Genomic DNA, 288358 nt, shown 5'->3' on the forward strand with positions numbered 1-288358 from the left:
TTTTCTATTTGGCCTTTAGATTGACACATAGTGGTTCTTATATATGCCTTTTACCTTATCCTAATTCTACACTTTCTCTTGCAGGGGGTTTTCCTCCCCCTTTTACCTCTGGGAGTGACTCTTTGTTGTGAACCCCCAAATTGAGTCTCAGTGCAGACTTGAACAATAATTCTACAAGTTACTAGTGCCAAGTCCCTGCATGAGACAATGAGAAAGAAGGGAAAATGGAGAGAAAACAGGAGAAGGGGGTGGGGGCAAGCAGGGAACAGGGGAAGGGAGCAGATATCATGAGGAGAGAATAAGCAACAGATCTGGGCCTCAAGGACAGCCGGTGGGTCCCTCATAATAGACTTACCTTCTGTCCTGTCGATCCCAACTTGTCCTCCTTCCTCTCCCAGTTGTACTCCTTGTTATTTCATGCTGTACCTATTAAATTCTAAATTCCTGTTATTCAGAACTGCTTCAGAAATCATATTGTGAGGATCAGCATACTTTATCTACTCTAGGTTCATGTGTACCCAGCCCCAGGGCCTCAGGAGGCTCTGAGCAGGGCATGTAATCAGCCACAGTTGGGCAGTCCTGGGACCACAGTGCCCTAAGGTAGGCAGTCGAGAGAATGCGTGTGTTTCTGCTCCATTGGTGAAAATGAGGGTTCCATGAAGTGGGGTCAGAGAAGGCAAAGTGCTAAGGGTGGGAGAGCTCATCATAGATGAGATACTCCTTCCTGGGAAATATCCACTCATGAAAGTAACCACAATATTTTTACTCATAAATTGTGTTGATACATTCAGATTTGTCATAAGGGCCCTTGATCATCTGGCAAGGAAAGAGGAAAAATGATCTGGTACCCAGGAGTATTTGTGGGGTGGGTGGATGCAGTCTTGGTGTTTAACAACATCCTGTTGGGCTCCAGACACCCCAAAATTCTCTCTGTCATAGCAGGATTGAGATCTTCAGATTTGATGGGGAGAAATGCTGGTAGGTTGACCGTAGTAATGTGATCTCATTATAGAGCTTCATTTCCCTGCTGAGGATGCCAGGTGCTGCATAAAGCAATAATGACTGAGGGGATGGAAAGATTACTCACAGGATCCCCCATGTTGAGGCATTCAAAATCCACTGACACAAGATCAGGCCCAGGCATGGTGACAGGAACTCAGGAGGATGCAGACACCAGCAGGAAGGTGGGAGCCGGTAGGAGACTGGGGAACAAGGTGGGGGGTGGAGGGAAGTGGCTAAAGCAAGACTTTCTTGAAGTTCCTCTACCTTCACTGATGTAAGATTATAATAAGGACAATGTGTGGACAGATATTATTATTGCCTCATGATATCTATACCTTAAATCATCATGAGAAACACAGAGGTTAACTAACTGGAGCCAGAGCTCAAATTGTGTAGGTTAAAATCAAAGTTATATTAATTCTGGGCTGTAGTTCCACAGGGCAGATCATTTGAGAGCTGTGCCTCAGATTCCTCAACTGTGAAATGTGGATAATCACAGAACCTCTCCTACAGGATTATTGCCAAGATTAAATACTTAAAACATATAACACACTTAAGGTAGTACCTAAAATACAGTAAGCACTCAATAAATTTTGCTGTTCATATTATTATATTTACTAGCATTACTCCTTTGTTAATATTTCTTAGTACTAACATTTTAGCAATAATTAACATTGCTTTAATAAAATGAGAATGTACCTCTACTAAGCCTCATAGTATCCATATAATATACGGATTTTCTCCTCCTATTTTACAAGCACATCTACATTCTGAATTGTAGTATTAATTTAAATTATAATATTAATATAAATGCAAATAAGAGTCATATAAAGATGTATCATGATGATCTCAATAACACTTTTGATTAGCAGGAACAAGAGGATTCTCCAGAGTACTATAAATTGCAGTTATATTGTTAAGTTAATGCAAATTATGGATGTATCCCTATTTTGCAAAGTATGCCAGTATAATTAGAGCTACTCAAATGGCCCTGGGGAGGCCCTGAAAAAGGAAAGAACTCAGTAGGATATCACAAATAGTTCAGAAACTGGTCACTACAATCATCACTCATCCTACCTCCAAAATTTGGCCCTGCTCCTTGGACCTACCCTGTCCCCAACTTTCACTCCAAGGTTGGCCTCTCACCAGGGAGAGACCATGACCCTAGTCTCTCCCTATCCCCTTCATCTGAGAATGCCAGGTCCTGGCAGACATGTAGCTGGGACTCACTTGCAGGTCAGAGAATAGAGCTATACTCCTAACATGCAACTTTTCTAGGCCATGTGCCCTAGCTTTAACCACACTCCCAGGCTTTCCCCTCAAAGGGGCGAAAATCATAAAAAGGTCAAGAACCAGTTGCTTGTCCCCTGCCATATTCCATTGCCTCTCAGTGCCAGTCACCAATGAATTCCTCCAAGTCCCCCCCCCCCCATAAACAAAGGGGAAAAAGGCTAGACTGGACTCTGTGGTGCTGGTTAGAGTTAGAGAAATCAGAGTGATCTCACATTTATTTTAGTATATCTTCAGGTAGACAGATACAGAAATAAATATCAATACATGCATATACAAGTACTAGTATACATAATTATATTTCCTGACTCTGTCACCTGCGTCGTCCTAAAGCATTGACACCCCATAGCAATGAGCCTGGGCTAGCTCTGTGGAGGCTGTTTCCCCTGCAGAGCATCACTGCTCTGCCAGTTTGGGGCTTGGAGCTAGGAATTCCATTTCCATCCTGCAGTAAGAAGAAGAAACTTTTTTCTATCCCAACCAGAGAGTATGGGGAGGACTGGAATGGGAGAAAGGGATTCATTAAATTTTTATATGGTGTCCTGGCAAACTGCAGAGAAATGCATGTGTGAAGCTGACCAAAATCAATGCACAAAGGTTGGAGTCCTGAACTACAGAAAAGAGTACCAACCAGTTTTCTGTTTGGCATCTGGGCATCACACAAAATGACGCAGAACAGAAGTACACTGCAAAGGCTTTGAAACCTAAATTCATAGTTGAGCCACAGCTAACAAAAGTGGTCGAGGACACACGTTCCAAGCCAAAACAGCTTCCTACCAAACAAATCACTTACTCAAAGAGAAAATTTTAAAAGGAACCATGTCTTATAACACACAAAAGATCCAGGATACAGTCCAAAATTACACATCATACCCAGAACTAGGAAAATCTCAACTCACAAGAAAAAAAGACAATCAACTGACTCTAACACTGATATGTAAATGACGTTGGAAATACTGGGCAAGGATTTTAACAGTCATAAATTATGAATATTCTTGAAACAAGTGAAAAAATAGAAAATTTCAGCAATGGAATAGAGATAGAAAGCAGAACCAAATAAAAATTTTAAAAGTGAAAAATACTGAAAATTGAACAAAGTAAAACAAACAAGCAAACGGGCAAACGAAAACCTCGCTGGATGAGCTCAACAGAACCAGAAAGAGGACAGAAGAAAAAAATCAGTAAAGTTGAAGATACATCAATATAAATTAACAAATCTGAACAACAAAGAGAAAATAGACTGAAAAAAAGATATTAAATGAGACCCATGGATCTGTGGGATAATTATCAGAAATCTACTATTGGTGTCATTGGAGTCCCAGAGAAAGAGAACAAACAATGTGAGCTAAAATGGATTTGAAGAAATAATTGCTGAAAAGCTCCCAAATTTGGCAAAAGATATCACCTAAGTATTTAAGAAGCTGGTGAACCCCAAGTAGGACAAACCCAAAGATATTCATGTCCAAATATATCATAGCCAAATTCTTGAGAAAAACAAAGAGGAAAACATGAAATTAGCTACAGAGAAATGGCACATTATTTCTATAGGAACAATGATTTCAACAATAGTGAATGTCTTATCAGAAATCATGAAAGCCAGTAGGGATTGGCATGAAATATTTCAGGTGTACACCTAAAAGAACTATCAGCCCCAAGTTCTGTATGAAGCAAAAATATTCTTCAGAAATGCACGTGAAAAAAAAGACATCTCAGAAGAAGGACAGGTAAGGGAGTAAGTTCGCAGTAGACCTGCTCTAAAACAAGTGCCAATAGACATTCTTCACCAGAAAAACAGAAGGACACTTGGAATACCAAGAATAAAGAAGGAGCAATGAGAATAGTAAATATACAATAGATGATTCTCTTAATTTTAAAAATTACATAACATGGTTGAAATTAAAATGTTAGAACATTGATATGGATATTAATCATTATAGGGGAAATATTTAACAAATATATTTAAAAGAGGAAAGGGCAAAAGGACCTAAGTGGTGGTAAGGTTTCCACATTTCACTTGAAATGATAAGATACACATGAATATTTCAATATAGGAAAAAGATCCAAATATACTTCCAAACAAAGAAGATAAACAGATGTCAGTAAGCCTATGAATATATGCTCATCATAATTTGTCATTAGGAAATTGCATCTCAAACAACATGAGATACCATTACACATCAAGAAGAATGGCTAAAATCCAAACACTGACTATACCAAACATTGATGATGATACAGCGCAACAAGATTTCTCATTCATTACTGGTGGGAATGCAAAATGGTACAGCCACTTTGGAAGGCGGTTTGGCTGTTTCTTACAAAGCTAAATATTGTCTTACCATATTACCCAACAATCTCATTCTTAGGTATTTTCCTAACTGATTTGAAAAATTATGTCTTCACAAAAACTTACTGATGAATGTTTATAGTAGCTTTATTCATTATCACCCAAAACGGGAAGCAACCAAGAAGTCCTTCAACAGGTAAATGGAAGAACAAACTGTGATACCTCAATACAGTGGAATATTGTTCAGCAATAAAAATGAGCTATCAAGCCAAAAAAAAAGATATAAATGAACTGAAAGTGCTTATCGCTAAGTGAAAGTAACCAGTTACATACTCTATGATTCCAATCACAGGACATTCTGGAAAAGGAAAAACTATAGAGATAGTTAAAAGAGCAACAGTTGCCAGGGGTTCTGGCATGGTGAGGAGGGTTATATAGGTAAGGCAAAAGAGATTTGTCACAGTTTGCCACCGATGCTCTGACAAGTACCACATCCTGGTTGGCTTCACAGGAATGTATTGTCTCAAGGTTTTGAAGGCTAGAAGTCCAAAACCAAGATGCTGACAAGGGCATGTTTTCCCTCAGGATCAGTAGCATTCTGGTGATGGCAGTCCTCCGTCACACGGCAACCTCTTTCTACTCTCTGGCTTCTTCTGACTTCTGGCTTTTTTCTTGTTGTTTTCTCTGACTGATTGGAACTGAATTTCCTCTTTAAATGGCCCCCAGTCATGTAGATGAAGATTCATCCAGATTCAATTTGACCACACCTTAACTAATAATAACATCATCAAAAGTCTCATGTAAAAATGGGTTCACACCCACAGGAACAGATTAAGACTTGAACGTATCTTTATGGGGAACATGATTCAATCCCTCTGGACCCCAAAAAGACATGCTCTTCCCATCTGCAAAATACAGTCACCTCATCACAACATTCCAAAAGTCTTAAAACTTATTAGTAACAACTCTATGTCAAAAGTCCCATTTGAATAACTCTATAAAATTGTAGGAAAAATATATATAGGAGTAAAAGTGTTGGAGAAGGCATGGAGAGAGGGATGTACCTATCTACCGTTGATGAGCAGGCAGAATGGTGTAGCCTTTCTGGGGGTCAGTGTGGTGGTTCCACAAAAAGCTATGTGGGGGCTATCAGGTCCCGCAACCTCATTATGGGGTATGTCATCAGAAGATCTGAGAGCAGAGACATAAACGGACATTTGCACACAGGTGTTCATGGAGGCAGTATTCATGATTTGCAATGGGTGGAGGTGGCCTAAGGGTACATACACTGAGGAAGAATAGAGAACTGTGGTGTGTGCATACAATGGAATATTGAGCAACTACGAGGAGTGAAGCTGTGAGACACACGACGAGGTGAATGGATCCTGTACACAGCATTTTGAGTGAAGTACGCCAGAAACAAGGGCAGACACTGTAATGCCTCACCAATATGAACTAACTTACAATGTGTAAACTCAGAACTGAATCTTAGAACACAGTCTAAGAGGGGAACGATTATTGTAATGGTCCCTAGATTATAAGCTCTTAATAGCAGTCAAATCTATTCCTGAATTGTAATGGCTATCTCCAAACTTTGAGACGCTGATCCCTTAATATATAACCTAACTGATCTCTGGAACATTAAATACATCTATAAATACATAATCTAAAACTTTTAACATATAGAAATACCAATCAAGTCATAGAGACATGACATCTGACAGACTGGCAAAGGGGTATTCTGTCTCCATCTGTCTGTCTAGGTCTTTATATGTTCAGCTGGAGGTCTTGTCTATTTGTTTGGGGAGTTGTCTGTCTGGCTTTCTAAGTGTCCATCTGCCTAAGTAGGCATTTATGCTGCGCCGCTATGTCTTCCACGTACCAAGTACTCAATCATACAGCTTTAAAGTATATAATATTATGTATTATTTAATACAACATAGGAAACATAAGATACAATAATTTATAATGTATGTGCATCATAGTGTATAAGATATTGTGCATGGAATAATTTCATATTGTTATAATTGCACCTATCCTACTGTATCATCATAATTAACATGTAATTATATTAGCCACAATATCATCTAAGAAAAATAACATCTAACATTTACTGAGAGACTACCATTTGCCAGGCACTGTTGTAGATGCTTTTTAAAGCATAGTTACTTAATCCTCCAGGGACACCCCAGTGATGTGGCACTCCTACCAACATTCCCACTGCACAGGTGAACAAAGGCAGACCCAGAAAGGGTTTCTCAGTTTGTCAGGCGGCTACAATGGGTGGGCTTAACAACAAGAATGTACTGGCTCACAGATTTGAGGCTAGAAGCTAGAAGTTCAAAATCGAGGTGTCAGCATGGTGATGCTTTCTCCCTAAGGTCTGTAACATTCTAGTGCTGGCTGCTGGAGATCCTCAGGGTTCCTTGGCTTATGTCCCCTCTTTGTGTCAGGGGACAGGTCCTCTCTGTTATCTTCCAGTTCTGGTTATTTCTGGCTCCAGCCCCTTGATTGTGTTCCTGTTTGCTAATGCAGCTGTTTTGCAAAACACCAGAAATGGATTGGCTTTTATAAAGGGGTTTATTTGGTTACAAAGTTACACTCTTAAGGACATTAAGTGTCCAAGGTAAGGCATCAACAATAGGGTACCTTCACTGAAGGATGGCCAATGGCGACTGGAAAACCTGTTAGCTGTGAAGGCATGTGGCTGGCGTCTGCTTGCTCCCAGGATGCATTTCAGAATGGCGTTCTACAAAATGTCAGCATCAGCTTTCAACAGCCGTCTTCAAAATGTGTCTCTCAGCTGCAGCACTGAGTTCTGTTTGTCAGCACTTATATGGCTCCAGTGATTTAATCAAGACCCACCCTGAATGGGTGGGATAACCTCCATGGAAATTATCCAATCAAAGGTCTCACTCACAGTTGATTTCGTCACATCTCCATGGAAACACTCAATCAAAAGGTTCCAACCTAATCAACACTAATACATCTGCCCCCACAAGATTGCAACAAACATGACATTTTTGGGGACATAATACATCCAAACTGGCACAACTTGATTCTTCTCTATGTCTGAACTGCTTCTGCTTCAGTCCAGCCACACCTCCACCCAAAAAGGCATCTTTTCAAAAAGATCCTTTTTACAGTGGTTTCACACCCACAGGAATGGGGATCAAGACCAATAAGGAGTCTAAATTGGATTACACAATTCAATCCACCACAGAGAGCAAGAGGTCTGCCCAAGGCCACACAGCCAGAGTGCTAGGAAAGGGGGAAGGTGTCTTACCCAGCTCCAAAGGCCACAATCCTCACCACCCTAATTCAAGTTTGCTGTCATAATAACCATATTACCACTAAGTATTATGTTTTATGTTACATTTGCCCATTTTATATTATAAAAATTATCAAATGATTAAAATATAATTGTTTTATATACTTTATAATTACTATGTAGTATACATACTGTATAAAGAATAGTAAGTATATTATCTATTATATACATTTAATATAAGTATACAGATTTATTTTCTTTCACATATTTGTTATATTTGTTTCAATATAATTATAGGAATTTGTTTTAGATATTTATATTTATTGTGCTTGCTACATGTTTATCACATATTGTTTCTAAACTTATAAGGTAAATATATGTGTATGCACATAAATTTATATATTGCTTCTGATTGCTATATAAATCATATTTTATGTATTTTGTTATTTATCTATTATCTATTGTATATTAGGCATTCAGTATTCATTACCCTAACCATAATGTAATTATCATATCTAGTACCAAAGGCTTCCACCTAGCAATGGCTCAAAATATGCTAAGCATCTTTACTGTAATTCTCAGGCGGGAGGGTCTACAACTTAAAAAGTGTCCTTTCACAGGTGGGGAAACCACGGGCAGGGGACTGAGGGAACGCACCCCGAAGCCTTCAGTCCCTAAGCGGCCTCGGGTCAGAAATCCGAGGCCAGAGCCTCCACATCCGCCCCCGCCGCAGAGTCCTACAGAGCTTCCAGATCCTCCGGCCCTCGCTCACACGCTGCGGCCGCCGAAGTCATCGCGGGGAGCGCGCACGAGGTCGCCTAGAGGCCGGAAGGAGCCCGCCGGCCCCTCCTCCCGCCGCCCCTGCCCCGGGCTGCAGGCTTTTCCCTGGGACTCCCGGGAGGCACGGAAACCCCGCGGGGGAAGGAAATGGGAACTCCACCAGGTCCCTCCCCAGGGGCTTTGCGGCTTGGGGCTCGGGGCGGGCGGCACTCGGGAGTAGAGAGCAGTCTGGAAAAAGGGGCCTAGAAAGAAAGCGAGATACGGAGGAGAGAGAAAAAAGACAGACTGAGAGACACCAAGACAGGCAGAGACCTACCAGAGAAAGACAGAGAGAGAGAAAGAGCTAAAGAGATAAGGAAGGAGACGACAGAGAGATACAGGAAGAGAGAGGGAGACGCAGACGCAGAGAGACCCCCAAAGGTAGACTCAGGGACCGGGGAGAGTCGTAGGAAGAGACATCCAGGACAGAGGCGATGGGCAGTCCAGACTCAGTGCGTTCACACCCGCGCGCGCCCTCACGCTAGAAGTGCCGGCTAGGACGGCCTCCTCCTGGCAGGCCGGACCCCCGCCTCGCGCCGTCCTCCTAAGCCAGCGCGGGTCCCCTTCAGCCTGACAGTTCCCGCGGCGGAGCCGCCACGCCCAACCCTCGTCCAGCCAATGGCGACACGCAAGAGCCGGCGGGACACTTTCCTCAGCCAACCGGGGCTTGGTGAGAGGCCCTAATCTTCCTAGCTCCACCCACAGAACCATGCGGGTACCCAGGCCTTTCGCCCATCTCCGAAAGCTCTGACTAGCCGGGTCTGTTCCTTCGCAACCCCACGTCCCCGCACCACGAGGATGTTCACGAGTCGCGCTTCCCTTTTTCCAGAGGCCGCCGAGCCCTTCGGCGGGATCCAGAGAGACATACGCGTACTTCCTACTTCTGAGAGGACCGCCTTTACTTTAGGATCCGAGTCCCATAGGCTGGCCCGGTTGGTTCACGGCACTCCAATTGGAAGCAGCGACTTTCCGTTCACCTCACCCCACACCTCCGCTTTTCACGGTGGATAAGGGAGGGTGACCTCGCCTCGGTTATTGGGAAGCATGTCTATTGCTAGGACTTGGGTATCAGGCAAAGAACGCCCACGAGTGAAGAAATGAAGTGGCTTGAGCTGGTCTTTGGCGTCCCGAGATGTGTCAGTCAAGTGACTGGCGGCGGTAAAGCTGTCGCACGCACCAGACCGGTCAAACAAACCAGGCGGGCGTTGCGGAGGCGGAACTGCAGGCAGGGAGCCGGCTTCTCTGGATTGGGCCAGGACGGAGGCGGTCCCGCCTCCGTACTCCAGGATTGGCTGAGTGCGAGCCCCATCCCCTCCGGCCGACAGTCATCAGTACAAGAGGCTTGCCCGGCTTGCCTCGATAGGAGCTCGAGCCACAGCGGAGGAAAGGGGTGTGAACGGTGCTCACTGGGTTCCCGACCAGATGTGACGTAGATCCTGGAGTGGCGCGCGCCATCTCCAGGTGAGCTAACACCTGTGGGCGGCGGGAGGGAAGAGAACCCGGCGCCGCGGGAAGGGAATGAAGCTCCGCAACCGGAAGTGTCTTAGAGCGGCGTCGCACCCGGAAGTGTGGCGAGACAGCTGCCCACCCGGAAATATGATGCTGCTGCTTCTATGGGAAGTGATGGTGTCCGGTTAAAACAGGTGTTTATGTATCTTTATTTCCAGAGGCCAGGTAGAGCCTGCTTATCCAGAGAGTGTTGGAAGATACTAACAGTTGGTCATGTTTCTGAATCTTATTTTGTTGAAACCTGTGGGGAAACGGGCGCTAGGAGGTTATCTAAGGGGGCGGGGCTCTTTAAAGGCTTTTAAGAAGTTTCTTTTGCTGCCCATCGCTTCCAGTCCCCTCCCCGTCCTAACTCAGGGATGTGCAGATGGAGACCGGAGGAGATGCTGCTGCCCCAGTCCCCGGAGGTACGGAGGACTTGGAAGCCACGCGGTTCCCCAGTGACGAGGATGGAGAAGGTGGCGGGATTCAGAGTAGCCAACTGGATCCCGGGGACGGGCACCTGGAGGAAACAGGTGAGTCCTCCTTACGGGCATCTTGGAAAAAATCCCTAGGGGTTGTCTTTGTTGGAAGGGTCATTGGACCAGTGAGGAATCTCTTGGGATCCAGAACAGTAACTTAAGCCATAGCTGGGTTAGTAGGAAGTTATTGAGAACTCAGGGTGTACTTTAAATCATCGAGTAATGGAAAGTGAGTCAGTGGGTGTCAATGGATGGTCACTGGAGACTTGGTGTGAGTTTAGGTCATTGAGGAATCAAAAAGGGATCAGGTGGCATCAAAGAGTGTCACTGGAGATTTAGGGTGTTTAGGTTAGTGAGGGATCAAAACAGTCAATGAAGCCAAACACAAACTATTTGGTGGTGTGGTGTTATTTAAGTAATTGAGATGGGAAAGGTGGTCATTGGGCATTCAGAGTATTTGCATTATTGAAGAGTCTGTGGTGGATTTGGGGGATAGATGGAGCTTGGGGGTACTTTGAGGAACCAGATTTTAGTGGATATTAATGGTGAACAGCAGGAGAGGAGACTGGACATCCATGAGATTATGTGGAGTGTCAGGGGATCAGTGACCCAGCTGTTAGTGGATGTATAAAGATGTTCATTGGGGAATCATTGATCACTTTAGAATTAATGGATGTTAATGGAGTAATTGGGAGAAATCAGTGGACATTACTGAGGATAAGTGGGGAGGGTAGTTCATTGAGGACTTGGGAATTATTTTCAGTTAATGGCACTCAGAAGCAGAATAATTGGTCTTTGGGGATCAATGAATGTCAGTGAGAAAATATGTGATCAATTTTATGGCAAAATTGTTGACACAGGTACAGATTGATAGATAACAATGGCTGTCATTGGGGGAATCAGGTAGACATCAATGGGAATAAATGGGAAAGGTGGCATGGGAGTCAGTGGAGGTTACTGAAGTCCTGGAATTTGTGGAGATTAATGATGGCCATGGGGGGAAGGGAATGGATATCAATGAGAATAAAGGTAGGGTCAGAGGAGTCCATGGATATCACTGAAGTCCTTAGAGTCATGGTGGTTAATGGTGTTCACTGTCAGGGAAGGGGACAGTGGACATGAAGTAGAATAAACTATCATGGCAATCATTGAAAGTCTTTGAAGGCCAGGTGTTAGTGATGTTGATCTGGGGTTATTGGGGTGTTAGTAGACATCAGGGGGAGTGAATAGTGGGTTAGAGGAGTGAATAGAGAACCACTGAGGATCCACGTTAGTGAATATTAATGGTAGTCATTGGGAAAATTAGTGGACATCACCAAGAACACAAATGGATGATCAGGGCAGTCAGTGGAGGTCATCAGGGATCATTAGGCACCAGTAAGAATAAATGAGGGGTTATGGTCATTCAGGGGGCGTTAAAAAACCCAGATATTACTAGATGTTAATGCTTATCATTGAGGAATGAATAGATATTAGTGAGAATAAATAAACGATCAGAGGAGGATCATTGAAGACAAGGATATTAATGATGTTCATTCAGAGGTAATGAGGTGAGTGCTTTGAGGACCTGAGAATTCACGGTGATTGAAGACAGTCATTGAAAGGGGACTAATTGGTTTTGGGGGACATAGGGGGTATAGTGAATGACAATGAAAGAATACAAAATTATTGAGGTATTGGGGGGATCAACGAAACCTAAGTGTTAGTGGATATCATTGGGGGACCTAGGGCTATCATTGGTTATTGTTGGGAAGGGAAGACATGGAGGTCTGTGTCAACATGTAGTTTATTTCAGGGTTAACAGGGATTTGGTGGGTCCTTGGGACATGGGGTTTGGGGAGGGGGTGGTGCAGATGATCAACCAGTGACTTCCTTTCAGGATCCAGGGACAAAGACCAGTCATCCAGCCTGCTGTCATCACCACCCCAGTCAGAGGCCCCATCAGGCACCTGTGGGCTCTGGGGTCCAGCAGCCCCTAAGAGTAGTCCCATGGGTGGCCCTGAGAGTGGTCCTGGAAGTCAGGGCGGGGACCCCAGTGATGAGGACTGGCGCAGCCAGCGGAAGCACGTGTTTGTGCTGAGTGAGGCAGGCAAGCCCATCTACTCTCGATATGGAAGCGTGGAGGCGCTGTCCGCTACCATGGGTGTGATGACAGCTCTGGTATCTTTCGTGCAGAGTGCAGGCAATGCCATCCGTGCCATCTATGCTGGTGAGCAAAGGGGAGGGGAGCAGGATGGGGGCAGTGATTGGGGATATGGCTGCCTGGCTGGCTGAGTGGATGGAAGTCTGTCCAACCAGCCATGGATAGGTCTGTCTGTCCAGCTGCCTGGGGGACAATCCAGTTAACCATGGGTGGTTACCATGTGGAGGCAACAAGCCAAAGGTCTGTCAGGGAGTCCATCCATTTGGCCAGCTGGGTGCTGAGTAACTAACTGACTTCTTGGTGTCTAAAGGACTGATTCCTTGTTGCCTGAGAGTGTGACAGCAGGGGGTGGGTCAGGCTGGCCATGTGTGCAGCTGAGTTGGATGTCTTTATGTTCTGTCTCAGTCCTTGTTCCATCTCCCCCAACTCCAGGCTGTGTATCTAACATACCTGATCCCTGGACCATCCCATCATGTCTCTCCAAATGTCCAAAATCCCTCAGCTTGCCCTTACCCCAGTCAGTGTGCCCCTAGAATGACCATGTGGGCTCAGACTTGCATGTGTGTGTTAGGGATGGGGGGAGGAGGAACCCCACCTGATCCCCTCTGACCAATCCCTGACCCATCTTCACCCCCCTGCCCTGCTCCTTCCCTCCTCCAGAGGACCACAAGCTGGTGTTCCTACAGCAGGGCCCACTGCTGCTGGTGGCTGTGTCACGGACTCCTCAGTCGGCAGCCCAGCTGCGCAGGGAGCTGCTAGCTGTCCATGCACAGATTGTGAGCACACTGACACGCGCAAGCGTGGCCCGCATCTTTGCACACAAGCAGAACTATGACCTCCGCCGCCTGCTGGCTGGCTCAGAGCGCACACTGGACCGGCTTCTGGACAGCGTGGAGCGGGACCCAGGTGCACTACTGCTGGGCGCTGTGCGCTGTGTGCCCCTTGCACGCCCACTGCGAGATGCACTGGGTGCACTGCTGCGACGCTGCACAGCACCCGGCCTGGCACTGTCAGTTTTGGCGGTCGGTGGTCGGTTGGTAACTGCAGCCCAGGAACGGACGGTGCTGGCTGAGTGCCGGCTGGACCCAGCTGACCTGCAGCTGCTGCTCGAGTGGATGGGCGCACCAGCCTTTGCAGCGGGTGAGGCATGGGCACCCGTATGCCTACCCCGTTTCAACCCTGACTGTTTCTTCTACGCTTACGTGGCCCGCCTGGATGCCATGCCCATCTGCCTGCTGCTGCTTGGCACTGACCGTGAGGCCTTCCATGCCATGGCCACTTGCCGGCGCCTGGTTGAAGATGGAATGCGCACCCTTGGTGCAATGCGTGCCCTCGGGGAGGCTGCCGGCTTCTCTAATGCCTCATCACCCAATGCCCCACCCTACAGTGTGCAGGCCGTGGGGGCACCCGGCCTCCGGCACTTCCTCTATAAGCCTCTGGACATCCCTGACCACCACCGCCAGCTGCCCCAGTTTACCAGGTAGGCCCGACCCCGTGGGCAACTGGCTGGGTGGGAAGGCTTGTCTAATGGGGAGGCTCAGCATCTCATAGAGACTCTCTGGGAAGATGGAATAGAATGGGTCTCTGATGAGGGAGAGTCATCCCTCACCTCAAGAATTTCCCTATTCTAAAGGAAGGTGGGCCCCAGTCCCCAGGGAATCCCCTAGTCTAAGGCCTCCACCCACAGAGAATCCTCAGGTCTAATGGGGGAGGCCAAGATCCCTAATTTAATTGAAATCCCTAGACTGAGAGGCGAGATGGGTGAGCCAAAAGAGGCCTAGACTGACCTGGCCCCCGCCTCACTTCATCATGGCAGCCCCGAGCTGGAGGCCCCCTACAGCAGAGAGGAGGAGCGGCAGCGGCTGTCAGACCTGTACCACCGCCTGCATGCTCGCCTCCACAGCACCTCCCGGCCCCTGCGCCTCATTTACCACGTGGCTGAGAGGGAGACGCTGCTGGCCTGGGTGAGTTGGTAGGGCTCTGAGTGAGTTAATTCCCCACTTCATGCCTTCTCTTCCTCTATTACAACCTCTCCAGCCACAACAGCCTCCACCAAGCACAGCGAGCCTTTGCCGGGGCTGTGCCCTTGCCTGCAACACTGTCCCACCATTGCACCCGCACCTCTGAAACCCTAAGGATCAATCATAGTGTCTGCCAACCCTACATTAGCCCTATTATTCTTTTCACTGCTTCCCCATTGGCAACCATTACAGTGTCTTTGACTTTTAAGAGGTCCCATTAACAACCATCACTATGTCTGCTCTTTCCCCATTAGCCCCATCCATGCGTCTGCAGGATCCCATTAGCCACCAGTTTAGTTTTAATTCCACAAGTGCCCTAAACTCCTTGAGTAGCAGGCTCGGTTCCATGCTGCACCCTCTGCCTGGGGTATCCTTCCCTGGCATCTTCCCAGGGTTCCTGCTCTTAACTTCCTATGGGTCTGTTAGAGGTCAACTGTTCAGGGAGGCCGGTTAAGGGAACCCCATCAGACAGTGGCCCTGCCACTTAGTGCACATTTATTCTGCACCTTTTGCATATCAGGATTTTATTTCTAATTATTTATAACTGTCCATTTTCAAGGAATTTTAGAATTAAAAATAAGTTCCAAAAATAGTACAAAAAACTCCTGTAAAATCTTCACCTAGTTTCCCTACTTGTTAATATCTTATACAACCACAGTGACCTATCAAAATCAGGAAATTAACATTGCTACAATAATAGCTAGTCTACAGATTTCAGATTTCACCATTTATTCACTTACTTCCTTTTACTTTTTACTGGTCCAGGATCTAATCACATGTTAGATTTATTTATTGTCCCTCCCTAATCTTCATTATTCAGTCTCTTGTGTCTCATGAACCTGACACTTTCAAAGAATATCAGCCAGTTAGTTTGTAGAATGCCGCTACACTTGGGCTTAGGTCATGCTTTCTCAGGATTAATTGAGGTCATCCATTTGTGGCAAGAATACCACAGAAGTAATGTGCCCTTCTCCGCATCAAATCAGGGTCCCACTGCTGATGATATTAACTGATTACTGGGTTGAGGTGGTGTCCACCTAGTTTCTCCTCTGTAAAGTTAGTATTTTCTCCTTTGTACTTAGCAAGAATCTTGCGGTGATTATGTAAATACCCTGTATTTCATGATACTTTCACTCACTAATTCTAACATCCATTAATAATTCTTGCCTGCAACAGTTGTTTCTCTGGAGTTTGCCAAATGGTGATTTTTCTAACTTCATTATTCCTTATATAGATAGTGGTTGGAATTCTGTAAAAAAGAACTTTTTCTTGTTTATTTATTCAACTTATAATTTTATATCAGTGTGGTCTCATAGACTTTTCTTTGTCTTAGTGCACTAAAATCCTTTTCCATCATTTATTTTGATGTGCAGTGTCTCTGATTTACTTGGCAGCAACTATGATTTAGCCAGGCTAGCTTTTGTAGCCTTTTGACACTTACTGGCACAAGATGTTCCAGGCTCCTCTTATACTTTCTCTGTGCCAGTCCTGAGATCAGCCATTTTTCCAAGGAGCTCTTGTATCTTCTAGTGGAGAAGGGTATTTAAAACCAAGGTATGGCTGGCTCCAGATTTTAAATTGGGTGGTCAGAGAAGGCCTCACTGAGGAAGTGGCATCTGAGTGGGGAGGGGACTTAATGTCCGTTTGGACAGCTGGAGGAAAAGTATACCTGACAGAGGGGAAGGACTGTGCAAAGGCTGTGTGGTGGATGTGTCTGAGCAACAGCAAGAACAGGCTAGTAAGGCTGGGACCGGGAATGGGGGTGGGGGGCAAGGGAAAGAGCAGTGGGAGGTAGCACAGGAAAGGTGCTGGTAACCTATTCAAGTCAGGCCTCTCTTGAGTTGATCATGCCCGGGCTACCGATGATGAAAACAATGGTATTTGAAACTTAAAACATGACCTTGTCTACAAAAACTGCTTGCTAGATATTAAGCACTGCTGTTGTTGTTATTACCTCCAGTTCACAGATAAGCAAATGAAGCCTAGAGATTACGCCTCACACACACACCCAGTAACACCCAGTTGAAGCCATTATGTCCAGCTGACCCCTAGGCCCAACTGAGATCCCCTGCCTCAGCCATGATGCTTACCTGCTTAGTCCAGCATCCAGGCAACACCAAGTGGGAGCTACTACCAGGTGCATCGTCCAAGCTGCAGGAGGCAGGCATGGGGCTAGGTTGAAATGGACAAGATTGGACCAGCTCCAACCCATTTGACTCTCTCTCCCCCTTCCCCCCAGGTAACCTCCAAATTCGAGCTGTATACCTGCCTCAGTCCCCTGGTGACCAAGGCAGGTGCTATCCTGGTAGTGACCAAACTCCTCCGCTGGGTGAAGAAAGAAGAGGATCGGCTCTTCATTCGTTACCCACCCAAGTACTCTACACCCCCAGCTGCCTCAATGGACCAAGCTCCCCATAATGGCTCTTTCACTGGACTCTGAGAGAGGGAGCTCCCAGATGGGGCAGTTCTGGGAGCAAGCAACTTTGGCTCTTACCTCCTGTCTCAACCCTTGGGTTGAGGTAGGGGGCTGTCTGTGGCTGGTTCCTGTCTCCCTGGGGAATGGGGCGAGAGCTGAGAACCTGCCTACAGACATTAGGATGGGTGGCAGAATAACTGTGCACCAGGCTGTCCCTGCCCCCAGCATGCACCTCCACCTCTGGGAAAATCCTTAGGCTTCTCCTTTCCCTTCCCTCTGCCTCACCTCCTCCACCTGGATAATGTTCCAGCACGTGTCTGGGACTGTCCCCTCCAAACATGGATAACATACCTTCTGTCTCTACATCAGGGATCTGCTTCCTGGATGTAGTTGCCCCCCAGAAGGTCTAGAGTTAGCCCCAGTCTCTGGGGCAGACCATGAGAGTTCCAGAATTGGGAATGCAGGGCCAGTCTGTGCCTGGAGCCAAAATGAGGATGTTCTAAAGAAAACAAAAACTACATTTTATTTACAGCCTAAAACTAAGCCCCACAAAGACACTCCTTCTCCCTTCATGTAGTTCTCTTCATCTCTTCCCCCTCCCAAACTGGCCCCCATCAGTGCTGGCTACTGCTAATATTAATGAGAAGGGGCCTCCAGCATCTACTTATGGCTTTTACCTCCCGACTTGACCTGGTGGCTAAATACAGAATTTTTACATAGGTATGCTTAGCTTCTAAGCTTCGTTTTATTCATCTGCGAAACTGCTAAAAAACTGTCATAGACTTGTTAAAAGAGGATTTGTGAACAAAAAGGGCCTGTAACTCTTATGTATCCCCTTACGGCACGTGCACTCTAGCCCCAGAAGTTCACAAAATAAATGACCCAAAGTAGGAGACACCTACCCAGAAGTTGTAGACGCGCTTACCACACTCACTCCTCACCCGACTGATACCCTGGTTGTGCGCTTGTTCTCGCTAACCTGAGTCCCACGCAAGCGTAACTGCCAATCAGAGGGTGCCAGTGTTATGCGCTTGCCCAGAACTCAGCCCTCGCCCCCCACACACACCCCTCCACACGGCTCAACGGATGGGGTCAATGTGCCCTGCACGCATGCGTCCTGCGGAGCATTTCTGCCCTCACGTGAGCGTGGACCAATCATTGGTCAAGGCTCAGGCGCGAGCCCAGCGTTGGAAAATGGCGGGGAGGTTGGAGGCTTTGAAAGTAGATCCGCTGGGAGCCGGGGACGAGGCGGAGGAGGCTGAAGGTAACTGAGGTCAAACCATCTGCACCTCTCCCCTGGTGGGCAGAGGGTGTGAGACTTCCATTACAGTGATGATAATAGTACTTTAGGAGAAAAAAGTATTTTAAGCTTAAAAAATTCAAGACAGTGGAAAAGGCACATTCTCACCACTTAGACGTCAGTTTTATGCTATTGGATATATTCCTCAAGTATTTTAAAGTAAACAAAAGAGTAAAAACTTCAGGATACATGTCTTAAAGGAGGAGAGGAGTGTTTTCACAAAAACACCCTGCTGTTGCTTCCACACCTAAGAAAATTAACCAATATCATTATCTCACACCGAGCCCCAAATTCAGCACTTTGCATGCACTCTCCAAAGTCTCTGAATAGAATGACTTTCGCCACAGACAACTTTTCTTCAGAGCATTGACTTGAAAAATGACTCCTCCACCCACTAGTGGGAGAAAAAGAAATTTTCATCCCAGAGACAGTTGGAAGATGCAGTCCAGCAAAGAGAAGAAAATCTTCCGGGGCAGTAATCCACAAGTATTGCCACTAGCATATATATATATTTTTTAATTTTAGAAAATTTCAAAATGTACTAAAGTCAAGAAGATAGCATGGTGAATACCCATGTACCCATCAATGCTTCAACAGTTGTTGAATTTCTACCCTCATTTCATCTATCCCTATCCCCCTTTTCTGCACACCCTTTAATCATTGTAAAACACGGATTGCTTCCTGCCAGACCTACCTTTGCAGACCTCAACAACAATAATTTTATTACTTGTTTATTGTCTCTCCTATGATGTGGGCTATGTGAGAACAGAGACTGTTTGGTCCTGTTATCCCAGCACTTAAAACAATGCTTGTTTAGCACATAGTAGGTGCTCAGTATTCTTAAAATACATGGATAAATAATGAAATAACTAACACAAATTGCTCTCATAGAGTAGGACCAGATATTGAGTGCTAGCCTTCAACAAAGGACAAAGAGAAACTATCAAGATAGACGCAAACAGATCCCACTTACTAAGCACTTAACTATGGTTGCCAGTGTGCTAAGGAACTATTTTAACATTCTTTCAAATTCCCCAAAATTGAAGATATACAGTTAACTTCGGCAATGGAGAAAATTGAAAAGCATATGAGTTTACCATCAAATTGGCTTTATAAAAGGAGGGTAAATTACTAGTATTGACCGCCCTTTGGAGAAACAGGCCTTCTCTTGCAGCACTGGGAGGAAAACTGAGTTCTTTGCTGGAGGCAGTTAGGCAGGATATCTTTGGCATCTAAATGCTATTCCACACCAATCACTTTGGTAGGTGATCAAAGAAGAATACACAGATGCATTAGCCAGGATTGGTCAGTGTTGGTGGAGGCAAAATGGAACAATCAAGGAAATGGCTAGGTATAGTAATGTACATTGTGGAGTGGTTGTGCAGCAGATTTTCTTTTTTTTAAGAGGCAGGGGAAAAAGTCATTAAAATTAAATTAAAAATTCATGTAAAAAAGAATAAGATCATTATTTATTAACACAATGATCTCCAAAAAGATTTTCATGAGGGAAAAGCAAGTTTGTATTAAAAAAAAAAAAAGGTGTGTGTTTGGGGAGAGGGTAGGTGGGAATGGGGGCTGTCAGCTATAGTCCTGTGTGTGCTGCACAGAAAAATGCCTGAGGGCTGAAGCCCTAACTGATAACTCTAGGCCTAGAACTTGGATTTGGGGAGTGATGCAGAGGTAGAGGAATTTGTGATTTATTGTCTGATTTTTCTTTTAGGAAAATGTAAGTAGAACTATATAATTTAAAATATAAAGAAATAATGAGTGGAAAATTTGAATGGCACCTGACGATAAGATTCTAGTATTGGATCAATGTTATCCTGGTTTTGATGGCTATACTGCAGTTACCTAGAAGGGTATCTTGTGTATAGGAAAGATACACTGGAGTATTAAGGAGCAGTGGAACATCATGTCTGCAACTTATGTTTCAGAAATGCTGTTTTGCAGCCTGGAATTTAAAAAAAAAATTATCACGATGTTAGTTGGATTATCCGAAATATTTACTGATCCCCTGCTGTCTCTCTTACATCGTGATAGGCACTAGAAATGCAGTGGAGAGAAAAAATGCCAAGTGGAGCTTTTCAGAGAAATGATCGCAAAAGCTTTCTGTAAAAGACATTGAGGGGCAATGGGGAAATCTACATATAGTCTGGGTATTGGATAATATTAAGGGATTATATTTTGGGGTGTGAATAGGATTGGGCTCATCTAAGAAAGTGTCCTTAAATAGTTGAGATTCTTAATGAAGTATCTGGGGATGAAATGTCACAAAGCCTGAGACTTGTTTGAAAATACTTCAGCACAGAGAAAACATAACTGAAGCAAAATATGAGCAAATACCAATAATTGTTAAGTCTACGAGATGAATAAATGAGGGTTCATCATAGTTTCTTCTCACTTTCATGTATACTTGAAAACTTTCATAATAAAATATTTAAAAGAAAATCATAAACACCTTCCCTTGTTATTAAAGTAGCTTTAATTTTTTTGTTTCATTGCAAAATATTAAAAGTATTTTAAAAATTTAAAAGTCATAAAAGGAAACATCCTGACCTGTTCATGGTGAATATTGGGGAAGGAGGTAACAATTAAGACCAAGGAGAGAAGGGGACGTTCCGTTTTAACCTCAAATACTTCTGTAGTGTTTGAATTTCCTTAGAATGGGTAAGAAAATAAAAATTAAAGCAATACATGAAATACATTTTATTGAAAGTTCTGAATATCATCACCAAACTATTGGCAGTGATTATTTCTAGGAAGGGAAGTACCTTGGAGAAGAGAAACTCACTTTTTACTCCATATTCTACATTTGTTTATTACTTAACTTAAAAAATGAAAATGTAAAATTAAATGAATGTATACTAATATGTAAAGGACTTAAGGCAGGGCAAAATTATGTCAAGAAGGGGAACATACCACTAAACATTTCAACAAAATTTAATAAGCCTAGGATACAAACCCCTGATTTACAACATGTTTTTTAACCGCTGCAAAGAATTTCATCCTAAGGACATTCTCTAATTAATCCCCTAAGGTATCTTTAGGTTGCTTCCATTTTACAAAGTTACAAATAATAAAACAATAAACATCTTGCACACCATCTTTAGTTATTTCCTTAAGATACATTCCTAGAAGTGGAATTTCTGATCCAGCGGAGATACATAAGTTTGTCTTTTTATATTTACTACCAGAAAGTTTGAAATGAGACACTGTTTTTGCCTATCAGATCGGCAAAGATGAAAAAGGCTGAAAACACATTTGACTTGGAAGGATATGAGGAACAGATCCTTTGTGTGACCCAAATAGGTGAAAGTCAATTTTGTAATAGCTATCAAATTTAACATGCATACCCTCTGATCCAGCAAGTAGCCTTCTTGGAATTTATCCAGTAGATCAATCCAATGTGTGCAAATTGATTGAACAAGGATGGTCATTGCGGCGTTGTTTGTAACAGCAAAAGAAGGGAAACAACCTTAAATATGTATCTGTAGGGAACTGCTCCATTTAGTGGGCCACTATGAAGCCACAGAACAGAATAAAAAGATCACTAGTAGCATTGTCAAATGAAAAATGCAAAGTTTGAAATACCATGTATGACACACTACCATTTATTTAGAAAAAGTAGGCATATGGTTATATATGAATTGAATTTCTTCCAAAAGGATGCACAACTAACTGATAAAACTGATGACCTCTGGGAAGTAGAATTGGGGAATTTAGGGCCTGATGGGAAGGGACTTTTCACTGTATACTACCGTGAGTAAGCATTTATTTCTTGGCTTTCATATGTCTTTAATGAGCTGTCTTTCAATTCTCTGCCTGTTTTTCTTTGGAGAGGTGTGGGGCACTGGTATTTGACCTTTTGTCACTGATTTCAAGAATTTAAGATGTTGCAAATATTTTTTCTTGTGATTCTTTTTTGTTTTAAATTTAAAAGTAACAGACTCATGCTAAAAAAAATATCTAAATGTATATGGTGAAAAATAAATATCCTTCCTACTCCCAACCATCCAGTCTTAGACTCCAGTGGTAACTGCTGTTAATTAACATGTTGACTTTAAAAAATACATATCTTGCCAGAATTTTTTGTGTACATCATACAAATATTTTTGATTAGCAATTGTATACTTTATCCCTCTTATTTTAGTCAAATGAGATCATATGATACACACAGTTCTGCACCTAGTTCTTCTTTCTCTTTAACAATAGCTAGGATGTCCTTCCATATCAGTAGATATGAATCTATCTCCTTTTTATTGGCTGTATTGTATCTTGTAGTATGGCTGAACCATAATTTATATCCCCTGTTGATGGACTTTCAAGTTATTTCTCCCCCTTTGTTACCACAAACATTGCCTCAAGAATATCATTGACCATAACTCTTTGCAAACTTAAGCAAATACACCTGATGGATAGATTCCTTGAAGTAGAATTTGTCTTTAAAATGTTGATAATTATGCCAAATTGTCTTCAAAATAGTGGTAGCTGTTGCCAAATTGTCTTCCAAAAGGCAGTGTCATTTCCATGGTCATTATCAATGTTTTTGAGTGCCTGTTTTCCCAGGTCCTTACCAACACTGGACATTATTAGACTTTTGATGTTTGCCAGTTTACTAGGTACAAAGTGTTACTCTGGTTTAATTTGCCTCTTTAATTATACCAGAGGTTCTTTATCTTTTTAAATGTTTATTGGCCATATGTGTGTCTTTTTCTTATCCTTTCCCACCCATCTATAGAAAAGATCATTTCCCTTCTCTATATTGATTAACAGACTTTAAAAAGTTATTATGGAAATGGGAGAGGATCTAAGATGGCGGCATAGAGAGGAGTGGAAGCTAAGTAGTCCTCCTGGAACAACTAAAAAAAACCGGAAACAACTAGTAAATAATCTGGAATAACTGCAGGGGGACAAACGTGACCGTCCACTCATCATACACCAATCTGAATTGGGAGGAATGCCCAAGATCACAGTATAAAATCTGTAAGTAAAAACTGCAGATCCAAATCAGGAGACCCCTCCCCCACAGCCCGAGCTACAAAGCCTCATGGTGCCAGAGAGAAGCTTTGTCCCAGCGAGCGAATATAGCTCAGCTGAGCTCCAACTGGGGTTTTAATTAACAAATGTGAACTGCTCACTACCAAGTACGAATCCCCAACAAGTAGGCAGAGGCTTTGGGTGATGACTGACCTTGGAGAGCTGGAGGGTCACCTCGGACTAGCTCTGTTTCTTTTTTGACTCAGTGGAGAAAGCCTCAGCCATTTTCAGTTCCCAGTTCTGTGACCCAAACAAGGGTATAACACAGGCAGAGAGAGACATTGAAATGCTAATAACCTCCGCATAGTGCATCTATCTTCTCTAAGAGGAAAGGGGTGGGGCCCAGCTCTACTACCTACCTTTCATTCAGATCTTACACCAGTCAAGAATTACAGGCTAACAGGCATCACCTGCTGGGCAGAAAAGCACAGTGACCGGAGGCATCAGAGGATGTACCAATTTTCTAAGACACACCCTCAGGGAAACCGGATACTGAATATTTCTTCCTTCTGGGCCCTTAGCCCATTCTGGTCTGGGGAAGCCTGATTGGGGTAACCAAGGAAACCATGGCTAGACAACAGAAAACTACAACCTACACCAAGAAAAATGAGGTTATGGCCCGGTCAGGGGAACAAACTTGCACTTCAACTGTGATGCAGGAATTTGAAACAACTAATAATAAGTGAATTCAAAAAGTTTAGGGAAGATATGGCAAAAGAGATGAACTGCATAATGAAAACACAGGACGTACATAAGGTAGAAATTGAAAGTTCAAAAAACCAACTGGTGGAATCTATGGAAATGAAAGGCACAACACAAAAGATGAAAGACACAATGGAAACATACAATAGCAGATCTCAAGAGGCAGAAGAAAACACTCAGGAACTGGAGAAGGCGGCAGCTGAAAGCCTACACACAAAAGAACAGATAGAGAAAAGAATGGAAAAATACAAGCATCGTCTCTGGGAACTTAAAGACAAACCGAAAAGCAAGAATTTACGTGTCATTGGTGTCCCAGAAGGAGAAGAGAAGGGAGAAGGGGCAGAAGCAATAGTAGAGGAAATAATCAATGAAAATTTCCCATCTCTTTTGAAAGACATAAAATTCGGATCCAAGAAGTGCAGCATACCCCAAACAGAATAGATCTGAATAGGCGTACACCAAGACACTTAATAATCAGATTATCAAACATCAAAGATAAAGAGAGAATCCTGAAAGCACCAAGAGAGAAATGATCTATCACATACAAAGGAAGCTTGATAAGACTGTGTGTGGATTTCTCAATAGAAACTATGGAGGCAAGAAGGAAGTGGGGTGATATATTTAAGATACTGAAAGAAAAACCACCAACCAAGAATCCTATATCTGGCAAAACTATCCTTCAGATATGAGGGAAAGCTTAAAATACTCTCTGACAGACAATGACCGAATTTGTGAACAAGAAACCTGCTCTACACGAAGCACTAAAGGAAGCACTGCAGACAGAAAGAAAAAGACAGGAGTGAGAGGTTTGGAAAACAATATTGGGAGATAGTAGCACAGCAATGTAAGTACACTGAACAAAGATGACTGTGAATATGGTTGAAAGAAGAAGGCTGGGATCATGTGGGACACCAGAACAAAAGACGAACAATGAAGACTGGGACTGTGTAACTCAGGGAAACCTAGGATGCTCAACGATTGTAATAAAAGGTACAAATATGTTTTTACATGAGGTAGAACAAATGAATGTCAGCATTGCAAGGTGGTAAAGATAGGGTAGGATTGGGGGGAAAATACAATCAATGCAAACTAGAGGCTAGAATTAACAGAAACATTGTATTATGCTTCCTTTAATGTAACAAAAGCAATATACCAAAGCTAAATGCATATGGGGGGGGTGGGGATAGGGGAAAGGTATGGGACTCCAGGCATTGGTGATGCTGTCTGACTCTTTATTCTACTTTAGGTTAATGCTATCTTTCTTTTTGTCACCTTCTAGCTATCACGTTTTTTAGTTTGTTTGTTTTTCTCTCTTTCTCTTGACTTTTTCTTTTGCCTCTCTGCCTTCTTTGACTCTTCCTCCGTCTTTGTGGAAGAAATGCCCTTATATAGAGAGTGGCAATGATGCTCAATACATAAATATATGACTATATGGGGAACCGACGATTGTTTACTTAGGACGGAATGTATAGTGTTTGAACAAAACCATCTTAAAAGAAATGGGTTGATGAAGAAAACTTGAGGGTACTATATTGAGTGAAATAAGACAGACACATAAAGGCAAATATTGCAGAGTCTCCCTGATTATGAACTAATTATAATATGTAAACTCATAGACATGAAATATAAGTTACCAGGATATAGAATGAGGCTAAAGAATGGGGAGTGGTTGCTTATTATGAGCAGAATGTTCAACTAGGGTGAACTTAAATATTTGGAAATGGACAGGGGTGATGGTAGCATGTAATGAGAATAACTAACAATGCTAAAAGGTGTGTGAAGGTGGTGGAAAGGGTAAGTTCAGAGTCATGCATGTCACCAGAAGGAAAGTTGGGGGTTAAAAGATGGGAGTGTATAAAACAGTGAATCTTGTGGTGAACAATGCCCATGATTAACTATACAAATATTAGAAATCTCTCTCATAAACTACAACAAATGTATGTCTCTATAACTAGAGGTTAATAATAGAGAGGCATATAGGAAAAAAAATATATACCTATTGCAAACTATATACTACAGTTAGTAGTATTTTAACATTCTTTCATCAACAGTAACAAATGTACTGTACCAGTACTGTGAGTCAGTAATGGGGGGGGGGGGCATGGTTAGGGGTATGGGAGGATGTGAGTTTCCTTTTTTGTCTTTGTTTCTTTTCTGGAGTAGTGAAAATGTTCTAAAACTTGAAAAAAAATAATTGTGTTGATGGATGCACAGCTGTATGGTGGTGCCATGGGCAATTGATTGTACACTTTGGATCTTTGGATAGTTGTATGGTATCTGAACAATCTCAAAAATAAATAAATAATTTTAAAAGAAGTTATTATGGAAATGCCTCACATACACAAAGTAGATGAATTCTATAATCACCCTCGTGAACTGATCTTCTAGCTTCAACAGTTATCAACTCTTGGCCAGCCTTGTTTCCTCTCTACTCCCATCCACTCCCTACCACCCACCTCACTGAAGCAAACTGCGGACCTCTTATTTTATCCACCAATATTTCTGTATATATCTCTGAAAATAAGGACCCAATTTAAAAGAAACCATGCCACTATCATCACACCTAAGAAGTATTGATAAGAACAGTAATTCTTTTATATCAGCAAATAGTCAGTATTCATATTTCCCTGAATGTATCAAATATTTTGGTTGTTCATTTATTTTCAATGTATTTGTTTGAATCAGTATCCAAATAATGTCCATAAGTTGCAATTGATTTGTGTCTCAAGTCTCAATTTATAGGGTTTCCTCTTTCCCTCCTTTCTTCCTTGCAATTTATTTGTTGAAGAAACTAGATTTTTGTCCTGTGAAGTTTGTCGTGGTGTCATTTAACATATTCCTCTGTCCCCTGTATTTCCTCTGTATTAGTATTTAGTTTTGGAAGTCTGATCAGTCAAACTCGGATTCTTCTTATTTCTTTCTTTTTTTTTCTTTTTTCCTTTTTTTTTTTTTCCTTTTTTGGCAAGAATTCTTCATAGGTGGTGGTGTTGTATTCCATCGAGGGATCTTAATATCTGGTTGTCTTTTTTTTTTTATGTTAGCAGTCATTAATAACCATTGCCTAGATCCATCAATTCATTGAATTTGTAAACTGTGGCCTAAGAAGATTTTAAAGACATTCACATGAAATCTTTCTACCCTGTTACATTGGCTAGAACTTCAGAATGACCTTTGAACAGCAGCAGCAGCAGTGAAACACATCCCTTTCTGAGGGGAGTTTTATTAAGGGGATGTCTGTGGTGCCCTTTGACCCTTCAGAGAGAAGCTGACCATTAGGGGCCCTGATTCATCCAGCACGCACCATCAGCCTCAGGGACAAGGCACAGGTGTCCCACAGGGTCCCTGCTCTGCTGGAGATCTGCCCATCCTTGGCTCAAGCCCAGGAGTGTTTGTGAAACCCACTGGGATTTCCTTCCCTCCCTTTCCTTTCCTCATTCCCCTCTCACTCTCACTGGATCTGGTAATTCTGGTTTCCTCTCTACAGGGCAGGCCAAGTCTTTGGAGAAGACTGAAGACTTGCTGACAATGGTGGAAAAGCTGCAGAAAGGTTATGTGCTATCTGTGTCTGAGGCTTGGCCTGGGGTTTGGAGTCAGGCAGACATGATTCAAACCAAGACCCTACAACTCACAACCTTGGGAAATTATCCCACTGCACTTTGTCCTTCTTGTACAATCTAATTACTTAAACCAAAAACAGGGCCCACAGTTCAAAATTCAAGAAGCATAGAGATAGAAAATCCATCCCCCCAAAATACATACCAGCAACCCATGTGTGGCCAGCAGCAGTCATTTTTAAGTTCTTAAGTATTGTTCCAGGTAGTGTTTTTATACTTTTATGCCTGTGTACTCTTTGCCCATCCTTTCAATACACAAATAGCAAAAGACAAAGCAGACAGCTTTGCAGCTTGCTTTGCCTGCTGAAGGAGATTGGGATCCAGCCTGCATCCAGAATGTCAGGCTGGGGCAGAGTGCTAGCCAGGTTTGAGGCTGAACCCCCAGCCAGCCCACCTTCAGCTTTAAATGCTACAATCCTTTGATCTATTCCAAATAAAAGGTAACTAAACATTCCTCCACCCTGTAGCCACATGCAGAAGTGCATTGGGGCTGCTGCCTAGGCTAAAATTAGGTAGAGAAATTGCAGGACTGGAAAGGCAGAAAGACCCTGATCATCTCCTACAAACAGAAGATCCTCAGGGATTTCTGTCAGTCATAATTAGCACCTTGGAGAACGCTTACTCTCCTGAACTTGATGGGAGCTGAAGTTGGTGGCATCAGATAACCCAGGACCTGAGCCTATTAACTCCAGAGTGTCTTAGGGGTTGGCATGAGACCCAGCAAGAGTTAGGCAGCTTCTTGCTTCAGTTCTGCACTGCCAGTCTTGAAGCAAGAGATGGACCAAAGGAAGGGTTCTCCATACAAAGATCTAAGACTGGGACTTTGAGTAGCTAGAGGTGAATCCCTAAAGAGACAGTGATCTCTCTGTCACTGGGTAGCTTCCTTGCTGCCACCCACAATAAGAAAGCAGCTTTTTCCTCATTTTTCAAATGAGGCCAATGCCAGACTTGAGATAAACAGAAGTGATGACCAACCCCATTGGGATTTTAATTGTGGGGCAGGTGGGAGGTCTCTACTGGCTCCCACCACACTCAGAATTAAATCTAGAAGCCTGAACCATGGCTCAGGAGGTCTTGAATGATCCACTGCCCCCACTTCACCCCACCTCACCCCTGCCACTCTCCACTTGCTCACTAGACTGAACTACACCAGCTCCCTTGCCGTTAGCCTGGACACATGCCTCACTCACTCCCCCTGCAGGGACTTGGCACTTGCTGTTCCCTCTGCCTGAAAAGATTTCCCCTCAGCACACTCCTTCCCCTGCAGAACTTCAGGATTTGCTCCCCTCACTTGTTTCAGGACCTTTCCATATCTCAAGATGTACCTCTACCCTTTCACCCCTTGATTTGCTTTATTTATCTTCACAGCATTACTACCACCTGACTTGATATCGTATATCTTTATTCAGTGTCTATCTCCTCCTATCTCCCCCCATCCAGAATGGAAGCCCTACAGGGGTCTATCACAGATCCTGGCACAAAGCAGTTGCTCAGTAAAATACATGTTGATTGATAGCAGCAAAGACAGTGCCTGCATCCGCCTCTCGTCTATCTGTCTTCTCTGGCTCCATCTTTCTTTTCTTCTGCAGAGGGAAGCCTGGAGCCACAGATAGAGGACCTGATTCACCGGATTAGTGAGCTTCAGCAAGGTAAACCGAGGACCTCAGCTGGCCAATCAAGGCTGTCAGGAAAGGCCTGGACTTTGAAAGCTTTTATTTCCTCATCATAAAATCTAGGCCCCCTTCAGGGTTGTTTGAAAATAAATGTGAAATGCCACAGTCTGAGAAAACAAGGCTAGATGCAGCACTGACAAGCGTCTTCTTCCCTTCTTTGACCCAGCAAAAAAGAAAGCCAGCGAGGAACTGGGAGAGGCTCAAGCTCTCTATGAGTCCCTGCATAGGGAATTAGACTCATGTAAGTGTGACCAAAAGGACACAGATATCCCATGATGTTCCATCCTCCATGCCCTCACCATACCACTGTGCTCCAGAACACAAGGCCCAGTGGGGTCCCCTGCCACCTCGCCAGATTCAACACCTACCCCTCTCCCTGCTCCCACTCCACTGCTAACCCTGCACACGTCTACCTCAGGTCTTTGCATAAGCTGTTCCCTCCACCTTAGTCCACATAATCCAATGGCCTCTTGCTATCACATGTCTTCTTTGAGCTGTCAGTTCAAACTTCACCCTGGCAGGCCTTTCAGCACAGAGGGGAGAGAAACTGGATCAGGATGCTCACTAGTAGGAGTTGGGTGCAGGGGTGGCAAGAAGATATCCACCACCCTGGGGCTGTAACATACCTTCTGTGTGACCTTGGGCACGCATCTTGCATGAAGTTGGAGTTGGGGCACAGAATGTGGCCTCCGAGGGGGCTGAAAGTATCACCGTGTTTTCCAGTGAATGGAGAGAAAGTGCACCTAGAAGAGGTCCTGAGCAAAAAGCAAGGTATTTACCAGCTGCTCCATTTTCTTAATCCTACCGTCCACCCCTCATAGTCCAAACTGTACAGAGAGCCAGAGGGATCCCAGTGAAACCTGAGTCAGGATGCTTCCCTGTCTGTTCAGATATCTCTTTTGGCTGCCACCTAACTTGGAGTAAACAACATAGTCCTCTTAGTGCCCCACAATGCCTTACCCGGCCTGGACCTCATCACCTGACTCCCCAAGAGCTCTCATAGGACTTCTTGGTTTCTGTCCCTGCAGAGACACTGAAGATCCTCCAGCTGCATTGCCAAGAGAAGGAAAGTGAGGCTCAGAGGTAAGTGGTCCTGCTCCAGGTTTTCCCCACCTCATTTTCCCAGACTGAAGAAGGGAGAAAAAGCTAGGGAAATACATATACCTTGAGCACACACTCATCATTTTCCCTTTCTGTAGAACAGAGTGGCTAGACAAGAAATTTTCCCACTCAACTCCAATATTAGGCAGTGGTGTTAAGGTTAATTCACTGAGTTAATCATCCACAGCTAATTTATTTATGAAGTAAATTCCTTCTATTGACATTATTCTAAATCTTTCCCTGCTGGTCATCCAGCTCCTCCACCATCCATTTATTTGTCTATCTATCTGTTCATTTAGGCCTTCAGTCATTCATTTGCCCATCCATCCATCCATCTACCCACCCGTCCACCTACTCACTCATTCATTCACCCATTCCATCAATACATCTACCTATACATCTCTCCAAGCAGCCATTCCTTTATGCATCCAAACATCCAAACATCCTTCCTCCCCTTCATCCAGCCTCTCAGACAGCTGTCAATTCTCCAGGCATCTATCTACTACCCATCCAACCATTCATTCATCCTCTCTATCCTCCCACTCATCGATTCATCTAGCTATTCATTTCTTCACCAAAACATCCATCCAGGCATCTCCTTCCAACAGTCCTTCCTTTAGTTCTCCATTCACCCATCATCTCTCCTGCCAGCCACTCATCCACCCAATTAACTATCCACCCAATCACCTATCCATCCACCTCTCCTTCCTTTGAACCTTAACTTAGCACATGCCTGTGACTTGAGGCTTCACACTGTGGTGCACAATGATTTTACCAGTGTGGGGAAACCTGATGACAGGTAGTATGTATGTATGCTAACCACTCCACACATGCTCTCTGCTGAGTAGTTTATGCTCATTTACCTACCTAATCCTCAAATGACATTTGTAAGAATTAAGGGCTAATGTCATTCTCCCACCACCACCATTTTACAGATAAGAAAACTGAGACCCAGAGAGGTTCTGTAACTCATCCAGTGTCATAGTGGAGTCATATCCAGGCTTCAAGCCAGCACCTTAGAATCTATGACACTAAACCACTGCATCCCACCCGGTGATTTCTTGAGAAGGCAAAGTTGGATGGGAGACAGGGTGATCTCAATAGAGCCCCATAAATGTTCACATTCAATCAACAGAATAAAGTGGAAGGGTGAATGCTGGGAACAGACACCCCAGCCTCCACTCCTGTGGGGGGAAAGGGGGTCATTTTGAGACCGTGACAGAGAATTCCCTTTCCCTTTCCAGGAAGCACATGTTGCAGGAATGCACGGAGCAAATTTCTGCCCGTAACTCTCAGATAGCAGAGAGGAACAAACAGAGGAAGTTGGGGTAACCCCTGGGTTACCATTGGGTGGGGGTGGGTAAGGGATACATCAGGGAGGGTTTTGGGAAGAGGAACCATTGGAACCAAGACTTGGAGAATAAAGCCCATGAAGGTGCTGCCAGCAAAGGGATCAGACTGGGCAAATCCCTGAAGTCCTGTGCACAAGGAGCCCCCAGTCCCGGCCAGGCTGGGTGGCAGTCCTTGTGTGCAGCCTCTCACTCCTGGGTGGTCGGCCCCCAGGTTGGATTTTGAAGAACAGCTGGAGAAGCTGATGGGCCAGCACAAAGACCTCTGGAAATTCCAAGTGAGCCATCTTCATTGCCTCCACCCAAAACCATTCCTCCTCTGACTTCACTGTCTCCACTAACTGCACCAGATTCCACCTACTGCTCAGGCCCAACTCCATGAGATGGTCCTTGATTCCTTTCTTTCTTTTGCCTACCTGCTCAAACCCTAACCTGTTACCTCAAATCTGGTCGCTTCTCATGGTCCACCACTGCCACACCTGGCATCTCTTGCCCCCACTATTATAGTAGCCATTGCAGATCCAGCTTTCCTTCTGCTCAACTTTTCCCTTTTCACCTTTCAGTGGCAAATGAGAACCCTGAAAAAGCCATGGTCAGGTCATTCCTTGATTCAGATGTCAGTGGATACATCCCTGCCCCATGCCAGGCAGCACCAAGACTTTGCTCTCCCCATGCTGATTGGGACAGGGGGAGGTATATCCAGACTGTAAACAAGAAAATAAATAGATAGATCATGTAAGGTAAGGGAAGAAGACCTTTCAGAGCAGGTGACTTGTGTGTGCAGACATGAAGGAAGTAAGGGAATGAGACATGCAGGTATCTGGCTGCAAGAGTTCCTGGCAAAGGGAAAGGCCAGTGCCAAGGCCCTGAGGTTGAACTGTGCCTGGCCTGTGTTTGGAACAGCAAACGGGAAGGCACAGTGAGTCGGGACAGATGAGGTTACAGAGGTACACGGGACACGGGGAGCGACTGCGACTGGGGGGAATGCATCTCCACTAAGGGCTGGCCACAGCAGAAAATGCACATTGAGTAATAAATCGTGGAATGAATGATTTACCTAATTCCAGTTAAGAACTTTCCCAGAGGTGTGGAGGGGGAAGGGGTGAGTGGTGTGGCTGGGCTGACAGACAAAGAAGCGATAGGCCAGGCCCCCTGTTTCTCCTCTTAGATGCTGGAGCAGCGACTGGCTCGGGAGATCCGTACCCTGGAGATCAGCAAGGGGCAGCTGCTTGTAGAGGGTGAGATTCCGGGGCAAGGCGGGGCGCAGCGCTGGCGGATCCCCGGGCCCCACCCCTGACGCGGTGCCCACCCACAGAGAGACTGGCGCGCACCAAGCTGGAGGAGGTGGAGAGGCGGCTGCGGTCTCCGCTCGGCTTCGAGGGTCCCCAAGTAGTGAGCGACGGGCTCGACCTGCGCTGCCCGGAGGCCGCGGCCGCTGGGTGAGAGGGAGGGGAGGCCTGGGAGCGAGAGGAAGCGGCTGTACCCCGCCCAGGACGGCCCCCAGCTGCCTCTCCCAGAAGGGCTGGCTCTGGGAGGCAGGGCCCCGGGGCTCTCCTGTCTCCTACCTCCCGGCCTCTGCTCTCTGCTTCTCCAAGTCTTTGTGGCCCAGAAGCTTTCTGAGCAGAGGCATCGCGTGCTTCGGCCCCTCCACCCCTACTCCCTCTCTCTCCTTCCTCTTCCCTCCTCTGCCTCTCCCCAGACTGAAGGCGGAGCTGGAGAAATTCGGGGAGCGGCTCCCCGTGCAAACCCAGCGCGTCCTAGATGAAGGGGTTGGCGAAGGAGAGATAGGGGGAATGGGGACGAGGCGGGTAGAGCCAGAGACGACAGACAGCAGCAGGGCTGTCCCCGGAGGTCCTTCCGGGGGAGGTGTGTGGGGAGAAGAGCGTTCCCGGCGGGGGCAAGGCCAGGACAAAGGTGCTGAGGCGTGAGCCTTGGTGGCAGGGGAGCAGCAGGGGGGTACAGCTAGCGCGGGCGCACTCCGGGCGCTCGGAGACCCCTGTCCCGGCAGCCTACTTTCCCGCTCCCTGCAGGCCAGCCCAGTGCTCCCCTCGCGCTAGCAAGGAGAAGGACCTGGAGCCGCCGGTAGAGCTTGCCTGACACCACCGCTAGGCTAGTGGGACCCGCCCGTCCCGACTTTCTTTCAAGGCTTGTCAAGAAATAAAGGCGACGATTTTGGATTGTCCCCACCTCCTCGGCTGAGTCTATTTTAGGAGTTAGTGAGGATGGGAGGTCGGGCCCAAGACCCGGGGGTGGTGGAGGGGTGGATGGGTGTACAGAACACTCTGGGCGGGGCCTCAGCCAGACTCTGCCCACTGACTCGCCCCAGGCACATAACAGGCGCTCAATAAATGCTCCTGAGCACGTCAATGAAAATAAATAAGGGATAAGACCCCTGTAACAACGTGGCTGGGCCTCTCTGCCTCCGTGGCCTCATCCCTGGCTCCTGAACCATCTATTCTCCCAACGTGGGCTAGGGGGGACCTGTTAAAATCCTATGTCCAGTTCCCGTCCATCTCCTGTGGTCCAGAGAAAAATCCTTCACCCAGTCTCCAAAAATCACTGCATTGCCCACGGATTCCCACTGCCCCTCAAAATTCTGTTTTAGCTGCAAAGCTGACTTCTCAAACACTCCAACCACTGTTCCATCTCTGGGCCTTTGCCTGCTGTGATCTCATCTGGGGTGCCCTGCCCTGCTCTCCTCCATGCTTCTGCCTTCACTTACTGCAAGCCTGTTAAATTTGTCAGCTGCTCAGGGAGGCTGGTGGGGAGGACCCCAACTAGAAAGGGCAGCTTGTACCAGGTGTTGCCACTGACTGTGTCCCAGACGCTGTTGTAGGTCCCAGTGTTGGAGTGTGGTCAGGAAAGATGTCACTGAGGAAGTGGTGTCTGTGCAGGGAAATGGAGAGAGGGGAGTGAGGAAGTGAGTTCTGGGGAAGGTCTCATGCAAAGGTCCGGCTTGGCTGTATTAGAGGAAAAGTGAGGAGGTGGCCAGGGAGGTGGGGAGCAGAGAGAGGTGGAGAGGGAAGGGAGATAACACCAGAGAGTTGCTGGGGACCCAGTCAAATTGGGGCCTTGTCCAGTCCACGTAGCATTCTGCAAACAGAGCCTGGCACACAGCAAACACTCAGTAAATGTTAGCTATTGAATATTATTATAATTCATTATTATTCACATTCCATAGATGAGAGAAACAGAGGTGTGTCAATCATGTAGAACAGTAACATATCCATTAAGTGTTCAATAAATGTTCCATATCACTTATTATTATTGCTGTTATTATTCTCAGACTACAGATGAGGAAGACCAAGGATATTTCTTAGAATAGAGCTTTTTATACAGTAAATACTCAAAAAATTATTCCTATCATTAATTAGTCTCATTATTCTTGTTATTCCCAGTTTAGAGATGACGAAGACTGAGGCAGTGAATCTTAGAACTGGCCTTGAGTACAGTAATAAATGGCGCAATAAATGGCGGATCTGCCATTGTTGCTCTTAGTATCCCCAGTTCACAGATGAGGCCCAGAGAGCTTGAATGCCTCGTGTCGCCACTGACACCCAGGCCCAACGGATCCCAGGCCTGGGCTCCTATCTTATGCCCCACTCACACCTCCAGCCTGCCTTAGGCCAGCCTCCAGGAATCTTTAAGGAACTGTAATGTATTTTTGTTGTTGTTGTCTCCTCTGTGTCACACAAATGGGGACAGCCTGGATATTCTGCTGACATCGCTTTACTGCTAGGATTCAAATTCTGGCTTCCTTGCTCACTGACTGAGTAACCTCAGGCAAAGTCTCCAAACCTCAATTACCAAATTTACAAAAGTTGCACAGAATTTATTATAAACTTGACCAACTCGTCACTCCTCCCAGAAAGCTTCCCTGAACCCCCTAGGCAGGCTAAATTGCCCCTCGTGTGGATGTAGTACAGTTCATGGAGGTAATAAGTGCACAAGATTTTCTCTTCCAGACTGAACTCTCTGAGTGGAGACTGACTGTCCTGACCCACTTTTTCTCCTTGGATTCCGATAGATTAGACCCAGGCTGTCTTATATGGCAGCACCAGCCACATGTGGCTACTGAGCACTTGCAATGGGGCTGGTACAAATTAAGTTGTATTGTAAGTGAAAAGTACACACTGTATTTCAAAGAGTTGGTATAAGAAAAAAGAATGTAAAATACCTCAATAACTTTATATTGATTATATGTTTAAATAATATTTTATGGATAATTATACTCAAAATATTTAATTACCATATTGGTTAAAATAAAATATTAGAGTTAATTTTACCCATTTCTCTTTAATTTTTTAAATATGCCTAGAAGAAAATTTAAAATTACATATGTGGCTCAGATTATATATCTATAGGACAGCTCTGGTTTAGAGGATGTTGAAGGGACCTCAGCCACCTCCTCTGCCCTGGCCCCTTTGTAGTCATTATCTGCAGGCCACACAGTTCCTGGTCCACCCAGTGTCCTGATCCAGCATGGTAACTTTGAGGCAACAAGCTCAGCCTTGAAGAATGGAGCAGCAGTTTTTAAATGGGTGCTGACTCCAGATGGGTGGACATGTTCAGGGCACACACACAAGGATCCTGATCCCTTCTTTGTGTACATATCTCAACTTGTGGATGAACAGATCACAAAGTCTTGAATTTTAGGAGACATTTTAGTGGGTTTGAAGGACACTTCTTGGAAGTTCTCGATGTAACCAGATTTCCTTGGCAGCTCAGGCCAAACCACTAACATTTTATCCTTTGAACACCCAGACTAGTATAAACTTTCTTGTAATGCCATCAGCAAGAGGCTCAACATTTGGAAAACTACAAAATCACCAGGCTTTAGGAATACATTTTACACAAATGTCACACTACCAAAATTGCTAAATTCACTTACCTACTTCCCCTCTTTAGTGCTTTTCATTATGGTGGTTCTAGTCATTGCCTGATAGAAACCCAACAATTATCCAACACGGAGCTTGGAGTAGGATCGCAGGCCAAAATGTAGCATGTTCTCTTAGGGCTCAGAACATACAGAACTCATTAAATGCCCCAGCCTGGACACAGGGCCTTTCATGACTGAGACCCCACCTTCCTTTCCTGCCCTGTCTTTTCCTCTGACCTCTCCCACAGAGAGAGGGCTGGTGACACCAAACTTCTTTTTCATGACCTTGCCTTGGCTCATGTCATTCCCTCTGCCTGGCACACACTTCCCAGTTTGCCTTGTCCAAGTCAATATTTTGTGCCATCCATAGCTCGTGAGTAAGCCCCACAGACAAAGAACTCCAATATATATTTTCATATTGTGTAATCTACAGATGTATCACTTCACTTGTATTTATTGAAGGGTGCCCATTTGTTAGGCTTCATTATATTAAGAAGAATGTAACTGATATGACTTATCCATGATCCTACAGCCAGTCCCTGGAAGAGCTAAGAATCCACCCTAGGTCAATCATATCCCATGCTGCAGTAAGTATATTAAAAATGGCCAGTTTTTAATAAATCATAAATAATTTTCATTAATAAAGTGATAGTAATGGGAGCAGCAGGGGACTGTTTTAGTTTGGGGGAGACTAAAGAGATATAATAACCAAATAATACATTGAATAGAAAAATGAGGTTACAGTGATTCTCCCAAAAATAAAGAGAGAGGAAAAGGGGAAAGCTCTTCTTTACAGAAGAATGACAGCTAATAAATGAGGAAGGAAAGTTTGTAATCCTGGCCCAACTGACCATTGCCGGGCTACCTCTCTTTTCACTGAAGTGACTCATGGCTGCCTTGTATGTCTTCCCTTCTTCCTTCCAATGGTGTCTCCCTCCCAGATCCTCTGTCCGTGTGGCTTGCATTCAATCCCATAATTTGTCCTCAGAATTTGCTTGTCTCTGAGATTCAAATATGATTGAACCTAGAGTAGCTCAGTGTTTTTGTTTGTTTGTCTTTACATTTTATGACTGATACCCAGGGTCAAAGCAAAAATTACATTTTAATTTCATATGCCTAGTAATGTTGGGCATCTTTCATGTGCTTATTGGCAATTAGTATATCTTCTTTGAAAAAAGTGTCTGTTCAAAACCTTTGCCCATTTTTAACTTGGGTTGTCTTCTTATTATTGAGCTATTAGAGTTCTTTATTTTGGATAACAGTCTCTTATCAAATACATGATTTGCAAATATTTTCACTCATTCTGTGTATTGTTTATTCACTTTTCAGCGATGTTCTTTCTAGCACAAGTTTTTAAGTTTAATGCAGTCCAATCTCCCCACCCCCCCTCTTTTTGATTGTTTGTGGTTTAGATGTCCTATCCAAGAATCCAGTGCCTAACACAAGATCACAAAGATGTACTCTATTTTACTCTAAGGGTTTTAGAATTTTAGCTCTCACATTTAGGTCTATAATCTATTTTGTGTTTTTTGTGTACTGTTGAAATTGGGGGTCAAACTTCATTGTTTTATTTGTGGCTATTCAGTTGTCCCAGCACCATTTATTGAAAAGGCTATTCTTTCTTCTTTGAATTCTGTTGGTACTTTTGATGAAAATCAATTGACTACAAATATAAGGTTTATATTCTTGACTGTCAATTCTATTCTACTAATCCACAAGTCTATATTTATGCCAGTATCACACTGCCTTGATTACTGTAGGTTTGTATTAAGTTTTGATATTGGTAAGTGAGAACCCTCCAACTTTGTTCTTTGTCAAGATTACTTATGGCTATTCTGGGTCACTTGCATTTCCATATAAAATTTAGGATCAACTTATCCATTTCTACAAAAATAGCCAGATGGGATTTTGTTATGGACTGTGTTGAATCTGTAGATCTGTTAGGGAGTTTGTCATCTTAACAGTATTAAGTATCTTTTTCCATGAACATGGAATATCTTTTCATTTATTGAAATACTTTTTAAATTTTTTTGTAGTTATAAGAATATAAATTTTGTACTTTTTTTGTTGTTAAATTTTTCCTAAGTTTTTTGTTCCTTTCAATGCTCTTATAAATGGAATTATTTTCTTAAATTCATTTTGATTGTTCATTGCTATTGTATGGAAATACATTTGAACTTACATATTGATCTCATATTCTGAAACTTTGCTGAAATATTTGTTGTAATTTTGTTTGGATTACTCAGGATTTTTTATATACAAGATCATGCCATCTGAAAATAGAAATTATTTTATTTCTCCTTTTCCAAACTGAGTTACTTTTGTTTCTTTTTCACCTCTAATTTCCCAGGCCAAAACTTTCAGTACAATGTTGAATATAAAAGGAAAGGGTGGACATCCTTGTCCTGTTCCTGATCTTAGGGGGAAAGCTACCCGTGTTTCACCATGATGTCTTATGTTAGCTATGAAATTCCCTTCTTTTCTAGTTTGTTGAAAACAACAACCCATGCACCAACAAGCATCTATTGAGCAACTTCTGGAAGCAAAGCATAGTTGCTGCCCTTGGGTGGTCAGGACTAGATCAGAGGAGTCAGAGGTTGCCACCAACCAGACAGAATGCTAGGTAATCATGCCACCTCCTTCCTGCTCTTCCTTCTGCCAATCTTGCCACTATTCTATCTATTCCACACAGAGAAAAGAGGTTTTTTGTACATGCAGATTTAGTCACATCCTTCCCTTTCCAGGGCTTCCCCATCACCCTCAGAATCAGGGAGGCACCCAGGAAATACTGAGGTGATGTAGTTGCTTTATCCCAGCTGAGGAGAGATTTTGGAATGTAGGACAGGAGACAGGCCTCAGTTTCCCCTGCTTTGGATTGAGTGACTGTATATACTGTGTGGGCCATTTTGCCTTTTTCCGGACTACCAATTCGTTATTATTCAAGGCATCAACTCTGGGGTTAGTCACCTTTCCCCCCGGAGTCAATCCTGCCTCTGGCTTTCACATTGGGTGACCTCGGGCCAGTGCCTGAAACGCCCCCTTGCCTCAGTTTCCTCATCTATTTCATGGGATTCATAACAGCCCCTAACGCACGGATAGGGTTGACGTGAGAAAATTTTGAATTTCACAAGCTGCAGAGACAGCAATAGTCAGTGAAAACCTCATTCCCCAACCTCGACCCCCAATATTTGGTTCTGACAATTTAAAAAAATTGCAACATCGCAGATGAAACCCCTTTAGTTAGCGAAATAGTACCTTGAAGAGGTGACTCAGGAACTCAGGAGGGTAGAAAGCGCCACTCTGCCATTTAAGCAACACATTTACAAAAGAACTTACAGGGTGGGAAAATAAATCAACGAGGAGGACAAAACTGCGCCTGCGTGCTAAAAGGCCTCTTGGTTTAAAAGGCCCGCGGAACTCACAGCCAGCCAATCCTCACTAGGGGGGCGGGATCTTCTGCAAAGGCGTTAAAGTAAGAGACCCCGGGAGCCAGTTCTGCCTTGCCCGCTGGCGCCCAATCTTCCCCGCCCCTCTGACCTTTACAGGCCGCCTATTGGCCGGATGGCTTTTGGCCCCACGCTGATTGGTGGCTTTTCCTTAAAGGGAACATACTACCCACACCTAGCCCGAGAGTCTTTCACCATATCTTCGCTTCGAGAGGGAGGGAAGGAGGGCGGACTCAGGGTCGCTTAGGAAGGGGGTTCAAGCTCGAGTAAGGAGCGTGGATGTCTGAGAGAGATTACCAGCAACCCAGAGGGTGGGCCTTTGCTGTGCCTTGCCACATCCTTGGGACACCTCAGAGACCCCCAAATTTCGGCTTGAAGACTCCAAGTCCTCTCATCCTGAGAAACTGCCACAACTCTGGATGACAGCCATCACCCCGCCCCTATCTCCTCAGCCAGAGATAACTGAAATATCCCCTGTCCGAGAGAATCTTTCCCGAATGGCCTTCACCGGAGAGAACATCCCCACCGCCTAAAAAAATCCTTGATTTCAACCTGTGTAACTCCCTAAGCTCAAACATTCTCTCAGCCTGACATCCTCCAAATCCCCTGAACTTGTGAGAACCCCCATGTCTCTCAGCCTGTTAAACCTCCAAATCCTCTCAGTCTCTGAGATCCCCAGTCACCCTGCCAGAGAGACCATCACTCTTCTAAGGGAAGGATACTCACTTTCTACAGTCATTCCATCACGGACAAATATCCATGTGATTTGCCTCATGGCACACCAGATGGAAAAGAAACAATGGTCCCCACCCTCAGGGATGTCATCTAATAAGAGGAAATGGCTTGATGCCCTCAGGTTTGATGACTAAGAATAGACAAATATGAAAATATTGTAAGAACTTCCTACCAGCCATACATTCTTCAGTTGCAAATTATCTTTCTGTGACTGATTTCAAATGCTCACTCCTGTAGGAGGAAGTAATGCTCCCTCCTTTGGACTTCAACATTGCAACTCTCCCATTGTTTGGATTTGCTCAGCCTGCCTCCTCTCTGCACTGTGAGCTCTTTGAGCCTGATCCTTGTCTGATTCATCTTGAAAGCCCACCACAAAGCCTCGGAAGCATTTTCTGAATGGATGATTCCACATTTGCAAATTAAAGTGAGAGGAAAGGTGGTTAAGACTACTGAAAATAGTATCAGTAAATTGGATTTTGAGGTTAGGGATGGCTGAAGAAGTGAATTTGTAGCAGGTCTGTGAGAGAAATGATTACATTTACACAGTATCTAATAGCTCACAAAACACTCTGATATACATTATTAACATTCATAGCTTTATGGAATTAGAATTTACATTCATTATACGGATGATAAAAATGAAGGGGAGATAAATTAAGAGTGTTATTGTGGTTAAAAGGGAAATATTAAGTTGTATATATATTACTAGAATAAAAATTTTTTAAATCCATGGAACAGCACAACACCCAAGAGTAAACTCTAAGTTAAATCATGGACTTATAGCACAATTATAAAAATGTGTTTTCATCAATTGCAACAAATGTACCACACCAATGCAAGATGTTAACAGTAGGGTGGTATATGAGAACCCTGTATTTTATGCATGATTGTCTGTAAATCCACAACTTCTCTAATAAAAGGAGAGAGAGAGACAGAGACAGAGTGAGAGAGGGAGTGTTACCTCACTGGGCACCTTTATTTAAGTAGAATTTTACAGGAACCTGCCAATAAATTAAAAAATCAAATATTCTCTCCTAGATAAGGCGATCTACAACATTTAGCATCACTTTCATTGTTGTCTAGACAAATTTCTGTTAACAATTTCTTTGTTTTCTCCTCAATCTCATCCCTCCTTTTCCTTCATTTTCCAGAAGTTTTGTCCCCTCTGTACTTTCCTGTATTTACTCACCCATCTAATAGCTACTAGCTTATATAAGATTCCCCATTTAATCTTTCCAAACCCTCTTCCTCTACACTTGCATTTACACAGAGACTTTTAAGAGAATGTTGAATGGAAACAGCCTAAAGACATGGGTTCTAGTCCTGGACTCACCATCCACTTAGGCCCTTCCTTTTCTCTTTAATCCTTGTTTCTCAGTGACCTCCAAGGGTTGTCAAAACATTAACCAAATTCATGCCTGTAAAACCACTTTGTAAGCCTTAAAGCATTAGATAAATGCCATTGAAGGCTATCTTTTTATATTTGACCCTCCTATTAGAGGGAATGCCCAGGATATCATCAAGTAGTGAATATAGTTTAAACGGATTGACAGGAACAGAAAATTTCTTGAAAACAACTGATTCAGAGAAGGTCCAGAAGCATTTTTGTCTCCTAAAGAAGTGAGAATCTCTGGTCAATGCTCAAGACAAAAACTCGGTAAGAGAAAATAGTTTGAGAACTAATCCAGCTGCCCTGGCAGATAGCCCTCGTGTTGCCCAGGTGTGTGGAATAGACTCTGGAAAGGCCTGAATTCAAGTTGCACAAGTGCCCAAGTAAACTTAAGACCAGAGGGGGTATGCAGTAATGAATAGCATGGACTGTGGAGTCACAGTTCTGGGTTGTAATTCACATAAAAACACTGGGACTTTGGAAAATCTTATAATTAGGAATATTTCTAAATTATAGAAATATCTGAGACCAGATTTCTAATGTGTAAAATGAGGCTAGAGATACAAAGTTCATATGTCATTTGAAAAAAATTAAATATGAAAGGGCTGCTGATACATGAAAGGTTTTTCAATCAATTCAACCTGTGTTATTAGGGAACATATCTTCTTCAGTGTGGTATTTCCAGCCGTTAACCCAATTCCTGATACACAGTATGTCTTCAAAATATGTGTTCTGGTGTTGCTTTGGCAGCACATATACTAAAAGTGGAATGATACAGAGAAGATTAGCATGGCTCCTGTGCAAGGATGACATGCAAATTCATGAAGCATTCCATATATCTTTTTTAAATATGTTCTGGATGAATGCATGGATGAAAAAGTGAATACATCTTTTTGTAAGTGAAAAATGTTGGGAAGTTAAATCTGATAATAGGAGGAGCCAGAAATGAAAATTTCATTAAGCTTTTGTAGCTGGTTTGGGTAAGATGTCTTAGCCTCTCTGAACCAAGAGTTATAACCAGGAGTTTTATGGACAAAAACACAGTATGTTGAAGGTCTGTTGTAATTTGATGGAAGGTGGTTTCCTGTTTTGACAAAACAGAGACTAACACTCCATACCGCACAAACCGCCACTCACCCACTCTTCACCTTAGAACACAAGAGAAAGTAAATTGAAGTAAAGATGTATAGCCTGTGAGAAAGAAAGGATCTAGTGTACGAAGAGGGCAGTGAACCCCAGGAAGATGATTACCTCTGTAAGTTTCCCTCTTGTCTCTCCCCACTCATGCAGAAAGTGCTGTTATTTATTATAGTACAATAATTTCCTTTTGCCACTTGGGTCCCTAAATCATTCTCTTCCTCTAGTGACTTGGAGTTCAGATTTTCAGCCAAATAATGGAATTATTTGGGCAACTTCTATTCCCTGCTGTGTCCACAATCTTCACTACCTACTATACAGTAGCTTTACACCCCAGTTTGGCTCCTAATATGTAGGCTGCCCATTAACCCAATTGCTACTGCTTTCCTCCTCCAGATAGTGAAGAGTATCAGAACTTCTTCATATATATATATATATATATATATATATATATATATATATATATATATATATATATAATTAAATTCTGTTTTATTGAGATATATTCACAAACCATACAATCATCCATGCTGTACAATCAACTGTTCACAGCACCACCATACAGTTGTGCTTTTAGCACCCCAAACCATCTGTGAATATTTTCCTTACACCATAAAGAATAAGAACAAGAACAACAACAAAAAAAAAAGCAAAAAAGAACACCCAAATCATTCCCCTCCATCCCATCCCATCTTTCATCTAGTCCTTGTCTCCATTTTTCCACTCATCCATCCACACACTGGATAAAGGGAGTGTGATCCACAAGGTTTTCACAATCACACTGTCTCCCCTTGTAAACTACATTGCCACATAACTGTCTTCAAGAGTCAAGGCCACTGGGTTGGATTTTGGTAGTTTCAGGTATTTACCTCTAGCTATTCTAATACATTAAAACCTAAAAAGGGTTATTTATCTACGTAGCACATAAGAAAGTCCACCAGAGTGACCTCTTGACTCCATTTGAAATCTCCCAGCCAGTGAAACTTTATTTCATTTCATTTCACATCCCCATTTTGGTCAAGAAGATGTTCTCAATCCCATGATGCTGAGGACAGATTCATTCCCAGGAGTCATATCCTGTGTTGCCAGGGAGATTTAACACCCCTGGGAGTCATGTCCCACGTTGGGGGAGGGCAGCGAATTCACCTGCCGAGGTGGCTTAGAGAGAGGGGGCCACATCTGAGCAACAAACAGGTACTCAGGGGGAGACTCTTAGGCACAATTATAAGCAGGTTTAGCCTCTCCTTTGCAGCAACAAGCTTCATAAGGGAAAGCCCCAAGATACAGGGCTCAGCATATGAAGCCGTCAGTCCTCAATGTTTGTGAGAACATCAGCAACACAGAACTTCTTTGTTGAGAACTGTGCTGCTCAAGGACCTTCAACATTGTTAAAGGATAGTGCAGTGGGCCAGGGGCGTCCCAAACATTCAGCCCTTGTCCTGCCTCCTGGGTTGAGACTGGGACTGTTAAGCATCCATGAAGCTGGGCTTGGAGTATGGAATGAGGCCGCTTATCTGCCACTGGGCCTGCCTTCTGGCCCCTGTGAGACCACATAACAGAAGATAAAGAGGCAGTCAATGGCAGATACCCCTGAGTGGTGAGAAGCACTTACCTGTTTCCTTGTCTTCTGGCTTCCCACATCCTTTTTCTGCCTTTGATAAATGCTACCTTCTACATTCTAGGGCGTGGAGAGAGATAACATTGTTAGCTCTATATACTAAGAATTCTTTAATGATCAGATGCACAAGGGGGAAATGGAAGGAAATGGTACAAAGAAAAAGAAGTGGTTTTAATCTTGTGGGGGGCACTCTGGTCTGATTTCACAGATGGACACAGACTTGTAGAAAATTAATCAGGGGCATATAATGTGATGAGAAATGGACTCATTCTCAAGTCCATGCAGACTAGAGTCAAGTCCATGCAGACTGTGAGAATAGGCAAAGTAGAGTCAAATAACCTTCTAAGCATTACAGAATAAAGTATGTCTTTAATGTGTGTTTTGTTTTGTTTTTTTAAACCCAGATCACCAAGGGGAAAAACTACTATGAGTACATGGATGGAAAGGGTGAATCTTGTGCCAGTGGAGATAAGGACAATTAGTGGTTGGGTTCTAGAGGGAAAATTAGCACCTCAAAAGCCCAGAACCCTCTCTTTCCCATCACATATCCCTCAATGATTTTTATATCTTTCTATTCTTCCTTTTCTCCATTAGACATTCTTTCATCTCTTGAGCACTTAGACATAAGAAGACAAAAATATTGTATATGTTCTTGTATACACAGACTTCTATATTAGAAAGAATTGGGGCACATGGGAAACCTCAAAGCGCTCAGTTTCACTGGGTTCACTAAATTCAGACTTTAACTTATCTAATTAACATTAATTAAGAACTTTCTATGATCTAGTCTAGATCTTAGTGATTTATTTAAACAGCTCACACAATCCAAATCCTCATGTAAGCTACACTTACTGGGAATAAGTATTAGATAATTATAGAAATATTTAACTATAATTTTCAACCTTATTTTAAGAATTACATAGGGGAAACAAGAGACCTTTAATCTAGAAAGGTTCCTAGACTTGGGATATTTAAACTGGGTTCTGAAGCCTGATAGGAGAAAGCAGGAATATATTCATTAAATAAATCCTGGTTGGCATCTGTCCTGTGTGTTTCAGTCCCTTACCTTGAGCTCTCATTTTTCCAGGAGTTAGAGAATCTGAATAAATTTTATTACCATTTCATGTGATAGAGCTAAGACAAAGAGATTTCCAAATTCTCATGAGAACATAGTGGAGACAGATGAATGGTACCTTAGGTGAAAGGTGGGATAATTTGAGAAAAGTGTCTCAAAAGAAGTTTGGTTTGTGCTGAGTAATGAAAGATGTGTAGTAATTTAGAAACAGAGATATAGTACCTCTTTATCTTTAGAAGTGGAGATATAGATGAAGTATCTAGTTGTATGGTCTTCTGGTGCTGGCTGAAGGCTGACTTCCACATCCTGCACACAAAAGCCTTCTCTTGCAAGGGTATCCTCTGGTATCTGATGAGATTTACCTTCAAGCTAAAACCTCAGCCACATTCCCTGCATATATAAGGTGTCTCACCTGAATGCAAACTCTAGTGTTCAATAAAGTCTAGCTTATGGCAAAAGTTTTGCCCAAAATCTGCACTCAGGACAACCACAAAGGCTGAAATTTTTTACTCCAGTCAATATGTTAGGTCTGTTTCCACAGGGTTTACCCTCTGGGCATGACTGGGCTTTCCTTTGTCTACTCTGTTGCCTTCTTAGAGCCTACTGGCTGTCCTAGGGTAGGAGAGGAAAATGCCCTTGAAGTCCTTCTCTTCATCCTCCAAAACCAGGATTTGGAGGCTTTTCTCTCATGTCCTACTGCTTTATCACTCCTGAAGTCGTGATCAGAAAGTGGTTGCTCTTGTTGCCTCTGGGCTGCTGGGCAGGGATCCCTTGACTGGAGATAACATTTGCCCATAAGCCTATAAAGATATAAGGGGTGTGTGTGTGGCTGGGGGATTGGGGGGGGTGGGGCAGTGTGTGTGAGTTGAAGAACTGACTGTAGGAAACCACAGGGCAGTAAAGATAGGGATGGATTTTGGCTTTGATTCTGTGGAAGAGAAAAAGTTTCCAGGCAGAGAATGAGCAGGTAGGGCTGCCTGGACTGTCTGCCTTATCTTACGGTAACTTTCCCCACTAGTCATTCACAATATGTGTACAGCTCAAACTCTATCTCTCACAAAGCATTCCTTTACAGGATTTACATTTCCATTACCCCTTCACACATTACATCTTGTTTGCAATCCAGAATACCCAGGCTAAGAACTTGTTCTACAAGCGTGCCGACTATGGACCTTTCAAGTAAGGCAGCTTCAGGTCATTGCATAACTGTGATTATGATTGACTTTTTACACTTTACTGCAACTATCTTCTAAGCCATCACTACTAATAAACTAAGTCATTTTCTTCTACTAAAAGACAATAATCTGTATGACCTATGTGGAAATGTCCTTAGTGACTTTTTCTCAGAAAAAATATGCTCAGTGGAGATAGGAGTGACTTATAGTTTGGTGTCCCTGAAAGTAAGACACAGTATAGAATAATGGTTAAAGAACGCATGTGTGAAGCAAATCTGATTTTGAGATTTCCAGTTCATAAACAAATATTATAGGACGACGGTGTTGTCACATCCTCTCTCAGAAGTGGGAATTCAATAGTGGACAATAAAAACAAGGTCAAGGCAACCAAAGACATAAAGGACGTCATCAGTTCCTGGTGCCCTCAACCAGTCCAAGACCTGCTCCTTTCTCGGTTTTTCACAAATTAGTAAAATAAAAATCCATTCTTCCAGTTACTTTGGCCACAAACCTAGGATTCCTATTTGATTTTACTCATTCAGTCTAAACCCACACCAAAGGACATAGGCCTATAGTAGGGTTTCTTAACCTCAACACCATATTGATGTTTTGGGCCAAACAATTCTTGGTCGGGGGAGGGACGATGCTGTGCATCGTGAGATGTTTAGCAGCATCCCTAGATTCTATCCACTAGATGCCAGTAGCAACCCCCAATAGTGACAATCAAAATGTCTTCTGGCATTGCCAGATATTCCCTGGGGAGCAAAACTGCCCGTGGTTGAGAACCAATGGCATGCTGGGTCTAATTTCAATATTTCCCCTTTAAGACCACTTCTCACAACCTCCTCGGTATAACGCCTTAGTCAAACTCACCATAATCTCTCGCCACATCTCTTTCTAACTGGATTCCATACTTCAGTCTATTTTCCATCAGCAACAATAGCATCTTCTAAAAACATAACAGGTCACTTCCCAGTTGAAAACTTTCCAATGGCTTCATGTTACATTTAGAATAAAATGGCTTTTGAGTGGACTCTAGAAAGCCCTACAATATTTCCTTCTATCACTCTGCTCTCAACTCCTACCATTCTCTGCCTGATTCATACCTATCTATACTCACTGGTGTTCTCTCTGTCCTTTGAACACACAAAGCTCTTTTATGCTTCAGGGTCTTTAAACTTGCTTCCCCTCCTGCTTTTATCTCTCAACGCAGATATTTGACTGACTTGCTCTGTCTTGTTTTTCACTCTGATCAAACTTCACTTCCTCAGAAAGGCCTTCCCTTACCAATCTATGTAACATTATTCACGTCCTACCCATCCCTCAATACTAATATCTGTGCACTTTCCCAATACTGTTGTAATTCACAGCAGTAATTATTCTCTAATATTTTACATATATATATACACACATATGTTAATTTTTTAGTACTGGGTTTCATGAAAGCAATGATTTTGACAATATTGCTCAATGCATTATAACCAGTTATAACATTTGACATATAGTTGGGATTCAAATGATAATTCATTGAATGAATGAATGTTTTATGAATTATATCATATGCATATTATTTGGACTTAAGGAGGTAAAGAAAAAGAACCAAATAAGTTGAAGAGGGTTGCTTCTAATAAGAAAGCTTGGAAGTGTTTGAAAGCTGTTCAGCTCTATATGCTATTAAAAAACTTGTACTTCAAGGTTTGGCAAAAAATCAAACAAACAAACAAACAAAACCAATAGGAAATAAAATGGCACTCCCCATTGCATAAAGAAGAAATGCTGTCAAATTCAAGGGAGAAGAAAGGCTTGTAATTGGATGGAAGGAAACACAATTAAAACCACTGCTATTTTTGACCACAAAAAATATAGATATTCATATTAAATGAAGCAAAATTAGAAAAAAGGAAAAAAAACCAAAGTGTTAGAAATATTGGTACACTTAATGTTTAGAAAAAATAATCCAAAACTTGACAAATATGATTGGCATTTCTAATTTCTCAAAATGGGTCATCTGTCTCTGAGATTGTAACATTGTCTAACAACTAATTAGATCTGGCAACACTTTAAAAATACAGGTGAATTTATAGGAACTTGATAAGATGCCATGATATCTGTGCCGGTTTGAATGTATTATGTCCCCCAAACGCCATTATCTTTGATGTAATCTTGTGTAGGCAGACATATCAGTTTTGATTAGATTGTGATTCTTTGAGTGTTTCCATGGAGATGTGCCCCACCCAACTGTGGGTGATGACTCTAATTGGATAATTTCCATGGAAGTGTAGGTCTGAATTAAATTACTGGAGCACTATATAAGATCAGACAGAAGGAGCAAGCTGCTACAGCCAAGAGTGACACTTTGAAGAAAGCACAGAAGCTGCAGATGAGAGACAGTTTGAAGACGGCCGTTGAAAGCAGACTCTTGCTCCAGAGAAGCTAAGAGAGGACAAATACCCCAAGTGCAACTAAGAGTGACATTTTTGAGGAACTGCAGCCTAGAGAGGAAAGTCCTGGGAGAAAGCCATTTTGAAACCAGAACTTTGGAGCAGATGCCAACCATGTGCCTTCCCAGCTAACAGAGGTTTTCCGGACACCACTGGCCATCCTCCAGTGAAGGTACCTGATTGCTGATATGTTACCTTGGACACATTATGGCCTTAAGACTGTGACTGTGTAACCAAATAAACCCTCTTTTATAAAAGCCAATCCATCTCTGGTGTTTTGCATTCCGGCAGCATTCGCAAACTAGAACATCTTTTTTTGTCTAGCTCAAAAGGTAACTACAAAGATTACAGTTTTATTGTCCCATAGAAAAATTAAATAGTTTTCTATCTAATTTAGCAATCATATTTCAGAATTCCATTTTCCACTAACTATTCAAAACTTGTTTTCTCAAATCATTCCTTTGGTTCCCTCATTGACAAATTTCAGTAATTCTGACACATGCTCACTATCTGTTTGTATAAAAATTATGTTTTTAACAAAGACCTGACACTGGATTAAATATACACATTCTGAGAACTGTCTCTTTTCAATCCCCTGTGAAATGAGTCAACAAATCAACTAATGCTGGGGTTGAGGAAGGGAGGCTGTCCAACCACTTAGAGACATGGGGTACAGGAGGGGTACAGCAGAAACGTGGCGGCCTTGTACAGGGAACAACTCAGTGGACTCTAGCTCCATTCTACTTGGTGGACATTTTTGTAAAGGAATAAGCAAGAAATGAGAAGAACCCATGACATGAAGATATCTGCCTTTCTGGCAGAGAATGGGCAAAGTCAGCATTATTAACCACCAATCAACCATCAAAAGAAAAGGGCTGAGTCTGAATCTTTTGACGATCAATCTTCTTACTGCATGCAGCTCCAGGACACCTTGCTCATTGTGCCAAAGCGAACCTCCTTTAGGGAGCTGCCCTGCTGAGATCAGCTGCTGGAGATTGTGCCTCTCAAACTGTATTATCTGAAGACACTTAAGAAACTTGTGGTTACCCTATGCCCCTCATTTGTGGGTTCTATACTTGTCATCCCTTTTACCCTGGGCCTACTCAAGAAAAGATGCATGCCTTCTCTCTCATCACCTACCAGTCCATTTTTGCCAAGAGAACCCAGCAGTCAAACAGACTGTGTAAGTGCTGAAGAAACTCCCATCTCCCAAGCACACTGAGAGATATGGTCTGTCTGAAGGGCAAATAGGTGTGAAAGCACACTCCTTGGAGGCCCCATGAAATGCTAACCATGGCCACTCCTGGAGCAGAACTTGCACAGGTTGCTTCACACATCCTGCTGGAAGGTTGTACATTAAGAACAGCCAGGAAAGGCCCTGATGTTGATCACTTCCTGCAGATATTCCCATCTACCTGCCTTGCCCAGGGAGGAACTGCTTACACTCAACTGTCATTCCCGCCAGTCCTCTAACCACTTTAGAGACAACATAGGCTAACCACAATGAATATTGGACCCACCTACTAGACTAGAGCAGAATCCTATTAGGCCTGAGGACTCACACTCTTCCAGGATATTCTCCATCAGGTACTAAATCCCTTATGCCTCTATCACTCCTATTTATGTGTTCCAAGTGCCAAACATCAACACCCATGTCTGGTCAATGCTGAAAACCACAGTCTCTTGACCAAATTCTCCATACTAATGCTCTTTTCCAAATCACTCTGCTGGGGATTTTAGGATACACATATATTGGTCAGCCTCCATGCCATATATCCTCACCCTTTTCATCCAACATTCTCTCCATGTCCATGCTGAAACTTACCTCTGGCTTTCTCCTAAGGGGAAGGTTTCTTCTGCAGCCCTAATATTCCAAATGCAGTCTTTCATATCCCAAGACCAGATCTTGAGGTGCCTTGATTTCCAATGTTGCTTCTAGATCATTAGCCACCATTGTTCTTTTTAAACCCTTTGTTGTTTCAAGAATCATATCAGCCTCCTGGTATTTTCACTCATTACCTGAAGATTATCACATGGCTCACAGTTGTTTTCACTCCAAAGACTGTCAAGGTTCATTGACTTCCGTATCCACAGAAATGGCCCAAATTCTAACACTCTGGATTCTCATTTCCAATGATTTTCACCCATCCCCAGGCAATCATACTTCAGATAGTGTTGACAGAAATGGCACCATTCTCAAAATCTCTCATTTAGACATCCGATTCTGTGAACATAACCCTTTATCTTCATTCTGGCTCACTTGGCTCAACTACCTTGACTATAGCAGCTCCTCAACCTTATCAAGTGCTCTGTCTTTTAACTGCTTCACTTTCTCCTTATCCATCAGCAGCCTCCTTCCCCATCTTTACTTTCCTCCTAACCAAACTACTATTCTATTAATTTGTATATTCAGCTGAGAGCCTATGTATTATTACCCCTTGCAAGAATCCTTTGCACCCCTGCCCTGATATCTTTTTGTCCCACTCCTGTGGGAATGCCCCACCTCTGGATGAGTCCAAATGCCTACCATCTTCACACTCACACCTGAGTAGCTGAGCATGGTCTTCATCATCTCAATACATGGCACCTCCATTCACCCAGAAAATTAAGCCACCTCCCATGATACCTTCACCCTCACAATCAGCCAATTCTTCATAAACCCTATCAATTTGCCCTCATAAACATATCTCAAACCCAACTATCCCTCTTCATCTCCACAGTTAACACTCTGATCCAGATCACCATGAAATCTCACCTGAACCACTGCAACAGTCCCCTAATGGTATTTCAGCTACCTTGACCCCTTCCCAATCCATTCTTCAGATGTAAACAAAGTAATCACAAATGATAAACTGAATCATATCAAGCACACATTTAAAACTCATAATTGGCTTCCTTTTATACCTGGATAAGAATCAAAATCTTTAACCCAGCACAAAAGGCTTTGAACTAGATGTCTTTGTCCAGCTCCCCAGCCTCACCACTTTCTACTCAGCTACTCACTTATTGCATTTCAGCGACAAAGTCTTTCTTTTAACCTCCAGAACATACCAATCTCCTTCCTGCCATCTGCAGGAACTCCAATTCCTGACCCAGATCACTCCTGATTACTTTGCCCAGATCGCAACTAAAATGTCACTTTTCCATATACTTGGAGATCTCCTTAGCTAGATTACCCAGTTCATTGGGCACATTTTCTACATTTCCTGTTACTGCAGGCAAAGTGTTGATAAACTTTTTGCTACTACCTAACACGGATTTCCCATTTCTAGTTTCCAATAACACTCACCTTGCATTCCTGCGAGCTGTTACCCACAGCTTTATCAAAGACCATGAGGCTTCTTTTAACAGCTTTTTTCAAGTCATAATAAGGCTTTCCTAACACTCTCCTCAAAGCTCACTGCCTGATTCAAAAGTCACAACCACATTTTAGGTTTTTGTGGAAGCAGTATCTTACTTCCATGACCCTTGTCCCAATCCTCAAGGTCCAGAATCTCATCATCTAAATCAGGTCCAGGTGTAGATGAGGCTCTTCAAATACACTTCCTCTTCACCTGTGAAGCGAAAGAGAAATGTTATCTCCCTCTGCTGCCATCCAATATGGAATGGTAGGACTAGTAGTAACTGATATAGTCATTTCTGTTCAGAAAGTGGAAACCTGGGAGGCTCGAAAGAGCCACTGGTCCACTGTAATTCCAAAGTCCAAATGGGCAAATAATGGAAGCTCATTGATGAGATCTCAAGGCCTGGCAATAATTCTTCATTGGTTCTTGGCTCTAACCTCTGGGTTCTTGGTCCTGCCCTTTGAGTCCTCCAGCCTTTTTCATGAAAGGTAGCAGCATGTTTGCAGTGTGTAGTTTTCTCCTCCTTCTTCCTGCCATTGTAATGTGGGAGGTCCAAAGGCTTCTTTTCACTTGGTACTGTCTCTGTCTCTTTCAGTCCAAGCTGGTGATATTTCCACATATGTAATTCTTTTAAAAACTTTGTAGGTCTTCTGGAATCTTAAAGGATCCACTACATTAGACAAAAGCCACAGGTACAAATCTCTTCGAGATAAATCCTTCTCTTCCTTGAGCTTCTGCTGAGCTTGTGGTGGGATCACAACCTGTCTCTTTAGAGTAACTTTTATCAGTTTGGAGAGCACTCTGAAGTAACACCTTTGACCTTCCTGAGGACAACTTAAGAAAAGAGTTTACATTCACACCTGTGGTATCATTTTTGGACCATGGTTTCCTGGCAATACTCTGGATTTGATCTTCACTCAGAAGCCATTTTTAAAATTTTTGCATTGTTCATTGTCTGGAGAGGCTAAGAATATTCTAAACAATCAAGTTCTGGCTCTTTTTTGGTTTGTTTAACATTCCTTCCTTTAGTTTAGCTCTCTCCTCTTGCATTTTATGATAAACAGCAAGAAAACAGGTGGCACTTCCAAACACTATATTTGGAAATCTCCTTAGCTAGATTTCCCAGTTCATTAGGCACATTTTCTACATTTCATGTTACTGCAGGCAAAGTGTTGATAAACTTTTTGCTACTACCTAACACAGATTTCCCATTTCTAGTTTCCAATAACCCTTACCTTGCATTCCTGCAAGCTGTTACCCACAGCTTAGCAAAGACCATGAGGCTCCTTTTAGCAGCTTTTTTTCAATCATAGTAAGGCTTTCTTAACACTCTCCTCAAAGCTCACTGCCTGATTCAAAAGTCACAACCACATTTTAGGTTTTTGATGAAGCAGCATCTTACTTCCTGGCAACAAAATCTACGTAGTTATCTATAGCTATATAAAAAAATTCCTGGATACTTAAGCATGGCTATCCTGTATGTTTATTTACTTATTTTTTAATGCAATTTTATTGAAATATATTCACATACCATGTAATCATCCCAAATGTACAATTATTGGTTCATGGTATCATCATATAGCTGCACATTCATCACCACAATCAATTTTTGAACATTTTTATTACTCCAAAATAAATAAATAAATAAAAATAAGACTAAAAATAAAAATAAAAAAGAATATCTAAAACACCCTATACTCCTTACCCCCCTCCCATTATTTATTTATTTTTTGTCTTTATTTTCTTACTCATCTGTCCATACAATGGATAAAGGGAGTGTCAGCCACAAGGTTTTCACAATTACACAGTCACACTGTAAAAGCTATATAGTTTGTATGCTTATTTTTAACTGCTACTTGTATGTTGTTCACGATTAAATATTTGGTGATTGAGTTGTGGGTAGAGCAAGAAAGAGTGATAAAAGGGGACTTCAGGAACTGTGGGTCACAAGCTGGACTCTAAAAAGTACCAACAAAGCAGCCACCTGAGCAAGTGAAGGGAATGGGTCCATCCTCAGACCAACAGGGAGGAATTTTAGTCAATATTCATACTCACCTGGCTCTCAGGGGCCCCCCAGACCAGCTTCTCCTTCTCCTAAACATTTTCCTTGGAGAAAGACAAAGTCTCAGAAGACAGCTGGGGAAGAAGAGAAATGAGCAGATGTCCAGGAGGAACCCTTTCACCACAAGCTGAAACCCCTCCTGGGGCATCACAGAGGGCACCAGTGCAGCCAGTTCTCAACACGGGCCCTGGTTAAAAAGGCCCATGGAGCCAGACTGCCCTTAGGCTCAGAGCCCTGGAGAAAAACTCCTGTCCCCCAGCAGCTGGGTGAGGACTTGCCACTAACCTTGTGGAATCCTGTAAGAGAAAAATGGCCCTGGCGTATCCACAGGCCAGTGCTTCAGTTCACGGTGTCTACTGCAGAAAGCTGGAGCCTGCTCTGCCACCCCAGCCCCAGTTTCCCATATGTTTAAACGGGGCCAACCTTAAGTACGTGTGGACTAAGCGAGGTCACGCCTAAATGGCCCTCCCGGAACACGGGGTGCCCGTTACCAACCTCAGGCCGAAGCCCAGGGGACTGTGCCGCCAGTGTAGCAAGAGAAAGCTGACTTTGGAATGCCCCGGCCATGGCCAGATGCCCCAAACCTCCCTTAGGTTTCCCACACTGACAGTGGGTTCTGATACCAATGCAGAGGCCTCTGGAAAGTGTAGTCTTTGAGTCAGAGATAAAGATTTCTCCAAGGATTCCGTGCACCCCTGAACCACCATCAATTTTATGCATGTGTATTCTGAGAAATACCAGAACTGCAGTGTCCACACTTCAATGCATCTATACTTCTTTCATTTCCATGGCTGTATGTGTTGACATGCAAATGCCAAAGCCAAGAACAGCTCACGTATTCTTGAAGATGAGCAAAGCAGGACAATTTATACTACTGTAAAAGAAGACCTATTATATCTTAGGGAAGACAGCATGGCATTGGTGCCAGATAGACAAGCATAACAGTGAGAAAGCATAGGGAGTGCAGAAATAGACCCACTAATATAGGCTCACCTTATTTGTGGCCAATGTGACACTATAGTGCCATGGAGAAAGGATCGTCTTTTCCAATAAACAGTGCCAGGCCAGTTGGATATCCCTTTGGAAAAAAATTAATCTTGATCTCTACCTCATACCATGTAGAAAAGTCAATCCCATTTGGATCAAAATCTAAAGATAAGGGTAAAACAAAACTTTTGGATCAAAATCTAAAGGTAAGGGTAAAACAAAACTTTCAGAAGAAAATGTGTTGTATGGATATTTAACATGCTGGGATGATAAATTACAAGTTTACAAGAGCAAATTTAAAGTTTAGCTGTTTAGTGTGGCTTTTTAGTGCACTGAAGGTTCAGAATATTGTGCTCCACTCGGGTGGCTCTTGAAGGTCACACTTTTGTGTGAATAGTTATTTATAGGCATCTACAAATTATCATTCTACAGTGCAGACTCTACACTTTGCACAGCGTTAAATTGCTGAAAAGGGCACAAGGAGGCAGGAATTCTAAACTGTTTTCTAACAGGAACAATATTTAACTGGTTTAATTTCCTGATGAAGGACTTGGCAGGAAATGGTTCAGATTTTACTGGTAGTGTATTTATTATAAAGACAGATTCAGAAAAATAACATTTATGATCATTCTAAGTATTTCAAGGATGTTCCATATTATTGAGGTCTTTCTAAATGAAACAGGATCCAGAGACTAATTTAGTATGTAGGAAAAAATAGAAGAGTTAAGAGATTTTTCTCAGGGGTCACGCAATGAACAATTGGCAAAATCTACATGATGCTGATACCCTTGAAATATCCTTGGCCTTCACCTTTGTGGATCATAAGTTTGATGAAAAAACATGAATTAAACAATTTCTAATGACATTTTTTATCCATTAGGAATTTAAGAAGTCCTTGGGATATTATTTATTTAGATTTGGATTTTGGATTAAGAAAGGTGTTCAGTGAAATTTGAACAGATACCTTCAGGTTTCTATTTATTTAAAAATAATGCCATGTGTTGTGAATCTTACATGTTTTTATTATGAACATTGTCAATGATAAAAAAAAAATCGGATAATGAAATGGTTCCCCATACGCCCTCTGTAATTCTTATGATATTGTAAATTACTTTTGTGATTCACTCATTGAAAAATATTTTAAATATACTTACAAAGATGATATATCCACAATAGCATATCCATCCTAACATAAGTATAGTAATTACAATTTGGTATAGTGTGTTTCCTTTTTCACTATGTAATTTTTCTCCGCCCGCCCCCCTATTTTAAATTTTTGTGAGAGGACCAAGAGGAGACAAGCAAGGCAGCCTGACTTCCAGAGAGACTATGCCAGTGTTAGCGGCAGTTTGATATGACCTGGGGCCTCAAGGGGAAAGCTTTACAAAAGCCCCTAAACACCATTGTTGAGGGTATCCAAACAGCACCTGGGACTGGGATCTAACCAAGGCCTTGGTTGCCATCTAGTGGCGCAGGTTGGGAATACACACTAAGGGGAGGAGCAAACAAACCAACCCTGTATTTCAGGCAGACTGGAAGACTGAAAGGCAGGAAATATACAAGTTGAACCCAGAGCATCTTATAGTGCCATAAGGTAAGGAAGTGTTAAAAAACAACAGACGCAATGATAGTTGTATGTCAAAGTGACACAGGCGCCAAATGAAAGAGCTCCCAAACGGCTAAAGCTGGAACTATTTGAGAAACAAAATAAAGTAGAATTGGATTATAACCCAAAGTATAAAATGAATACCCATGCTATTGAATGAATATCCATACTGATATAAAAAATGATTGAATAAATAAATAAATGGGAGAAGAGAGATAAATCTCCCATTCAGAATAATTCTAAATTATCTATGTAGATAGCACACCCTGAAGGAGAAGGGCATAACTTAGACCTAAAACACTACCTAGTGACTAAAGTAGTACATCTGGAAGTGTGGTCCCTGGCCAAATGGCAGAAGAATCACCTGAAAATTAGTATATACGTAAACTCTTGGGCTTCACCCAGCCCTACTGAATTAAAAAATCTGGGGGTAGGGCCCAGCAATCAAGTTTAACAAGCCCTACAGGTGATTCTGACACTTGCCGAGTTTGAGAACCACTGAACTATTACAAGAAAGAGCTTCTGAATTCTTCCACTTTTTATTTTCTACTCTTGTGGTGTAATAAAAATAAAAAACATAGTCTTTGGAGCCAGAAATTTCAGGTTCAAGCCTAGGATCCTTACTTAAGGTGTGATCCAGGACAAATTATTTTTTTCTTTGATCTCCAATTACCTCACCTGTAAATAAAAATTAAGATACTGATTTCAATAAAGTTGTTGTAAGGATGAAATAAGATAAGCCAATTTTTCTGCCTTCCTTATTATGAGGATGACTATTTTATAATATGCTCTATGTCTTGATTGCGGTAGCAGCTACATGGTGTATATTTGTCAAAACTCATAAAACTGTGCATTTAAAATGAGTGCATTTCATCTTATATAAATTATACTTGTATAAAGTTTAAAATACATATACACACAAATGAAAAATAGATAAGCTAAAATTAGAAGGACTAACAGGATGACTAATAGGGTATCAGGCCTTTAATAGGGTAAAAAGGAGTTATCAAAAGTGACTCCCAGGCTAAGCCTACTTGTGGTTGTTCTTAGGAGTCCCCCCCAGAGAGCCTCTTTGTTGCTTGTACGTGGTCCCCTGTGTCTCTCAGCCCACTCAGCAGGTGAACTCACTGCCCTCCCTCCTGCATGGGACATGACTCCCAGGGGTGTGAATCCCCCTGGCAGCACTAGAGATGACTCCTGGGGATGAGCCTGGACCCGGCACTGTGGAATTGAGAGGATCTTCTTGACCAAGGTGGGGGTGGGAGTGGGGAAGAGATGAAACAAGGTAAAATTCCAGCGGCTGAAAGATGCCAGGTGGAGTCGAGAGGTCACTCTAGAGGGTATTTTTATGCACTATGTGGATATCACTTGTTAGCTTTTAGTGTGTTGGAATGGCTAGAGGAAATACCTGAAGCTGTCCAACTGCAACCAGTGACCTTGATTCTTCAGGATGATTGTGTAACTGTGTGGCTTGCATGGTGTGACTGTGTTATTGTGAAAACCTCGTGGCTCACACTCTCTTTGTCCAGTGTATGGACAGATGAGTGGAAAAATGGGGACAAAATTTAGATGAAGAATAGGGTGGGATGGAGGGGATGGAAAGTTTTGGGTGTTCTTTTTTGCTTTTGTTTTTATTTTGGAGTAAGGAAAAGGTTCAAAAATTGATTCTGGTGATGAATGCACAACTATATGATGGTGCTGTGAATAACTGATTGTACATTGTAGATGACTGTAGAATGTGTGAATATATCTCAATAAAACTGTATTTTTAAAAGGTAGATGAATGATGGGGGAGGGGAATGGGATGTTTTGGATGTTCTTTTTTATTTTAATTTTTATTTTGTTTTTTGGAGTAATGAAAATGTTCAGGGATTGATTGTGGTGGTGAATGCACAGCTATATGACAATACTGTGAGTAACTGTACACTTTGGAGGACTATATGTTATGTGAATGTATCTCAATAAAATTGCATTAAAAAAAAGTGACTCCGAGGTGAGCCCCTGTCCTTAACCTAAGGAGAGCCCTTATCACCATTTCATATAAAATGTAGTAACACTGACATGACATTATCATCTGCCCCTCCACTTGCCCTCAGCTTCATCTCTTTTGACTTAATGACCAATTAGAAGGAATTTCACTGATTATCATCCCCTCTTTCATATTCTCGTCCTTCTGCACCTGGGTTTGTGGACTGGGATTCATACCTGCTATCTGTGGCTCCATGTGTGCATGGCTGCTGAGAGTCCCCGTGCAGGCCATATCTGCACTGTATGCTTATTACAATATTTACACTTAGAGCTGATTCTCTCTGGTCAAGGACAATTTGAGTGCAAAAAGAAAAAAAAAATGCACTTTCAAAAATCATTGTGATTTGGGGACCATACAATAACTAAGCTGAAACCAAGGTGCAAAAGTCTTACATGGTGTTTTAACACTTCTGGGACGCTATGGAGCATTAACAGAAAGAAGGAAAAGAGAGCCAGTGGAGCTTGGAAGAACTTGATGGAAAAGATTCAACTCTAAAATACCCAGAAGAATACCTAGAAGTGGACCTGGGCTTAAAAAGGTGTATTTGAAGTTCTGTCTCATGCATACCATTTCCAAGAGAACTGAGCCTCTTCCAAGAGAGTAGGAGTGACTCTAGCAGGCAATGGGGACTGAACATCACAACAAGCCTTGAGTTTCAATTGACAGTCTTTTTGGAAGGAGGGTGTGGGGGATTTCCATCTGCTGGCTCTCTGTAGTCTCACTTCCAGGATTCTCTGCCTCTGGCCCACAGACTCCTTACAGTTGAGAATGGAACAAAATCTAGTTCCTACCTCCATAACACTGTATCAGAGCCCAACAGCTCTCCATTCCCCCAAACACACACACACACATACGCACACACACACATGCACGCACACATGTGCATTCTTCAGAGCTCGCCTGCTTTTCTGACCCAGCAGCTCCTCTCTGGAGTGGTAGTGGTAATTGGTTTGGAGTTTGAAATCAACATAGACCACATTCAGGCCACCATCATTGCCACAAAGTCAGTAGGACAAATATGACTGGATAATACTTTGAGGTGCTTACTCTCTGTGACGTAATTTTCCAATGTCCCTTTGATATTGCCCCAGAAAAGAAGAAAAGAAAAGCAGAAATCAGAGAGATCTTGCTGATCCTTCTAACTTTTTGCCCAAATTTTAAGCCACAGAGTGAAGAGTATTCCCAGGTATGAATGAAAATAGGGCCACTTTGTCAAAAGTGGAGAAGAAAAGAGAGAAGCTTCCTCCCATGCTAGAAAGAACTTCCTTCTGGACTGGGGAAGGATGGAGGAAGGATGGCCTGTGACTCTAGAATTGGGAAAGGAGTAGTCTATGTTCCATCAGCATCACCAAAAAGAGCACAGGACCAAAAATGACCTGCCCCAGTGGTATGTTTATAGAAGGTGGGCAGGATTGGCAGAGCTCCACATATGGAACATGCCAGAGAAGCAGCTATCGCCACCTATGTCCAGTATACACAGACCTCTCAAAGAGCAACCTGAGAAAATCTGGGGCAAAATTCCCCTCAGTAAACCCCCAACCATAACATATGACCCTCAGAAGTTGGTAATCACAACTACCACTAACCTGTCAAGATAAGGGCCCAAATTAGAGAATAACTTGGCTATTTTTGAAAAGGCATATGTTTTTCATACTTGTATTTGTGCACTGAGAGTCACACCATGTACCTATACAGGGCATTTGTCTTAATTTTTAACCTAGAAGGCTACTCAAGGAATGATTTACACTGGTTTCCTTTGGGAAGAGGGACAGGATGAGAAGAGAGTTTTTCTTCATTTTATTGTGTACACTTTAATACAAGTTAGAACTTCAAATAAACAAAAATCAACAGGAGAGAGGATTATGAACAACTTTTGCTTCCATCTTTATGTAAATCTTTTTTGTTCTATAAATACCCAAAATGCAAAGCAGAGTGAAAGGCATTTGGGTACACAGCCTTAAGTGGCTTCTATTTTGTAAAGTTTCTACAAAGTTAAAAAATAAATATGATAATATGTTTAACTCCAGAATCCATACATATTTATTTCAATGTATGGAATACGTCAAAAAAATTGCTTTCTGGTAAAATTGCTTACATACCACCACCACCATCACCACCATCTTCACATAACGATATTTCAGAATCATGCCCCCCCCCCCACCATATATCAAAGAACAATAAAGAGAACTATGAGCACAGGTCAACTTGAAATGTGCAATGGCAGGAATCTGTGTAGAGGGGGGTGGGCCCAGAGCATGCTGAGGCAGTTGGGGTCTTTCCTGATAGCTGGCCTGCTTTTCCCTTATGTTTTCACGCCTTCTAAAAGTGGAGTCCGGCTTGCTCACGATACAGGTGAACCCTTGCACCTCCAGCCCAGCACGTTCTGAAATTTGCTAAATGCGTCTCTCACCAGGAGATGGCAGCCTCTGCTCAGAGATGCTCGAACCAGCGGCCGTCACCTCTGCAACACCAGGGAATATGCCTAATGACCACTAGAGGGCACGAAGGACTCGCGGTGTGTTAGAGAGTGGGGCTGGCTCCGGGAAGACAATCCTCCCCGCGTCTCCCCGCTACACCTGGGCACACATGCGCTTCACACATCTACAACCATTCACAAATTAGGCCCTGTGGCTGTCTGCAGAGGCCTGACTCCTAAACACACACACACAAAGACCACCCCATGCAAGATTGCCAGCCGAGACAAGAACACTAAGCCACCAAGTCGAAAGGTTCAGAGAGAGTTGTCATCTTTCCTTTACCTCCTCTTGTATACTTCAGCAGTCACAGGAAGTATTGTGTTAGAATCTCAGGATTCGCCAGAGAAACAGAATCAACAGGATATATGTATATATGTGTGTGTATGTGTGTATATATCTGTAAATATATAAAGATATTTTAAGGAATTGGCTCCTGTGGCTGTGGGAAACTGATGAGCGTGAACTTTGTAGCTCAGGTCGGCAGGCTGGAGATTCTGGTAAGAGCTGATGTTGAGGTCTTGAGTTCAAAATCCATAGAGAAGGCCAGGCAGGCTGGAAAGTCAAAGAGAAGTAGAGGATGTTGGCCAGAGGCAGATTTTCTCTTCTGAAACCATAGTTCTTGCTCTTAAGGCCATCAACTGATTTGAAGAGGCTTACTCACATTTTTAAGGGTGATCTCCTTTACTTTGTCAGCTGATTGTACATGCTGATCACATCTACAAAATACCCTCACAGCAACATATAGGCCAATGATTGACCAAACAACTGTACAACATGATCTAGCCAAGTCGGCACATAAAATCAGCCATCACATACATGTTTCAAAGGCAGGATCTATTAGATCCAAGGATACCCAGGGCACCTGATGGGCGAGGGCTGTACTCAGCAGACCCAATGGGAATCAAAAAACAAATAAAGAACTAGAACTAACTGCATGCTTCTGTGTGCCTAGTACAGTGGTCATGGATGGATATATTAAATAAGATTACATATATCATTTAACATTGTAAGATAAGTAACATTATCATCCATTTATAATTTAGGCAACTGATTTTCAGGGTAGCTTAGTCAGTTCTCCATTGTCATACAACTACCTAGTGGTGGAAGAGTTTCAAACCCAATTTCTCTGATTCCAAACCCTGTTTTTACTTCAGCCCCAGCTTCCCCCCAAACACTGAACCAGCAAGAACATTCAATTCTTTGAACAGAATTTACTGTCACTTGTAATTGTTTTTCCTTTTCCAAATAGAACACATTTGGATTAAACAAAGAATTTTTCCAAGTGCTAAACAGAAACTTTTCTACCAAAGGCAAGTCCTAGTTAAGTGGAATATAATGTGGAATTCTGGACTAGTGTGAGTTCTCAGGAGCATTGCATAATTCACAGTTTCCTGTAATCATGATAACATCTAAAAAGCTCAATTACCATGTAAATTTTAAAACAATGTTAAATGCAAATTGCTGTGCTTGCTCCCCAAGTGGTAATAAATAAACTGTACACCCTCAGATTGAAACGGTGAGATGTGAATTAATGCTGACCCAGAAGTCTTTTTCACACAGGCTATTGCTAGCTGCAAGGCCATCATAATCAGCAAAATATGACTATCCAGTAAATCAATATGTGCTCAAGTAGCATGAATAAATAAATACATTGATAAAAATTAAAGTTCTAAACAATGGATGTGATGATCCTCCTCTACTGTGCCTTGGACAGACCACTCCTGGTGGTAGTAAGTTCTTGTTATGATCTTTTGATGGTGAGTTTTGGCAACTGGAAAATTGTCAAGAGACTGGATGGTCAAGAGTTACTCCAGGCCAAGCATCTGCATGCTAGGGCCCTCAGCTGCTTCCTGTACCACAGGCTGAAGAAGAGATGATTTAAGGAGAACATAGCACTGGTATTCAAATGTGCAAATATGCAGGGCATGTTTTGGGGGTTCTCAGAGATCAAAGTAGACCTACGAACAGGTCTAGGTGTTCCCACTGGGATACAGAGTGTATCCCATTTAAGGAAGAACATTGTCACACATAGCACTGTCCCACAGTGATTAGGTGGCCTGGTGAGGGGATCAATGGATACTTGATGGATTGATGAAATATCTAAGCAGAAAGTCACCTCCACACATGCCATGTGCTATAGCAGGTGCTGGGAGTACAACAATGACTGAGGCACGTTCTGCTCTGCCTTCACAGAGCCTTTAGTCTGGTGGGGAAAACAGGCATTATAACTGTGGGGTGTGAGATATAATATAATAGGGGAAGGAACAGGATACTACAGTGCTCATAGAAGAGGCACCCAACTTTGTCTCAAGGAGCTCAGGGAAGGATTCCCAGAGAAAAGTTGCCTAATTTGAGAACCAAATATTGTGAATAGGACTTAGTTGAGTAAAGAGGGTTGGGAGAAAGGGGATCTCCCTCTGGGAACAATGCACCTTCCCAAACACAAAGGGCCTGTGATTTCCTATACTTATGTGATCTTTCCAAAACATCAAGAAAAAAGTCCTATTGTCTCCATTATCTTTGTTGCTTAACAAACCACTCCAAAATGTTGTGGCTTAAAACCACAACCATTTACATGCTTATAAGTCTGTATTTGGGTTGGGCTCAGCCAGGTGGTTCTTCTTCTGGCTTATCTGAGTAACTCATGGGGTCACTCATAGCTCAACTGGTGGGTTGTCCAGTTGGCCTCACACTCACATTTCTGGAAGTTGGTGCTGATGTTCACTGGTGCACCTTGGTTCTTCTCCTCGTGGCCGCTCATCCTCCTGTAGGCTAGACAGAGCTTCTTTATATGGTGGTCCTTGGACAGCATTCCAAGAGGGCAAATGAGGAACTTCCAAGGCATCTTGGGGCCTGGGCCATTGAACACATGTAGTGTCATTTCTGTCACTTTCTACTGGACAGAGCAAGTTGGAAGCCAACCCATAGCTAAAGAATGAGGAAATAGACTCCTCTTTTTGAGAGCAAGTGTTGCAAAATATTGGAGTATCTGTTTCAATCTTACACAATCAGGTTGAGAAAACCCAAACTAGAGTCAATGAAAGATGCCTCCTGAGTAATAATGCTTGGACTCAGTCTTGAAGGGTAAGATTTTATTAAGGAGAGCAAGGTAGGGCACAGTCTGGCAAGGAGAGGTTGGAGAACACAATTGGCCTGTTTGGAGATATTCAGAGGATCTGGTAGCAAAGGATCGGGGGGGTAATTGTGGAAAAGATACAGCAGAAGAACATGATCACAGCTAGCAATGTTTCACAGTGTTGCCTGGGTGATCAATAAATATTGATGTTATCCCTATAAGCATAAGATCATGAAAAGCTTTGCACGATCAATGTAAGAGCTAAGCACGAGAAAATATGTATCAAGGGATATAGACAATGAGTTTTGTCTTTGTATATCTAAAGTGCCATTTCACAGACCCTGCCTAAAGTAGCTACTGATCTATTTCTATGGATTTGGTCTGAGCCTTATTTATCAGTCATTGCTGTGTCCCCTGGTTTGATCATCTCTATGAGTCCTGATTCCTTGTTTTGATCACATTACTTCAATGGGAGTAGAGGGGAGGTGGCATTTTCTCAGCAGGTTGCAAAGATCCCACCTGGCCTCATTGTGGACAATTAAACCAGAGATTCCAAGCACCATTAAGAGCATCTGAAGGCAAAAGCTGTCTAAGCTAATACACATGCTCCAATGCCAGTTGGATTTCCCCAGGATTTTTCCCCCCTATTTATCTGCAAATTGGTAGGGAGAGGACTTTTTTGCTGAAAGTCCAGAGAGAGGAAGAACTAAAACAGCAATCAACTATTTGGCAAAGCCAGGATGGAGGTGACTTAAATCGCTCAGGGTCATGTGATGGCCAAATGATCTAAGCCCCTGGGGATGGATAGCAAACATTTCCTCACATTTTTGGTTGCTCTGTGGGCAAGAACAAAGCACGATTTAAAATTAAAGTGCAAACTCTCTCTTTCGAGCAAATCCTTCTGTCATTTTGAGGCAAGCTGGCAACCATCTAGCCTTTATGCTCAGAAAGTCTCTTCCAGATCAAGTAGAGGCACATCCTTGAAGCAACAGCAAGCATTAAGAAGAAGTGTCTTCCACTTCCTCAGTATGCCCCTTTGTTCCTTTAACCCAGAGAAGCATCTGTAGAAATGCAAATAATGAATCCAACAATTTTTTAAAGTTATCAGTTGGAATTCACATTATTCTATCAGCCTTAATACTGGCAAAAAACCTACTCTTCTGTTTTGCTGTGGGGAAAAATGGAGTTTCTTAGAAGTGGCAGGAATAAAGACCTGTTGATTCAATGCATTTTGTGTTAGATTAGACTCTATAAAATGACATGCCCCTTGAGCCTCGGGTTGCCTATGTTTTGCTAAGATAGGAAGAATTCCCTCAGGGACCCACAGGCCTGGGGCTAATTATGCTGCAGGGTGAATTCATCACTAAATCTTTTCACTTAACAAAGACAAATTACTTCATACATTTTACAGGGCCCTAAAAAATTAGGTGAGTGAATCCAACGTCCAGCCAACACATGAGCCCAGAGTCAGCAAAATGGCGCCCTGCCAGAGAGACTTCCTCATTGTTGGTTTGCATAGAAAAAAAATGAGAATAGGCAACCACCATTGGGCATATGGTTTATGAGCGCTTTTACACACCGTGATCTTATTTGACCCTCTCTGCAGTCACGGAGAGGGAGGCATTATTATTACCTTCATTTGCAAATGAGGAAACTGAGGTTCAGGAACATCAGAGTCATAGAGTGAAAAGAGCGTGGACTTTGCAAAATAAAGCTCACCTCCAACTCTGTCTCTACCTCTCATTTGCCAGGTGACTTTTGGCAGGTTTTTAAAACTCTCTGGGGCTCAGTTTTCTCATCTTTATAACAGGGATGATAATACCTCCCTCATAGACTTGTGGCAACTATAGAAGAATTTATTCACACTTACGCACACTAACATGCACTCACACATAGTCACGGCAACTCATAGGTGTTTCTTTTAGAAAGTGGTTATTAAGCAATGGTCCTTGGAATAAGACTACTTGGGTTAAAACTCTAGTTCTGCCATCTACCAAAAGTCATAAATCAAACAACTAGTTTAGACTGTCTGTGACACATTGCCTTATTTATAAAATGTGGACAATAATAACAGCTGCCTCAACTGTGAAGCTTAAAGGTGATAATCATACGTAAAGCCCATAGTAAGCATTTAACCAATGATGAAGATGATGATGATGATGATGATGATAATGTTGATCTTGATGATGGTGATCATGATGACAATGTTTCTCTTATCCTGCACATGATTTGTTCAGGATCACACAGTATGTAAAGGCCAATCCCAGGTCTTCTAACTTTAAATTCTAGGGGGGTTTGTACTATGAGTAAGGACCACTGAGCTAAGGGCAAGGATGGGAAACAATTTGAAATCCCAAGAGATCTGTGATGGCAGAAAAAGACTTAGGCAACTTTCAAGAGACAATGGAAGTGTGGGAGGGCTGGACTAATGCCTTCCTTATGGCCAGGAAGGGACCTCTCAGGATTTGATCAAGGAGAAACAGAATTTGATTATGTTGCACGGCATGCGTAGCCTCTCCAGTCTGTGCACAAACTGTGTTGGTCATAGGACGTGGGATATAGTTATGGAGCTGTTGGAGCTGGGGTATAAAGGGCAGGGTCTATCTTCAGCTCAGTTTTGATAGAGGGATCCTGCTGTGGTCATAGAAACTCAAATTCCTTTGTTGCCTCTCCCGTTCCCCCTGGAGCTTCCTCTTTTAAGGGAAGCATTCAGTCATTTCTATCTGTACCAAAGTGTCTTATCCTAGGTCATTCATTCACTCATTTTCATAGCACTACCACTTGCCCAAGGTCAAATGGCTGGTATATTAAGCTTTCATTACTTTATCTGTTAAAAGGGTAATTATGGTACCTATCCCCTAGGATTTTAATCAAGTAAGATAAGGCATGTAAAACACTTAGCTATTATTTATTAGTCACTATGCCTTATTACTTATTGGTATTTCTATTGGAGACACAGTATTTGAGATACAGCAGCAAGGAAAGGATCTAATTCTTTGATTCTTGTCTGGAGGTCTGGGCTTGAGTTCCGGTTCTTCCACTAATGAGTTGTGTGACCTAGGACAAGTCATTTCTCTATCAGAACCTTTGTTTCCTCTTCTGTGAAATTAGGATATTGGTAAAAGTCAAGATTTAAAGGCTATATTCCAAAAAACATTAGTCCCATGAGATTGTCCTTAGAATGAAAAGAAGTTCAGTGGAAATGTAAATCTGGGAAACTGTAGATTACATTCTTCTCCCAGAAATCCTCAATGCACATGACTGGAGTAAAGACCCTGAGAAGTCTTGAAGTGAAGAAACCCATTTGATTTGTATTAACATAGTTTCCCTAAGCCATTTGATCACAGGACCATTTTCCCCCATAATAGTAAATCAACTTCCCATGGATTATTCTTTGGGAAATGTTGAACTAGGTGATCTCCTAAGAGCCTTTTCAACTTGGAAAATATTTTTTCTGTCTACCAACATCACCTACATTCCATGTTTCTTTCTGTAGTTTCAGCCTCAGGTACAAGCAGGCATGGTTTTCATTGATAAAAGCCACACTGATATGTTCTAAACCACATGGCATAGGCAACTGTTTCATGAACTTGACCTTGATTGGGAGCAAGTCACCTGTACAATCCCATCCTGCATTTCTCCATCTAGAAAGGGAGGGCATTGAGCTACATTGGTCTCTGTGTTCCCACCCAGCATGAGATATCTGGTTTCTTTCCAGACAAATGGCATTCAAATGCTGCTTGATCCAGCAGTCCCACGGTTGGTCCCTACAGCCTCCCGTAGCAGCCATCTGATCCTGTGTGGTTTGCGTTAGCCTCCCTGCACCAACAAGCAACAGCTGAGAATGGGAACAGCTCAAGCCCATCTGGCTCTTTTAAAAGGGCTACGCCTCACCCCTCATGTGTAAATGCCCACACTGATGCCACCCTCAATCTTTGGGAAAATGCTCTCTCCATCTACTGGGAAATCCCGTATCCACTAGATCAATGACCCAGATTGTGCAGATTTGGGTATTTTCTTTCTTTCTTTTTTTCTCTATTATAACAACAATAAAAAAAAATTAACAAGAACCCTAATTTAAGTTAAGTGAAGGGTTTTGCTTAAATCCACAAAAGCAATGAGAACCAGACCTAGGCCTGGAAACTAGGGCCAGATACAATGGCTTAGATTAAGGAACAAAGATCAGCTTCAATTTTGAGGTTAAAGATTGCTCCTTCTTTTGTGGCTCTTTCGGGCTGTTAACATCACTTAAATATAATTGACTCGGGGGAACTGAATGCTGTGAATGTGTACATTGGCTTCTATGTCTCCAAAATTGTGCTTTAAAGGCTCAAATTCCCTGAAATATTGAGCAAAGGGAACCTCTCTCCAGAAAGAAACCCTCAAGCTTTGATTTTGGGGTTGTTGACTGCATCCCCCTCTCTGCCCCCACAGGAAGTCAGCTGTTCGAGGCCTGCTGGGGCTGGTCTGAACCACCTCTGCATCCCCCAGGGGTTGTCGGGAGCTCCACAGGCCTGTAGGCAGAGAAACGTCAAAGAGCACGGTGTCTCTGGTTGGCTCAGTGACCTTACCATTCTATGACCTTAGGCTGGACACTTAACCCCTCTGGTCCCCACTCAGCTGCTTCTCCTGTAAAATGGGGCTGATAATCCCTGCCACGAATTCCTCATTGGACTTCTCTGCCAGGACATCTCTTGCCTCTCCCCAGTTTTCCCTTGACTTTGTGTGATTCTACCTTGTTCTCTGGTGCCTTCGAGACTGGGCCAGGGTTTCTCTTCTGGTAACAACCTTCCTCTCTTGCTTGTTGAACTTTTACTCATTCTTCTGGACTCAGACCAAGTGTTTTCTCATCCAGGTAGTTTTTCTTAACAATCTGGTGTCCCAGTGTCCCAGTTCTGCACTCCTCTGACACTTTGTGTTTACATTTGTCATAGCTTTTTAAACTCAAAGTCCTCACTCTCAAGTTGTTCACCATCTTGTGGTAGGTGGATCATTCTCTTCTATAATTATTTGTTTTCAGCACCCTGTCTCCCTATAGGGGTTAGTTCTATTCTAGCGACATAATAGCAGGTGAGAGAAAGTGAAGACTATATCTAACTTCAACACACTGGTGATGGAGAAGTTCCTACTGGTGAGAAGCAAAAAGCAGAGGGGAAAAAAAAAAAGCTTGGTGAAGGCCTACATGAGCCAGTCCAATTTATATATTTTACCACATTTAATCTCTTCAAATTCTGATGATATATATGGTAGCAATGTAATTGGAAAGATGAAGAAACTGATCTCAGAGAGTTTTAAGTAATTTACTGCATCAATGGGTCTTTTGGGAAGCAGACTCTGAGAGGGAATTGGTACTGCAAGTGGTTTATCGTTTTATTGTGTGTGTGTGTGTGTGTGTGTGTGTGTGTAGGGGGCACATTTGAAAGATAAGAGAGGGAGGAAGCAAAATTCAGCAAGGAAATCCTTCAAAGTGCAATGTAGATCTGATGGCTGTGAAACGAAATAGTGGAGGGTGTGGAATTGGCAGGGAAAGCCACAGCCCACAATGCAGAACTAAGTCTTAGTCAATCCAACAGGGAGCCACAGAAGTGCCCACTAGTGTGTCCCACGCTGAGCATAAATGATCATGGTTTAGTTTCAGTGCTCAGAAGCTGAGGTGAATACTGAAGACACCGTAGCTGGAAGCTCTTCGCTAACTGCACTTCTTGCCTCACTTTCTCTAGATGTTCCATCATAGCCATGATATGAAAGTGGGGTCAGTCTGACTTTAAAGTGCATTTTTTCCTACTCTACACTTCTGAAACTTAATGGACCTCCCACTATATATCCTGAAATAAAGTTTCAAAGATCAAATACCTGGCCAAGACCAGCATGATAGCAACATAACTGTCACACTAAAGTTACGGTCCTATGTAAAACAAGATACAGGGTGACCTTCTGGTTCGCAATCTTGCTTCCATTACTGTTTCCCCTTTCTTGAAAATGTGTCTTGACAGGATCTTCAGGAATCATATAATATGCAGAATGATTAAAAGTTATTTAAAATCCAGATGATTGAATCTACTGATTAAGCAACTGTTTGCATGTCCAAATCACTTAACAGGACTCTGATAGTCACCAAGTATTGTAACCGTGGGCTGGAGAACCAAGGGATTTATAAAAGCTGGATTGCTTCTTATGCTTCCTGTACCAGGGCTTGGTCTGAACCAAAACTTGTTTAACCATGACCTCATCTTCTTCATAGATGTCCTGGTATCAACTTTTCAACCACTTCCATTGATGACCATGCCAGGGCCAACAGAGTGGGATGGCATGAGATCCAATGAAATATGAACTCTCTGGAGTATTCAGGAAACTGCACATCAATACAAAGGTTCTTTTTTCAATCCAATTGTCTTCCAAATCTTTAAAATAGCTACAAATAAGACATCAAGTGAAGAGATTGAGACGGGCTCTACTTTCACCCACATGATTCTGAGGCATGAACAATCAGTTTGGTAAACTCAGCTATAGAGATGGTAGGAAGGGTAAAGTCTCAGTCACTTGATTCTCAGACCCCTAACCTAGCCTTAATAAATGTCTCCATGGTGGGAGCTCAAAACCTGTATTTTGGACCCCATCCCCAACTCTTAGCATTCCCCTTCTAATCTCAGAGCATAACATAAACTTCCAAGCCACCCATATTAGTTACCTGTTGTCGTTTATTATCTGACAGGAATTCAGAAGTGGTTAGCTATGTGGTTATGGCTTGAGGTCTCTCTTGAGGTTGCAGAAAAATGTCAGACAGGGCTGTAGTCATCTGAAACTTTCTCTGGGGTTGGAGAATCTGCTTCCACAATGGCTCACTCTCATGGTTCTGGATCTTGGCAGGAGGCATCAGGGGACCTCTCCAGGTGGGCTTCTCTACAGGCTGCTTGAGCATCATCACATGGTGACTGGCTTTCCCCAAAGTGAGAAACTGAAAGGGGACAGAGGTGGAAGACATAATGTCTTTTATGTCTTAGCCTTGAAAATTGCATACTTCAATTTCTTCAGTATCTCAAAAGTTACACAAATTAGCTCTTTCTCAGTATGACAGGGGATTCCACAAGGCCAAGAATACCAGACGAAAGAGAGATTTGAGGGCTTTTCCTGGAGGCTGGAAACCACATTCATAATTTTTAACATGCTGTTGCTTTTGCCTTGACTGCCCTTGCCTCTTAACTACCTGGCACACTCCTATTCATCCTTCAAGACCCATCTCAAATGCCACCCTATTTGTGGAGCTTTCTCTAAATTCATTAAACAGAACTAATCGTTCTCTTTTCTGTTTTTCTATAACTCTTTGTACATACTTCTGTATTCTCTTACAAATGATAAATTTTTATTGCAAAGTACAAAGTCTTTTTGTCCCTTGAGAGCTATGGAAAATTTTAAAAAGAAAACATATCTTATCCAGTGTTTCCAACTCTAAGCTTGATTTTGGCAAATAACAGGCACTTATGTAATATTTCAAGGAATTAATACCCCTTTCCTCATCTCACCATCCCTAATCTAGTTTCTGGGGCCAAATTTAATACCAGTAAAGTAAAAAAATGGCACATAAGATAGAGTAAAAGGCATTAACCATTATTTTTTATTTAAACCCTACCCTAAGCATAATATTGAACAAGAAAGCAGCTTTCTATAGGGAAAAGTTGGGGTAGAAAAGAAAATTCCTACTGTTAGAGCAGGAAAAAGCCTCAGAAATCGAGTTGCCCAAATCTCTCCTTTTGCAAATGGGAAAAATTGAGGCCTGATTTTCTACATATTTGTCATGGGGAATCAGAAAGGAAGTTTGTGAATCTTGATAAAAAGAAGATACTTAAATAATTCGAGTAGATTTTAATTTTATGTTTTCACCCCTTTCATAATCCAAATCTCTAATTTCATCTTCCTTGAAGAAGAAGAATATAAAGAGAATTTCTTGAGTGGTTCAAAGGAAGTAGGGAAAGCAGGCATTAACTCTAAAACATTAAAAGAAAGCTCAGGAGTTTGGTGCCAGCCACCAGTAAAGAAGAGCTCTTTAGAAAAAGAGAGAAAACTTGGAAGACGCTGCTCTCACTTCTTCCCTGAGCTCCAAAGTTTTCTGCTTTTAACGCAGAAACCTAACTTCTGGAGTGGGGTAGATTTTCTCTGGAGATGGAAAGATAAATGCAATGGCAAAGGCTTTGCTAAGTGCTAAAGATCAACATTCAACAATAAAATTGTTTTCTCTCTTTGAGTGGAGAATGGGGGGAATAGAAAGGGGGTGGACAAAGGAATTTTGAAGCTCAATCTCAAATTTAAGTTGTACTTTTGCTCTGAGTAGCTCAGGGGGGCAATTGAAGGCCCCTGTTTCATTCCTCTGTGCCCTTCATTATCCAAAATTGGTGCAAGCAGTTCTCACTTTCAACAGTTCTGATGGTCTCAACCTGAATTTTCAGGTGTTCCTGGGTGAGGTGAAGGAAAATAAGGTCTTTGTGGAACCAGACAACTCTCCTGCAAACAGCCCCATTGTACCGAAGTCACCACTAAGGGGTAGGCTGGGCATTTGCTACTAACACCATAGCAATGGTGACATATGTAAACAAGATGTGGATTTGAGTTTGCCAGCAGTAAGCTCCCTGAGTACCACTTGCCCCCATCCTCACTGTGACCCATGTCACTGTGGCAACGAAGGCTCCACACGGTGTTTTCAGTCTTTGCTTGTTGAACCCATCGAGGGTAGCACAATAAATTGCTTTAGCAATTGCACTTTCAGGCCACTTACACAATAGGCTGAAGTCACTCTTAGATTTTTTAGTGAGAATGTAAACCACTGACAAATTATGGACAATTCAAAGGCTGGGAGAGTCCTTAAATGACATCTACTATGTTACTGGGACCAAATCAGTGGTTCCCAGCCCTGCTGCATATTAGGATAACCTGGGAACTTGCATCTCCATCTCCGCCCCAAATCAATGGAATCAAATTTCTGAAAAGAGGGTATTGGTGTAATATTTTTTACTTTCTCCCTAGTTTATTATAATGTACCTTCAGGTTTGATAATAATAAAATCTGATGATATCCAAGGCTCATAGAGAGGATGAGACCAAGTCAAGTTCATGCAGAGAATTAGTACAAAGTATAGACCCCAGGTTATCGGGTTTCTAATGCAGTCCTCTTTCCAATGCCTCATGTTATCCTCTTTTTATTCCATTCCTGGAGTAGAAGACAGTGAATCTTAAAGTCTCTTGTTTTAAGACAAGGATGTCCTGAGGCATTCAAGGTCCTCAGTCACCAAAATACAGGCTCCATATTGTAGAGAATAGGATAGAATTTCCTCTTTTTGAGCAGTAGCAGAGCCCATAGAAAGCACATTGGATATCATACCTTTCTTCTTTTTAACATGAACATTTAATGATATTAGTTTAACTTTAAGAATTGCTTTAGCTGTATTCTGCAATACACTTCAGTAAAAAAGATATTTTTATTTTTCTTGTGATTTCTTTTATGACTAATGGATTATTTAGAATTACATTGTTTAATTTCTAAGTATTTGGGGTTTTCATAGATATCTTATTGTTATTTATTCTTAACTTAATTCTGTTGTTTTAAGACAACACACTGTATAATTTAAATATTTAAAATTTATTAAGACTTGTTTATGGTCCAGAATATTGTCTATCTTGGTGAATGTACTTCATGTACTTATAAAGAATGTATATTGCAGAGTTGTGGAGTATGGTGTTTTATAAATATTACTTAAGTCAAAGTTGAAAGTGTTGCTCATATTTTCTATATTTTTACTGATTATTTGTCTAATTTATCAACTGCTGAGAGAAGGATATTAAAATATTTTGCTATAATGGTGGAATTGTTTATTTCTCCCTTTTACTATGTCAATTTTTGTTCATTTATTTTGAGACTTTCTTATAGGCAGGTACACATTTATAATTGTTTTGTCTTCCTAATACATTATTCTGTTTATCACCATGAAATATGACTCTTTATCTGTGGCAGTACTCTTTGCTTTAAAGCCTATGTTGTCTGATATTAATATAGCTATTCTAGTCTTATGCTTAGTGTTTGCTTCTATTTTTCATCCACTTAGTTTCAACACAGCTAAGTTTTTATATTTTAAGTGTGTTTAATGTAGAAAGTATACAGTTGAGTCTTGCTTTTTTGTGTATTCTGTTAAGCTTTGTCTTTTAATATTTAAACCAATAGGATTTAATGTAATTATTGATACGGTTGAATTTAAGTCTACCAATCTATTGTTTATTTTCTCTTTGTGCCCTCTGTTTTTCTTTTTGTTTTCCCTTTCCTGCCTTCTTTCGAAATGTTTTAATTTATTCTTTTAAGTATTTCATTTTCTTTTCCTATTGGCTCACTAGCTATACCTGTTTGTATTATTTTTTAGTTGTTGCTCTAGGAATTAAATTATATATCCTTAGTCTTGTATATTCTACTTAGAGTTACTGTAGCATTCTTGTGACATGTAGAAACCTATAGGATCCTTTATCCTCCTTAGTGCTATATAAAGGATATATTATAGCTGTCATATACATTAAATTTGCATACCCTAAGACACAACAAGGCAATGTTATGATTGTTGCTTTAAACAGTTTTATATGTTTTTAAGATCAAAGGAAAAACCAGACTTTATACTTACACTTATTTGGGGATTGCTGAGCTTCTTAAATATGTTATATTTTTCTTTACAAAATTTGGGGATTTGGGGCCATTTTTTCTTCAAATGTTTTCCCTGTCATACTCTTGTTTCTTGTTCTGGGACTCTGATTATCCATATGCTAGACATTTTGATATTGAATCACAAGTTTCTGAGGCTCTATTCATTTATTTTCAGGATTTATTATAAACTTTATTATAGCTATTTTGTGTATTTGTCTTAACGTTTCCTCTGCTTTTACATAGATACATTGCTCAGTTGAATGCATTCCACTGCAGCCAAAACGACCTTTCTAAACTGTGAATTTTTTCTCACAGTTTTTCTTATTGAGATATAATTCACACACCATAAAATTCCCTCTCTCAAAGTATCCAGTTCAATGCTCCTTAGTCTACTCATGAACTGGTACAACCATCACCAGTATCAAGTTCCAGATCCATTTCATCACCCAAAAAGAACCCCCATTCCCATTCCCCCTCACTCCAGGCCCTGGAAACCACTGCTCCACTTTATGTCTCTATGCGTTTGCCTGTCATTGACATTTCACAAAAGTGGAATCCTAAAACATGTGGCCTTTTGTGCCTGCCTCCTTTTACTTACCATAATGTTTTCAAGGTTCATCCTGTTGTACTCCTGCATCAGTATTTCATTCCTTGTTATGAATGAATGGTATTCCACTGTAGAGATATACCACATTTTATTTATTCATTCATCAGCCGGTGGACATCTGGGCTGTTTCCACTTTTTGCTTATAGACATCCTAGTGGGTGTAACTTGGGTAGTATGAAATGAAATGGTATTTCATTGTGGTTTTGATTTGCATTTCCCTGCTAACTAATGATATTGATCATTTTTTTTTCATTTTAAAGTTATTCGTATTTCTCCTTTGGAGAAATATCTATTTAAAAATTTTTTATATTTAATGTTATAAGAGTTCCTGATATATTCTGGACACTGGACTCTTAACAGACACAGGATTTGCAAATATTTTCTCCCATTCTATGGTGTTTTATTGGCCTCGTTCCTACCCTAGGGAAAGGGGGGTGGCTGAACACATGACCCTGACACCGGATAGAGGAGACTGACAGCAGCTTGTTGGTCACATACACTCACAGCCTGGGGACGGAGGACACAGCCTGCCATGCAGGGCCATGCTGGGGATGCACTTGGGAGCAGGTGCCCTTGTAACACCCCGGGAGATTTCAAGGGCATAAGAAGAGTTTTATGGTTTTGAATCTTTTTGGGAAATAACTTGATAGGTTCATGGATGGCTGGGATTTCTGGAATGTAGTGAATCTCCTCCCTAACATTCCTCTCTCATTCTCTGGTGGCCAGTCAAGATTTTCAGGGCTCCTTTCCCTGGTTCGTCCATCCAGAAAGATAGCCGGCTCTCTATTGGAGTTTTAGCCATGATGCTCTGTGTTTGCAGCCTGTCCTCAGAACAAAGCCATGAATAAGAAGAGAAAAAAAAAGAAACTCACCCCTTTGCTATTTGCGTTTCCAAGTTTTGACTTCCTTACGCAACATTCCTGATTTTGCTTACCCTCCAGAATCTTTAAGCAATTTTTATTTTCCTATTTCGTCCAAAATAGAAAAGCTATTTTGGAGATCTGGTCTGTAGAAGGCTCATACACCCATACCAGAAACAGAAGCCACAAGGCTTTTTTTTTTTTTTTTAACAGTTAATTATAAATATTTTATGGAATTAAAAAAGCCTCCCCAAACTTTACTACTTGCAAGTAGCAAACCGTCATCATAATCATCATCATCATCATCATCAACATAATGACATGGATATGTCATAGTTTCAACAACAACAAAAAAACAATCATTCAAGATAACCTTTCCTATTCATGAAATTCAAAAAGGCGATTTATGCCATAACTTATCCATTCCACTATAGAAAAGTAAGTAGACTCTGTCAACATGGTACTTAGAGCACAAGTTATAAAGAGAAATCCATGGGCTTTCCTCCTACACAAATCTCAAAATAACTTCCCCCACTTTTTAATACAGTTTTATTCATACACCATACAATCCATCCAAAGCGTACAATTAATGGCTCTCAGTATAATCACAGAGTTGTGCATTCATCATCACATTCAATTTGAGAACGTTCTCATTGCTCCAAAAAAGAAAAGATCATAGGGCAATTTTTAAATAAATGATATTGGTTTGTTTTCGTAAAACTGGCTCCTCTCTGCCCTAAGTGGGAGGATTTTATTGCCTGAAACAAACCTGTGTTTCTAAACCCATAATGTCATTTGTTGTTATGTGACCTTAAGTGAGTTATTTAAATTTACTGAGCCTCCGTGTCCTCATCCTAAAAGGGAAGAAATAATAATAAGGGATTCAATGTGAGAATTAAAGGAAAGCGTGTGCATGAAGTGCCTAGGAGAATGTCTGGCACACAACAGGGGCTTAGTAAATGTCAGCCCCCCTTTTCTCTGTATAGCAGCAAAAAGGAAAGGAATTGAACTAGCTGGTGAATATTTGGCTACTGCATTTGAAGGCAGTTAAAACCAAAGTCTGAATAATCTGGGTTGATAAGATTATCTAGATCACTTGAATTCTCCCTGCACTTTGTACAGGGGATACTGAGACACTCAGCTCCCAAACATAGTCTTCCCCAAATCAATCCTCTCCAGGGTGACTCTGAAAGACTCTTTGTGCTAGAAAACAATACTCAGAGTGTGCCTGCCAGATAGACTATATGGTAAAGCAGCACATTAATCTCCCCTAAATCCTATTTTATCTCTTCCGGACCCAGCAGAGGGGTGATGGGTGGAAACAATTGATGCATTGAACAGTCACAGGCTGACCTCCAACTGAGATCTCTACCTGGGTGAGTAAATCTGGATGGAGAACAAGTGCTTTGGCCCCAGCCAAAGGTTGTTTCCTGTTCCCTGACTGAGGCTGGATGCAGTTCAGTTATGAAATCTGCAAGCAAGAGAGTGCCACTGGAAAAGACATTAAAAGCGCCCACTCCGTTGGGATTTAATCAATAGCCATAAAGGAACAAACTTCCTCCCACCCTGGGGAAATGAGGTGCTTGGCAGCCAGGCCCTCCTAGCTGCCAGCTGTTAGTTCTTTGAGAATCTCAGCCATGTACCTGTGCCAGGAGGTTGGCAGCAGCGCTTCATTTGACCCTGGGGCTGAAATCTCAAGAAGTCTCAGCCATGAATGAACCTGCTTAACAAGTTTTTTCCTGAAAAGCTTCAAAACCATAAAACTCTTCTTAAACCCTTGAAACCTCCTTAGCCGTTACAAGTTCAATCGTCTGCCTTCTTTCTCTTGATTGCTATTTTTATAGCTACCACTTGTTAAGTATTGCTATGAGGCAGGCACTGCCCTTTAGTACACAGTATCTCCCTGAATACGCAAACAATTCTAGTTACTATAGTTACTCCTGACTTGGTCAATCGCCGATGAATGACCAGTTGGTTGTGGGTCTGAACCTCCAGCTGGGTGGGGGCAGTACCTTTTCAGCCACTTCAGGCTTTCTGTGTAAAGAGAGGAGGGCTCTGGAAAAAGAGATATAGGTGCTGGCTGGGAATAAAATCATAGCACAGGCTGGTGTGCAAGGAACTAGCTAAAGGATCCAAGTGGATATGGGTGGAAAACTAACACCTGTTTTGTTTACCCCTAACTATGGTAGTAAGTTTGCATTTGTCCATGAGATACCTTGGTAAATGCCTGTCAGCATCCATGATCATAAGCTCAAGGACGGTAGATAGCATCTGGCCTGGGTGGTTCTCAGTTTTATTGAATAGATGATTAAATGCCTGTTCCTAAATGAAGACTTTAGGGTTCAAAGAAGGGAAGTCAAGTAGCACTCACCAGACTTGTTCTTTGGGAACTCAGGCTGTGAACTTGTAGTCCAAAGGCAAAGTCCTCACTCTGAATCAACATAATGTCTCCACGGATCTAATGCCATTATATGAAGTGTCTGCCAGCCTTGGTTCATATGCGAAATTAGGAGAGTTAAGAATTTTTAGTTCACATGTTGTTTAAGACTCAGATAATTACAGAAATTCAAATTAATATATGGAAAATACAAAGCATGTCCCTTAGACATGGCAGATACATGTTAACACAAGTTCTATTATCCTCATCCACACTACATCACCATTGTCTCTTTCTGCTCTACCCACTCCTAATTGTTAGTCCTAGGAGCCCTAGCATATCACATTGCACCCTTGGTTTTCTAAATAGGTCCTAGGAAAGTTGTATGAAGATAAGCAAAACATTTTAATAAAATCAAATGATTTTGAGAATGTACAGATTTTATTTTTACCTGAATCACAACATCCACAAGATATTAAAGAAAACTGTGTCCAAAACATATCTTGAAGGTATACACCTTTTTCTCTTTTAATGTGTGGAGAAAAAAAATAAGAATGCAAGACAAAAGTACAGTTATTCCTTCCCTCCACTCTCTCCAGTCTCACCCTCATCACAAGGTTTCATGTATTTCACAAAATGGGCATTCTTTCCCTTCTGATGGAGGCGGCTATAAATGGCAGATGTAGCCACTCCTGCCAAATTCTTAAAAGGCAGGCTGAACTTTGAGGCTTTATCCAAACAGGATGTTAAAAATGCCAATGTCAGTGCCCCATCCTCCCATCCATATTTTGCAATCAGTTCAGAATTTTTATAGTGTTTCCCATCAACTCTTGTCCAGCAGAAGCAGCCTTGCTCCTGACAGGTTCCTGTCCTTCAAGGCCATCACAACAAAATGAAGGACTTACCTCTTATCTTCACTGGCTCACTTCCTTATACGATATAGTCAGGGGCAGGAGGGTTATTGTTGTTTAAATTGTTCCATGTTTCTCAAGAGAACAAACTTAGCAAATTAACTTACTCTTCTAACAGGTTATATGTGGCCATTTCAAACACATCATTGATTCATGACATTTTGAGGATCCAAACCCACTTATTAACTGCACCCTAAACATAGATACTATGAATGTTGCTCCATTTCCAAGGGGCATAGGGAATCAGTTTGGAAAACTTTCAAAACAAAAGCTAACATTAAGTTTATCATTTCATCTTGATCATCAAGTTAAATAATTACAAATGTAACTTTAACAGTATCTCATTTAGTGCTCTTCCTGTGCATTCATGCAGTTCTCAACATTAGATGATTTCAATTCTATGTTAAAAGTGCTATTTCATTTTCTGAATCCCCAACTAAGCTATAGGTTTGATGAGACCAAAACTGTGTTTGTCCTGTTCTCATGAGTATCATCCATTCAAGAAATGACAGATAATTGGGATATCATATTAACCAGGACAAAAAATTTACCTGCCCTCATGGAACTTACATTCTAATTGTATCTTCTGGACCAAGAGTTGCCGTTCCATAATTACTTGCTGAGTGAAATAATGAATGGATGAACAGAGTTGCCCCTTTTGAAATCAAATTTTGTTTGAGGGGCTGTGTTGCAAGTAAACAACTCCAGTGGGGTTTGATCAGTCCCTGTGTAAACAGAAAAATTCCTATGTGACCACAGTCATAGCATCAGTCTTTTTAAAAAAAACAAACAACAACAAAAAAAAACAGCTTTACTGAGATTTAATATCCATGCCATAAAATCCATCCATTTAAAGTGTACAACCCAATAGTTTTTAGTTATATTTACAGAATTTTGCAAACTCCAGCATCATTCTTAATTCATGGTTCAAGGCAAAGCAATAGTCTAGGTTTCTGAAGCTACCAAACTTTCGGAAAAGGTAACAGGTTAGATAGTTTTAAGAACTGGTACTTTCACAAGGTCATTTTTGCCCTACATGGAAAGAGGATGACTACTTTCTTATGCTGCTTCTGGTAGCAGAGCATTTTTTGGGGAGGGAGAAAAATTTGTTAACGTCATATATATCATAGGACCTGAGTGTTTTACTAGGTTTCTATTTGAAGCTCATTACTTATCAAAATTAGATAAAAGTATTTGCCTGTCAAGTAAAAATTAATAATATTTTATAATACAGTTCCAAATATACTTGCCTGAAAATCATGGTAAGTGGCTTTATATCTGGACTTTCTGGATTATTTTAGGAAAGTCCCTAAAAGTTAGGGATCTCAGCTTCCACACCTATGAAAATGAGTGAACAAAATGATCCCAAAGGTCACTTCCAGTTCTGAATTCCTATGAATTAATTTGCAAGTGGGCCACTCTCTGCATAATTCTAACTTTGCAATTTTATTATTTTACATGGGAAAAAAGACTCTTCTGTATGACCCTGATTTGCATACATGATGTTGACAATAACACAGACTAAAAGCAAACATTATTCAATGTTGACTTGGATGAATATAAAAATGATTTTGTTATTCTGAGAACAGAGATGAGGAAGTTAAAAAAAAATCTTAGGACTTTATGCCCTGGAAATATTGCCTAATTTTTCCATGTATAAGCATCCTATATTTCCAAGTGTAACTCCCTTGGACTCAGAAACAAGATCTCTTTTTACACTTAAATCTCATGTTGCAGTTGATGTTCAATAAATGCCTCTTGAATGAATGAATGTATTCTAGTTAACAAAAAATGTTAGTTTAGGCAGACCAAACTATAAAAGGGTGAATGTGAGTCTGTATATTGGAGGGACTTTTAGCGTGAAAAAATACTAACTTCTAATAAAATATGAAATATCTGTCCCATCAGGACACCTATCTGCAAATAACAAAAGTCTTAAACAATGTGGAAATTATTTTAAAAAGGCAGAAACTTACTGAATATAGTAGGATTTATTCCATTATTGGTTTAAGACCATGGAGATACATAAATAGATAACATGTTAATTTTAATTATCTGGAACCAATCTTTAAAAAAAAAAAAACCAAAACACATGAATTAATGAAATTGACCGTTAAGCAGAAAAATCAGAGGCCCAGGACAGGACAATGAAATTAACTTTCTTATATTTTAGCTTTGCCCCAAAGCATCATTTTAGTAGCTCTTTCCTATATCATCAAAGATGTTGTTTCTTTTGTCTTTCACTGTGTACAAAAGCTGAAGTCACCAGTTGAGTCAGTCAGTGCATTCCTGGCAGTTTAAAGGTGACCATTGGCCTGATTCATAAACATGATTAATTTTCCTTTTGGCACCTAATGACCAGAAAGGAAATAGGGCAGCAGTGTTCATTCTGTCTACTTTGGATTTCAGGAATAAAACTGTTTTCATGCACCTTGGTTCTCTCCATAAAAACACACAGGAGGCCCTGGCAGTACTTTGGCCAAAGGACACAGTTAGATGGGGATTTCATTGACTTCTCTGTTTTATGCCCTTTCTTGTTTCTGGGTGTGAGTGTCTGAGATAAATGGTCAGTTATCCCCAATATTGCCATCTCCCCACCATCCAAACCCTGGCCATTGGCCATTGTCCTGCTATGGGAATCAGAAGAAACTGGGAGAAAGATGACCGGGACATTGGGCCTCTGCCTGCAAATCCTTTTTTTGACCTGCCACTTATCACCCTAGGAGTTTCCTAGGTAAAATATACATTGCAGAAGATGAGAGTAGGCAAAGGGACACTTTACTATTAGCTGAGTTGGAGCCCCAACCACTGAGCTAAGTTGGGTGGCATAATGCCAAGGGGACGTCTTTGCCTACATTAGGAAGACAGATCCAAGGCCCTTCCTTTTTTGTCCCTAGGCCAGTGGTTTCAAAACTAGCTGTTCCTCAGAGAAACAGGAATGCTTTTTAAAAATATATATTACCCACCCCAGGCTTAATGAATTAAAATGCCTTGAATGAGGCTGAAGTTTATGTATAAAATATCCTTAGGTGATGGTGATGCAACTAATTATTTAGAAACCATTACTCCGGAACTTACTCTAGGTCCAATTTGGCTTTCAAAGTGGATGGGGGTAAGGGAGAGAGGAACCTGTTTCCAAGAAAAGGAGACACTCAGCCCATCTTTTATGGAACAGGAGACTTTAGGAGCAGAGGGGCATGCCAAAGAACTGTAGACCTGGCTAGGCCTTCCGCCAAGAGCGGATGGCCAGTCCTTCCCATATGCAGCCACATGAAAGGAGAGATCTCAGGAATTCAAAGGGAGAGACATGCCTGGGCCTTGTCTCCAGCAGGAACCGCCCCTGGCCCTGGTTTCACCATCAAAAGAAGGCTCAGATGGCTAACTGATCACAGTGAAAGCGCCACTCTTGTACTCCACACCCATTTTTAAAAGTCTGTTAGCTGTGGGAATGGAGAGTTGAGGAGTACTGGGTATTTTCATCTAGAGTAGTGTTAATCCAACATGTGGTGTGGACATCATGATGCAACACTATTATCAGATGGTATCCTAAGCCTCCTATGACAGGGGCAGCCCAACTACCGAGGCTAAGACCATGTAGGGGAAGAAGAGAAGGTCAGGGGTAGAAAGAAACAGAAGCGGGTGGGGGGAAATGACCAACAAGGTTTCCTTTTCCTAGTTTCTGGTCATCACGCCTCTGTCTCATCCCAATTAGGATCTTGGGAACAATCCTTGAACCTCGTTGGTCTAGTCAACCAACCAACAAATATATAAATTATTTTTTATTATTGAATGACCTTATTATAAACTCTACTGTGTTCCTCACTAAACATAGTTTAGGAAAACACTTAGGAATAGCTTTTAAGTATCTCTTTATTATGCTTAAATGGGATGGTGGTTGTGTGAATGGGTAAGGCAACTTTGCAGATTAACAAATAGCTGGACACATTCAGAACAACACATTCTGGATACTGATCCTTATGGCTTTTCACACAACGATTTGATGAACAAACGTTACTTACATCATAATTTTCAATGTTCAAAGATGCAATTGAATTGATATAATTTACACTTTCTATGTACAAATGTTACTTAGAATTCAAGATAAAAGATAATCTTTTTATTGACAAAAACTCTCTTTATCCTAAATTTAGTGTTGTTAAACTGAATGTTCCTGATGAACTATAAACAGTTCACCTCTTCTCATTGTAATATTTTTTCCAGACATGAATTTTGTAAACCAATTAAAGGGACTAGATTTTATTTAAATTAACATTAAAATTTCAATGTTTTTTATTGGGCTTTTTATGGCTACCTTCAGTTTGTGGCAGATGATACAGATTTTTCATTTAAAGGAGTTATAAGAAGTTTTATTTTTAAACACATTTCATTTCTTTAGAGCAAATCAATTTTTTTACTTAGATTTAAATTTTAAAATAGAATTATGTGCTTAAGGGGAAATTTATGATAATAGTAAGTGAATGATAGAGTTTGAGAATCACTTCTCCCTGTGCTCCTCTCTGAAGGAGGAAGATACAATTGCCAAGATCCTAAACTGACTTCAGTATTTTGGGCTCCTCAGCAGTATTCAGTAACTTAAGAACTTTGGGAAAGATAAGGTAAGGCAGAGAGAAAGCATGGAATCCTAACACATACTTTACATTTTCTAAAAGAAACCACATAGCAAATAAATAAATGGCATTTTAACCCTCATATTTAACAATAATGGTTCTGTGCTATTAAGCCTTAACCATCCCTTGCATGATGCAGTTGTTGTGGGCTCATCCTCCCCACTATTAGCTCACAGAATCCTCGCCAGGAGTGTCTCGCTCGCTCTCTATGCCCTGATGGACTTGAAGTTGCAGGCTCCAAACACTCTGATCCTATATATGCGGAAACACTATCACCCCAGAGATTCAGTTATTAGGAAATAAAGACACTGAGGTATGCCACAAGTCTTTAAGTGTCCTTTATTGGAGAGTCTAGGCTAAGTGGAAATTTATTACCTTGCATCCCCAACTGCCCATCTTAAAGCATCCTAGTGCCACCGGTAATTCATTATTGCTAAGTCATTCATTGCCAGACCCTCTTCACACACATCTCAGGGGCCCTAAGAGTCAAGTTCTCAGACCTAGATCTCCTTCACTTCCTATCTTTCCCATGAAACAGAGCAGCGTGAGCAAGGGAATCACCTTTCAGGTCCAAGGGACTGGTTTTTGAGTCCTGACTCTCTCACGTAATTCTGTGTATCCTTTGGGCCGAATGTGTGATCTCTCTGAATCCCAGTGTCCTCATCTGCAAAGTAAAGATAATTAGAGTGGCTTCCTAATTGGGCTGGTACGAGGATTAAATGAGATAACACACCTGGTACCCACCAGACACCTCACATGTAGTTGCTGTTAATACTTTATTACCAAAAGATACAAAAATATCTTCTCTTTCCTGCTATCTATTTTATACGTCATCTATTCCATTTTACAGTCTTAATCATAATTTCTTCTTTTTTTGTTTGCCAAAGAGCAATAACTCATAAAAATTCTTAAAATATACTTTGAATTGTGCCTAAGAGTCTCCCCGAGTACCTCTTTGTTGCTCGGATGTGGCCCTCTCTCTCTCTGAGCCATCTCAACAGGTGAACTCGCTGCCCTCCCCGCTACGTGGGACCCGACTCCCAGGGGTGTAAGTCTCCCTGGCAATGCAGAATATGACTCCCGGGGATGAATGTGGACCCGGCATCGTGGGACTGAGAGTATCTTCTTGACCAAAAGGGGGATGTAAAATGAGACGAAATAGTTTCAGTGGCTGAGAGAGTTCAAATGGAGTCGAGAGGTCACTCTGGTGGACATTCTTATGCACTGTATAGATACCACCTCTTAGGCTTTAATGTATTGGAATAGCTAGAAGTAAATACCTGAAACTACCAAACTCCAACCCAGCAGTCTGGACTCCTGAAGACAATTATATAATAATGTAGATTACAAGGGGTGACAGTGTGATTGTGAAGACCTTGTGGATCACACCCCCTTTATCTAGTGTATGGATGAGTGGAGGAATGGGGATAAAAACTAAAGGACAAATGGGGTGGGATGGGGGGATGATTTGGGTGTTCTTTTTTCACTTTTATTTTTTATTCTTGTTCTGTTTCTTTCTGATGTAAGGAAAATGTTCAGAGATAGATTGTGGTGATGAACGCATAACTATGTTATCATACTGTGGACACTGGATTGTATACCATGAATGATTGTATGGTGTGTGAATGTATTTCAATAAAACTGAATTTAATTAAAAAAATATATACTTTGAAGATATGTATGCATAAACAATATGAATTTTTGTAATCACAGATGCAGGGAAAAATACTGTATATTCAGGTCAATTAAACTAACTTGTCCAGATAGTTTTTATTCTCCATTAGTCTGATAATTTAAAAGTTGAAAAAGCCGAGAACAATTTCTTTTAGTTTTATTTTTTAGATTTTTCTGTCTTCTTTTCTTTCTCCTCTCTATTCTCCTCTCTTCTTTCCCTTTTCCCCCTCCTCTCTTTCTTTCTTTTTGCAAAAAGATTTCACCAGCATACCTTTAGAACCAAAAAACAAACAATAAAACAGCTACATTCATGGTAGCTTTATATAACTAATTTAAATAATTTCCATAAATCAATGTTTACCTGCTTGTTACAATAGCTCAGCATAATTCAGTGTCTCCTCAAGATGGTAAATGTGTTATCTATTTCATCTTAGCATGTGATGGTTTCTGATTTTCTTTCACACAAGATGATGAACCCTGGAACATCTTATCTCCCCCCCACAAAGAAGTTACTCTGAGTTTCTTAACAAACATTTATACAATTATTGGAAATAACTGACTTCTCACTAACTTATTCAAGAACTTAACAAGTTTCAAAGATAAAAAACAGAATATTTTATTATAAAACATAAAATAAATATTACACATATATTTTGATTTTCTCTCTTATCCATAATTTTATTCAACATTTTCCCTTGGAATTAATATCATTTACTCAGAGAAAAAAGTGAAAACACATAAGGACAGGCTGTTAATTAATAAATTAATTTTTCCATAAAATAATAAAATGACAATTATATAAAGAAACAAATAACTTGGAGTTTTTCAGAGGGCAAGGGGATGCTAGTGTGGGACCATTCCTTTTTGAGCATGAAATGGCCACAACTTTAGGCCAAGCCAAACAGATTGAGAGAAGCTTCTAATCATTATTTCTCTGTGATTCCAGAACACATGATTTTCATTATAATGGGAAAAAGGGGTACTGCTAAATTTAACTGACCACTGTCTAGTTGGTTGTGCTGAGTCGGCTAATCCTTGTTTTAAATAAAACTTTTTAAAGCAGTAAAATTGGGTTACATTCATCAAAGAAGTTGAGGAATAGAAAGAATCATATAAATATGCCCTTTATGACCACTTCTCAAAAAAATTACCAAAAGATGCAATCTTGTGAGTTACTTTGGTTTTGGCAAAATAGTGTGGTGTTTTTCCAATTAAGAACAATTTTAAGCTCTTTAGTGCCTACCAACAGCTGACTTCTGAAGGCTGAAAATATCATCAGGAAGATTATAAAATACTCTTAATTCATTGAAGGGTCTTGGCATTTTATGATTTATTAACATTAATGTTGCAGAAGACAGATGGATTTTTCTATTGCCACTATGATTTTTTTCTTATAACTAAATCCTAGGACAAATTTAAACACGTCAGTTGGTAGGAAGAAAACACAAGTGGCCTTTAATTTCCCAACAGGCTCTGATAGTATGTAGGGAGTATTATAAAAGATGTCTCCTCTCCTTCAAAACACTACTAAATTTGTTTCTCCTAGATATTGACCAGAACATCTCTCCGATGCTCATTTCCAAAGAATAGACCTCAAGCTCCCATGTACATGTTTAGCTAGCACCAAAAATTACAAGGCTGGTATGATGTGAAGGGCATCAATATATGTCTTTTGTAAGAGTTTTTTTCAGTGTGACTTTCAATTACATGGAGATTTCAAATGGTCCATGTTGTTCTATATTCAGAATATTCCTGGGAACATTTTTCAGGTTAATTTTAGTCTTTGAGACTCTGTATAAGCAGAATATACTTAAAAAGATAAAAAGCACACACACGCACACACGCACACACACAATCAACATTACAGAAGCTTGCTAGTCCAGCAGCAAGCATTTATCAGCACCATCTAGCTTCTCGCGTAACTCCTGGTTTGGGGTGTTTGCAGTCTTAGTCAAACTGTGAGCTCAAGAAACTGTGAGTCAAGGTGTTCCATCCGTATTTGCTTCCTCCAAATCTTAGTCTTTGACCTGAAGGCTCAAAGGACCTCTTCAAGACAGAAGTCTATGAACCCTCTGAAGTTCAAAGGGGGCAATCTATCCCAAAGAGGACAAAATTCTCACTTTGTCAAAATTAAAATTTGACATATCTCAGTGTGATTCATCACTTCTTTCATGCAACAGTGCAAATCAAAGTGTTTTGTTTTGCTTTGTTTTTTGCAAGTCAGATTTGTCATCGCGTCCCAGTTTCAAGTGCTTCAGAGTACCGTGTGCTTTGGTGAATTGCATAAGGACCCTAGTGGCAACTGGACTGCTCCTCAGGGCTGGGTCCTCAAACACTGCAGCAGCTCACAAGTGGTTTGCAGTGCTCGGCTTCCCATTGGAGAGCTGGCTGGTGTCGCTGGAGGCTGAAAGGCAAAACCCTGGCCCTAACATGTTGGGGAAAGGCACGGAGATCAGCTCTTCCTTGTGCATGACTTGCAGCACTGTTTGCCGTAAAATTTGTCGTTGCAGACAGCATACTGAGGAACTAGACGACACCAGGTGAAGAAATCGACACAGAATGGATCCTCTGAAATGAGAAAATACATTTGACACATTCTCTAAGGCTCTTGGCCTTTTTTCTTAAAGTCAGTGTCTTCAGAACAAGGGCTTTGGGACCACCTGCTTTGTGCCTCTGAGTGGTTCTTCCCATTATACATTAGGACTTTGGTGGGTCCTGCGGTGCAGGATTAAGACACCAAATGCGACTGTGACCATTAGCAAAAGTTCAGCAAGTGGGAAAAAATACTGGATGTTAAAAAATAGTCACAACCCACATGAAACTCAGAGCTAGAGCTCGGCAGATATGAATGTCAGTATAAATGCATACAGCAACTGTTAAAAAAAAAAAAAAAAAAAAAAGCTGAAAAAGAGCCCAGACCTCAATTAGAGACATGAATGAAGCAGACCTGGTTAAGACTAGGGCAAATCAGGCCAAAGGGTAAAGGTTGAAACTGACTGTGTGTTAAAACTGCAACTTCCATGTGAGACCAAGGGAAGAGATGTTTATTTGGTGTAGGACCTATATTTTCTAAACAATATAACTTACTACAGTCAGTTTGTTCAAACACCACAATTACATGGAACTTTGAATAGGAAGCGAGATATGGTAGGTCTTTGTTAGAGTGAAATAGCAACACATCCCAAAGTAATTTGGGCAGAGAATAAAAATATATATTCAGAGCCCCCCTGAGGAGCTGGGGGAGGATGTGGAGGTGTTGGACATCCTCGCCTGGATTGCTGCTGATGTTCTCACAAACGTTGGGGACTGATGGCTTGATGTGCTGAGCCCTCTGTCTTGGGGCTGGCCCCTATGAAGCTTGTTACTCAAAGGAGAGTCTAAACCTGCTTATAATTGCACCTAAGAGTCTCCCCGAGTGCCTCTTTGTTGCTCAGATGTGGCCCTCTCTCTCTCTATAACTAAGCCACCTTGGCAGGTGATCTCACTGCCCTCTCCACTATGTGGGATCTGACTCCCAGGGGTGTAAATCTCCCTGGCAATGCAGGATATGACTCCTGGGGATGAATCTGGACCTGGCATTGTGGGATTGAGAATATCTTCTTGACCAAAAGGGGGATGCAAAATGAAACGAAATAAAGCTTCAGTGGCTGAGAGATTTCAAATGGAGTCGAGAGGTCACTCTGGTAGACATTCTTACACACTATCTATAACACTATATAGATAACACTTTTTAGGTTTTAATGTTCTGGAATAGCTAGAAGCAAATACCCGAAACTACCACTCCAACCCAGTAGCCTTGACTCTTGAAGATGATTGTATAACAATGTAGCTTACAAGGGGTGACAGTGTGATTGTAAAAACCTTGTGGATCACACCCCCTTTATCCAGTGTATGGATGGATGAGTAGAAAAATGGGGAAAAAAAACTAAATGAAAAATAGGGTGGGATGGGGGGGATGATTTGGGTGTTCTTTTTTACTTTTATTTTTTATTTTTATTCTGATTCTTTCTGATGTAAGGAAAATGTTCAAAAATAGATTGGGGTGATGAATGCACAACTATATGATGGTACTGTGAACAACTGATTGTACACCATGGATGATTGTATGGTATATGAATATATCTCAATAAAACTGAATTAAAAAAAATAGTCACAACCAGTATTATGGGTTGGATTGTGTCCCCCCAAAATTATATTCAAGTCTTAACCCCAAATACCCCAGAATGTGACCTTGTTTGAAAATATGGTTGTTGCAGATGAATTAAATTGAGGTCATATAAAAACAAATGCACACGCATACATACACATGATCCCCCAATCATGTCCCTTCCAAGTTTCAATCTTCAGCGGCTCTCTATTGTACCTTTGGGCATGGCATACAAGGCTCTCAGCTCTCTCACTTCTTTTCCTGCAGCTCCCAATTTGTACCCTATCTTCCCATGATTCCGAATGATCTACAGTTCCTTCCTCAAGCTTTGGTTCCTCTGCCTAAAATTCCCTATTACACACATCTCCCATTTCATAGTGGATAGAGCAGTTCCTTTAAAATATAAGCCAGTTCATGTCATACCTCTACTACTCCCCCATCAGTTCCCATCCTACCCTGAGCCAAACATAAAGTCCCAACAATGGCCAACAAAGCCTTCCAGGATCCGGTTTCCCACTACCTCTCTGATCTCATCTTCCTCCCCTTACCTCCTCTCACCCACTTCAAGCATTCTAGCCACTTTGCTAATCCCCTAACATACCAGTCATGCTCTGGCTTCCCACTTTTTGTCCCTATGCCAGGTACACTTTTCCCTAAGACATCTGAAGACTCACTCTCCACTTCCTTTATATCTCTGCTCACATAAAGGTCACCTTGTCAGTAAGGCCTTCCCTGCTATCCTATAAAAATAGCAAGCCTCTTGGCTTCCCACCAAGTACTTCCTATTCCCTTCACATTGTTTTCTTTACATTGTTGTTATCAGCAATCATCACATGTGCCGGTTTGGATATATTATGTCCCCCAAAAGCCATGTTCCTCAATGCAATCTTGTGAGGGCAGACATTAATCTTTTGATTCAGTGTTTCTGTGGAGATGTGACTCAATCAAAGGACAAGGCCTTTGATTAAATTATTTCCACAGAGATACGGACCCTACCTATTCAGGGTGGGTCTTAATTAAATCACTGGAGTCCTATAAGACGGCTCACAGACAGAAGGAGCTCAGAGCAGCTAAGAGAAGACAAAATGCCCCAAGAGTGCTGAGAGACACATTTTGGAGAGAAGCTAAGAGCTGAAACAGACCCAGATGCTTGCTGACACTAATGCTTGGAGACATTTGGAGATGTGGACAGAAGGAAATTTGGAGATGCTGAGCTAAGAGGTGAAGTCCAGAGTTTGCCTCAGAAAAACTAAGAGACATGCTTAGAAAGGAACGCCCTGGGAGAAAAAAGCAAGGATGCACAGGAGCTGAGAGAGAGAGAAGCTGAGAGAGACATTTTGGAGAAAGCCATTTTGAAATGCAACCTGGGAGCAAAGGATAAGCAGACACCAGCCCCATAAGAGGAAGGACTTTGTCTACCTTTTTCATTGCTTTATTCCCAACATGTAGAACAGTGTCTGTCACAAAGTAGCTGCTCAATAATAAAGAATAAATAAATGAATTTCCCTGGAACTATCATTGTGAAAGCAACTAACTCAAACCTTACTAAGCCTAAACTTGGTAGGTACAAAAGTGAAATAACTCCTGGGTATATTTTGAAGGTCAAGCCTAGATAATTTGCTAACAGGTTGGATATGGAGTATGAGAGAAAAAGAAGAATCAAGAATGACGATAGGCCAATGTATCTTCTCTGGCCACAAGGGAATGAAGCTAGTAATCAATAACAGGGATAACTGGAAAATTCACAAATATGTGTAAATTAAACAACACACTCTTAAATAACCAATGGGTCAAAGAAGAAATCACAAGAGAAATTAGGAAATATCTTGAAAATACAACATATCAAAAGTTATGAGATGCAGCAAAGGCAATGCTGAGAGGAAATTTACAGCTCTAAATACTTACATTAAAAAAGAACAAAGATTTCAAATCAGAGACCTAACCTCACAGCTTGAAGATACAGAAAAAGAAAAGCAAAGTAAACCAAAGTCATCAGAAGGAAGGAAATAACAAAGATTAGAGTGGAGATAAATGCAATAGAGAATTAAAAAAAAAAAAAAAAAAAAAAAAAACAGAATCAACAACTAACAGTTAGTTCTTTGTAAAGATCAATAAAATAAATGAACCATTACTAGACTGACAAAAAAAGAGAGGGAACAAATAACTAAAATTAGAAATGAAGGGGGGACATTACTACTGACCCCACAGAAATAAAAAGGGTCATAAGAGGCTACTATGAACAACTGTACACCAATAAATTAGACAACCTAGATGAAACGGACAAATTTCTAGGAATGTACAAATGACCTGCACTGAGTCAAGAAGAATAGATCTCAACAGACCAGTAACAAGTAAAAAGATTTGATCAGTAATCAAAAACCTCCTATCAAAGAAAAGCCCAGGGCCAAATGACTTCACAGATGGATTCTACCAAACATTCCAAGAAGAATAACACCAATACTACTCAAACTCTTCCAAAAAAATTGAAGACAAGAGAACATACCCAAACTCATTCTATATCTAACCAGATAAAGATGCCACAGGAAAAGAAAATTACCACCAATATCAGACATATACATAAAAAAATCCTCAACAAAATACTAGAAAATCAAATCCAACAGTACATTAAAAGAATTATACACCATGACCAAGTGGGATTTATCCCAGGAATACAAGGGTAGTGTAATATAAGAAAATCAATTAATTTAATAACCACATTCATAGAATGAAGCGGAAAAAACACATGATCACCTCAATTGATGCAGAAAAGGCATCTGGCAAAATCCAGCACCCCTTCTTGATAAAAACACTTAGAAAACTAGAAATAGTTAACATCATACTCAATGGCAAAAGACTGAAATCTTTCCTTCTAAGATCAGGAACAAGACAAGGATGCCCACTGCCACCACTGTTACTCAACATTGTACTAGAAGTTATAGCCAGAGCAGTTAGGCAAGAAAGAGAAATAAAAGGCGTCCAAATCAGAAAAGAAGAAATAACACTTTCCCTCTTTGCAGATGGCATAATCCCATATATAGAAAAATCCCAAAAAGTCTACAACAAAGCTACTAGCGCTAATAAGAAAATTCAGCCACATGGTGGGGTACAAGATCAACACATAAAAATCAATAGTGTTCACACTAGTGATAAACAATATGAAGAGGAAATCAAGAAAAAAACTTCCACTTAAAAATAGCAGCTAAAAGAATCAAGTATTTAGGAAAAGGACTTGTATACAGAAAACTACAAGACATTACTAAAAGAAATTAAAGGACACTGAAATAAATGGAAGGACATACCATTGCTATGGACTGGAAGACTAAATATTGTCAATATATCAATTCTACCCAGAGCAATTTATAGATTCAACACAATCCCAATCAAAATTCCAACAGCCTACTTTGCAGAAATGGAAAAGTCAATCATCAAATTTATATGGAAGAGTAAAGGGTCTTGAATGGGCCAAAGCCATCTTTAAAAAGAAGATGAATCACATCACAAAAGTTGGAAGAATCACATTTCCAGATTTTAAAACTTACTACAAAGTTACAGTGGTCAAAAACATATGGTACTGGCACAAGGACAGATTTATGGACCGATGGAATAGAACTGAGAGCTCAGAAACGGACCCTTACATCTAGGACCAGGTGATTCTTTCTTATGACCAACTGATTTTTTTACAAGGGTGCCAAGTCCACTCAATTGGGAAAGAATGGACTTTTCAACAAATGGTGCTGGGAAACTGGGTCTCCATAATCAAAAGAATGATGGTGGGTCCCTACCTCACACCATATAAAAAATTAACTCAAAATGGATCAGAGACCTAAATATAAGAACTAGGACTATAAAACTCCTAGAAGAAAACATAGGGAAATATATTCATGACCCTGTGTTAGGGAATGATTTCTTAGTCTTTATAGCCAAAGCACAAGCACAAAAAGAAAAAAAAAATTGATAAATGGATCTCTTTAAAATTAAAAACTTTGTGCATTAAAGGACTTTATCATGAAAGTAAAACAACCTACACATTGGGAGAAAATATTTGAAACTACATATCTGATAAGGATCTGATAAGGATCCAGAATATATAAAGAAATCCTATAACTCAACAATAAAAAGACAACCCAATTAAAAAATGAGCTAAAGACTTAAATAGGCACTTCTCCAAAGAAGATAAACAAATGGCCAAAAGGCACATGAAAGATGCTCAATTATTAGCTATTAAGGAAATGCTAATCAAAACTACAAAGAGATACCATTTCAAACCCACTAGAACAGAGACTATTGGAAAAACAAAAAGTGAGTGTTGAGAGGGTATGGATAAATATGAATTCTTGATCATTGGCAGTAGGAATGTAAAGCAGGGACTTGAGCAGACATTTGCACACCAATGTTCATAGCAACATTGTTCACAATTGCCAGAAGATGAAAGCAATCCCAGTGTCCAACAACAGATGAACTGATAAACAAAATTTAGCACATACAGCCGATGGACTATTATTCAGCTGTGAAAAGGAACTAAGTTCTGATACATGCAACAACATGGGTGAACCTTGAAGACATCATGTTGAATGAAATAAGCCAGACACAAAAAGACAAACATTGTATGTTTTCACTATTATGAAATAATTAGAACATGCAAATTCATAGGGTCAGAAACTAGAATACGGCTTACCGGGGGTGGGGTAGGGAATGGGGATTTAATTCTGAATTGGTGCAGAGTTTCTATTTAGGGTTCTGGAAATGTTTGGCAATGCATAGTGGTGATGGTAACACAACGTTGTGAATGTAATTAACACCACTGAATTATATATCTGAATGTGGTTTAAAGAGGAAATTTTAGGTGGCATACATGTTGCCAGAATAAATGTTAAAAATGAACAAAAAGTAACCATGGGACTGTACAACACAGTAAACCATATTGTGAACTATGGACTATGGTTAATATTACAATTACAATATTTTCTCATCAATTGTAACAAAGTTACCATACTAATGCAAAATGTTAAAAATGGGGGTGGGTATATGGAACTCTTTTTTTTTTCATGATCTTTCTATAAACCTACAACTTCTATAATAATAATAAAAAGAATGACTATAGGATTTTTGACCTATGCATCTAGAAGAATGGAGTCATGTTTATCGAAAAGAGGAGCCCCACAGTGGTGAGGGGGAGGCACCAAGAGAATGGTCTGGGATCTATTAAGTGAGAGGTGCAAGTCAGACACTGAGATAAAGATTCATCCGAACTCTGCATGCCTGTCTATATATAAATTTTCAAGTTTAATTATTTTTAGCATTTACCTGTACAATGTCTGCTACCCTAACCAATTAGCATGTACATCTGGATCAGTTTTTATTTAGATGGTGGAGAGCATCTGATTGATGCGGTGGGAGCACTGGAGGATGGAAACAGACCACTAAAACCATGGCTCTACCTGCACTGTTTTATCAACACTTTCCCTTCTTGAGATAAGGATGGAATTTCAACATTGTGTTGAATTAGCCTATTTAACTCACAACCATCTTTTAAGGTAAGCATTATTTACCCATGTTATAAATAGATGGGAAAGATGTAAAAACTTGCCCAAACTAACACAACTAGTAAGTGGCAGAGTATGGATTCAAATTCATTTTTATGACGTCAGAGTCCTTGCTCCTTCCCACCATACACTGGTGCACCCCACCCCCTTCTGAGGATGCGGACTCGGTATTGGGTGCCTGGTCATCCCTAACTTAATGCTCCTTGTCTGCAGTCCAGGCGTCTTCCAGACTATGTAAACAGCCAGTTACAATGCTGTGTGAGCAACAAGTCTCTGGATGGTGCCCCTGTCTGGTCTTTTTCTGAATAGGGTTTACACATATAATAATACAATGAATACAAATTAAAACAAAGTCAAAAGGATGGTTCCCTAAGTTGGAGATCCAATCCAGACACCGAGGAAAAGCATCCCATAGTGATGATGGTATAATTGAATGTTCTTAGAGCAGATGTCAGGTGGAGGGCTGGGGGACAATCTGGGCAAAAATCATCTTCTCCAGGGTCCAGTTTGAATTACTACAATGGCTACAATCGTCAGAAACTTCCACTAGACTTTAAGCTCTGTTAGTGGTGACCTGCACCTCCAAAACCCTCACAGGGCCCAGCAGAATGCGTGGCACATGCTGGGGGACTCAGTGAAGACTCACAGCACTGAGTCACGGTCCCTGTGTCACCATGGGCGTGCTTAGCTCCCACTAATATTTCCTGAAAATCCACTGCCAGAAAATACATTCAAATGGTCACCTAGCCAAGCTCTACTAGGAGGAAGCTTGCCACTCTCCCTACATTTGGAATGGGAACAGAAGACTGGAAGGACATCCCCAAACAATAGGCCAATTTTTGGTGAAGAAGAAACACCTTGGCTTGTCTCCTTCCTATTTGCCTTCCCATTTCACTCTTTCTTCCAAAGGACACCTGAAAGGCTCAGTCACAATGTACAGAGAAAAGCTCCCCTTCTAATAAGCCTTTTCTCCCTGCAACCCAGGGAGACTTGACTGACCGCCATTATAACACCAAAAATGCCCTTCCTTCTTCTTTGAGACACTGAGCTTCCTGCAGTTTGAGAGTGGGAAGCTACCTTATTATTATTTTTTTTAATCCCTAGAAGAGTGTCAGGGATAAATAGGAGTTGCTCAGTGAGTTTGCTTTGAATAAAGTAGAGGATCTCACAGCACTTTATATACCATCTTACAGTTACTCTTACACTCACGCATTTATTCATTTAGCTCATATTGAGCACCTACTGTGTGCCACGTGTGGTACTGGGTGAACAAAGGGAATTAAGACCAATGGGTTTTCTATGCTCATTAACTTTAGGAACTTCACACGCCTTGTGGTTTCTCCCCCCTCCCCCACCACCCCAACTCCTGCTTAGGAGACACTGTTGGGCAATTTTCATGGTCACTGTCCTTTGGCTTTTCTGAAAGTGCTGAGGGGGCACTTTGTTCATGGCCTTCTTGAAAGAGTCTTTGACATATTTGGCTTCATCTGTAGCCAGCTGACTAAAAGAAATGAGAAATCCCTGATGGTGAAGTAAGGAGAAGAGGGTCTGGGAGGACATGACCACTTGCTCAAAAAATGTGTATTTCTTCCCCATGAGCCTTCTGTTGAGAAAGGCTGGACAAATCTATAGGTTTGTAGAATTCCAGCATTGCCTGTAGATAATCTGATTCTTAGTAGCAATAGCTACTAGTTTTCTTGTCTCCTGCAAGCCTCAGATAGGACAGAGAAGAGTGCAGAGAGGAAAAATTGATGCCCAGAGTCTAGAGCTAAGGCTATTATAAGTAGATTAATGACAATGACAACAGCTTAGAGATGGGAAGTGATATGGTCAGGGGAGAGCAAGTGAGTCAGTGCTGAATCTGATCCTCCACAAATCAGAAAAGGTGAGGTAGGAAATTGGACAACTTTGGAAGAGCTGTGATTAGACTGAAAAAAACACACACACAGCAAGGTATATGCTGGAAATTATTCTTACGCACAAGGAAATCTGATTAGACTGAAAAGTATTTCCTGGTGTTTGTCAGATTACCTTAAAATGAGTTGGAGTAATGAAGAATGGTACAGTTCACCTAGATAATTAAATTTCCCACTTCCCAATCAGTACTCACTGCACTCCATTTGAACTGACTTAGTAACTGGGAAAACATTTGAGGATAATACATATTCACTGTAATTGACAGTAATTTATCTGCCTCAATTAGAATGGGAGCTTCCTGGGGGCAACTCTTCTCTCTTGAATTCTCATCGACTGGCATAACTCCTGGTACAGGGGTGGTTACTTTTTATATTTGCTGATTTACCTATCATTTAGTTAAAAAATGGTGGAAGGGGGGATATGCAAGATTACTGTTTCCCATTTCAAAAGTTGGTATTAATGGCTAAAAAGCTTTATCATAGAATTAAATGCTCCCAGCAAGATCTGTGTAAACAAGATCATTTTGAGCAGGGGCTGCCACTAAGAGTCGTGCCTTGTACATCTCTAGGGAGTGACGTTCACTTGGATTTTGGTGTGACTGCCACCCCCAGGGTTATGCAGTGCACAGGCTGAACAAGCAAATATGGCAGGTTATTGAAGAATTCTCTATAGTCTAATGTGATGGATGGGAGCATGGGTCCTGTTACCTCTTTCAGGAGCTGGACAGAAGTTTGTATTACAGGCTTGTACCACTGGGGGCTTCTGCTGGAGCTGGCAACTTGAGGACGGCTGGCCCTGCTGAACACAGTGGACCGACCGGGTCTGGACCCCTCCTCCACAGGTAACCGTGCACTGCGGGGGAGGGAGAAGAGGGAGGAGTCAGAGCTCAGCTTGATGGTATCCTTCCTGATGTCAATGGCATCAAAAAGAAGAAATCCCCAAGTTTCATGACATTACCAAGCTGGCCAACAATAAAACAGGAGTTGCCCTGGGCCAGGCACATGTGCTCACGGCCCACCAAGACCATCCTAACATGTGTGATTCATATGATCTGATTACATGGGTCTAGGGCAAATGCTCTTCAGCTAGCCCAGTTAAGTGGCACAAAAAAAAAACACAGAAGCTGCCGTAAGAATGCAGAAACAAATACAGACACATTGAGGCAATTAATCACAGAATTTAAAGAATTCCAGACAATCTCTGCAGATGTGAGGGGGGTAGTTAAAAACCAGAGCAGAAAATGGAATGATAATCTGATACGGCTTTGGAACTGTACTCTAGGTGACTAGGCAAGTTCTGAGTTAGCAGGATATGGTGGTTCCTGAAAGCCAGTGATTTCACTAATCAATTGAAATGGAGGGGAAAAAAAGAAAGAAAGAAAAAAAAAAAAAGAGACAACCAAGGATTCTGAACTTGTCAACTTATTTTTTTTCCAGATACACATATGAAATGTTAATAAAAAGATATTTTCATAACAAAAAATATTAACAAGGAAATATTATCAGGGAAAAAGGCAGCTCTTAAAATTGATTTTGTTTTTTGCTTTAAAAAACTAACTACCTTATCATTATTTTTTTCCTTATTTTATTGCAGACAGGTGAAGACTTCATCTTGGACAAGCATCATTATATGGACTGGTATTGAGGAGGAAAAAATATGTTGGAGTAGAAAGAGCATGAGTTTTAGAACTAGCCTGGCATTCAAAATAGAGCTGTATGAGTGTCATCAAATCATCTAAACTAGGGGCTAGCAAACCTCTACCATAAAGGGCTGGATGGTAAAAGTTTTCTGCATTATGGGCCATAAGTCTGTTGCAACTACTCAACTCTGCTTTTGAAGCACAAAAGTAGGCATAGATGATAGGCAAATCAATGGGCATGGCTGTGTTCACATTCAACTTTATTTACAAAAAACACAGGGGTGGGGGGAGCAGATTAGGCCTGTTGGTAATTGTTTCCTGACTGCTGATCTAAAGAATCTTATAAGAATTAATTTTCAAATCTGTTAAATAAGTAAAATAATTTAAAAAGAAATCCATAGCAATATGGATTAGCACATTGCTTGGCCAATTAGATATACTCAATCATTCTAATTTCTTTTCCTTTCCTTAATCCCAAAGATCCCTCCAAATACATATATATACACACACACAACACATATGTATATATATAAATACATATATGTGTACATATAAATACACATATATACATATTTATATATTTGTTCTCACACTCTATCCCCTCACCCCCAGTGCTTGATGGTAAAATGGGGAGCACTTCTCAAGTCAGTCAGTCCTTTGAAAATCTGTGCAACACCTGTTGGTTGGAATGCTTCAAGGACCAAGACACACCTTTGGAGTCCTCAGGACTTATCATTCTCTTAGGCTTGACAACATATCCCAATCCTAGCCAATAAGACTCAAACTAACATGACCAAAGTTTCATCCAAGTCGTCTGAGAGAAAGGATGCCTCTAACATCTGAGCTTAAAAGCCAGGTGTCCTCGGCTGAATCATTCAACTCTGAGCTTTACCTATCTCATTTATAAAGTAGGAACCATAATACCTTCTGATAGGATTGTCTCAAGGATTAAGTGAGAGAACAGAGGATGCATGTAATGGCTTGACAAATATTAGATGTCATTACATTATACAGAAACATGACATAAGAACCAAATGAGTAATGACTGTGAGCAGCATTTCTAAAATATAGAAGACCATCGTGGCGATTCTAGTAACAACAGCAACCAACATCAGCACTCTCTGACAGACAGACCTGGTGCTAAGTGCTTAATGTTCATTAGTTCATTTATCCATAGGGAAAAAAAAAAAAACCCAGATCTAGAAGATATTATCATCCCAGTCTTCTAGATGTAATCTGCCCAGGGCCACACAGGTGGTGGAGCTGGAGAAAGAACGCAAGCCATTCTGCCTCCAGAACTTGGCCTCTTTGCTTCTTACATATGATCAGGTCTCTAAGAACAACCTTGGATGGACTGCGTCCTTTTCTCTGAATCTTACTTAAATTTAAACCTCCAAAGTGTGCATGCACCCACCTGTTGCCATGGTGATGAATACCATCCAGCCGCCAGATTGTACATCGGACCAGTGGGACAAGCCCCTCGGTGGCAGGTTTCTTCCAAGTTCAGGTTTGGTTTCTTAATATTGCAGCATTTATGCTCTGGGAAAGTTATCAGATTTCCCTGGAAGACTTTCTCGCTGCATTTCATTTCCCTCTTCCTCACACCTAGACCACAAGTTGCAGAACACTGGAGGCCAAGAAAGGAGCTGTAAGTGGGCAGAGCTCCACAGTTAAGCCCACCGAGCAAATGTGTCCTGACATAAGCTTGTACCACCCACATGAAATTCAAGAGATGGGATTATGGAAGGTCATCCACAGCCCACACGGACCTTAAAGCAGCAGCAGCCAGCTGCCTCATGCTACAGTCCAGAGAACTGCAGTGACTTTCCCAAAGTCACAGAGCTTGTTGACACTAAGAAACAAAAGGGACCACTGGCCAGCAGTCACTATGACACACCCTATGGAAGGATGTGAAAGGTTGGCAGTAGGCTGAGAGTCAGGGTCTTCAGGTTTGGAGTTAATCACTTGTGGGCTCAGGTCTACCTGAAGATTATCTGAGCAGTGTCAAGGAGGCAAGGCACAGAGCAAAGGAGTAGAGGAAGCTGAGTGGAAAGGACAGAGTGAGTGCTAACTTCCCCTTTCTCCTACTCCACACATAATTGGCCTTTATTTTTACCCAGCCTCTCCCATGACTGACATATAACCTAATGCTGCATTATGGCAGAAAAGAGAAGGATGGGGGCTGTTGAGATAAGAAGGAGAAAAAATCGTTTTTGTTTTAAGTGTTTTAAACAGTATTGTGGGATGATGTCTGGGACTTGCAATGAAGTGAATAAATCAGTAAAAATTGGCATGAATATAAATACTATAAACAATACAGGATGACACTGAGCTTCTCACTTCAAATAACGCTATGAGGGAGATATCACTTGTTAGCTCCATTGTATGGATGACATAAGCTGAAGCTTAGCCACACCAGGTGGTTTGCCTAAAGGTGTCCAGATAGTCAATGCTGAAGGCTGTATTAAAGCAGGGTGAGTCAGAGTCAAGCTCAAGCCTTCAGCTGTTAGAGAAAAAGGGTAAAGAGAAGAGAGGTGGACATAACTGCCATGTCTTATCATTTAGACAGAAAGAAAGGGCATTCACGGGCTAGAACCAGTGGCCACTGGAGTAGAAGTCCTTCCTCTATTGGATCTCCCGTGCCCCTTAGGAACTTTTCCTGCTTCTTAGCATCTGTCTTCCTCCTCAGACCGTGAACTCCTTATGGGCTAGGACCTCGTCTCATGGGTCTCTGCTGTATTCTCAGGCCTCTGTGCCTTTTCTTCTGTTTCTGTGTCTGTGAACTCACCCAGTTTCCCAAGCCAGAAACGTAGGGGGCATCTCTATGTCTTCCCTCCACCCTGCCCCCACCTATGCCCATAGGTACCAAATTGGTAAATGTGACCTCTTTAGGAGCTCTCAGAGATGTTGTCTCTTTCCATCCCTGAAGGTATTTTCATCTTAATTTACTGCAATATCCAAGTAAGGGCCTTCCCTGCTTTGTACTGGTTCTCCTATCTGTAAAATGAAACTCTGATCTTTCCACCCTTTATTTAAAATTTCATTTGGCGTCCCAATATAGACAGGACAGGACACATTCATCAATTCCTAGCCTGGCACCTTAGCCCTGGTGAAGTTTCTAGCTCCACCGAACTCCCTGTTCTGCCCTACTGGATATGCGACACTTTCTCATCACTCTCTTGTGCAGGCTCTGTCTGGAACAACCCAACCTGTCTTTGCCTCATTGCTGCTCATCCTTCAGGCTCACGCTTCCTGCTCATCCTTCAGGCTCACGCTTCCTGCTCATCCTTCAGGCTCACGCTTCCTGCTAAGGTTCTTCTGACGAGGAATCATCCTGTAGTCTGGGTTGGGTGGACCTTAAGTTCTCCCCAGAATTACAGACCTCCATCATAGCATGTCACATCATACTCATGCTCCTATTCTGTTTTCTTAAATCTGTACCCCACTGCCTGGGCACAGATCCAACCAGTGTGATGGGTGCTTGATCAATGCTTGATGAAGACACCCGGAGGGAAGACTGGGGAAACAGCAGACACTTGGTTTATGTGCACTAAACAGAAAGGAGCTTTGAATGTCTGCACACGGGTGAACACGCTGAGCATTTCAAGCAATCCAGCGGTAATTCTAAACTCATACCTCACTCCACGAAGAGATGACCCACTGCAGCCGGTTGTTTTTGGGGCACCGTCCTAGCATACAGCCCTCCTGTGACTCTGGCTTTGGGATGCTGGCACACAGGCTCTCAGGGACACTCTCTGCTGTGGCAGAGCTTTTGCACAGGACCTCACGTTTCTTCACCCCTCGCCCGCACGTCTTGGAACACTTGGGAAGAAAAAACAAAATGCCATTTCCATGCTAGTTTCAGGTTATTTTCTTCTGAGCAAATGCTGAGAACATACTAATGAATTGTTAGCATGCCTGTTTTTAAAAACAGCTTTAATAAAATATAATTCACATGCCATACATTTTGCCCAGTTAAAGCATACAATTCAATGGGTTTTTTTCTTAGTATATTCACAGATATGTGTAACCATCACCACAGTCAATTTTAGAATACTTTCATCATGTCAAAAAGAAACTCCATAGCCTTTAGCTGTCACCATCCTATTCCTCTACCCAGCCCCTGCCGTAAGCAAGCACTAGTCTACTTTCTGTCTCTATAGATTTGCCTATTCTGGACATTTCTCCTAAGTGGAATCACGTTACATGTGGTCCTTTGTGATACCTTCTTTCACTTAGCATAATGTTTTCAAGGTCCATCTATGTTAAATTGTGTATCAGTACTTCATTCCTTTTTATGGCCAAATAATATTTAATTGTATGTATGTGGTATATCCATATACCACATTTTATTTATCCATTCATAGTTGATGGATCCTTTGAATTGTTTCCAACTTTTGGCTGTTCTGAAAATTGCTGCTATAAACAATTTTACATACAAGGTTTTGCATGGACATATGTTTTCATTTCTTTTGGGTATATATCTAGGATTATAATTGCTGGATCATATGGTAACTCCATGTTTAATCATTTCAGGAACTACCAGACTGTTTTCCAAAGTGGCTGCATCCACTTACAAGCAGCATATGAGGGTTCTGGTTTCTTCACATCCTCAACAACACTTACTATTTTTGATTAGGCTATCCTAACAGGTGTGAAGTGGATCTCCTTGTGGTTTTGATTTGCATTTCCTTGATGACTAATCGTGCCCAGCACCTTCTCATGTGCTTATCAGTCATTTGTATATCTTCCTTGGAGAAATATCTGTTCAGATCCTTTGCCTATGTTTAATTGGGTTGCCTGGTTTTTGTGTTGTTTTGTTTTTGTGTTTGTTTGTTTTTTGAATTGTAAGGTTCTTTATGTGTTCTAGACACTGAAAACCTATTTTTAACCATTTGACCAAAATGTTCAATAAAATCCCTTGCAGCAGGAGAAATTCTTCCTCCTTCTAGAGGCCCAGTTAGTACCATAACTTGCCCACAATTGGCATTCACCTTCAACCTTCTGAATATTCAGTGGCTGCTGTGTTGCCCAAAGTTTGAAGATAACGCTTTATTCAGAATGGGGTAAAGAGGTTTTCTCTTTATTACACATATGGTAACAATTTGGAAAATGGTACATGGCCTGTTCATTGGTATAACCATGTCTGTCTCTGGCACAAGGCAGAGTCGACCTGGGAACTTGGCTAAAGGGATTTTAGTCTCTCTAACAGGGAGAATAACAAATAAATGTATGTATATATATGTATATGTATATGTGTGTATATATATATATATATATATACAACAACAGACTATGACATTAATAAAAATGCAGTGAGTAGCCCCAGGTCTTGCCCTTAATTCTGCTGTCTCCACCTGGGGCATAACACCAACCTATGGATTAAGTTGGGAAAAGTGAGTAAGTGCTCAACAGATGCCTGTGAAGACATGTGTGGAATGCAAGTCTGTATGATGGACAAAGCACTTTCCCACTCTCACTTTCTTGACCCTCTCAAGAACTCTGTGAAATAGATGAGGCAGCAAATAACCTCCTTGCTTTCAGATGAGCAGTTAAAAACTTGCCCTAGGTCACCTAGCAGACTCTGGTTCCAGGCCAGGGTTTGCCCTCATGGGCCGTGTCTCCCCGCTGGGTCTGAGATGAACAGTCTACTGTTTTGCTCTTAGGAAGACCAGGTGGGATGTGGTCCCTCTTGCCTGGGATCCTTGTCAATATGCAAATGGCTGGGGCACAGTTCCAAAGCCTTCTCAGAAAATGTGAATTCTCACTCTTCATATTCTTAATGCATATGGAGATAGGAGGAGGAGAAGGAAGATATGATGATGATGATGACAGTGATGACATTTTCATAATTAGCAAACCACGGCAGCAGAGAGCATTTATTTAATGTCATCTGTGGGGCGATGCGTGCTTAGCACACATCCAGGAACCTATATCACACAACCCTCTAATAACACCATGAAATAATGGCTATCATCCCGTTTTACAGAAGAGGCAACTGAGAATCAGAGAGCTTAGGAATCTTTCCTGAGCTTGATCACACAGCTGCTAAGTAGAAGAGGTGGGTGCTGAACAAGTCTGATGCCAGAGCATGGACATGAACCACTAAAAATATTGCCACTCATCTACATTCAAAATTTCCAAATGGTTAGCTCTTATTCAAGAGAATTCTTTGTTGTCTGATCTCTGTTTTTTTTCCAGAATGGTAAGAAATTTTTAATTGCTTTCAAAAGGGTTCTCAAGAGCTGCTCTTGAGTGGAATAACAAGCTACAGTAACTAATTTTGAAGGACCCCTTTCATATTAGTCATGAACAAGTTCTCAAAAGGATGTGTTTGGTTTTGTTAGTCAAATAAAAGAAAATTTTTAAAGAAAAAGAACTAAAATGTTTTCACAAAATATTCCCATGTGAAATTTGGGTAACTGCTGAAAACTAAAGCTCCTTTTCAAGAGACCCCAGTCTCTCATTTCCCTGTATCCATGCCCACCACAGATACTTGGCTAAAACAGTTCTTTGAATTCTCCATTTGCAAAGAAAGACACCATATTAAACATCACATACTGCTTAGATTTACCCTCTCCTGTAAGTGAATATATCCTCTCTCATGTTACAGCGCTCTGCACCATGCTTAAAGATACCTTTTCCCACGTCTAGCACCTTTGGTCCCCTAGTAGAGAGAGCCATCCTACCGTGTCCTGACATTAAACAGAAAAGAAAAGAAAGAAAAGCCTTACTCTGACCTCTGCTGGGGACGTGGTAATGGATTGCTCAGTTTATCGGAAATCAACCCCCTCGAGATTGCAATACACTGCAAAGGAAAACAGAGCAAAAATGTGGTCAGGGCTGCTGGCTGCCTCGATTGATTAGGGGATGAAACGCCTGCATTTCTGTGGTCTGGTTCTTCCCTGAGATTTGTTTGCCATCCACAGCTTAGCAGGGGATGGGCCATCATCTAAAGGGATGCTGTAGGACGGGTTTCTTACCCTTGGCACTACTGACATTTTGGACCAGAAAATTCTTTGTTTTGAGCAGTCCCATGCATTGTAGGATGCTTATCTCTAACCACTAGATGCCAGTAGCACAATCCCCTCGAGTTGTGATAATTAAAAACGTCTCCATACATTGCTAGATGTCCTGGGGGATAAGGGGGCAAAATTGTCCCCTGTTGAGAAGCTCTGCTGAAGCCTGAGTTCTAAATAACAGATAGGTTTATGCCTCTTCCAACTTTGTAACATCATGCCTTTCATATTGTTTGTGACAATATCAAACTTCATGCCAAGTCCTCTCTGTGCTCTTATAACCCTATCTCTTCCACAAAGCAAGAGTTCAATATCTTTTATGTGCGTCATTCTTTGTATTTGTATTTTCTATTTGCTTTGGAGAATTCAGGTGCCAGTTCTATCTTCAATCCTTTTCACACTCCAGTCCTTTCTAGCTGCACTCACTTGTCTAGCCTAGGTGCAACCACACTCTAATTTCTGAACCTCTAAGGAAGAGTCGAAGCTCAGGGACAGGGGTGCCCAGTCTTCTGCTTGCAGGAGAATCACTAGCAAACCAGTTAAAATGCAGATTCCCAGGCACCATCTCATCCACTGAGTGTTATTCCCATGAGGATGTGAAGAGCAGAGAGTTTCTTGGGGAACAAAGATAGCTCCCATATTTTCACCAGCTTCTTCCATGGGGAAACAGACCAATGACTCCAAGTCTTTCCAAGTTACCTGAGACCAGGGCCCAAGGTTCCATTTTGGAGGGCAGGCCTGCTCGTTGCAGACTTGCACCTGTGTGGGCGTGCTCACTGGGCAGAGGGAATGCAGCACAGCTTCCTCCTTCTGGAAGGGCTTCTTCTGGACACACTGGATCTTCCGGCTCTGCTGGCCCCCCGCACAAGATCTGCTGCACACGCCCCATTCACCTGGCATCCAACTTTCAGTGAAACAAAAAATTACTTTCAATGAAAGCTGAAAGTTTGGATCATCATTTCAAATGCAGTTACTGTGAGAGATAAACCAGTTGATGAAAGCCTTAGATCAATTTTAGAACCAGCAGGGACAATTCATATGACTTACTCTCTTACAGACTTTGAAACCTACAATAATGTGGTTGAAATACAGAGAATCGTATTTAATCACCACACGGTTCTAAAGAAAAATACATGCCACCCTCTGTCTCGGATGAAACAGGCATCATTTTAACTTCTGAGCCATTCATTTGTTCATTCATTCATTCAGCCAAGTGTACTGGAATCTTAACAATGTGTCAGGGCCAACACAGGCATTAGGGATGGAAAAATAAATGAGGCCTTGTCCTTTCTATTAATGAGCCAACAGCATAGTGAAGAGGTAGCTATGTGAACAGATAAAGGAAATACTTTCTGGTAAGTGCCACAATGGAAGTTAATACAAAGTACAATGATGAGACTAATGGAAGAGTGATCAATTAGAGAGAGGGACAGAGGGAGAGAGGGGGAAAGGGGGAGGGAGAGAGAGAATATGTGTAAATGTGTGAGAGAGCAGGAAAGAGAAACAACCAGAGGATCTTTCTAAGTAAGTAGCTCCCTAAACTACTTTTCTGGTTAGTCTGAAAATTTACTGGTGGTTAGAAATCTGACCTCGTGTTCTTTATTTAAAGATTTCCAGATCATTTATGTTTCACAGCTATCTGAGACTTGGTGTATATTTGAATGGTGAGCAACAGAAACTATTAGTCCTTTACAGTAAATATTTTTGATTAATTGAAATTATGTGATTTTAAGGACTGGAATAGAGGAGATATACTATGATTGTTACACATTCAAAACAGCAATGTCTAAAAATGTTTCTGGATTAGAAATACTCTGAGTATCATTTTAGAAAATAAAATATCAATATGGCCCAAGCGTATTTTTGTTCTATCTTTGCATTTTTGTCTACTTTCCTCATGTGTCTGCATTTTTTTTTCTCTGATTTCCCCCAACAGCCTGATGTATAAATTAAAGTCTTTTGTCCAGAAGATTTAGCACATAAATTCTAGGATTATATGTGTTTTTAAATATTGAATAATTAATATTATCCTATTTAAAGATAGATGATGCCAACTAGAATAATTCCTCATATTTGTACAATTTGTACCTTATAATAAGCAGTAAAAGAAAACATATATATACAGAGAGCATTTTGGTCTACCAAATTCAAGATTCTTGCTTTATGTTACAAATATGGTCAGTTGTGAAAGTTCTAGGAAGAGCATGCTATAAATAGACTTCTCACATGAAATGCGTGGTCCCCCACATTTGGGCTCCAGGCTACCCACACTGCTCTCCCCACCCCAAGCCTGACCTCAGAGCCCAGACTCCTACACTCTCCTTGGCAGAGGTGATTACTCCATAATTTTTATCCATTAGTGCTTTTCTTAGGTACATAACATTTCATAGCATGCAGCACACTGCATCTCAATGATTTATTTACACTTCCATCTCTCCACTCCACTGGACTGTGGGTTATTTGATGAGAGAAACTACATGACAGTTGTCTCTGTATCTTGTTCTTCACTCAGGGCCTGGCACACATAAGTGAGAGACACGGTTGCTATATGAAAAAATACCAGGGTTGCTCAGATAAATTCCTTTATCCTTATAGTGCTAACAGTCTTAGGCCCATCTTTTTAGTATATTCATGGGGAAGAACAGTCCCTGAAATGCCCCATTCTTCCAGCAAAAAATACTGAGATATAAATCATGGAGTGGAGAAGCAGGAAGGGAGCATATGGTCCTTCCCATCTCACCAGGCCCACCCTGCAGAGTCGCTGTGAGGGGCTGCTCTGCTTTTAAATAGTCAGTTCACTATTGCACGGAATATCATTTCTGCATGTAGTCATTGGGGAGTGTTAGTTAGGTGTGACCCAGGCGTTCTCCCTTTCCAGGATACACATATAGATGGGCTCCCTTTCTTTGGTTGGCTGGGATAACCAAAGATGGGAAGGGGGCTCAAAATCCGGAAACATCAGCTTGCCATTCAAAGGTACTGACTATCTCTACATCCATGTAAGTTACACCCACACTCACACCACCTAAAGGAGAGGGTGCCTCATGGGGTCAACAATAGTGGTCTGGTAATCGTGTCTTAGAGCCTCTGGATGTTTCTTTGCACCAGCGATACTGGCTTAACAAAACGGGAAAATCCATGGAAATCCCCAAATTTCTCTCTCCTCTTGAGTTCAGGATACAGCTGGTTCTAGACTCTAAGAGCAGAACTAGATTGACAATTAGGCAAATGCAATTGGTGAACAGCTGAAATTCCAAGCACTTGTAACAAGTACACTATTATTTATGTCAATATAAAGTTTGTGCAATATGATTGCATAACCACAAACCAAACACTCCTTATTAAGATGATCTGAAACACTGGTGAACACAACATTGCTTTAGAACACTGTCGGTTCTATATAAATATATTTGGCAGAAGATAAATCACATAGTAAGGGACTCCATTTGGCTGGGAAGATTACTTAAAATTAGTGGTCAAACTCTAGTGTGGCTAAAATCAATCCAGAGATAAACCCGCTTAGCTCCCCCAAGTGCACCATCATCAGAAATGGAATCACCACTTGGCCTTTACCTCCTTCTTTTTATTTTGTGTCTTGCTACTGTGTAATTTGCATTTTGGGTTTCATGGTCTGTACAGTATTATGATTTAAAAATTCTTGGATGATACATAAAAGTTAAGCATACAACCACATGTAAATTTAACTAATATAGGATTCTGTGCTATTTAAATACCTGTTTGAACCAGTTCAGAGAAGAGGGCTCTCCATCCAAAGGTGTAAAAAAACAAAAAAGATACCTCTCATGCTCTCGTGTCCCAAGGTTGGGTTTGCATAGCCAAAGTGAAGTGAGCAGACCAAAATTGTTTTTCAAGTCATATATTCTAACCTCAACCATCTTCTTTCTTCCACTACTCTTTTGGGCATGACATCTGTCTTTGAATCACTTTTGACACTTGTCTGAAGAATAGGCAGTGGGCTCTTATCTCATATCAACAATCAAGACATTCATGTACAAATTCAACCAGAAAGACATTCTCAGATGACTTACTAGGCAGGGCAGGAGAAAGCATTGCAGATTTTGGGCTCGGTTGCTGGCTTGGTACTTGCATTGCAGAATGAAGAATTGACTTCAGTATTTTGCTCTTGTAAACAAATGGCCTTTATGCTTATGTAACCTAGGAAGATATCAAAAGTTACAGAGTGGGCATTACAGCCATTTACACTTGGTTTCTAAGTTTAGCTTCCGATTTACCAAGGTTCCGATTTTTATGAGATACAGAATCGAAATATTTTTTAAAAACACCTCCTTTTGGTAAGACCTGCAATGAATTTAAATTCTGGTTTTCCTTGAGGTATTAGTTTTCATAGTTTAATAATTTTAATGTGCAGCTTCTTAGTTTGCAAGACTAATGTGGTTTCTAGAATCATAAAACGATAAATACAACCTTTTGAAAACAGAGAAGCTGTAAAGGGAAACACCTCAGTAAACCTTAACTCAAATTGCATACCTCTCATGCACAATGTTCTTCAAATGGAATAACTCTTGATTTCAATGGGGAAAAAAATGGGTGGATTATGTGTGGAAACTCTAAGATTCTACTTTTTCATGAAGCATCATCTACCTCCATAAGAATATGATGCAAATATGAACAAGAGGTTGAACTCACTGAAGCGTATATATTTTATACCTCTCAGCCAGGATTCTTGATTTTTCTTTTCCTTTTTTTTTAATGGCAACCCACTGTCTTGTTTTCATTGTTCATTCAGGACTTAGAAGAAGAATAAACTTTTTGTGAATAATTATATTTAAAACTCCCAAATAGAAATGCTAACTTCTTTTCAGATTGTGTTTGTTTATATTTACTTGATACTTATCCTTAATGGAATTTGAGGAACAATGAAAAATCACTTGTTTTAAAGAATTAGTCATCAGTCCAGCTCCCCATGTTGGAAGCAGATTTGTCTTCAGGAGGCATTTATCAAAACCATATTAGGATTTCCCAAAGTAAAATAATTGACTTCCGGAGAACTTATTCATTCAGACTCTTCTTCTCATAAACCCAGGACATCATATAGTCTATGAGTCACGTGAAGAGATTGCTAAATATTGGCAGGGGTGGGGGAGGTCTCCCATAAGGCATTTCTCCAGCATCTTCTCCTTGGTTGAATTAATTTCCTGTCAATAGAAAAGGAACCCAATCTCTCTCCTTCCCAAGGAACTGTGTTCCTGGCTCCGGATGTTCTCCTGTAATACCAGAAAGTTACTGGAAATGTTCTTAAAGAAAATTTGATATATGAAAACCTGCTCCTGATCTGACACTCTGTGTAAAAATACATCTATAGTATAATTTCTGTTCAGTAAAAAATAATACAAAATGATACTTGTGGTATATGTCTGAGTATGTCAAACACATACGAGTGTTCATGTGTGTGTAGGAGAAAGACTAGAATGATGGGGACCAAAGTATTAGCATTGGCTATTGCTGACTAATGGATTATGGGGAATTATTTTTCTTCTTTACAGAATATTTCCCTTAAAATACTTATTAATGCAAATGCATCACCTCTAAAATTATTTAAAATATGTTTAAAGATCAGTATTTCCTCATACTTTAATCAGAACAGTCACTTGAAGAACAGGCCTGATAGGACATCAGAATCCTTCGTTTTCTGCATGTCTGCTCTCTGGGTTCCCAGGTGCCCCATCTGGCTCAGTGGGGAGCAGCCCACAGGGAGACCCATTGCTGCCAAGTGCTCAGAATATGAGGAAATGAGCGATGAACCTTCATGCTTTAGTTTCATAGACCAGTTTTTGGGCTTTTGTTCTTCCTCCCAAGGGGGCAAGTGTGACAAAAGATTGACGTACCCACAAATTGGTGACATTTTGGGCATCTAAATAAGATGCCTTCCTTCTAGTTGCTGAGTAGACGGTGGCTGTTTTCCTTCCTTGTGAGGGTTTTTTGCAAGAGCTAATCTACTTCCCTTCTGAGACTGTGCTGACTTCACCCTGAGGGCCTGGAATACACAATATCCATGTTTTGGACAGTCCCCCTGAAGTCTGCCTGGACTGGGTTCTCACTTGTCTGGACCCTACCCTCTATAAGTTCCAGTTAGAGGTTTCTAACAATAGAAAAGTCATGATTGGGGGGAAAAACCCTACAAATTGAAAATTTAAAAATAACATACAAATCTATATTTAGAAATACATATATATACACACATATTACATATACATACACATCTATAAAACTATGTAAAATATAAAAATATTTTTTCCTATAAGTTTCAGATGTGTAACTTTTGAGCTCAGGTTGTGAACGATTTGAGTTTTGTGAGAATTGGTTCCCTTCTACATAGGAAAATTCTCCAACAGTACAATAATATTTATTCTCTACAGTAACGGTTCCCATAAAAGACTGTTCTTTTCTTGCTTATTTAAATCTTATAATGTTAAAGAGTCCTGGAGTGAAAGAGCGTGTTTTAAGAAGAGACAGACTTGGAACATGGAATTAGGAAAGTCAACTACCTCCACCACAGGAGACGGAGCAATCCGACTGCACTGTTTTCCAGGCATGGATGCGTCTTTTTATGGCTGTCTGGGTTCCGTTCACGACCTTGGGAAGTGCATACTTCCAAGCTATCCCCAGATTTTTGCCTTGCATCAGAATCTGGACAGTGTAAGAGAAAAAGCAGAGATCAACATACAGGTCAGACCTGGAATTCCAGAAATCTCACTGAACATTTTAAAGTTATTTGCATGACATTTTGACCTTAAAGTTTGTTCACTTCATTGTTCTCATGTGTGTTTTATGTTGGATTTAAAAGTTTCCCATGACACTTTAAAATACATACCTTCATATCACCAAGGCTGTGATTTAGATAGATGCTAAATTGGGAAGCGTAACTTGACGTTTGCCATAAGCCTGCAACCCTCAACCGTGGGTACACACATTAACAAAGTAAGAAGCATTATTATCTTAAATCGAAGGAAGGAAGGTAACATTGTTAGGGATCAATCCGTACATTAAATTAGGAAGCCTAACATGGTACTAACACACAGTGGGGCTTCGCAGATATCAGTTCGAACTGAATCGAGGCAAATACATTTTTAGGAATCATCCTGGGTCTCAACTTACAATCCCTCTCCTGGGAACCAGGAGAAGCTAGGCACAGGGGAGCACTCCAAAACCCATAAAATACAGCACTTTACCATGAATCTTAGGATCTCTTAACAGGATTTCCAAAGAGAATTTGTTAACTGTGTCCAAGGATGAGCAAATGAGGAAAAAAAAAAAAAAAAAAAAGAAATATAGTCAGAAGAAGGGAGATTGGTATTATATGTACCGGAAGGGATTTAACCTCAAAAGGGTGCTGGAACCAGGATAAATCTGGCACTTGCAAGTCTGGCTGCTAAAAGAAGAGCAAACACTTAGCGAGTCTTCGCAGATGCCAGGCTCTCTGCTGGGCACTGTCAATGCATTATCTCAAAACGTTTCTCTAACAATTCTAAACGGTCATTGCCTGTTTTTGTTTTGTTTTTCATTGAAAACACTGAGAAAAGATAACTTGTGCAAAGTCACACAGTTGCTTAGAGAAGGAGCTTAACCCAGAACTTGGGACCACTGATAAAGATGTGCCTAAACTCTGCAGTATATGACCTCAGCGGTGGTGCAAGCAAACCCAGATTATCTGCCTCCCTTGCTGTTCCCCTCTTTTCTAAGCTACCCTCTTTTCTGGATCCCCAAGCTCAAAGCATGCTTTTAAATAGCTGGTTCTCTCTCCTCATGAGTCTTGTGGAAAATTCTTCACCACCAAAATGGGGCATTCATGCCCAAGGAGCAAAGCAAACATCCAGTTCATCGTAGGAACCCCTGGCTCTCTCTCCGCCCGGTGGGACTGAATCTCAGCCAAGCCTGGGTGGTGGCAGCTGTCCGAGCACCTCCATTACACTAGACCACTCCTGAGGAGGCTGAGAAATGGTTTCTGCTTTGCTTTTAGCTTAAATGTCTGCAGGAACACCGTGGTTTACTCTCTGGACTCCATTTTGTTGTACATGATAAATCTTGGTGGCATCCAGAAATAACCAAAATGTTAACAGATGGGTCTGTGCTCCCCCTGCTCCATCCCCAAATGAAACAGGTAGTGCCGTTAAAATGTACAAATGCCAAATTCTCATTAGACACCAATGAAAATCTCAAAATCGGGGTCCTATGGCTCTCTTTGTTTTGAGGCTCTTTCTAGTCTTTGCTTCTCTTATTTTTGCAGCTAAGTCATACAGCTGTTCTTGGAGTCATGTTAAATTTAAGATAACATTTTCTAGCTTTTGAATAAATACTATGCTTTCCCTATTTGGGATTTTTGTAGTATTTCTGTTAATGACTTTATGTGATATTAAGTAAATACCAAAACTTCAGAGTTTTACTTATCAAATTAGAATTGTATGGGAAGTTTACCTTCAGAAGACAGTTTTGACACTCGCTGATACTTCAGCTCATTTCTCCTTCAATAAAAAGTAGTGTTTCAAATGTAACACTTTCTGTTGCTATTTTTTTTTGTGGAACAGGAGAGTAGGGATCTTGTAGGGGAAAAAATAATGCAGTGCACCGCATTTACACCCCTGGCAGTAAAATATGAGTGAAATGCTTAAGAGTGATAGTGAGCTAAGGCCCCCAAGGCAGGCTGATAATACTATGCAGTAGAGCTGCATCACAGGTTTGTAAGGGACGCAAATCCAAGCGTAAGTGCTATAGAGAAGGAAATGCACTTATTCATCTCTGCTTCCTGGCACTGTCCCGTTCCCTCATTCAAACTGGATCCCGGCTTCTGCTGCCATAGGGGAAAGTGGTCCTCAAAGAAAACACAAAGAGCATCAGCTGAAGACTCAGCTATTGCCTTGTGAGCATCAGGGGCTTATGTCCTGGTGATGGAAGGGTGGTTTAAGAAACTTTCCTCAGTCATTTAAAATTTATTCTATTTTTGACCTTTTATACAACTTCTAGAACCTAAGCCATACATGGCATGTATTTCTACTGTACTACATTTAAAAATGTTTCTGTGAACAACAGCGTGTAGTTTTAAAACAGAAAATCAGACATGAAGATAAAAAAAAAAATGTCATAACTATTGAACAAACAAAAACAACCAAGATGTTGAGTTTCCCCAGGCCTCCACTAAAGCCAACCATAAAAAATTATCAGTATTACCAATAAGAAGAGAACTTACACAATCTGCCCACTGCCAAACTTGTACCTGCAGTTGTACCCACATACTCCTCTTCCATTTTTGTTACTCAGGAAGCAATGGCTCCTGTCTAAGTTCTGGTCTTCCACCTGTGCACCGGATTCCAGCTGCCCTCACCTACATAGGATATTGCTACCACAGGCGTCTCCTCTCCTTGAGCCTAATGGAAATTTCCCCGTCGAATGGATCAGCTCCATCAATATCCAAATATGTCATTATATCTCTCATCTTAAGGAAAAATTTATCTCCACTGCACACTTCCTTCCAGCTAGTGTCCCATTTCTCTGTTTTCCTTTACATCAAAAAACCCTCTAAAGAGTTACCTTAACTCTCTAGCAAGGGCACATTGTGATATTTCAATAGTTAGTAGTCCTCATTTACAGTTAATCACTTCTTCTTTTTCCTAGCCACCAAAAGCTTGCTGGTTTTTCTATCTCGCTGACCTTCATTCCTAGTATCTTTTACGGAATTCTCCTTATCTCCTATTTAAGGCCAAAATGACCTAAACCGAGCCCTCCACCCTCTTCTCTTATTTATCACTGCCTCTTATCCCTAGGTGATCTCCTGTGGTCCTATGGGTTTAAGTACAATCTACATGTAGACCACTCTCAAATTACAACTGGACATCAGTGCTTTCCAATAGAACTTTCTACAATGATGATAACGTACTATAATTCTGTTATTCCATATGGTAGCCATAAGCCATATGTGGCTATGGAGTAGTTGCAGTGTGCTTAAACTTAAATAGCCTTGCATGGCTAGTGGCAACCATATTGGACAGCACAGTTGGACATGAAGTCCATCCTCTGGGCTCCATAGCCACATATTCAACCACTTACTCAGCATCTCCACTTGAATGTTTAAAAGGCATACCAACACCCAACACTGAACTTGTGATTCTCCTCTCTATATCCTGAAAAGCTGTTCCTCCCCCAACCATCCCTCTCATAAAACAGCGACACATCATCTAATTGTTAAGGTCAAAACAAAAAGCTGGACCACCCTGGACTTGTCTCTTTTTATCACATCCCACATCTAATTGATCAGGAAAGGGTGTTATCTTCATTTTCAATATATCTCAAATCTGGCCATCTCTCACCATCTCTACTGCTCAGGCTGCCACCCTGGTTGAAGACATCATGATCTCTTTTCTGATTTTCATGGTCAAGGTTCTGAAAAAGGCACTCTAAGGAAGAGGGGAATCATATTCTCCAGTGGAGGAGATGAGACAGCTCCACAGATAAAAGACACAAAACAACAAAAGAGAACTTAGGTTCTCTTTGACGATTTCTATTCCCCACCTCCCCTTCTCCCATAATTTAAATGAAAAATGTAAAGACCCTCAAAAAAGTAAAATTTTTGTACTAAAAATAAGAACAGCATGAGGATATTTAATAGTATAAAGGGATGAATCCATTTCATATTCTCAGAACAAGAAATTTACTTATTCCAGCAAAAGAACAGAAGTAACACAATTTACTATAAACGTTCACAGAAACACACAACCTTAATTACTAAAACTCATAAAATACAGAGCAGCTGGGTTTTTTTTATGTTGCTATTAGTTTTATAGCCAATGGATTACAGGAAATATTGTTTATATTTTATTTGTTGAACATATTAATGAAGTCGATGCATGCATAAATGAATTTTAAAAACCTCTCAAAATAAAATGCCTGTGTAGCCACAAGTTCGCATAGAGAGTTACACACAAAACCACGTAGGCTGAAAAATGATATATGCATAAACCAGCAGAAAGCTAACTTAATTTTTTAACATCAGTTCATTAAGTCCTCTTCAAGATTATATCTAAACAAATAAACATTATGATTATATATATAAAAGATGAGCATATTCTAATTATACTATTTTCTTCTCAGTGTTAATTAAGGTCTTCTCTGCCTTTTTCTTCAATCTTATAATGAGGAGACGTGTGGCCAAGACGAAAACACACAGCAGTGAGCCTGTCTCTTCCTGTCTGATGCCTGTGCATAGTCAATTCTTTGGAATCGGACTATCTGCCTGGCTCGTAGAATCTCTGTGTGCCTCTGCTTCACCCCTCTTCTCAAAGAGACTAAATTTTGTTAAAGAAATCAGTCCCACCCTCAGGAATGGCTACATAATTTGCAAGGCCCAGTGCAAAATGAAAAAGCAAAGTCCTTGTTAAAAAGTTATGAAGACTTTCAAGATAGCAACAGCAGAGCATTCTACCAAACATAGGCCCCTCTGAGCATGACATTCTTTGTGACTTTGCAATCCTCATGCCTGCAAAGTCACACCTGCTCAACCTTAAGCTCAGGTTTTCTCATCTGGATCAATCTTACGCCACAATTAAAATTTTTTTAATCCCTAATGACTCTGTGGTCTACAAATGACTTCTCTCTGTCTTGGAGATGGAGACAATAGCCTTTCTACCTGGTGGTCTTGTTTCAGACCTGAACGCCTCAGTGCAACCTTCACCATTTTCTCTCCCATAAGAAGCTGGGAAGCAGGAGAACTCTGGGGAGATGCGTGTATAATCCCATAACTAGATTCTAACTGCCCCTACAAACCTGGGGAAGACATCTGGGACAATACGTAATTTGCAAATGATAATTCCCATCATTCATATCTATTTTAAATCATTTTCAATGACCTTGTCAAGAGAAGTCAATTGCTTATTTCAGCACTAGTGAAGAATACAAATGCCCTCGCAGATCACAGGAACAACACATGATGGGAGGGTGAAGCTCCCTCCTCAAATTGCAAAACATCACAATAAAGCTGCTCCCAAACCACCCGTGCTGCATGTCAGACTGTACAGCCGAGCTGTTAAATGCACAAATTTGGAAAGACCGCCAGTGATTCAGTCTACTTATCTGGACGTGGTCCAGAGAATTTTCCAGCCAACTGGCACTTGGTCTCTGATTTACAGCTGGCAAGCAACCTCCTTAAATGTTTCCAGGTCCTCAGTAGAACTGTTTAATGTCTACCTTTAACACACTAACCACCTGACTTCAGACACAACACTCAGCAGCTCTGACCGCAGGGTACAGAGTTATAAAATTTATATGTTCTTAAGTTTGAAAACCACAGAGGAGGCTGGAATCCACCGACTGCCTTTGGAAGGAGGGGGCTGCACTCTCTGCGGAGGGGACACAAAGTTAAAACCCAGGACAAACTGGATAATCTAGGTGAATAACTTTCTTTCGCTCCACTCTTGATCTATTATGTTAAAACTATAAATTGCTTCAATCAACTTTGTACCTGTTTCGTTACTTAAGGATTTTTTTTTTTTTTTTTTGGAAAGATAATGTCCTCATTTTCCCAAGGAAATCAAAGGGTTATGAATAGGTTTTAAAGCCTGGCTTTTTCTTTAATGCATGCTAGGAAATAGGTTTCTTGACTTCAATAACAGATTTGATTGCTTTAAAAATCATAATAGCAATACTTACTGCATGCATATTGTGGGAAAGGCAAAACATTTCACATGAATTATCTCATTTAAAATTGGTAACAACATTAAGAGGAAGGCACAGTGCTATTACTATCCCAATACGTACATGAATAAACAAATACACAAGATCACATAGCTCGTAAGTGGCAGAGCTGGAACTCGAGTCTCGGGTATCATCTGACTCCAAAACTTGAATTCTTAACCTCCTAAAACACTGCCTTTTAAGCCCTGAAACACAAAGTCTAGGACTCTAATTTGAAATCCTGAAAATTGTACTAAGTGTTGAAAAGATTCTATCACTGGGACTCGATAGCATGTGGTAATGTTTATTTTGTGCTACCAGGTTTGGACATGAACATTTTATTTCTTAAACATGCTGATATCTGATTCAAATATATATGATTTTTTAATCTCTATTTGTTTTCTCCTTGTGTTTGTTTAAATGTTTTAGTTAACCGCTGTTTTAAGAATTGAAGCAAACAGCACACTCTAGAGATTGACCCTTCCCAGTGAATCATGAATTGCCCGATACATTAGATGCTGACTCACGCTCAGGAGGGGGTAATTTTGTGGTGCAGATTACCACATATTGGGGAGCCCTTGTGATGTTAAGATTCATGCCTTTTTTCTTGTTTGCTTCAAAACTTGAAGAGCATGATTGGGGATCAACATTGCTATTATGCGTGAATGATGTGGAGTAGAAAGGAGACAGTAACACCTAGAGCCTGACAGGGGCCTCGGAAGCCCATTGGCAAGGCGGTTTCAGAAGTGTGGGCTGCTCTCTCTCTAACTAAGCCACCTTGGTAGGTGACCTTGCTACCTTCCTCCCTATGTGGGACCTGACTCCCAGGGGTGTAAATCTCCCTGGCAACACAGCATATGACTCCCGGGGATGAGTCTGGATCTGGAATCATGGGATTGAGAACATCTTCTTGACCAAAAGGGGGATGCAAAATGAAACGAAATAAAGCTTCAGTAGCTGAGAGATTTCAAATGGAGTCGAGAGGTCACTCTGGTGGACATTCTTATGCACTATATAGATAACACTTTTTAGGTTTTAATGTGTTGGAATAGCTAGAAGTAAATACCTGAAACTACCAAACTCCAACCCAGTAGCCTTGACTCTTAAAGACGACTGTATAACAATGTAGCTTACAAGGGATGACAGTGTGATTGTGAAAACCCTGTGGATCACACTCCCTTTATCCAGTGTATGGATGAATGAGTAGAAAAATGGGGACACATCCTAAATGAAAAATAGGGGGGTGATCTGGGTGTTTTTTTTCTTTTTTTTTTTTAATTCTGATTCTGATTCTTTCTGGTGTAAGGAAAATGTTCAACAATAGATTGGGGTGATGAAAGCACAACTATAAGATGGTACTGTGAACAGCTGATTGTACACCATGGATGATTGTATGGTATGTGAATATTTCTCAATAAAACTGAATTAGGAGAGATCTAAGATGGTGGCATAGAGAGGAGTGGAAGCTAAGTAGTCCCCCTGGAACAACTAAAAAAAAACAGAAACAACTAGTAAATAATCCGGAATAACTGCAGGGGGACAAACGTGACCGTCCACTCATCATACACTAACCTGAATTAGGAGGATTGCCCGAGATCACAGCATAAAATCTGTAAGTAAAAACTGTGGATCCAAATCGGAAGACCCCTCCCCCACAGCCCGAGCTACAAAGCCTTGTGGTGCCAGAGAGAAGCTTTCTCCTAGCAAGGGAACATAGCTCAGCTGAGCTCCAACTGGGGGTTTTAATTAGCGAGTGTGAACTGCTCACTATGAGGTACGAATCCCCAACAAGTAGACAGAGGCTTTGGGTGATGACTGACCTTGGAGAGCCAGAGGGTTGCCTCAGACTAGCTCTGTTCCTTTTTCGACTCAGTGGAGAAAGCCTCAGTCATTCCCAGTTCTGTGACCCAGACAGAGGTGCAGCACAGGCAGAGAGAGACCACTGAAATGCTAATGACCTCCCCCTAAGGCATCTATCTTCTCTAAGAGGAAAGGGGTGGGGCCCAGCTCCACTACCTGCCTTTCATTTAGAACTTACACCAGTCAAGAATTATAGGCTAATCTTTGCATCAGGCAGAGAGCGCCCCTGCACGGCCCGGCGGCCTGGAGCTTCCCTTGAGGGACGACGTGCACTAGTGACATAGCACAGCCTTCCCTCAGCAGAGGTTCTGGAAGACCACAGTTGAGAAGGGGGTCCCGCTTGGAAAACCCAGGGATGCTACGTCAATGCTGGTGGTTTGTGGGTCAGCGACAGAGAGGGTCTGGAGCAGAACTGAAATGAAAGCTTAGACTCTTGCAGCAGCCTTGAATCTCCAGGAACGCCTGGGAGGTTTGAATATTAAAGCTGCCCTGCCTCCCTGACCACCCAGATACACGCACCATGTTCAGGGCAGACAGCTCCAACAACAAACTCAAACTGAGTTCACCAACTGAACCCCACAAAAAATCATTTCCCCACACACCACAGAGACTGAGTTGGGGAGAACTGACTTGAGGGGTATAGGTGACTCGCAGACGCCATCTGCTGGTTAGTTGGAGAAAGTGAAAGCCACCAACTTGTATTTCTGAAAAATTAGATTGGTATTTTATTTTATTTTTTTACAACTTGAAAGAACCCTATCAAGCAAAGCAAATGCCAAGAGGCCAAAAACAACAGAAAATCTTAATGCATATGATAAAACCAGACGATATGGAGAACCCGATCCCAAACACCCAAATCAGAATATCAGAAGAGACACAGTACTTGGCACAATTAATCAAACATTCACAATCGAGGAACGAAAACATGGCACAGGATATAAAAGACATGAAGAAGACCATGGAGCAGGATAAAAAGGACACAAAGAAGACCCTAGAAGAGCATAAAGAAGAAATTTCAAGAGTAAATAAAAAAATAGAAGATCTTATGGAGATAAAAGAAATTGTTGGCCAAATTAAAAAGACTCTGGATATACTCATAATACAAGACTAGAGGAAGCTGAACAATGACTCAGTGTCCTAGAGGAACACAGAACAGAAAATGAAAGAACAAAAGAAAGAATGGAGAAAAAAATTGAAAAAATCGAAAAGGATCTCAAGGATACGATAGATAAAATAAAACATACAAATTTAAGACTCATTGGTGTCCCAGAAGGGGTAGAGAAGAGTAAAGGTTTAGAAAGAGTATTCAAAGAAATCGTTGGGGAAAACTTCCCAAACCTTCTACACAATATAAATACACAAAGCATAAATGCCCAGCAAACTCCAAATAGAATAAATCCAAATAAACCCACTCTGAGACATATTCTGATCAGACTGTCAAATACTGAAGAGGAGGAGCAAGTTCTGAAAGCAGCAAGAGAAAAGCAATTCACCACATACAAAGGAAACAACATAAGACTAAGTAGTGACTATTCAGCGGCCACCATGGAGGCGAGAGGGCAGTGGCATGACATATTTAAAATTCTGAGAGAGAAATATTTCCAACTAAAAATGTTTTATCCAGCAAAACTTTCCTTCAAATTTGAGGGAGAGCTTAAATTTTTCACAGACAAACAAATGCTGAGAGAGTTTGCCAATAAAAGATCTGCCCTACTTCAGATACTAAAGGGAGCCCTACTGACAGAGAAACAAAGAAAGGAGAAAGAGAAATAGAGAATTTTAACAGACATATATAGAACCTTACATCCCAAATCACCAGGACACTCATTTTTCTCTAGTGATCACGGATCTTTCTCCAGAATGGACCATATGCTGGGACATAAAACAAGCCTCAATAAATTAAAAAAAAAAAAAAAAAAAAAACTGAACATATTAAAAGCACAATCTCTGACCACAATGAAATACAAATAGAAGTCAATGATTTTTGAATTGTAACTCCACTATTTACTTCCTACATGATATAAAATACACAAACTCTAATGACAAATCAGTGGTTCTGAACTCAATGTAAAATATGTAATTTTTGACAAGAACTATATAAAGGTGGGGGAGTGGAAGAGTATGGGTACATAGTTTATGCGTCTTATTGAAATTAAGTAGGTATCAAACAAAAACAAGATTGTTATGGATTTAAGAGTTTAATTTTAAGCCCCACAGTAAACACAAAGAAATTATCAGAGAATATGACCACAGAGATGAAAAGTAGAGTATGGGTTAAGAGAAATAGGGGAAGGGGTAATGGGGAGTTAAGAAATGAGTGTAGAGTTGCTGTTTCAGGTGAAGGGAAATTTCTAGTAATGGATGGTGGGAAGGCGATAGCATTACAACATTCTAAATGTAATTAATCCCACTAATGGAATGCTAGGGAGGGGGGAGGGGTGGAATGGGAAGATTTAGGCTGTATATATGTTTCCACAATTGAGGGAAAAAAAAAAAAAAAGACAGTCTAAATAGATGGCAATTGAATGCCAAGGATGAACCTGGATGGGATCTGAGGATGGAGGACAGGAGGCTCAAAGGGACACAGTTGAGACATAAGGAAAAGGAAACACAGACTGTAAGCTTTGTATCATTGTTGGATCTCTCGTACTTCTTAGGTGCGCTTAATGGGATTGCATAAAAGAATGTTCTTGTTCATGGGAATTGTATATGTGAATTATAGTGTTTGTTCAAGGATGTATGCAGCAAGCTCTCATATGTTCAGAAGACAGAGCAATAGATGATGGATGATAGGGAGGGAAAGAAATAGCGGTCTGACAACATGTTAAAGTTAGCGGATCAGGGTATCGGGGGGGAGGGGTCAGGGAATGCTGGAGTTCTGTGTATGGGGTTTGTATTGTTTTTGCAACTGTTCCTATAACTTTGAATTTATTTCAAAATAAAACATAAAAAAAAAAAAACTGAATTAATAAAAAAAGTGTGGGCTGAGCAACTGGCCTCGACCACAGTTCTAATTCAGCTCATCCACATTTCTCCGAGTTTGGTGAAGAGAGATGAAGAGTATGCTCTGACCTGTCACAAAAGTATTTGCCCCCCAAAAACTGGAGGCCCGCACTTCAAATAGCAAATGGCAATCTCTAGACAAATGATGTGCCATCTCGAAAGTACCTCTGAATCGTCGTCTCCAGTCTGATTTTTATGTCATCTGTTTGGAATTAATTCTCCATTATCTCCTTGCCTCTTTTGTGTTTTGTGTCTTCACTCAGTCCATGCTACTTGGCTAATCTCCTTCCCCTTACACTGATTTTATCCCAAGGCACATCTTTACTCATTTCAGCCCCTTCCCACAGGGATGATTCAGTCAGCGGAGTCTCAAGGAAGGAGCTAGACGAGAAGGTAATACTTTGTCAGCGGTACTCACACACTGTCATCTCGTTGATCAAGTTGCCTGCCCACCTGGCACCCACCACCCCATCATCTCCTTTTGCCAACGAGTGGAGGAAGCGCTCATTACAGTAATTTTCTTTAGATGTCTTTTCCTGCCTTGTACCTGGCCCGTGGTTAACCGAATTCTCACTTACTGTCATTGCAAAGGCCGCTGTAGGTTTCGGCTTCAGGATTCTCCCTGGGTACAATATCAAACAGGAATGGACTTTCAAAGAGTTAAACACTGCCTTTTACCACTTAACATAGAGGGGAAAAAAACTTTAACACAAAGGAGAGTTTTTATTTTTAAGACTTTTTAAAAGAAGACTGCTGTAAAAACATAGGAGATCGCATTTCAGTAATAGAGTAGCATCCTGTGTTATCATGTCATCCTGAATCACTGTTTATCAGACAGGGATGAAGTTACCTTATAAAGAAACACTCACAATGAACATCCTGTCCTCCACTTCAACAGCATGACAGTTTGATAGAGAATATGACTCATTCACTGGGGTGTGTGTGTGTGTGTGTGTGTGTGTGTGTGTGTGTGAATGTGTGTGTGTAGAAAGCTCATCTTCAATCGTTTATAAAGAATGTATCATCTCTAAGTGGATGCTTGAGCTAACTGTGAAAAAAAAAATTTTGTTTTTAATCCTTATTGCCAAAGCCACCTAAAATTGTGTATTAAACAGGCCTTTTCCACAGTGCTTAAACAAAGAACAAAGTCAGTGACCTTAAATTACCTACATCTAAATCTCAAAATGGAAAAACATTAAGTTTCAACTACACTCAAAAAGCTCAACATGTCTACTTCAGATGAAATGACTGTTTTTCCTCAAAGTCATCTGTAAAATTCAACAATGAGCCTCAGTTTTCACACTCCTACTACTTCAAAATTCAATTTCTTAACACATAAACATTTTAAATGCAGCTGTTTGGAGTGCAGGATTAACACAGACTTTAGTTTTTCTTTGTGTCCCCAACACAATAAAACAAAAATAATGTAAAGTCCTCTGCATAATTTCCTAAAGACTATTAAGATACAAGTCTGCCTTTCATCAACGGCTTTCAGTCAACTAAAAGTACACCACGATAGCAAAACAGTCCTTTGTCTTCATGCCAGACTTGGGTTTTGGGGAATAAGTGGAACAAAATAAATATGTGGAAATTATCTAGGTTTATAATAACTTTATCTGTAGTGACCTCAGACAGTATGATTGCCAAATCAATATTTATTTCTCCTTGTGCTGGGACATGCATGTGTGTGAGTAGTCCCCCCCTCCCCGGGGATTGCAGAAATATGATACAGTATCATGAAAATTAGCTGCTTTTTTCTCAAGTTATTTGCATGTATATATACGTATGGATTTCAAAATAACCTGATTGGTAGACTTAAATAATGCCTAAAAAATTTAAGACCTAAAATAATCATATAAATCCTTGATTACCCTGAGGATCTTCCCTTGGCCACTGAGGAAATCAGTGGAGACCAGCATTGTTTAATCTGACATCCACCTGCTGCAAATGTTGAAATCATCTTGAGCCAGGGCTCTAAGGAGAATGAATATATGTAACAGAAACGGCATTTTAAAACTGGGTGGCATGTGACTCAGTGATAAAAGTGAAGGTCCGTTTTCCATTTAGTTTAAACTTTGAGCTTCCCTATGAAGACATTCTCTAAAGTTTTGACATATAAAAATAACCAGAAGCAGAAGACATTTTTATTTGGTGTCAGGCTCTGCACTTATTTCTTGGGGTTAACTGACAGCAGTCAAATAGTCCCAAGACTGCATCGCCCCACCTCATGCTAGAAAACACCGAGAAATAATGGAAATATCTGGTAAAACCACCACCCTAAGAGAGCAATTTGCTTCTCTCCCAGATTGAATGAACTCTACTTATTTAGTGAACTAACTTAACCAGTCAGCAACTTCCAATGTGTAAATTATTCACTTTGGGAAAGGCAAGCATTTTAGGAAGCATATTGTTTCCTAACATGCAATTTAGGAGATCAAATTTCAATACCCTAAATGCTAGTCTCTGTACTTAATTTTACAGCTCTAAGACCATTCCTAAGAGATGACTGAATCCAGTGGTCTATACCAGGTGTGCTGCAGAAGTCCAGGGATCTTCAGACGACATCAGATGATGGCTGCGTTTTGGGACAGAAAGAGTGAAATGGGATGATGAGGTGCTTTGCTCCTGATGGTTAGAGAAGTTCTTACATCAGTTTTATTTATCACCTCCACTTTAAAACTGAAGAATGAATTTCATCATTGGGTGCTATTTTCTAGCATCAATGATGTTCCAAACTCTATGCCAGTTATAGAAGATACAGAGATGAATGAGTCAGGAGTCTGATGATACAGGGTTTCAGGTGTTATAAAAGTGCTTCAGGACAGAACTATAAACACAGTGGCTCAGCCTGGGGGAATCATTTCCCAAATAAGGGAATTGTGACCCAGATAATTTAAGTGACTTGTCCAAAGTCACCTAGTTAGTAGCAGAGCAACCCATGTCACAAGTATCTATGCAGACATATCATGTCCTAACCCACGTTGCCTCCGAAAAACAGCAACGACAAAAAATGGGTTTTACACACCAAAACTTGCTCTTTGCATTTTTAATGACTTGAGACTATAAAGTTTTCATGACACAGTTTATGTCCTAAATCTGTATATTTCCAATGTCCATCCCAAGGTCTGGACTAAATGAATGTTTGTTGAATTGTTGTTTATCAGACATTGAGAGCAAGTGAACTACTTTGAAGGCAGTTACCTGAATCAATACAAAAAAGGTGGTTTACGACGGGAATTAGCTAAGCTATTGGGGGGATGTGATGCGATACATAGAAATGAGTATAAAAGAAGGGCAGTGTCCTCACAATGCCATCCTTATGTGTTTTGGCAAACATACCCTTCTGCTGAATTTTACACTATAATAAGAACTTAGAGAGCATGCAGTAATTTTAAGCGGCCAGAAGGGAAAGAGCTTTCTTTTTCAGACTTATACTTTCTGTGGATGGAACAGAATTTTTCATTTTGATAGGTTCTCACACTTTGATTTCAGCATCCCACAGAACTGTAAAACACATTCAATATTTTTATCCTGGAGTGCACATTGCTTGGCTCCAAAAGTATTCATTTTGGTTCAATTCATAGCTGTATGGAAAGGCGCATGAATTTCAACTTTTTTTTTTTAAAGGAATACAGCCATGGATTACTTGGATACTGATATATATAGTCTAGTTTTGGAAAAATGTAATTTCTTGCTTAAAGTAGTTTTAAGTTTTTAAAATCACTGTATTCCAACAATTTTGGAGAGGTATGAGTGCATGATAAAACTGACCAGAAATTTGAGGATGTTCTCCTGAGAACAATAAATAGTAATTTAAATATTAAAGTCACTACCCAAATTCTTTTAAAAGGTAAACAGACATCATACTGAGTTATTAGACTTGGTTTTTTTAAGCTCATGACATATTTGCAAGTTTTGAATGAAATCATAACTCCTTTAAAAACACAAGCAAGCAATGTCCAATTAATCACGTAAATTTCCATGTAGATTGTTTTAAGACAGAGCACATTCCCAGGGTCCTAATTTAAGCTTTCTCTGAATCTACAAGTAGTATGACCACATAAAGTAAGACTTTGAAAAACAATAGCCAAGCAAATGTTACCTTACTACACTGTGGCAAAACTATTTGGTCATTATCAGAGATATTATTTATGTAGTAGTAAAAATATCATTCAGAAAAATTACACATATCCAGATGAACCTGGGGAAGTCTTAATGCTTTTATTTTGATCTTCCCAACATTTCTCCTATTAATTTTTTCTCTTACAAGGCACTATGCGTATTTACAAGGAGACAGATTGATGAACCTGACCAATTTTAGAGAAGTCCATCACCAACTGAGGTCATCTTTCCATTTCTCAAAAATAGCTTCTAAACATCAAGGAAAATTTTATACCTGGTGAACAATCCAAAAATCTAGTTTTAGTCAAAGCTAAATAATATAGACAAATGCGATATAGAGCTATGCTCGGACTTTAAAAAAGCACAAATAAAAACGCACAGCTCAAGTCTGGAATGGGGTTCAATAACAATGGGGCAATTATCTAGTAAATTTGACAAGGACAGGGGCGATTTCAGGTTCTAAAGATGAAAGTAAGAAGGAATTTGGTCATTTACTTGGAACTTTCCATCATTTCTTGTCTTATTCTTTGTTGTGGTTTTCCTGTAAAAAATATATGTTTAAGGGCAAAGCTCAAATTACAAACAGAACTGTGAAAATCTACTGGAACTGCTTTGAATAAAGTTGGAGAGAAGCACAGCAAAAAAATGTTTGCTTGTCGTGAAGTAGTAAAAACCATATTTCTCATCAGGAATGATCTGTACGTTGTTGTGATTGCCCATGGCAGAGGCAGTGACAGTCCCCTAGCCCTACTTCCCTGCTTAGGTTACTTTTCAGTCACAGAGCTTGGTTTGGGTACATTAGTTTAGAGATGGACCAAAGAAAGTCCTCTTGGCAAAACTAACGAAGCCACGTTGCCCTGTAACGGATACCTTGCAAGCTCAACCTCTCTAAAGAAAAGGAAAAGATATTTGCAGCTCAGGTGCTTAGTAGAAGAGAATCAAATAGAGCAAACCTATACATCTAAAAAAACAAAAGATAGAAATGTCCAATTACAAAGCTCAATTTCTATGTCTTAGGTTTAATTAAAAGTGTAATTGCAGGGGTTAGATTCATTGATGAGTTCCAAACTACACTAGCTTTAGGCCAATTTTAATTGGAGTTCTTACTCTCTTCCTCTAAAATGAAGACTGAGAGGTTTGGAAGAACTTTTCCTAGTAGAACAGCATGGTAGTTTGACTCATGTACCTCAACAGAAGACATGTTCTTAATCTTAATCTGAGTTCCTGTAGGTGTGAACCTAACTGTAAATAGGACCTTTTGAAGATGTTATTATTAATTAAGGTGTAGCCAAATTGAACCACAGAGGGTCTTAATCTATATTACTGCAGGCCTTATAAAGCAAGAGACTTCAGACGCAGTTGATCAGCAGAAATCAGAAACTGGGAGAAGCCAGAAGATGGAGAAGTCAGAGAAAGCCACGAGAGGAGACCAAGAACACTGCCATGTGACAGAGGACTGCCGTCACCTTCGATTCTGGGAGAAAGCACGGCCTTGCTGACATCTTGATTTTGCACTTCTAGCTTCCAAACTATGAGCCAATGAATTCTTGTTGTTTAATCCAACTCATTGTATGGTATATGTTACAGCAGCCATGGCAAATCAAGACAGCCAGCCTCTCTCTGAATAAGTGTTGTGAGATCTTTGATGGATCTCCCATCATGTGGACAGAGGAGATGCAACTCAGGACCACGAGACAAGAAGATTATGGAAAGACAACTCGTGCTCAAGGTCTACTGCCAAGGTTGCAAACTCAAATACCTACAGGGGCCCAAAGTTCCTTTTTCTTAAGAGAATTGAGAATCCATAGTTTTGTAAAAAAAAAAAAAAAAACAACAAACAAACAAAACACCTGATACTAAAGTGTATTAGTTAGGGTTCTCTAGGGAAACAGAATCAATGACAGATATCTATAAATATAAGATTTATAAAAGTGTCTCATGCAACTGTGGGTATGCACGAGTCCAAATTCCATAGGGCAGGCAGCAAACTGGCAACTCCAATGAAAATGTTTGATGAACTCCTCAGGAATTGAACTGGCAACTTCGATGAACTCCTCAGGAAACGCTTCGCTGGCCAGCCAAAGAAGTGAAGGTCCTCTATCTGCCGCACTTAAAAGTCTTCAATTGATTAGATTAAATCCAGCTGATTGTATTCTCTCGTTGCAGAAGACACACCCTTTGTAGACGTCATCTGTCACAGTTGCAGCCAATTGACTAATGATTTAACAAAACAGCCTTCTGGTTTATTAAGCAGCCACAAACGTTCTTGTAGCAATGGTTAGGCCAGTGCTTGCTTGACCAGACACCTGGGCACCATCACCTGGCCAAGTTGACACATAAACCTAACCATCACATAAAGCATTGATTCATTTTATTTTAATATCAAGCAGTTCTGGGAGCTGGATTTGGCCCATGGTCACCAGTTTGCTACCAGTGTAGTTTGGAGCTCATCAATGAATCTAACCCCTGAAATTATACTTTAGTCTGAAATTTAGCTTTTTTTTTTTTTGAGAAATATATGTGACATGTTCAAAAGTAAAATTATTATCATGGCGACAAACACTACGTATCAAGCACTTTCTAGGCACTGAACTTACACTATCTTAAATTATCCTTAACAATAGCCCTCCAAGTTAGCTAGTTATTTGCCCATTTTACAGATATGCATATTACATTGTCATTGTTACAGAGATTAAGAAACTTGCCCAAGTTACAGAACTAGTTAAGGATCCATACTCTAAACCACACTATGTGGACAGCATCTGATTTAGAAACTAAAGTTACACTGTGCTTATTTTTATCTGTCTCCTATTCATTTCCCCTACCTAGTAAATGTTTAAGGCAAGTGCTAGTCAATTACTACTAATCAGAGGGTAATCCTTCATTTTGTACCACCATAGGTCGTTTGTCTAAAAAAAGTATTTCTCTCTGTCATTTATACATAGGGCTTCGACATCACAGGAAATTCTGTGATTTTAAAATTGGAAGAACAGATTGCGTCGTCTTGAAACTGTGAAACTGACACTTGGCAGGTTTCTCCAACTGCCTCCAGAGAGTGTCTTGAATTTCATCAAGGAAATACTTGCAAAGCATGTGCTAAACTGAATTTGCATAACTTGTGAGTATGGAATTCAGACACATCCTAAATACCTTAAAGTCTGGAAGGAAAAGTATACAGTAGGAACAACAGTAGAGAGAACAGCTACGACAGTATCCCTACAGCCATGCACAAGGACGTTTCCATTCTCAAGTCTGTGGGCATGCAGGTGCAGGGCAAAATCACATGACAGAACGTCGGAGTGATAAAAGACGTGCCTCTCCATACACAGTCTCGTGACACCTGTGAGGATCACATTTCCAGACATAAGCAAGCCTCCCCATGCCAGTTCTGTGTTCCTCTATTACTGGTATCAACCAAGGTTCAATGGCTTCTTCACAAGGCAAATTCTTGACATTGCCTTGATTTAGCTACTCCCAAGAGGCAGCTTATCAAAGAAAGCTGGCATCTTAGTGTTATCCTCAATTAACAAATGATATATACTACTTTAGATGTGTTTGACAACTAATTTATATCTTCATTCCAAGGCTTTTTTGATGCATTGTAAATTCATACACAACTGCTTACTTGAAAGCTACTCTTAAACGTCTGAAGGGGCATCCCATCTTGCTAAAATGGAAACTTCCCACCCCTACACCTGTGTTCAACCATCCCCAAGTCATTACAGCGGCAAGACCTTCCACCAAAGTGTTCAAGGCAGAAACATGGAACTCTTTCTCAATGCATCCTTCTCCCTCAGAGTCCATATCTAATGTGCATCTAGTAACTTTTCTAACAACCTTCTATTCTCAATCCACAATATATTGTACACATATCCACTTCCCTCCACCTTACAGCCACCATCTCAGTTCCAGCTTCCATCACTTCTTACTTGGAATTCTAGAACAGCCATTTTCTTATATACCCAACTCAATTCTTGAACTTCAATCACTGAACTACAGAGCAACCAGAGTGAAATTTTAAAGCTAAAATTAGACAGCCACTCCCTTTTTTAAAATCCTGATGTTACTCTTCGAATGAAATTCAAACTCCTTACTATGATTTATTATGTGCTCTGTGACCTGTTGCCCCTACTATACCCATCTCACATCCTAATACCCTTTCCTCACTACTCCACAACTAACTCGGTTTTTTTTTAGTTCTTCTAAAGCATTGACCTCATTCTCTCCATGGGGTTTTATATTGCTGCTTTCTTCTCCCTGAATTTCCTTTTCTTTTCACCTGACTGGGTCTTTGAATCCTTCAAGTTTCACCTTAACTGGCAGTTCCCAGAGAAGCCTTCACCAAACCCCCAGTGTAAACACAGTCTCTCTCTGGTTTCTTTTCTCACACTTATTTTCTTCCAAAGAACTTACCACAATCTATAACTGTGTGCTTATTTAGATATTTATTTGTGTAATGCTATGTTATCATACCCTCTCAACACTACATGTTTCATGATTACAAGGGATTTTTTTCTCTGTTACCTACCACTATATACACAGTTTTTCCTCAGCAATGAGCACAATGGGGGCTCAGGGCAGGATATACAGAAGGAACTCAATGATTATTTATTTAATGCTTGAATATTTTTGCTTTTCTGCTTTCCAAAGTTCTAGCAAATCCCAGAATTCATTAGGAAAACTTCAGCACATCATCTTAATTCACCCCAGATAATTCAGCACCCATGGAATCCAAAGTCCCACACACAAGGTAGAGGAAATTAGTTTCTACTACTTTCAACACTGAACTGTCATGAGCTATGAAGGATCATCACCAATGTCATTATAATATGGTATTTACTCAGATAATTATTCTGCCCCACAAGCATGAGAATGAGGATGATAATAAATTGAGGGTTTCAGTTTAGACAGAGAAAGTATCTGTCTCTGAAAATTGCATCATTATTTACATATCTGACCAAAATACCTTGCGATGGGTAGGCACACGGCATGCTAGAGGCTCCATAGGGACAGGCACTATGTCTATATCCTCAGCACCAACTATTTAAATTATTGAATTTATTTAAAATGCATCAATTAATCCACATAAGATAGAAAGAGGGAAATAAAGAATTTTAAGTAAAATAAAGAATTTTAAGTAAAAATAAAGTAAAATAAAGAATTTTAAGTAAAAATCATCTGACAAGCTTCTAATAGCAATCTTCTTAGTATTCAATTTTCAGATCAGCTCAGTTGTTGCTGTCTGAGTTGGGCAAAATCACAAGATGTGTTCTCACCACTTTATGAATTCAAATATGGGTGGTACAGGTTTCCCAGGACATACTATCTATCTCCCACCTCTTGTATCGCTCATGTACCTTCTACAGAGACAAGCGTAGCCATTTCACATTGAGAGAAAACCTTACCACAATGAGTGGCTGAACCTTTCCACCACCTGTGGTAATGGTAATGTGGTACGTAAGTGATTCAGAAAGACTGGTTCAAACTGCAGTCCTGCAACTTACTAACTGGATGGCATTAGGCAGATCACCTGATCTTTTTGAGACTCCATTTTCTCACCTGTAAAATGGGGATGCAATAACAACATCCACTTCATAAGGTTGTTGTGGGCATTCAATAAACAAACGCATGAAACTGACTGGTACAAAGCCCGAACTCAGGAAGGACTTAGATTTATAGCCTTGACAGTGATGATGGTGGTGGTGGTAGTGGTGACTGCACAAACCTTGTTTCATTTATTTTAAAGAGAAGGGCAGTATGAGCAGACTGGATGCAGATTATCAAGCTCCTGGATGCAACAGATGTGGATGCTAATTCAGCTCTGGTTTTCCTAGCTGTGTGAGTTAAGTGAGTCTTTTAACGGCTCTTCACACTTGATTCTTATTCTTCTGGGAAGTCAGTGGGGTAGGTTTACTATCCCAATTGTGTAGGGGAGAAATTGAAGCTCAAAATGGCAGATATGACTGTCTGCACATCTGAGTGGTCAGTAAAGAGTCGCCAGGACCATTTCTGCATGACTGGGGGCAGATCACTTGACCCTGAGAGCCAGTGACTGGCCCCATTTTAAACAAACAGGAAACCAAACTCAGAGACTCTATGAGGACTAAAGAACATGCACATACTATAATTGCCCTTATAATTATAAGCAGCATTGTTAGCTGCTTTTATTATTGTTAATTTATTACCGCCCATTGTATTTGTTTTCTTACCTCTAAGGAAACCTCAACCTAGAGACGTAAGGTCGTTGGGCATGACTAAAACTCTCCTGACGCTTACACAAGTGTTCTTTCTACTACCTGCCTCTGCCTTGTAGACCAGTTTGGACCAATGTGATGAAAAACTACAATGGATTGTCCAAATGGTAGACACAGACCAACCAGAACTAATCTAATGAGTATTCCAATTACATCCCTTGCCGTTCAAGAGAGTCAAGCGTAATGGTATAAGGCTGACATCTTAACGTGAAAACCAAATGAGATTTCTAGGAGGCCCATTTTATCCTGGTCCCTTTCCAAATATGGAGCTGCATTCCATCTTCTTCTGTTTGTGCCCTGAAATTTAGCATATCTGGAAACAAATTTGAACTAGAGGGATTGGAGTTCTTTGAGCTAGCCTAAAGTGCAGTCATCACTGTACACTTAGCAAAGGCACTGAGAACTGAATAAACAGGAGGGGCTTACTTCAAAGACCAACGTCTCGTTGGTGGGCCCGGGTGCATACAGGCGTTCCGGACGGTTGGCGGAGCGCTGGTACTCAAACGTGGTCCCGGCGAAGGGGAACTCCCCAGGCCAGTTGACACTCCAGTCCCCTGTGAGGTAGTACTTTTGGCTGAGACTGCGAACTGCGAGATAGTTGGAAGATATCTGTAGCTCCTGGACTTCAATGTTTCGGGCCCCAGCGGGGACGGTGACCATTGGGTAATATTCTAAATGAAAAGAATTGAATATTTCTCTTTTCCACATTGTGTACTGGAAAAAGGTGACTAGACATGCCCAGAGACAGTGTCCATTTTTATAGGGTGGGAGTTCTTGAATAATAAATTGACATTCATTCCTACTCTGTGAAGTGACAACTATCCATTGGTTCATTTTCTGAGTGGTAGAAAATGCATGTGGCTTTTCCAAAGTCTTACCAAGCTTGGGTATCATATAAAGGAGATGCACTCTTCTTCTGAGACCAGCAGAGGCCCAAAAATTTGAGAAATCTATTTTGTTTTTTAAATATATTAGAGGAAACACAGAGCCATGTAACCTTACGAGTGATAGTCAGAAAACTCAGCTCAAAGTTCAATTTTACTTAAGATGTTCAAATAATTGACTCAAATATTTATTCAATGTCATAGGGATCATCTAAGTTTCATGTTCTTTATCTGACAAATGCATCTGGGGCATCTGATAACCTGATCAGCATATTAAAATTCTAGAGTAGGAAAGCATTTGTTTAACACATTTCTGAGATATTGAAATATTAAGGTTTTGACAGAACCCCACCTCCCCCAACTCTGGAAAACCATTTACTCACCCTTGCTCTTACACAGATGACACAATTCACTATCATCGGTGTATTGGATGGGCTAGTAAAAGGCTCAACCATATTTAACCGACCTTAACTTGTTAAGCAGTAAATGAAGTGTTCCACCAGGGATGGCAATGAAACAGCAGCTTATCTTACCTTTTGCTTTATGCTGGTTGAGGTACAGGCCTTTATAAAACTTGCAAGTTGTGTTATCACCTTTGCAAATACCACATGCATCCCAAACTGCTTTAGAGCCAAGTACATGATCACATCCCACTGGCTGTGATTAAAAAAAAAAAAAAAAGTGAGAAAATAAAAAATCTGAGAAGCCAGTGGCTAAGAATAACTAACAGGGACATGATTTCCTGCTTTTACAGAATATTAGGGAGTCAGTACAGCTTTATGGTTAAAAGTACAGATTAAGGTTTGACTGGGGGTCAAAATTCTTCCTCTTCCATTACTAGATACATGACAGGGCAGATTATATAATTTACAAGGCTTGGATTCTTCATCTGCAAAACTGGGATAAAAGTTACCGCTGCTATTAATGGCAGGTGAGCCAGCTAGCTCTCCCGGTGGAAACATAAAAAAATGCTAAACCACACACACACACACACACACACACACACACACACACACACCCTTAAAGGATTAAGAGTTCACAACAAACTAAAATAAAACAGAAGGTGGGTCCCCAAAGAGACAGGAAAAACAATCAGGAATAAATAGCGGTGCCACTTCAAAACACATTTGTAAGGTTTAAATCATGCAGTAATTATGTTTAGTAAACATGCAACAAAAGTTTATAATTATTAAATGCTAATTTAATTTTTACAACTACTATGTAAACTAAAATATCTCATCATCCCCCTCTTATATATGTAAAAATTTAATGAAAAGAGAAACTGAAAAATTGGATGGAATTCACACAGAAACTAGGTAGGGGATTTGGAGATGGTGCTCACAAACAAGTGAGAAATTTTGCCCTCTTCTCCTACGCCATCTGCTTTTCTCTAGACACAGAATCTCTTCCACACTTCTCACGGCATACATCTGATATGAGGAAACACAAGCACAAGCATACGCTCCAAAGCAGGAATGTTCTCTTACTTCACAAATCCCATCAATACAAACATCATTCTTGTTTGGAGAGCAAGGAGTTCCATCTTTCACCTTGCCAGACATGGCAAAAAAAAAGTCAAAGTTTTCGGCCTTGCAGTAGAGTTTACATCGATCTTCCTCTAGAAGCAAAGAGATCAAGATAGGACATGGTCAAGGGGAAAGAACAAGGAAAATGACACGACCACCAAAGGGATGAATTTGATTGTACTTAGAAAGCTATCACGATCGAAATGGAAACTGTTATGCACACTTACACACATACACACACATATATATTTGCATGTGTGTGTGGACATGCATGTATGTGGCTTTTAAAAATATACAGTCAATTTAGCAGTTCATATTAAATGGTTCTAATATTAATACATAAGAATTTTATTTTCCAGTTCACAGCAATAGCTACCATACACATGATCGGTGGGTTGTGTAGCTAGCTTACTTGGATAGTAAATATTTTAGGCTTTGCAGGTTCTATGGTCAGACTCTGACAAAATGTAAATAAGGATGTGTGGCTGTGCTCCAATAAAACATTATTAAAGAAAAAACCACATCAGAATTGGCCTGCAGGCCAGTTTGCTACCCCAATTTAGGACATGGATTCCTTTAGTTATTTACTCAATCTGTTAAGAGGAAAAATTTTTGATACTTTATAAAAAAGACATATGGTCAATAATGTTTATCAAACATGGTGAAGAAAACATACGAAATGAAAGCAGAAGCAAATAAACTTAACCTGAGGACTAAAATTAACTTTTATTGACCATTAAGTCCCTGAAGAAATTTCTGGTATAGCAGGCAAAAAGGAAAGATTATTATATTTATACAACTCTTGTTATCAGAAAGAAATTATGATGCCAATTTCTCAAATAGAAAGCCTTCCTCTGAGCCAGGAATTCCAGATGACATTTTTCACATGAGACTGGCCAAGACAACACTGAACAATATCCCTGACAACAGCTTTACAACAAACGCATAAACAGTTTGCAAATAGTTGTATTTCATAAAATTCCTCAGTAAAAGACAAAGTCAAGACCTAAACATGAGAGAAGTTAAATTATTATGGTCCAGATATGCAAATGGGTGGATGAATTAAAAAGCTTCTCTCTCACCTAAGATTTTGTTTTTGAATAGGAGCTTTATTTAATGCCTCCAATTTTTTGCATGTGAGATTAGGGAGTTTTTCCATTGCAGATTCCTGGGCAAGCTTATGAACTTGTCCATTAGAAGACAGACAAACAGAAGGATAAAAGATGACTTCTGTAGGACAAAGCCTATCTCATTTATGAATAAGTTCTGCCCTTGTTCCTCCCAAACTGCAGGAATGTCACAAGATCTTCACATCATGGTTGGTCTCTTTTCATTCTAAGCAAGTATCAGAAGGAGAATAGGAAGGGACTAGAAATCCTCAAGTTCTCATTCTCCCTTCACCAGGATGAGTTTCTAAGACTGTTTGATTCAACGTACTCTCCTCTGTGTGTGGCAGAGTATCTCCTGTGCGTTAAGTGCTCAGTAAACATATGTTGTGTGAATGAATGAAATTGCTTATTAAGTGAAAACAGAAATAAAATTAGTGTAAAAAACTTTGCAACCAAAAAGTATTTTGCAAGTTACAGAATGTATTTGCTCAACACCCTCCTAATGTTTCACCACAGAACCTCTTTAAAGGGTGACAACAGGACAGACTCCGTGAATACTGTGCTTGAATGAAAGCTATAGGATGGGAAAAGTTAAGGAGTACCAAAGAAACCAAAGCCAAGAAGAGCAGGGGGAGTGAGAGGAAGGACGACGGAGTCTTGGAGAAAGAGCCACAGATAAGAAACATGGGATTACAGGCACCTACAGCAAAGAGAAAATACATCTTCAAATGCTGGAAGTGAAGTACCTGCAACTGTTCCCTCTAATCGTCCACAGGAACCTGCTCTACAGCATCCTTCGTGGGAAATTACTCAATAGCTGGTAGCATGACTCCATGATGGAGAGCTTACTACTCACAAAGGGAACACACTTCCTTCTGGGGCAGTTATTGCTTATTTATTTATTCACTAATTAATTCAAAAGCTTATAGGCAATAAATAAACATGGTCCAAGTGATGTTCCTCGATGCTGGTGATGCGGACATGCTCAAGATGGGCAAAGACTTTGCCCTTGTGGTACTTATGATCTTGTGGGGAGAAAGGTGACAATAAATGACCTATGAAGAAGAGCTATAAAAAATAAAACAGAACAAAGGGCTAGAAGAATGGAATAATGGAAGGATTCTTTAAATAGGTTGGACAAAGGAGGTCTCTCCAAGGAGATGATATGGCTAGGAAGTTCTTTGCTCTTGAATTAATTCTGTCCTCTGAAGCTATTTCAAATGAATCTAAATCCCCTTCTATTTGATATCACTTCAAATTTTTGAAGATAACTAGTTTCTTTTCTACGGTAAACATCTATTGATCCCACATTGGTTCCTCTCTCTATCCATGCTTCTGGAGAAACAGTCATGGCCCCAACCAAAAGCAAAGCTCCTGAAATGGTCTGACCAGTTCCAAGAAAACTTGTATTACCATCTCCCTTGGTTTGGAGGCTCTAATTGTAGTAGTGATGTTTCTTATTACATTATATTCCTTTCGGGCACTTGGTAATATTGGTTCCTTTTGAGTTCTTGCACAAAAACAGCTCTCAGTCTTATCGCATATGAATTGTTGTCCAATTAAATCTTTTTACAATCTATACTTGTGCGGTTGGGGCTTCACATTTATCCCTTTTCAAGTGAGCATGGATGAGTTTTGATAAATTAAGTGAATGGAAATTATGGGTTAAAAATTTTATAAAGGGAGCTAAACTGTTCTCCATTTAATATTAAGTACATTAAGGTTTCATGTTGTAACTAAAAGAAATGTTGTGGTATTTAACTGAAATAAAAAACAAATTAATTATAAAAGTAAGATATAAGCCGTAGCTTTAAATTATTTACGTGTATGTGGGTTCCGGTGTGTGTTCATGTGTGCGTTTACTTTACATATAGGCCTTCCCATATCTGTAATCATCTGACATGCCATTTTCTGAGTATGGTGTCGCTATGGGGCATATATGATTTCATGAGTTTTTGGTCTGAACAATTCATACCAAATCCACTTAAAATCCCTGGGAGACTAAATTGCTGAAATGTCAAAGGTAAATTTAGAAACACACATACATTTCAAACACATGAACACTTTGACTTATACCTGTGGGGAAAAAAGGGGTGTCCTGTGAAAAAAGACATGGAAAAATAAACGAAACCTATGGAAGTAAACGAGAAACTAGAGCAGGACAGGTCCACGGAAGGAAAGGTAAATGGTGAAACTCTGTTACAGGGGCAGCAATTTCTTCTGCGCTGTTCATTCACATTGCTATCCACAAAGAGAAATATTTACTTGAATGTCACAGAGAACAAGTTACCTTCCACCTTTGTATAGGGTTTCCACTGGTAGAACCATCCACGGAAAGGCTTGCTGTTATATTCTGCACACTGCTGGGCTCGGAAATCCAAGCTATTTTCATTACAAGGTTCAGTGTTGCACAGCTGATAAATACGGCTAGAACCTGGGCAGAACTTGCCACCATACTGAGGCCTAAAAGTAAAATTAAAGAACTTTAATAGGCTAGCAATCAAAGGGCCCACTATTAAGCACAGTTACTAGTATAAGGTGGGGGAGGGGACACTCAAGATGTGCATTGCCATGGTTCATGCAGTATATACCACCTGTTACAGGAATGGGGATTTGTAGCATACAACTTGCCACTTCCTACATCCATGGCAGACCTAGCTAATTGATCATGGATTTCTTTCTTTTTTCAGACATCCAGCATGGTCTCAAAATCCTTCTCTGCATAGCCATAGGCAGTCACTAGCCCTGCTCATTAATTGGAATTGGCATGTTAGATCAAACTTATTTGCCATCCCTGTTCAAATTTTTAGTTTCTGGCAATTTCCTTAAAAACCATTTCATGGAAGGATATTCTTGACATTCATCTTCCTTGATTTGTTAGGGAAATCTGTAAATACACCTAAATGTTCTTATTAATGTCTTTACATGTGTGCTAGCACAACACACATGCCCTATATGTTGGTATCAAAAACTGCTCAAACGCTGAAACAACCTACCTCCCCAGCTTTTCACCCACTTCTCAACTCAGTGTTTCCTACGCTTTGCCATCACCTGCTGGTATGTAGAAGCCAGGTCACTGGGAAGAGGTAGCAGGAAGACGCTCCATCTGCCTGGGTGCCCAAGCCCTGTTCTCCAATCCAGCTTTGACAGTCACTGAACTGATATTATGATTATTGTCTGACTTGTGTGTGTTTTGTTCAACTGTTTCTAAACGCTGAGGAAAAGCATTCCCCTATTTTCATCTACATAGTTATTTTCTGACTTTGCAGGTGGTCTAAACCATTCCTGCCAAGTACAATGGGAAATGGATTTCCAGAGTAAGGAATCCCATCAGAGCATAAGTAATTACATTCTAGTAGCAACCTCATTAAGGTCTTGGTAGGCAGATTCCAACCTGCCAAAACCAGAAAGCAAAATTTTTTAAAAAAGGAGCAAAAACCAAACTGAAAATTACCACTAACATCTTACTGGCTTCCTCCATTGCACAAAGCAATTGCTTCTTTCTGTGCCTTTCTTTTGGCCAAAGGCTGAAACCCAACTACGATTCATCGCATATAAAAATTCAGTGCCAACATATAGCATGAAAGGAGGCTCCAGGTTAATAAATTTATGTGATTGAAATTCCTTGTCTCTTCTAGGAAGCATGAGTATGCTATAAAACACCCTTGGATTTGCTTCAGCATATTTTATCAAATCCTCTTACAACTGCATGTTAAAATGGATTCAACAGAAATGGGGAGCGTCACACTGCCAGAACGAGACTTTATGCTGTTTCAAAACGTTCTGGAGCAACCACTTGACCATGCAGCAAACTTGTACCAGATCAAATCCCTGAAGAGTTCTTAAATCATTATCTAAATAGCATTTAGGAAAACCTTAAAGCATCCTTGATATTCCTGGTAATCTTTAGAAGGCACATTTAAAATTAATTTCTCAGTTTAAGACTTTCTGTCTGAGATTTAACAAATAGCCCTCATTTGGACTAGTTACACCCAATAAAGTGAAAGAGGGCCACATGTGTTCCTTTTCAACTCACAGAAGTTATAACAAGGAAAAGACCTCAAAGCTCATATAGCTGTCCCCTTGTTTTATAGATGAAGTGAAAAACAGCTTATAGAGCTCACAAAACTTACTGAATGAAGGTCACACAGCTAGAAAGAGACAGGGCAGAGCTAAAACGCAGATCTTTGAGTCTGTCCAGGATTCTTCACCTTCTCTCTGCCTGCATTTACCAGAGTTGGGCAGTTGTGGGGAGGGGAGGGGATGGGGGAGAAAGGCAGTAAGTAATTCACACTGGTTAGGGAGTAGGCCTTTTATAATGAGGCAGGTGTGGGTTTAAATATTCTCTCTGCCTCTTCCCAGTTTGATTTGAGGCCATTTCATTTAACCTCCTCTTTTGTAAAGGGGGAATCATTGTGACAATTAACTGAGATAATCTTGTCAAGAGTTTAGGGCAGTGTCTAGGGCAGAGTTAGCACAAATAAATTGTAGCTATTTTAAAAATCCAATTATACTCACATGTTAAGTGCCCACACTGTGTTGGGCATTATACTATACGGTTTTTACATACTGACATATTTCATTTTTTATTATGGGATAAGGTCAAAGTGATCAGAATAACAAAGAGCAAGAATCTGGGCTTTTTCACCAAGTTCTCAAATACCAGCACTTTTCTGCAGCTTTAAACATGAATGATAGGATAAAATAAAAGAAAATTCTACCATGGCATCCCCCTTGGTGTAATAATTTCCTTAAGATTAAAAATAAAAATAGAACCATTCAGGAAACAAATTTCTAGGCGCATGTGTTTGTCTTTATATCACACTGCTATGAAGTATAGCCATATTTGGCTCTCCATCAGGTTCTGACTGCAAAAGATGATGATGATAGATGGGTGCTTATCAGAAACACTTGTGGGAGCTGAAACAGCTAGCTGCTAGCTTCCTAGTCCTCCAAGACTTTCTCAATAAGAAAATATGATGGGGCAGATCCAGAAATCAGTATTTTTTATAGAACCCTTGATGAGTCTGATAAGCAGCTGAGCCTGGAAATTACTGGTTGAAGAATGAGTCACAGATTCAATTCAATTATTCTGGAGCCATGACTTTACTCCTAGCTCCATCTGCTAAGTTGCATTGCCATAAGTGGAATATTATTCTTTCTCAAATAGACTCACTTTTCTGGAAAGTTCTAGAATGTTATTACTAAATTCCTTGAACAGAGCTTATAGGAAGTTCACTAGGCTCTCTTACAATATAATAATCGAATAGCCAAGGAACCAAAAAAAAGTCAAAGGACTAAGACTGTGGGGTCTTGGTCTGCGCTTGCCATTTCCAGTGTGGGGGCTGAGCAGGTGCTGCTGCTCTAAGTCCTCCTCCTCCCCTGACACCCACCTGTGAAATAACTGGATTGGACAACGGGTTTCAACTCACATGCCAATTCCAACCTGACTGGAAGCAAATACCCGCAGGAATGTTTTGGGAAGGTTTCTGAAGCATCAGAGGACCCAGTAGAAAATAGTGCTTTCATCAATTAAAAATGGCTGCCATGGACATGGGAAAAGAAGGGCCACGTGTCTAGCGTTGGTGATTCCGGAACCAGATAACCCTTACACTGCTTTGAGGTTCAAATATTTGATAAATCCATGAATTATTTGAGAAGAATTCATTTTTTATGAAATAAAACATGTCCTGGAAAAACCGTCATTATTGTATATGAAATAGAAAGCTCATACTGCTTCTCACATGAGAAAATGAAAATGATTATGCCGAGTGATGTGAACACAACCAAATGTTTAAAATGAAGCAAGAAAGAAGTCAGTAACTTGAACTAGGGGGAAAAAACAGCTTACTACCACAAAGTGAAATAAGAACAGAGAACAATTAATTAAACTGTTTTGGGATAGCCAATCATCGACTTGTTTTATTTGTGACTTCATGCACAGTTAAAGTAAACACTGTCCTGATTAGCCTTAATCGTTTAAAAATGATAAAACTGCACCAAGTGAAACTACTTTAGTGATTAATTCTTTCGTTAAGCATCTCTAAAACTACAATATGATATTTCCATGAACAATGCCCTATTATAACAAGAGTTCTCAATCCCACAGATATGAGAGAGGTTTTAATTTAAATCTCAGGGGTGTCATTCATGTACTTTACCAGCAGAGCTATTAAATTAGGTAATCTATTTCTTTCTTGGGAAAATATCTAGATTGTAAAATGCTGTGATGTATGAAAACCAGATCCATGAAATATGCTGCAAAAATGTAAGTAATATAATGATTTTAACAATTCTATCCAAGATACAGTCTACACTCTAAGTATCAAGAGGGTAGTTTTAATAATCTGGGAAAGGTTATAAATGCATTGCAAGCCTCCTCACTATTGTACCCAATTACTGGACCAGTGATTCTCAACCAGAGGTGATTCTGCCCCCAAGCGGCACTTGGCAATGTTTAGAGACACTTTGGGTTGTCACAACTGGGGAGGAAGGTGCCAACCATCTAACGGATAGAGGCCAGGGATGCTGCTAAACATCCCACCTGCCCAGGACAGCCCCCTATGACAAACCATGATCAGGCCCAAAATGAACAGTGCCAAGGTTGAGAATCCTTGGGTTAGACTGAGACGTCCCCAAAGCACCCAGCAAATCACAGTCAAATGATCTCAAAACCCTCAGTGATATTTTGGAACAAGTTAGCCCTTTTCTCTAGTTCAGACAGCTGACTTAGACAAAGAACCATTTTTCTCTTTTAAAATTCCCCTTTGCTCTAATTTCATCATTTATTTAAATTCTCTATTTACCACACATTTATACAATGCTTACAACATGCCAGACACTTTTGTAAGCACTTTACAAACCTTAACTCAGCAGCTATAGGTACTACCGTCATCCCAGTTTTCCAGAGGAGCACCCGAGGTGAGGAGAGTGAGTTGCCTGTGGCCACACAGCTAGGAAGTGGCAGCCCAGGATGCAAACTCAGGTGGTTGGGCTTTGGAGACTGTGCAGTGAACCTCCATACTATGCTAACCAACCAAATCTTGTTACAAAATTAAATCCACTATTGCCCAAGGCCCCATCACTTTCTTTTCATTCTCTCACCCTCAACAACTCTCCCAAGTCCATTGTTATCACTGAGGCCTCTCCCCGTTAACTTCTGAGAGCTGACCCTCTATTACCTGGTTCTCTTGGTGAGCTTGGGACGGGGAAGATGCAATCCATGTGGACCTTGGAATCTTTTGTTGAGCACCCACTGGATGTTCCCCCGACTGTCAGATGCTCAGCAGACAGAATTTCTAATCCTGCCCAGACCTCCCAAGGGAAGTTATTATTATCTCCATTTTATTCATTAAATCCAAGCTCAGTGCTCCGAGACTTTTCCAGGGCCACACAGTGGCAGACATGTGATGGAGTTCTGTCTTTCTCTCTCCAACCCTGAGCTCTTTCTACTTCACCATATTGATTGGGAGATGTGTATCTCACAGGTGTTTCACGTGAGAGTAGATAAAAGTAACATAAAACCACCTCCGCACGCACAGGGTATGGACTGGAGTTCACCGGCCAATTCCAATCCTTAGATGTTTTGATTACTTCTCACAGCATTTTTTCTGGATGGAATTCACTGTCAATATTTTAAAAATTGGAAAATTTCACACATTAATTTTTTTTTTTTTTTTGATTTCTGGTTTCTCCTGAAAAGTCAGGCAGACCTGTCAACACGTGCTAATGTACATTCCTGCACGGCAAAAATCAGCATACTTTCTCCAGCTTAACCATTTGAGAGACACACACAGCCCAGCAGCCAACATCACAGGCATTTGATTGCGTGATTATGTAGCCCTAGTTTAGTAGAACAAAGTAGCTCAGACTCTGGAGTCTTTGAGCATGATATTCACACACAGCATAACTCATTTGTAGACTTTTTTTTTTGTTTCTGCCGCCATCCCCTCCCTCTAGTACATTTAACCTTTATAGGCAAAGAGCAAAACTCTGTTGATTACTGTTAAGGAGGGAGAGGAAACCACACTTAAAAACAGCTGCAGGCTCCAGTCTTAGGAACACTGACTTTCCTTGGAGTCTTACTTGGGGCTGTTGCACTGTCTCTCCTGGTACTTGACTCCACTGCCACATGTTCTGGAACATTCTGACCACTTCGACCAGGTGGACCACTGGCCGTGGACGGGCCGGGGACCATGTTCCCCAAACTTGACACACTGACCTCGCCGACACCACTGTGAAAAGAGTGGGTGACATGTGTCCTGTCAGAGACCACCTGGAAAAGCGGGGATAGATGCAAAACCTGTGCGGTCAAGGGAAAAACAAGTCTGCTCGCAAAGAGGAAAAGGCATGACAACTGGATAGAATTCCTACGCTTGCTGCGCTTTATAAACACCCAGTTACTCTGAGTTTTGAAAGACTGACATCTAGAGAGAAGGACACCTATCACCAGCAGGCTCAAGATTACATGCTTTGTGAGCTGTCAAGGTGAGACAGTCAGATAAGATTCCACTGGACAGCCAAGGGAGTCAACAGATAAAATTGCAACAGTCTCCCTTGAACAGTTGGGATCCCTTACTCAAGGAGAAACAGCTTGTAAGATATTAACACAAAATTTATCATTTTGAATGATTAACTCATCACAAAGACAGATTCAACTATGTGTATGTTATATTTTTGTTTCTTCTAAACCATTACTATGGGACATTTCTTGTAAAACTGAATAGCTTTCAGTCTGCACAAATTCTGCTCTTCAGATGATACCCTTTGTCTTGTTCAAAAGGTCCCCGTTTTAGAGTCTGAGTGTCTTTGATGAATTAGCTCTGGATCTTTCACTGGCAAATGATCTGCTCAAACTGGGGCAGGAGCTATTTCCTGCCCTAGCCTTTTCATTTGAGTTCTCCTTTGTAATACATTCCATGCTTCACTGGTCATCTCTCTCCACAGGGGTTGCATTAGCCTCTGGTAGTGGGTTTTTTTTTTTTTTTTCAGCACTGTTTTTATTATGAGCAAGTTCTGCATGATTTAGCGTAACTGCACACTTTCCTGAAAACCTCTGCAATTAGATCCAAAGGGCTGGGATTTGGACCCTGCCATGTTTGGCTGAGGAGCAGGGGTTTGGTTACAAAATTATGGGGAGGTTGTTTGACTTTCGACTCTTCACTTCTCCCTTGTGATACATTTGGCTTTGTGGCTGTTTATTGTGTGGCCTGCTTGTTAGTGCGCTTTGTCTAGGTTAAGATATTGCTTCCTTTCTTCAAATTCTTGCCATGTGCTGGTTAATTCTTCTGTTTTTAATTCCCTGGATTAATTGCCATTTTGGACTTGGCATGAAATCTTGTAACATCATTGAGAACGTTTGTGGGGAAAGCGATCAGTCATTTGAGGATTTTGTCTACTACAGCCATGCATCTTCCCTACCTGGAATCTCTGAGCTTAATGACTGAAACAAAGTAACAGCAGCTGTACTTGGCTCTATATGCCCCCAAATGGTGCCAACAACTTGACGGACAGTATGGCAAATGAGCTTCCCAAAAGGCACAGGTGTTACAAACTTATTATTCCCATTCTCTAGATGAGAGAAACTTAGCAAAGAAATACTAAATAATTTGCTCAGAGTCACACAGCTACAGAAGTAGCAACACAAGTAGCCAAGACTGATTTAAATGCAAGAGCCATAGCTCCTAATAAAGGGGAGACATAATACAACTCACCTCAGAGACCAATTGCCAATCCATGTTTTTCAGTTCTATTCACATTTCTTATTTGGAAATCAGTTTCTGACTATTTAAATCATTCGATTCATTTGACTTTCTTTTATTTCAGTATTCACCCTAGTATTGGGTTAGACTGCTGACCCTCTTTTTCAGTCGGTATAGAAATCAGGAATATATAGGAATACACTCACACATATGTGTTTATAAAACTCTTCACATAATCTGTAGAATATAAAATGTATACAGACAGAGGATTTTATCTATCCACCCAAACATATATATTTCTAGTGCTGCTTCTAATTTCAAATGGAATGGCCATGACTTAGGCAAATACCTGACTCCAGATAAATGTACGTGGCTTTCACATTCTCCTACATTTACTGAGTTTTCATGATGCAAATATCCCTAAACAACTAGAGAGGGCATGGGAAAGGATTCTATTGGGTTCTAGTTGAAAACAAATAAAATGAACAAACAAGACCTTGAGCAGCTGCTACTCTGCGCCAGATGGAGACAGAACATGGGTAAACCATAGCCATGGCTTCACGGCATTTACAGTCTAATAAATACCCATGGCACGCCGTAGTGAAGAAAGAATCAGAGGAATATAGATATGAACACAGTAACTATTAGCCTGGGGTGATAGTCGGGACTTAATGGAATGCTTTCTACTGAGGGCGACGCTCTAGTTGAGGGCTTTTCTCTGAAACATAAGTATAGCCCTGGTATTTTTAAGTAAGTGGGGAATAGGGAAGTAGGGGGTAGAGTGGGGGAGGGAGGGGCAAGACTTTTCATTTCTGGCCTGATTCGTTTCATGTTATATTAACTTACTTCTAATCTAAGGGCATTATAGTCCCTGCAAGAACTTAGATCCCTGGTGTATTTATGCAACAAACCTTAGACCTATGTCATTTATCACCACTCTCATTTAGTGTACATTGTTTTGTACATTTCCTCTTATGTTTCAGCCCCTTGCCTTTTAATGAAAAGAAACTGAATCCCATACCCACTAATCTTTAAGTTTTAAGTTGTAACTTTTGATTCTTTAAAAATAAAAATGGCTTGAGCAGTACGTACATTTTCAGTTATTCAACTGATTCACTGTTTTGCAAGTCCACAACAAAATAGACTCTTATTAACCTTTTCAGTGAGAATCCTTATTGGAATTATCTAAGGCCAGTACATCCGATCAAAAATTGCCTGCAACCCTGCAGTTTTTAAAATATTGATTTTTCTTTAAAATAAAAAAGTTTAAATAATAAATCTTTTAAGAGGTATTGACTAAATGCCTTAGCAAATATCTGAAAGGGTTTACTGAACACTCATTTATTTTCGTGTTCCTGTGTCTCTGTCTCTATTGTTTGTCTCTCCCTGAGAAGTCTTCCCTTTATCTCATCCAGTGGGAGAACTTCAATTCAAACCCCAAGGGCCATCTTAGTGAACCTCTCATTGTAGCTTTCCTAGGTGCATGTCAAATCCTAAGCAAGATTTGTCTCCCATTCATCCAGGCTTCACTAGCAACTACATGCTCTAAAGAAGGTATGTTTTAAAAAAATAAAAAAAAAAAAACAAAGCATTGGCTTCTAACAGGTCTCCCCACTCAACTGTGAACTTGTGAAGGTTTAGGACTGAGATTTATCTTCATATCTCTAGAGTCTCCAGTTCCCGATAGCTAGTAGTTGATAAATTATTGTGGAGTTGAATTAACTTTCAATGCCCAATTCTTCTTTGGGGGCTTGTGCTGCCTTGAAAGAGCCAATAACAGAGATGAACAAATCTGTAACATCTCTCCCTTCCTCATCAACCATAGTTCCTATATTGCAGTCTTTAAAATGAGCTCCCCAAATCTGGAGCATTTACAGGGTTCTCAAGTGCATTTTCCCCTCCAGACTCTACCAGGAAAGGGAAAGAAAAAGAAAAACTAACATATAGAAGTTCGTCAATGAAAACATGGTTCTTCATGTGGAGTCTTTGGGTGAAAGATGTTTCTGGCAAAAGATTTTCTGGTACAACATCCATGGAGATGTCTCTTCCTCTTCAATGAGGACCTCACCGTAAGTGCTGAGAATCTAAGGAGCAGTTCAGAAGCTCAAGAGCAGGTCCAGTGAGGTGAAGTGAGGGGCGCTGGCCATGTTGTGGAGGGACAGTCATTCCTTTGCCTGATTCCTGAGGCCTTTACATCAAGGATAAAAGGCAAACAGTAAAACCTCCTTGCCCATTGAAATAAAGAATATTTTGATCCAAGCCTCCATCTCAAAAAGGAAAACAATGGGGCAAAACGAAACTTAAAAAAATCTTCTTAAACAACTGCGTTAACTGGGTTATATTAGCATTAAATTTTATAATAGCTGCTGGGTATTCTAAAGAAAAGTCAGAAACTATATGCAGCCAAGGCATTCCATTCTGGGGTCACAGTACAGATAGTCTGGGTTCTAGGCCTTAACAAGTTTCTAGCACTAAAAACTAACAAGTATGCAGTTTACCATACTCAAGCCACAAGCGGTCCCTTCTGCTGCAGGCATAAACTTGGTCTCGCACCTGTGGCCCACTCGGTGGCACCAAAGTGATTTGCAAATGTCCTGAAAGGAAAGAGGGGACTGGTAAAGGTGATGATACAAGAAAAATGAAAACACTCAATGTTCTTGTACACAATATTATACTTTGAGCTGGTTTATGAAATCAGACAAATTATCCACAAAGTGTAGGTGGGTGGTAAAGTTGGTGGTAGCAAGTTAAAAAGTAACACATCCTGGCAACTGTATGAGTAGGAAGCTTCACACTTCTTGCATACTCATGGGTGCTTAGTAATGACTGGGCAGTAATGTCAGTTAATTTAAAGAACTTTGGGATGGGAACTAACTAGTAGACCTGGTTTTTAATGGTGATGATAACCAGTGTAGCAGCACAGGCCGAGACTGGCATAAAGCAAGCCTGATTCCCAGGCTTGTCCTGGATTCCAGGTTGCATGCTCTAGGGCCATGTCATGGAAGCCCTTTAAGCTACAGTTTCCTTGTCTGTAAAATAGCGATAATATTAATACTGGCCTCCTTAGAGTTGTTTTGAAGGAAAAATAAGGTCATACATTTAAAATGATTACTTTGCCTGGCACACACCATTCTCTAAAATATTAGCTGTTGACATCATCGTCACCATTTTTTTCATTTTTACTGAAATGTCTAAGCATGTATATTATTTAATTCTCACACTAGATCTGGGTAACAATTTAATTCTCACTCTTGTCTGCAGTAGGCAGAATCAAGTTCCCCTAAAGATGTCCATGTCCTAATCCTCCAAACCTATAAATATCTTAGGTTACATGGCAATTGGGAATTAAATTTGCAGACGGAATTAAAGTTGCTAATCAGCTGACCTTAAAATAGGGAACAAATCTCAGGTTTTTCAGGGGAGCCCAATACAGTCATAAGGATCCTTAAATGGGGAAGAGGAGACAGAAGAGAACTAGGAAGATGTCAGCGTGAGCATGGCTCAGCTGGATGCTGCTAGCTTTGGAGATGGCAGAAGGGGGCCCTGAGCCAAGGAAGGTGGGCAGCTTCTAGAAGCCAGAAAAGGCAAAAAAAAAAAAAAAAAAAATTCTCCCCTCAAGCCTCCAAAGGAACGCTGCCCAGCTGACACCTTGGCTTTAGCCCAGTGAGACCCATTTTGGCTTCTGACCTCCAGAACTATAAGATACTAAATTTGTATAGTTTTAAGTCACTGGAGTTTGTGGTCATTTATTACAGTAGCTGCAGGAAACTAATACTATTACTAACACCACTTTCCAGATGAGGAAACCAAGCAAGCTACTGACACTTTCAAAACCGCACACACAGCTAGAAAGTGTCAAAGGCCAGACTCACGCCAGCCTGATTCCAGAGCCCAGGTTCTTACCCACCACTCTGGACCCAGACGTGCCATTAACGGATGTTGGAAAGCTCCCAACTTCTCCAGATCTTGGTTCCTCATCCTATAAAGTAAGGGAATTGAACCAGATTTCTTCTAGCTCAAACATTTGAAGTGGTTGTTCAGAATTAAATCACTAATGGGATGTCAAAATCATGAAGCATCAAAGTGATTCCATTATGTTTGCCACATTCTGTTTACTTATGGTAGAAATGTGAGCACAAGCATTTTGGGGAAGATATTAACAATCTGGGAGGAAAAAATGATTTTTTTGTGCTCACGTCTCGTAACCCTGAAAATTCAATTAACCAGGCACCCAATTCCCCAAGCAGTCCAGTTAACATAGATTTTACAGTTAGAAAATATGGCAAGAATGTGCTTAGAGATAGTTTAGAAAAAGTTTTCCACAAGACTGAGAAAAGAAAACATAGGGAAACCAGAGATACGTGCAGTTGTGAGCCTGGTCTTTTAAATCATAAAATTCTTCCCTCAGATGAGAATGGAAGGATATTTATAAGGAAAAGTTAGTTAAATATGCTGAAGAAAAAGACCACAGCCAGAGACGTCCTGCTTGGAAGCACCACCACGAGCAGCAACCCCAGACACCCATGTGTGCACACACTCTCACACATCATTGCCAAAGTTCAAAATAGTCCATAAGACAGAATATATAAAAGTTTCCCATGGTAATGGGACCTGCCACAGGACATTGGTAGAAAGCATAAGGCAGCTTCCCAACAAGCTGAGTCACAGTCACCACCTCTGTGGGATCTCATATCAAGCTCCCCTGATCTGGCGGGAATTAATTAATGTGGAAAAAATTGTCTACGTCAAAATGGAGGAATGAGAGTTAGCCACTGAAACAATCAAAGCCATGGTTAGAAAAGCTTTTAGGATTAAATTGTTTTCCTTTTCACAGCCAGGGGAAAGCCAGAACCCACACCTATAGCCTAGGTGGCAGCCACCAAAATGGCCCCAGGGCAGACCCAAGAAAAGGAGATCTAGACTCCACAGCCAATGCCAGGCCACAGGGCTAAGATAGGGGCAGCTCAAGTGGACCAGGATAACAAAACAAAACAGAAAACACAGGGATTCCAGAGTGAAATAAGACAGGCTGTGTGAACATATTATTTCTTCTGTGGTGAAGGGCAGAAGTCAAACATAATTATAGCCCACTACACGCTTTGATGACCATGAAAGCTCTTTGAGCAAAGTTCCCTTTCAAAGTAAACAGAAAGGGGAGTTTGCACTTTTCTGTTTGTTCCCCCCTCCCCCTCCCCCCACCTCGGCATATTCAACAAACTTTTCCCTATCTATAATTCTTAGGACCTAAGTCATAATTTAAGGGGAAAAAAAGCAACCACAGAGGCTCCAAGGTCCCTTTGGATATGATTTTTTCTGAACTAGACAATGTCTGTAAGGAAGGAACCTCAGCTGTACACTCACTAGCCATGTTCTCCAGTTGTATTCCAGAGGATGCCTGTCCCTTCAGTGAAGTGTGACGTGCTAAAATTGTTCATGGTTTTTGCAAATCAAATTTTATGAAGCACCTGAGACTTACACCCAGAACAGAATTCCTCATCTGTACCCCGAAACCTGCTCTATGTTAAGCCTTCCCCCACTGCACTTCATGACACCTCCATACTTGTAGTTGCTGAGGTCAAAAATACTGGAGTCACCTTTGGCTACCTCATTTCTCTCACATTCTGCCAGGAAGTCTTCCACTGTATCAGGGAATCACATCTACCTTCAAAATGTTTCCAGAATATGAACAATTATCACTACTCCCATTGCTACCATCCTATCATCACAAAAAGTACTTATTGGACAGAGTTGAGTTAGAGTGATCCTTCCAAATTGAGTTGGTCGGATCATGTCACTTCTCAGCTCAAAACCATACAATGGCTTCTTGCGTTACTAGAAAATCGTAAATCCTTATAATAGCCTACCAAGCGATACATGATCAAGTCCCTTTTATCTCTCTGACCTCATCTTCTACCAGTCTACCTTTTGCTTACTCTGCTCTAGCCACACTAGCTTCCTTGATGTTCTACAAACACCTCAAGCTTGCTTCCTACTTGGGTCTTTGCAATGGCTGTCCTATTTCCCCCAGCTATCCACAGAGCTGCCTCTTACCTCTTTTAAGTCTTTGCCTAAATTTTGTCTTCTCAGCGAGGCCTCCTATAAACTCACAATTAAAAAATTCAGTTCCATCAGCTGCCAGCCAATCGGCCTCCCAATTTCCCTTACCCTACTCTAATTTATCACCCCACCTTTCTAGTTTTCTACATCATTTACTTATTTATAATGTTTATTGTGCATTGTCTGTCTCCCCCATTTGAATGTCAGCACCACAAGGGCAGAAGATATTATTTTCCTGTGACGTATCCCAAGCATCTAGTAAAGCACCTGGGCAAAGTGACGTTCAATAAATACTTTTCAGTAAATCAATATATAAATGAAAATTATTTACTTTAGAATTAAAACTAGTCTTCACTTGTATAGAAAACTGCAGAATCCTTGAGAAGAGTCTTCAAGAATCAAAGAAATGTGAAACCTCAAAAAATAGACAAAATATGATTTAAAAAAAGTTGAGTGCTGCTGCTAAGAATTTTCCCTGAATTATTTTATTTGGTTATCATGGTGACCCTCTGAGGTAGATATGACTGTTCTCTTCACTGTACTCATGAGGAAACTGAGGCTCAGAGAAGTTAAGTAAATTCTCTCAACTTACCTTAGCAGGTAAGTCTCTGGTTAGCCTGAATTTAAATGCATTTTGCCTGACTCCACTGCCCAAGCTTTTAGCCAAGCAGCAATAGGATTAAAAAATTATGGTCACCTTGAATTGCCACTAGAACCATTTTAAAGATTTCTTTATTGGGGTAGAATGTACTATAATAGTATGTACCCATTTTAACTGTACAGTTTGATAAGTTTTGACAAATGTATACACTACTGTAAACATCACCACAATCAAGAAAGAATATTTCCCTCCCCTTAAAAAGTTCCCTCATGCCCTTATCCATTAAATTCCTCACCCAGAGCAACCACTGTTCTAATTTCTATCACCATAGATTAGTTTTGCCTATTTTAAAATTTCATATAATGGAATTTTAGAGCATGTGCTCTTTTATATATGGTTTATTTTGCTGAACATGATTTTTAGTCATCCACATTTTTGTAGGAATCAATAGTTTGTTCCTCTTTAATTGATGAATTGAGTGTGAACTCACCAAAATTTGTTTCTCTATTTATCTTTTGATAGACATTTGGGCTGTTTCCAGTCTTTGGCTCTTATGAACAAATCAAAGCTAAGAACACTCTTAGACAAGTCTTCTTGTGAACATATGCTTTTATTTCTTTCAGGTGAATACCTTGGAGTAGATTTGCTGGGTCAGAGGGTAGGGACATGTTTATAAATATTAAAAATAAACAAAACTGCTAAAGCATTTTCCAAAATGACTATACCACATTATGAATATAATTAATACAACTGAACTGTATATTTGGAAATGTTTAAAATGGGAGATTTTAGGTTGTATGTTACCAGAATAAAAATTAAAACTCAAACAGAATTGTTTAAAAAAAAAAAAAAAAGTGCCATTTTACACTCTCATGAGCAATATATGAAAGTCCCAGTTTCTCCACGTCTTTGATGACTTTTGGGGTGGCCAGTCTCTTTAATGTCCTCATTCCATGAGTCTGCAGTGGAGCCTCATTGTGATTTATTCATATGTTCCTAATAATTGATATTGAATACCATTTCATGTTGACTATTTGTATATCTTCTTTTATGTGTAATTAAGTCTTTTGCCACCTTTTTTTAAATAGGGGAATTGTCACTATTATATTTCTTCTAGGTAGATAATATGAAAGGTAGTATAGTATAATGGTTAAGAGTATGTACTGACCAGTCCCAATCTTAGTTCTGCCACTTATTAGTTGTGTGAATTTGAGCAAAACATTTATTATCTAGAAAATGGGGATAATAATAGCACATACTCCAAAGAGGTGTTGTAAGCCTTGAATACATGAATATGTATAAACGGCTTAAAGTATTGCTTGGTATATAATAAGCACTGGATAGAAAATAGCTATTATTTATTGAAAGAAAGGGCTTTCCTTGATTTTTTAAAAAGCTTATTCAAATAGTTAAGCAAAATTTCACTGTGATTTTTGACTCTAAAACCTGGGCTTTCAGTTTTCTTGTGTACTGGCACTTTCTGCCTGATGTTAGAAGATTATTTAGCTTCAGTTTCCTTACTGCTGGATTCAAGGAGAACAATAGATAATGCCCCGGTTTGTTCTGCCAACAGATAAATAAGACACTAGAGTAAGACAAATGGAGAGCAAGATAACAACCTGATTAATGATAAAGATGAATTGGAGCATGAACTGAGATCTGCGGCCAAACAAGCCTTCTAATGCTATCTCCGCTGTATTAAACAAACTGCTCCTTCCCATTTGCAGCCAGAGGAAACAGTAAAAGTATCCCCAACATCCTAAGGGATGGCAGAGAGAATCAGACATCCTGCAGACAGGTAGCACAGAAGAGAAGATGCTGAGAAGTTACTGGGCTATGCACGGTTGGATGTGCTCTCATCAGGCAGGTAAGTCACTCCTCCTTTGGGAAAGTAGGAGAGAAGGAAAAGAGGCAAAATCCTCCACCTTATGGAAAGGAAGTGCTAAAAAATATTAGCTTTGGTTATCATGAATGCAACAAATACTTATTGAGCATCCGATGTATCAGGTACATGCTAAGCATCACAGACCCATGTGCTGGGGTGAGAAATGTACACAGATGGTTATAATGTAGTGTGATAAGCCTATGAGGGTGACATATAATGTGGATGTGGAGCCCAGAGAGAGGAATATTTAAATCTCCTTGGGAAAAAAAAGAGGTAACCCTTGGCATGAATCTTTAGCAACAATGATTAGGTGTTTGTCACACAGATGACCATGCAGCATTCTAAATGGGAAAGCATATAGTCAAAGGCTTATAGAACGAGAGTGGACAATGTTTGAAAAACACACAGAAGCATCAATATTGTTGGAACTTAAAGCCATGGACAACAGTGATAGAAGTTGACACGTGATGTAGTCGATTCGTGTGATGTAGTAGATTCTGTAGCTTACAAAGTGGGTGTGACTTAGATACAAGGAGGTTTCTCTTCATTCTCTACTCTTTGATTTCAATGTCACATTCTTGGAAGAAAAACACACACCCATTCTACCACATTTGGCATGTCCTTTTCTTCTAAGGAAATGTTCTCTGAGGCGATGGGCCTGAAAATATTCACTATAATCCAAATACCTTCTCCACAATTCCAATTCAGATTCAAACCTCATGGTGGGTCTATAAATGAACATTTACTGAGCACCTGCTATGTGACAGTAAGCGTGCTGGCTACTCAGGTGCTACTGAGTAAACTAAAACAGGATCCTTTTCTTCCACTTCTCATTTCTATCTCAGTAGGATAACCAGCATGGGAGGTTGATCGGAGCCTCTTACATGTTTGGGGCATTCTGGAAGACAGCATCAATTCACTCACTGAGGCAGTCAGTAAACATTTAATAAGTGCACCACAATCAAATGGGTGTTCTAAGGATGTTCTAACTGCTATGGAGTTAACCCTCCTTCGGCTCTGTCCAAACAACAGGGAACTACTAGCCAGATCAGCAAATCATTTTCTTGAGCACTTTGGGAGAGTGAATGGAAATCAAGCTTGATATGCCAAAGACACAGAAACTTTGAGGCTGGGAGAGGACGATCTGAAGTGGTGGAAATGGGGAGGAGGAGGGAGTGGTATAAAGCAGCCAGCCTCAGGCCCTCTGACAAGGAGGAGGCTGTGAACCAGGTGTGACGGAGGTGGTACCGCTGAGAACAAGAGGAGGAAAGCAAGGTGAGAAAAGCCTTATGGTTTTTGGAGGGATGCATCTCTACCAAGAGACAAATCTTCACAAAGTGTCAGGGAAGAACTACCTCTATCCCCATCTTACAGATATGGAAACTGAGGCCAAGAGGTTAAGCAATTTGTCCAAGGTTTTAGGAAGTGGTGGGATAAAGTTTTTTGTGTTTTTTTGTTTTGTTTTGTTTTAGATTTAATTAGTACTTCTATTTTTTTAAAATTCATTTTTATTGAGATATATTCACATACCATGCAGTCATACAAAACAAAGCGTACTTTCAGTTGTTTACAGTACCATTATATAGATGTGCATTCATCACCAAAATTAATTTTTGACATTTGGGATAAAGTTTTAAATCCAGGTCTATGTAATTCCTGAAGCCAGAGATACGTAGGTGTGTATGTGTGTGAATGTGTGTGTATAAAACTGAGGACTGTTTCATTCAGTAGATCTCAACCTTGAGCATGCATCAGAATTACCTGACGCCCTTGATAAACTATAGACAGCTGGGCCCATCTCCCAAAATTTCACTAGGTGTTGGAGATGGAGTCATGCGTTCCACCAAAAGGCATATTCAAGTCCCAACCCCTGGTCCTGTGGGTGTGAACCCATTTGGAAATAGGACTTTTGAAGATGCTATTAGTTAAGGTGTGTCCACACTGCATGAGGGTGAAGATCCAATATGGATGAAGTCCTTACAAGCAAAGGAAACGACACAGAAGCAGCAGCCACAGGAGCAGCCAGAAGCTGGAAATCAACGAACCCAGAAGTGAAAGAAGACGCTGCCACCTGCATTGCCATGTGACAGAAAAGCCAAAGCTTGCTTGCTGCCAAAAGACACTGACCCTGGGAGCAAGCAAGCCTTCTAAATTCTGAAACTGTGAGCCAATAAATTCTCATTGTTAAAAAAACAAATCCTAAGGCATTTTTTTTAGCAACCTGGAAACTAAAACATTAGGCTTAGTCTGGGACCTAAGGGTTTGCATTTCTAAGTTCCCAAGTGATGCTGACATGCTGAAGATGCTGGTTCAACAGACCTTTGAGAACTATTTCCCATGTTTCTCTTTTGTTTTGGGTGCTTCTAATCACAATGCAAAACTGCATTTGCAGGGCACAAAGGAAAAAAAGAAGGTGGGGTGAAGCTAAAAGACTAGAAAGAGAAGGAAATGATAGGACAAATGAAGACCCTGAAAACAAATTGCATTCTTTTCTGTGTTGCTGGAGCTGGTCTTAAAGTCCATACTGAACAGGATGACTAGGAGATTTTGTTGTTTTGGAAAATCTCTCCTAGTTGGGACCCAGCAGGGAACTATTTATTATTCTCAGGAGCAAGGCCATGTTCAAGTGACACACAGGTTTAGGTATAATACCAAAAGGAAGGCTGTAGGGAAAAAGATCATTCCACATTCTGGATCCATCAACCAACCCTACCTTCTGTATTTGACCTCATCATCATCTTAAACAATTTCTCTCTTCAGCAAGTCTTTCTCCTTTCCCCTGCAGATGTTCTCATCCCTGTGCCTTCCCTTGTGCCATTTGATCATCTAGCCTGGAATCTCCATTCCTCTTTGCTCCACTTCCCGGGGAAGATCATCACACTGAAATGCTGTCTTTGAAAAATATGATATGGTTCCAGAAAAAGAAGACGTATAATTTAAGAATGGTTGTTTAAGCTCAGCACACTGCTAAGACCTGCAAGGGTTTGTTGAATGCATGATCCTGAAGGAATGATAGTGATTCTAGGAGCTTCCTTTATATTTCTAAGGGAAATTAAACTCATTACCAACTATGCACTTGCTGTGTACTGAATGCTTACTAAATATTTGATGAATGAATCCTTTAGGAATGAAATGAAGAGCAGACAAAATCAGGAGACAAACCTTTTCAGCAACGTGAATGGCTTCTTACTTCTGTCAAATGTATCAACTTAACAGGCAACAGATATAGCTGTGAATTTGTTACTTATCCACATGATACACCAGCATTTGCCAAAGTAACGTTGATGTACCGTGAAGGAAGCACCAAATAATTGTGGATAGTATATGGCTAAAATCTTCTAATAGTTACGCATTTCAATTGTCTTAGAAAAAAAAATCCAATTGCTCATCAAACCAGTGATTTGATGGCTATTTCTTAGGACAATATAATTTTTAAAGTGAGTTACTTGCAAAAAAGCAGTGAGTGAATAATAACGTAGTACAGAGATACAGCACAACTAATGGAGGTGGTTGTTAATGACTGAACGTTTATATTTATGGCTGAAGTTTAGGAAACACCAATGGAAAGGAAGCAAGTTAACATCAACTGGGTGAATCCTGTTACTCAGGTTCCATGATGTTAAAGTTCTGTGGCTCTGTGCTTGCTGAAATGCATTCTCTGAACTCCATTTACAGCTTCAAAAGGTTTTTGTGAAGATTGTGATAAAGTTTAAAAAAAAAATCCCTGAGTACAGTTCCTGATGTGGACAGATTCACCAACTGCTGCTGCCGGGGGTGGCGGAGAAAGAGGAGGAGGGAGAGGGAGAAGATAAAGAGAAGGAGAACAAGTAGGAATTAGGAGAGAAGGAAGAACTATAAACTTCTATAATTTCCGCCTGTCCAGGTACTTAGGGCTTCCATATTTCTCTCTTTGGATACCAGGAGTAAACCAACTTAAAAATGATTCTACTTTGTAGTGATGCTGAGATTGCAGCACTGTCAGAGATGTAGACCTTGAGCAGGTGGAACAAGGTTTCTCTCATTTTGACATCCTGGACTTCTGATTTTCCCCTCTATCTCTTTTACGATATTAAATGAAGGACTTGACACGAAATCTTAATAAGATTACTCAAGATGCACATTGAATTTTTACATACCCCCCAAAAAATTTCTCTAACAATATTTCATATACTATAAAAGGCATATGAAGTATTTTGGGATAGTGATGATTTTAAATGCATTACATTGAAGGAGACCACGAGTACCAAGATAATAGAAATAATCTTTACCCATAGGTAAAAGCTGATGTTCCCAGATTTACTGCTAGCAACAAAATCTTCATCCAAGGAGGATTTCTTCCAAGGATGCAGTCAAATGGTGTTTAAACCAGGCATGGTCTATGGAGGATAGGCCTGGATAATTCATTGGCAATAAAATTGCCACTTAATTATCATGTCAAACAACTGACATTTTAGAGATAACCCAGACTCCAACCCTTGGCCTTACTAACCCAAATGTTTATACTTCTGTTAGGTACACAGACACAATGCAGAATCTTAATGTAAGGTTTGAAATCACAAGCAAACATACCGTCACAAAACTGTGCCTGCATAACTTGGCTTTTGCTCCAAATTGCCACTTGCACTGTGTATCACCATCATAAATCTGTCCTGGTAGTTTGTCCGGATATTTATACTGTCCTGTTTGCTTGGGCTCATCCACCAGACACCCAGCCTGAGGTGTGCTGTAGTAATAACACATCCTTATTAATTACTATGATTCTCTGCGATCTTTCCACTTAAAACAATGCATTCATGCAAAGAAAAATAAGACACGGTTAAAGAAATAGGTGTATGTTTAAAGTTAAAAATGTATGTTTATTCCAACAGGTGAGTCTTGTCTAAGAAGATGGAATTTACAAAGCCACAAAGGGTTTTACACGGTGCTGGAATTTACAGCCACCCAATTTGGTTTCATGGGAGATGGGAAATGGCACTATATTTTAAAATTCCTCTCACCAGTCTCATTCAATAATATTCAACAAGTATTTATTGACTGCCTACTCTGTAGCAAGTAAGCACTAAAGGTAAAAAATAAACCAGGCAGAGGCAGTATCTGTCCATCTGGAATTTAAAGTCATGCTGTACTTTACCTCAAATAATCTTTCCAAATGAAGGAGTAAGGTTATTGAAAGAAATCAGGAGGAAGGATACACTGGGACAAAAGGCAGAAAAATTTCCCCGAGGTTTGTTTAAATGGGACATGTTAAGAAAAAAAAAAAAAATCAGTCTTAATGGCATGGATATTCTTAGAAAGCACTTTACTTCCATTTATGTAAATAATTAAACGATGATATCACCGAGAGGTAAAATGGTGTTCCAGTGAGCTGTGATTTTGAAGTCAGACAGATGGGGGTCCTAGTCAACCACATAATGAAGGCCAAATTATACAACCCTTACACACCCCACTGACAATGAGTCCCACTAGGGTTATAAGAAAATATAACGTGCTTAAAAAATATAACGTGCTTAACACAGCATAGTCAGCCCTCAAAGTTAGTTTTGATTGTTGATATTGTCATTTAACTGTAACATATTAAGGATGGAAATTCAATCTACATCCTAATTGAACTTGATTTATAATATTTATGGATTCCATTCTCACATGAGTTTGATAATTTCAGGCCCCCAATCATAAATTTAAAACTAATCAGAAAATCTTCTGTGTGGTAAAGATTATTATTAATGAAAATATTTTTCAATATTTTACTGTCTTTTTGGATATCATTGGTTAGACATCCTTACATTCAAGCAGCCTTGCCTAATTCTGCAAACATATGCAAATAATATTCCCTGGGTGAGTAGGTGTCAAGAATATCAATTCCCAAAGAAACTTGAGTTTCCCTAGCACACATCTGGTAAAGGAAAGATGGGATTAGGACCTGAGTGTTCTTGTGGGTCAAAACAGATTGAAATTATATACCTACATAAATATAAAAGGATAGATCTACATATATTTAGAGATATAAGCATTATATTTATTATATAATATATACTTTATTATAATATATACATAATATATACAATATAATATTATGTAGATATATAATACATGTAAATATATATATTTAACAATAGCAAGTATAGTGTTATAACAATCAAGTGGTCAATTATATATCATAATAAAAGGGAATGTTCAGAGAATTTCAACTTGGGTCCAAATAGTACTATCTTCCCACCTCCCAATCGTACTAATGCAAACTAGGAGTTTTGAGTTATCAAAAGGATTTTATACAGCTGTCTTCCCCTCCGGATGTCTTTTGGACATAGAGCCAGCTCATGGCCATTTCAAACAAAACAGACAATTGAGACAATGCTCCATTTGCTAAAGAAACATGCACATGTTGTGAACGTTTTTTAATACTCTCATGACCAAACTGCTCAGATTAAATAATTAGCCACAGTGAAATGGCGGTCTCCAGCAGCCTCTGGAAGTAGGGAGGAGCAGTGGTTAGGAGCTCAGATCCAACAGCTGTAGGACCTCAAGCAGAGTAATTAACCTCTCTAGGATTCAACTTCCTCAACTCTAAAATGAGGATAATATGGGATTGCTGTGAGAACTGTATGAGGCAATATGTGTGGAGAGCATTTGGTAGGGTAGTAGGTCCTCAATCTATTTTTTCAACAACAACAGCAATTGTAAAACAGTCGTCGTCATCATCATCATGATGGCAATTTGTGCTTTTCTGTTCGTTGAGAGATCTAAAGGTATTTCCACTGCAGTTGTCTTCCTGTCTATTGATCCCTGTGCCTTGTCCCCACCCCAACCCTGGGCACACCCCTACCTTTGGCCTCTTACCTGAGGAATTTCTTGAGATATTGTTGGCTGCATGAAGACCATGAAAACACCCCATTTTTCCCCTTCAGTGTTGGAGACATGATATTGCCTTCAGTCTTCCCGCAGGGATTGCCCTCCCCATCATGAATCATGCCAAAGCTGAAGCAGAGTGAAGAAAACAAAAACCTTGCATGAATTCATTTTCCAAATTACAGCCAGAGGAAGAAAAAAAAAAGTGCCCTGACAATCAATGAACCCACGTGAAAGATAATTATTGAAACTGTAAGAAAAGAGGAAGACAAAAATGAGTTACTATATAAAGTATTGTAAAATTCCATGTCGAAAATTTTAAAGAATGTTAAGGGCTTTGTTATATTATGCCTTGACCACACGATCAAAGAGTGATACACCTACAATATATTTTAAGGGCTGAAAAATTTGGGTCAGCCTTTCTAAGCCAAAATAAAATGATGGGATAGTCTTAATTCTTCTATTTCAAATAGCCAAATTCTTCTTTTGCCACCTGTGCCAGTTTGAATATATTGTGTCCCCCAAACACCATTATCTTTGATGTAATCTTGTGTGGGCAGACGTTATCATTGTTGATTAGATTGTAATTCTTTGAGTTTTTCTTTGGAGATGTGCCCCACCCAGCTGTGGGTGATGACTCTGATTGGATAATTTCCATAGAGGTGTTGCTCCGCCCATTCAGGGTGGGTCTAAGTTGAGTCACTGGAGACATATAAATGAGCTGATGGACAGAGGGAACTCAGTGCAGCTGTGAGTAACATTTTGAAGAGGAGCTACAGCCAAGAGGGACACTTTGAAGAAAGCACAGGAGCTGAGAGAGGAGCTGCAGATGAGAGACAGTTTGAAGACAGCTGTTGAAAGCAGACTCTTGCTCTGGAGAAGCTAAGAGAGGACAAATAACCCAAGTGCATCTAAAAGTGGCATTTTTGAGGAACTGCAGCCTAGAGAGGAGTGTCCTGGGAGAAAGCCATTTTGGAACTAGAACTTGGGAGCAGACGCCAGCCACATGCCTTCCCAGTTAACAGAGGTTTTCCAGACACCACTGGCCATCCTCCAGTAAAGGTACCCAATTGCTAATGTGTTACCTTGGACACCTTATGGCCTTAAGACTGTAACTGTGTAACCAAATAAACTCCCTTTTATAAAAGCCAATCCATCTCTAGTGTTTTGCATTCTGGCAGCATTAGCAAACTAGAACACCACCTATCATGGAACTATGGGAAGGAAGTTTAGAGTGAGTAGAAGGTAGATACAGAGAGAAGCTGATGATAAATTGTTTAAGGACTAGTCTTTGCGTAAGATAGTGTGACATAAAACCTTTTCCCCAATGTTGATGAATTTGTTAAGTGAAATCATAAACTCTGCTTATAATTAAATTCAATTATAACCATAAGCCTCTTTAAAAATGTATGGTTGAACCCAGCTATTGAAGGAATTTGTTTGAATGTATCATATGCTTTAATTTGTCCCATTTCATCACAGAAGGGCCTGACAATTAGAGTAAAAATAATTTCAGGTGGCTTATTCACTAGACATTATGTACATACGCCTAAATGATTCCCAAATCTCCTAACAGGTAGAATAAATGTGACATTAATGCATATGTGAGTACATATCCAGATATGATACACACACCATAAAGGCAGGGCTTCCTTCAGTCTATATTAAAGAAGAAGCTCCTCTGATAAACTGAAAACAATTCAACATGAAAAACAAAAACAAAAAAAGACATGGCTTTTTTTTGGGGGGGGCAGCAGTTGGAGGGCTATAGATATCAACTTTATCATTAATTTAGATGGTTCTTAACCTAATTATTTTAAAGTAGTAAAATTTGCCTCTTAAGGACCTAGTTTTATAAGGCAGAGATAATTCTAATGGAAATAAACATTTTATTCTGATAAAACTTCCTTTATAAAGATATCTTTTGGAGGTAAGTGACACCAAATAAATAATTACATTATAAACATAATCTTGAGTTTGTTGTGACCCTTACTTATAATCTGGCCATTTTTCTAGCATTGCTTCCAGTTTATCAGACATGTATTAGCAGCATGAGAATTAGCGGTATCTATCAGTGAGTGCCCACATGTCAGAGGTGACACAGTCATAAATAAAGATTTATTAACCTCAATATAGATTGAGGAAAAAATGTTCTCTCATCCTCAGCTTTGCCCAATTCAATCCTTCTTTGTTTCTGACCAGGATGCTAAGGGAATTTGTTTGGATACACCCTTCTGTGTATTTGCAAAACGCAAAAACTGATGGAAACCTACACATAAAACACCAGAGCAAAGAGAGAGAGTCCCAGAAACAGGGAGTAAGGTGGGGAGAGCATGACTCCATTACTCAAAGAAGAAAAGGTGGCTTAATTAGCACAGAGTGGGAATTTTAAATTTGAATTGAATTTTGAACTTATGTTTTTAATTTCTAATTTACTTTGATTCAACAGCATTTTCGAAAGTAATATGCATTTTTCAACACATCGAAAACACATATCAAAATCTGATGAATTGTCTGTCTCAAAACTTAACTCTAAAAGTGATGTTATCTAGGGCTTGAGTATGTATTTCATTTTATATGTTTTCCCCCCACATTACTGACTCCTCTTTCCCACCACACCCTAGGAAGTTCGTTTTGCTTTTCTTATCTAAAATGTTGGTGTTAACTTCAACTCATGAACAAGGGTGACTAAATTTTTCAATAACCAGTATTTTGAAAAGTGAGGTCTGTTAATTTGGATCGCATGGTGGTGAAACAAATGTAGACACACATTTGGCATGCACTATTTTATTTCCTACACTGTCCAAATGGGTCTGCGCCCAATGGCCAATTATTTTGTTTTCACTGTAAATTGTTTTTAGTTTCAAAAAAACCAACAGTACAAATTCATGAGGAACAATGGCCATTTTTGTACTCTGGTCACAATAAAATTAGTTTATTCACATCTCTCTCAGAAAGTGCTTGCATATAAAAATGCTGGGAAACTGCTGGACAACAAATCTAGAATAACACGAAAAAATTCTGATTCTGATGAGAGTTAAAATTCAAATTTCCTGCAGACAGTAAGATTTAGCACATGAGACACTAACATAAAAGTTTCAAAATATAATTACAGTTGCTGAATGGAGGCTGTTTACTTTTATTTTTAAGTCAGAAATTAACTGGATGCTCTGGAAATGTATGAAAGTTATATGTTGAATAAAGTACACACTCATACATACACACAAACATTCCTAAACTTGTACATTCAAAGAGCACTGTCCTTTGAAACAGTCACCCTGTAAAGCAGTATCCTTATTCCAATGCAGTTACTATTGCTCAAATAATGTTTGAAAATTCTCTATAGTATTGTCTCCATGCCAGATTATATGCCTTACAAAAAATTCATCGCATTACTTTTCGGCTCCTTGTTTTCATTTTTAACTCTAATCTCAAAGAAGATTTACTAAAAAGAACCATTAAAAGAATAGGAAATGTATGCACAACATTATTTAAAAGAATATGTGGTATATGCTTCAAAAGTCTTTTAAAAAATGTACATGCCATAACATTCTGGGACGTTATTTACATGACTCCGTGATGATTTCCTTAGTATAAAAAAATCAGCTATTAGTATCTTCTTTGCAGCTTTGCTTGAAATAATGAAAACATAAAAGAAAAATAAGCAAACGTGTCAAAGGCTAGAGGACTGGTGAAATGACTTAGTGTATTTACTCATAAAGTGTAACACCGTGTGGCTGTTAAATGCTGTTGTTTAAATAGACAAATGTCAACAGCGACCTGTCTTTATTGAGTCCTTCTCATGTATCAGGCACTATTCTCATCTTTACACAAGATTTATCTCTTTATGCAACTTAGATTAATAATAATCATTGGAGGAATGCCAGTTGATTGCCAGATCAGATTTCATAAAAAGTGGTGAAGCAAGGGACCGCTTACCTGTGCCCTGACTCATGAGCAACGGTGAAGGCCAGGCCAAGCCCCGTGTCCTCGTTGATGGTACAACTTCGGTACTTACTGCACATTCCACTGATGGGAGCAAAACCTATTGCAAAATCAATTTAAAATGTTCATCCAGAGAGCCACACAGAAATACACAATCATTTCTCATGCACCCAAAATATTCTGTACAGTTTTCATCGAATGGATGAATGCACTTAATGTTTTACAGGAAAATATTAATCAGCCTGCTAAAGGTATACAGTTCTCTGTCCTGTTTAATGATAATATAAAAATGCAATACCTCACCTTTTCTGGCTTTTTTTTCAGATATTGTTATCAGTTCATCCACTGAACAACCTTGTGAAGTCAGTATGAGTTTTATAATCCCCACTTTGCATATAGGTCAGTAAATTAGAGGAAATTTATGATTTGTCTAGGTTAATTATTTAGATCAGAGCAACCACCAAAACGATACCTAAACCAATGCAAAATGTTCACTTAATAGTGGCATTAGTGTCAAAGCTCAGGACATATTTTCTAAGGAGAAACACATATCCTGGCCTTTTTGCTAGAGCCAAGAATGTGGAAATGCCCAAACAATGTGTGCAGATTAAACATGTTTTTCTCCTGGCCACTCCAGGAGATGTGAAAAATGCTCATTTCCAAAGACTTAGTTTGGTCCAACAACTACCGTTGGGCAACCCACCTCCTTCCAAGAGCAGTAATTAAGTCACTGCACCCAGCCCTTGATTCTATCTTGGATTATATTACAGGTGTGAATGTCTTCCTTCCCAGTTTGGGGTACTCATAGGCAACAAAACAGGGTTTTGTACCCAGTGAGTATTAAATACATGCTCATGAACTGACTGCACCCATCTCACCATGATAATGTAAGTGACATCATCTGGGAAATGTAATGTAACCTAAGGCACATATCATGGCATAGCATCATCATCATCATCATCATCATCATCATCATCATCATCATCATCATCATCATCATCACCATTACCATCGCCATTACCATCACCATCACCATCACCAAGTAAATGGTGGTTAAATAAGAGGCACTGTGCTATACACCTAGTACATGTCTACATGTGTATATACAATTATAAATGAGGGAACTTATACTCAAGAAAGGCAAAATCACTTGCTGAAGACCTCAAAGTCATAAATTTTAGACTCAGGAACCGAACACAGGCCTACCTGAGGTCAAAACCCATGCTTTTTTGTATTAGGACATGCTGTTTAAAGTAAGTGGCCTAGAAACCAGTTGTTGGTGTTTTCCAATAAAACTGCCTCCTTCTTAGAATTCCTCTTCAAAACAGCAACAATGCACTGGGTTATCAGATGTCCCTTTGTAAATTCCAAACTCAGAATATGAATGAATATATATTATCCCTCATTTTAAAGACTCTTCCCATGGGACAACTCCCAAACTGGTTGAACCTCAGTTATGCACTTGTTTCTTGAAAAGACTGTGATGAACAGTGAATTATTAAAATAAACTTATTTTCTAATAAGATAAAGAGAATTTGCAAAACAAAAAAAGGTAAAATTTTTGTAAAAACCCGTCTAACTTTTTCCTCTAATACATTATAAGGAATTAAAAAGTACTTTTAGAAAAATATCATATAAAATTTTACCATCAGTCTAGACCAACAGTTGTGTCACTAAACTCTAAACCCCAGGCCAAATCTGCCCCACCGACTATTTTTGTAAATGAAGTTTTATCGTACACAGACACACTCATTCATCTACATATTGCCTATGGCTGCTTTTGTTATAAAACTGCAGCGATGTATGGCCTGCAAAGTCGAACACATTTATCATCTGGCCCTTTACAAGAAAAGTTTGCTGACCTCTGGTCTAAATAAACAATTAATCAAAAAATTTGAATTCCTATTATGTGCAGTGGAATATACTAGAAAACATAGAAGACATACAGATGTAAAAAAATATAGTCCTTCTCTCACTGTCTTTTACAACTACGGGAGAATTGACCTACAAAGGTCAGGTAACTTTCCAAAGGAGGCACTGCTACCTGGTGGCACAATTAAGTACCTGGAGATGAAATGCATCAGCTACTCGGTTCTGCAATCATGATGCTTTTGAAATAACCTGCAACTTGTCTAGTTAAACAGCTGTATATATTTCATGCCTCAGTTATCGCCAATAGGTCAACAGAGAAAAAATCCAAAAGGAATAAAAAGAACGGGCTCTCCTGTTTCGCACTGAGTCCAGTTAAATGAACAATATTCACCACAGGATGCAATGAGGATGCTTCATAATGTAAACATCAGGTCCCCTTATTAAGGACCTTAAGGGTACCTACCCAGTAGATACATTCTTGCACCACTGTTTTCAGCTAACATGGATGTGCATGAAGAATCTGTTCATACCATACCTAGGGTGTCACATGGTTCGTTCTTCCAGGAACAAATATCGATTCCCGTCAGTAAGATGGCGTGGTCATGCCTCTTGCCATTCTTCCCAACGAGGGCAGACTGCCACTGACAAAAACTACTCAGAGACTGTTGTGCATGATGATTGATCAATAATCCTCCCTAGGGGAAACCCACACAAATCAGAGTGTGAATCTGTCACAGAGGCAAGAACATTAAATCATTCTGTGTGTACAGGCAAACACAGAAACATGTTTCTAGGGAGAAAAGTCAGTAGAGGAAAATGTGCTAAATTTGGAGACAATCAGTAAAACATGCTATTTTAGGTCAATGGTCACAATATTCATGTCAACTGCAAAGTTTCAGTAGCTATTTCATGACCGATTATATTTCAACGACAAATGACCTGACATCAGTTAGGAACACCTCCGTTTATCTCGTGCTGATACCAGCTCTATAAAATTGTTATAATTTTTAAAGCATAATAAACTAATGATGATAAAGTTCAATGGCTTCCTCAATAGAGCATGACTTTCAGGAAAGCAGTGACCATAGCTTACGTACCTCTACATCAAAGGGGCCAGCACAGTGCTGGGCACATCATCAGTTTCAATCTACCAACCAACCAACCAATGAATAAAATGAAAGTTCATTTAATGAATGAATGAATAAACAGTGTAAAAGGTGAGTCCAGTCCTACCCTTAAGGGTGAAATAGGTCCTATGCTTAAAAGAATCATTTATCAAAATGTTTGCTTAGAACTATTGACTTTGGTCAAAGAGAGTTTTTAGACAAGATCTTTAATTATCAGTAAATTAGGATGTCCTTGGGGAATGTATAAGTGGTAGGCTAAAGACAAAAGTGTCTCCCAACCAACCACACACTTGCTGTCTTTCTAAAATTCCAAGAATAATTTGACAAGTTGTTAACCTCTCTAAGTCTACACACCTGGACAACTAGATTAAGTTTTGTCTTGTCTCTGACTCCCTGGCTTTGTACCTTTTTTATGGGGGTTATAGATGAGGAAAAGCCTCAGGGGACTTAAAAATAGTCTGTTTGACTAGAGATCCCTACCTCAGGAAAGTACAATTTCAACATCAAAACACTACAAAGAAGTGAGCACTGTGCAATTTACACCGTTATTATATGTTCTGGTGTTAAAGTTTGCCTCATGTAATCAATTCAAGGGCAGTTAAATATTCCTTGCTGATTCCTGGGAGTACCTAAGATGGGTGCTAGGGAAAAAGTTGGTTTACTACAAGAATTTTCTGATGACTTATTTTCAGTATATTTTCAAAATATTCTTTTACTCACAATTACCTAGCATATCCAAATTGTAAAATCCAATATCCTTAAATCTATAATCAAAGACAACTTACCTTTGAAGTCTACATTATATATATTTTTTCTTTATATGATATATTTCTATTTTATGCTTGTATTTATATTATACATGCATATTTAATTATATTTTATATATTCCATGTCTATATATAGCTGCATGTATCTATGAACAATTGTTTTGTGATGTTTTAGTTATTTGTTTACCCAGCCCTATTAGAGTGTACTTTCCTTGAAGGCAGGATCCATATATTTTCAAATTTGAATTTCTAATGACTAGTACAGGGATTGGCACAGAGTACATGTTCAATAAATGTTCCAGAGTGACAGAATGAATTAATAAATGTAGTTTTCCACTTACCGGTTCTTGCTCCAGAAGAATGAGGCTCACCAAAACAATATTTATGTCACTTCCAATAGTCCCATCTTTAAATAGGCTGGAAACCTGTTGGAACAATTAAAATCAAACAAAAAGAAAAGAAAAATAAACAAATCTCAACATTTCCAGAAGTGTGGGAGGTAGAGGTAGGGGTAGGAAAACACTGACACATATTTATAAGTATGTGGGCTTCCATTTCATCCAATACATGTATATAGGAAACCAATTTCCCCCAAAGTTGACTCTCTTTTTCCCATTGAAATCATGTGGCTACATCTGCTGTTGAATTCATGCAAGGAGAATCTATGACTTGTTTGCTTCTGTGGCGAGCCAGAAGGGCTAAAGCCCTGACAGCCTCCATTACCATGTTCATCACTGTGAGAATGTATGTGGTGACGTCGCCCTTGCCGTGCTTGTCCACCATTTTCTTATCTGCTACCACAAGGGTTTCCACATTTAGACCCTTTGGGGCCTTTCCAGCTGATCTTCTGGGCCGCCCTGAGCTCCCGTACTCATCAAACCGTACATAGGTGTCCTTGGTGGGAGGCTTGGGTGCATCTGCAAGGAACACAAGAGCATTTGGGAGGAATGTCAGAACTTCTGGGCGACACAGAACGAGAGAGAAATCTGAAGAAGGGGAGAAGAGACGCTACGTAACCAACTCTTCACTAACGCCATCAATAAGTCACCAGTGCCCCCATAGTACCTACCACATCCATAGCATGTGGTCAAGAAAGGTGGCTGGATGCATGGGTGAGGGAGCTCATTAACTCGAGAATGTTCTAGCAGCAAACAAGCTACAATTCCAGCTGATAGAACGGATCAAGAAATAGCAACTTTGTGGAAGGAGTCTTTAAAAATAGAAAATTACTTTATTTTAGTGCTCAGACACTGAAGAAATAGGCAGTATCCTTTGCATTTGAATTTATAACATTTTCTACATATATATTTTTAATGAAATGTAAGCTCCCGTAAAACACTGCTCATGCCTTCACTTTTAATTCCCACATGCTGTAATATAGTGCATAGTGCAGATAAGTAGTCAATAAGGACTCTTTGGCCGAATACAGACTTAGCTATTGGGAAAACAGCATAGTCATGGGTGATACTAAAATTATATCAAACATTTTTCATAATTGATAAGGCATGGGCACCAACTTAGCTGTAGGACTACTGGCCACGGTCCTTAAGCAGAGACCTTGAAATGCATGTTGGTCAGTCATGACCTGTTTAGTTAATAGATAGTGACAAATCCAACGGTTCATGGGGAAGGAATAGAGGCAGCAGGGAAGGAGGCATTAGGAAAGCTCAGGACAGTAACTATTTGCTAACTGGTATAGAAATATTTCAATTCTTTAACAGCCGGTACTGCCGTAATAGTGAAGTCAGACCATGCACCGAGTGAAATTAAAAGATCAAATCATTTAGAGTCAGTTTTAATTATTTATTTGTTTTGCACATTAAGATAGTTTTTGTTTGTTTGTTTGTTTAGAGCTGGTTTTAAAAAAACTCAGGTTGGCCACTTAACTAGTCCTGTGACCCTGAGTGCCAGTTTTCTCATCCATGAAAAAAGCTGATACCTATTCATAAAGTTGTACTAAGGATCATATATCAAATATTTACTACTACCACTACTAATACATATAGATGCCAGATGAATGTGGTTTGACGACGGCATTTCAACAACAGCACAAATGAAAAACCAATTCAAAATGGTAGAACCATCCTTTTTCATTATTGTTCCCAATTAACATTTCAGTGATGCTCGTTCCTCTTCTGCACGGGTAGAGTCATCATCTGGCCACACTGCCAAACATGGTAGCCACTTGTCACATAAGGCTACTGAGCCCTTAAAATGTGGCTGGTACATCTGAGGAACTGAATTTTTTATTTTATTTAATTTTAATCAATTTAAATTTTAAAACCAGTACTTGATTCAGTTATTGAAGAACTTTTTAAAGTCTGTTTGGAAAACCTTGAGTATGTATCTACTTCTTCAACTGTAAATTTTATGAAACCTAAATACAGATCAAGTATTTCTGATGAAAATTTAGCATCCAAACTGAAGTGTGCTGTATGTATAAAATAAACACAGAATTTTGAGAACTTCATATGAAAAAAGAATATAAAGTGTCTCATTAGGAATTTGCTATATTGATCACATGTTGAGATGATAGTATTTTGTATATATTGGGCTAAATAAAATATATTTTTAAAATTAATTTTATCTAGTTTCTCTCTTTTTTAAAAAACTTTTTTTAACTACGGCTACTAGAAAATTTTAAATTCCACATGGAACTTGCACTATATCTTTACTGGACATTGCTGGTCTAGAAAACCTAGAAGCTTGTGTCTGGGTCACAAACCAAATTCAAAGGTCCCTGGGCTTCATGGCCATCTCCCATTAGCGTCCTTGTTTCATGGGCATCCTCTCCTTCAAGTCCTCAAAAGGAAAACTCAACCACACCTAGGAATTTACCTCTGGTGAAAGATTTCCTTTCACCAGAGGTAAATGGACTAGAAATGTAATTACTTTTCTAAAGGCACAGAAACAAAGATAAGATTGGAACCTGTGGCTAAAAAACAGGAGAAGCTAAAAGAGCAAAAAGAAACCACATCAAAATCTTTTCTAGATTAGCCTAGAAGAACTGATTGCCCAGTTTTCGCCAACAGGCACGACTGCTCATCCTTCTCGAAGACTAAATTGCGGCAGGTGCCCCACAATCCCATTTTAACCTGCAAAGCTGGCATATCCAATGGCACTCAAGAAAATCTGCAGGGGGCCCACATGAGAACAGAACAAGAAAAAGTTCCCTTACATACATTTCTTGCGTCGTCCACAAAAATGCTGCGTTTGCAACCTTCGATGGTGATAATCTCTCTCTTGACTCTGAGATGCAAGAGGAGTGTGACTTGGGGGGTGACGGGAACTGGGGTGGACGTGATACGGCTGCACCTTCGCCTCTGCCGTCCTTTTGTACAGCACATGAGGGTGGTGGCCTGCGGGCGAGCTGTAGTTGTGTTCCTGGGCCAGCCGCTGAGGTAACGGCGAGATGAGGAATTCATTTTTCCGAGTCCTTATCAAACCTGACTAAAAGCCAAACACACACAAAAAGATTATTTTGTGCATCATCCCTTTTCTTATGTGTTGATTTTCAGCAACCATTTATTGAATCCTTTCTGTGTGCAGGCACAAGGCTAGCTGCTCGGCGTGCATCATCTCATTTTATCTGCATCATTAAAGTCACTGCTGTTGTCACCTCTGTTTTCTGGAAGAAGCAGCTGAGGATAAGATAGAAGTGGGCAAGTCAGTATTGGCACCCAGGGTTCTCTATCTCCAGAAGCAGTCTCTTAACCACTGTCTAAGCAGCTCACCTTGGGGTTTGTGACTGGAGGGCTGAACCACGTGACCTCCTGGGTCACTCTGCATCTATGACATGGTAGACACTGTGGGAGGCATTGGACAGAGAGCTATGAATATAGAAACAACCCACCCTCAATGAGCTCATAGTGTATGTGATTAAAAACAAAGGCATTCCATGGTATCTTAAAGATACTTGATTTCATAAGTAAATGAAAGAACTAACCAAGTACTAGGAGAAGGCAGAAAAAGCAGGGAGCAGTTATCTCTTGGTAGAAATTGGGGAAATCCAATGAGCTCTACCATGATGAAGAGACATATTTACTAAATCAAGAAGGAAGGGACCCTGAGACTCTGGTATGCCCATCCAGTCATAACTGAGCTTTCCAGGTTCACGGTACATCACCTGTATCTTTGTACTAGACGTTTCAAACACAATGTGCCCCTTGCCTTTCTTTGAACAAATTTTGATTCTCATTCTTTTTGCATTTTCAGTCTGGAGCTTCCCTGATACTCACACCTGCTACTCAAAGGTTAGTCTGTGGACCTGCAGCTCCAATCTCACCTGGGAACTTGTTAGCAATGCCAAATATCTTGAGGCTCACCCAGACCTGCTGTACCAGAATCTGCATTTTATCAGATCTCCAGGGGATTCGTATGCCCATTGAAGTTTGAGAAGCCCTGATATAAGCCAGCAGTTCTTAAACTTTGCTAAATATTAGAATCACCTGGCAATCTTTAAAGAAAAAAAAATAAACCCAGACAGAATCCCATATCAATAAAATTAGAATCTCTACAGATGTGACTGGGGCATCAGAATATTTTCCTATTTTTTAACGCTCCCCATCCACCCCCCACCCCCACCCCCAGGTAACTATTCCAATATACAGACAAGTTTGTGAACCAGGGCTCTAGGCTTCACCTACTTCATGTGCAAAATGGAGATAATTCTTGACTACCTCACAAGGTGATATAAAATAAGGTAACAATTGTAGAAGCCCTTTATACACTTTGAATTTCTGCTCAATTGACATTGATGAATGATTGAATCGGCAAATGCATATTGTGTGTCACCTGGATGCTAGGTACTCAGCAAAGTGCTGGGCATGCAACTGCGCAGGGGATACACAGACAGAGCATGTGATCTACCGGGAAGATGCACCTATGTAAATATACAAGTATGGTACGGCATTATAAGTGGGGTTTTGGGGTAAGGGAAAGGGACCACAGGAATACAGAGGAGTTGGTCCCTAACCCAATCTGTGGGGTTGTAGTGGATTGATGGTGTCACAGGGACCGTATTCAGGCCCTATTTTGGCCTATATCCAGGTTCAGCTTCCTATTCCTAAAAGAAGACCAGAAAATGTGGTTTGGTCCTGATGTTCCTTCCATTTCAGACGTCTGCTGAATTCCAAGAGACTCCCTTATTGACCTTAGCACTGACATGATGTCAAACGTCTGCAGACAAAGACAAATGCTTTCTTTCCTTCCGCAAACACACACTGAACACTTAGCTTGTTGAATATATGAATTAGAGAATCTCAGAGTGGAGGAGATTCTGAAGGCATGCCAATACTCCCTTGCTTTGCAGTGGGGAAAAAATAGAGCTGAAAGGTGATGTGTTCAGGATCATAAAAAACATGAACTCTTTCTGTATTTCAGGTGTGAAACCAAGAACACTGCATGCAACACCTTATTTAAACCTCACAACTTCTTTATGAGGAAAATCCCATTATGATGCAGAGATAAAAGTCGAGTCCTGCCTTCCTTGACTGGCCCTCTCATGGGTGACCTCTCCTCTTCCAAGCTCCCTGCAGACAAAGGACACCATTTAACGTCCTCAACAGACAGAATGAACAGTTAAAGGTGTGGGGGTGGGGGGAAGGGAGAGAATTATCCCTTAAAGCCCTCCAGCCTTACTAACTTCCTTACTTTGTTCAACTAATATCAAAGCTTAAGCCACTGAAGTGCCTTAACTGGACTAACCGGTTTGCAAACTTTCTGTTTTCCCCCCATTTCATGAAAACTGTAGGCAACTCAAATGCATAGTGAAAACTTCCACACTGAGAAAGCAATAAAAAAGTGTCAATCTACATAGGGACAGATGCATTGGAATCACATAGCTCCCATCTTTCAGTTCAAAGTGATAAGCACAAAAAATCTAGAATAAGTCTGTTTTTTTGGAAGAAAAAAAAAACACAAGGATTTTACAGTGCTAGATGTTAAAGAAAAAAAAAATGCTTTCAAGGTTTGTTTTGGTTTGATGGAAAGCATTGGAAATAAATAAATTTCATAGTCTGAAAATACAAACCCAGTGCATTCAAAAGTAGCCATCTGTTTATTATTTGTAGAGTGTGCGAAACATTTTGAGTTACTGAACACATGCGATGTCCTGACTACATAGTGGTGAGCAAGACAGAGCTGTGGTTTCACATGGCTTCCAGTCAAATGGGGGAAGCAGGGATTAAATGAGTGAATATCACAAATGGGTATAAATATTCCTTTGTGCAATGTATGAAGAAAAAGAACAGTGTTCTGGGATAGAAAAGTAATGGAAAGGGTGAGGGGAGTGAGGAAAGCTCATTTCAGAGTGGGATGTCAAGGAATGTTTTCTGGGGATGGGCATTTTCACTGATGCCAGAGGCCCCTTCCAGGTTCACACAGGAGAAGCATGGATGGAACAACGAAACTGACAACTCAGACCTAAGAGGGAAAAGGCTGGGAGAGGCGGTGGGGAAGGAAGCGAACCCAGTGGCCTGTTAAGAAGTGGGTGAAGTGTGAGGACAGCCTTAGGCTTCGCCTAGGGTAGAGAAGGACAGAGAAGGCCCCAAGTCCCCCAGGTGTGGGTGCGATAAGCTGAATGAGGGTAGGAGCCGGACTGACCCCCTACCGGATGCTGGGCTGAAGGATCAGCTCAAAAGAATTCTTCCCACTTTAAGAGGGTTCCCTCCCCCAACCTTTACCAATTTTAAAGACATAGAAAGAGCCACATAATTTAGCTACTAATCAAAGTTAAATGAATGTCAACAAAGAGAAAATATTCTATTCGGATCATAGTTTTCATTTCACGGTTTAGCAAAGGACATAAATATGAGAATATTTGTTTTACTTGCTTCGGTTGTTTGTTTCCTATTTTAGATTACAATGGCCATAATAATTCTCAAAAGACCCACCCCAGGTATAAATCACACTTCATGAAATTTGCCTCATTTTACCTTTTAAACCCCTTCTCTAAAGGTCTAATTTTTATTCTCTTAAGGACTTTAGATTTAGCAGAAAAATGGAGACTGGAGATTCCAGAAATATTTGACGAATTAAGCAGTAGTATGTGTGCACAATTCATCTTAAAAGGTTCAGTGTGCAACTTCCATTTGTACAATGCAAGCATAAGATGTTCCAGGGTACCTTTCCCCCACGGGACCTTCAAACAACTAGCAAAAACTGACAGAGCCATCTTCTTCGAAACTCCAGAAAACAGTAACCAGGTGAGGGCCAAGGGAGAAGATGTGGCTTTAAAAATGGTGGGAGAAGCTCAAGGCACCCTGCTGGCCTCTCCCCCAGCCCACCCTGGTATGGTGGAGAGCTGGCCTGTATTCCCAAATGGTCTCCGGTTCTGGTTGAGATGGAGCAGAGTAACCTCTATGTACATACTGGGGTGCCTGCACACCCTTTACGATCTATCAGGAAGCGGACTGAAAGACTACACCAGGAAACTCACCTTGGGCTTGTCCTGCAGGCAGAAGCAGCTTGCAGAAAGCTAAAGCAGTGTAAGAAACAATTAAGTCAAAGTGGCTAGGACAAAGAATTACCTGCTTTAAGCCATATGATAGAGCAACCCGGAGAGGAGGAAAGTCTATTTTCTAAGGAGTAGAGGAGGCATTCAAATTCCTGCAAATGGAGGAATTCCTAAGGCCAGGGACAAGCACAACTAAAGACAGGACAGAGAGAGGACACTGCACTTCACGTTCACCTTAGACCCATCTTCTTGAGAGGAAGGCTAAACTCTGGTGGAGAGCACTGGCCAACACAAAGCCAATTTGCAAAAACTGTGAGAAGTGTTTTTGTGTTGGTTGGCTGCTTTTGTTAGCTCATGCCACTCAAGGAAATCTCTGTCATATCTCTAGCTAGATGCAAATTTAAGGAACAGACAGCTCATGGACTAAATCCCAGAGTTAGAACTTTAAAATATTAAAATACAGATTACAAGACAAACAAAGAAACAGTAAATGATGGACCATCCACAGGAACAAGATAAAAATCCAGAAACCATCAAGGAAGAAGATCAGGCCAGACTGTGGATACAGGGCAAAGGCTTTAAAAAAAAAAAAAAAAATCCTCATTATGCTCAAGGAGATAAAGGTAAACACAGAGAAAGAACAAAAGGATATCAGGAAAACAATGAATGAACAATGCAAGAATCTCAATAAAGAGAAGAAATTTTAAAAAAAACAAACAGAAATACTAGACTTGAAGACATCAATAAATGAAATGAAAAATTCCCTTGAGGGTTTCAACAACAGCAGATTGGTGCTACATAAGAATAAGTGAACTCAAAGACAAGACAATTGGAATGTTTCAGGCTGAGGAGCAGAAAGAAAAAGAATAAAAAAGAACAGAGCCTAAGAGAACTGTGGGACATCATGAAGTGTGCCAATATACACATTATAGGAGTCCCAGATAAAGAAACAGAGAAAGGAGCAGAAGGATAATTCAAAGAAACTATAGCAAAAACTTCCCAAATTCAACAAAAAAAAATACATGAATATGCACATTCAAGAACCCCAATGAACCCCCACACAGAATAAACTCAAAGAGAAACATGTCCAGATACATAGTAGCCAAAGTGTTGAATGCCAAGGACAAGAAGAGTGTTCTGAAAGCTGCAAGAGAAAAGCAACACATCATGTGCAAGAGAGTCCCAATAAGATTAAATGCTGATTTTGAATCAGAAACCATGAAGGAAAGAAGGCAGTGGAACAAAATATTTACAGTGCTGGAAAAAAACTGCCAAACAAGAAATTTTTATTGGGTAAGGCTTTCTTTCAAAAATGAGGGAGAGATCAAGCCTTTCCCAGATAAACAAAAGGTGAAGGAGTTCATCACCACTAGACCTGCCCTACAAGCAAGGCTAAAGGAAGTTCTTGAGACTGAAGGGAAAGGACATCAGACAGTGGATTGAAGTAGCATAAAGAAATAGAGACCGCGGGTAAGGGTAACCAATGGATAATTATAAATGCCAGTACTATTGTATTGTGTTTTTGTTTGTTTGTTTGTTTGTTTTGGTATATAACACCATTTTTTACTTCTTATAGGTTTTAAAATGCAAATGCATAAAAAGTAATGATAAGTCTATGGCTTTGGACATACAACGTATAAAGACAATCTGTAACAAGTACAACAAAAAAGTGGGGAGATGGAGAGGTACAGGAACAGGGTATATGCAGTTACCAGGAGACTCAAAATGGTACAATACAAAAAAATTAAATAAATATGAAAGCAGGCATTAATGGAAGAACTGAGGTAAAAATAAATAAATAAATAAATAAATAAATAAATAAAAGTATAGGATTTACAAGACCAAATAGCAAAATGGCAGAAGAAAGTTCTGGAATATCAGTAGCTAATTTAATGTAGGTGGATTAAACCCTCCAGTCAAAAGGCAGAGATTGGCAGAACAGATTAAAGAGTATGGCCCAACTATATGCTGTATATAAGAGATTCACCTTAAATCCAAAGAGAAGTAGGTTGACAGTGAAAGGATGGAAAGTATATATATACTATGATAATAGTAACAAAAGAGAGCCAGGGTAGCTATACTAGTATCAGATAAAATAGACCATAAGGCAAAAACTGTTACAAGGGATAAGGTCACTATATACTGATAAAGAGGTCTATTCAACCAGAAGACATAACTTTTATAAATATATATGCACCTAACAGCAGAGCCCCTAAATGCATGAAGCAACTATTGACAGATTTGAAGGGAGAAATAGATGGTTCTACATTAAGAGTAGGAGACTTCAATACACAACTTTTAATAATGGATAGAACATCTAGACAGATGAATAAGGAAATAGAAGACTTGAACAATACTATAAACCAAGTAGACCTAACAGACTATGTTGGCTTGGAGCTATATACCCCAGAAAAACATGTTCTTAAACTTAATTCGTTCCTGTAGGTATGAACCCTTGTAAATAGGACCTTTTGATGATGTTACTTCAGTCAAAGTATGGCCCAATTGAATTGGGACAGGTCTTAATCCTATTACTGGAGTCCTTTATAAGCAGTATAAAGTTCATATACACAGAAAGAAATCCACAGGAAGAAAAGAGGAGACAATGAAACCCAGAGAAGCCAGGAGAGGCCATCATGCCATGTTCACTGCCATATGACAGAAAAGTCAAGGACCAAGGATTGCTGGCAGCCAGTGCCAGAAAACCACAGTCTTCTGGAAGAAAGCATCACCTTGATGATGCCTTAATTTTGGACTTCTCCTAGCCTCAAAACCATGAGCTAATAAATTCTTATTGTGTTAGCCAACCCATTGAATGGTATTTGTTGTAGCAGCCAGGAAGCTATAACACAGACATAAATAAAATACTTCACCCAACAGCAACAGAATAAACATTTTTCTTGAGTGACATGGATCATTCCTCAGTATAGACCATATATTAGGTCACAAATCAAGTCTCAATAAATTAAAAAATATTGAAATCATACAATGTATCTTCTCTGACCACAATGAAATGAAGCTAGAAGTTGATAACAGAAGGAGAACTGGAAAATTCACCAATATGTGGAAATTAAACAATGCACTATTAAACAACCAACGGGTCAAAGAAGAAATCACAATAGAAATTAGGGGATATCTACAGGCAGATGAAAATGAAAACACAACATACCAAAACTTATGAGATGCAGCAAAGGTAGTGCTGAGAGGAAAATTGAAAGTTCTAAATGCTTACATTAAAAAAGAAGAAAGATCTCAAATCAGAGACCTAACCTCACAACTGAAGGATCTAAAACAAGAAGAGCAAAGTAAACCCAAAGCGAGCAGAAGAACAGAAGGAAGGAAACTATAAAAAAGCAGAAATAACTGAAATAGAAAATTTTTAAAACAGCATATCAAAGAAACGAAAAGTCTGATCTTTGAAAAGATCAATAATATCAATAAAACGTTAGCTCTACTGACAACGAAAAGAGAGAGAACACACAAATCACCAAAATCAGAAATGAAACAGGAAACATCACTACCAACCCCACAGAAATAAAAAGTATAAGAGGATGTTATGAACAACTGTTCACCCACAAATTTAGATTACCTAGATGAAACAGAAATATTTCTAGAAACACATAAACTACTTACACTGCCTCAGGAAGAAACAGAAGATCTCAGTAGACCAATAACAAGTAAAGAAATTTAATCAATAATCAAAAACCTCCCAGCGAAGAAAAATCCCAGACCAGAAGGTTCACTGGTGAATTTTACCAAATATTTCAAATATAATTAATACCAATATTGATCAAACTCTTCCAAAAAATTGAAGAGGAGGGAACACTCCCTAAATCACTCTGGGGCCAACATCACTCTGACACTAAAGCCAGATAAAGATACCACAAGAAAAGAAAATTACAGACCAACATTCCTCATGAATTTAGATACAAAAATCATCAACAAAATACTGCCTAGCCTCAAGCACTCTGAAATTCAGTATTTTTTTTCCATATGTGAAATGGGAATAGACTTAGTCCTAACTAAGGATTTTGCAATGATTTAATAAGTTACTATTTTTCAGGCACTATGCTGAGTGGCGAAATGCTCAATAAATGTTATCATCAAAAAATAGAGCCAGTTGCATACCTCACAATTTCATTCCTTCTTGCAGTCACTCAATATTCTATTGTATGCATACACCACAGTTCACCATTACGTTCATCAGTTGATGAACCCTTAGGCTACCTCCATCCATTGCAAATCATGAACACTGCTGCCATAAACACGAGCATGCAAATGTCCATTCATATCCCTGCTCTCAGCTTTTCCAAGTATATACCCAATAATGAGGTTCCAGGATCTTATGGCAATGCCATACTTAGCTTCTTGTGGAAGCACCACACTGCCCTCCAGATGGGCTATACCATTCTACTTCCCCATCAACAGTGAATAGGTACATCCCTAACTCTACATTTTCTCCATCACTTATATCCCTCTGCTTATTTTTTCCCCTGCAATTTTATAGAAATATATTCACATACCAAACAATCATCCACAATGTACAATCAATAGTTCACAGCATCATCATACAGGCTGTGCATTCACCAGCACAATCAGCCCTTGAACATATTCATTACTCCAAAATAATTAAGAATAATAAAAAGGATAAAAGAAAAAATAAAAATAAAGTAAAATAAAATACAATAAAAAGGTCAGACAACACCACCACCACCAAGAATCCCATACCCCTCCCTTATATCCCCCTCTTGCAGACATTTAGCTTTGGTATATTGCCTTTGTTACAATTAATGGAAGCATATTACAATGTTACTATTAACTGTAGAATCTAGTTTGCATTGACTATGTTTTCTCCAAGACCATCCCATTTTCAACACCTTGCAATTAGGTGAATGGATCCTGAGGACAGAATTTTGAGTGAAATAAGCCAGAAATGAAAAGACAAACATTATAACGCCTCACTAATACAAATTGTAATGTGCAAATTCGGAATTGAATCTTAGAGCACAGGTTTCAGGGGAAGACTTCAGGGGAAGACTTATTGTAAGCTCCTACAGCAGTCACATCAATTCTTGAGTAGTAATGGTTATCTCGAAATTCTGACATGCTGAGCTCTTTGTGTATAACCTGGTTGGTCCCTCAAACCTCGAATATCTGTGTAACACCTGAGAGTCAGAGCTAGAGTTCGGCAGCTATGCATTTCAGTATTACCCAATATTGCAACTGTTAAAATGCTGAAAAAGAGTTCAGACTTCAGTTAGAGATAAGAATGAAGCAGCAGGTTAGGACTAAGGCAAATCAGACTAAAAGTTAAAGGACGATATTGACTATGTCCCCCCCAGAGAACCTCTTTATTGCTCAGATGTGGCCCTCTCTCATTCTCTAAGCTCACTAGGCAGGTGAACTCACTGCCCTCCCCACTAGGTGGGACATGACTCCCGGGGGTGTAAATCTCCCTGGCAACGCACCATATGACTCTTGGGAATGAGCTGGACCCAGCATTGTGGGATTGACAATGCCTTCTTGACCAAAATAGGGAAGAGAAATGAAACAAAATAAAGTTTCAGTGGTTCAGAGATTTCAAATAGAGTTGAGAGGTCATTCTGGAGGTTATTCTTACGCATAACAGAGCTATTCCTTTTTAGTTTTTGTGTATTAGAATAACTAGAAGGAAATGCCTGAAACTGTTGAAAAGCAACCAGTAGCCTTGATTTTTGAAGACAACTGTATAACTATGTAGCATATACGGTGTGATGGTGTGACTGAAAACCCTGTGGCTCAAACTCTCATTATCCAGTATATGGACAGATGGGTAGAAAAATGGGAACAAAAATTAAATGAATAATAGTGGGGATGGGGGGATGGGATGTTTTGGGTGTTCTGTACTTGTATTTTTATCTTTATTTTTTAGAGTAATGAAAATGCTCAAAAATTGATTTTGGTGATAAATGCACAATTGTATGATGGTACTGTGAACAACTGATTGTACACTGTGGATGACTGTAGGGTATGTGAATGTATCTCAATAAGACTGAATTAAAAAAAAAAGAAAAACTATAGTACAAGGCTCTTGAACAGAAAAAAAAAAAAAAAAAAGAGCCAAGGTGACTTTTAAAAAAATTAGGGACTTGAGAGCATATAAAAATTGCTCACCAGGTACTTACTGAGAGCAAGCAAAACTGTTGCATCACTGATCATGATCAAAAGACAAAATCTGATGCCCCAAGAGTAGACAAACACTGATATACTCAGTTCTCGCTAACATACATAGTTTTAAGAAATTCAAAATAGAATTTTTTTGTCATTTGAAGTGTATTGGCAACACATGAAGAGACGGCTTAATAGACAACTTGGATGGGCTCTCAAACATGGACATTTACTTTGAAAAGTGATGTATATTCAGGATTCCTTGTTAATGTCAAAGCATAAAATTTCTCTTACACTTTTGGAGAAGAAACAAAATACATATTTCTACAAAGATCTGGCATTTTCCATCCATTCATTAATATCAATATTACCATCAATGGGACTCACAAGAAGAATATGACTTAGAAGGGGATTTATGTTTTCCAGATTCATATATACATTAATATTCCTTCAAAACAAAGTCAGGCATAACTAATCCCAAATTAATCAGCTATTGGCAAAGTCCCAAAGTTGCTCACAGCCTGGTGAAAGAGAGGGGGCATGGAACTAAAAAGAAACATGAAGTGTTTTCAGTTCTGTAGAGATTGGCTGCTCCTCTCATCCTTTGAAATTTCCCAACTTCTCTGATACTGTGTTCCCTGATCCCTAAAATGGGAATGATAAGAGCAGCTTCCTTTGAGGATAAAATGAATTAATCCATTTAAAGGGCCAAGAACAGTGCTTAGCACAGAGAAAACACTCAATACATGTATATTATTATTATAATCTATATATATTATCATTTGAGGAATCAAAGCAGAGTCTTTTGCTAATGTATTATCTATGCTATAATTTTCCTTATATTGCACCAGAAATTCTGGAAGTGTTATGTGTGTTCCTTCTGTTTACCAAGAAAGACACTGACAGGACCAAATAAGGCTTCAAGACCTGAAAAGAGATATTAATGCAATTCTTGCAAATGTAACTGAAGATATTTAAGGACAGAGGAGAAGGCATGAATTCTTCTACCTTGGAGAGTTGCATAACCCAAGGATTTCAGGTCTTGGTTTTGATTTGTTTTTGTCTGTTTTGGTGAAGGATCGGAAAGAGAGGGGGCGGGTAGAACAGAAATCATTAAATGACATGAGTGGCTACTCCTCTTATCTGCCCCTGCTTGGGCCCCTGACTTCACTTCCATAGTGTTCACAGGCTCCAATGCTTAAATCCAGCCTTAATCCATTCTTAAGACTCAATCTCCTATCCTCTCTCCCCAAAATGAAAAAGAAGCAGCATGGGTCTTCAGTTTGGCTGGCATCATAGGGAAGAGGATGGTTTTAATCAGCCTCAAAGAATAAGGAGATGGTTGCTCCTGGGAGAGACAAAGGGATATGGGCTTTCTGGAGAAGACGGCAGAAGGGACCACAAACATGGGCTAGAGCTCTCAAGCTACCTGCTGGCCACCTGTTTAGATGGGACAGGTAAAAGCCCACCCTCCCAGTGAACACCTGAGCAGATCACTCCACAGTCACTCCACAGAAGCTCACTTAGTACCTTCAGCCGCATCACCGGACAAAGCTGATTATCGGCGACTCCTGACCTCAGCTGGGCAGGTAGAGTCCCCAAGAGCTCAGTCTCTATGTCAGTGAGTCATGCTGATGAAGAAGGGCTAAAAAAAATGTCCAATAGCCTGCTGCAACAGTCTTTAGAAATGACCTGGCTTTCTTTTCTTCCCTATCCTGGGATGTTCAGCTGTTTCTCCAAATACTCCAGTAGGCTCAAAACGAATTATCCTTTTCTTTTGTTTATACTAGCCAAATTTGGCTCTGGTGCTTGCAACTAAAACAATATTAACTAATACGGGTTTGGCCATAGGAAATGGTTTATGCTACTGACACAAAGATGAATAGATTCTTTTTTCCTTAAGCACTTAAACTATAACTGTCTGTACTGGTATAAAATATGCCATTTTAGCAGCTCTTAATAGATATTAATAACATATTGCTGAAACCTATTTATTTAGCTTATTAACAGCCTTTATTATCTGAAATAAACACTTAATGAGTTCAACAGCCCAGAATACAATGGTTCCCAACTCAACACTGGCTTGGGAGGTAAAAGCAGATTCTGTCCAACTTATGCCCTGTATCCATTCTAAAAAAACTCTTTAATTTGTCTAAACAATGTATTAATACAAAAATGAGTAACACATTTACAATATAGTAGAAATTTTAGTATTTCAAAAATGAAATATGTAAATGTTCATAAATGCATACAGTTTTTATAAGCAGCCAAAACCTACGTTTGAACATTTATAAACTAATCCAAGTGGTCTAATCATGATCAACAGACATTGGAGAGTCTCTATCCTTCTCCCTCTCCCCACCTGCCTTTACTGCCTCACCTAGAGGAACAGGTCAGTGTTTCCCGTGTACAAGCATTTATTTGCAAAATCTCAACTGACTCTCACGACAGTCCCATTTGATAAGCACTTTTATTACCCTCTGTATTTCAAGGCTGTCTGACTAGACAGCCCTCCCTTCTTCTTAAATACAAATCCTATTAGGAGACAGGAAAGGTTCTAGAGAGGATGTGACTATTGCAGGAGTCAGGGTGGAGGGGATACCTGGACACAATGGGCTCTTAAAATTAAACTATATGTTTTTCACTGCCAATTCAGACGGATCAGTAAAACACAGAGAGACACACAATCTCTGGTCTTTCTCACAAGTAAAGGCTGAGGCCAAGTGGCATTAAAATCAGTAGGCCATACTTTTGGTATCTCCTCTCAATTTCCACACCAAAAGAGTAGGTTCAATGGTCATTGAGAAAGCCTCTCCATGAAGCCAGAGATAATTGGCTCAATTGTTTTATGATATGTGGCCTTCCTGGTCATGACTAATCAAACTCGGATCTCATCCTCCAATGCTCTTGTCTTCTCTCAAGGCAAGGTTGGAACTATTCTGCTTTGCAATAGCCTCTCCATGTCCTGTATGTCATAGGTATTCCACACTTCTTTGGGAGAGATATACACAGAATAAGAGGAAAAAAAAAAAAAATCTTCCCAGCTCCCCCAGATAGCCAAATATATCCTGACAATCAATAAGACTGACAGATGTCAAAGCTGCATGACCCCTACAAGTCATTTGGTCTTGAAGACTTTCTCAATCAGGGAAGACTTAGGAAGGAGCCATTTGATATTGATCACCCTTGTGCCACATGACCCTCTTCTCTCCAGTCTTTTCTTGACAATTTGATCATTTCAAAGGAAGCTGAAGGATATCATTTGGGAAACATATGACCACCATAATGGCTACTTAATTGTGAGTGACCAAGTAAGATAACTAGCATGGCTGGATTTAACGGGAACCAGATGTTCCATGATCCTCACATGGGACCATGTGACCAGCCTTTCTCCCTGGATCATCCCAGGCTTCAGTGCCATGTCTGATAACAACTATCCTTGCGCTTCATGTGTCAGCATCCTCAGGAAGGGGGTCCCCGAATGTCTGGGGGGAGATGGGCATCGTTCATAGAAATGTAAGTTGGCTTTTCTAATGTGATTTTCAGCACCCAAATCTGCACTCCCAATCTCCAATTTTCCCTTTCTTCAAACAACATCCTATTTAATGTTGCATTATGTGGTTAAGAAGGTTAAAAAATTGCAATATAAAGTGCATCACTTGAGCTCCTAATTCTGTCCTTCCTCATGTCTCCATTTAGTCATTCATAGCCCAGGCTAGAACAAATCAGTGGCCTCCAATTACATCTCCTTGCTGGCAGTCTCTACCCTTTTTTGTTCCAAAGTTAGTTTTCTAAAGCATCACTTTGAACAGGTCATATTCACACTCCACGATTACGAGAAAAATGCCAGACCAAGAAATATGGGTTCTAAGACACTCTGCAGTCCAGTCCAGTCCAGTTCCAGCCCCTGGTTGCCTCTTCCACCCATTTCCTACCTCTCAGCCTTTTTCACTGCACTCCAGCTGTGCTGGCTTCATTGCTGAACAACCAGTTTGAGATGGAAGCCAAACTCTCATCTCAAGACCTCTGCATTTGCTATTTCCTATGCCTAGAATGTTCTTCCCCCAGATAATACATTTCATTTAGGTTTCTGCCCAGTGGTCACCTTGGAAAAGGCATTCTCCAAGCACCTAGCAAAACAAAGCAAACCCGGTCATTCTCCATCTCGGTCAGCTTATTTTTCTATTCAGTCTATATTACCTGATGGTCCATTGGGCAGCCGTCTACACAATGTTGACTGTCTGTTGCTCCTGTAGCTCCATAAGCACTGGGACTTGAGTCAAACTTGTTCAATTTCAGAACCCCAGTTTCTATCTCATTGTCTGGCATATGCTAGGTGCTCCATAAATATTTGTGGATTTAATTAACTACAAATAAGGCCACATGCTCTGTGCTAAGGGAGACATAAAAACAAGCTAGACATCAATGCCTGCATTTGAGGAATACATCTACTACTGGGGACAAGACGTATAACCAAACAATCAGACACATTATGTACCTTCCCGAACTCTTCATTCTGATTTACATGCCCCTCTTCTGGGCTCGCAGACCACCCTGACCTTGCTTTACCACAGCTCTTATTCAAAAGGGTTGTTGCGCTCTCATTTCTTTTATTCTCCTCTCCCCTTGTAATGGCAAAAACCTACAAAGCAGACATACATGTTGTACTTGAAATTGTGCCCTTAGAACCCAGATGACATCAACATGGCACTTAAATCATGTCACATGAATGAGGGAATTCTGTGGAAGTCCAAAGTCAGGGCAGACCACTTCTAAAGATATATTCAAACTCTTGTACCATGAGGAAAAGGTAAAGCCACAAGAAAAGATCTGTGTTTTATGAAATCTCTGACCGGCACACAAATTATAGGGACTCTGCTTCTTGTCGCAATGAAGGATGCACTAATTTGGCACTTTATGTTCTGCCTGGCTTTATCGTGAAATAGGACAAAAATTCAGGTAAGAGTAGAAAATGATATAATACACACTACCTAATATCTAGTTTACCAGCTCTTCTCAGTATGACATCTTTGCTGCAGATTTATTTTTTAAAGAACCTACAGATATTGGTATTCAAGTATTGAACCCTTTGTATCCAAACTCAATATCCAAATCAATTCAGACAAATATTTTGATATAACATTAGTATCCCTTGCTATAAAAACTCTAACTTCTCACTATCTGAGAATCAATAATTGATAGATTACTGGTATCCCTTGCTATTTAAATTATCACTATCCAAATTTATTTGGTTTCTGAGTTACAGATAGTAAGGAATTCATGCAGCTGAGTCTCAACATGTGTTTGCTGAAAATGGTGACTTTTCTAAGAAAGAGCAGTGGATGCAGGTCCTGTAACTCAGCTGGAGCTACGTAAATAGCATCTATCATGTTTGCAAGATAGTGGAGCAATCATTTTTTGAATAAATGATGCCCCTCCATTCCCCAGGCTGTTGCCGGCTAAAGTGCACCATCAGGAAGACATATGTTTTCACTTGTTTCTATACTGGTGATGGGTTATGTCAAGCTCCCCACTCCAGCCTGCTTCCCTTGGAACCGACAGCATTCATTTGTTAAATGGACAGCTGGAGCTGGAAGCCATGCCAGTAACCAGCTGTTAGAAACCTGATGAAGTATGCCAAGCAGCATCAACTATTGCGGCTGCACGGAGGGACTAGATGATTGACCGGACTTCCCAAGGTCCCCTGAGGGTGGTAATGGAGAGCCAGAGACCAACACCATTTTGGAAATGGATGGCTCCATTTGCCTGTTATTTGTATTTTCCTCCTCCCCTTGCCCTCTGCTTTAAGGTAAAACCAAAGAAAATAATCATAGCATTATAGGATGCTAGCAAGTATGTAGTTCATCCCTCTGATTTTACAGAGGAAGAAAATGATCCAGGGAGAACAAAGGAGCCTCCCAGCTAACTAGTAGCAGATAATTTTAACTAGTAGTTTTCTAATCCACTTATTGAAGAGATTTGACTCTCTGATTGAAGGGTACTTTCACACCTGAAATTTCATTCTTTTTCACTTAGGACACCATATACATTACTCACTGTGATAAATATAATTTTTGCAAAAGACAATAAGCACCCTTGAGAACCTGGCACCCACTAGGCAATATGTATTTCAGGATGCATACCTGCAGCTCCCAGTTAGGAGCCTTAGAGCCCATCTTCAACCTGGCTGAACATCAGGCTTCAAGATGTGGACACTTGTATTCACCCAAGCTTCTGGAGTCTGAATCGCTAGGGTTTGAAACCAATTTTCTAGAGTAGAGGCTGCAACGGATGCCCACTGGACCAACCTGGCCCTCATGATGTTTTGTTTAGTCCACTCTGTCAAGGTCTCTCCCCAGCCCCACATAGGAATTTGAACCCAATACTGTAATTTCTTCCGATCTTTCAAGAAAAGGTAGAGACGCTGTTTTGTATGTGCCACCATCAGACACTAGGTAAGGGGTGGCTGCCTTTTAAGGATGTGGCATACTCTCTCCAGTTCCCCACAGCCCCAGCCATCCCCACCTCCCCACGCCCCTCACTACATTACTAGGCTGGTGCCTGTAGAAATTTGACTTTGTGACCGTGCCTTAATTCAACTTTATATTTGATGCATCTCTTATGTAAGTGTCAGATCTTGTGAGCTGAAACATTTTTTCTTTTATATCTGCCTGATTATCTAGCACAATGCTAACCCGAGAGATGTGTCACATGCAAATATAACTATCCAGAAAATAGTATGTGGGTATGTATGAAGGGTATATATTGAGAAGAAGATAAAAGAACTGGGATTTTTAATCTGGGTCAGAATCAAACTCTGACTCCACTTCTTAAGAACGTTACAACCTTGGGTCATTTGCATTATTCCTCTTAGCCTTAGTTTTCTCACCTGTAAAATGAGGCTAATGCAGACTTCTGTCTTCTAAAATTGCTTAGGATTCCTTAAGGTGTTACTTGAAAAGCACATTGCTTGGTGATGGACATTCATTAAGAGATCAATGAATGAACGCCCATAGTGTGAAGCAGATAAACACAGCTTTCTTAGAAGGCTGGAATAGAAGCACAGTTTATTTAACCTTGTGAAGTCTGTGAGTCTGCAAATATTTGGTGCCTTCATGCAGAAACAAACTACAGAAGCCTGCAAATGGGTAAATAAACATTTCTGTTCTGTGAACCATGCTTGCCTTCTGTAACATCCAAATTGCCACTCTAAACAGATGCTGGAGATGGAGGAGGGTGCTCAGGGACAAAAATAGCAAAGGGCTGTTGGCATGAAATTAGGCTAATATCCTCCCTCCAGACCCAGCTTCAGAAAGACATAAATAAGACAGGATGTTCGGCAACATATAACTGAGGAATTAATTAAATGTGTGTGGTGATTTCCAAGTTTTTCCGCATGCTCTCATAGATTCCCTTGGCTCAGCTCACCGTCCTGTAAGTGCTCTCCCTGCTACAGACACGGTGTAGCAGGACGGAAGATGAGAAATGACTTTCTTGCCAAAGTTGGGCTCCTTTCCATGTGACGCTGACAGTTACATATTAGTCTGCCAACGGTCATGGGCCTGTTTACAAAGTTGTTCAAAACGTAAGATGGCCCAGTCCACCCGTGTCCTAGGAGAAACTGTATTCCAATAAACTAAGTATGTCTGGGTTTCCAGGTTGTCAATAAAAACGGCCAACTTGGTTTTGAAAGCAATTTCCAAATGTACTAAAGAGTGTATACTCAAAGGTGGCTCTATCTTAACTCTGGCAGCTCATGCCTGTAGACTGCAATTTAATCTATGTCCCTTTCTTTTCTTTTTAAAGTAAAGCATTTGAGAACAAATTGCTTCCACTGTTGCTTCTCTCCTCTAACAGAGGAGTACAGTCTACATGTCAGTGGCTTACCATGATCACAGTAAGACAAACGGCAGCATGATGTTGAGTTCTTTAACTCGTGCTTAAAAAAGAGTTATCTTCAGTTCTCCAACCAGAGCTAAGATAGCACGTGAACTGAGATTACAGTCAATGTCTTATATTTGTCCATCAGCAACCAGGAACTGCTCTGGTTGAACCGATGACCACTATCTTCATCTAGGTGCCACCTGCTCATCTACGCAGCTTGAGTGAGGAAGACAGCACCTGCTCTTTTGTTCTCACTGGTTTCCCCACTTATCACGTTCCCTTTCCTCATCTCCCCACCCCCGTCCTCTGCTCCCTCTCAGGCAGACAGGCCTTACTGCCTTTCCATAAACTTGCTAAACCTGCTCCTGGTTTAGGACCTTAACCCGACATCAGGAAATGCCCTCTGCAAGGTTGGATTCACCTTCTCAGAAAACTCTTCCCTGACCTTAAGTTGCCACTGCCGGCAAGGTTGTCATTATGCCACAGACTGGAGCCAGGTATCTGGTTTCAAATCCTGGCACCACTGCTCATAAGGATTATGACCTTGGGTGAGTCACTTGACCCTTTGGGCCTCAGTTTCCTCAACACAAAATGAAGACAAGTGAAGGAAATAGGCTTGCTCTGGGCATGCAAGATGATGATATATGCAAAGCACTTAGAACGCTGCCTGCCACATGGGGAGCAACGGCTGGTCTACTTCATTTGCTTGCTTCACTGTCTGAAAGTACCATGTTTCTTGACTGACTGGTTGTTTATCTTCCCTCAGGAGCATGTGAGGAGCAGAGAGTAGGGAGCTCATATATTCTCATCCAGTCTTATATCCCCCGCTTCCTGGCACAGAAGGGAGTGCCTGATGCATAACAGATTCTGAATAAATATTTGTTGACTGAATGAAAAACGTCCAAATGATGCTTTTGTGACAAGATAGCAGCCTTGAATGAGGCTAGCAGCAGCCAACTCTGAAAAGATGCCCTTGGGTAGAGATCCAAGGATGGGATTCAATGATAGATAAAAATAAGGGTATCCCAACCTCTGCATTATCTAGTTCCACAAAATGTGTATAAGATGACAGTCTATAGGAGGGGCTTGGTTTTATTTTGTTTGTTTGTAACTGGATTATGTGGCAGAGGGGGTGGTCTGGAAAACTCCCTCCATGACAGCACGTGAAGGTCAGATTCAATCATTCAACAAATAAGTAATGGACCAGGCACTGGGCTTCAGAAAGGAAGCAGCCTTGGCCCCTGCCCTTGAGGGCTCAGGTTCTGACCAGTGAGCTCAACAGCTAAAAAGACACCATAGCACAGCCCCCGCCTCCAAAGGAGCTTTGGGAGACCACCAAAGGGGCAACCAACAAATTCTTGGAAAGGCTTCTTAGAAGAGGTGACAGCTAAGCTTAGACCTTAACGACACTGGATTAGCCAGGTGAACAAGAACTGAGTGAGGGGGAGGGGAGAACTCCAGGTGAGGGAGCAAAGGTGAAGTAGAGAGAGAGGCTCAGATGCCTGCAGCTATTTGATTTGTCAGGCATAGAATGGATGCCTGCACTGGCATGTGTGTACTACGGGGAGTGCAAGTGGTAGGTTTTGGTGCTTATTTTTTTTTAAGCCCTAAACCTTAAAATATGTCATGTATTCCCATGTAATTCAAAATAAAAATAGCATTAATTTAGTAAAACTTATGGTCAGCAAATATAGGAATAGCCAGAATCTTCCAGCTGAGGGAAAAGAAAATGAAAAAGTTATTTTCATTCAAGCAAAGGACTTTGAGCTATACCCTAAGAAAAATGTCAAGTCCCAGAGATTTTCAAGAGGGAAGTGATTGGCTGCAATGTGGATGACGGATTGGAAGGAAGACAAGAACTGAGGCTACTGTTGGAAATTCAAGAGAGAATGGCAATGGAAGCAAAGCTAGTGATTGTAAGGTTGGACTAAAGGATATAAATTTTTAAAAATTTAACAAGGTAGAATTACAAGGCCTTATTTATTGGGAAAGGGTGGAGAAAAGAATTTAAGGATGGTTCTCAGATCTCCTTTGTAGGCAACTGGGTAGACCAAAGAAGAAAAGAGCCTTTGCTCTCTCTCTTTTTCACCCCCAACTATATAGAATTGCCTAGCCCTGCTGACTCCTGTAACAACTTCTTCAACCTATCAAACCTGCTCTGTTGAAAACAGTAGCCACTAGTCCCATGTGGCTATTTAAATCTACATTTTAATTAATTAAAAGAAACTAAAATAAAAAATCATTTAAAAACTTGGAATGATAGAAACATTTTGGTAATGGATGGTGGTGATGGTTGCGCAACACTGTGAATGTAAATAACAGCACTTAAATATCTATCAGAATGTGGTTCAAGGGGAAATGTTAGGTTGTATATTTGGTAATAGAATAAAAAAATTTTTTAAAATCCATGAAACTGCACTACAGAAACAGTGAATCCTAAGTTAAACAATGGACTATAGTTAATAGTACAATTATAAAAACATGCTTTCATCAATTATAAGCAATGTACCACACCAATGAAAATATTTATAATAGGGTAGTGTACGGGAATCCTGTATTTTTATGCACCATTGTTCTATAAACCCAAAACTTCTTTAATTAAAAAAAAAAAATCAGCTGCTCAGTCTCACTAGCCAAACTTCACATGCTCAGTAGCCACATATGGCTAGTGGCTGCCATACTGGATGGTGTAGAAAGTTCTACTGGACATTGCATCAAACTATCACCAAATATGGCAGTGACATCATCACACACAATACCATCATTCCATCAACTTCATCCAGTAAATTGTCCAGTGATCCCACACATTTAGTTTTTGTTTCCTTTTTTAATCTAAAAGGCATCATGCCACTTCTAAAAATAGAGCTCTTTAACTAACAAGCATGAATTAAATATCACAAACTTGGAAGAGAAGTTTGGCAGGATTAGAAGCCAAGCCGTCATGATCCCTCAGTCTTAGGGAAAGCTAAAAGAGGTCTGCTGCAAACAAGCTGGGGTCTAGTAATGTCAAATGGCATGCAATTATTTTTGGGTGTTCCTGACACAGTGCCAGCAGGTGGGGGGGGGGATGAGTCAATTTAAAATTGAATCGCTCTTCCTTTTAATAAATGCAAGTAACCATGAAGAACCTATACTCTGCTGGGGTTAGAAACAATCACGAGTACAGTATCTTAAAGCAATAGCAAAATCTATAATAACTGCATTTGTTTTCAAGTTGAAGAGGAAGTAAAGGGAATGTCTTCTTCATGCAGGATATGAGGAGGGGGATCTAAGAGTTCATTTCAGATCCACTGATACTTCATTTTCTGAGTTTCCCGAAGAGCCTTACAGAAGGACCCATCCAGTGAGTTGGAGAGAGGGGCCCTGGCTTTGAGAAAATCCAGACTGCTAATAACTAAGAAAAGGTATTCCATTGACTACCTGTATTTACAAACTTCAGTACCCCAAAAACAGTTCCTCCCACGTAAGGGATGCTCAGTCACTGTACATTAAGTAGAACAAAAATGACGAGAATCATTCAGTCCAGTTATTGACCACATACTATGTCCCAGGCACAACCAGCAATGTTATGGGGAAGGAAACAATCAAGGTCAAGTTGTAGCACATCCCTCCTCTGCACACAGCCCTCTGTCAGCCACCACCACCCCCATCCCCATCCTGCTCAGAGTAAAAGCCAAAGTGCTAACTGCCCTACATGGGGTGTCTTGTGATTTCCTGATTTGCAGGATCTGACCCTACTCCTTCTTCCCTGACTTCATTTTCGAATGCTCATCCTTATGTCTGAGCATCAGCCACGCTGGTGTGATTGCTGATCCGACATATGCCAACTACTGTGCTTCTGCAGGGGCCTCTGTACTTCCTGTTTTTTCTACCCAGAACATTCTCCCCCAGGAAAGCTACTTACTCGCACCCTCATTTCCTTCCTGCCCATACGTCACTTTTAGTGAGACTTCCCCTGACCACCCTCCTGTATAAAATTCCCGCCCCAGCCCTCCTCCTCTTCTCTCTCCACCTGCTTCACGTTTATTCATAGCACTTCACCCCCTGAGAGATTATACATGTATTTGCTTATGGTCCGTGTCCTCCCACTCGCATGTCAGCTCCATGAGGGCAGGCACTTCATTTTGTTAACTGCTGTATTCTCAATGCATAGAGCAGGGCCAGTAAATATGTGCTGAGTGAAGAAGGGCTCCGTCTTTACGGAGTTTACACTCTCTATTGCAGATCCCTGTGCAAAAATGTCATTAGATTCAAAAAGTATGTCCTTTTGATAATAATGTGAATGAATTTCAGTTACAATCAAATTTAATTAGGCATTAATTTAAGAAGTACAAATGGCTACTATGAAATCCTTTTCTATGATGATTTGGTGTGTGGGCTGGTAGAGGGAACATTTAGACAGTGTGGAAGGCTCCTAGTATTGAAAGAGTGGTTAAAGACAGCCATTAAAGAAGTAAAAAGACTCAGAATCAGGAAGCAATGGGATAGAAAGGGATAACATGCCGATTTCATGATTTCACCAAAAGTCAGCCACATTTTTCTGGAGAATATTTAAAAAAACTTTAAAATGGAAAGGGCTTGTGGGAGTTCTCTGTATGGAGTTTGTATTATTTTTGCAAAACAGTCCTGCAAGTTTGAAATTATTTGAAAATTAAAAGCTTTAAAAAAAAAGCAAAACCTGAAGTGCTCTCAGTAACTACCTGGCCACTATGGAGGTGAAAATGTACAGAAGAAGGCATGACTTGTGCAAAGTCATAGAATGGCCAAGGTCAACCTAGAACCCAATGTACAGCCCTCCCCATTTGGCTCAGTCTCTACTGTACCATGGGCCTAACATGGGGGCCTCGAAGTAAAAGGCACCTGAGAGTGTGCAGTTCCCCCAAAATGGGGGTGTGCTACCCCCCAAAACCCAGTCAGGGTTCATTCAGTAGGGGCTAGGCTGAGTCACTGAGGGCTGCAAAGGGACGGTCTCCTAAGCCCTGAGCTGGTGTGTAAAACCAGCCAAACCAAACACCTCCACAAGCCGAGGCCGTCACGGATCGCTGGCCTCTAACGTGACTCTTGCTCCAGCTCCTTTCTTTCTTCACCCATCCAATGGCAAATGTGAGCTGGGCATGGGAATCATGTACCCTGTAGAGTTTGATTTAGCCAGTTTGTGTCATTTTCAGTCCTGACTCTGAGCCACGCACGTGATCCAGTGGGATTGCTGCCTCTGAGACATTTAATTCAGGTTCACAGGGCTTCACATGACTGACGATGATTCTGTGTTTGCTTTTCAAGTCCATCAACTTCATTATAAAGGAGATTTATCCCACTGTATCCATTAAACTTGAAATCATTGTACATTAAGGTACAACCTTCCAGCCATCTGGGTGGGAGGCATGGGGAGGGAAATGATGCCACTTCCAAAGGATCCTTAGCTTTTCAGAAAGGGCCCTGAGCATTTAAGTGTTTGTTTGTAGACCATTCATTGCTTTGTGTCTGGAAACAGCCTGTGGTCATAGAATAAGCAAGGATTAGTTAGACCTAGTTTTAAATCCAGTGACTTTTGTCAGCTTATTTAACCTCCTGATGTTCAGGATTCTCATTTAAAAGATGGAAAAATAATAGCTTTACTTGGGGCTGGGTAAGGATTAGCCATTGGTCTAGTGCCTGGTACATAAAAAAGTTAATCATTTGTGTTATTTGGAGAAGAAAGTTTGGGGGAAAAGAGAAGGTAGCAAATATAACTTAGGAATTTGAGTCAAAACGGACTGAGCAGCATTTTAAAATACCTTAATCAACAAAAAAGGGAGTGGGAGAATGATCAGAGATTAAGATAAACAGCATTTGAAATTACCTTATGAATAAGAATAAAATAGCATTCCCACCCAAAACATGATTTACAAGGATATTTTTCAAAGAAAAAAACACCTAAATCGCATAAAAAGCAGGAGTTCTTGGTCTTTTGGAATTCTCGGACCTGAGGATGATAAACTGTAACTGATTAATGTTCACATAGAATTTCCATCTTTATTCTGCCTAAGAAAAAGTCATTATCAAGCCCTAAACTACCATCTTCTGTTAACATTGTTTCATAAAATAAACGAATAAAACATTGTATTACCAATAGGTGATGAAAGAACAGGCAGGCGCGCACGCACGCGCGCGCACACACACACACACACACACAAACAGATTTAAGAAATAAACTCATATATATTTCTCACGCTTCTCTCTGAAAACCAGTCTTCAAAACCATATTTGTCTTTGGGGAATTAATGATATAATGGAGATCCCTTGTTTAGAGGACAGAACACACAAAAGTATAATTGCTGCCTTTGAAAAACTGATGCATTAAGGCAGTGAGCATTGGAATTACCCGGGGAGCTTGAGCTAAATGCCAGTCCACAGGCCTCACCATGACCAACTGGGATTCATCAGGTCTGGGGTGGTCTCGAAGTGGCTGGGCTGTAACAAGCACCACAGGTGAATCATCTCAGGAGTCCACACACTCAGGTGCGTAGCAAAGCTGTAAGGAAGCAAGGCCGTCTGTACATAAGGTCCAAGCCCTTGCTCCTTACACGTGTTCAGCTGGGCCCTCGACTGTGCAGAAAAGCAGAGGCAGTGAAACCATGATTAATCTTTCCCCTTTAGCACGATTTCACAACATTCTGATTTCTGGCCCCAGCAGTCTGTGAAAGGATACAGAACCAGAGGACACGTAAGAAAGCATGGTGAAATTTACCTTTGGAGAAATTCGAAACAATACCCATGTTTCCTTTCTGAATCAATCATCAGCCATTAAATGTGATTTGAAATGGGATTGCCAGCGGGTAGGGAGATGTGGTTGGCAAGGCCAAAGTTCTCTGAAAGCCTGGTAAGGCCTGTGGGGTCTGGCCTCTGTAGTCTCACCCAGGGCCCTGCTCCCCCACAGGGGCCTACCCAGGTGGCTCCACCCCAGGGGCCCGCATTTGGTTCCTCAGGCTCACCAAGCTCCCTCCTCCTCCAGCATAGCCACACAAGCTGCTTCCTCCACCCAGAGAGCTTGCAGGGTCTCCCCTCCACTTACTTAAGGTGTCTTTCCACCATGTCCCAGTTTAGTCACCATTTTCTTCAGGGCTGCCTCCCTTAATCCCTTTCTACCAAGCCTGCCTTCAGAGCATCATGCACCTTTTTTCTGAAGCACTTAAAATTGTTGTATATCTCCAGTATGCTTTAACAGAAGCAGTATCTACGCAACAAGGTTGTAAGCTGTAAATTCCACGTGGGCAGGGACATAAAACGGGGATTTATTTCACTACACAGTTACAGTCTTAAGGCCACAAAGCATCCAAGGTAACACATCAGCAATCGGGTACCTTCACCGGAGGACGGCCAATGGCGTCCGGAAAACCTCTGCTAGCTAGGAAAGCAGCTGGCGTCTACTCCAAAGCTCCGGCCTCAAAACGGCTTTCTCCCAGGACGTTCCTCTCTAGCAAGCTTGCTCCTCTTCAAAACATCACTCACAGCTGCACTGAGTTCCCTCTCTTTGAGTCAGCTTATTTATATGACTCCACTGATCAAGGCCCACGCTGAATGGGCGGGGCCACACCTCCATGGGAATGTCTCATCAGAATCATCACGCACAGTTGGGTGGGGCACATTCCAAGCAAATCTAACCAGCACCAAAACGTCCGCCCCACAAGACTACAAAGACAATGGCATTTGGGGAACACAACACATTCAAACCTGCACACTCCACCCCCTGGACCCCAAAATGACATTATCTTTCCAAATACAAAATACATTCATTCCATCACAATATCACAAAAACTTAAATCATTTCAGTAACAAAAGTTAAGTACAAGATCCCATCAAAATCAATTACAGGTGTGGTGGGTCCTAAGGCATAATTCTCCTTTAGCTTTGGATCTGTGGACTCAGAACAAGTTATATGCTTCCAATATACAAAGGAGGGACATTCATAGGATAAACATTCCCATTGCCATAAGCAGAAAGCATAAAGAAAACAGGGTTAACAGGACCAAAACAGTTCCTAAAACCCGCAGGACAAACTCCATTAGATTTCAAAGTCTGAGAGTCATTTACAGAACAACTTTGCATCCTTGGGGCTTGAGAGAGCGGGAGTCTAACCCTTCCCAAGGGCCTTTGTGGCAGCCCTTTCCTCTCCAAACGCTTGCTGCAAAGGAGAGGCTAGGCCTCCCTATGGTTGTGCCTAAGAGCCTCCTCCCGAATGCCTCTTTGTTGCTCAGATGTGGCCCTCTCTCTCTGGCTAAGCCAACTTGAAAGGTGAAATCACTGCCCTCCCCCCTACGTGGGATCAGACACCCAGGGGAATGAATCTCCCTGGCAACGTGGAATATGACTCCCGGGGAGGAATGTAGACCTGGCATCGTGGGACGGAGAACATCTTCTTGACCAAAAGGGGGATGTGAAAGGAAATGAAATAAGCTTCAGTAGCAGAGAGATTCCAAAAGGAGCCGAGAGGTCACTCTGGTGGGCACTCTTACGCACAATTTAGACAACCCTTTTTAGGTTCTAAAGAATTGGGGTAGCTGGTGGTGGATACCTGAAACTATCAAACTACAACCCAGAACCCATGAATCTCGAAGACAGTTGTATAAAAATGTAGCTTATGAGGGGTGACAATGGGATTGGGAAAGCCATAAGGACCACACTCCACTTTGTCTAGTTTATGGATGGATGAGTAGAAAAATAGGGGAAGGAAACAAACAGACAAAGGTACCCAGTGTTCTTTTTTACTACAATTGCTCTTTTTCACTTTAATTATTATTCTTGTTATTTTTGGGTGTGTGCTAATGAAGGTGTCAGGGATTGATTTAGGTGATGAATGTACAACTATGTAATGGTACTGTGAACAATCGAATGTACGATTTGTTTTGTATGACTGTGTGGTATGTGAATATATCTCAATAAAATGAAGATTAAAAAAAAAAAAGTCAATCATTCCATCTTGGACACCTACCAAAGGCCCTGACACTGAGAAGGAATTTAAAAAAAACGGAATGAAAGGATGGTATGGACAATAATAACAGGACCCTGGAGAAGTCCTAATTGGAAAAGCCATCTGGCATTTTTAGATCTACTCCAGAGAAATGTGATGGATGTGCTGATTGTTATTATTCTACCACTGTTACTAGAAGTAGCGATGGTAATAGTGGTATTAGCTAACGTTTATGCAGCACTCACCATTAGGCACCAGAAGGGTGCCAAGCGACTTTATCTCATTCAGTTCTCCTAACAGCCCTCTAAGGTAGGAAAAATACCATGAATATTTTGTAGATGAGGAACCCAACTCAAAAATGTTAAGTAACTTGCCCAAGACCACCCAGACAGTGGGTTGGAAAGCCATAATTTTCACTAGCCATTTGACTACCACACCCTAGCCCTAAACCACAACAATCTGTAACTCTCCACCACAGTCCACCCATGTTTTACCCAGAACGAAAAAAATTTTAATCTAGTGATATTTCAATCAGATACATAAAGTTATTGCACTTGACAGCCAGGGAAGCCGAGAGGTTAACTGACTTACTATGTTTGCCACAAAGGACATCTGAAATAGCAAAAAAAAAAAAAAAAAAAAAAAAAATTACATATATATATATATATATATATATGGCTTCAAACTGCTGCAAATTAAAAACAGATTGCAGCCTTTCTGCAGAAATATGACTACAATTCAGCATAAAGTCATTTAAAAATAACTATTTCCAGACGGCATATGGGTTATGTACCAGTTTCGTGTGATTAGTATAATGTTTGATGGAAGTTGTTATCAGAACCACAAGGTTGAAAAATCATTTTAGACCAAAGCCACAGGAAATACTCAAAGGTAAAAATCATAATCGAAAAACAAATGTTGAAGGCAACACAATTGGTCAAGAGAAAACCTGCAAAAAGGAAATTCTAAATTCCAGCACACAGGAGAAATCTAGATTCCAAGAAAGCTTGTAAGAAACATAATTGGTTTTATTGTAAACCAAAATCAGAGGCCCAGTAAATTGCAAAACCATTATTGTTTTCAAAGTTGTGCATTAAAGGATATCCCAGCTTTGTCCACTAAACATATGCCAATCTACATCACTTTTTAAGATACCCATATTGTTCCAAATCTAACACTATTATTTCCACAAGTTAAAAAGAAAATTAGTTTTCGAATCTATTTTAGACATGAGACAAAAAATCAACTATGTAGAAGAAAAAATCAACCATGTAGAAAAGGGGAACTTTGTGCTTTTATTTGCTCCTGTGTGAGTGTGATGTATAGAAAAGAAGGGCCTAAGTTATCATTTTACCAATTTTCCTAAATACAAATACGAGGATGTCAGGTTTCTCAAATGTCTGTGACTATATTGTTAATATACCATGTTAACTCTTCTCTGCAATTGTTTTCATCACCGCCACCATCCAGCAAATATTACATTAAAAGAAACAGACAATTGTTGGGGGAAATGTATAATGGTGTGTAGCTGTGGAAAACAGTTTGGTGGTCCCTCAAAGAGTTAAACAGAATTACCCCATGATGCAGAAATTCTAGGTATATACCCAAAAGGATTGAAAACAGGGACTCAAAGATATATTGTATGCCAATGTCCGTAGCTTATTATTCATAATAGCTGCAAGTAGAAACAACTCAAGCGACCCCGACAGATGAATGGATTAAAAAAACTGGTATATATATACAATGGAATATCTTTCAATCACAAAAAAGGAGTGAAGTTCATCCATGAGAAACACGGATGAATGCGGAAGAGACATCATGCTGAGTGACTTAAGCTAGACCCAAAAGGGCAAATGTCATAAGGACTCCACTTACATGAAATACCTAGAATAAGCATATTCACAGAGACAGAAAGTAGATTCAAGGTTACCAGGGGACAAGGGTTGAGGGAATGGGGAGTTAATACTTATTAGGTACAAAGTTTCTGTTTGGGTTGATGAAAAAGTCTTGGTAATGGATGGTAGTGACGGTAGTGCAACATTGCAAACGTAATTAATGCCACTGAATGGCAGACTTAATAAATGGTTAAAATGGCAAATTTTATGTTACATATATGTTACCACAATAAAATTTAAAAAAAGAGAAATAGACAACTAATTTGGTGCTAGAGAATGCTCTTCTGTTTGACATTAATGGATTCATCTTAACTACACAGGCAGATCTTGAAGAATTTGGAGTCATTATCATATTGATGTTAATCTAGACCAAGGAACTGGGTAAGTTTGCCCATTGTACAGAGCATGAGAAGAAAAGAAGGTTTATAAAATATCCCCAGCAAATTCTAATATTTAAGGAAGAGGTGGTTGCAAACTGATAACATAAGATGTCCTCTGTTTTATCCACACAGGACAAAAGTATTTAATAAGCTGCCCACATTAAACATAGGAATATTGCACATAATATCCAGATGTACGGGATTGCTGGAAAACTCCAAGTTGGCAGTGCCAGGCCTGTTGCAAAATGATTACTAGAGGTGATAAGCAGCTTCTCTCCTCAGATGAGGCCCCTGCCTGCCACAGCCTCCTCTGCCCTCTTTATTTGCTTATATATCCTGCCCAGCCCCAGGATTTGAATTCAGGGCAGCTCACATAAGGGATGATAAGGGTAAGGAACCTGGAAGAGCAGGCAGAAGAGAGAAGGAAATCCAGGTGAGTGAATGTAGGAATCACATATTCCAAGAAAAGGAAGTATTTCAGGAAGGTAATGATCAAAATTGTCAAATGCCTTAGAAGGATCAGACCCTAGAGAGGGAGAGAAACCAAGCCCTGATCACATCGTTCAGCCTCTGAATCTAGCAGAAGCAGAACAGACAATCCCCCCTTTTTCTCTTAAAATCGGTGAGCCAAGCTTTTCTCTCTAGAAAGGAAAACTTCAGGAAAGCTAGAGAAGTTTTGCAGTTGGGGTTTTTGTTTTTTGTTCTTGTTTTTGTTTTTTTTCTCCCTAAAAGAAGATGAAACTCAGTGATGACGGCTCATTCTTCCAACTAATACTCTAATACTTGCTGGTGTTAGGACCCTGGGAAGTCATTTAATCTCTCTTACCTTCAGTTGCTTCAATCATGAAAGGGAAGATACACACTCTTGTTAGAATTGCTCTGGGCTGCAAAAAAGATGATGCAGCCCAGCACAACGTAGGGCCTGGGTTATTCCATGCACTCGGTACATGCCAATTATTACTGTTCGGCATGCTACTGAGACTCGATTACTGCTGTTATGACAACTATTGCTACTACTATGACTATTATTTATAACAACAACTATAAGCTAACTGTCCCTAAAGAATGCTCTCGCTATATAAATTAAATGCAGATAACTTTGCTGTCTGCACCTGGAATCCAATATGGATTTATATTTAAGAAAGAGTAGCCTATATGGACGCCTGGCCAAATATGTCTCTCCTTAACAAAAGCAAAAACACTTTCTGGTACCCAGAAGTATATTGTGGCCCCAGTTAGATGGATCAGTGTCACATAGCCTGATTCCTCAAATATACTGGTAACATTTCCAATGGAATCTCTGATCCTGCACAGTTAAAAAGCCACTCCCTGAATCCAGGGCTTTCTCTGGTGCCTGGCAGTACGTCTCCTATACCCCCTCTAATTTTAGCCCAGCTGCCGTGTTCATGGGGAGCTCAGCCTTGCCTCCAGCTGGCCACATCCCACCTCAAGCCAGCATTGCGTATCCTCCTTGCTCGTCTGCCCCAAGACTTTCTCAGATGCCAGAGCCCACTCAGCCAGCAGCCCAGAATTGTGGTTGAGACAAGTTAAGATCTTCAGGGGAACCCTCAACCAATGGAGGCTGGAAGCCGATGGACGCTGTTCTTCGGGGGAATTCTGGAAGGCTTTCTGTGTTCTTCTCAATTCTTGGCAGAACTGAGCTCCAGTGCTCCTGGCAGAATCCTCTAGAAAGCTCCCTAGTACTACTGTTTTCCCTACCTTATCGCAATCTCCTCATCCTCTCTCTTCTGATTTCTGGGATCACCTCCCAAATAAACTACGAACTCCCAAATCCTTGTCTTAGTTTCCACTTTTTGGGAGAACCAATTTAAGCAGTGCCAAGGAATAACAATCCAAGATAATAATAGCAAACATATTTACTATGTACCATGTGCTATTTTCAGAACTTCACTTAAATTAATTCATAAGTTCACAGAAGTAGGTGATATTATTGATCTGCTTTATAGATGTAGAAAGTGAGACAGAACATTTAAGTAACTTGGCCAAGTCCCACAGCTACCAACTGGTGGAGCTGGGATTTGAACCCAGTCTGACTCCAGAGTTTTCATCACTGTACTATATTGTTCTCAAGAAACACCAGAATTCAGAAGCTCTGTCTCCTGTTGGATAGTTGAGCAAAAATGCAGATGTAGAAGAACTTCAGTTATACCATGAGATACCCTAAGTCTCCTGATACCAGCACAAAATATAATCGGCCACTTGCTTCCTGCCCAAAGAGAGGGATACTCCACTGGGAGATGCCAGGTCTCTGCCTCTCCGGGGTCCTGGGATAGGCCCTGGGCCCAGCAGTGCTCATTACTCTGACAGTCCTGGGACCACCTTTTAAACTCAGAGATTTTCCAGGCTCCTGCAAATCCCAGAGTGTGGCCTCAAGCCCTTTAGCACGAGAAGCAGAGAGCCGAGTCTACTTCTTCAGTGCTGGCTGTGATGACTAAAGGGGCTTTAAGCCCTGAGTGTAAGATTTAAGTCCCAGACTTATACAGAATGTAAACAACTTTTAAAATCAACTCTGAGTAGGAGAATGTTTATGTGCCTTCCCTTCCCCCTGATATACAAACCCACATTTGATCAATGGATAATTAATCCAAAGACCAACACTAGAAAACACATTTGACAAAACAAAAAAAAAGTAAGGCTGGATTAGCACTGTTGGGGCAAAAACCAACGTCTTTAACTTTCCAGTTCTTATTCTTACAAAATTGTCTTAACTTTCAGCAATTTCAAGATACACTGACCTCAAGACCAAGTATCCCCCGAATTCTTCACCTCTGCATCTGGATCCCATTGGGAAATGCCCCACAATGGCACAGAAAGACAACCTCAAATACACTGGTAGCGATCACATAGTGATGCAACACTCACGACATCAGTAGCGATGATAACAATTTATAGTTGCTAAGTGCCAAGCCCTGTTTAAACCTCTGTGCGTGCAGTCACTCAATTTCCCGTTCACTGTAATAGCGCTACAGATAACGCTGCTGCCAATGTCGTGGCTATGAAAACTGAAGCAAAAAGGTTACATAATTTGACAAAGGTTGCACAGATGGTGGGTGGGGAAAAGAGGAATTTCTCATTAAGAAGGTGTCAGTACCACTAGGAGGACCCCGATAGTTATCTTAATACAACTGCAGAGTGACAAATATAAGCCTCAGGGATTTTATCCCAGGGCTCAGATTTGGCAATAATATTCATATATGCTTCCTTTGAGTTATCTCATTTAATCCTCATACCTTTAGAGGAAGCGAGCATTTTATCTTTTATTTGGCGGGGGAGGGGGAGTAATGAGGTTTTAAGCAACTTTTCTAGTTCACCATGTGGTTAAGTAGCAGAGCCAGGATTTGAATTCAAGGTTTCCCGCCTTCAGAAGCTGTGCTACATCACACTATTGTACAGCATGAGGGACTGGGGAAATGGGGGTGGGGAGGGTTTAGGGGCTGCCTGGACTTCAGCCTGTTGCTGACCCAGGCCCTCAGAAGCTTGCCTAAGTGGCCCCCCTCCCCACCCCAAGCCTTCCCGAACACCCACAAGCATGGTTTGTTTTCCTGTAACTCACTCAGCACCTTCTGCTTCCTTCCTCATACCTGCATGCGCAGACTCAGTAAACCGAGAAACCCTGGGTGGAGGAGACTAGAATAGGCTGCGTCTCATCATGAAGATATAAAGGGGAACAGGGCAGAAAGAAGGTGCTCAGTAAACCTGCCTTAAAAGAGATGAGGCTAGATTCTCCCCTGCTGTCAACACTAAGGTGGTATTTGCCCATCTTAAGTCACTTACGGGCACCAGTCAAAGCCATGGGCACCTTCCACTTAAAACACAGAATTCTTGCCTCTACTGCTTTGAAAATACACATATCCCAAGATTTCATTTGTACCCCCACAAAAGCAAGGCCATTTTTGTGCCTAGCCTTTCTGCACATTCTCCTCTTTCCAGTGGAGTTCTGCTCTCAACATACCATCCGCGCCATTCCAAGGACACCTTCACCCGCCTGCGTGGGAGCTCACAGGTGCATGTGAATTAGGCTGCGTTCCAGGGCAAGAGAGAGTCTAGCTTCTAGACAATGCAGACATTCAACTACTATTTATTGAGAGTTTACTAAACAGCAAGTCAGGATACTGCAAGGAAAAGATCAGGCCATGGCCACACATAGACCAAGTGACTTAATACTAATTCTATGCTTCACTCACTCAAATACATGTATGTATGTATGTGGGAGTGTAGGTATGTATACATATATACACATGCACACATATACCTATATATGTTATTATGTTCCAGACACTGTAGTTGGAAGGACCAGGAAATAAATGAATATCGTATCAAGGAGCTTATCTATTAGGGGAGACAAAGTTATTCATTCTTTCATTAAAAATATATATATATATTGCTTACGTGTATATGTCAGACATTGTGAGCACAGCCAGACATGGTTCTGCCTCACAGATCTCACAGTCTTGTGGGAGAGACAAACAATAATCCAAGAAGCACACGATTAAGTGTAAATTTTACTTTCACATATTGCTGTGAAAACATAAAACAAAGGGACTTGAAGGAATCTGGTTTGGGAAGAGGACTGGAAGGGAAAGGAGGCTTTCCTGAGAGCATGACATTTGAACAGAGATCTGAAGGACAGTTGGAGTTAAATTTGTGACAAGCTTTCGTTAGGGAGCAACCTCTAAAACTTCTTTAGAAGCTGGTTCTTGTGAATTAAAAGCATTGGCCTTTAAGACAACTGCGAGAGGAGGGGGGAGAGTAAGAAGTGGGGAGGGGGACAAAGAGGAGGAGGGGGACAAGGAGGAGGGAGGGAGGAAGAGGAGGAGAAATTGCTGAAAATACAAATGAATGAATCAAAAGCTTGAATTAATTTTTGCATTATTGCTATAACAATCATAAAACTCCACAAGGCAATGGATGCCTAAGACCAAAGGGAAGGAGGATGCAACTCAGGGCAATAAATAGATTTGAGGGGAAACTCCTCAGGGCCACAAAATGTTAAGTTTAGGGGGAAACGGATTTGAGTGTAAACTTCTATTATCATATGAACCCAAAGCTTCTCTACAGGTTGTTAACAGAACCACCAACTGTACTCTAATTCCAAGGAAAGAAGAAAATAAAATCATAGAAAATTCACTGTAAACTCCTTGCTAAATATTATTTAAAAAAAATCAACACTGGAAGGGATAGTAAACCTGAGTTGACCCTCACATACATGGTACATAGGGTAGTTAACAGGGCTGGGGTTTCTGTTTGTTTGTTTGTTCTCTTTCTATGATTTGAAGGCCATCTGCCCATCACTTTTATAAGGTAGTTCTCATGTAGTCTACTCTGGGATCCTTTGCAATCTTATGTGACTGATTCTGTGCCAGGTCTGGAACTGCAAAGATGATTATAATCTGAGCCCTTTCCTCAAAGTGTTCTCTACCCAGTGGGGAATGGCCGAGTACACGGAGAACCGCAATGCAGTGTGATGACACAGCTAAGATCCAAGAGCACAGAGCATGAGGCTTTAACTCTAACTGGGAGGCAACACAGAAGATTTCCCGGTGAAATGGATGTTGAATAGTGTGTTAAATTAAAAACCAGTCCAGGATACCTAGGAAAAAAAATGTTTAGCACTGCTGTGAATTACCTAAGCCACTGGTGAGGAGAAATTTCAGAGATTTTGGGCAAATGAGCCGTGGCTAAAAGCGACTGAAATCCTGACAAGGGGAGCGCAATAAAAGATTCAATTTAAGACTTTGTCTTGAAGCAGCATTTGGCCGCCCCTGTGCTGGAACTGCAAGAGAAAATCTGGACTTCTCAGCAGCGTGTTGACAGCTAAGCAGACCCAAATTCATGTGCAGACAGGCAGCTCTTGATTAAGTTCCTCTGAAAAGTTTCAATCCTGAATGAAAATGAAACTGAATGATTTTTAATTTCCTGTGCACCTCCCCTTCCTTCTTGGTAGAACAGTAAGAGACACATCATTAGCAACATCCAGTTGAGGGTCCAATGCGGTCCTGATTTCAATGATCTAGAGCAGATCTATCCAAATGCCCTAAATGAGCGTTAGACTATAGTTGGGTTTCAGTTCTACTTGACGTAGAAGAAATACTGCTCAGAAGTGAACCCTTCCAGTGTGTTCTTCAGTACAACTTTTCTTAAACAAGAAACCAGCATTACTCCTACAAAGGTTATTCTTCTGCTTCAATAGGTGAAGACCTTGAGCAATTAACCTCTTTCACACTCAAAACGGCAATAATAGTACCTCAGTAATACGGTAATGGTAAGAGTTAAATGAGCAATAAAAGTAAAGCATATAAATCATATAACCACAATAAGGAACACTGTTATCACTTAAAAGGCAGCACAGATTAGTAGTTAAAATCTTGGGTCCTAGAAGAAAAAACAATTTTTAAAAACTTACTATCAGTATATAGAAGGAATTCTAACAAGGGAATGAAATGTTTCACTATCTTCTTAAGCAAAACTCTTCATAAAAAAGGAACTGCCACTTAGAGGCAAAATGAATACTTCTCTTTAACAATACCTGTGTGGCTCCTTTATCTCTCAGTTCCTCATTTCTAAAATGGAGATAATGTGAGTACCTAGCTTACTGATGTTGTTGAGATATGCATATATTTACCCTTAAACAGTTCCAGCCACAAAATATGTTCAAAAGATGTCAATGTTGGCTGTTCCCAAAATCAACTGTTCTCTATTTTCTATAGTGTCCTTAATAACTCAATAGTAAAATGAAAAGACATAAATTGAGACTATCTTGTAACAGACCAACTTTCCACTGAGGATAACTAGAAAAGCTTTATAAAGTTTCTCCCACCCCCTCCCAAATCTGTTTGAAGTCACTGAAGAGTTTTCAAGGAACTAAAAGGGTCCAAGATCCCAAAAGGAAGGGAAACACATTGAGGTGATGTGAGCATCCTACATCATCATTTTTTCCTTTGAGGCATCAATGAAGAGGCTGAAAAGCCTAAATTAAAGCAACTGCTAAGACACAGAAACCTCTGCAGAACTTTCTGCTAATTCATGAAAGTGGGAAGACAAAATCTAATGTTTGGAGTTATCAAAATATTCAGGTCTTGAAGAGCCAACATCCCATAGAGAAGAGAAGCACAAAAAAAGTCAGCCCTATCATCTGAGATGCTTTCCCTTTGTGGAATTTGTCATTCATAAATGGTGCCAGTTCAGAGAAGTCAAGCAGAAAGTGATAACCAAAGTTTGAGGAGCTAAACTAAGCTCTTAGCAGTGGTGCCACAGGGAGATTTAAAAAAATAAAAAAAAAAGTTCAATAAATACCAAGAAAAAAGAAAATTGGCAAATACTTCAGTTCTTCAGATGGACACCTTAAGAAGTATATCCTAGGAGTAAGGGAAAACTGGAAATACACCAGACTTTTCAAAGGCTGCAGACAAGCCTCAAAACAGCTGGTTGGATTAAACTGATCTACCCAGTAGATTATACCCTTAATTAACTGCCTCGAGAAGAAGCTAACATCTTATACAGAATCTCTATAATTTCTTATACATAATGTTCACCATTTAATTAAAATCAGAAGTCATAACAAGAAACAGGACCAAAGGTGCGAAAAACCCAGAAACTAGAAAGAGACCCATAGGTGATACCAATAGATATTGGAGCTATTCACTACAAAATTTAAAGTAACTGGGATTAACATGTTGAAGAAGATACATGACAAGTTAGAAAAACTCACTAGAAAGCTGGCATTTAGTTTAAAAATCAAATTTTAGAATGGAAATCATAATGGTTGAAATTAAGAACCCAATAGATGGGTTTACCAAAAATTCAGACACAGCTCAGGGGAGGATCAATGTTCTGGAAGATAGGTCAGTAGAATATACATAATCTACATGTCATTCGTTATTTGAAAATATATGTGTTTGGAGTCCCAAAAGAGAAGCTGAGGCAACATAAGGCAGACGCAATATCTGAAAAGGTACTAGTTAAGAACTTCTAAAAATTGAAAAAGACTTCAAGCTACATATCTATAATGCATTATAAACCCCAAGAAGTATAAATTAAAAAGAAACAATATACCAAGCTACATTACATTGATGATGCTCAACTAAAAGGGGTGGGGGGGAGTCTTTAAAATCTCTGAAGGAAAAATAAAAGATACATTACCTTAAAAGGATCAACAGTAAGAATCATAGCAGACTACCTGACAGAAACAATGGAATCCAGTAGACAATGGGATAATATTTTTAAAGAACTCAGGGAAAATAAAGGCCAGGCTAGAATTCTAAACCCAATGAAGATTAAGCAGTAATAATATGGAAAATTTTAGCCTTAAAATCACATACTAGAAAAGAAAAAATATTAAAAAGCTAAGATTTAAGAACCTATATAAAAATGAAAGGGATAGCAAATTAAATCCAAGGAAAGCATAAGAATGGAAAAAAAAACCCACATTTTTTTCTAAATCATTTTATGAGACCAGCCAGACCTTGATACCTAAACCTTACATGGATATTAGAAAAAAGTAAAATTACATACCAATCTTTCTCATAGGCATACATGGGGAAATTCTAAACAAATACTTGCAAATCAAATACAACAATGAATAACAATGATAGTACATCATGAATAAGTAAGGTTTATTCCAAGAATGCAGCAATGGCTTAACATTTGAAAAATCAGTATATTTCATGGAAAAAAAAAAACAGAAAAATCACACGATTCAATAAATGCTGATAAACTACTTTTATGATAAAAATTATTAGCAAACCACAAATAAAAGGGAATATTATCAATCTGATAAAAGGTATTTACAAGAAACCTACCACTAACAATTATACTTAATGGTGAAATATTAAAATATTGCCCCCCCTCAAGATCAGGAATTAAAACAAAGATGTTGCTATCATTTCTACTCATCACCATACTTGAGACCCTTGACAGTACAATAGGCAAGAAAAAGAAATAAAACATGTAAGAATTGAAAAGAAAGAAATAAAACTATCATTAATAGAAGACATGATTATGCATAGAGAATTCAAAAGAATTTATAAATAAACTTTTTAAAGTGATAAGTGAATTTAGCAGGGCTTTTAGTTAAGAGTCTATATACAAAAATCAATTTCAGTTCTATATATCAGTCGCAACAAATTAAACAGCATCAAATCATCAAAGAGCCAGGAAAAAAAATATCTAACAGATGACATACATGGCCTCTATAATGAAAACGAGGAAAGATCACTGAAAGAATTTAACGACTTAAATGAAGAGATTTGCCTTTTACATGGATTGGAAGACAATATTATAAAAATTAATCTATAAATTCAATCAGTCCAAATAAGCTAGGATGGACATCATAACAATCCGATGCTGTCCAAATAAATATCCCAGCAGGATTTTGGTGGAAATTGGCAAATTGATCCTAAATCTATATGAAAATACAAAGAACCCAATGTAGCTGAGAGAAACTTGGAGTACAAAGATGGAGGACTTACACTACTAGATATCAAGACATATTACAAAGCTACAGCGATTAAGAAAATGTAGTATTAGTGCAAAGACAAATAAAAATAGAATAAAATAAAACTGGAAACAGACCAGTACATACAGCATCATCTGACTTAATAACAAAGCTAATACAGCAATGCAGTGTGCTTGAAACTAATTGGTCTTTTCAATATATGGTGCTACGTCACCTGGATATCCAATTGGGAAATAAAACATCTTGACCCACTACTCACACCATTCACAAAAATCAATTCCTAATAGATTATAGAGCTAAATGTATACATAAATAAATAAGCCTTCTGAAATTTTATATTGAAAAATACCTTCATGATCTTGGGTATAGGAAACAGTTCTAACACAAGACACCAAAGACTGATAAATTGGGACACATTAAGACTAAGAAGGTCATTTATCAAAAGAAACTATTAAAAGGGTGAGAAGGCAATACAGAGAGTGGGAGAAAATACATTTATCCAAATGATATCCAATGACCAGATAGACCAATAGAAAAATGGTAAAAACTAAACAAAACAAAAACCCTTAGATGCTTCACAAAAAAGGCTACCCAACTGTCCAATAAATACATGGAAAATTGCTCAACTTCTTTAGTCATCCGGGAAATGCAAAAATCACAATACAATACGCTACATATACACCAGATTGGTTAAAACGGGAAAAAAAAGACAAAATACCAAATGTTGGCAAAGATGACGAACAAGTGAAACTCATATATAGCTTATGGTAATATAAATTGGTAGAATCATTTTGGAAAACTGTTTGACAACTTCTACTGAAGTTGAATTTGCACATGCCTCATAACCCCAAAATTCTACTAGATAAACAAACAGACAAGAAATGAGTACATATTTAAACCACGGGATATGTAAAAGATACACACAGCAGCATTATCTATAATAGCCAGAAACAACCCAAATGTCCACCAACAACAGAATGGATAAAAAAATTGTGGCCATTTATGCAAACTAATACTTCAGAGCGATGAAAATGAATTAACTACAGCTCCTTACAATATGGCTGTGTATCACAAACATACAGTTGAAAAGCAGCTAGACAACAAAGAGCATTCTGTTGATTTCATTAAACAAAAGTTCAGAACAGGCAAAACTCCATGGGGATAGAAGTCAAGACAGTGCGTATGTTTGGGGAGTGAGGCAATTAGGAATGGGAGGAGGCATGAGAAGGGATTTTGGGGTGCAGGTGATATTCTATATTCTGGTCCGGTTGGTGATTACACGAGTGTCGCCACTTTGTAAAAATTAATTGAGCTGTGTATATATTCATTATTTGTGCATCTTTCTGTATATATGTTATTTCAATTAATTTTAAAGGGGAGAAGTGGTATACAGGATTTCAGATGCACCTTGTCACTTTTCAGTCAACAACCCTAGACTAAAGCTACATCGCCCAAAGCCCTGTCCTATTGAAAAAGATAGTGAAGAAAGTAAAGATAAGAAACTGCATTAGAGTCAAAAGTAGCATTTAACAGGGGACTGGCTTATTCCACAGAGGGTAACAAAAAAAATTCTTCTCCTAAGCTGATATGACAGGGTAAATAGTATCACAGATATTCTCCTCTCAGTAGCTGACTAAACAGCCAAGGCTGACAGATTTACAATGGAGAACTGAATCCTTGGATCAAACACCATGTGCTCTGTTTGGGGTTTGATGACCTACAGTGTACACTGAAACCCTTAAATCAACAGGTTTATGGCATTTATGGTGAGGCTCCCTGACAGGTCTGCTTTGTCAAACAAGCCTTGTCTTGAATCTGAGCTCGGCTAAAAGCTGGGCTATCAAAGACAAGCATTTGCTAACATGGGAAGAAAAGTGCTCTGTTTCTGTTCAAATACTTAATAGAAATCTTTCTTGTGCTTTTGGGGTAAAAAAAAAAAATGGCACAAATGTACAGAGAGGTACATAATTTTTAAGACCTGTCAATTCTAGAAAAGACTTATTTATTCAATGACTCCATACCTCTTATTAAAGTTACTGCAGGACAAGGCTCAGTGTTTGGGTTCGTGGCTCACACAATACTACTTTCTTGAGAGACAACTGTATGGACCTCTCTATATATCCATTAAGCATGGATGCTCCAAAATAGTGTCTCCTAAACCATTTTGACTAAAAGTCACAGCCAAAAAATAGTACATATACCCACACACATTTCATAACATGGCCTACTGAACATATACACACACCTGCAGTACAAATTTCATGAAATACTTACCCTTACTAGATTTTACATAATCTGATATTGTCTTGTCTACTCTATTTTATGCTTTTCTGTAATATTTCCTTTCTTGGTAACATTGGTCATAACCAACTGAACTGATTCATGACTCCCTACGTTTGAAAAAAATTTCTCTATAAAGAAGTAGAATATGCAAAAAAAAAAAAAAAAAAAAAAAAGCAACTTTTTTTTTGAAGTATGAGCCAGGCTACCTTTTCTTAGTTCACTGATTCTCACCATTTGGTGAACATGAGACTTCTCTGGGGCACTTATCGAAAGTTCAGAGTCCAGGGTTCCCAATCCCAGAGATTCTGATTCAGTTGATCTGGATTTTTATCAAGCACTCCAAATGATGACTACGCAGGTATACTGGAGATGACAGTTTTATAGATGCTCCTCTAATCCCTTTTCAGATGAGAAAACTGAGGTCTAGAGAAGGGAAATGATTTGCACAAAGTCACTGAGAGGCTAGTAAAAGCCATGGGACTAGGACCAAGTCTCTGGCTCCCAGACCATTTCAGCAGGTAGCAATGTCCTTTCCCCCTTGTTTTAACTCCTGTTGAGAAAATGATGCTACATTTAAACTGGGCATTGGCAAAGAGGAAAAACAACTAACAGCACTGGAGGTCTTCAGAAATGAGCTAGAACCACACCAGACCTGAGAAGGGCTGGCAGAGAACACCCTCTTCCTCCCTTCCTAAATGAAAACCACGTGCATTCACCACTACCAATCTTTTCCAAATTGTCCTTTTTATCCTCACACATCACAGTAAACATATAAAACCTGGCCCTTCAGACACTCCCTGTTTATCAAACAGCTCTGGAAGACCCTACAGCATTTCAGACTGGCTTGTTTATTCCAACAGAACCCCATCCTTTCCTGCCATGTGCCAATGAAGCACGAATCCCCACTGCCGACCTGTTTGAGGTGATGAGCTGGCGAGAGCAGTGTGGCAGCAATGACTTACTGTGGTGGCGGTTGTTCACCGCGTGTCTGGGGCTCCTGAAACCCACCAAGCCATTTCCAACGCATTTCTCTGCCTGGGGTGCTGTTCTCTGGGGTACCCCTACGTCTTGCATCCTCACCCCTCAGGTCTCTGCTCAGCTGTCAATTTGCCAGGGAGGCCTTTCCTAACCACCTGCTAGAAAAGGGCAACACCCCACCGTGGCCTCCCCCCGCAACATCCCCCCCCCCACTTTACCCCACACCCACCTTCTGACATACTAAACAGTTACTTGTTTGGGTGTGTGTCTGTCTTCCTCCCTGCCATGAGGTCAGAGACTTCTCTCTTTATTCACTTCTGTATACCCAGTACCTACAACAGTCCCGGCAGACAAGGGGCACTCCATAATCACATGCTAAAAATTAAGAGATAGATGCTTGCTCTGTCCAAGGCATTGGGATACTTGCCCCAAATGAAATATTTCAGACTCTCCACAACTGTATGAGGTAGGTGCCTCCATCATTGATGAGGAAAACGAGAAATGCAAAGGATTTAAGGTTGCTCAAAAGTTCTCAGCTCACAGGGGAAGTGCTGGGATTCACACTGGAGTCAGCCCAATGCTAAGGCCCTTGTTCAGGACGTCAAGGCTAGACCACTTCCTAGATATTTTGAGCTTGGACCTGGGTGGGCGGAACTCAGTACACATTTGACAAATGAGTCAATTAGTTTAGATATATTTTAAATAGTAACTGATTATATTACCATATAATATGATATGTATTTGAAAAATATTTGCATTTCTGTGTATACACACACACACACACACACACACACACACACACACACAGGGGGTGGGGAGAAGCAGGCCCTGTGTCCGGGTACTTGAGATACAAGGATGAGAAGAAAAAATTGTAAGGCAGAGTTCATGCCCTGACAACACTAGCCATTCCGTGCAGGGGACAGACATGATTCAAATAATCATATTACAAAGCGTAAGAGCACAAATGGAGCATGCTATGAGGAGAAGAGGTACGAGGCTGACTTTGCAAAAGGATGGTAAAAAGGTCCATTTGTGATTTGTGCCCATTCTACTGGCAGGAATGGAAAGTGGAAGGAGGTGACACCTGAAAAGTGCCCACTGCCATTGCCCTGGGTTGAGAACTTTTCCTTCCTTTCTACAGAATGAAGACTACTTGCTTCTCATTTTGAATAGCTCTGGGAAAACTCTTCTATTTTTCTGGCCTAAGAAAGCCAGGACTTGGAAAGGGAATATAGCATTCGAACCTAAATCAGGCCCTAACTCTCCAGCTATGGAACATGCCACTCTGGGGCATGGAGAAATCCTTCCTTGGGTTGGTTTCTCCTGCTCTCTGGGGAAGCCACTGGCAAGGAAAAACTGCTCAAATACTCACTTGAGCAACATTACAATTAGATAACTAAATGTTCTGATATGCTAAATGTGATCCTAAGTCAGATATAATGCATTTTAAAGGTCTCTGGATTATTTATACCCCCAAACCCCTCTTTAATGGGGATGCAGATTGATAATAGCATAACATTAGCTTTTAATTTCCTGACCATAGATCTTTTTAAAACTATATTTTGCTTTTTAAATATGTTAACTAACATAACAAAGAATGTTATTATGAGGGAAAACCAGAAAGCTGAGAATTAACAAAGAGGGTTCCGTTCAAAAAAGTAAACCCAAGTTAAACTAACAAATTTTGACCAAATCCAACTAGAAGAAAATCCATATGTAAATTCTGAAAATCAAAAAAAAAATTTTTTTTTTACTTATCTGCAAGAGAAATGTCTGAGTATCCTTCTTTTAAACCTGATTTCCACCATCAGACTGGTACAATTTTAAATGTAATTCTACAATGACCAAGTGCCATCAAAAAAAATATATCAACCTTCCACACAGGAGAAGGTTCATCTTAAAGAAGCAGATGCTTGTTTGGAAGACAAGGAATTTTGGAAAACTGGTCAATAAAAAAGGAACTTTTTCTGCCAGTTTTGCTTCCACTGTGCATGTTAGGGGTCTTTAGGTAGGAGATTTGGACCTAGCTGTCCAGTACGTAGCTGTGAACCACACACATGGCTGCTGGGCACTGGAAATGTAGCTGGTCCGAGTTGAGCTGTGTTGTAAGTGTAAGATGCCTTCTGGATTTCAAAGACTTGTGTGGAAAAAAATTTAATTAATTTGTACATTTATTATATGTTGAAATAACAAAATGGCAAATGTATTAGGGTAAGTCAAATATATTACTGGCAGGAATTTCATCTTCTTTTAGTGTTTTATTCTTTAATTGTTATTGTGGTTAACATACACAACATAATGTTTCCCATTTTAACCACTTTTGTTTTTGACTTTCTAAAAAATGTGGCTACTAAAAAATTTAAACTTACCTGTGGCTTGCAACTGGATGGTGCTGTGCTAGAGAAAGGAGGCGAGGGAGTTCTGTGCATTATAAAAAATAAAAGAGGATTGCATGGGGGGAAATCTTCTGTTGTCATTATTTAAAAATAAATATCCACTGCATGCTAAAATTAGATTCATTAAAATAAACTTCTTCAAAGGCGCAAATGAACTGCACATGCATGTTGAGCAATGCCATCCATCAATAAGCATTCTTGGTTTACAACATTACATGTCATCATCCACACAAATAAAAGAAATCAATTAAAAGTGGTTACAGAGTGTGAAGTCATCCTCTAAGTCAACCATGAAGTCTCCATCTCCCTCCAACTGCTCAATGACAATCATATAATGAGCTCACTTGGATTTGCTGTTTTGAAGCCATCTGCGTTTACTGTTGGCAGACATGGAGAGGTGTGTAATAACAAGACAACTGGCAAAGTAGTGAATCAACAAGATAGATAATGGACCCAAGACGCACTGTTAGGAACAAATATTGACAATGCTAGATGCAATAGTGCTTTGTACAGCGGGCACCAGACCCAATAAATGTCGATTCAAAAAGTGTATTGGCAAATTGCCCATTGCATTTACCTGTCAGCTACTCTATGCTCAGAGCCCTCATGGTCTATTTCTTCTGAGACTGAGCTCGCTATGGAAAGTGTCCATGACTTGCATCCCTATCACAGTTTGGATTTACAGTCCAAAATGACAGAAACTAAAGTTAGACTAGCTTAAAAAGGTGGGGTGTATGGTTCATATGAGTGAAAAGCCCACAGCACTTGGATTTCAGGCACAGATGGACCTACAGATGAGCTCAAATTACCCCATCGGGAGTGTGATGACCCTATTCTCAGATGACAAAAATGGTTGCCAACAACTCTGGGCTTACATTCCATCCTCTTTGCCACCCCCAGATGTCCCCGAGTTTGGATTTATTGGTTCTGATACTGTTATAGTTTTATGCCTAAACCAATCACTATAGCCAATGACATCTGATATTCTGATTGGTCACTCTGGAAAATACGTCACCTCCATCCAAACCCCATTGACTAAAGGCAGAGGTGAGGAGAGCGAGTCCCCAAGGAAAATCACAATGATTTCACCAAAAGAGCAGGTAAACGGATGCTGGCAGGCAAAAAATATATAGGTGGTCACTGCCAACTCTGAATTCCCAGCATCTAGCCTGCACATAAAAGATAACCTACTGACTTTTTTCCCAATGAATGAAAGAATGAATGCATGAATGAATAAGAAATATCCAATTCTTAATGTAGTCCAAACATAGAAATGATTTATCTACTTTTAAATTACCAGAATTATAATTACATACATTCATGTAACAAATGTTTAGTGTGTTCCTATTATGTGCCAAGGACCATTCAAGCCACTGAAAATACAGCAGTGAACAAGAGAACTAGAGCCCCTGTCCTCAGGGAGCAGATATTCACAAGGGGGAGACAGTATATACAAGATAAACAACTAAGTCAGGTATTGAGCGATAAGTCCTCACTTATGTAAGTAATAAGTGATAATTACTCCCTCACTCTCTTATAATGAAGAAAAATAAAGCAAGAAGGGGATAGGGAGGGGCAGGGGAGCTATTTTAGACTGAGGGTGTCAAGGAAGAATTTCTGCAATGATGTCATTTACACAGGGAAATAACAAAGTGAAGGAAGGAGCCAGGTGCTATCTGGAGGAAGAGTATGCAAAATACAAAGTCCCTGAAGTAGAGGCTCTTGGACATGCTCAAAGGCATTGGCTCAGAAAGCAGGGATGGAATAAACAATGGCAGAAGAGGTAGGAAGCCAGGTCGATGGGATCTACAGGCCATGATTAGAAGTATTAATTATATACCATTGATAATGGAAATCCATTAGCCTACAGAGAAAAGGAGAGTGAAATAATCTGACTACAGTGACAAGAATAGACTACAGGGAAATGAGAGAATCATCAGACATCAGGCTGCTGCAGGAGCCCAGGTGAGAGAGAGGGCAGTGGCAGTGGAGGTGGTGAGAAGTGATCAGACTTGGGTATATTTTAATTGACTTGTGAGCAATTAAATTCACATGGAATTGCACAAAGATTACCTCGTATTTATACATCTTCGAGGGCTAATGCAATCTTTTAAATTTCTTGCCCGTTATGTTACAAATTAGTCTCATTTCCTTATCTGTGGTCCCATAGCCCTTAAATATAACTAAAGTATGATATTGCTTTTTCTGCACAGTCCTTATGTCTATTCCTGTCACTATCACTCTTCACCCTCACGTTCGAATATCCTAGAATTTAGGAACCAGGAACCATATTTTTATCATTTTTGTATTCCCACAGTCTGTTATGATATAAGGCACATACTCGGATGGGAATAAATGCTTTGAGTTAGAAAGATGGATGCAAGGATGGATGTATGGGTGGATGATGGATAAATAGATGGATGGGTGGGAGGGAGTAAGGAATAGAGGGAAAATGAAGGTTAAGAGGTTAGTTACTGAGAGTGAGGAAAACAAGCACCAAAGTGACCTTGACGTTGCGTACCTGGTAAAATAACTGAATAATTTAAAGGGTGCTGCTAATTAGATAAATATCAGTGTACTACTCACTTTTAGCTGATGAGTCTATTCAAGGAAGGGATGATGGGCAGGTTAAATGATTAGGTCAGCAGGTGAGTCCATGCATATGAGAGAATTAGGTTCCTTGTCTTGCCTTCCATTTGAAACAGAACTCCCTGTCTCTTCAAGTATGGCAGCTATTTTAAATGTAGTAAATGTGTAAATGGTGGCCCAACTCCATGTGGTAGATCTGAAAAATCTAATAAGTCTTTTACAGGATTCCCAGGCTGTAACATACTGATGAAACACAGAATATTCCTTATTTCATTCCCCAAATTTGCCTTGCCCCTATTCTTACAGGTCGGAAGAATATAGAGGACATTTAACTTTTATCTCAGATCAACTGCAAAGCCAGAAATAGAATCCACATTTAAGTGACACCATGGGTTATGCCCCCTCCCTTGTAAGAACGTGAGGGTAAATTTTATTACAAACATCTTTATTTCTTCAAAGATCCAGTTATTTTCAGCAGTCTAGGTTGGCATGCTGTGAAATTCAAAAGCAAATACACATCTTTTAAAATATTTCCAGATGGTTTTTCCGCTGCCACCCAATGACCTCCTTCCCCCTGCCCTATTCATACAGTTTTATCCACTAAATTCCTCAAAGGTAGGTGTATACCCCAAATCACTGTTCTTAATATCACTGAAATCAACAGCATGCATACTCTGAAAAAATACATAAACTTATATGATTGCATTCTATTAAATAAGCCAGTTGGTGATCATGCTATATCAATGGTTCCCATCCAGGGGTGATTTTGCCCCACCCCCCCATCCCCCGCAGACAACACATGGCAGTGGTTGGAGACTTTTTGGTTGACATAACTTGGGGGGTGGGGAGCATGGGGGGTGCTATTGGCATCTAGTGGGTAGAGGCCAGGGATGCTGCTAAACATCCGAAAATGTACAGCACAGCCTGCCCCCCCCAATAAAGAATTATCCATCCCCAAATGTTATAAAGCCACCATTGAGAAACCATGTGCTAAATATAACAACTCCCTAAGAAATTTTAAGTAATGACTATCTAAGGACACGTGCTTCTTTTCCTTGGACCCATTGTCTCACTAGCCCCATGAGGAAGAATGAGTGGTAGACCAGATGATTTAATTTGACTGCAATTCTGGACATAGAAGGGACTTGCTATGCTTAAACACCTGCTACATAGCAAGCACCACAGAAATTTTCTGTATCAGTTTTCTGTTGTGGTGTAACAAATTACCACAAACTTAGACACTTAAAAAGAAGACCCATTTAATAGCTTCCAGTTCTGTAAGTCAGAAGTCAGGGCAGGCTGAGCTGGTTTCTCTGCATAGGGGCTCACAAGGCCAAAATCAAGGAGTCAGCCAGGCTGCATTTCTTTCCAGAAAGAACCCACTTCCAAGCTCATCCAGGTTGTCAGCCGAGTTCATTCCGTTCCTTAGGTTAAAGGACTGAGGTCTTCATTTCCCTGCTGGCTGTCAGCTAGAGGCTACTCTCAGCTCCCAGAGATCGCCCACCTTCCTTGCCACATGGATGCTTCCATTTTTCAAAGCCAGCAATGGAGAATTTCTCAAATGTCAAATCCCTCTATCTATGAAACTATCTGACTTTTCCCGTCCCTGATTTCCAGACCCAGATGAGGTGAGACCTACCCCCAAACTTTGCCTATCTTAAGTTCAGCTGATTTGGAGCCTTAATTACATCTGCAAAACCCCTTCACAGTAGTGCACAGATTAGTGTTAAGTTGAATAACTAGGAGAAGGTGTGTGTCTTCCAGGGGGCAGCAATATTGGGGGTGCCATGTTAGAACACTGCCTTCCACATATTTCTTACATTATCTCATTTAATTCTCATAGCAGCCCTTTTAGTTTGTTTTTGTTTTTGTTTTTTTTCATATCCACTTTACAGATGAAGAAACCAGATTCTTGTATAATTTCATGATTTCCCAAAGCTGGGTAAAGGGTACAAGGTTACTCTCTGTATTAATTTTGTAACTTCATGAGTCTAAAATTATCTCAAAAGAAAATGATTTAAAAAATAATTTCTCCAAGATCATGTAAATGGTAAGTGAAAGCGATGGGCTTCTAGAAATCTCATGAAATTTTAACACGCCATCCTGCCTCCTTAAACTACTACACAAAGTATTTCTAAGATGATAGTATCTCTAAAGTCCCCAACATTTTATCTAGACCAGAGGGTCTCAATCTTGACTGTGCTTCAGAACCACGTGGGGAGTCTTAAAAAATACAGATGTCTGGGCCCTGCCTTCAGACATCTGCTGTCACTGTTCTGGGTTGGGGACCGGGCATCTGCTTTTTTAGGGCTTCCTGTGCAAAGAGTCACTGATCTAGAATTAATTTATAGGTATAAAGCAGTGTTAACACACATATAATATTAAATGGAGATTCATGTTTGTATTACACACAAAAGGAAACTTTGTAAAACAATGAAGTTAATCTTACTTCAATGCATTTTACTAGAAAACAACGACTGCAAGACCCTGAGATAAGATGTAGAGAAATTCATTAGCACATTTAAATAGTAAGAGTACATTTAAGTAATATTACTTTCCATCATGTTTCTGTACTGATTAAAACAGACCCAGTCTTAATAAGGTGAAAAAAAAAAATTGTGTTCACTTTTAGCCAGAGAAATTAATTTGCATAATTCATTTACTTCCTGGAAGTAGCAAAGTAAAATATGAAAGGGAGATCAGAAATTGTGAAGTCATGGAATGAACCCATTGACAATAAAAAGCACTCTGCTGTAGAAAAACTCAGTAAATCAGGGAGAGATAATCTCCTTTGACTAGCTTATCTCAATCCCTTTCAAATGCTGTCTGTCAAATAAGGGTGGACACATAGTTGACTTTTAGTAAATTAGAGATTGTGCTATAGAATTCATATTAGAAAGTATGCCTAGTGGTAATTAGAAAGAATGCCTAGTGGTAATTAGAAAGTATGCCTAGTGGTAATAAGGGCAGATAAAACATTCCCAAGCTCAGTGGCATAAATAAGCAATCAAAAGAATTCAGCTGCAAATGAAATCCTTCGACACATCAAAGGCATCCCCCTTCAGGCGAGGTGAGCAGTCTGTCCAGAGAGAACTCTCTCACCACACTTGTATTATGGTATTTGAGCATACTCTGCCCTATAATTGGATAGAAAAACCGTGGGAACAGGCTTTCGTGGGAATATCTTGGTATAACTGAAGAGGAACTCCTGGGTTTGTGGACAGAGATATACATGAAGTCCAAGCAAATAACGTTCAGTGCTATCACTCCTGTTTATGTTAGGACTTCAGGAATTAGTAACATTTTCTCTTAAATTGTTTATTGCTGATGGTGGGAAACCATGCAATTTCACCAACACATATGCTCTGCTGGACTATTCCTCAGAGCATCTTGGACTCTTTGAAGCAAAGGAACGAAATGAGTTCTCAGTAACCTTGCATATTATGCAACTGAGGTAGCAATGGCAGTGATATTGGGGGGCTACCGCCAATATCAGCAAGTTGATCTTTAGCTATGGCTGATGTTCTGTATGTGTTTAGCACCTCAGCTTCTCACAAAGTAGGTTTGCCTTTCTCTCTCTCTCATAAAATACAGAATTGTCTGCATCCACAAAGAGTCAATCAGGAAGGAATGATAAAATAAGCAGTAGAGAATAGAACAGGACTATATAGAGTGATAAGGAAAGAACTCCAAGATGTTCATTATTTTTAAGCTCTCCTCTCCCCAACCCTCCACCCCCCCCCCCAAAAAAAAAAACTTTAGGAAAAGATGATTTATGTATACTTTAAACACTCATGCTAATAAATTCTGGCTTCAAACTGATAACCGTGGGGTCCTCAGCTTGCTGTGCACCACTCCAGGGCTCCTTCTATGCATCAATTCACATACCAACACGTAAAGAAAAATGCAGGTTATCCTTGTCTGGATACAGAGATGAATTCATGTGGCCCTCTGCGGGCTTACATAAGACAGGTAAAGAGGAAACAAAGTCCAGAGCCCCACATGCATGTCCTCAGCTATCATGTAGGTTACAACTGTGGAGTTATTGTAGAATAAATCACCTGCAAAACCAGAAACCCAGGGAAATGTCTGAATCATCTCTGGGACACAGGTGACCCTGCACTCAGAAGGAAGCCAAGCAGGGACAAGAAGAGCCGAGAGCCTGAGAAAGAAAGAGAATAGTGATGACATCGCTGGATATCTTGGATCCAGCCTTGCTGAGAGCTACCCACCCCAGTACAAAGAAGAAAAAGAAAGGAAGGAGGGAGAGAGGGAGGAAAAATGGATGGAAAGAAGGATGGATTTGAAAGATTATCCCAGAGCCAAAAACTACACATATTTTTATGCTTAACCTGGTTTGAGATGGAATTTTACTACTTGCAACTGAAAAGTACTATAATACATAAACAGGAACAATCTATATTTTGATTCACACTAGCTACTCCCCTCAGCACACAAACCGCCTGAGGCTGGCCTGCACACTGTTAGTCACACTTACATGGTGTGATGTGTTCCATGAAGCAAAAATAATTCTCCAAATGAGGTTCAAGTAGTCCTCTGTTTCTTCTGAGAAAGTACTTTTCAGACACCTTTAAACAACGATTCGCAGCCACAGGGTGCTCACTGGAACCATTGGTGACGATTTTATTTCCTTTATTAAACATGAACCTCAGACCCTACCCAGGGTTTACTGAATTCTCAGGGATGGGACCTGAACGTGCATATTTTTTTAAAAGTGCTCCAGTTTTTGAAGTGCATGGCTAAAACAATGCTACTTTAGACCTTGAACACCCATAGGACAACTAGCAGTTCTAAAAGCCTAAATTTGTATTTAGCTGACTCTTCCTCTCAATGGCTCCATTCTTAAGAGTCATGAGTGCCCAAGAAATATTAGCTACTATTATTATCTAGGCTAAAACTCTTTCTGTGGATGGTAAGGTGGACTGTCATGTGTCAATTTGAAAGCCGCTTTAAAGGGAGAAGTTCTGAAATAAAGATAATTATTACTATATTATTATCACTATCAATATTATCACTATGTGCCAGGAACTGTAATAAGCAGTGTATATAGAGTATTTTTCTTTCAAATGAGCAACCATAAACCCCAGGGCAGAGGTATTATTATCATCTTCATTTTGCCAGTGAAGATGCTAAGGCACAGAGAGGGTAAATAATCTGATTTGGTCACACAGTAATGTGCAGAGCTGAGACTCACACTCACCACATCTGAACTCAGAGCCACCGCACTATGCTGATCCAAATCCATATCTATTTATTGATCCTTCCTCTTTGATTCTTATCTTTCTCTCATTTTATTTCACCATAACAGATAAAGCAGTTCCCCACAAAATGTCAAAATGTTCTCGTCAAGATGACTGCCGATCCCTGCATGCTCTTTTCCTGTTCTGACAGGCTGAGGAGGCAACAAGAGGGGAGATTTGACCTTCTCCTAATCCGGAGTCAATAAATGAGTATGGATCCCCCGTTGCGTGCCAGGCAAACAGCAGATGATGCTGTATCAAGAATCACTGGGAATCTACACAACCACAGTCCTACAAGGGCGTTACCACTACCACTTTACAGAAGAGCAAGCTGAGGTACAGAGACGTGAAGACAGCCCAAGAGTGGACAGCACAGGGGCTTGGCAGTTTGAGCTTCAGAAATACAGAGACGAGGGGAGGACAAACGCCCTTGCAGCCTCCCACAATGGCATCCCTCAGGTTGGCTGGAGTCACCTTGGGGCCAGCTCTCTGGCAAGACCTTGGGCTGTTGTTAAAATAAGAGCTTGGCCTGGCATTTTGCTAAAAAGTTGCTATGAGCAAATAATTCTCTTTACAAATCATGCCTGCAGAGGGCATACAGAAGAAAGTCCCCTGTCCCCCCAACCCACAACCCCCACAAAAAAAAAGGTCTTTTTACCCCTGATGAATCAAATAACAGTCTAAGAAAACATCCTGATTCAGATCAGCCTGCATCAAGAACATGTAAGTACAACCTGGTCTAATCCTTAATTTCACATGATCCTCTCAAGTGACCCCAAAGATCCAAGGGGGTGTATGTAATTCAACAAACCCCTGCTAGCTAACAAGTCCCTACAAAGCAGCAGAGCCTTGTTTCTTTCTGCCATGGATAAAGGCCATTTAACTTCAGCCCCTTTACAAATAGAAATCAGCTTTCTAAAGACTCAGGGGCAGGCAGTGGCCGGCATCAGACAACTCAATGGCTGAGCTTTCTGAGTCATAAAATACTTTTGAAAGGGAGAGATCAAAGCGTGCCCATCCATCTATTCAAATCCAATGGCTTCCAGAGCTCCTTGCAGGGACCCAGGCTCTCTGGAGAATGGGTCACTGCAGTCATCATTTTGAAAGGCCACCACTAAAGAAAGATACAATGGAGACATTAGGGCAGCCAGCCATGGAGGAGAATCGCTGCTAACAGCTTAACTGCTGGGGACAAAGAAGAGAGAAATGAAGGGAAACCAAGTGACAAAGTTGGATGGTGCATCAGGCATCGAGGCTGGAGGGGGTTCTCTCAGCAGCTTGCATCTTAGCACATATCCTACTCTGAGCCTCTGATGTGCACTGGGGCTGAGATTGCACCCTTTTGTTACAGACAGAAGATGCCACCAAAGTGGTCAACCAACCTCACTGAAGTTATTAATGAAGATTAAATCTACTACAAGATACTACTCCACACCGACAACAATGGCTATTATTAAAAAAAAATGGAAAATAACAAGTATTGGAGAGGAGGCAGAGAAATTAAACTCTCACTCATCCCTGGTGAGAACATAAAATGGTACAGTCGCTGTGGAAAGCAGTTTGGCAGTTTCTCAAAAAGTTAAACATACAATTACCATATGACCCAACCATTCCACACCTAGGTATAGACCCAAAATAACTGCAAACAGGGACTTGAGCAGACGCTTGCACACAGTGTCCATAGCAGCGTTATTCACCATATTCATAATATAGAAACAACCCAAATGTCCATCGACAGATGAATGGATAAACAAAATGTGCTACTTACACAAGTGGAATATCACTCAACTGTAAGAAGGAATAAGGTTCTGACACTTGCTACAACATGGATGAACCTTGAAAAGATGCTGAATGAAGTAAACTAGATATGTGAGGACAAGCACTGTATGATTTCACTTACATGAAACAGTTAGAAACAACAAATTCATAGGGACTGAAAGTAGATCAGAAGGTACCAGAAAATGGGGGAGGGGGAAGAGGGAGTTGTTCCTTGGTGGGTACAGAGTGTTTATAAATTTTAGAATTTAAATTTTTAAAAAAGTAAAAATACGCATGTATTGCAAATCTGGGTGGGAATGAATAGGTTTTTTCACTTGATCTACATTAAAAATGGAGCTTGGTTTTAGAGTTTCTTAAGCAAGAGGTACATTGCCCCAACTGGAAGACATGATCATTATAAACATGTCGGGTACCAATAAACTGCAAATATAGTCTTAGACTTCAAAATTACTATTTTATTCTGAACTGCAGAAATCTGGTAGAAGGAATTGATGGGAGTATGGGTTAACAGAGGGAGGCATTGTCAAATTAATATAAAAATCCCACCTCTGAGAATGTCTTCACAATGCATATTAGCATATTAAAGGGTCTGGGATACACTACGGTAAAGATGATTGTTTAACTTTGTTTAAACATAAAGCTTCCCTAACTTATATGCCCATGGAACCCTTTTATTCCTGGAGCATCTCTTAAAAGAAATAAATACATAATATTATAGCATCTCCTTAGGGAATCGTTGTTTGGGGGCTTTTCTTGCTACTACCAAATTGCGAAGAAATGCTCCTTGAAAAAAATGTTTCCATGACCAAACAAATTAGGGAAAATCCAGGTGTGTCAAGCCATCTAAAGTTTGCTTCATGATTTTCCTAACACACACCACACACACACACACACACACACACACCAGGAGATCACTGTCACCTCTAGGGTCTCCTGGGGCCAGGGGTCCCATTCTGCTCTTGGAGAAACAGTCACAGAGGCTCCAAGTGAAAGTCTCAGCCCATGGGCTCAGGCAGCTCGTGTATTAGTAGTATGCCAGTCTCAGATTCCTGGAAGAAGAGTTGCCCACCTGTTCTAGCAGGTTAACTTGGATGAGTCTCTCCAACAAGGACGTCCGGAGTTTGCCCCTTTCCTGAACTCTTGAATCATCCTACACACTGAATCCATGATCGCAGTTTCTGGAAACGGTGCAGAACTGACTTTTGGGGAAATTGTACCACATGTTTTACCAAAAAGGGCTGAGGAATGTCTAGGGGTTCCAGGTAGCTATACAAGGATGAAGAAATTCTCCTTCCTGACATGGTTATTTTTCCTCCATCCCCATCCTTCCATGTCCATAGTGAAGTGACCCCTCAACAGTAAGTCTCACAGGACTCACTAGTGCCATTTGATAATTTTTAATAAGCAGATAAATTCACTGTTGGAGATTCATAACTGTAATAACCAAGATGTTAAGATGCTGAAGGCATTTCTACTCCTGAACCTTGTGACTATTCACAGAAAAAAGGGTAGAAACACCACAATTTGGGCTGAAACCATTTTTACTATTTCTTGTCCACATAGACTATAAAGAGATCACAAAAGAGTGTATCTAAATGGCCAATAAGCATAAGGAAATGTACTGAAGCATCATTAACTGTCAGAACAATGCAAACTAAACCCATAATATGGTACCACTTCACACCCATTAATCAGAGTGGCTAAATGGAAATACAGACAATACCAAGTGTTGGTGGGGCTGTGGAGTAACTGAAACTCTCATCTGCTGCTGGGAGTGTAAATTAATATAGCCACTTGGAAAATCTGTTTGGGTAGTAGCTGCTAAAAGTGAACAAGTACATATCCCATGACGCAGCAAATATGCATCCAACAGAATATGTTCATAAATTCCCCATAAAGCATACACAAGAATGTTCACAAGTCCTCTTCATAATAGCTCCAAACTGGGAACTGGAATGCCCATCAATAATGGGATGGAAATATTGTAGAATATTTGTGTAACAATAACAGACAGACAACAAGCATGAGTCTCACAAACATAAGTTTGAGAGAAATAAGCCAGGCAGAAAAGTCATACTGTACCATTCTACTTACATAAAATTCAAACGAGGCACAATTAAACGGTGTCAGAAGTAAGGACAGTTATTACCTGTGGTGGGCAGTGACTGGGAATGGGCACAAGGGGGTCTCCTGGGGCACTGGTAATGGGATTGCTAGTTACGTGGGCCTGCACTTTGCAGAAACTCATTAAGCCATGCACTTACGATTTGGGTACTTTTCTGTGTGTACACCATACTACATAACAAGCTTAAGAAATTATACAGAGTAGGGTCTTGGCTTCTTAGTCAGAACTTTGTCCTCTTTATTGTTTTTTCTCATTGTTTTATTGAGTATGGGTATGTGTGTGGAGGGGGGGTTGCTTAGTTGGTTGGCCAGGGTGTAGGGCAGGAAACAGAATGGGATAAACTTGACCATCTTCCTACCCTGGCTGTACCAAGTAGACCCTTCCAGGGTCAACAAATTGGATAATCAGAGTCAGATGCCAGAGCTGGCAGTGGTCTTAAGAAATCATTTTACATGGTTCAGGAGAGGAAACCGAGTCCAAGGGAGGTAAAGTTAATTAACTAAGGACATGCAGCTGGTTTGTTGCAAAGTAGGGGCAGAACCCAAGGGGCAGAACCCAAGTCTCATGATCCCAGTTTATATCAGCCTAATACACAAACAGATCTGTTTGTCAATTACTTCTTTCACACCCATCACAAAGACAGAAAATTTTAATCTACCTCATTCTTATGTATTAAATCGTAATTTGCTCCCTGTTCAAAAGTGAATCTCTTCCCTAGGAGAAGTAACCCAACTTCTATTAATATGAGGCAATTTATTAGATTCCCTTTCCCTCACAGAGAGTGGAATTCTGAAATTGCTCAACACGGTGGGAATGGAGGTCTGCTGGAGACGGAACGATAGAGCACTTGCTCCCAGCCAGCTTCTATTGCAGCACTTTCCACAGAAGTTACTTAATCCCCACAGTCATGCAACAGCAGCTCTTGTTATTCCCATTTTAGAGATGTGGAAACCAAGGCACACAGAGGTTAAGTGACTTGCCCAAGGTCAAACCAGTAAGTACTGGTGGAAGAACTGGAACCTCGACAGACTGCTCTTACCCACTGTAGCATGTGGAACGAGGGAGTTTAAGCTACTATGGCGGGGTGCCTAAACTCCTCCTGAAAACTTCAGGACACTGAAACAAACAGAAGAGACAAATGTGGGAGGATGACAAAAAAAATCATCACCAAAAAACAAGGAGAATGTGTGTGTATGTGTACGTGTGCACATAGCCCCATTATAATATGCAGGTTATTACTGAGCCATAATGTTCATCTAAACAGATCAGACTTAGTTGGGAAATGTTAAAAGTTTGATTTACTCTACTTTAAAGACAGTACTAATGAATATCATGAAGATTCTAGTACTGATGAAAGGTTTTAGCTAAATTTTAGGCCACACTATGATGGATTTGGGGGAGCAAAATTAATAAATATACATCCACAAACGAAAATAAACGGAATTTTTCTTCAAATAAATTACCTGATTCAAATCATGTTTAAACTGAATCGGGAACTTTTTTTATTTTTTTTTGGCCAAGTTTAAATTTTAAATGATAACTCCCAGTGTAGGGTAACTTGAGATGAGACCTCAGATAATTAACAAGTAAGAATTTTGTGTTTCCAATATTATTTATGCTTGATAATAAGACCATCCTTAGCATTTTTACCATGTGCTTTCCTACTCACTGGCACCTAAGCCACTCCCATCTTATTTTGTGGCTTGAGCATCCTGTAATGTTACTAACCCTACGTCCTCAGCAAGGCTTTCTCACATTTTCCTTCTTCCATCCATCCCAGAGCATTATCTCCATGTGTCTCAACACACACAATCTCTTGTTAGCTCATGACACTTCTGAATTGCAATGCAGAATGAAATCAACCTCAAATGCTCTCTACCGCCTCATATGTTTGATTGAATCCTAAAAGAAGTATCAGTTACACCAATCTCCTCCACCTGGTGCTCAACAGATGAGGATAACACAGAGAGGAAATAGCATTTGTCCCAAGTGCTTTTTAAAGTGCTTTGCCTCTCTAGAGGCTTAATCCTGCCAGCCCTTGAACACATCACACCACATCCTAAAAGAGTGTCTTCTGTGAGCAGGACAACATGAACAGATTAGTGAAAAGAAAACAAAAGGCCTCCCTGCAGTAAAATGAAGGTTGGGCTTAGCAAGGCTGCGGAATGCAATTTTGCACTGAAATACTGTTTTCCCATTTCAAAGCAACGTAGAGGCATGCAGCTTGTTAGATTTATATAATGCCGGGTCTCCCAAGACTTGACAAAGCGAATGGCATTCATCAAAGTAATTTCCTTGGGGATCATCTCAAACATGGAGAATAAAAAGGCCCAGACCATTAAACATCAAAAGAATGTTCCAAATGGTAATTAAAGTTCTATTACATTTTCTTTTTTTTTTTTTTTCTGGGAGATAAGATTAACTCAATTGAGAATATAATAAGTATCAAAGCTGACAGTGTGAATGCGTCGGGTTTGCGAGAAGAGTATTTAATATTGCAGACATCTGTTCATTCATGCTATACAGAATAGAGGCAAGAAGACATCTGATTCAGAGCATTGCATACTCACCAAGCCAGCACACGTAGACACAGCGACAGAGGAGGAGCTGTCATTTCTGATAAATCCCTGATAGAAACATCGCTGCACCGCGGGTTCCTGATTCTCTGAAGCACCATCTTTTCCGAGTACCTGGACAATAAAGTGACTGCTCAAAATCGCCGAGGGCTTAAGTTCTAAGTGTAGTTCCTGTCCAAATGCTGAAAATCGGTAGTGCAGGGAGCTCCTGGCACTCTGCACCGATCGCCTTTTCCTGCCGTTGTGCAAAATGTCGTGTGAAATATATGATCCATCCGAGTCCACTTGCACTGGTGTGACAAAGATGTAATCTGTGGTGGGAAAAGTTGAAGCTGTCAGCACCCTGAGCCAACCATGCTAAACAGTCATTTTCCAACAGACTGGTAAAGAGCGATGCAGAACTCAAAGCTACCTTTGTTCCTATTGCCATGGCCCTAGATTGCATATAATTCAGAGCAGTTTATGAAGATTAGGACCCTGGGGTTTCTACAATTAGCTCTGCCACAGTAATTCCTACAGAAACTAAAAGCCAAGCACAGTGCTGGTGAATTTCAAGAATGTTTGCAGAAAATGTCACAACTCTCATTATCTGGAGATAGACGACAGACTTTTTGCATATAAGCCACTGAGCCATCCATGCATAGAAATGGGTTTGGAGGAATAAAATGACTAACTATATATTCACAAAAGTAAATAAATAGAATTTTTCTTCCAGGAAATTACCTGATTCAATCTTCATGTTTAAACTGAACTGGAGTTTTTTTTTGTTTTGTTTTTGGTTTTTTTTTTTTTTGGGGGGGGGGCAGAGTTTCAATTTCAAATGATAACTGATGACTCCCAGTGTTGGGTAAGGTGAGATGAGACCTCGGATAATTGACAAGTAACAGCAGTTTCGTATTTCCAGTATTATTTATACGTGATAATAAAACTCCAGCACTTGGACCATCTTTAGCATTTTACTATGTGCTTTCACAGGGGCGATCCCATTTAATTGTAAGCATAAAATATTGTGTGTGAGCATAAGAATGCCCCCAAAGTGTCAGAGGTTTCCTATTATAGTCTGATGTTATGTTTAAAATTGCTCAAACATGTTGGTGGGGGGGTGTCAGATCAGGGGACACCTGGAAAGGCATGTTTAAAAATACCTTCACCCTTGCTCCCCAAGAGCAGCACCAACTGCTATCTCCTTTAACAAGGAGCTAACAAGCAACTTGCTGTTTTCTTTCACAAAACACTGAAACTGAAAAGTATCATCCCACGCAAAGATTTGGAACATGCCCACCGCACACTAGCAATGCTCTGCATTTCTACTTTCTAGGCACAGAATGGGAAACTAATTTGGAAAGTGTTTAGAAAGATTCCGAATAACTAAGAGGCACGTCTGAGTCACTTGGATCCCTGGTTACTGGAGGAGGAAAAGAAAGAGGAATTTTCCTTTTCCCAAAACATTCAACAGAAAAGTTTCAGGGAATGAACAGAAGCCCTGGAGCCAGCCGGGATCAATGAGTGATATTCTAATTAGGCCCATTTTTGCAAAGAAATCCAATAGGACAATAATTTTCAACTGTTTTTCTCTGTGTATGAACCATCTGTGGCTCTTGCACTGCTGGGGCAGCTCCCATTTGTATAATGCTCTTTATCCCCCTCTCCCATTTCTCTTTTAACTAGAAATACTAAAGAATTGACATGCATGCTAAAATATAAAAACAATAATAATTGAAAGGAAGTTTTTCTCTTCTCTTAACCTTAAAAATTGAGCAGAATAAACACTATTTCTTTTTTCTTAAAAATTTCTAATATGCCGCTTTACAGGTATGCGGCTCTTGGTTAAATGCAACTTTTTCTTAGAAATAAACCATTCCACTCCTCCCACCAAACTAAAACCTAACTGAATTTGTAAAAACTGTCCTTGACACAGTCTCTACAATCATTTCTGAATGATTGGGAAACCACGTGGGAGCCTTATCCAGCCAACCTTCTATGGCATCAGCCCACAAAGTCCTCCCAGATGGGTTTGCTTCAAAGGGGAGAATGGGCAGGCTGATGGCTACAGGCTGAAGCTGGGAGGAAGGGCTGTCCGAGCCCCCTGTAAACAGTGATTGCATCAACTGATTCACAGGCCAACTAAAGGTGAAGTCCTCACAGGTGGGATAGATGGAAACTCCAGCCATTCGCCCCTGATGGAACCATGAGGGGGTGTTTTGGAAACTGCAGTGTCTCTGGTTGGGCAAAAAGTGAATTTCTCCTCCAGAGCTCATTCCTGACTAGCCTCCACCCCCTCACTCGCCCGCTCCCTGGCACAGCCCTTCATTATGCCACGAATCCGCAATATGCCTGCTTGTCTCCTAGCAGGAGAAAACTCAGCAGGGCTAAAAAGTACACAGTCCCAAGGAATCTGGGTTGGACAGCAAGGTCTTGCTAGTCACCTTGGGTCAGGGATCAGCTGTTCTCCTGTAGCAGGTGGGAAACAGGATTTTCTTCAGGGCACCAGAGGGAAGTTAATAAATGACCAAAGTGAAAGGTGTTCTAGAGATTTGTGACTGATAGAAAAAAGAAAAATGCCCAGAGACCTCAAACTACCTGCTTTGCCTTAAAAAAAATGGTCTTTGGAGATGCATGACACAAAAGCAGAGAAAAGCAGAGAAGAAAAGGAACAGAAGAAGGGAGGAGAGCCAGGAGGAAATATGGGGAGGGGGTGGCGACAGGCTGACATGCTTTCCTTCATTCACACACACCCTCAAACCAAGAATTAGTGCCTGTGGGCTTTCCCAGGACAGAGGGAAATGAGGAGGGGGCCTTTGCCAGTAGCCGCCCAGTCCCTGTCCCCTTCCTTTCTAATCTCTCACTGCAATAAGGATTTTTTCTTTTTTTAACAATCCATCCGTGAAGGTGGGAAGTCTTGTTTTCTCCTGTATGTGACCTGCAGCTGGGGGCACGGATTCATCTGATAAGCCCAGAGCCCTTGTCACACACTCCGTCTCCAAACAGGAACCTTTTCCAGGACGCACGCACACTCACACCTGACAGTTTGGGGGACGGAGTGGGCTTTTCTATCTTATCTTTCTTTGGGGGCAGAGGGGGAAGAAGGACAAAGCGACTTGGAAAGGCCCTTCTTGGGGGTGGGGGAAACATACGAACCATCATTTAATCCGCTGCCGCTGCCGCTGCTGTCACTGGCTAGGGCCGCGGCGACCGACGCACAGCAGAGGCAGCACAGCTGGAGCGCCTGCAAGAGAAAAGGCGACATTGCGCGTGAGGGGCGCGGCGGCCTTCAGCTTGGCGCCCCCCTGCCACCCGCTCTCGGCGCGCCCCTCGGCGGGCACCTGCCTTGGCCATGCGCCCCAGTCCCGCGGGGCCCCACGGCGGGCCGGAGCCAGCGGCCGGGAGGGCGCACGCGAGCAGGAGGGCACACTCCATGGTCAGGTGCGGGCGCCGCGGCTGCGGGCTGCGGGACGCGGCGGGCGGAGCGCACGGGCGGCGCGCATTCTTCCCGCGGGCCCGGAGCGCGGCGCCCCAGGTGCGGCGCCAGGTGGGAGCCTCCCCTCCGCCGGCCGCGCGCGCGCCCTCCCCTCTGCCAGTGCCGGCCTGCGGAGTTGCCGCCTGCGGCTCCCTGGGGGGCGTCGGGGGCTCCCGGGGCCGGGACTGGCGAGCGCCTCCGAGCTCAGACAGCGAGGGGATTCTGCCTGTGCTTGCCCGCCTGTCTGTGCGTCTGTCTGTGTCTGTGTCTGTGTGAGCGTCTGGGGCTCCCGGGGAAGGCAGCGCCAGCTGGCTCCCCAGGCGCGCTGCAGCCGAGCGCCCGCCTCTCCAGCGCGCGGTGATTGGCGACCAGCGGCTCCCGGGCTCGTCTGAGCCCCCGGGCTGGTGCAAGGGCGTGGGATTCCCAGCTCCCTCTAGGAGGGAGGGGGGCAAAGGGCGGGGAGGCTGGGTGGGAGTGAGGGGGAGGAGGGCCGACCGCCGAGAAAGGGAGGGAGGGAGGGGAGAACCCCGGGTCAAGCTTGAAAAACGTAATTTAAGCGCATGGAGAGATGAGAGGGGAGGAGTCAGTAAGTGGTGCGACTTCGCGGCCTGTGCACACTTCTCATTTACAGTCTCCTGGTGAATGAGCTAAGATATTCAGCGTACTCAATGCCTCCCAAGTGCCAGGTGCTATCCCCTGCCGTATTTCATTTACCCCATGCCCTATCTTTGCAAGGTGGGAATTATCAACCTCTTGATTAAGATGAGAAAACCGAGGCTCAGATGGGCTCAGGATACCCCCGCTACCCAATGAGTCATCCCGGTGACTCCGTAACTTGCAAGTCTAGGGCAGTCGGGAAGGCTGGAACAATGAGCTTTGTCACTGGCTGCAGCATGGCCAGCGGTAGCTTCGCTTCATCTCCCGGATCTTTCGCTCCTCTCCAAGTCATGATGCCTCCAGCTCTTCAAGATTGAATCCAGGCTCCAGACACCCAAACCTGCAGAAATCAGCCATAAGAAACAGTGCTCGCCGTCTCCACCAATATGTATCCAATTTGCTGTGTGCCTGTTCATTTACTCAATACATTTACTTGCTCTTTTCTTCCCTACTGTTTGCAGTGATGAACAAAATGTATTCTCCCCACAGACCAGGGAGCAGACCCTCATTGGAAAACTCAACCACAAGAACAAAATGATCACAACTACCATCAAGGAAAAGAATAGACTCCCAAATTAGAAAGAGTAACAGCAGAACCTAATTTAGCTTGAGGAAGATAAGGTGAGAGTGTGTAGGTGACATTTAAAATAAGAGTGGGCCAGTTTTATAAAGGAGGGGAGGGGTTGGATCCTCCATGTTAGTAGAGGGGGCACAGCATAAGTGAGGGTCTTGAAGTAGCAGAAGTGCTTGGCATGATGGAGGAGGTAAGTAGTCCAGAGGGAGTGGCCAAACCATGGAAGGTGGGGTCAGTGGGACCTTGTAGGGTAGGGTGAAGCAGTCACATTTTACTTTAAATGCTGTGAAACCTGTTAATGAGATTTAAGAAGGTGTGAGTGTGTGTGCACCTGTGTGGGAGGCAACATCATCTCAAAGAAAAATCCACATGGAGATGCTTTGGGGGTTGCTGAGGCAGGACCAGAGAGCCAGGAAGCTTTTGCTAGAATCAGGGTGAGCAATGATGTTGGCTTGGACCAGGGTGGTGACAGCAGAGGTGGATGGTCCTGGGGTACCAAGATGGTTAAGATGAGGTGCATGGCACAGCCTAGAACACCTGACAGTGCACCATACATAGTTTGTTTCATGAAGACAATAGTAAAGAGGTAAACCCAGGGTGGTAGAAGCAGATTCACCTGCCCAGGTGAATCAGGAGAGGTCTCAGAGAGAGGCATCGGGGCTAAATACATCACGTGGATTTCCCTAAGTAAGTGATCTAAGCTCCCAGCGCCTCTATTTTACCATCTGTAAAACAGGAAAAATCACATTACATCAGGTGTTTCAACAAACACCTGCAGGTGATTCTGACATGGGTGAGTTAAGGGTTTTATGTGACTTCAGGAAAGAACTGGACACTTAAGGACATCAAAGAGATGCAGTAAAAACAGTGCTAGAAGTCATGTCATCAAGTAACAATCTGGACAAAAAAGGAGACTAGAATCAACAACACTGTAAATCATTTCATCGAGTAAACATGAAAGGGAACTGGAAGGGTAAATGGCTTGTCCATCCTCAGCCAATAAAGCCCATATCCCTGACTTGTGTCTCTACATTGAGATGCATTTGCATGAAGTCATCCATATCCCTTTAGCCATCTGTTGCCACCAATAAGATAGGTTACTCACCATGGTCAGGGCTATAGTCTCAGAGAACAACCCATGGCTATGCTTTATGCCAGATTCCAGAGTTTCCCAAACTTGGCACTATTGCCATTTGGGGGTGGTAATCCTTTGTTGTGGGTGGCTGTCCTGTGCATTGGAGGATGTTTTGCAGCATCCCTGGCACTCTTCTATCCTGTGACATTTTTCTCCATCAATATGGAGTCTCATAGTCTCTTACTGAACTGGACAAATATTGGTAGAATCTCCCCTCTTTGGAGGACTAGAGACCTTCTCTTGAACTTTCTTGTAAGTAGCTGGTCCCCAATTGGTTTCCCAGCTCTTCTCCCATGCCCCAGTGTATCTTTGTACTTTATAGATCCCTGTCCTCCATGAAATCAAGATTCAATTCTCACATATGCATAGATCTAGGGACCGAAACTTCCACCTTCATTTATTTGAACACCAGGTCCAAATTCTTCTCTAGGGCCTATACACAAACACTGCAAAGCCATAATCTCTGGAAATATTTTATACATTCAGTGCTCCAGGAAACTGGCCCTGCAATAAATAGAACTTGTCACTAGATGGTGACAGAGAGTTATGATCACACGATCCAGCCTTCTGGCTGCGAATTAGAAAGTAGCACCTGCTTCCAAGTTACTTGGAAATACTTTTAGCTGATTTTAAAACTATAAATCTAAGAAACTATAATGAATATCTAAAGTTCATAGTAAAAAAGAAAAAATAATCTCCGATGTGTTGTGTTGTCTCAAACCTAGCCCAGACCTAGGCACACAGCAGGCATTCTTACAGGTCGATAGGGAGGGAGAGAGGGAGAAAATGGTGGGAAGGCAAGATAGAGAAAGATCACATGGCTTCATTCTCTTAACTATCAAAAACTTTCCTCTTCTTTCCCTCCCTTAAAACAAATGACTCCATTCTCGGCATTGGGATTCCTTCTTTTAACTCTGACTTAAGCCTAACCTTTTTTAAAAAAAAAAAAAACCTGCCATCGGTCATGTACCTTCTTTCTGATCAGAGCAAGAAATAAATGGCAACCCCTGTCATTTATTTACTTTTCCCTTTGTCTCTGCTCCAGGAAGATTCAAGTATCCCTTCCACAAAAAGTGAAAAAAATATTTACCAACTTTCCTACCAGTTACCTTCTGTGCTTTAACTGACCCCTTATTTTCTCCTGTCTTTTTCTGGAGGGATACTGCCCCTGCCCTGGCTTCTTCAAGCCGCAGAGAATTCTTTGTCAGGTTTTATTTAACGGGTTCCTGGCAGTTTCCTGTAGACGGTATTTTCATGTCCAAAGAGAAAGATGTCTAAAGTCTTGCATCCAAAACTAGAACAGGATAAAATAGAGACAGAAAACAGGGCTTAACTTATTTCAATGCAGTAGCCAGAAAGAAAAATAACGAGATGGAAATGGATTTACCTCCTTGAAGATTTGAGTGGGAAGGGCTGCCTTCTGAGCAATGTCTCAGAAATGAGGGACAATTAGCAACACAATTTTCAACAACGGTGGGTGGTGAGGAAGAAGAGGCGGTGGAAGATGACAGCAGCAGGTCCTAAATTTTTCTGTATTCCTTGAGGGTAAACCATCCAGAAAGATAAGGAGTTTACCACCCCAATTAAAGAGTGAAATTCAAACAAGTGATACGCAATATTTTTTTTCCCTTGTTCGTGGTCATACAGAAAGCAGAACCTCTTAGTTTAACAGCTAGTTTTGCAAATAGAATTTCATCAAACAGAATTTAGGAATTATCAACTTTGACCATTACCAATGACGGTATTTTTGATCTTTCATTTTACCTCCTTAGGACACTGGCATTGATTTCTTTCCTGTGTAACTCATGTTTGTCTGATTTCCCTAGATGATAAGGTTTCCTGCACTCATCTCGGCTTTCCTCTAGGGATCATGCAGTGGCCGTGTGTACTTGCTTCCCTGTTCTTTTTTTAGTCCTTTCCCAAGCCCCACAATTAAAAGTGGCTAGTTTGCCAGAGGCTGAAGAAGTAGTATTCAAACTAGGCTGTGCTTATTTCCACAAGTGAGTTCAAGGCCAGGATCCGAGCTCCCTGCTTATTGGAAGAGTGAAATACATACTTTGTGGAAAGCTCTAGAAAATATCAGGCTGCCTGAGAGGCCAATCACTTATGTCCACTTGAAGTATTCTCTCCTCATTCTCTACCACTGTGATGCCAAAATTCCCAGGCGAGGGTGTGTGTGCCCAGGTGATTCACAAACTCGAGCCTCTAAAATCAGCCAGTTATGTCCAAGCCTTAGGCCTGGGACAGCCAGGTTTGGGAGCTGCTGCTAATCAAAATCACCTGGAAAACTGCTTAAAAATACAGACTCCTAGGCATTACCGTGAATATTCTGATAAAGCAGTCTGGAATGAGGCCCAGACAGCTCTCTTTTAACCAACCCCCCTGGGTGTTTCTGATGTCACTAGAGATTTTACAAACTAGTATTTGGGACCCACTATGCTACACCTCAACTTGGATGTCACCGTTCAACAGGATTTAAACTACATGAATGCCTTTGACTCCTTTCTTCTTCATGGAGGAAGGAAAGTATAACAGAAAGTATAAAGGGCAGTCCTGGGGTTGAATCCTTTCTGAGTGGTCAGTGGTTAAGTATTGATATTTATGGTTTGTTTGATGAGGTTTTGGGGGTGGGAGAGGGCAATTTTCCTTCTAAGCTTTTCCATCTCCCTTCTGCTTTTACCCATGATCTAGGCTTGCCCCAAATCTATAGCAACCCATTGTTTTGGGGAAAAATTATTTGTCTAAGAGGTGGGACCCACCTGGACTCAAGTGTGACCTATCAGGCTACTTCACTGGTGTCAATCTGCACAGCTGGGGAGATGGAACCCATCTTTCAGCTGAGGTTGGCACGCCGTAGGATTAAAGACTGGAGTGGGCAGCAGCCAGCCTCTGGAGCTGTGAGGAAGAAGTCCACTCAAAAGCAGGAAACAAAGAAGAAAATACACAGGTTCTCGTCTGAGACCACAGTTCCTGTATCTTCTCCTTTAATCCCCCAAATCACTACCATTTAAGATGAAAATACCCCTCCCCTACCCCACTTTCCCCTTTAAGATGGTCCATGTTGGCTTTCTATCACTTTCAAACAGAACCATCCTAGTACTTTAGCTGTGTGGCCGTGGACACATAGCCTCGATGCTGTCTTTTCTAACACAGGGAGAACAATCCCCACCTCACATCTTTTTATCTCCATGAGGGTTGAATGGAGCAAGATACTCAAGGTGCAGGACCCAGAACCGCCCGTGCTCCATGAACGACAGCTGTCCTCCCTTCTCTTGGCTTTTTTGTCCTTTACTCCTGTAGTGAATCTGTGAAATCTTGTATAGACTCGGATGTCCTCTGACTGGGCCCCATCCGAACTCTGGTTGAGCCCCCAATATTTCCCACCTTTCACAATGCCTTCGCGTGCATTAGAAACATGCTTTCTTCTGAGCAGGCACACAAAAGTGGCCAGATATTGGAGGCTGTGCAAATTAGGGAAAAAGCAGCCCCTCTAGGCTAATGATTCCTTGTGGGGACCGTGCTTAGTAGCAGAGGGCTACCTGGATTTTAGTTCAGGTCACCCCCAGGCAGGGCATGGCCACTCACAGCACCCAGCGTGGGCTGCATCCGCTCTTAGCTCCTTTCTTATCTCAGACTGGGGCAATGACCAGGAGCCAAGACTCATCCCACTCCCCTGACATTGTCCCCAGCAACCTCATAATCCAGAGGATCCTTTTATAATCTGAAAATGACAAGAAACCTATATACAAAAAAAAAACAACAACAGAAAAATAAAGAGTAGGCCCTTCACTCAGAACAAGTAAAAATGCATAATGGAAGGAAGGAGGGAAGGAGGGAGGGAGAAAGGAAGGAAGGAAGGAAGGAAGAGAAAGGGAAGGGGTGGGGAGGGGAGGGGAAGGGACCTCTGGCCATGTTTATCCTCTTTAAATAGTTGAGGCATTTGGAGCTATGATCACCATCTCCTCAAAACTCTCCACTTCTTGTCTTCCAGGACATTGCTTTTTCCTGCTTATGATTTTTTCTTGTTTAACGTTTACTTATCAATCATAGCTCAGTACTGTTTATGTCCCTCATACACTGGTGCAGCCCAGACTTCTGTCTTTGCCCCTTATCTTTTCTCTGAAAATAATCTCCTCCATTCAGGCACATTCAGACCCCATCTGATTTGCTGATGACTCCCAGGCCTGCAGTGCCCACCCAGGCCTCACTCCCAAGCTCTAGGCACGTATTCCCCACCACTTGCAGACACCTTTAAATGGCTGCACCACAGCACCTGAGACTCGACAGGCACCACACATAAATCCCCGGCCAGCCCCCAGGGTCCAGAGCCAGGAAGTTTGGAGCCACCCCTGGCTGTGGGCAGCGAGGAAGAGGGGAGGGCATTGTCAGTCGGCCTGCTTTCTAAATGCCGCAGGATCAGTCCCTGTCCACCCTGGCATGCGGTAATTCAGGCCCTCAACAAGGGAGGCATCTTATCTGGGCTTCTGATCCCTTGTGTCCCCACAACCCACACTGCTCCCCACGGCCTCTGTTAGACATGAGTATAACACAGATCGCCACGCCTGCACCCGACCACCACGGCCTCATCAGCTTTTCAGCGCAGGGCATGTTCTCTGTCTCCAGTACTGAGAGTGGGACCAGCACATACATGTTCGGTCATACATGGAACCATAATCTCATCACCCAGAAGGAAAACATCCAGACTGCTGAAACAGGTGTTTTATGCCATCTCCTCATCAAACCCCATCGGAGGAACCTATTTCCACTACCCCCATGAGGGACAAATTCCACAGATGGGTTTCTGCACTTGCACAGGAACGATGTTCAGCTGCTTTTGTTTTTACTCCCTCACCCTCACCCCAATGTGTCCCCATTTTTATTCCCTCCATCACCCTTCAAAACACAGTGGTCTTTCCTTTTCTCCTTCCCTTCCTAAATAAACCCCATTTTGTATTGTCCTTAATTAAGTCTCAACACCTTGACCTGTTTAGCCACACAATTTCCCATCTCTTTTAATTAAACCAATATTGCCGATGTTCCTGGAGGTCCAGGCGCTGTGGACTGTTGTCCCACACATCTTCCTGTCAGTCCGTCAGGGTCAGCTATAGGAAAAAACTTTTAGTATTGAGCAAACTTCAATAACCCAATCCCAGCTCTAACACCCTTGAAAATGAGACACTTAAATCATGCCTCTGCTTGAAGCACTTGAATGGTTTCTCTTTGCTTTTACAATAGAATCCAAAATCCTAAATACAGTCTTCATTCCCTCTTTCTCTCCAGCCTCTTTCACACCTTTCTCCCACTTGCTTCCTAGGTTTGGCCACAGTGCTCTTCTTTCCATTCTCAGAAGATTCCCGTCTCACCATCACTTCAGGGACTTGCGATGCCATTTCCGCTGCCTAGAATTGCTCTCATCCCCGCAGCCTTTCCATCTGATGCCTTGCAGGTTCTCTACCTAACATCACTTCCTCGGAGAAGGCTTTCTTGGTTCCCAGGATGCCTTCCAAGCACTTACTAAATTCATTACTGTTTATTAATTCCGTAGTTATTTGCTTAATGCCTGTTTCCCGATACCCCTGGCCCCTGTGATCACCTGGCTTACAGTCTATGTCAGCACCGAGCACCCTGCCTTAGAGAGGAGGCTTCAAGGATACTGGACGGCTGAACAGATAAATGAATGGATGAGTAGATAAGAGAATCTCTAATGCACCTTCCAACTTGGGAATTTCTTGGTTTTCTACATTCTCTGTCAGAAGAGCAGAGAGGGTAAGAATCCAGGCTTTAGGGAAGATACCCTCAACCTTGGTGCCCATCGGCCAAGTTCTACCACCAGAGATTCTGACTGAAAGGGTCTGAATGCAGATGGGTATCCCTCGCAAAGCCCTCTGGCTCCAGGTGAACCTAATATGCAGCCAGCTGAGAACCGTTGCCCAGAGCTTCCGTATTTGAGAGTCACACCCAGATCAGCAGCAGCAGCAGCAGCGGCACCTGGGAGCCCGTCACACCAGCCTCTCAAGCCGCCGCCCGGGTCTGCTGACTCGGAGCCAGCACTAGGCCAAGGTGCCCGGGCAGCTGGTGGGCGCGGGAAAGCGGGAGAAGCGCTGCCGTGGAGTCAAATGGCCTGCGACACTAAGCGGGTGAACTTGTATAGATGCCTCCCTCCATAAGCAGCAGCAAAATCTACACCAGGGTGATGGTAAGAGCGTGCTCTCACAGGGACGTAGGGAGTGGGAGTACAAGTGGTGCTCACGGCCACTAGGTGCAGGTGTCAGAGCTGGGCCTGGAAGCAGCCCCCGACGAGTGGCAGCCTGACCACACTTCCTCTCGCCTCTTTCATTCCTCTGCCCGCTACTGACGAAGGGGGACAGAACAAGTGCCCTCGTTACTCCCAGACCCAGGCTGCATTATCCTGGGAAGCATCTCAACAGGAGGCTCTCAGGTGCCATATTCATGTTCAAAATAAACATCTCCAATTTTAAGCTCACAAACAGGTCACGGCTCCCTTCACTTACCCGCATCACCCAAGACACCCACCATGATCTGGCCTTCTAGACACCCTGTCTACACGGATACACAACCACCACCCCACTGGCAATGCTGTATAGGGGCCGTGCCCTGTTACACAGGCAATCTGTTTCCAGAAGCTGCTTAGCGACTTCACCCCGCTGCTCTCGAGGCATGGCACTTCCCCAACACTGCAAGCCAGAATTTCAAGAAGTGGATCATTTAAAACCAATTATTGGAACGCAACTGGTGTTTTCAAGGAATTTCTTTAAGGAATCCAAGGTGTCAGAGAGATACTAATAGAAGGGATGGAGAGGAGGCAGTTGTTATTTATTTTTAAAGCAGTCTGGGATCTATTTCAACAGCTTCCAGATATCAGGGGTTATGTTCAGACAACAACTTAATACTGCTCTCTTTCTGTAGAGTTCTGGTATCCCCTGTGGTTGGATGGAGTCTCTCTCATTTTATATGGTCAGTGAAAGGAGAGGAGCCCTTTGAAAATGTCTGAAAAGCTAACACTGGCCTGGGACATAACAGCTTCAGGATGTCAGGGCCCACTTGTGCCTGTGCTGCAGTGTTGGACGTTTTTATGTGAGTTACATTAAGAGCTTCCATCTCTCCGGACAAAGAGAGAAAAGTGCTTCCATGGTGGGTGGCCCCAATTAGACCCCATGCTAGTGAGTTTCCGCCAAGGCGGACGGGAAGGCAGCCAGGGCTGATTAGAAAACAGGTACCTCAGACGGCCCAGGGCTGCCGTAATGAAAAAGCCCTGGAAAGCGGCTAAATGACACAGAGGAAAATCATTACAATTGAAATGTGTCCCCTCGGTGTTCCCCTACCCCCTCCAAAGTAAAAAACTACTTCTTCCAAATTGCCTGAATATTGCTTTGCCCAAGTTAATTGTACAGTAAATGAAAGATCTCTTACCCAGGCAGCCTGGCTTTCCAAGCTGGAACACACCTCTCTGATTAAGACACATTTTATTTGGTGTAAAAGCAGATAAAGAAAAAAGAAAGCCTTGAAAAACAAAACAGAACCCCCCTCCCAAAAAAAGCAGGTAAATTGCCACATACACTATAGAAACAAGTAGGCCTAATATTGAAATGAAGATTTGCAGATAATACCGAATTTAAAAAGAGAATTAAACATTTAATTTTTTATGATGACAAAGCCAGTTCAAGCTCTTTTTTAAAACCTTGAAATATAGAGAGAAGTACAGAATGGGAGAATAAGAATAATTTGCCATCCATCTCTCAAAGATAACCACAGTTAATGTGGCCCTGGTGTCTTTCTTCTGGAAGCACCCTGAGACTGTGTGAGCACATGGGTGGGATGCTGAGTAAATGGGGGGAAATGATGAAATTGGTAATTTAGAAAGAGCAATACACAGTGTAGGTGAAACGACTCTTTGCCAGGAGCTCTTTCAAAAGTCTGGGTGGTAACGGTAGTAAGCACATTATGTCCATAGTCACTTACCATTTGTTTTTCAACTACCTGCTTTCTGGCTTCTGCACCCAGTCCCCTAACCCTGTGCCCACCATTTAAAGTATTTGAAATTGCATTGTATATGTGTTTATACCCTGTTTTGTTTGACTGATGTTATATATGGAATGTGTTGCAGGAATTAAAATTCCCTGCACCACCATTGTTAATGGCTGGGACATAATCCATCAAATGGATGCAATATAATGCACTGAGTAAAAATTTGGAAGCCCCTTGCTGCAGGACAGCTGAGCTATAATAAATAATAGCAGCGGCAAGAGCATCTGCACCTTTGGGGGTGGGAACTAACATTCCTTGAGTTACTCTGGGACAAACACTGTGCCAGAAACGTTCCATCAGGTGCCTCATTTAGTCCTCATAACAAAAATGTGAGGGGGTTACTGTCAATCTCCTTTAAAATGCAATGACTGCAGTTCATCAATAGATGAGGTCATTGGCTAAGAGCACAGAGCCAGTGCAGCAGGGCTGGGATCAAGACCAGGTCTGTCAGATTCTCACTGAATCCTGACTCCCCATCCATCTGCAGGGACAAAGTGGAATAGTCAAAAGAGCTCAGGTTTGGAGGCCAAGTGTTGTTTGTCTAGCACCTTGAAAAGGATAAGTGCTCAATGAGTGCATGTTGTATAAATGCCTTTTATTCTACTTTAAATTTCACAGGCTATTCCCTTTTGCAAGAGCTGCAATTTTAAATTCAAGTTTAAAGTATTTGAAATTGCATTGTATGTGTGTTTATGCCCTGCTTTGTTTGACTAATGTTATATATGGAATGTGTTGCAGGAATTAAAGGGTATCAGAGATGTAATTACTAAGTTAGAACCAGGAAAATTGAAGCTAGACAAGGTATTCATATATCTCAGAAAGTTCCACTGGAGTGGAGAGAGCATCTAGCTTGGGTGAGAAATGAACAGTCAATGGCAACAACAGTAGTACAATTTACTCCCATTAATTGACTACTTACTTTGTACTGGGCCAACCACTGTGAGCAGTTAAAGAAAATAACATCAAAGTACTCTGCAAAGCGGTTGTCCTAACCTGGAAAATGAAAATAAGAATGTCTAATGCTCAAAGAAGCAAGTAATTACTAGTTAAGACACTTTGGGTAGGTGATGGGTAGAATTTGAAACCAGTCTGCTTTATTCCAGAAACACACCATCCTTCTTTTCTTGGGCAGCACGAGTTGTTGGACCAGTGGGTACAAACCACCCCTAATCGTGTCAGCAAGAGTTTCAGGGTTTCAGCTTGTCATTTTGGGGAAAGAGAAGTCCCTGGTACTTCTGGAGTCCACCAGCAGATGACTGTGTGGCAAACCCTGAGATCTTGATCAGCAAAAAGCTCAGCTGGGAATGGGCAAGCATGTTTGGAATTCATCCCTAGATCTTAGAATGACACCAAGAAGGAGCTTCATGATTCACACAGGCCATACTTGGGCATCAGAAAACAACCCCAGGTATATACATGAGTCCCAGGCCTGACCCAAGATGGCATTTATAAGCCTAAATTATAGGGAGAAGGAGTTGACAGAAGCAAAAGAAAGGAGAAGATTTGGGAGGGAAAAAATAAGAACAAAAATCAAAGACTCAGGCAGATCTAAGATGGCGGCATAGAGAGGAGTGGAAGCTAAGTAGTCCCCCTGGAACAACTGAAAAAAAAAAAAAACAAGAAACAACTAGTAAATAATCCAGAATAACTTTAGGAGGACAGACATGAATGTCCAACCATCATACACCAACCTGAATTGGGAGTCATGCCCAAGATCACAGCACAAAATCTGTAAGTAAGAACTGCAGATCCAAATCGGGAGACCCCTCCCCCATAGCCTGAGTTACAAAGCCGCGTGGTGCCAGAGAGAAGCTTTCTCCCAGCAAGTGAATATAGCTCAGCTGAGCTCCAACTGGGCTTTTAATTAGCGAGTGTGACCTGCTCACTACAAGGTGCGAATCCCCAACAAGTAGACAGAGGCTTTGGGTGACGACTAACCTTGGAAAGCCAGAGGGTCTCCTCGGACTAGCGCTGTTCCTTTTTCAACTCAGTGGAGAAAGCCTAGGCCATTTTGAGTTCCCAGTTCTGTGACCCAGACAGGGGTGTGGCACAGGCAGAGAGAGAGACCATTGAAATGCTAATGACCTCCCCCTAGGGCTTCTATCTTCTCTAAAGACAAAAGGGGTGGGGCCCAGCTCTACTAACTGCCTTTCATTCAGAATTTACACCAGTCAAGAATTATAGGCTAATCTTTGCATCAGGCAGAGAGCAACCGTGCACAGCCCGGCAGCCTGGGGCTTAGCTTGAGGGATGACGTGCACAGCCTTCCCTCAGCAGAGGTCCTGGAAGATCACAGCTGAGAAGGGGTGCCCACTTGGAAAACCCAGGGACGCTATGTCAATACCAGTGATACGTGGGTCAGTGACAGAAAATCTGGGGCAAAACTGAAATGAAGGATTAGACTCTTGCGGCAGCCTTGAATCTCCAGGAACATGGGGGATTTGAATATTAAAGCTGCCCTTCCTCCCTGGCCACCCATACACACGCCCCACATTCAGGGCAGACGGCTCCAGCAACACACCCAAAGTGAGTTCTCCAGCTGAACCCCACAAGAATCATTTCCCCACACACCACAGAGACAGAGTTGGGGAGAACTGACTGGAGGCATATAGGTGACTCGCAGACGCCATCTGCTGGTTAGTTAGAGAAAGTGTACGCCAACAAACTGTGTTTCTGAAAAATTAGATCGGTATCTTTTTTTTTTACAAGTTGAAAGAACCCTATCAAGCAAAGCAAATGCCAAGAGGCCAAAAGCAACAGAAAATCTTAATGCATATGATAAAACCAGACAATATGGAGAATCCAACTCCAAACTCCCAAATCAAAATATCGGAAGAGACACAGTACTTGGCAAAATTAATCAAAGAACTACAGTCAAGGAATGAAAACATGGCAAAAGATTTAAAAGACATCAAGAGGACCATGGCCCAGGATACAAGTGACATAAAGAAGACCCTAGAAGAGCATAAAGAAGACATTGCAAGAGTAAATAAAAAAATAGAAGATCTCATGGAAATAAAAGAAACTGTTGGCCAATTTAAAAAGACTCTGGATATTCACAATACAAGATTAGAGGAAGTTGAACAACGTCTCAGTGTCCTAGAAGTCCACAGAACAGAAAATGAAAGAACAAAAGAAAGAATGGAGAAAAAAATTGAAAAAATCGAAATGGATCTCAGGGATACGATAGATAAAATAAAACATCCAAACTTAAGACTCATTGGTGTCCCAGAAGGGGAAGAGAAGGGTAAAAGTCTAGAAAGAGTATTCAAAGAAATTGTTGGGGAAAACTTCCCCAACCTTCTACACAATATAAATACACAAAGCATAAATGCCCAGCGAACTCCCAATAGAATAAATCCAAATAAACCCACTCTGAGACACATTCTGATCAGACTCTCAAATACTGAAGAGAAGGAGCTAGTTCTGAAAGCAGAAAGAGAAAAGCAATTCACCACATACAAAGGAAACAACATAAGACTAAGTAGTGACTACTCAGCGGCCACCATGGAGGTGAGAAGGCAGTGGCATGACATATTTAAAATTCTGAGAGAGAAAAATTTCCAACCAAGAATACTTTATCCAGCAAAACTCTCCTTCAAATTTGAGGGAGAGCTTAAATTTTTCACAGACAAACAAATGCTGAGAGATTTTGCCAATAAAAGACCTGCCCTACTTCAGATACTGAAGGGAGCCCTACCAACAGAAAAACAAGGAAAGGAGAAAGAGATATAGAGAATTTTAACAGACATATATAGAACTTTACATCCCAAATCACCAGGACACTCATTATTCTCTAGTGATCATGGATCTTTCTCCAGAAGGGACCATAAGCTGGGACATAAAACAAGCCTCAAGAAATTTAAAAATAAAATTGAATATACTCAAAGCACATTCTCCAACCACAATGGAATACAAAGAGAAGTCAATAATTTTTGAATCGTAACTCCACTATTTACTTCCTACATGATATAAAATACACAAACTCTAATGACAAATCAGTGGTTTTGAACTCAACATAAAGTATATAATTTTAGACAACTATATAAAGGTGGGGGAATGGAGGAATATAGGAACATAGTTTATGTGTCCTATTGAAGTGAAGGTGGTATCAAAGTAAAACAAGATTGTTATGGATTTAAGAGGTTAATTGTAAGCCCCACAGTAAACACAAAGAAATTATCAGAGAATATGACCATAGAGATGAAAAGTAGAGTTTGGGTTAAGAGAAATGGGGGAAGGGGCAATGGGGAGTTAAGAAACGAGTGTAGGGTTGCTGTTTGAAGTGAAGGGAAATTTCTAATAATGGATTGGTGGGAAAGAGCATTACAACATTCTAAATGTGATTAATCCCACTAATGGAATGCTAGGGAGGGGGTGGAATGGGAAGATTTAGGCTATATATATATTTCCACAACTGGAAAAAAAAATAAAAGACAGTCTAAATAGATGACAATTGAATGCCAAGGATGAACCCAGATGGGATTGGAGGATGGAGGACAGGAAGCTCAAAGGGACACAGTTGAGACATAAGGAAAAGGAAATATAGAATGTAAGCTTTGTATCATTGTTGAATCTCTCGTACTTCTTAGCTGCGCTTAATGGGATTGCATAAAAGAATGTTCTTGTTCATGGGAAGTGTATATTGAATTATAGTGTTTGTTCAAGGATGTGTGCAGCTTGCTCTCATATGTTCAGAAGACAGAGCAATAGATGATGGATGATAGATAGGGAGGGAAAGAAATAGCGATGTGACAGCATGTTGAAGTTGGTGGATAGGGGTATCAGGGGAGGGGATCAGGGTATGATGGAGTTCTGTGTATGGGGTTTGCATTGCTTTTGCAACTGTTCCTATAACTTTCAATTTATTTCAAAATAAAAAAATAAAAATATATTCTAAAAAAAATCAAAGACCCAATGCATTTTTCATCACAGAGGTGGAAAGCAGCTTAAATAGAATATCCGAACTCCTTTTCGTACAGGTCCTCCGGCCACTCACGAGGTCCCTCAGTCCCCAAACACTCCCCTTCCTCTCCATTTCTTTTGCTTTTTATCCAGATCAATTCAGTCTCCACCCTGTATTCAGCTCCAGGCGTATCTTAGAGATCAGATAACTCGTTAATGTGCTCAGCTGAAATAAAGGGCCCGGCCTTCCTTGCCTCACTCTTCAGCAGGACAGAATAACTGCCAGAAGCACCGACATTTCTGACTGTCTTTCTACTCACCCAGCCTCCACAAGGGAGAAGAAGCTGCCAAGGGAGTAGTGCATTTCCTCTAGAAGGCAGAAATGTTGATCATCTGTTTCGATTTAAAAGAAAAAATTGTTATTGTTGTTATCAATTTCCAAAATGTAGAAAGCTGAAAACGTTCTCTCAACCATGGACCTAGGAGGGAAATCAAACCAGGTCTTCCAGTCACCACCACAGAGTGACCTTATGGCTCCATTTGTAAAGATACCCAAAGGAACATCAATCCGTTTTATGAAAGACAAACAGGCCATAATTAGGGGAGCACTCAGTTGACATCAACTTGAGCTCAGATTTCTCCAGGGGAAGCCTTTCAAACCATTCCCAACCTCTCCAATGTGGGTGGATACCCCTTCTCTGTGCTCTCCACATACCCAGTGTCATAGGACATAGAAAATCAAACCAACATTAAAATAAAGTAGTGGGATGACTCCCTGCTGGACTGTGAGAGCCTGAAATCCATGGGCTATGTTCTTTTCATCTTAAACAGTGATTCTCAACTGAGGTACTTTTGCATCCACCCCCCCACCCCCTTCCCCTCCTGGGAATGTGGCAATGTCTGGGGACTTTTTTGGTTGTCATAACTGGTGGGGGTTGGGAGGTGCTACTGATGTCTAGTGGGTGGAGACCAGGGATGCTGTTAAATATCCTACAATACACAGGAAAGCACCCCCCCCACAACCCAGCAACAAGTCATCTGATCCAAAACGTCAAGTGCCAAGATTGAAAAACCCTGATCTTGAAGTTTACTCATTTAGCAAATATTTATTTCTATGTATCACACCTTGTGCTATGTGTTGGAAACACCTTCTGCCCATTTCGTCCCCATCGCTATTGTTATAATAATATAAAGAAACCAATGGGCATTAAAGGCTGTGTGCCTATGTTGACTGCTTCACATATGCTATGTTATCTTATGTAATCTTCACATGGCTCTGGAACATTATTATCACCTTCTCCCTCCCTGCCTTTTTTAAACAAATGACAGTCTTCAGATTCAGAGAGGTTGAAAAACATGCCCAAAGACACAGAGCATCTGATTTTTGTTCTCCTGACTCATAACCACCGCACACAATTGCCTTCCAGCTTAAAAATAATTGGGATCATAGTATCACATCATAGGACTGTTATAGGGGTTACTTACATTATCTCTTCTCAGGCAGTTAATGACTCCACTATTAAAAGTGGGCTTTCATGCTAGAGTCTCGAGAATGACCTTTGCTATGGTGAGTGGTTTTGGAGACGCTAAATTGTCACTTGAGAGAGAAAGCAGGAAGGCTAAGAAAAGATCACGAAGGGGATCTTATTCTTCAGGGATGAGGAACCCTTGATGGAGACCTTCTGCAAGAGCATGAGTCTGTGTGTGCATGTGTGTAGTGGAACGAGGAGTACTTACTGTATAGCGAGAGAGAGAGAGAGAGAGAGAGAGAGAGAGAGAGAGAGAACCCTCAAAGTTGATGTTGAGAGAGCTTAAACCAACAAACAAAAGAAACATCTTCATTTCTTAGAATTTTAATCCAACCCTTTTAGGTAAATGTTTCTATTTCTTTGCACTTTCATTTTACCGGATCCTATTAGAAGCAGATGCCAACACAGGATTAAACATGCAAGGATTTTATTAGGGGAAGCAGCTGTGAGAAGAAATGGGGAGGGAGCCTGGGAAGGCTGGGAAACCCATCAGACTGCAACACAGCTCTGGCTGCCAGGGAAGGAGAGAGGAAAAGATGGTTGAGTGGAAGTGTCTTAGATAGTTGTGCAGTCTATAGAAGGTTCCAGAAGACTGCAAGGGAGGCCTAAAGATGCCCCTTGTCACTTAGGAATGGGTATTCCTTAGCATCCCTGCTGTGCTCACCCACTGGCTGGGAGGAGCCCACACCCAGGAAGTGTAGCCTCGGCACAAATGTGTGGATGGATTTTAGCACCTGGTAGCTGGGCCCCTGGTCAACTGATCTCCCTGCAGTTGGAGGGCTACTAAGAACATTCTCATGACTGCCACACCAGGAGCTCAAACATTCTTGATGAAACACACACCAGTGCTCTGCCTTCAATTCAATCAGAGACGCCTGTACTCTGGGTAAACAGCAGGTCACCTGCCTGCCCCCCTGAACTGCACTCGAAGCATCAATGGGTGGTCCCAGCTTGCAACCAGTGAACTCATCTGCTTCCAGGACCCGTTATAAATTCCCCTCCCTATGTACAGCGGATCTTCTCCCACTGCACCCTGCCTCCCTCCAAAAGGTCCTATAATTTTGTTTTGTTTCATATTAAAACCTGGACTTCAGGTCTGATTGTCAGGCCCTCCTGATTCGTCTTACCTGGAATAATAAACTGTAAACACTGTAATCGAGTATGAACAATACCTCTCTGAGGTGAGCTCCAAGCAAAGGAAGCGGTCCGATGGCCATCCCTTTCCGGGCAGGTGCTCTGGGTCCTGCTCAAGGCAGCACAGGTGAAGTGAGTGCACACCTGAGCTCTGGGTCCCGGCCAGCCAGCCAAAGCAGTGACCGAGCAAGGCAGGTGAGGCGAGGGGCTTCCAGCATCCTACCTGAGTGCTCAGTAGGCGGCCGTGGGGCACTTGACTGGCATCCAGGAGAGGCACCTGGCTCCCAGCTGGCCTGGTGCCAGTTTCGGAGGGTGCGCACGCCCTGGATGACGGCGTCTGGGCGCAGTTCATGCTTTATTGTTGTGTCTCTTTAAAACTAATTCCCCGGTGAAAGATGCCTGAAACCTAAGCCTCCTCATCCTCTCTCCTCATTTTATTTTGAGTTGCAGGCACTTGTCCCTGTTGAGAATCAAGAAAGTCCTGCTAGTAAGCAAATCCCTGCTGGAAATGGGATTCCTGGGCAATGCCAGGTACAAGTCTTGAAATATTGCAGCATCTTTCAGGTCTAGAAATGCAAAAGTGTCCCCACCTTGTAGCCCCCAAGGCGGTGCCTAGTGCAGCAAACAAAGAAGGAATGATTCCTCAAAAATCATTAGAACACAGAAATGTAAGAACTGTGTTCCAAAAATGCATATGGGCTTCCCCAGTTGTTCTCAAGTTGTGATCACCAGATCAGCAGAACCAGGAAACTCATGAGAAATGCAAATTTGGGGCCACGCCACACTCACTGCATCAGAAGCGCTGGGGGTGGGACCCAGCAAACCCTCACCAAGTAAATGCCGATCACAGCTAAAGTTTGAGCCGAGATTGCTTTTTCACTACTAACTAGAACACAAGACAGTGTGTTTAATCATGTAGTCCTCCTGTGACACTTTATCACAGTGCATTTGTTCAACTACATATTGAACTACTATGTGCTCGGCTCTGTGCTAGGCCTAGGAGGGCATAAAGGTAAATTAAAAAGAGCCATGGTCCCTGCTCTCACAGAGCTTATCTTCTAGTTAAGACGGTGGATACCAGTCAAACACATGTGCAAATAACTCTATAATTACCAATTCTTTAAGGTGTTTTGAATGAAATACACAAAGTTCCTTAATTAATGTAATACCGGAAGCCCTGATCCAGTCTAGGGGATAAGAAGAGCTTCGGTGAGGAAATGGAACTTAAGTTGGAATGGAAGTGATGCTTCAGGCAAAGGAAACAGCATGTGCCCCAGGGCCGGCATCTGGCCGGAGGTGGCTCATTCGGGAAACCGAAAGAAAGTCAGGGTGGCCCAAGTGTAGAGATCGAAGGACAGAGAGGTAAGAGAGGGGGTCAGTAAGACACTGAGATCATTTTTAAAATTTTGTTCTTTATTATAAGATCCACAGGCATCCACTGAAGAGTTTGAAGATAAGGGCAGGAGCAAGATGATGAGATCAGCATTCGGAGAAATTTCATTGAGGTTGATGTGTGGAAAATGGATTGGAAAGGGACAGAAGTGGGTGGGGAAAGGACAATTAGGAGGGCACAGCCATCATCCAGGCCAGAGATAAGGTAGGGGAGACAAGGCAGTGGAGATTTAGAGACATGGAAGGAACTGAGAAGAGTCTAGCGCAAGTGCAGAGACAAAGGTATCGAGGATGAATCCCATTTCTGGCTTGCACAGCAAGAGGAACGGGGATACCATTCAATGATATTTATAACATCTCTGAAAAACATCAGGTTTGGAACAGGATGGGGGGGGTGGGGCACAAAGACTTAAGCTTTAAAAATGCTGAGTGTTAGCTGCCCTTGATACTTACAGGTAAGGTATGGGATGGAGATAATCAAAATGTGAAGTGACTCACACACTTAATGTCTCAGGGTTGAAGCACACAGTCTAGAATGAGAAGACACTAGGTCTCAAGATCCAACCCAGGGGGGACTCCAATAAGTGTGGCTCGTGTAGAAGAAGAAAGAGAAGGAAGGGAAAGAAGGGAAGAAACAAGAGTAGAGAAGACTGCATTGGGTTCCAACTCTGCTTTGCTGTCTCAATAAGTTCCTTATTCCTTCCAAGCCTCAGTTCTGTGATGGGGAAATGGCCCATATCTCATACATGTATTATGTGGGTTGAATGATGTAATGTTTAGTACATCATAAATGCTCAAGAAACCTTGGGTTTCATTACCCTGTGCAAGACAAGGGTAGTCTCTCAATATTATTTATGGAATGACTTAATGAATAAATAATTGAATGAATAGGCAGTATTGATCTCCTTTCTCATAGACTTATTTTTGGGGAGCCATTGCATAGTAATGGTGTGGGAAAGGAAGCATGTTTGCATTTTGCATTGCATACAGGAAACCTTGGGCATTCATTTCGAGCCTCTCCCCTCATTTAAGAAATGGCGGGGGGTGGGGGCTCGGGCATGATTTTAACCTAGCATGTTTTTTTTGAAAGACAGCTTAGACAGTCTTTGTTACCTTGTTCTTCTCTAAGGAAGTAAAAGCAGCCTTGTATGATATATCTCGGGATAGATTACACAGATTGCTACATCTGACCTTTCTCGCCGTACTCAACCTCATCACTATTAAAAGTCTGTAGTACTTTGAGAAGACCTCATCTCTTTCAGAACTATCACTTCTAATGCATTTTTACAATAAAATGAAAAGGCAAACATCAGGAGCTGTAAGCGACACTTGAAACACCTGGGAAATGAGTGTGTTTCCAGAAGGCTGGCATTACCCCCATACCCACAGAGCCTGCTTTCCACACAACCAGCAAAAGTAAGGTGAGACCTCTCATTGCAGACACTTGGGCACATCAGTCGAACCAGCTGTCTCTTCATATTAACATTCATTTTAATTAGCATCAGAAACCTGCATGGATAAAAAAGGAAACAAGTAAGGGGAATGTTCTGGAACCTACTGTCATATTGTATACATAGATGCTGTATCCACTTATGACCTAAAATGTAACAACAACGAAAAAGGCCAGCATTGATACTGGAGAGCAAACATGAAAAAAGATCAGTGTCATTGCTGCATCTGTGGAAAGAAATAAGTATAACCCTAGGATTGATTCAAGGAACTTCATTTTTTCCTTGCTTAGTCCTCTGACAACATGCCACAAATCCTCACCATATCCTAAAAAAAGTATGTGATGATTGTTAACTCCAAAGATGTCCCATGAGTTGGCTTTATCTTAGAGAAGTCACAGAATCACGGATATTGCTTGAAATCCCATGAATTATGGAAGATAATCCTGATGAATGATGCAACCTGGCAAAATGATTATGAGGACTCCAAAAACCTTGCAAGAGATATACCACACACCATCTTTCTGAAATGCACTTCTCTTCACATTTTAAACATTTTGAAGTAAGAATGTGTTGTGCAATTAATAGCGTCCCAGAAATGTGATGGTAGTGAGAAAAGAAGAATAAATAATAATAACAGGACTTTATTGGATGCTCACTTTGTGCTGGGGACCGTGCTACCCGCATTTGTAGATGTAGGGTGTTGAATAGTGGCCCCCTAAAGATATGGCCACTGGAACCTCAGCATGTGACCTTATTTGGGATGAGGGTCTTTGCAGATATAATTTAGGTGAGGATCCCAGGATGAGATCATCCTCATTTAGGATGGGAGAAGAGGCACAGAGGGAAAGGCCCTGTGAATGCAGGTGGAGATCAGAGTGCTGTGTCTACAAGCCAAGGGATGTCAAGGAGTGCCAGAAGCCACCGGAAGCCAGCAGAGAGGCAGGGACCGGATTTTCCCTCAGAGCCTCCAGAAGGAACCCACCTGCTGACACCTTGATGTTGGATTTCTGTCCTTCAGAGCTGAGAGAGAATAAACTTCTGTTGTTTGAAGCCACCCGATCTGCGGTAATTTGTTAAAGCAAGCCCTAGGAAACTAAACAGCGTTCATGAGCTCATTTACTTCTCAGCACAATCCTCTGGGAAAGGTAGTTTTGCTTTCCAAATTTTACAAAGAAAGAAACTGAGGCACAGAGAGGTCAAATAATTTACTCAATGCCACTGGACTAGTTAATGAAGCGTGAATTAAGAAAATGCCTTATAGGACACTAGAAAGCTCTCAGCTTAAACTCGCAGGACATTTCACAGGTTTCTGTCTCCCTGCAGCCAACCCATAACTCTTCCAACTTGCTGGGAAAAAAAAAAAAGTCGAGGAAAATCATGTACTTAGATTTAGATAGGTCACTAAATTTTGTGAATTTGAAGGGTAATACAGTGCTAGGTATTACTATCATTGTTGCTATTACTGTTACTGAGGAATAAGAAAAAAATAATAGGAAAAAAAACCAGAATGGTGGAAATTTTAGAAACCAAGACCAGTTGTCTGCGTAACAATCTCAACAATCTCAATATTTTTTTTGCCAAATCTATGAACCACTTGAACTTTTAACTTATTTTTATGTAACCTGATTCACTTTAAAATGATTTTGTCTAATATGACTATATTAATAGTTTAAAGCATTAAGATACTAAGCTCTTTTTAAAATACTGTAGACTCCCCAGAATCTTCTGGGGAGCCAGAAGTGGAATGCATTTCCAATGCCAGAGTCTCTGTTAGAATGACGGAAATGCAAGGAAGATGACAGAAAAGGCAAACAATGGCTGGAAGACATGGCGGCTCCAGACCTCTCGTCTCCCATGTCTTTTTGCAGCTTCCCAAGGAACCCCCACGGGGCATGACTCAGTTGCTTGGAAGACTCTGGTCTCCATAACCTGAGCACGGATCATCCTCTGTCCTGTGGAAGGGCCCGTGTGCCACACTGAGGACCTGGGGAAGACATTACCATACGTCTGCCCATTTCATACACAACAATCTCAGAATTTAAAAAATTTAAAAAAAGTTACTCATCAGGGAGGGAAGGCATCACAAAATAAACCTTGAACTGTTCTCAATTCTACAGTGGAGTTAAGAACGTATAACACTGTGGTCTCATGTATATAGGCAAAAAAAATGCAACAGAGCCCAAATATTTAATTTCAAGGAAAGGAAGCATCTATTTACTTCTGCTCCAGTGTCTTCTTTGTGGTCCAATTAATCAAATCAGAATGGGTCCAAAACTGGTAGCCACTTGCCAAGTCGACAAAAAAATGTCTGATACTAGTTATTAAATAAACAATTCCCTAAAAAGGAAGTGCTATGGAAAAAGAAAAACATTTTCTTCTCCTGAATTGCAATGTTCTGAACTTCTTCTCCAAGTTGGTGGTAGGGAAAAACTAAATTAGTTAGAAATTGAGGATATATCAAATCACATTTTATTCCAAACATTGGATTATCATAATATCTAAGCTGCCTTTGAAAAAAATTTGGAGTGTTATTGCTTTGTCTTACTTATATTTTGAAGAAAATAATTATGGTACTTTCTTAGATGGTTACAATTTGGGGTATGTATTTTTAATAGATTTTATAAGATTGATATTATCTTAAATGTCAATGGCATTTTCTATTGAATTCAAATTTTTAATACAATTTTATTGAGATATATTCACACACCATACAATCTGTCCAAAGTATCTCACAGTACTATCACATAGTTCTACATTCATCACTATGATCAATTTTAGAACATTTTTATTACTACAGAAAAAGAAATACAAATTAAAAAGGAAATCCAAAAGATCCCATACCTCTTAACTGCCTCCAATAATGAATTCAATTTTGATTTCATAATCTTTTCCATGACTCATCATGCCTTAAGTCGGAGGCTGGCTTATATAGCCACAGGGCAGCTCACTATCATGCTAAGAAAAAAACTTGGAATTCCAAGGTGAGAGTTCCCATCCTAACTGCCACTTACTACCTGTGGGAGAATACCCCACTCACTTCACCTCTCTGATAGTTGTTGAGGATTTAAATGAAACAGTTAAGTAGTTAAGTGGGTACCCTGTGGCTGGACAGTAAAATAATACCTGGAAGCATACGCATCAAGTTCTTAACCAAGCTCACCTTTGGGGACGTGTGCGGGTGTGGAGGTTTGTTGGGAGGTCAGTATGTGGGGTGATGGAGGACTCCCATTTAGTGCTTTGCATGCTTCCAAACTATTTGAATATGCTAAAATGAACATGGTTCACATATAAACATTAAAGATTAAAAAGAGCACTATGCCTGGAGGGAAAATTATTTGTGATGTAAAGAGACAAGTATCATTTCAAAAAGAGGCCAAGCATATGGATATGTATGAATTTTTAAAAAAAGTGGATGGAAATTTCAGGAAGTTTAAATACCAAATGAGTATGACTACAGCCTTGAAATAGCAGGGACAATGTAAGCAGGGGTTAAAGAATGGGGAAGTTGTTAGTTAGTGTCAGATGATTAAGGACATTTTATGCTATGATAATATGCTTGGCCTTTTCCTATAGGAAAGGGGGAGACATAGAAATTACTTCGTCAAGCAAAAGTTTATATATATTTTATAATGTTTGTCTAGATTTACAGTAACTGGAGGAGACAAGAAGCGAAGGAATCATACTTAACAAGGGAGTTGTATTGGTGATACCCTACATTCAATAAATAATCATTTTGAAAACTTTCTAAAAGAAATACCTGCAATTGTCTCCTCCCTTCCAAATTTTACAAGTGCAAGCTTAATTAAAATATACTGTTTACATCCAGGACTAGAAAAAAACATCCTTACTAGCTGATGGTCTTCTATTTTCTTTCAATTCAGTGCATATATTACAAAATAAAATTAACTGTGAAAAATTACTTTGGAAAAGGTGTATAAACTCTGAGGGTGCAGTTTATGGAATATTTATAAAGGGACCTCCAGTGCCCATTCCACCAGACCCAGAAGGAATACCTTACTGGACCCAGGTGCCCCACTTTTTTCCACCACCAGCTCCTGTCTTCTCCCTCCCCCAGAGATAAATGCAATCCTGGATTTTATTTAAATCATTGCCTTGGTTTTGTTTATAGATTCACTACCTGTTTATGTATACCCAACAACACCAATTGATTTTTCTTTAAATAGTTTTTTTAGGAATTAGTTTGATTATTTGTCATTATAACATTTACACTGTTCCTCCATTTTAAAAGTATCATGGGTTTATTCATTTTCTTTTCTGTGTAACATTTCACTGTCTGCTTATACCATAATTTATTGATGCACTCTATTGTTAATTATGCAAATTTTGCCTTGCAATTCTTTGTACATGTGCCCTAATAGTATGAATCTGTGTATATTCTAAAATCAATAAACATATCCCAGATCAAAAAAAAAAAAAAAAAGAGCACTATGACAATATGTACTACAGAAGTGGTCCTCAGTCCTTGATCCTTGAGTCATGTCTTGAAACCGAAACCAATTCAAATTCCGTGCCTACGTTTTTCTTCTGCTGGCACTGTGTCTGGGGCTGACGACTTGATTTTAAGGTAAGCTGTGCAGTGTAGTGACGGTAAACGCAGTATCTCAAATATACTGACCCATCCAAGGCCCACACCACCTTGTTCAGCGCCTTTGAGGCCCTTGCCTGGAGCATTAAAAAAAGAAAAGAGAAAGACAGTGTCAGCCTTTGGCAAACATCTCAACTCACTTTGTTTATCAAAATTATAGCTACAATATTATTATTATTAATCATTACCATTTACTGAAACTTTGCTATTATCTGGGAATTGAGCTTAGTGTTTTTTAAATGAGTGTCTCATTCAGTGTTTGTATGACCATATGAAGAAGGCATTATTATCACCCCCTTTTGCACATGAGAGAACTGATGAATGGTTAGAGAGGTTAGGTAGCTCACCCAGGGTTGCAGGGCTAGCAAGCAGTAGAGCTGGAAACTTGATTCCAGAAATCTGGAATGCTACAATGGGATTAAATAGCAGGAACTCACAAGTACCAGAGCAGAGAAGTTGGCAAAGTGGTCCTTTCTTGTGGGCTTGGCTTATAGACTCATAGAATTTTTAGTGTTGGAGAGGATGGTACAGGTTTTTGAGCTCAACCTCTCCCTCAGTAAGGAATCTTTTCCACATATCCATGACAGATGGCCTTCCATCCGCTGCTGAAACAGCTCCAGTCAAAGGAAATTCAAGATTTATGTGGACAGATCTTTGCAATTTTGGGTAATTCTTCTCATTACAACCTTCTTCCTTCGATTAAGCAGAAATTGGTTGCCCTATGAAATCACCCCAAAGGCTTCAGTTCTTGTATCTGGAAAGCCACATAATTAAGTCTTTTCCTCTTTCATGTGACAATCCTTGAAATACATGAAGACATTACTTGTGTCTGCAATAAATTTGGATGGTTTATTTTGGAGCAGAAAGTAGAGCTTAGGCTTAGAATATTTACAGTTCTGGGCTCAGATCTCAGTTCTGCACTTCGCTAGCCATGAATCTTTGGACAAGTTCCTTAAATTCTCTGAGTCTCAGTCTTCCCATCTTCTAAATTGGTGAGGACAATAACTATGTCATAAGGCTTTGGGGAATAAAATATAAAGTTCCCAGCATAATGCCAGTCCCAGAGTAATCATCGAGGACACACTGGTTTCCTTTTCCCCTCTCACTGCTTTGATTTTCCTCTGATTTCTCTCTAGTTATTTTTATTTTTATTTTTTAATGAACCTCTTCAAATGTGAGACTTCAGATGCACTCTGATGCAAAGGAAGGTGGAATTGTCAGATGGCAGCACATGAACCCCCAATTTTTAATTTAAATGGCCTCATCCTTCAAAAAAATCCATACTTACTTGGAAATGGATGAAATAAATCTGAGATCTTTACCCTGCTGCCCAACCAAGCCTCCTGTCTTTCATGTTAAACATACTGATTTAACTTTTAGCTTGAAAGCAAGACTTCCTTTTCTCCCCATTGCATTCCGTTTTCTGACTTCAGTCCAGCGTTCCTGCCTGTTGATTCCCCGTGTCTAGGTCCTGTCATCTATGCTATTAGCAATCCTTCTATACTTTGTGGCAGCTGAAAAATGTGATAAGCGTACTTTCAACCCAAGCAACTGATAACAAGCGCCAAACAGGACAGAACCAGGGAGCGATCTCCATGTCACTCTGCCGCAGACCTCCCACCAAGTTGACAAAAGGTCTTTAATCAACCCTGGCTGGAAGGGGCTCTTCAGTCTTCTGTGATTGCATTCAGCAGTCCTACCACCCAGCTCATGTGCCATAATCCTGCTATCGGTGAAACTTTATCAAATGCTTCTCTGAAACCAAGATGCATTGGTTGCCTGGTCCATCAGCCTTGTAGTAAAACCATCAGTAAAGGATGTGGAGTCAGTTTGACACGAAAACACAAATCCTCATCAGCATCAACACTCGTTCATACATGGTCATTCATATAAGAATCAACACTGGGCTCTTTAGAGAGTGTTACTTCTTCTTAAGATTAATTCCCTCCTTGGTTTCTAGAACTGACTTAAGTAGATACCCTTCATCTCCATTTTAGAACATTTGGGTATTTGTGATCTAATGGCATCCTTCCTATTGTCTAATAAAATTTAAAAAGTTATACAAAATGACTGTGATAAATTTCCAGACTCCAGAATTATTTTCACAAACCCCTAGGGAAGATATCTGCTTTTATGGGTGCGATCGCTATCTTCTCTCCTATCTGGAGTGCTAGTTTCCTCTTTTCAAAAATTTATTTGATCTTCCTTTGCTGTTAGAAGAGAGAGCCATGCAATGTCATTTCAGATTAGACAAAGAAGAGGAATGGACATCACGCGAGCAATATTTTATTCTTTTGTCAGTCACGTCTCAGCTCCTTTTACTTTTCTCTTTTACGTTGCTTCTAGTTTATTTTTTATATTTTAAATTGAGAAAATTGGCTTAGGATGGATTTATATATTGTTTTCTTTCCAAGACCTTCTTCAATGCAGTCATCTCACCACAATAACTAGAAATAAATAAATGCTTGTATCTAGCATGTCAATTTTGCGTAATTGTAATTGTGAATGTCCTCTAATTTGTGCATTTTAAAACTTAATTTTAATTTAAAACAAAAAATGATATATAAAATATATATCAAAATATATTACATTTTGTGCTGTTACATAGTCTATGTGATAAGATTTATGCAACATTTGATGCATCATCTGCCTGGATTATAATGTGGGTCTCAAAACATTGAAAGTCTAATAACTGTATAACCTTTTAATGTAACTTTTGTATAAACATGTAAAAAATCTTATTATATAAATAATTACTTTTTGTTTATTTGCACTATTTGCTTAACATGAATTTCTCTGAATGAGAGAATTGGGTCAAAGTGAATGAGTATTTTCATTCCTTTTAATGTATTTGCCATGCATGTTTAAAATAATTTATAGTGCTACCATTCGTGTACAAATATGTTGTTTAAAACTATACCTGCATTAGATATTGTTAATTTTTCAAATGTTCATTTTAATGGAGACCCTTCTCTTTTGTATTTGTCCCATCAAACATTACATTTGTAGCTTGTAGATATTTAGAAAGGATACAAATTGTGGCATTTCTTTTTTACAGTTTTCCCAGTGATAAATTAAAAACAAAATTATTCTATTTAGTTTTATTCCTCCTTTTTTGAAATGTTATAATTAAATTAGGTGATGTGGCAACCTTACCCCATTTTTTCTGTAATACCTACCAAGTACATTTATCAGAGAGTTGGCTGTAATGTATTGCAGCTATGCATAAACCAGCAGTGATAACTCTAAACTCTGTAAAATAGTGAGATATTTTTCAAAGTTTACTGAATTCATCTACAACAACAACAAACAACAACAAAAGCTGAGAACCCATTCATGCCAAGCCTGGTAGGTCCTATGGGACCAAAGATGCAAAGAAGAGAAGATGTGGCCCTTAAACTCAGGGGCATACAATTGGTGAGGGGTGAAAAAGGAATTCTACACCAAACCACCACCACCACGCCCACAACCATCCAAAACAGAAATAGGAGTCAGAATGTGGAAAATGACCTGAATGGTACAAAATGCTATGTGGGCCTTTAGAAGTTGGAGAAATGAATTTGGGATTAAAACTCTCTGCTTGGAGTGGGAAGGGGTGATGGAGTTCATTGTGATTAAGTCTTATCAAAGCCCAAAGGAGACATTTTCTCTGATGCTCAAGTTCAGAAAACAGTACCAAATAAGGCTGATTCCTAGGGAATCAGAAATAAACTCTTCTCCCTAGAGAAGGGTCTTCTCTTGCTTTTTTGTTTTTTAAAAGCTGAGGCTGTGCAGAGCAATGCAACTATTTGGGAGCTGTGCTGTGAGAAAATGCAGAGTGTTTGGGGCATGTTTGCTTTTGGGTGGCACTTTCCCAAGGATAAGAGGTTGGTCTGGGATCCGGAAGGACTCTGGGAACTGGGCTTGGTTCCCCACAATCCAGAGAGTGGAATGTGGCTTGTACTCTGAGCCACCACGGTGCTTTGCCATCAAGCACTAGGGATTGTAAAAGGAAATTTGTCTTACCAACATTCGTCGGATGAGTCCACCAGAGACCAAGTGGTTGCTTCTTCTTGTTTCTCCTTGGCCACCCAGAAATCCCATGGTGGCTGGTCCTGAAGCTAGAGAGTAGAAGGTATTTACTGCATTCCTTTCCAGGAGAGCTGACCTAGGAGAACTGCCTACTGCCTTAGGCTCCATGGAATGTTGTTTATTGATCTAGAGTAATCCTGGGAGCCCAGATTCCAAAAATTGTCAAAATACTAGTCAAATTAATATGTCATTTGTTACCACCCCATGGTTTCCAAGAATTTCATAAATTTGATACATAAGGAAATACAAATCACATTCCTTTTTTTCCCCTTTCCCTTTCCTTTTATCAATGTTAAACTATTAAGTTGTTCAACTTTTCTGATTAATCTTGAAATGCAAAATGCAATTTATTTCAAAGGGAAGTTGGGAGATGGATGCAGCTCTAGTAGACTGGATTCAAGTGTGTGCTTTCTCAAGTGGTAAGACTGTACCTTCTCTTGGATCTTTAAATAATTGGTCCCTTCTCACCATTCAGGCCTCAGTTGAACTATCAACACTCCTCAGAGAAGGCTTCCTCAGCCAGTCACTCTCTTATCCCACTATATTTTGGTATTTTATTATTTTTAACTTTTATATTTATTTTATTTTTCATCAGAGAACTTGATGCTAATATTATCTAATTTATTTGTGTCTCCTTTAACAAGAACATAAGCTTCATGAGAGCAAGAGCCTCGTCCGTCATTTATCTTTAGTGCCCAGCTCATTGTAGGCCCTCAATAAGTATCTGTTAAATGCAAAATTACATGACTGAATGATTTATACCACCATCCATTTATCTTCTCCCAAATTAGACTTCTGTTATCAACAGTTGAGATAACTGATGCTATATTTAAGAGGCTTTTTTTTCTACTTGGATTTTATTTCCAATATGATTTTGGAGGTGTGTCAATCTGATTTTTCTATAATGTTTGTGTTGAATGAATGAATGAATAAATGATTAAAGGCATCAGTCATCACTGAATGGAGCCAACATTTATGACCTAATAAGTGCCCAGCCAAGGAAATACAAGGATACATTACACTAGAGAATCCACTGCTCAAGAAGTCCTTTCCTAGAGGAGGAAGTCACACATATCCCTAAAAAAAACCTGTTGTGAAATGAAAATGCTTCCAAATTGGGAGCTTCTGATCGTGCACGCATTCTTCCTTGAAACCAAGGGTAAACACCATGTCTCTTGGGAAGTTTTCTCTCCACCCTCTGACTAGGTTAAGCTCCCTGTCAAAGGCCCCCATTGTGGGCAGCTTGCACTTTTTTCTTAATGCTCATTCCCACTGGTCTTCCTAGCACAGTGTGTGGTACACAGTAGGTGCTCAAAACAATCCTATTAAAGGATGGAAGCAGTAAACACAGCTAGGGTATCCTAACTCTTCTAGGGCATCCTGTCACTCAAACTATAGCAATTTCACTTCATATATACATCAAACTCCAGAGTTAAATTATCAAATCAGGGTAATTTTTCTTTTTCCGTCTTCAATAGGCATTATCTAGCAAAGGTAAAGCATTTTTTAAGCTCAAAATCTCCTTCAAGCTATCAGCAATTGTAACAAATGTTTCATACGAATGCAAGCTGTTGGTTGTGGGGTGGTATATGGGAATCCTGACTTCTCTAATAAATAAAAATAAAAAGTGATTTTAAAAAAAAAAAAAAAAACTTCAAAATCACATGCATCTCTTTGAGTTACTGTTGGGAGAAATACGCCCTATGTAATTTATTTGAAGTTCCAGCAAGCTCTTTTCCCCAAAACATATCTAGCATGTATGTTTGAGGATAGAAATGCCTTTGAAACACAGAATTTCTGTTTTGAAAATGCTCCAATTGGAGATTCCACAGGGGATTTTACTCTGCATCTGTTAGCATTTTTAACCTCTTCGAGCCTCAGCATCTTCACTGTAAAATTGGAATCATTAGACCTGTATAATTGGATCATGATAAGGATTAAATGAGATGATAAGCAAAGTAGCTACTGAATTCAGGTGGTTAAGTTCTCCCCACTCTTCCCTGACAAAGTAAATGAAACAACCTGCATAACACAAAAAAAGACTACATCTCCCCATAACCAGTTCATGCCTCATCCTGGAACCTAAGTTCTTTGATCTCCTGGACAGCCCCTGGTCTTGGGACAGTCACATTCCAGAAGCAGAGACATAGTCCATTTCTGAGAACCCAGATCCCTGGGGTTTTGTTTATATGTAGTTTATAACCTGTCAGCAGCATTTCCTGTCATAGCAACAGTTAGAAGGATCCTCACTCTCAAGTGCTCACCAACATACTCCAACATTTATTTTAAAAGGATAAAAGGGGTCTTCTACCAAGCCCCACCCTCACTCCCTTGATTTTACTGCTGTATATAGATTTTTTAGTTGTGTGCACTTTCTCACACTATGGTCAGGAAGAGCCTGGCAGGAGTAGCTATCTATGCATGAGCATAAACTTCGATGGTTCTCGAGAAGCTTGACTTCCAAAATGATGGAGGGTGACTTGTGCCGTAGCTGGTGGTAGTGCCTGAGGCTTCTCTGTCACTCCAGGAAGTGTTGGACAGAACCAGTGTTGTCAGAGAATCATTGCTTTCATATATTGTGGAGGACATGCATGATGTTTATACCAAAGCAAAGGGTGGTAGAAGTACTGGGTCCTGCTCTTTGCAAGGAAATCTCTCTAATAGTCAGGACTGATTTCAGCCTACCACGGAGAAATTTGTTTAGTTAGACTTCTGTTTAGCCGAGGGAGAGTGCATTTCCCCTTCCTTAGTGTAGAAAATATGAACTAGGCACCACCGGTAGAACTGGAGATGGTTTCGGAGGTGCATGGACAAAATAACCATGAAATCTCAGGGAGGGAACGAAATAGAAAAGGGATTCACTTTCTCACTTGATTACATCAAGGGGAAGTTCTCAATTGGCTGGGTCCATGTATACCTTTAACACCTCTCTGTTAAATCGGGAGATAATCAAGCAGTAAGAATACAGATGTAAGGCTGGAACCGTTGGCAGGCAACAGTATCTATTAGACTTTAGCTGGAAAAAATACAGTGAAAACAACAAAATGTTTTAAAATTTTGATTGAAGCAAATGATATAAAGAATCCTTTTTAAGCATATTTACTTGAAACAAAATGTGAGCTTGCTTAAAGACCTATTAAGGAAATAATAGTGCACAGTGTCCTCTGGTTATATCCTGGAGATTCTGATGTTTTTCTATAATCTACCCTTTTGCCCCTTTTCTCCTAACCTGAGGATAGAGAATAAACACTCAGAATTTAGTTATGTGAATATATTAATAAAATTGCATTTTAAAAAACCACTCATAATTTAAATCTCCTAAAAATTCTCCAGGGACTAGAATAAAAGCTTTCTGAGTATTCCCTTTATTTTGAGAATCAGTTTGTTTTAATTAGATAATCTCTAAGGTCCTTACAAGCTGTTGCTGCTTGCTTTTTAGATGACAAAGCTAGGACTCAGAGAGGTGATGGAATTTTCCCAAAGTCCCAGGCTAGTAAGAGGCAGAGCCAATACAAGGGCCCATTGCTCCTTGCTCACCATCTGCCAAGCAAAGCTGCCCAAGCAGGCTTGGGGCAGTATTCCACTCTTCCCCAGTTCTAAATGTGCTTTCCTCCTGCGCATTTAGAACTTTAGTTCATAGGTATTGGCCAATTGGGACAGGGGAAACCTCAGCTTGCCAACTCTGATGTAGAGAACATCTGGTGTGTGAGAATTACATGTGTGATGATGACCTCAGGGAGGAGATGGCACCAGCCTCGAAGCCACTGGACATACTGCAGTCCTGTCCTTCTAAAGAGCTTAATGATGATATCTTGCTTCCTATGACATGGGAAGCTACCCTGGTGTTTATTGTTCCCAGAGCTCAGACCCGGGGTGGGCCTTCTGTGATTGCTTCCCAGCCCCACCCTGTCTAAACACGCAGCCCTTACTGAGATTCTTCTGCTACCCTAGCAAAACTTCCCAAACTCTACCACTGATAAGAGCCAAAAGCCATCCTAATGAACACCAGAGGTTCTGTGTTATTTTCTTATTAGATTGTGGACCCACTGATACTTGAAGGCCAGCTTAATTTTTTAAAAAGTTTCAAGTAAAAGATTGCCATAAGGAAAACTATTTCCCGGTCTCACTTGTCCAAACAGGCACCTGCCCGCTTAGAAGGATATGCATACTATTGAATCATGGACAGTGTGTACATTCAGATTCCAAACTTTGCAAAGGTTACGCTGGTCAGATTTTTATCCTTAGATAAAACTTATCCTTTGGGCTTTCTTTTCTTATTTTGTAACCAGGTAACTGGGAATGTAACTGGCAGTTAAGAATTAACAGATAATTATGATTGCTGAATTGTTACATGGATGATTTTCTTACTTTCCCATATATTGTAAAATGACCAGGGGGAAATGCTTGAGGTTGCTGCACTGTGGCCCAGCTGCCCTGATCTTTGATAATGACTCTATAACTGCATAACATTTATCTTGTGATTGTAAAGTCCCTGTGACTGGCCCCACTTCTACCCCCTTAGCCTGTTTCTCAACTTTATAGAGTCATATGATCACAAAAGAGAGCCCCAATGTTCAGTAATGAAGGAACTTGAGCCAGCCCAGATCTAACCCACCCCAATTCCTAAACTGTCTTACTAGATAAAGCTGGATCTAACCAAAATAACCCATCTGACATGTGAAGTAGCTATAAGTGACCTATACCTCATTATAATACTAAAAATCAGGCCCATCAACATGCTAAGGTCACCATTTTCTTACATACATTCTGTGACTGAGCATGTAATCAATCTGGGCATGCACAATAATTAGTTCATCTCTAACTTCATCATTTCAAGCCATGGTACTCATTATCCTAAAACCTGCCCTCTTTTGATACTATAAAACTCTCAGAATTACTGCAGTTTGGGGAGACAGATTTTTAAGCCAATAGGCTTTCTCATCCGATGTCCTGCTTCATGCTTAGTAATAAACTCTCTTTTTGAAACTCCTTTGTCTCAGGAATTGGTCATTTGAGCCCATCAGACAGAGAAAAACCCCTCTTTCGATTGGTATGAATTTGGCGACTCTGGTGGGACAATGTTCTTAAGAAGTAAGGAATCCAACTGTGCAAGTTCTGGAGCCCCAGCAGGACAGTTAAACATGGTAATCGAGACTTTTGTGGCCTCGACACACTTTTAATCTAGAAGCTCAGCAGCTGGGTTTTCTTCTGCTCTGCTGGCACTCCAGGCCCTCTGTGCTTGAAAGCTTCAAAGTGAGAAACAGTTTCCAGTTCCAGCCTGGATATCTGACTGGGTCAGCGGGTCATCAAGGTAAAAGTGGATCAGGAAGTTAGGACGGAGGTTCAAGTCCCTTGGGCCTGGGTTTGGAGACCCTGGGTCCTGCTTCCAGAATGATCCCCTTTGCTCTGATCCCTACACCTGTCTGTTTTCTGAGTACCATTCTGTACGGGGTTCAAGGCCCTGACCTGACCTGAGTTTGTCTCTTGACAAACAATTAATTAATCCAACAATTAATTAGTATTTAATGAAATTAAGTAAGAATTCATGCCTGTTCGTTAATCAGTGTGTTACTTAGATAAAAGTGTTTAATGCCTGTTTGATTGTAAATTGGTATGTTCAATTTAGTTATTAATTGGTTTTACTTAAATATATAGTGAGTATTGTCTGTTTAAATCGTTGGTATATTAATACATTTGTATTGTTCAAGTGTTCCTAATTGGTTACTGATTACCGAAATTCTTTAAAATGGGAAATTCTAATTCTAATAGCATTCCTGAATCTATATAGCCCTTTGGGCTGTATTTTGAAAACTTGGAAAGATTTTAGTCACAAGCATATGAAAAAGCAAAAAAATAGTTTATTCCTGTAACACAGTCTGGTCTCAATATGATTAAGAATCAGCAGAGATATGTCCCGAGAATGATTCTATAGAAGCAACACTGTATTACAGTTAGATTTGTTCTGCAAAAGAAAGCAAAACAGGATGTGAAGATGTGTATTCAATCTTTATTTGCTTCTCTCAAAAGTATATTTCTCTATTTCTGAGTTTGTGTGTGTGTGTGTGTGTCTAACTTTCTATTTGTAGTTTCATACCTCCAGATGGTAATGTGTAGTTTCATACCTCCAGATGGTAATACCAAATTAGCAAACAAAAATTCTTAAACTTTGGTTTAATTTTCTTGTGGTATGGTAGGAGTATATTGGAAGCAATAAAGTTATTTCAGGATATTTGTTTTTCCTATTCTCTTGTTTTATGTTGTCTGGAAATGTTTTGTTTTTGCTTTGATAAATAAAGTTAATTTTTAAAAATTCTTAAAAGAGCTCTATTCGAGTTGATTAAAGATAAATATATATATACTAGTACTCCTGGAGTCCCAAAAAAAGAAGAAAAAAAAACCCTCTAGGCACCCAGGTTCAAGGCCTTAGTACTTGTAATTACTGTAAACAAACCCGGACACTGGAAAGAAACCATAATCTGGAATTTCGCTAAGGCAGCAGAGGGCTGCCTTGAGAACTGGAAAAAACTTTTCCAATTGTATGGTTCACATCTTTAGGAGAAATAGATCTAATAATTGAAAACAATTAAAAGAAGGGGACTAGAAACTCTCATCAATACTAAGGCCACCTTATGGGTCTTAAATCCCACCACCCTCACTTAAAACTTGTAAAACCAAATTCAACAGGCCAGGCCTCATGCTTTCTGTCTCACTTATCCCTGCCCCAAAGGCTGCTTAAATCTTGGCCGAATATGAATGAACCAGTCAGGGTAGCTATAAGAGAAGGACTTGGTGCAGAAAAGATGGGGGAGGTGTAGATTTGACTTAAAAATTCTTTCTACTGGACCTAGAGAGTGGAAGTGATAAGGACAGAAAGAATGTTATGAAATAGGCCATGTTTTGTGTAATTTGTCCTGTAATTCTTAAATTTAAAATTATTAATTATTTCCCAGTAATACCTTTGCAGTGGTAACCACAATAAACAAATCATTATTAAAACATAAATAGCCTTGGGGTAGCAGTAATCAAAATTTGCCCTTATGAAACATTTCTGTAATAGTGAAGCTAAGCCTAATTATAATTAATGCCTAAGAGTCACCCCTTGAAAACCTCTTTTGTTGCTCAGACATGGCCTCTCTCTAAGCCAAACTCTGCATATAAACTCACTACCTTCTCCCCTACATGGGACATGACTTAAAGGGGTGTAAGTCTCTCTTGCAACATGGGACATGACTCATAGGGGTGAGTTCTGCCCTGGCACTGTGGGATTGGCAATGCTTTCTTGACCAAAAGGGGGAAAAGAAATAAAACAAAACAAAAATTCAGTGCTAAGAGATTTCAAACAGATTCAAGAGATATTTCTGGAGGTTACACTTAAGCAAGTCTCAGCCAGATATTGCAAACTGCCACAGTAAGCCACACCCCAAGCAACAGTGTTCCTGAAAACACTAAAGAATACCCCAGGCTCTATCTAATACTCTATAAAAAGTTCTATTTATTAAGTTTATTTTTCAGAGACTTAAAGCCTCCAGATTGTTCCCAAGCCATTTAAGCCCTAGAACTAGAGTACCGGTATCTCCAAGAAAGACAACCAGTTTCATTCCTCCATCACATAATGTTGATACCCCCTTCCAGCATGAAGAAGTTGGAATGGTCATCACCCAGATATCCCTCAAGATTGAGAAAATAGACAAACAAGAGGGAGGAGTTATTTCTTATTAAGAATTAGTAAATAATTATGTTTACCAAATCATTACATAGATGCTTTTCTTATTTCTCATATATTGAAAATGGCCAAAGGGAAATGCCTGAGGTTGTTGAACTGTGACCCAGTGGCCTTGATCTTTGATAATGATTGTACAACTACATAGCCTTTATCTTGGGATTGTAAAAACCTTGTGACTGGCCACATGTGTACCTCCTTTTCCTGTTTTTCAACTTTAGAGTCGTATGATCATAAAGGACATCTCCTAATGTTTAGTAATGAAGGAGCTTGAGTCAGCCCAGATGTAATCCACCCCAATTCCTAAGCTTAGTAGACAAAGCTGGGTCTAAACAAAATTGGCCCACCTGAAATGCACAGTAGCTTAAACTTCAACCTATAGTTGACCTATACCTCATTATAATACTAAAAATCACACCCATCATCATATTAAGGCCACACCATTTTCCAACATACATTGTGTGACTAAGCATGCAATCAATCTGTGCATGTTTGACAATTAGATCACCTCTAACTCCATCATCTTGAGCCATTGTACTCACTATCCTAAAACTAGCCATCTTCTGATACTATAAAACTAACAGAGTTTCTGCAGTTTGGGGAGAAAGATTTTTAAGCCAATAGGCCATGTGATCTCCTGCTTCATGCTTAGTAATAAACTTTCTCTCTTTGAAACCCTGGTGTCTCAGGAATTGGTTATTTAAGTGTATTGGACAGAGAACTGCCCACTTTTGATTAATATCAGGAACTTTGTAAAATCAAGGGCTTTGCTATCTATGAAGGAAAAGCACATTGGTTTGTTTCATATGTAGGCAAATCAGAAGCACTGATTCAGCAGTTGCTGTATCTAAATTCTGCTAGAATGACCCCTAAGATGAAATATTGAATCTTTTTGGAATCTCATGTAAGGATATCCCCCTGTGCCCCAGATTTCAATATCTGAAGTTTTGACTGACACTCTCTTAGAAGTAAAAATCATCAACTGAGGAATTATTTGGATGAAGAACTGTGAGAAGATGGCTATACCGGAGGGGAACAATCCTGTAAGTTCTCTCTTCCCCTGCTCCAAAATATGGCTTCCAACTGCTCTTTCATTCTTCAAGGAGAAACCAGGTGAAAGTGCCTGATGCAGAATGAAAAGTCATACTATGCTGTCAGCGACTAATAAAAAGACCATTTCCTAATGACACCTGGAGCTGGCAAGTCAGGCTGCTTTGAGAATCTTTGCCCCAGCATTAACCAGTCGTATGAATTCAGGACATTACTTAAGCTCCCCAAGCCTCCATTTTCTCATCTTCAGAATGGGAATTATAACAAAATCTTCCTCACAGGTTGTGGAAGGATCATAAAATAACCTTAGTATATACCTGATATTAAGTTTTTATGGTTTTGCATGCATGTGCAGACAATAACAGAAATTGTTAGTAGCTTTTGCATAGGATGCAGTCTCTGATCACTCCAAGGTAAAGAAATACAGTCCTAAATTATCTCTCTTGCCTGGTGCATTTGAAATAGAATGAGTAGATTTCTCATCCCAGCTTCTCTACAAATTCAGGTGCTTGGGTAAATAACTTCCTTTCTGTATTTGTCAAGACTCTTTTGGTTATAAATGACAGGAACCCAACTCAAATTAATTTAAGCATAAAATAGGATTATTGGATCACGCAACTGGGAAGTCCAGATACTGATTCAGGCACTGTTGGAACTGGAGAATATGAATGACTAAACCATGATGACCTTATTTTTCTAATTTTCCACTTTTTTCATGTTTCTCTTATATCTTGTCCTCGTCCTCTCCTACTATGCACAAATTTCCTCTGCATGGTTGGGTCTCCAGGCACCCCAATTCATACCTTCCAATTCTGTGTCCCAAAACACAAATGCTTCTTCCTTCAGCTCTAGATGAACACAGTCCTGGAGAAGAACTTGGATGGACCCATCTTGGGTCCTGGAGCTAAAACTCTGCCAATTGCTGTGGTTGGAGAAATATGGTTCTAATGATTTGTTGGGTCTGCATTATAGGCCCACTGTGTCTCAGGACACCCACATTAGAAGGCGTGGAACACAACCACAAAAGAAAGAGGGGTGTTGAAAGGGAAAAAACAGTTGCCCACTTTCACAAAGAATAAATTTCTCCATGTTGAAGAGTATCAACCTATATATCAGTGGTTCACATTGGGGTACATGCCAGATTCTCAGGGAATTGAGGATATTAATTGCCAAGGTTTTCTTATTTTCTCATATTTATTGTACTTTATAACTTGAACTCAAGACTCTGAGTATCCTCCTCAGTCAGGAAGGGCTTGTTTATAATTTTTAGGCCCACTGAGCTAGAAGATCCTTTAAAACACTCCCAGCTTGGTGCAGTATGATTGCTATGAGGAAGGGAAAAATTACTGTCATTGGTGTGGTCCCTGTGACAGGACCATATGTTCAAGTTACCACCCTTGCTTAATATTCACACCCTGAAAGAGCAGGGGAGTAGTCTACTCCCTCTTCATTCCCCAAGCCCCATAGGGCCTTTTAAGTGAAGAGAATACAGGGAGAGGAAATGGTTTATACAACTGATTCCAAGGGACAAATCTGAGATGAAATCTGGGCTCTACCACTTATAAGTCATGTGATCTTAGACAAGTTATTTTTCCTATCTGAATCTCATCTTCCTCCCCTGTAAAGTGGAGATAGAGTTAACTATTTCAAAGACTTGTTGTAAGATTAAATAAAATATTGAAAATAGTTTCTTTTGCTTCCAAGAGAGATTAAAAAGATTTATCCTCCCACTTGAAATAAACAAACAAAAAGACAGACAAAATATACAGAAAAATTGTTTTCAAGACAGGGCATCAGACAACAAAAGATACTGATAACTGAAAGGTGGGAAAGAAATGGAGATAGCACTACAATCGCTTCTTTGTGAAGGGATTCAGATTGAGGCACAGGAAGTAGTAACCAGGTGAAAACCTGGCAAACTTCCTAAATTGAAGAGATTGAGCTGAGAGTCCAGGGAGACCAAGGTATGCAGGACCTGGAGAGAGATGCACTTAGGATCCAAAGATTTGCAGACGGTCCTCCTCCAGTATTCATTAGAGTACTAATAGGCACACATATGGAGCAAACTACTCAGGATAAGGAAAAAGCCATCCAAAAAGATTAATTGGAAAATTTTGTGGTACACATAGAAGGCCAGGAATAGTGACTTTAAAACCTACCCCCATCTAGACTGGAAAATCCCTTACTACACAGGGCATTGGGTAGAGTACTCAAGAGGGTTTTGCTTCAGTAGTGGGGAATAATTATCCCTAGACTGAGCAATGCTTTGGACCTGCCTAACAAATGGTAAATGCAAAGATTCAAAATGAGCACACTATTTCCAAGTAACTTAACTGCATCCCAGGAAAAAAGCTCAGGAGTATTTATAGGGATACAAAAATATGCAGTACCCAACAAGGTAAAATTCACTATGGCTGGGATCCAAAGATTCCTAGACAGGCAAAGAAACAGGAAAACATGACCCATAAAGAGGAGAATAATATATAAATTGAAACTGACCCAGAACTGACATAGATGTTAGAATTATCAGATGAGAACATTAAAATAGTTATTAAAACTATATTCCAGGCATTTGAAAGTTGAGTAGTAAAGATGATATAGATATAGATATATAGCTATAGATACAGATATATAGATATAGATATAGACATAGATATAAAGACCCACATTGAACTTCTAAAGATGAAATCTATAGCGTTTAGCATGAAAAGTATACTAAATGAGATTAATTTCATTGTAGACACTGCAGAAGAAAAGATTAATGAGCATGAAAGCATAGCAATAGAAAGTCCCCAAAATAAAACCTGGAGAGAAAAGATTAAAGAAAAAAAGAGTTAGTGAACTACCCTTGGTTCAAGTGATATAATATGTGTGTAAATGGAGTGTGTGAATGACAGGAAAGATGGGGGCAGAAAAAATATTTGAAGAAATAATGGCCAAATTTTTTTCAAGTTTGACAATAACTATATACCCACAGGAGCAAGAAATAGAGGTAGACTATTGTAAAGTTTTTATACTATAGGTAAAGGGGCATAATATTACTTGAAGGTAGACTGTGATAAATTACATATGTACACTATAAACCCTAAAGCAACCATTAAATATACACAACAAAGTGCTATAGCTAATAAACCAACAAAAGAGAAAAATAGAATCATGAAAAAATACTTGATTGATACAAAACAGGAAGAAAAAGAGTAAAAAAGGAACAAAGAACAGATAGATCACAGAGAAAAGAAATAGCAGGACAAGGAAGGTGAGATTCAGACAGGGAAAATGACTTATCTACGATATCCTTATTAAATGTAAATGGTCTACCCATCCCAATGGAAGGTCAGAGAGTGTCAGATTGACTATAAAAGCAAGATCGAACAATGTTCCATCTAAAAGAAAACACATTGAATATAAAAATATGTAAAATTTATGCCATGCTAATGCTAGTCAGAAGAAAGCTAAAGTAGCTACATTAACACTTCAAACAAATTTGAGTCTGTGATAAGGACAGTCACCGGGGGAAAATGGGTATTTTGTAATGATAAAGTGGTCAAATCCATCAAGAAGACATAAAAATCTTAAAATGTTTATGCACCTAATAGAGTATCAAAATACATGAAGTTAAAACTGACAGAGCTTTAATGATAGACAAATTTGAAATTATTGTGGAGGATTTTAATACCACTCTCAATAATTTATAGAATAGACAGAAAATCAGTAAGGATATGGAAAACCTGAACAACATCACCAACCATCTTGTCCCAGTTGACATTTATAGAATGCTCCATCAACAGCAACAGAATAGAAATTCCTTTCAGGAACACAGAACATTTTCCAAGATAGACTATATTGTAGGTGATAAGCAAGTCAATTAATTTAAAAGGATTCAATTCACACAAAGTGTATTCTCTTGTCTCAATGGAATTAAATTAGAAATCAATAAAAGGAAGATTTCTGGAAAATCCTGAAATATTTGAAAACCAAATAGTGTACTTCTAAATAACCAATTGTTCAACAAATAAATAAAAACAGAAATTAGAAAGTATTTTGAACTGAAGGAAAATGAAAATATAACATTTCAAAATTTGTGGTATGCCACTAAAACAGTACTTAGGGGAAGTTTTATGCCACTAATGGACTACAATACAAAATAAGAAAGTTCTCAAGTCAGCTACCTCAGCTTCCATAAGTTACCTCAGTTACCATAAGAAAGTAGAAAGAGAAGAGTGAATTTGAAAAAGTAATCAGCATAAAGGAAATAATAAATATCAAAGTGGAAAACAATGAAATAGTAAAACAATTAGGAAAATAAAATGAAAACCAGTTCTTTGATAAGGTCAAGCCAGACTGACTCATAAAAAAAGGAAAGAATACCTAAATTACCCATAGCAAGAATGACAGAGGCAATTTTACTACGGATTCTACAGATATTAAGAGGATAATGAGGGACTATCATGAACAACTTTACGACTATAAATTTGACAACTTCAATGAAATTGGCAAATTCTTTGAAAGATACAAGCTACCAAAGCTCACTCCAGAAGATATAGATGACCTGCATAGCCCTATATCTTTTTTTACATAGAATTTTTAGTTAAAATCTTCCAACAAATAAAAAAAGCCCAGTCTCAGAATTCATAGTATCATTGGTGAATTTTATCAAACATTTTAGTAGGAAACAACACAATTCTACACAAACCTTTCTAGAAATTAAAGAGGAGGAAGCATTTCCCAACTATAAGATCAGCATTACCCTGATACCAAAAACCAGACAGAGACAATACAAGAAATGGAAACAATAGATTAATATCCCTCATGAACATGGATTCAATTTGCTAAAATTTTATTTAAACTATTTATATCTAACGATGTATATAAATGATAATACACCATGATTAGGTGAGGTTTGTCCCAGGAATGCAAGGTTGGTTTAGGATTTGAAGATTAATGTAATTCACCATATTAAAAACTAAAAGAGAAAATTGCAATAGATGCAGAAGCAGCATTTGGAAAAATCCAACATCCATTCCTGGAAAAAAAAAAAACCTGTCAGCAAATTGGAAAAGAATGTCTGGCTCTCCCTCACAACCTTAAGCTCTATGTGGGCAGTGATCAAGACTCATCATCTACCACCCCCATCACCTCCACCAGATGATGGCTTTTTTGTTTGTTTCTTTCTGCTTGTTTGTTTTAGTTTTAATGTTCTTCTATGTTTTTTTTTCTTTTTAATAGCTTTATTGATTCTTAATTCAGATACCATACAATTCACCCACTTAAAGTATACAATTCAATGTTTTTTAGTATATTCACAGAATTCTGCATCCATTACCATTATCGAACTTTACAACATTTTTGTTCCCTCTAAAAGAGGACCCATACCCACTAGCACTCTTCATTATTGCCCCTCCTAGGTAACCACTAATCTTCTTTCTGTGCTTCCCAATAAGTTTTACATACACACACACACACACACACACACACACACACATATATATATATCTCAATTTTATTGCATATTCCCAGTTTAGATTGAAAACAACTTTTTCTAATATATATCCAAATGAATTTGAAATTACAGTTATCTCAAAGTATACAGAAATTACCTATTGTGATGGTTAAGTTCATGTGTCAACTCGGCCAGGTGATGGTACCCAGCTGTCTGGTCAAGCAAGCACTGGCCTAACCATTGCTGTGAGGACATTTGTGGCTGGTTAATAAACCAACAGGCTTGTTTATTAAATCATCAGTCAATTGGCTGCAGCTGTAACTGATGACTCAACGAATGGTGTGTCTTCCACAATGAGAGAATGCAGTTGGCTGGATTTAATCCAATCAATCAAAGACTTTTAAGCAAGACAGATAGAGGACCTTCACTTCTTCTTTGGCTGCCTAACAAAGCATTTCCTGAGGAGTTTGTCAAAGTTGCCAGTTCATTTCCTGAGGAGTTCATCAAACATGTTTGTCAAAGATCCCAGATCATTTCCTGAGGAGTTCATCGAAGTTGCCAGTTCATTTCCTGAGGAGTTCATCAAACATCTTCATTGGAGTTGCCAGTTTGCTGACTGCCCAATGGAATTCAGACTCATGCATCCCCACAGTAGTGTGAGTCACTTTTATAAATCATATATTCATAGATATCTCTCATTGATTCTGTTTCCCAGAGAACCCTAACTAATACAACTTGGTACCAGGAATGGTTCTTGAGAAACAGAATCTTAAAATGGGCTTTTACAATTTGTTTTCTACTCTGATTAGAATCAAAGGCACTAATGACTCCTTTTCCAATAATCAAGAGGACACTGACAGTCCATGGCATGAGTTGGCAAAGGAGATATACAAAATAGCACTGTTTGATTCTCCTAATCATACTCTTGTATGAAGCAAGGCTCTGGGTGACAGTGTTTTTGACACCTTCACAGAGTTTTGCAGAATTAAGAGGTATAATTATGTTGGCTGGCTGCTCTTAGATACACTGGATAAAGTTATAAGAGAAAGGGATGAGCTAAAGGCTTCAAACTTAAAACTTAAATGCTGTATGACAGATGTAAAAGTTTCTATGTGTACCCTGAAAGAAAATCTTATTTCCTGTGCCCATAGACTTGAGATTTCTGAAAACCAGATGCAGACTCTCATTGTGCGAGTAGCAGATTTACAACAGAAACTAAAATCTCAACCTCTGAGTGTGTCTGCTGTTAAAGTAAAGGCATTGATTGGAAAAGAATGGGATCCCAAAACTTGGGAAGGGGACATATGGGTTGATAATCATGGCAGTGAGGACATTGGAACTCTGGATTCTGCTGAGTCACTGTTAGATTTACCTGTAGAGGGCTGTCCTGAGGAAACAGCTTCCCGATCTCCAGTCTGCCCTAAGGAGCTTGCCAACCAACTTCCACCTAAAGAGATTAACCCTTCAGTGCCTGCTAATCCTGTAATCACCTCCCCTGAGGAAGCAGCCCTCACTTCTCTGTCTGCAGAGATTAATCCTGTTTTAAGAGATGAAAATGCAACAGAATGTCCTGAGGTAAATGGCTTGAGGGATAATTCTAACTCTTTTCATGACCCACCCCCACCACAAGTCTTTGCTTCAAGACGTATAACTAGATTGTAGTCCCTACAGGCCCCAAAGGGTGAGGTACAAAGTGTGACCCATAAGGAAGTATGCTATATTCCAAAAGAACTGTATGAGTTTTCCAACTTATACAGACAGAAACCAGGGAAATATGTGTGGGAATGGATATTAAGAGTGTGGGATAATGGTGGGAAGGAATATAAAGTTGGACCAGGCTGAATTTACTGATACGGGCCCACTACACAGAGATTCTGCATTCAATGTTGTAGCTTGAGGGGTTAGAAAGGGTGTTAACAGTTTGTTTGGGTGGTTGGCTGAAACATGGATCAAAACGTGGCTGGCATTACCAGAGGTTGAAATGCCAGAACTGCCCTAGTATAATGTGGAAGAGGGGATTCAAAGGCTTAGAGAGATTAAAATGTTATAGTGGATTTATCATGGAAGACCTGCTCACACACCCCTGGAATGTCCAGAGGACACACCTTTTACCAGGACTATGAGGAATAAATTTGTGAGACTAGCTCCATTATCCCTGAAAAGCTCTGTAGTCGCCCTTCTCTGCAGGTCAGATATTACTGTAGGAACTGCTGTCACTGAGCTGGAATCCTTAAACACAATGGGGATAATCAGGTCCTGAGTCGGCAGAAGCCAAGTGGCTGCAGTTAATTGCCACAGACAAGGTGGGCGTGGCTACCACAAAGGAAAACAGGCTCAAAGCAGCAATCAAAATAATATGACTTGCAGAGACTTATGGCGTTGGCTAGTGGATCATGGAATACCAAGTAGTAAAATAGATGGGCAATTGACTAAATTCTTGTTTGAACTATATAGGCAGAAGAATTCTAGGTCAAGTGAACAAAAATGTCCCTCAAATTACAAAAACAGAGTCATGGCCCCTTAATCAATTCCAAGACTTGAGACAGTTTACAGATCCAGAGCCTCTTGAATGAAGGGAAGGCCAGGTACCCTTGGGGAAGGAACCTGTCACACTGTCAAAAATTTATACTGTTAATCTTCCTCCTAGCCTTCCCCAGGGAGACCTACAGCCTTTTACCAGGGTAACTGTGCATTGGGGAAAAGGAAATGAGCTGATACTTCATGAATTATTAGACACTGGTTCCGAAGTGACATTAATTCCAGGAGACACAAAACATCATTCTGGTCCACCAGTCAGAGTTGGGGCTTATGGAGATCAGTGATTGATGGAGTTTTAGCTCAGGTCCATCTCACAGTGGTTCCAGTGTGGTTATTTCCCCAGTGCCAGAATGCATAATTGGAATAGACATACTCAGTAACTGGCAGAATCCTCACATTGGTTCCCTGACTCATGGAGTGAGGGCTATTATGGTGGGAAAAGCCAAGTGGAAACCACTAGAATTGCCCCTGCCTAGCAAAATAGTAAACCAGAAGCAATACTGGATTCCTGGAGGGATTGCAGAGATTAAGGACTTGAAGGATGCAGCGGTGTTGATTCCCACCACATCCCCATTCAACTCTCCTTTTTGACCTGTGCAGAAAACAGATGGGTCTTGGAGGATGACAGTGGATTATTGTAAGCTTAACCGGGTAGTGATTCCAATTGCAGCTGATGTTCTAGATATGGTATCATTTGCTTGAGCATAGCAACACATCCCCTAGTACCTGGTACACAGCTATTGATCTGGCAAATGCTTTTTTCTCAATTGATGTTAGTAAGGACCACCAGAAACAGTTTACATTCAGCTGGCAAGGCCAGTAGTTTACATTCACTGTGCTACCTCAGGGTTATATCAACTGTCCAGCCCTATGTCATAATATTGTCCACAGGGATCTTGATCGTTTCTCCCTCCCACAAGACATCACACTGGTCCATTATATTGATGATAGCATGTTGATTGGACCTAGTGAGCAAGAAGTAGCAACTACTCTAGATTTGTTGGTAAGGTATTTGGGTGGCAGAGGATGGGAGATAAATCCAACAAAAATGCAGGGGCCTTTCACCTCAGTAAAATTTCTAGGTGTCCAGTGGTGTGGGGCCTGTCGAGATATCCCTTCTAAGGTGAAGGAGAAGCTGTTGCATCTGGCCCCTCCTATGACCAAAAAAGAGGCACAATGCTTAGTTGGCCTCTTTGGATTTTGGAGACAACATATTCCTCATTTGGGTGTGCTACTCCAGCCCATTTACTGATTGACCAGAAAAGCTTCTAGTTTTGAGTGGGGACCAGAACAAGATGAGGCCTTGCAACAGGTCCAGGCTGCTGTATAAGCTGCTCTGCCACTTGGACCATATGATCCAGTTGACCCAATGGTTCTGGAAGTGTCAGTGGCAAATAGAGATGCTGTTTGGAGCCTTTGGCAGGCTCCTATAGGAGAATCACAATGCAGGCCCTTAGGATTTTGGAGTAAAGCTTTACCATCCTCTGCAGATAACTACTCTCCATTTGAGAAACAGCTGTTGGCCTGCTACTGGGCCTTAGTAGAGACAGAACGCTTAACCATGGGCCACCAAGTTACCATAAGACCTGAGTTACCTATCATGAGCTGGGTGTTGTCCGACCCACCAAGCCATAAAGTTGGGCGTGCACAGCAGCACTCCATCATAAAATGGAAATGGTATATACGAGATAGAGCTCGAGCAGGTCCTGAAGGTACAAGTAAGTTACATGAGGAAGTGGCCCAAATGCCCACGGCCCCCACTCCTTCCACCTTACCTTCTCTTTCCCAGCCCATAGCCATGGCATTTTGGGGAGTTCTTTACAATCAGTTGACTGAGGAAGAGAAAACTTGAGCCTGGTTTACAGATGGTTCTGTGCTGCAGCCCCTTTCTGGGATGTCCCTGAAGGACAGTGGTGAGGGGAAATCCTCCCTGTGGGCAGAACTTCGATCAGTGCACCTGGTTGTTCACTTTGCTTGGAAGGAGAACTGGCCAGAGGTGTGTCTGTATACTGATTCCTGGGCTGTTGCTAATGGTTTGGCTGGATGCTCAGGAACTTGGAAGGAACATGATTGGAAGATTGGTGACAAAGAAGTCTGGGGAAGGGATATGTGAATAGACCTTTCTGAGTGGGCAAACAACATGAAGACATTTGTGTCCCATGTGAATGCTCACCAGAGGGTGACTTCAGCAGAAAAAAGATTTTAATAACCAAGTGGATAAAATGACCCATTTGGTGGATACCAATCAGCCTCTTTCCCCAGCAACTCCTGTCATTGCCCAATGGGCTCATGAACAAAGTGGTCATGGTGGTAGGGATGGAGGTTATGCATGGGCTCAGCAACATGGACTTCCACTCACCAAGGCTGACCTGGCCACAGGTACTGCTGAGTGCCCAATCTGCCAGCAGCAGAGACCGACACTCAGTCCCTGATATGGCAACATTCCTTGAGGTGATCAGCCTGCTACCTGCTGGCAGGTTGACTACATTGGACCACTTCCATCATGGAAGGGGCAGCGATTTGTTCTTACTGGAATAGACACATACTCTGGACGTGGGTTTGCCTTCCCTGCACGACATGCTTCTGCCAAAACTACCATCCGTGGACTTACAGAATGCCTTATCCACCATCATGGTATACCACACAGCATTGCTTCTGACCAAGGAACCCACTTCACAGCAAATGAATTGAGGGAATGGGCACATGCTCATGGAATTCTCTGGTCTTACCATGTTCCCCATCATCCAGAGACAATTGGATTGATAGAACGGTGGAATGGCCTGTTGAAGACTCAATTATGGTGCCAACTAGGTGGCAATACCTTGCAGGGCTGGGGCAGTGTTCTCTAGGAGGCTGTGTATGCTCTGAATCAGCATCCACTCTGGTGCTGTTTCTCCCATAGCCAGGATTCATGGGTCCAGGAATCAAGGGGTGGAAACAGGAGTAGCACCACTCACTATCACTCCTAGTGATCCACTAGGGAAATTTTGCTTCCTGTCCCTGCAAGCTTAAGCTCTGCTGGCCTACAAGTCTTGGTTCCAAAAGGAGGAGTGCTTTCACCAAGAAACACAATAATGCCATTGAACTGGAAGTTAAGGCTGCCACCTGGCCACTTTGGGCTTCTTATGCCTCTGAATCAACAGGCAAGGAAGGGGATTACTGTACTGGCTGGGGTGATTGATCCTGACTATCAAGGGGATATAGCACTGCAACTACACAACAGAAGTAAAGAAGAGTTTTCCTGGAATACAGGAGATCCCCTGGGGCATCTCTTAGTACTACCATGCCCGGTGATTAAAGTCAATGGAAAACTGCAACAACCCAATCCAGGCAGGACTAACAATGGCCAAGAAACTTCAGGAATGAAGGTTTGGGTCACCCCACCAGGCAAAGAACCATGGCCAGCTGAAGTGCTTGCTGAGGGTAAAGGGAACATGGAATGGGTAGTGGAAGAAGGTAGTAATAAATATGAAGTACAGCCATGTGACCAGTTACAGAAATGAGGACTATGATGGCATGAATATTTCCTCCTTGTTTTGTTAAGAGTATGTTTGTATTTGTCTGTAAAGCAAATATCTTTGCTTTCTCCTCTGTCTTATCCCTTTAGCATATAGCATAAGCTGTACTGTTCATTTTGCTGTATTTAAGCTAAAGGAAATCAATTTTAAGAGTTAATGTCACCCAAGGACTTGCACCCTATTTTGGAGAGGTCTAGTGTGTTTCCAGTTGTGCACTGCACAGCGGAAGTATTGCTAGGCAAAATATATGTCTGTTATATATTTTATTGTTCTCTACTTAGAGATAAATTAGGGCTTTAGGTGATGTATATAACTGCCAAGTTGACAAGGGGTGGACTGTGATGGTTAGGTTCATGTGTCAACTTGGCCAGGTGATGGTACCCAGCTGTCTGGTTAAGCAAGCACTTGCCTAACCATTGCTGCGAGGACGTTTGTGGCTGGTTAATAAACCAACAGGCTGGTTTATTAAATCATCAGTCAATTGGTTGCAGCTGATGACTCAACGAAGGGTGTGTCTTCTACAATGAAAGAATGCAGTTGGCTGGATTTAATCCAATCAATCAGTTGAAGACTTTTAAGCAAGACAGACAGAGGACCTTCACTTCTTCAGCTGCCCAGCGAAGTGTTTCCTGAGGAGTTCATCGAAGTTGCCAGTTTGTTTCCTGAGGAGTTCATCAAACATCTTCACTGGAGTTGCCAGTTTGCTGACTGCCCTACAGAATTTGAACTCGTGCATACCCACAGTTGCATGAGTCACTTTTATAAATCTTATATTCATAGATATCTCTCATCAATTCTGTTTCCCTAGAGAACCCTAACTAATACAACTATATTCTTCTATAAATGAAACACTGATAAAAGAACACTTAACATATTATTTAAGGACTTCAAGATAATAGAATTCTCTTTTACCAGCTTTTTAAACTATTTTTTCCCATCTAAGCCAATATATCATATCTGTCATTTGGCTTATATATGCATATAAAACAGACACATTTGTCAAAGTGAGCATAAGATGAAACAGCATATAGTTTCCTTTCTGAATATAATTAAATTTTCAGAGGCAAAGTGGTCCAAACGGGAGTAAAAACTGACTTCCTCATGAACTAAACTAGATAGATAAAAACTAAGAATAATGCTGGTAATTTATTCCATAAATCATTCTCTTTCCTATCCTTCTAACATATAAGTGTGCATTCCAGGTATGTGTGAATCAAAATACTTCCAATCAAGATATGAACTTCTAT

General features: G+C 40.7%; 3 protein-coding genes and 1 non-coding gene across 9 annotated transcripts; 3 read left to right on the forward strand and 1 right to left on the reverse strand.

Annotated features, from left to right (window-relative positions):
• Nucleotides 1-9483: 9483 nt before the first annotated feature.
• On the forward strand, nt 9484-18106 carry MON1B (MON1 homolog B, secretory trafficking associated). Of its 5 annotated transcripts, none has more exons than XM_037816278.1 (6): nt 9484-10127; nt 10530-10687; nt 12513-12842; nt 13437-14256; nt 14593-14740; nt 17037-18106. In XM_037816278.1, the coding sequence occupies exons 2-6, from the start codon at nt 10540-10542 to the stop codon at nt 17235-17237; spliced, it is 1647 nt and encodes a 548-aa protein (XP_037672206.1). In that variant the 5' UTR covers nt 9484-10127; nt 10530-10539; the 3' UTR covers nt 17238-18106. The 5 variants fall into 5 exon arrangements, with proteins under 5 accessions (XP_037672206.1, XP_037672204.1, XP_037672203.1 ...); XM_037816276.1 differs by having other exon boundaries at nt 9485-10127; nt 10508-10687; XM_037816275.1 differs by lacking the exon at nt 9484-10127 and adding an exon at nt 10152-10309 and having other exon boundaries at nt 10508-10687.
• A 217-nt stretch (nt 18107-18323) lies between these two features.
• SYCE1L (synaptonemal complex central element protein 1 like) lies at nt 18324-34152 on the forward strand. The gene is made up of 10 exons (XM_037815791.1): nt 18324-18477; nt 27590-27799; nt 29456-29515; nt 29706-29780; nt 30263-30310; nt 30568-30622; nt 32204-32267; nt 33158-33227; nt 33305-33428; nt 34020-34152. The coding sequence occupies exons 1-10, from the start codon at nt 18324-18326 to the stop codon at nt 34084-34086; spliced, it is 927 nt and encodes a 308-aa protein (XP_037671719.1). The 3' UTR covers nt 34087-34152.
• A 9022-nt stretch (nt 34153-43174) lies between these two features.
• LOC119519067 lies at nt 43175-43280 on the forward strand. The gene has a single exon (XR_005213928.1). It is a non-coding gene; the product is annotated as a U6 spliceosomal RNA (small nuclear RNA).
• Nucleotides 43281-81510: 38230 nt separating this feature from the next.
• ADAMTS18 (ADAM metallopeptidase with thrombospondin type 1 motif 18) lies at nt 81511-237575 on the reverse strand. Of its 2 annotated transcripts, XM_037815927.1 has the most exons (24): nt 237216-237575; nt 237027-237114; nt 233883-234199; nt 174900-175167; nt 172441-172634; nt 172059-172142; nt 170359-170518; nt 167946-168051; nt 163998-164135; nt 161730-161883; nt 151116-151211; nt 147002-147150; nt 141207-141379; nt 137769-137899; nt 136815-136938; nt 135824-136068; nt 113987-114128; nt 111509-111635; nt 108159-108363; nt 104077-104262; nt 101855-102067; nt 99509-99653; nt 86082-86184; nt 81511-81617 (listed from the first exon to the last, which is right to left on the reverse strand). In XM_037815927.1, the coding sequence occupies exons 1-24, from the start codon at nt 237303-237305 to the stop codon at nt 81611-81613; spliced, it is 3645 nt and encodes a 1214-aa protein (XP_037671855.1). In that variant the 5' UTR covers nt 237306-237575; the 3' UTR covers nt 81511-81610. The 2 variants fall into 2 exon arrangements, with proteins under 2 accessions (XP_037671855.1, XP_037671854.1); XM_037815926.1 differs by lacking the exons at nt 81511-81617; nt 86082-86184 and adding an exon at nt 89424-89762.
• Between the last annotated feature and the right edge of the window lie 50783 nt (nt 237576-288358).

The sequence above is a fragment of the Choloepus didactylus genome, chromosome 22 (genome assembly GCF_015220235.1).
Source record: "Choloepus didactylus isolate mChoDid1 chromosome 22, mChoDid1.pri, whole genome shotgun sequence".
NCBI classification, from domain to species: domain Eukaryota; kingdom Metazoa; phylum Chordata; class Mammalia; order Pilosa; family Megalonychidae; genus Choloepus; species Choloepus didactylus.

Bases quoted from the DNA above. Each gene is read 5' to 3' on its own strand.
- MON1B (XM_037816278.1), top strand. From the start codon at position 10,540: ATGGAGACCGGAGGAGATGCTGCTGCCCCAGTCCCCGGAGGTACGGAG. The intron at 12,843-13,436 runs GTGAGCAAAGGG...TCCCTCCTCCAG, and splicing joins CATCCGTGCCATCTATGCTG to AGGACCACAAGCTGGTGTTC. The intron at 14,741-17,036 runs GTGAGTTGGTAG...CCTTCCCCCCAG, and splicing joins GGGAGACGCTGCTGGCCTGG to GTAACCTCCAAATTCGAGCT.
- ADAMTS18 (XM_037815926.1), bottom strand. From the start codon at position 237,305: ATGGAGTGTGCCCTCCTGCTCGCGTGCGCCCTCCCGGCCGCTGGCTCC. The intron at 147,151-151,115 runs GTAAACTGCATA...CTCTTTTCACAG, and splicing joins CCGCTTGTGGCTTGAGTATG to TGGTGTCGGCGAGGTCAGTG. The intron at 137,900-141,206 runs GTAACTTGTTCT...CTTTGCTTCTAG, and splicing joins ACCCTATACAAAGGTGGAAG to AGGAAGATCGATGTAAACTC.
- SYCE1L (XM_037815791.1), top strand. From the start codon at position 18,324: ATGCGTCCTGCGGAGCATTTCTGCCCTCACGTGAGCGTGGACCAATCA. The intron at 29,781-30,262 runs GTAAGTGTGACC...CGTGTTTTCCAG, and splicing joins GCATAGGGAATTAGACTCAT to TGAATGGAGAGAAAGTGCAC. The intron at 32,268-33,157 runs GTGAGCCATCTT...TTCTCCTCTTAG, and splicing joins AAGACCTCTGGAAATTCCAA to ATGCTGGAGCAGCGACTGGC.